At 38.0% G+C, this 288358-nt stretch overlaps 1 protein-coding gene across 1 annotated transcript; it reads left to right on the plus strand.

Moving 5' to 3' along the window:
- The first annotated feature begins 26986 nt into the window (after positions 1 to 26986).
- LOC131060728 (phenylacetaldehyde reductase) lies at positions 26987 to 211663 on the plus strand. Its single transcript, XM_057994078.1, has 6 exons — positions 26987 to 27374; positions 40692 to 40861; positions 83654 to 83845; positions 123845 to 124007; positions 172183 to 172369; positions 211255 to 211663. Exons 1-6 carry the CDS (start codon positions 27263 to 27265, stop codon positions 211409 to 211411), a joined length of 981 nt encoding a protein of 326 aa, XP_057850061.1. The 5' UTR covers positions 26987 to 27262; the 3' UTR covers positions 211412 to 211663.
- Positions 211664 to 288358: the final 76695 nt, after the last annotated feature.

Below are 288358 nucleotides of genomic sequence, written 5' to 3' on the forward strand. Positions count from 1 at the left end.
CTCTGACCATACTGTTGAATTTTTTCTCCTTCAGCCATCCGCATATCATCAAATTTAGCTCTCAAACTCTCTTCTTTGGCAATCTTAACATGCTCATCACCACTATAGATATCTTCCAGTTTCTTCCACACTTCATAGGTAGTCTCCAATCCATGGACATCGGCATACTCTGAATCGAACAAGGAACTGATAATGGCCTCCAATGCTTGATTGTTCTCCTATTGCTCCTTCTTTTGATCATCTGACAAAATCCCACTAGGTAAGTTATATTTGCTAACAACATGTTCCCAATATTGACTTCCTAAGCTCTTGATATAGATCTTCATCCTATCATTCCAAATTATGTAGTTTTCCCTATTGAACTTCAGACCTTTTTTCTTCATTATGTTCTCCTAGATCTTTTCCTAAAGCTATTAGGCTTAAACACAAGAGGACCTAAAATGCTCTGATACCAATTGATAATATGATGAAATAATAAGGATCTAGGAAACTACTGAGAGGAGTGTGAATCAGTAGATAGAAAAAAAACTAAACTTTCACCAAACTTAATCCCAACTCAGAAATAACTTGCTAACCTAAACTGGTTTAGACATTGTATCAACAACTGCAATTGCACTGTCAAACTTTACCGGTTGAGCAAAACATCAATGATACAATGTAACAGATTTGAAACTCACATACCATTTAACCAAAACATTAAATCACTTTACTAACATTAGTAATAGCTCATTTCAGATCACTTCTGGTCATCTAAACATATCTAATTGGATTTACCAATTAATCATATCAACCATATCAAAACACATCCACAAAATCATTCACCACTTGACAAAATGATTTTTTACGTGGAAACCCAAATGGGAAAAACCATGGTGGGGATGAATACCCACAAGTATTTTGAACTCTTTTGAAGTTCACCATGTTAGGAGCCAAGCTTTGTTATAAGATTATACAATAATGTCTTGTTAAGAACAAATCCGGTTAGGGACCACCTGGTTAAGGGATTGACTACAATACCCTATTAAAGGCAATACCCTATTAGGAGTAACCTCAATAGAGGATTTCAAATCCAAGATAATGGATCACATTGTGAGAGGATTTAAACAACACCAAGCCTATTAAAGGTTACCTGGTTAAGGGATTTAATTTTTGTAATGGTTAGAGAACAACGGGTTCTTTGTTGATCTGGTAATAACACTATCTTGCTTAGTCAGATCCTATTCCGCTCCTATCTACCTTCACAACATTCTAAAACCACTTCTTTTGGTTCGGCAACAGTCACACTACCGCACTTAACCAAATTGCCAACACAATTACAAATAACTCATCGACCTTATAAGAAAATACAATAGGTCGGTAACACATCACATAACCTACAAATCTCATAGAGATTACAAACATATTGGTTCAATCATAACTGTTGGATTACATAGCAATCAAGTACACATTGTTCTAGACAACATGAACCGCTCTTGGATCACCGTACATAGGATCCTATAGCTCATCATGCATTTTTCACTTCACGCTATGCATTTGCTCATTCCCAAGATAAACAGTTATCTTCACGTGCCAAACCCACTTTGAAACTCATCATGTGCATCATGCATATGTGGCATCTTCATCTTCAATCATCATTTGATCATAGATCATCACAACCGATTCACTAAGCTCCATCGGTTACGGTTCTACTTATCAATTGGTTAGGGTTACCATTTGATCACTCTGCTTGAAATACCAATATCGATTTCCATCACTGCTCTACTATCGGTTGCTTTGTTGCATCACTACCGGTTGCAATACAACTCCATTACCAATTACTATTGACATTAATGATAACACTATACTTCATCAATGCAATCTTCATGCAATGCCAACAATCTCCTCCTTTAGCATTAATGGAAATACAAATATCAATACCCTTTGATTGTGATGATTGAGAGTAATGCATATACACAGGTATAGGAATATTGGTTTATATTTGTCCATGTACTCTCCTTAACTATATATTCATGTCTTCAACTAGTAACTGGCTATCAATCATACAGTTCTTCTCCCCCTTTGACAACAATACCAAAGTGAAGGTTAACAATTTCATTCTTTATCGATCTACAACCAGCTACTCCCCCTGTGGAGTAGCTCCACTCTACACCAATCCTGCTTCAAGATTTTTAATAATCTTCGAGACTGATGTCTTCCACATATTCTTAATTGACTTCATGTAGGGGTACAACCCCTAACTTACCTCTAAGATACTCAAATATAGCCTTAGGTAGAGGTTTAGTAAATATATCCGCTAGATGTTCCTTATTGGATACATGCTCCAGTGAAAGATCTTTACTTTGCACTTTCTCTCTCAAGAAATGATACTTCAGCTCAATATTCTTTGTCCTAGCATGCAACACTGGGTTCTTAGAAATGTTTATTGCACTGGTGTTATCACATAAAATCCTTACCAATTCTGATAGCTTCAACTTGAAACCTTCCAAAATGTGTTTCATCCAAATTGCTTGGGTACAATTCATATATGTTGCAACATATTCAGCTTCAGTTATTGATTGTGAAATAAATAAAAAATTATTGCTGCTCCAAGACACTAGTCTTCCTCCAAGAAAGAATGCTCCTACGATTGTACTCTTTCTGTCATCAACATGGTCTGCCCAGTCTGCATCTGTATAGACTTTTAAATCAAAGTCTCCTGCATATGGATACCATAATCAATAATCAATTGTGTCTTTCAGATATCTGAAAATTCTTCTAGTCGCTACCATGTGTGTCTCTTTCGGGCTCTTCTGAAATATGGCAACTAATCCTACTACATGAGAAATGTTTGGTCTATTGTGGACAACATAATGTAGTTTACCTATCATTGACCTGTCCTCCTTTTCATCCACTGATGCAAAATCATCCTCCTTAGATAATTTACAACCTATAACCATTGGTGTTCCAACTGGTTTACAGTCTCCCATTCCAAAAGTCTTCAATACTTCTTTCACATACTTGGACTGTGTGATGAAAATACTATCCTTCATCTGTTGGATTTGTAGACCTATAATTTTTTTTATTTCACCTACCAGTGACATCTCAAACTCATTCTTCATCTCATTAGCAAAATCATGACATGTGTCATCATTTCCTCCAAAAATGATATCATCAATAAATACCTCACTTACTAGTATCGTATCTCCTTTTGACTTGAGATATATGTTATTGTCTTCACTGGTTCTCTGAAAACCTATCTTCACCAAGTGAGAGTGCAATATTCATACCATTCTCTAGGTGCTTGCTTCAGTCCATATAATATCTTATGTAATTTGCACACCGTGTTCTTTTCTATAGTTAAAGCATAACCATCTAGTTGTTCAATATAGACTTCCTCTTCCAATATTCCATTTAGGAATGTTAACTTAACATCCATCTGATATACTTTGAATCCTTTGTATGCTGCAAATGCAAGTAGAGTCCTTACTCCTTCCAATCTTGCAGCTAGTGCAAATGTCTCACCATAGTCTTCACCATCTTCTTGTGCATATCCTTTGCATACTAGTCTGGCTTTATTTCTGACCACTACTCCATCTTCATTCAGTTTATTCCTGAATACCCATTTTATACCTATTACATTCTTGTTCTCTGGTCTAGGTACCAATGACCAAGTATTGTTCTTCTCTATCTAGTCTAGTTCTTCTTCCATTGCCTTAATCCAGTCTTCATTTGCAAATGCTTCTTTTGCAATTCTAGGCTCAATGGTGGAAATCATACAAGAGTTCTCTCTAAGCTTTGTTCTTGTTAGCACACCTACATTCATGTCTCCAATAATTTGATCGGGGCTATGATTGAGTCTAATATACCTTGGAACGACATGATCTTGATTTACAGGTTCTTCTTCTTCTTCACTTTCTTCTTCTTCTCTTGGACCTCCCTATTCTGGTTGAACTGGGGCTTCTCTATTTTGTTCTTCAACTGTTGGCTTCACCGATTCTCGTTCCAAAAACACTGTGTAAGGTTCTTCTTCTTTCTCCTCACTGGTTTCTCCTGATTTCTCAGAAAACTCATCAACTCGAACATTAACACTTTCAATGATCCTCTCGGTCTAGTTATTGTAACACTTGTAAGCTTTGCTCTTGGTGGAGTAACCAAGAAATATGCCTTCATCACTCTTGGCATCAAACTTACCAACATAATCACCTCTCCTGATAAAACATCTGCTACGAAAAATCCTAAAGTAACTGACATTAGGTGATCTACCATACCAGTACTCATAGGGAGTTTTAAATTACCTCTTTTAACCAGTATTTGGTTCACGGTGTAAATAGTTGTGCTGATAGCTTCTCTCAAGAGTGTCTCAACTACACCTCCTTGTATTAGCATAGTCCTAGCAGCTTCAATAATTGACCGGTTGTTCCTTTCTGCAATACCATTTTGTGTGGTGTCCTAGGTGCAGAAAGATGCCTCTTAATTCCATTATCTTCACAGTATCTAGTGAATTCCTCTGAAGTAAATTCACCACCTTGATTAGTTCTTAAGCACTTTATCTTCTTTCCACTTTCATTCTCAACTAAGAATTTGAATGCTTTAAACTTTCTAAATTCTTTTGTCTTGTATTTCAAGAATGTGACCCACATCATTCTTGAGCAATCATCAGTAAAAATCATGAAATACCGATCCCCTTGAATACTCCTAGTCCTCATTGGTCCACAAAGGTTGGTATGAACCAACTCTAGCAAATGCTTAGCTGAGAAAGATTTGCTCTTGAAGGTTGAGGATGTCATCTTCCCTAACTGACATTCCTTGCACAAAGCATTCACCTGTTTGTCCAATTATGGCAAACCTCTAACTGATTTGGACTTACTAACTTTTACAATGTTATCAAAATTTACAAGTCAGAATCTCCTATGCCAAAGCCAACTATCTTCTACTTTTGTAATTAAACAATTGTTGACTTTAGAACTTAAATGAAACAAGTTACCTCTGATCTGTTTGACGATTGCAATCAGTTCACCTTTGCTTCCATAAATCTTGCAAACTCCATTCTTGAATTCCAATGGGTGACCTTTGTCATTGAGTTGAGGAACACTCAAAAGATTGTGTTTCAGTCCTTCAACCCAGTAGACATCATCTGCACTTATTTTTCCATTCAAAGAGATGGATCCTTTCCCTTTCACCATGCAGGGTGAGTCATTCCCAAATCTCACAAAACCTCCATTAAACTCTATCAAAGTAAGAAAATTACTCCGGTCACCGGTCATGTGGTGTGAACAACCACTGTCTATAATCCAATCATCAAAAATATCCATGCGAGAGACTAATGCCTTTTGATCTGATGTCTCTTCTTTAATAGAAATAAAGACAATGTCCTCATTTGCATCTTCTTTAGATTACTCATCTGTATTTCCTCCATCCACTGCAATGAGACAATCTCTTTTACCTTTGCCTTTATACTTCTTATACTTCTCACATTTTTTCTCATTGTCACCATTAGGACGGTTAGCAACAATATGTCCAATCCGGTTACATGCAAAACACTTCAAAGGCAATTTACCTTTGTACTTACCAGTACCTCTGGGTAACCGCTTGGCCAACAATGCTTCAAGCTTAATCAGATTATCTTCATCATCTACCTCTCTGTTGGATCTAGACTCATCACTGTAGCTCACTTGTCTACTTTTCCTTACCAGTGGGTTTGAAACTGAAGCTCTAATGCAGATTCTGATATCTGAACACTTCCATCAAAACCATTTAATTAAAATATAGTTAATTTACCAATGATGAAATCAAGAGTTGCCTTTTTTTAATCAATAGACTCGAGTTCTTGAATGGCTGCAATTCAGATAGCGTAGACCAGTAGAAGTGTTCTCAACACCTTGCTAACCACTATGGTATCCTCCACTGTACCTCCAACACTTTTGATCTCTCCGACTATCTCCTTGATCCTCTGACCATATTGTTGAATGTTTTCTCCTTCATCCATCCACATATCATCAAATTTACCTCTCAGACTCTCTTCTTTGGCAATATTAACATGCTCATCGCCGTTATATATATATATATATATATATATATATATATATATATATCTTCTAGTTTCTTCCACACTTCATAGGCAGTCTCCAATCCATGGACATCAACATACTCTAAATCGGACAAGGAACTCATAAATGGCCTCCAATGCTTGGTTGCTCTCTTGTTTCTCCTTCTTTTGATTATCTGATAAAATATAATTAGGAAAGTTATCTTTAGTAACAACATGTTCCCAATATTGACTTCCTAATCTCTTGATATAGATCTTCATCCTATCACTCCAGATTCAATAATTTTCCCTATTGAACTTTAGACCTTCTTTCTTCATACTGTTCTCCTAGATATTTTCCTCAAGCTATTAGGCTTAAACACAAGAGGACCTGAAATGCTCTGATACCAATTGATAATATGATGAAACAATAAAGATCTGGGCAACTACTGAGAGGGGGGGGTGAATCAGTAGATATAAAACAAACTAAACTTTCACCAAACTAAATCCCAACTCAAAAACAACTTGCTAATCTAAACTGGTTTAGACATTGTATCAAAAATAGCAATTGCACTGTCAAACTTTACCGGTTGAGCAAAACATCAATGATACAATGTAATAGATTTGAAACTCACATACCATTTAACCAAAACATTAAATCACTTTACTAACATCAGTAATAGCTCATTTCAGATCACTTCCGGTCATCTAAACATATCTAAGTGGATTTACCAATTAATCATATCAACCATATCAAAACACATCCACAAATCATTCACCACTTGACACAATGATTTTTCATGTGGAAACCCAAATGGGAAAAACTATGGTGGGGATGAATACCCACAAGTATTTTGAACTCTTCTGAAATTTTGCCCTTTTAGGAGCCAAGCCTTGTTAGAAGGTTATACAATAATGTCCTGTTAAGAACAAATCCGGTTAGGGACCACCCGGTTAAGGGATTGACTACAATACCCTGTTAGAAGTAACCTCGATAAAGGATTTCAAATCCAAGCTAATAGATCACCTGGTTAGAGGATTTAAACAACACTGAGCCTATTAAATCTTACCCGATTAAGGGATTTAACTGTTGTAATGGTTAGAGAACAACGGGTTCTTTGCTGATCTGGTAATAGCACTATCTTTCTTAGTCAGATCCTATTATGCTCCTATCTGCCTTCACAACATTTTGCAGACACTTCTTCTGGTTCGGCAACAGTCACATTACCACACTTAACCAAATTGCCAACACAATTACAAACAACTCATCGACCTTATAAGCAAATACAATTGGTCGGTAACACATCATAAAACCTACAAATCTCATAGAGATTACAAACATATCGGTTCAATCATAACAATTGTATTACATATCAATCAACTACACATTATTCTAGACAACTTGAACCGCTCCCGGATCATCGCACATAGGATCCTATAGCTCATCACACATTTTTTACTTCATGCTATGCATTTTCTCATTCCCAAGATAAACCGTTATCTTCACGCACCAAAATTGCTTTCAAACTCATCACATGCATCATGCATACATGTCATCTTCATATTCGATCATATATCATCACAATCGATTCACCAAGCTCCATCGGTTACTGTTCTTCTTATCAATTGGTTAGGGTTACCGATTGATCACTCTTCTTGAAATAACAATACCGGTTTCCATCACTGCTCTACTACCGGTTGCTTTGCTGCATCACTATCGGTTGCAATACAACTCCATTACCGTTTATTATTGACATCAATGACAACACTATACTTCATCAATGCAATATTCATGCAATGCCAACAATTGAGACCAGTCCCTTCTATGTTCCCTAGGATGCTTTTATCAACTGGCTAAGTTTAGCCCTAGGGCGTAATTTTATCAAACTTAAATGTTGCATGACCCCTCAACCCTTTATCTTATTTCAATTTCCCCATGTGGTCAAAAATATGTATTAAAGGATCACCTCACTTTCCCGCGGTATTAATTTGTGTTTCTAACACTACAATGCAAGTGTGCGGTTTAAGTTTAACAGTGTAAGGAGAAGGACCCGCAACCCCACACTGCCGGTAAATACTTTTGATGTTCCCATGTGGGTATGCGGGAAGAGAGTAAGAGTGAAGGCCAAAGGGAATATTGACCCCGCAACCCCACAATATGATGATCAAGTGGCTAGTAAAGGTTGTGGGTGTGTGGATGAAAAATGTGACAATGACATGCTAGTGAATGCCGACTCTGCATCCTCACATGAGACACACAAGGAAGAGCACGTCATTTGCGGGTATGCGGGGAAGAAATATAGAGAAGATGCCAAAAATGGAGATTGACCCCACATTACCACGTGAGTTGTATAATGAGGGCAAAGCATCTTGCGGGCATGTGGGGGCGATGAAGATGGGTATAAGGTCATCCCTACCTATTGACTTGGCATGGATAGAGACCGAGAAAGAGTTCTAAATCAAATTAGCTTGTTGTTATGTAGCACCATGCTGGATGAGGAAGATGTTGATGAGGACCAATAAAGATCTTTAGATTTTGCTAAATATAGAGGAGGATTGATGAAGGAAAATATGGAAGATAGCACAAATGCAATATTCAGTGAGAAGCTATAGGCCCCAATGATCGATGCAAGTTGGAAAGCATTAACTTTGTTGCCAGAAATTTTCACAAGTATCCCAGTGAATTTTTAAAAGTCCAAGAATGCCAGTATGATAAATATGGAGTTAGTAAATCAGGTACATGTGTCAAGACTATGGGAGTGAAAGTTATTTTTTATAGTAGAAAGGTACTGTTCACATAGACTAACGTAGTATGTGGATAAATTCAAATGTGTAGACTTGACAGGCAACAGTCTCCACTTCGTAAATCGAGAAATATAGACATTAATTATTACTTACCAACAAAGTAGTTATATTACACATAAGATGTATCTCAAGGTTGTGAGAGAGACACATTTTCAGAGTTTAATTGCCTGCATTAGGGAGAATTATTGCCTTGCTTACAGAGGTTGTAAAATGAAGTGCATAGAAGGTGCAGTTGAATTTTAGCATAAGGAAATATGGCTAGAGAAGGATATATTATAGAAGACTTGCAGAGGCCATGAAGTAAAACAGACTGATGAATTACCTTGCAGCTATAGGGGTATTAAAATTTCCAGAGGTACCTAGAGGGATATTAAAAGGCTTGAGTACAATTGCAGGCTTAGGCTATGGCTTGCAAATAATTCCAATCTCTCTCCTAGCCGTCACATTCCCCTCCAATAGGTGGCATGCAGAGAAAAATTTGGGTGAAGACACATGAGATGCGGATTTGGAGTCAAGCATCCTTGCTTGATCAAAACTCTCAAAGTTCTCCCCTACCCAAAAATGTAACGCAAGTCTTGCATCTTGGCAATTTTGTACATCAATAGCCACAAATGTGCGATAGTGGCATGGATCAAAAGGTAATTTTTTTCTTGGAAGCTTTTTATATCTCCGCACCAAAGCTTTCATGTAATTTTCCATAGTGGCTTGGCAGTTCTACTTAAAGATAAAATAGAGTAACGAGTTTAGCTAGGAGAATATTCTCTTATAAATGGGCTAATGGTGGGTAGAAATCTATCAAATGTAAAAGGTTGGTAGCTTGTTGCATTCCTTGTGATATAAAAGGAATACCATGGCCTTAGATAGGGGGTCAAGATTTTTCTCATCTTTTGGGCAAGTAGAAACAAAGTTTTGTCAAGTCTAGTGTATTGGATGATTTTCAGGATGAAAGAATGTATAACTCTTTAGTAGTGTTCAATTAGTTCTTGAATAGATTGTTATATTGTTCTAGAAATTGTCTCTATGCATGTTTTATATTTTACATAAAGCATGATATTAAAGGTATTTTTATTTGTCTTGGCAATTTCCTTGTTAGTGTGTGACCGTGTGTATGGGTTTCCTTTAAGGAATGAATTAAAGTATATTTGCAGGTTACAGTAAGTCTAGAACTATATTGTGGATTTGTAAGCATGATTTGTGCAATAACATATGGAGATGTGTTAATTTTAGTTATTAATACTCAAATAGCTCACTAATTATAAATGATCTGTTATTGGGGTTTACATCTTTAGTCTTAGATTTGACTATGTGCCTGGGAAACCAGCACTGATTTGTTGAAAGTTGTCCAGAAGTTGCTTCAGAAATGCCTCAAACAATTGAGATTTTATTTCCTTCCTCACCCTTTCCTTTCTCGCTTAAGTTATTTCAAGTGTTGCATCCCCATGGTTATTTAAGGATTATAGAGGGTGAGTTAGAAAATGTATTTTCGTCATTCCCCTGTATTTTCTAGGAGATGTATAAATTATTATTTTCAGTTGAGTCAAAATTAAGTGGGATTAAGGTTAAATAAGATGTTTTATGAAATAATCCCTAGATAGTCTGGGAACTATCCACCTCTTGTAAACCAGTATATTAAGAGTTATTTGGGTATTTCAAGTATACAGGTCAAAATTAGGAATACCCTCCCAAGTCTGGTGGAGCTTGAAGTGAAAAATATTGTCCAGGCCTTGTTGTTGTTAGCCCCATTCACTTGCAGAGACTAACAAGAGGCAGTGCCAATGTTAGTTAAAATAATAGATCAAAGTGCTTGCATAAAAGTAAGCTTCACCCTTAATTACATTCTCCCAACAATCATGATGGGGGTAATCGTACAATAGGGCAAAGGTTTAATCTTCCCTTAAAGAAGGAAGGTGCACACCATAAACAACAACTACAACAAGAAAATCAAGTTGGGTCATAACAAATAAATATGAACTAGGTCACCCATGATCCTTCAAAGTATCATTTAAAAAACAAACATGCCATTTGACCTACAATTTATTTAGAAGCATGAAATTTCCATAGTCCATAATGTTCTAGCTTGACTTTTTTGGATTCAAACTATGTAGATATTTTTTGTCCAATGTTTCAGATACTACATTTTATTTTAAACTATTCTTTGTTACCAAGTTTTTCATACAAATCACAGTGAATATCTCAATAATAAGAATTGATGTGTTCATGCAAGGATTGTTATCGATGTGTTTTTCTTAATAAAATAAAAATATATATATTACAAAATAATATAAAAATAAATCAACCATTAACTACTTTCTTATCAATAATTTTTTAATGTGTTGAAAGAGATTTGGGATGTGAAGAACTAGTGTACCTAAAAACTCAAAAATAGTAAATAAAAAAAATAAAAAAATAAAGAATAAAGATTTTTTATAGATTTTAAATGGAAGAAAAATAAATCGTTTTCTTTTAGAAATAGAATAGTTAATTATCTTTATTTAAAAATAGTATCTGGAATCAAATATAAATTATTACTTTTGTTTTATCATTAAAAAGCTAAAGCCATAGAATATTATATTATATAGTGAATATGTTTGTTACATTGACAAAATTCTAGAAGCCGAGACTGTTGTGGGCTTTCCAGATTAGACTGCTAACATATCCATACCTTACCTTAACACATACATCCACCCAACAAAAGCAACACCCCAACCAAAACCAACCTACCACCATAAGGCTAAGATCTGCCTGCGGTATAATAGTATAAGCTGCTAACCCCTTACATGACACATATAACAACATATAAAAAAACATCAGGAACAACACTAAAGCTTCCTATATTTCCCAAGAAGGTTGCGATCCACAAAAACGCAGTCACCATTGGGGGGGAGGACAACTAGTTGTGGGCGAAGAAGGACTCGCCTTCGAGCTGCATAGACCAACCACCTGGGCAGAGTGTGCTCTAGCATCAGTCCCTGAGCCACCCACACTCTCCCTTGAGGATGCTTTTGTAGAAACCTGAGGCGCATCGTATCCTTCCGCTATGAAGTAGGCATAAAACTAATTTCCACCACTCGTGGCTTTCAAACCCAACCATTTTTGTAGGAACTCTATATTCCTGAGAAGGCCTACTTTGTTCTCCTCAAATAACTCCTCATCTCGACTCGTCAGCAAAGGGTATTTAAATATCTCCCCTACATTATTGTGAGCAGCCTGCGGGCCATGAGGTTGATGGTAATAGACTGGAAATAACACCATAAGATTTTCATCTACATTGTCAACCGCCTTGTCCAAATCCCCCAAAAATTCAGCATGAAAGACCGCCTTGTAGAGTTGTATGGCTTCATGCTTCGGGATACCCACTTTTAATAGAATGGAGACAAACAATGTCGAAATATCACAATTAACCCTATAAGGATGATCACTTGCACTGCTATCCTCACCCACAATCTTTTTAACCACAATTAGTATCACATCATCTGATGAATTAAGCACCTCTAACCATCTCTTGTCCTTAATTTCCCCAAAAAGGACATTTGTCTCTTGGGGGAGGTAAGGCTTAGTGCAGACTCCATTTTCAAACCATCATAGATAAACACAAATAGCAATGAAACTGTCTAGATTAACCTGCTTATGCAAACCATAAACGATTAATTATTCTCTAGACTTTGCAATCCATAAATAAGCTTATAAATAAGCTTGATGAAGTTTTGGAGTTCTCTTCCTTCCCATTAGTAAGAATTCCAATCCCACAACTTGTAAAATATTTCCATTCTACTCGAAGATAAAGGGGGATAATCTTTTAATTTTCCATGAAAAAGTAATAATTATCGAAATGACTACTTTTCCAACAACATGGCTCAATACGCGGTGAGAGTACCATCAATCCTAGCCATGGACATGAAGATTTCCATGTCACCACCCAACTTGATTGCCACTATATCCAGATTGACATACTGACTTGGATCCTTTGTGGGTCCTCAGAAAAGGCGACAAATCAGATTTAAATTTAAATATGATTTCCTACCAAAAGTCGAGATCGTGTAGCAACGACTAGTCAACTTCACACCATCCCTACATCCGCCTCAGGCCCAAAACTTACAAAAGCACCTACCTTATTTAGTGAAACCCCGTCCACTACTAAATTTGCAAGATTGTCAGCTTTTTCATTAGCCTTTCTATAAACATGATTCATAGTGAAGGCCTCAAAAGACCTTAGGATCCCCACTGCTCTCTCCACCAAGCCATCAAGCTTCCAATCTAGAGTGTTGCCTTGCCTCATAGCTTTCACCATAATCACAGAGTCTCCTTCCACCTCAATATGATATAACTTCATGTTACTACACATGAGTAATCTTGCAATTAAAGCTTTGAGCTCCGCATAATTATTAGAAGAGATACCTAAAGGCTCTGCCACTCTGCCAAGAACTTCACCTCTCCAATTCCTAATAATGCAACCTAATCTTGCTGGTCTTGCGTTGCCCCAGGATGCCCCATCAAAGTTTAGTTTACACTAACATTGCATAGGAGGGGACCATTTGGCTGCTTTCCTTAACATAACGCTCTCCTTATCTCCCGGGCCAAAAAATACTAGAATCCTCAGTCCATTCCATCTGAACCTCATTTGACCATCCCATTCAGTGAAGATTCCACTTTTTGGTGGTAGGATAGAGGATCTATGGTTAACCACTACAACAATGGCAATTTCCACTTTGTTCTCAAATGAGTTGTGAGTCATTGTTTTTTCATAAAAAATCCTTCGATTATGCTCCTTCCAAATCTCCCATATCAAAAGAGAGGGGCTTATCTTCCGCAGACCTTTAAGTAGTCTTGAGTTTATATTTGCAAGCCAACCTTGGAATAGGTTGACTATGTCATTCAGAAGGGTAGTGATCCATCCTAACTTTGCACACATCCACTACCAACAATCCTATGCAAGGGACATATTAGGAAAAGGTGGTCAACTGATTCTTCCTCTTTTATGTATGGAACACACCTCGAAGTCCCTTCAAAACCCAGTCTCTTGAATCTTTTTACCGTTAAAATTTTCTTTTGTGGGGCAGCCCACGCAAATGCACTTGTCCTAGGCACACATTCTTTGTCCCAATAGAGTGATATAGGGATTTCAAATTTTTGTCTCATGTAATCACCCAACATTAGATTGTATCCATCTTTCACATTATATTCTCCATTTTGGAGACTTCCTAGATTAGGTTATCCCTCCACTGATGAAAGTTGATTAATCTATTGTTAAGAATTGTTTTGAGAGATGATATCTCCTGAGTCAGCAAAGGGATGGAGGAAATATCTTTCCAAACCCAAGTCCAATCCAAGAGGTTGAGGTTCAACATAATCTCTAACCACACATCCCCACTGAGATTTCAAAAAATCTTTTGTAGTTTCAATACTAATCAAACTGTCAATGCTTGGATATCCACACCATGAGTCTTCCCAAAATAGGGCCCTATCCCCTTCATGGATATCCCAAGAAAGAACTTTACAAATTATGGATCTACAGTTAAGCATAAAATTCCAAACTTTTGACCCTTTGGGAGGATTATTGCACCAGACAATTTCCATATATTCCTCTCCACAAATATTATTTTCTTGGAGAATTCTTGCCCATTTCAATTGAGGATTTCTTACCATTTTCCATATCAGTTTAGCACCTAGAGCTTTGTTCTAATCCATATTATTTTGAAGGCCAGTACCCCACATTCCTTGGGCTTATAAATCTTATCCCACGAAATCAATGCCACTTTGTGCTTTTCCGACAGACCTTGCCAAAAAAATCTTCTCATTTTTTGAAAAAAAAAAACTTTATTAGCTCATGTTGTAAGTTCTAAAAAGGAAAGAAGATATACGGGGAGGGATGAGATTACAACCTGCAACAAAAATATCCTCCCTACCTAAGATAGCCACCAACCCTTCCACGAGCTTAACCTTTTATCAATTTTATCTTTCAAGGGGTTCCAAAGCTTGGTGTTTTTGAGGACTTTATCTAGAGGGAGTCTCAAATAAGAGCATGGGAGGGCACCTTTCTTGAATCCCAACAATCTGATAATCTCATCCTCTTTCCTGAGGTGAGTATTGATAAAAAAATACCTTTGATTCGTCTCGATTTACTTCCTACCCTGAAGCAACAACATGTAAAGACATCACTTCGTAAAAATACCTTGCCTTCTTCATCAAGGGGAAACCAAATAGCATTGTATCGTCAGAAAATGGTTGGTGTGTAACACTAATATCTCTAGAGACTCTGATCCTAATAAACTTCCCTAACTCAAATGACTGATGCATGACTCTTCCCAAAGCTTTAGCCATTATGATAAATAAGGAGATATCAGATCTCCTTGCCTCGGCCCTCTTGAGATCTCAAAGAAACCTTTAGATGACCCATTGACCAACACAAAGACTCTTGGGGTTGATATACACTCAAAGATCCAGTTTATAAATTGCCTACTAAAGCCAAATGCATCCAAAACTTTACACAAAAAGAGCCAGTCCACCTTGTCATAGGCTTTCCTGATATCCAATTTTATTAACATACCTGACCTCTTGGTGTACTAAAGAGAGTGAATAACCTCTTGAGGAATAACAATTCCGTCAACAATGGACCTTCCTGGAATAAATTCAGTCTATTCCTTCGAGATAATGAAAGGGAATAGGGATTTCATCATGTTTTCCATAACTTTAGACACTACCTTATATATTGTGTTATAAAGAGAGATTGGACAAAAGTCTTCTAGTTTTGTAGCCTGCACCTTTTTAGGGATGATTGCTAAGAAAGTGTTGTTCACTTCTCTAAGAAGGTGACCTGAATTCCTGGCAACTTGCAATGCCTCTACTAAGTCTAGGCCCAAGGAATGCCGACACTTCCAGAAAAAGATTTCCAAGAAGCCATCTGGACCAGGGGCCTTGTCCGGGTGTAATTGATAAAGTGCAGTTTTAACTTCCTCAAAAGAGAATTTCTCACTCATCTTATGATTCTTCTCTTGTGTAATAAGATTAGGAATGTTCCTCAGGAGAAAATTCTGATCACACATATTTGCACTCACCTCTTTATTCAAGAGATTCTCATAAAAGGCTACCACTCTTGCTCTAATATCCTTGGGACCTTCAAAGAGAGCACCATTCTCACCCTCCAGTTTATTGATTATATTCAAATCCCTCTTTTGTTTTGTAATTTTGTGGAAATATTTTGTATTCTTATCCAAAACTTTCAACCACATTTCTCTAGATTTCTACCTCCAAAAAATTCCTCCTTAGCAAGAATATCCTCATATTCCTTGAAAAGCCCTTTTTCTTACATAACTCGCTCCTTGTTAATACCTAGTTCCAAAAATTCCTTATTAAGGACTTTCAAAGTATGCTATACTTTATCCTTTGACTCAAAGATGTTATGAAAGTGAACCCTGTTCCATTCTAGAAGCCTCTTCTTCACATACTTCAATTTCACCACAAAACAAAACAATTTAGATCTTGTGAAATTATCCTCTTTCCACCATGTTTCCACTAACTCAAGAAAGTTCTCATCCTTAAACCACATACTTTCAAACTTGAAAGGAGATCTTGCAGGTCTAGACTCCATTGTCAAGCTGAGACCAATAAGGTAATGGTCAAAGCTTAAATAGGGAATGATGAATCCCTTGAGAGCAGTTGGGATTTATACGTGGAAAACCTCAAAGAGGAAAAAACACGGTGGGATTTGTGACCCACAATATCTATCCATTGGCCAGCTGAATAAATATTACATAAAAAGGGGGCCTGCACATGCAGGAAGGTAAACTGCGTAGAGCGTACTGCTCATCACAAAGGAGCCTCACTGATTATAGATATAAGGTACTGAATTACAAACAAAAATTTGAACTCTGAGTGTGCATCTGATATGTTGGATGAGTTCTGGTTGAAGTACTGACTGTACCAATTATCACTGTCTCCTTCCTTAGTGGTAACCTTGTTCGCTTCCCAATCCTTTTGACAAATCACCAAGACCGATAATAGATCATTACATTCGCATCTGTCGATCAGTATCTCGCTCGCATAATATCACATAACCTATCACATCTATTTTCAAAAATGACCTAAGTAGACTGACTTATATACCCTTTACATACATAAACATGAATGCCTTATGTTGGCTTACAATCATATTAGAAAAGATAAATACATGTCGGCCTAGAAAAAAATATAAACATTAATCTTCATGACCGATGCCGTTAAAACCTTTGCCAGATCAATCTTCCATGTCAGCCTACAAATACTGGTTCCTAGTTTGTCGGTTTCCCTTGCTTGTCAGTTTCCTTGAATGTCGGATGTTAAACCTTGAATACCGGATAAGTATCCAACCCAAAATTATGTGTGTTGCCATCAATGACAACACCATAAGCCCAGATGAGTGTCAATTGCCAACAATCTCCCCCTTTGGCATTGATGACAACACTCATGTGAAAAATCAATCAATGAAGTGTAGTTTCGGTTCCCATCCACAAACTTCCCAAAACTGATCTCAGAAAGCTACTCCCCCTGAGCTATACATTACTTCTTATGTCCCTTAACATTTTTCACATCCAGCCTCCCCCCCTTTGATATCAATGCCAAAGTCGAGGCAAATAAATGAAAAAATCAAAATTGTGTTTACGGGATCTAGATGTGCATGAATATATCTGGGTAAGCACCCTTCAAAAATGCCAAATAAGTGTCCCAACTAGATTTTAAGGTTCCCAAAATTGAAACAAACCCATTTAGAATGTAAGTGTGCAATTCTTCTTATGTTAAGGTTGTCGGTGTGGGCATATTCATCTGTTCCATACATTCCCACTTATGAAGTAACAAAGTATTAAGCCAGGGACTGACTAAGCCTCTCAATTCTCTGGCCCGCCACATTAACCTATCCTTATCCTTTTCCAAGGCTGAAATTTTTGACTCTAAAAGAAAAATTTGACGATCAACAGTGCTGATCAATGACTCAGTACCATCAAAACTCACTACAAGTTGTTCTATCTGGTCCTTATCCTCCTTAATTTTATTGTCTAGGTCTACTGTTAGTTTTGTTGTGTTATTGCAAGATCGGTATATATCACTACATTGGTGAAATGCTTCATCAATCCTTGTTATTTCTTCTGTCAACTTATCTTTGTCTGGTGTGATCATATTATCACTAGTGACCTTCCTAGCAATATTGTACCTTTCCACCAACTGTTGGTTTGACACTTGTTGAAGAGTTTTGTACTCTTTTGCGATGTGCTCAGTCAAACCTTTAACCTTACCATAGAGACTAGCTGCCTGAGTAACCTTGTGTTCCAGTGCAAGCTATTGCAGGACTGGAATGGCTTGCTCAATCACTCGTTTGTCCTCAAATCCTCCCTTCATTAACTTCTGAGCTGCAACAAACATTAACTCAAAACTGCTCAACTGCTCAACTACTCTATGTTATTCTCTTCAAAATGCTTAAAATCTACTTGACCAAATGAGTCAAGTGCCAACAATGAGGGACCAAAAACCGGTGAGGGTGTCAGTACCTTGACTTCAATTTGTTCTTATCCTCTTTGCTTCTCCTCTACCTTCCGATCCTCTTTATCCTATACCTTCTCCTTAGCACTGGTGGCTTTGCCACTTGGTGTAGATATTTCTTCTGCCAATACATCAATAACCATTAGAAAATTATACTCAATATCTGTCAGTTTGTTTTCCTCTATATCCTGTACATCTGTGACTGCCAAAGGGATATCCTCAGTTATTTTCTTATCCAAAACTGGTGGATCTTCACCTGATATACCTTTCCCTCTAGCATCAATCGGGATGTCTGGAATGTCAGACTTAGGATGAACTTCTGGTGATGTAAAAAATCTTGGATTATCAACAAAGAATTGTACCCATGCCTCATGTGTCTCCTTAACTATTTCATTCACTCTTCCTACCATTAAGCTGATATGCTTGTGCTTACTTCGAAAAATTATTTTATTTGCAAATTCAAGATATTGTTGCATCTCTTTTTTAGTTATAGCACCATAGATAGTTAATAGTTCTTGAATCTTTATATGCCTATCTTCCTCAAGTGCAGATAGTCTCCTAGCATCTAATTTATTATACAACTTTGTCGGAGTTTTCTTTTCAATCTCAAGTAAGGCCTTCTTATATATATCCAAGTATAACAAAATTGCTTCCTCAATTTCTTTTTGCTCAACATCATCCATATTTTCATAGTAATATTGTAAGTTACTCAAAATTCCATCCTTAGTGATTTGTTCTACCAATTCATCTACAAATAAAGGAGGGATAACTTTAACACTTTTACTAGATTCAAGAGGTATATCTAAATCAGATTTCTTCTTCTTACCGGGAGTGGGAGTTGTCTCTTTTACTAGTTTCCTCTTCTCTGTAGGCTTCCTCTCCTTCAACGATTTCTTGTGAGCTGTCAGAGGGTTGACCTCGATTTTCTGCTGCTTTCCTTCCTTAGGATTCTTCCTTTGAATTCTCATGTAAATTTTGGGTATCGTAGGGGGTTCAGCTCCAGTCTCAGATCCATAAGCAATAGGGGCAATAAAGATTTCTTGTTTCTTCCTTTTCATCACACCTTTGTCGGTTACTGCTACTGGTGAGGCCTGAACTGCTGCCGGAGAGGATGACTCTGCTAGTCCAATAATTGTTTGATCTCAGTAGACATCTTCTCAATAGCCTGTCTGACCTTCTTAATCTAACCTTCGCTCTTCTTCTTACTAAACCCTATTTGCACCTTCAATTCCTTCTGTTTAGCTGTCCCAAAAGTCTTCTCTGACTCATCTACGGAGGTATCTATAAGAATCTTGGCATATATATCCAAGATTTCTAGATCAACTTCATAGCCCATCTCAGTTATCCATACCTTTCTTGGCTGCACTACTTCCATTAAAGTTTCATCTTTCTTAACCATAAAGCAGATCTCAGTAGAGTATTTATCAACAATGTGCTTAGGCACTCTTTCCCTTTGTTTTAATGTCTTCTGAAAAGCCTTGAAATAACCCCATAAAATGGAATCTTTGTCCTAACCTATGCTTCTTAAGGCATCCTTGATTTGCTTCCCTACTGGAATGTCAAAGGTCCATTGCCTTTTACCGGATCTCGAGGTCTCATTAAGAAAGAAAAGCATCAAACGAACAACAAGATTACCATACCAGAATACACCTTTCTTTTCTCCCTTAATCTTCCCTAGATTCAAAATTAACTCATCACACATCCATTGACATAGATCATATTTCTCATTCTCCTTAACCATCTTATGTGCACAGTAAATACAAGAACTAGAGACAAAATTCAATCGATTAGATTGAGTTACCTTGTCCCCAATGATCATATTGGAAAATTGCACAACCTTGTCCCTAATAGTGCTTATCCTCATTGACCGGTTGCTAAAAGTGGCACTGGTTTAACTTATTGACTTCATTGTTCAAAATTTTCTTCTTTCCCAGTGTCTGTCTAGCCTGGGGAAAACCAATGATTGCACAAATAGCCTCCTTAGTGATCTTGTAAGGTCGGTCTAGCCACATTAATTCACCATAGACACAACTCAACACATACCAGATTATTTCATTTTCAAACTCAGGCATCTCCAAAATATTAGTGAAACCCTGATCCTTTAGATTTTTGAATTCCAGTTTGATCATGCCATTCTTGTCCAATAATGTTGTCATATACATGGTCTTGATCTTTGATGTTCCTAGATCCTCCAAGGTGCAGTGAATATATGCCCTGACATCCTCGACATAGAGTACGTCATTGGGAACACTTGAAAACGCACCTACGAATAACCAACCTTTGCAATATGGGGATACTTCTTGCAAACTGGGCATGGACGATCCTTAATCTCAACCACAACAGGGGTTGCCAGATCTGCCGGAGCGGGAGCAGATACAGAAGCCATTGCGATTTGAAAAGATAGCTTAAAAACCGAGAAAATACCTCACAGACTTCACCGGTGAAAACCCTTGAAAATTCACTCTGAATGTATTGGAATTTGTTTGAAAATGCTCTTAGTCACCTTCAATTCGCTCTGCTTGCTCTGAATGCTTGGTAATAAAAATGAATCACTTTAGCCTTTTTAACCTGTGAAACCCTAATTCCTCATTGACATAAATACTTGCTGACATATCATACCGGATCCTAGATCCATTTTTTTAGTGTTGGTTAACCATCAATCTAACTTCTCCAAAGTTTGAAACAAGCCTTCAGACCACTATCAGGGATAATGCAAGATTTGTCATCAATTTGCCTCCCCCTAAGGCTAGTGCCTTAGTTACCGAATGAGTTTCCTGTTGGTGCAGAAACATTCTGCTCTATCGGTTGAGTAACCGGAGTAATTGCTTCAACCAATTGATCCTCATACTTTCTAATCCACTTCTTCTCATGCTCTTTCCGAATTTCATCAACCTTTTGTTTTCCCTTCTCATCATTTCCTGTTGGTGGGTTCTTGCTTCTACAAAATTTAGCAATATGTCCTATTTTGTTGCATGCATAACAAGTAACATTGTTCTTTTGAATTGCCTTGTTTTAACCTCGATCATTTCCTGACCTACGTTGATTAGCCATATGCCCAAACTTTCCACATGCATGACATTTCACATTCATTCTACAATATACTATCCTATGACCATACTTTTTACAAATTGAACACTGACCGAGAACTGAATTATTATTTTGATTTTCTCTATTTCTGCATTGACTTTCTCTATGACTAAAATTATTGCAAACAAAGCATCTACAATTTAATTAGTATGCATTGGGTTGTCTTACTGGTGATTTATGATTCCAGTTGTCTAGTGGATTCTCTTGATTTGCAGTACCAGAGCTTTCTCCATGCTCAAATCCAAGACCTCTAGTGTCTCCAATGTCTCTTTGATTCTTCAATAACTCATCAAGCTTTGCATAAATGACCCTAAACTTTTCTTTGTATTCATTTGAAGCATCAAGATCACTTCTTAGGGCTATCACCATTCTTTCCAACTCTTGTTCATTGTTATGTGATTGCACCAATTTAGTTCTCAACACATCGTTCTCATGTGCCAACCTAATGCATTCCTCGCGTCTGTCTTTCAAAGATATGGAAAGATTTTATTCATTACTATTCTGGTCTTCAATCTCATTGGACATCCTCATGGTTATGGCTTGCATCTCATTGTTCATGACATTATTCTCCTGACTCAGCTTCTGACATAGTTCCATAAGGGCATTCTTTTCTTCATCATCTTGATTTTGTAAGAGTTCCTTCTTTTTAGCTTGAGTAGATGATAACCTCTCCTACAGGGTAAGGATAAATTCTTTTGTAGAATTCAACTCATCTTGCAGCTTCAAGTTCTTCAATCTTTCAAAATCATAGTCTTCAAGTGCTACTTCAAGTTCTCTCTCCAAACTCATCTCCATGGATTTTGGATACAGGATCTTTCTCAAGCTGTTAGAATTATTCTGAGGCACCAGACTCTAATACCAATTGTTGGAATCCAAGAACACTGAGAGGGGGGGGGGGTGTATAAGTGTTCTACCAATAATTAATAATTTAATTCCTTTAGATACCTTACCAATTAACAACTGGTAAGCATATAAACAAGATATGATAAAGAGCAAAACAACCACAAAGATCAACACCATAACACCACAAATTTTTACGTGGAAAACCTCAAAGAGGAAAAACCATGGTGGGATTTGTGACCCACAATATATATCCACTGGCCAGCTCAATAAATATTACATAAAAAGGGGGCCTGCACATGTAGGAAGGCACACTTCCTAGAGCACATTGATCATCACAAAGGAGCCTCACTGACTACAGATATAAGGTACTGAACTACAAACAAAATTTTGAACTCTGAGTGTGCATCTGATATGCTGGATGAGTTTCGGTTTAAGTACTGACTATACCGGTTATCAAAGTCTCCTTCCTTACTGGTAACCTTGTTCGCTTCCCAATCCTTTAGACAAATAACCAAGACTGACACCAGATCATTACATTCACATTTTGTCGATCAATATCTCGCTCACATAATATCACAAAACCTATCACATCTATTTTCAAAAATGACCTAGCCGCACTGACTTATATACCCTTTACATACATAAACATGAATGCCTTATGTCGGCTTACAATCATATTACAAAAGATAAATACATGTTGGCCTAGACACAAATATAAACATTAATCTTCGTGATCGATACCGTTAAAACCTTTGTCGGATCGATCTTCTATGTTGGCCTCCAAATACCAGTTCCTAGTTTGTCGGTTTCCTTGGATGTCGGATGTTAAACCTTGAATACAGGAGGATACTGGACAAGTATCTAGTGTAGGAGCACTAGGAAATGTGTCTACTTCATTTTGACATGTGTCTACATCATTTTGATTCATGGTTATGCTTAGGAATAAAATGTGCAATGTGTGTGTTTGAAGGCCTATTGATTAGGTCTAGGTAGTGTAATAAGCCTTAAGGCCCCAAGGTATGTCAACTTGGTCAAAGGCCTTGTATGGGAATTTTATTTGTATTTTTGGTGTTTAGGGGGTCTACAATGTGTGGTATGTTCATTCTTGACCTTTGGTGTGAAGGCAAGACCAAATTGTAGAAAGTTGACAAAAGTTGCAAAGTTGCATTATTGTCTTAAGCAACTTTTCTTGCAAGATTTTGAAATGTGGTTATCCCAACAGTTAGTTGGTTGATTTTATGCGTTGGAGGAGTTTGTTGGCGTGATATAATTTTAGAGGAATGATGCCTACTAGTTAGAGATGATATTGAATGAATTTCTTGTCTTCAAAGCAAACAATTATTGTGTTTTCCTGCATTTTTCTTGAGTTTCCTGTTCTTGCATAATTCCCTGTGAATGGTGGGAATGAATTAAACATTTGGAAAGTTTTAGCAGAGTTTCACCATCCATTTGGAGTTGATCTAAGGTCTTGAAGCCTTCGGGTTTGGAAGAAACTGAATTATTTATCCCATTGGCCTAACAAAACCCTTAAAACCAAGGTTTGGATGCAAACATTGACACAAATCAACATCTCTCTATGGGATTAACCTGAAACCTGGGAGGATGTTACATGTATAATAGATGTTCTTGGTGGATTTGGAGATAGGAAGTGTCATTTTTCTTTCCTAAGATGATGTCCTAGGCTTGACATCGCTCATGTGGCAAGCTTGTGCAGTAGGAAAAGAGGGTGGAAACCTTGAACAACAGATTGAAGGATGGTCAAAATTGGCATGAGAAGGACCCTTGGACAAGTTCAGACCCTTGGAAAGTGTTATAATTCCATTCCTTTGTGACTGGTGAAGCTTTTGAGAGCTTAAACCCCAATACCGACTAGAAGAGGCTAACTAGGGTCAGTAGGGTTTGACCATCCGTACTCAAAACCCAGATGAAGAAGTTTGGAATCTTGTAGAATGCCCAAAAGGGTATTCGAATATCAAATTTATTCAGGGGCTTGTTCAGGTAGGTTGTGAGAAAAATCAAGAAAAGTCCAAATGGAGGGCTAATTGCTTGTAGCCCTATTCCCTAGGTCCAAAAGAGGAAAATATACAAAGGGATAGTAAACACCCATCTAAGGGGTCAAGATCAATGAAAATACCATATAACACATGTGTAAACACTCACATAGGTTAGATTCCACCTTTTGAGTAAAGATCCTTTTGCTTGGGGTTTGGGGTTGTTAGGTGTCCTTAGTTGAAGGGTTCAAACCTTAGGGGTAGGAGACTCCTTGTCAGTTTTGAGTTGTCCTGACTGAAGACATACTTGGGAAGGATCTAGGGAAAACTCTAGAAACGTTGAGAAGGTTAAAGACATTGGTCCATTGGATGGTACCAACTGGAGACCCTTTTTGAGTTAAATCCAAGAAAGTGATATAACATCCCAAACCCTCTGCATCAGTATCCAACCCAAAATGATGTGTGTTGCCATCAATGAAAACACCATAAGCCCAAATGAGTGTCAATTTCCAACACCAAGGCCATCCAAATCCAATACTAAAACTCGCACAAGGCCCATATTAGGCTCTTCAATATGATTTCCCAAGGTTTCTAGTTCCAAAATTTTTTGTATGTTATTTTTTCTCTTTCCTTATATCTTCACTTTCCAGAGCAAGAGGAAAAGAGTTTCCCATCATCTCATTTACTACATCTAATTCCGGATTGGTTTCCATGTCCATAGGAATCTCGCCTTCTTCTAAACCATTAGTCGGGCCAAGTTGTCCCTAGACTCGACATTTCTAGGAACACTGGGAGGGTATCTTGCAAAACTCTATGAGTTGATATCCAAGCCTAGGGTTCTTAATGTAGAGTCTAAATCTCCAATGTTTGTTGACCTATGGTGTTGTTGAATATCCTTACAAATAGCATATGTTTTCTCCATAATAATCGAAATTGCTTCCAGATTTTCTTCAACATCATTATTTCTTGTCGAATCCAGGGCCGATCTTTCCAACATTTCTCCCACTTGAAATAGGACAGATTTTGAAGTTTTTGGAGCCTCAACAACCTTCCACATAGGCTGATCCTTTATCATTGGCGACAAAGTTATGTCAAAAGGGCAATTCATCACTTGCACCTCAGATGACTTTTGAGGTGTTTTCTTGAGCATGCTCGACTTCCGCAATTCCATTGATAGATCGATGGCTTTCCCAACTGCCATTGAGCAACTTGCGATGAACCCTTTACTCAGAATACATATGCCTCCCTTATTGTCTACTTCTATCTTCTGAAGCCATCTACCCTTCTCTGTGAGAATTTTTCAGATTATCTAGAAGTCTATACTCCATATTGACATCAACCAAGATCTTAGCCGTTTATGATCTTCCCAAAAAGAAATCTTTCTCAAAACCTATAAAAGAACCTAGGTTTCCTCCTAACTTCCCCAAAATTTCTTCGGTCTAATACTTCGATGGGAGGTTTTCCAGTTTAATCCAATGAGGGTATGATTTTGGTTTATGAGATTTGGGATTAAAATTCGGAACCTAATCCGAATCAGAAACCTTAAAAAAAAGGGGTTCTCCAAATAGAATTTTTTTCTTAATGCTCTGATCAACACAATCAAGGAGAAATAAGTTCTCAGACAAGGGTATCACACTTACCGGACCCTCAAAGGAATCCACAAACTAATCCTCAATCCAATGTTTCAGAGCATCGCAACTAGTCCACTTCACAAATAAACCATAATCTTGTAGATGTTCCCAGCACGACCTCGTGAAGGAGGACAAGATTGACACTATCGTACTTCTTCTATCTGACAGGGAAAATGGAGTACTCTACTTTGGGCCAGATCTCCGGATCCAGACATATTTGTTTTGATGTTTTGAGCCCGAACTACCGTTGATAGGATTTCACCTATCTCCATTTCGGATGACTCCATTCGAAGCATCTAAAGGTTGCAGATGGCTATAACCCATGTTCTTCCCAGACCCTCCAATCCGATTATAATTTCCATACTTTCCAGACCAGTTGGAATTGCCAATAACTCCAATTGCTGATTATTACGACCCCCAACACCAATAGTGGAAGCGTTCACACTAGTAGGTTAATTTTGCTTGACTCTCCCACCTCGAACCCCATTGAAGCTGTCTGAAAGTCTTCGCCATACTTGCTTTTTTCACCTAAAACCGCTTTGCATTTTTTCGCATCAATTTAAAGTTAATATTTTAATTCAAATTTATCTTGAAGAATTTTAAAAAATTATCTTGAAAATATTTAAAAAATATTTCAATTTAATTTTATCTTCAACAATATTTTGAAAAGTTGAGAATAAAATAATATTTAATTAATATGCATATATATGTTTTCAAATGGGAACATCTAGTTGAGAAAGATACTTTTCTATTTTTTTTAATATAGTTTTCTTTAAGATATATATGTTAAATAGTTAAATCATGGTGTTTAAATATTTAAAAAATATTTCAATTTAATTTTATCTTCAATGATATTTTGAAAAGTTGAGAATAAAATAATATTTAATTAATATGCATATATATGTTTTCAAATGGGAACATCTAGTTGAGAAAGATACTTTTCTTTTTTTTTAATATAATTTTCTTTAAGATATATATGTTAAATAGTTAAATCATGGTGATTAATTATCCCAACATTAATTTTTTTTATTAATTCAAAATATAATTTTTAATGACATTCGTGGTACCGGGAGTTTGAAATAAAAAGACAAAACATTGCCACGTGTTAATTTTATTGTGGAGGTGAATAAATTAAATTGGAGTCTCTGGCACGAAGCTACCTTTTACCACGACTGAATTATCAACGCTTACGCATTTGCTTACGCTTTGGAGTTGATTATATCGTAGAAGATATATTTAAAACCTAAAAAATAGTTTTTAAAAAGCCATAAAAAATTGTATAAGGCATTTCCGAAATCGGTGATATAAATACCCACCATAGCACTAAATTTTCACCTCAGCAAAACATCCAAACTTGGGCATACGAAGTAAGCTTGAGCAGGGCCAAAATAAGAATGACAGGGAAGCTCGTTTGTGTGACAGGGGCATCAGGCTTCATTGCCTCATGGCTCGTCAAGCTTCTTCTCGATAGAGGTTATGTTGTTCGAGCTACCGTTCGTGATTTAGGTTTGTACATTTTCCAGTATTATTGGTATTCGTACTGTTATTCAGTGTAATTCAAATGCAATTCTTCAATCAGCTTTTCTGCGAATTTTTTTGATTTGTTTTTGATAATCGTTTGGTCGAAGGAATTTACGATAGATACCGTTGATAGTTTATCAGTGGTTTTTGATAATAGATGTTTTGCCGTGATCTTACATCAAGAGTAATACTGAATGAATAATAATTAAAAGTTCCAGCCTGGTGGACTGTTAATTTAGCTTCATACTGCCAAGAAAGGAGCCTCGCCAGGGGAATGCATTAAATATTACATTAATTAGTGATCGTATAATTTTAGTATTGAGCGATGATTATTGACAAATTGTAGTTGAGCTAGTATACTGTATTTTGTAATGTTGCTGAGCATTGCATGATATGTGTCATTTCGAATCGAATTTCTGTTTCTAAACTGTAAATTTTTAATGTTTATGATTTTTATGTAAATACACCCAACCTAATGTTTTTTTCGACTGTACTGGTATATTGTACCCTGTAAAAACCCTAGCAACGATATTTCGTATTTTGGTAATTTATGGGCATTTTACTTGCAGACTTTACATCAAACAATCGCAGTTATATGACTTATTTTAGATTCACGAGTTTGAATTTAATGACTGCTGCTCCACTGCAAAAAATTCACATACAGATAATTCAAGTATGGCCAAAAATGACATCAACAGAATCCATAATCATCAGTACTTCTGCAATGAATTCTTACTTATTAATTGTCCTTACATTTGGCTATTATTCACCAGAATACATTAGCTTAACATTTTATGAGCAAACTGGATAAAATAATTAGTACAATGACAATATGTATACTACCACCAGTCCAGGACAACAGTTGGTACAATGACCTGCTTGAGCTGGTTGATTGTTGTGAACAGCAGATAATAAGTTTTTAATTTGAAGACTGCAGATACATTCATAATCCCAAGAATTTCATAGCATCCGAAGAACTTTCAAAAGTAGCGTTGTCTCCTTTTAATTCTTCCCAAATCTCCAATAAGATGAGTGGCTAATGGAAAAGTCCTTTTTGTATTTAAACTCTGCACTCTTAAAAGGCTGCGATACTTTTTTAAAATCTTGAACAGCAACATAAAGCTGAAGGGATGAATTGGAGAGTCCTTTTTAGTTTAGGAGTCTTCAAAAAATTACCTTTTTGAAAAGCTGGCGGCTGGGTTTAATAGATTCCTATCTCCAAAATACTTTCCAAAGGCTGCGACACTTGAGGAATTAATGTAGTCTTCATTCAATAACTTAATAGAAAACCTCAATGCTTCGCTCCTTTCACCTCACGCCTCTTTCTAATTGGAACAGTCTAATAGAATCTTCAAATACCTTTAAGAGGTTGGCGAAATAAATTAGAGTCCTAAAAGCATTCAAATTTCTCAAATAAAACCAGCGATCACCTTTTCAAAGAAAACAAGATTGACTGTGCTCAAGGCCATAGCTACTATGAAGATATCCCACGGCTCCTTTCTCATTTCAAAATAACCTGTTTCCCTTTCCACGTCACATTATGGTATGACAGCATATGGTTATGCTTTTAGAAGATGGAATGGCTTAGTTTGGTGTTTATTACATTTAATATTCCTTTATTTGTATTTGTGAATCATTTTTGGAAAAACAAATCTCATAATCAAAATATAAAAAATTAAATATTTGAAAAACTTATTCATTTGATTAATTATTTGCTTGCAGATCTTTAGACAAATTTTTATGATCACCAATTTAAATGTATCTGTGAATTTGAATTAATTCACGTTAGATAGATTTTTGTTCACGAATCTTGAATGAATTCACCAAATATTTGTTGGATAGATTTTCATTCACAACACAAAAATTTGCCTTAAGATTTTCGTTCTAAATTGAATAGCTGAACAAATAACTCAAACTCCCAAAGAGTCACCAAAATGAATAATCAAGAATGAACCAAATGAATTTCCACAACCTCTTCTCAAGAATTATAAAATCACTTTTTAAATATTAATCCTTTTTAACTTTTTATAAATGGTTTTGTAATATTTTATTTTTTTCATTGCAGAAAATACACTTCATAAAAAATTAATATCCAACTTGAAAACACAATTTCTTCAAATCACAGAACCTTGTATAGGCTGCACCAACAAGTTTTATCACATGCAGTTCATGGGTAGATTAAAATAAAACCATGGAGGTCGCTGGAATAATAATCATCATTTACAGCTCTAGGAAATTTATTTTGCAAACTAAGGAAGGCCCATACCAAGCTTAGAATCAAAAGGTAAGCACATGCAGATTTGCGAACCATAACATAAGCATATACAGATCGGAACACAAGGATATTATGGCACAGTAAATGATGGGATGAAATAAATGATGAAAAATCAACTTTCATATTCTCTAAAGACTCTGTTTCCAAATAAGATTAGATATCAACAATTAAATGCAAGAAAACACGGATCCCATTAAAAATTATTTAACAGGTAATCATGTGAATAAGCATTTCTTATCGTAGATGGAGGTTTTAAATAGCAATGATTTGGAAATACAATACACAAAGAACACCATAAGTATGCAGGAATTGGTTTAAGAACTACTTGATCTGCGCTCAAAGTCTTCCACAATATCTTCAAGAAGAGCTCACACGGCCCAGCCTTGTTTTTTTTTTCAGCCTGGCCTATGCTAAGCCCTCTGCCAAGTCTCACCAAGTCTCACCAAGTCTCACCAGTGCACTTACTGCCTTCCAACTATGCTTCTTCTAAGTCCCCCAATATCGATTATACAGACTCCAAATCAATATCGGTGAATCCTCAAGTGGTGGAAGATGGTGGTGAAGTGGTGGAAGTTAAATCAAATCAGATTATTAACTTGCTTTGGCCGGTAAAATCAGCTACATAAAGTGCAAAGGTGGCTTTACATGATTATCCATTAGGATATAAAAAATCCAACATTCAATTGTGGAATAGGAAGTAGAAGATGGTGGTGAAGCGGTGGAAGTTAAATCAAATCAGATTTTAACTTGCTTTGGCTGGTAAAATCAGCTATATAAAGTGCAAAGGTGGCTTTACATGATTATCCATTAGGATATTAAAAATCCAACATTCAATTCTGAGTGGAACAGGAAGAAACAAAATGTAGAGTAACTTATTGAAATAAAAAGTGATACTTTCTGCATCGAGGTTCCTCAAATCAAAATAGAGAATTAAATACAACCCAAGAGTCAATACCTATTCTAAATACCTGCAAGAAAATTCTTGATTGTAGAACCCAGATAGCTATTTTTTCAAGTATATTCAAATAACTGGTCTATGTATTCTATTTGTACACTCAAAAGTATAGAAAGAACTAATATTTGAGTGAAATCAATTTTGTTTAATTTTCCCTAAATATAATTTAGCAATCAAAATGTGATCAAAAGTGATTTTCTAAGACAAAAAACTTAGAGATTAATAAAATGGTGAAAACTCGATTTTCTGAGTGACTGCAATCAAGAAATATTTGAGCTAGTAATGGATTCTTGCCAGACAGGGGTGGAGGCTCTGACAGTACCTTTGCCACAGGACCAAATTGGACTCCCTTAGGATTCCAGCCAAGGTGTCATCACTCTTAGCGTTTCTCTGATTTGGCCCCTTTTTCTTCCCGACAACCTGTGTCTTTTGATAAGAAACAGAGGACTTCAGCTGATCATCCTTCATTTCATGCTCTTCCTAAGACTCAATCAAGGAGTATTGCAGACTGTAAGGGCATCATGATTTCCTCTTGCTTCTTGAATTCTTCAGTCAATCGTCTTAATGAGCGGGCTGTTTTTTTCAAATGGACTGGAAAATGGCCTTCTTGGGGGCAAATTCAGCATTGGGGTGCGGAAGTATTTGTGAAATCTTTAACAAACGGGTTCTTTCTTGTGGAATGTGCTACTGCTGATTTGAAAAAGAAAATCATATCTCAGCCTCAATTAATGGATGTGATCAGTTTCTTTATCAAAGATTAGGTACCTAATTTTAATCCCTGGACCCAACCTATGGGCAAAACACCCACTTGGGTTAAACCTTATAATCTTCCATCAGAATATTGGAATGAAGGTTCTTTGAGAGATATTGGAGATGCAATTGGAACATACATCAAGATAGATGAGGACTTTTATGTTGGAGCCTTTGGCATTTATGTTAGAATTTGCATTGAATTGGATTTGAATTCTCTTCATTGGGAAAAAATAGAACTTATCACGAAGATGGCTCATGGAAGTAGAAGGTGGAAATTGATTCCTCCCCAATTCTTTGCTGTTCTTGTAAGAATAGAGGTCATTCGGCAGCAGATTGCCATGCCATTTTACCAAAGTAAGTTCCTCCTAGTCAGGTAAAGGATTCTTGTTTACTTTTGGACGGTTCTTCTCCTCCAGTACCATAGGGTAAAGCGACTTAGGATCTTGGTCCTATTGACTTTATAGCCAAAGCACATGTTGAGGGTACGACCAATGCTCCTAAGGTTTTGACTGGGATTGGTCAGATACCACTAAATAATTCTTCTTTGCCGACTTTAGCCCAACCCTCCCCTTTGGATCAATCAAGCCCCTTACAAGTTGCTTAGCATCTTGTGGATCTTTCCATGCTGCACAAGAATTATATGGATCTTTTTCATTCTCTTCGAGCAAAAGATCATAATCTTGGTGTATCACAACTTATGGAATTGGGGGCAGGAGATGAATGGGAGGGTAACCTCGTTCTACTAGAGATGCCTAAAGGGGTTGATGTTGACAAAATCGCTTCTCCAAGCATGACATTGGGAATAAGTTAAACGGAAGCTACCCTCACTTCTCCAAATTGTGGTGAGGGGAAAAAGAGAGGAAGAAAATTCAATCAAGAAAAGCGTTCATAGGCAGGGGAAATGGAAGATCAGGTTAAAATCACAAGAAAGTTAAAATTTGGGAAGGGTCATCCCCTTTCCAAACAACAATGAAGATCGTCTCATGGAATGCCAGGGGCCTCAATGCCTCTAACAAGAAATGTTTGGTCAAATGTCAAATGGCCATTGCAAGTGTAGACATCATTTTACTCCAAGAGACAAAGTTTACAACAAAGGAGATGGGGTTCTCTCGTAGCTTAAGAGGATGGAATCGGGTTAATATTCATGTTGATCGGGCATCTAGGGGCATTGCTATCTTTTGGCATCTTTACTTTGTTACTTCGGAAATACTTTCAGCCAACCATTAGTGGATTAGTTGTAAGGTGTTTAGTCTAACTTCTAATTTGAAATTTATTCTTGCTAATGTTTATGGGCCAATCCCAACCTCCAAAAAGAAATAACTTTGGCAAGATTTGGAGTTATTTATGCAAATATATCCCAAGGAGTTGCATATTTTGGGAGGGGACTTTAATGGTATCTATGCAATTATGAAAAGAGTGGAGGTGTTGGTAAAAGAATCCAATCTTAGTTGGACTTAGATAATAATCATTTTCTTGATATCCCTATGAAAAATGGTTTATACACATGGACTAATCCGAGAATGGGTTTCAGCAGTATAGAAGAAAAATTGGATAGATTCCTCTGTGGTTTTGATCATTATCCAATGCGGCTGAGCATTGTAGGGGATAAAGGACCTCCTTGTTACCCTTTTAAGTTTTAAAATATGTGGCATAAAGATAAAAATTTCTTGCAACAAACTGAGACTTGGTGGTTAGAATCATCCCCGACTGGAACCAAGATGTTTCAGCTAGTTGCCAAGCTGAAATATGTTAAGATACAACTCAAGATATTGAATAAAGTTAACTTCCAGAACATATTTCAGAAAAAAAATAAAATATAGAAGAACAACTGCATTTGCGTAATGAAGAAGTTTTGTTATCAGGAATGGACCAAGAAAGATTTTAGAGAGAATGAATTTTTAAAGATTCTATGGATGTTCTTGCAAAGGAGGTTGTCTTCTAGAAACAAAAGTCTCGTGAGTCATGGCTAAAAGATGGGGACAAATTCCAAATATTTTCACATTGTTACTAAAGTCAAAAGAACTCTGAATTGGATTTCTAAACTAAGATTGCCAGGCCGTGTGTTGACTGAAGATCTGAGGGTGGTTAATTACACATTGTGGATTTCTTGACCAATCTGCTTAACAATTGGGAAGGCTCTAATCTTTAAGTCCAAAACCTTGTTTTGGATAACATTCCTTGGTTGATTTTAGAAGCCCAAAACAAAATGCTAACATCACTGTTCTCCCTGGTTGAACTGAAAAATGCTCCGTTTCAACTTCATCTTGATTTATCACCAGGTTTGGATGACTTCCCAACAAGTTTTTATTAGAAATGTTGGCATATTATAGGCGTTGATGTTGTGGATGCTATAGAAGACTCAAGGAAGAAAAGAAGTCAACTCTTCTATAGGAGATCAACAACACTTTAACTGCATAAATTCCGAAAAAATAGAACTCATTATCTTTAGAGGACTTTCCTTTCCATTTCATGTTGCAATACACTATATAAAATCTTGGCTAATCGCCTCAAAGTAACTTTGGCCTCAATCATTTTCGAGGAACAGATAGGATTTGTGCCTTCTCAATCAATTCTAGATGGGTGTCATAATTGCTCAAGAGGCTATACATTCTATTCAACAAACGACACAGGCTAGCATGTTAGTTAAGCTTGACATCAGGAAGGCATACGATAGAGTTGATTGGAGGTTTTTGCTGAAAGTGCTTGAAGCTTTTGGTTTCGCCAAGGATTGGCTTTAATATATTATAATTGCATTTCTTCTACTTGATTTTCTATTCTCCTTAATGGTTCTCCTGAAGGGTTCTTTTTAGTTTCTTTGGGCCTTCGCCAAGACAATCCTTTATCTCCTTTCCTCTTCATTATAATTGAAAATGCTTTAGGTTGCACATTTCAATAAGCATACTCTATGGGTCTAATTTCAAGCATTAGAGTCAGTAGCCATCTACCCCAGATTACTCATCAACAATTTGCTGATGATATGATGCTCTTTGGTAAGGCCAATGTTAAGGAATTTCAAATATTCTTGAACTCTATTCCAAAGCTTCCGGTCAAGTTGTCAACTTAACTAAATCAGAAATCTTCTTCTTTACTTCACCTCGTGTGGAAGGTAAAATCCTTCAAGTCCTCCAATTTCGCAAGGGTTCTTTTCTGTGCACTTGTTTGGTCTCCCTTTATTTAGAGGGCTTTGTTCCACCAAATTATGGGACCCCTTGGGTGATAAAATGTCTCAACGTCTATCCTCTTGGAAAGGTCATTGGCTTTCGTGGGTAGGTCATATTGTTATGTTAAAGGTGGTCATATCTTCTTTGCATATTTACCTGATGTTATGTCTAGCTCTCCCTTCTAGAGTCCATTAGAAAATGCAACAAAAAATGAGGAAATTTTTTTGGCAAGGGTATGGGGACAAAGATAAGCTGGCTTTTATCTCCTTGGACAAAATATGCTGCCCTAAATTGGCTGGGGGAGCTGGTTTGAAGCGTCTGAATTTATAGAATAAGGCTCTTGGGGAAAAATTAGTTTGGAAAATGTAATTTGAACTAGGGTTGAAATGGGTCCATATTCTTCAGCACAAATATTTTGGGTAATTTTGTACCTTCAAGCATCCTTATGATTCATGATCACAAGTGTGGAATTTTGTGCTCAAATGCCATTTCGTGATAATGGATTCCGTCACTTGGGACATTCATGATGGCTGCTCTACTCTATTCTAGGAGGATTAATGAATGGTTACCCAACACTTGATCATTTGCTTAACGTTCCTTGAATCAAAAACTTCTCTTCTTCAAGCTTGGGGTCTTAATGTTTTTAACTATATCCAAGAGGCTCAAAAAGATGGTATCACAACTTGGATCTAGAAAGATTTTCTTTCTTTTGGTTTTCTATTTGGTGAGGTGAATGAACTTCAATACATTTTGTCTAGAAGACGTATAGGTCTTAGGGATGGCACTAATTAGATTATATGGAATGGTTCGAAAAATGGGTAAAATAATTCTTTTGATGGTTACAAAGTACTGGATCAAGTGCAAAATATCACTGAAATCCCCATTCATTTGTGTTGGAACAAGCAATGTCTAACAAAGGCCAACATTTTTGCTTGGGTTGTGCTACTAAAGAAGATGCTAACTCCAAATTTTTTTTGTCAAGTAGGTTTCTACAGTCCCTCCAGGTGTGAGTTATATAAACAGGTAGAAGAATCTATAGATCACTTGTTAGTTGGATGCCCCTTTTCTTAGGAATGTTGGCTTTGGTTGTGTGCCAAATTGGGCTGGAGTGGTGCTCTTCCACATGACTTATTGGGTCTCTTTCAGTGCTAGCCGCTACTTAATTAGAGCTTGGTCTTTTCTTGTCTGTTCTTAATTAGCCCTTCCATCATGATTTGGGAGTTATGGAAGGAATTGGCATATATTTTAGGACAAGGATATGGCCCTTCCGTCGTTCCTAAATAAAGTAGATGCCTCCATTGTTGAAGTCACCACTAGCCATCTTCTCAATTCATCCATCAAAGCAACCTTTTCTCCTTGGGATACCCTAATGTGAAAGAAATGGTTTCGTCTCCTTTTGCCCTTTGTTAATGGGATTTCCGGAGTTAATTCCGTCTTTTTGTAGGCTATGGCTACTTGGACACTACCTAATCCAGGACGGGTAAAATAAAACTTTGATGGAGCCTCTAGAGGCAATTTGGGACCATATGGAGTTGGTTGCATTTTGAGAGATACTTAGGGGAGAACGCTTTTCTCCTCTCTCCCTTTAGTTCCTGGAACTAACAATGAAGTGGAGTTCCAAGCCCTTCTTCATGGCTCGAAGTTATGTGTGGCAAGGCGGGTTACTCATTTAGAAATCGAAGGGCATCCACTAGTTGTCATTAATGTTTTTCGACGTTGCTCCACTACCAGTTGGAAGCTTCAAGCAATATTAGATGAAATCCTCAAAGTCCTTGAGCTTATTCCTAATCATATGGCTAATCACATTTTTCGTGAAGCCAACTCAGCAATAGATGCTCTTTCGAACTTTGCAGCTGATGGGGTGGCTACCTTTTCCTTGGTTTCCTAAGAAATTGGAGTTTGATGGCACACTTCTGTATTGGTGCAACGATGGCTTTTAGATACTTAGGAAAACACATAATTGTCTCGTTTGATGCATTTGTTAGCATATCTCTCCTTTCTATGTCCTTTTTGTCATTTAGGATTACTAATCCCTGTTTTGACATCACATTATCTTGCCACATTAGGCCATGTGGCCCATAGCATTGGCATTTAGTCCGACCCTTGCCACTTCATGCTTATTTCTGCCCCTTCATCACAAGTTTAGAAGATTGTAATCTGCTGCATCTAGTGTGGGCTTTCAATCTCTTTAGGTTGTATCTTCAAGAACCATTATTCCTCTCTCAATGGAGTGCTTTGGTCCATTCAGCTTGTGTGAATTGTAGCTGGGTTTGGCTATAAAGTGACCACGGAGGATGTTTTTGGGCATTTGGCTCTTGACTTCTAGTAAAATTAGTTTGGGTTCTGAGATGGATACTCTTATTCAGTTGATCAACCCTTGTTGTTGAATGGCGTTTCTTGGTTTCATAACAGACCAGAGGCTGAAGGTGGTCTTTTTGGCTCCAAATGGGTTGATGTTGGAAGCCATAAAGATGGTTTAGGGGGCAGAATTCTTGGTTGCAGAGGACCGCTACCATGTCAACCCAAATATCTCATCAATGTTCGTGGCTTTGCTGTTGGACTTAGGGGGGCCAAAAGGAAAGGTGATGGCATTGGCCCAGACTTTGATTCAATCTGACTTTTTGGGTGATCTAGTCTCAGTTCTAGCGGCGGCCCATTTTGGGGGTAGGGATCCCTAGCCCGACTAATATCCCGTGTTTTTTAAATTGTGGTGACCCGGTGATATGGCACCTTTTCTTGGCAAATTTCAAAGCTATTTCTCTCATGGAGCATCATAGCTGAGTGGTTGAAGGTTGTTTGTTTCTCAAAAGGATTATGGATATTGAACCAGCTCCAGGCATGGAATGGATGAACAAATTCATGTAGAAGGTGGTGAAAGAACATCAGCTTGAGGAACTTGGTGAAGATCCAAATGATGCGAAGGAGATTTAATTTTGCTTCTACTATACTTTGGCTTCTATATTAATCATTGACTATCAATGTTTTGCTATTAGTATTTCTTGGTTATCTTCCTCTATCAGAGGCTTTTTTTTTTTTCTTTTTTCGTTTGGATATCTGTTCGTTCAAAGGAGCTTTGGCCTTTGGCAAATATTAGCTTGATGTAAAATCTTATGTACAAATACTTTTATATTATTACAAAATATACCGCTTACCTATAAAAAGGTGATTTTCTAAGACAAACATAATTTTTTTACTAAATTTTAGTTGCAAAGATAGAAGTAAATTTTATAATTTAAAAAAAATGTTGTCTACAATTGAGAGTTTACTTGTCCATTACCGTCAAAAGGCTTGCTTTCTCAAAACATTTGGGCTAAAGCTCTATTCAAATGAGAATTTAAACAACTTTCAAAGTCACAAAAATAAATTTTGAAGTTTTGGGAGAGTATGTGTCCATAACTGTCATAAGGCATAATTGATCAAATTCTTAGAACCAAATCGAAAAGTTTGATGAAATTCCAAATCTCACCAAAAAAACATTGTTCTGATATGAAAACATGTCTATCCATAATCGTCCCCACTATCCAATCTTGATTTCATTGATTCAAAATTTGACACAAAAAAAGCTCAAAATTTTTTTGCATTTTGAAAAAAACATTAAAGCGGAAAGCCAATGACCTTTAGATTTAGATAGGATAAGACTAAATTTAAAGCGGTGAAGATTTAAATTTAGTCTTCACCGCTTTAAATTTAGTCTTATCCGATTTAAAAAAACTAAAGACAACTAAACAAAAACGACTAAGCTAAGAAGCAAAAAGTGGGGGTCTCCATTTGCAATGGGGCGTGTGTGTTTACAACACAACAGATCCCTCTACGGAGAATGCAATTGGTGAAGATTAAAATAGGAGATTATTACATAATACTAGTGATGTTACATGTTCATAGCAAGGCTCTGGTCAAAAGAACCAAAAATGTCCTCATGTATCACTGCGAAAGGACCAATGCAGGATCTCATAATGCTTATAGGTGAGGTTGTGCAAGGCCTCGGGTTGGGGATGAACAATCCTAGGTGTAATTTAGGTACTTCCTGTGGAGTGTTTCTGAACATTGATAGGTGATAAAACTTTGGCAACAAAGAAAAAATTAATAATTGTTTTAACTATATATATATAATCTTGGTAGCTTAAAAATAGCAATTAAGTTCAGAATACCACCTACAATACACATAATATATATATAATCTTTGTAGCTTAAAAATAGCAATTAAGTTCAGAATACCACCTACAATACACATAATAAATAAAATTGCTATAAGAGTGAAAATAACTTTTTTAATGGCAATTTTTCAAATTCAAATGCCATGAATATCAAAATAATAAAATCAGTAATCAGCATCATATGGGTCTTCATAAATAGCATTGTCTTCATCCTTGACACCAGATAATGTATACAGGTGTAGAAAAACCAGAGTGTCACTGGCACTTGCACTAAGATTATGATGGCTATTTAACTCCTCAAAAAATAAAAGGTCAAGAAGTGTAGTTAGTTTGTGTGTTTTGTTCTAAAAGAAGGTGCTTTTCTGACCTCCTACATTGACTGGTCAACATACAAAAAATTCCCTAATACTAAATTTCACCCTCAAAACAACTTGCACTACAAAACAAAATCTGGTTCTGCCCAGGTTCGCCTAGGGTCCTCCCAGGCACCCCCATGTGCACACAGGCATACTGCAGAGGGTACCCCAGTATGCTTGGGAGGACTGTGTATGAATCCATAGGGGAACTGCAACAGAATCTGGACCAGGTTTCAATTGGACCTGGATTTGGGCATGTATCGGATCAAATCAGTAACATAGCTATTAATAACTTGTGGTTAATTATGATTTCCCAGCCTTCAATAACGTTATTAATCAAATTGCCATCAAATTTGGGTTGTTAACATTCATTGTTGCAACTCTCAATACAAGTCTCACTTGACCTTAGTCATAGCCATAAAAGGTGGCAATTTATAGTGATACAAAATAGGTAGAGTTGGTACAGTTTCTCATTTCATTCAACAAATTTGGATGCTTTAGAAATTGTGATGGTGTATTAGCATCCCTTTTCATAACATTCTTTCTTGAAAATAAAGTCTTAGGAGGTGCTGCACATAACCTAAGAAGCTTATATCTTCTACTTTTTGGGGGAAAAATGTTTAGGCGGTTTCATGAGCTCTGGTCCTACTGATACCATGTAGTATACACCTTCAAACAAAAGTAGGAAATTGAACACCATTTGCAAACGAAAAATTGAGTATGTTGTCTACTTTTCATGAGATTAATTCTGGCTACTTGGCTTTTGCATTGAAAGGTTTTTTGTTATTAGTTTCTTCAGTTTTAATACACAACAGGAGTTTTTTTTGCCCCCAAATACAGCTGATTGAATCATAGTTGAAAAACTCGGACTCGCCACGGACTCGGCAAACCAAAAATTTGGACTCGGACTCGGACTCGTGAAAGACTCGTGAAAGACTCGGCAAAAAAAAAAACCGAGTTTTACAAAAAACATAAATAAATTAATGCATGTAGAGAACATAAGAGCCATAATTGAAACATTACACGTCACATACTCATAGTTTCAAACTTTCAACTCTAAAATGTATAATACCAAGATTTCTTCAATGCTAATTATGCTTTTATATTGAGCCTAATCAGACTCAGAGGTTAAATTTTCCCTACTTCCATCGGCGCAATTTCCCCCTATATTTTTTGACGGGGTTTGGGGGCAGCGCCCCCAAGTTGGGGTCAAGGGGCATCGCTGAAGGATCCTGAAATTTAACTAAGTCTGGAAAATTGAAGAATCCTCCAAAAACTAGATTTTGCATTATAACTCTTGGAGGTCCGAAACCACTCTCAAACATCTTGACAGTATATATGGAATATAACTTAAAGTATAAGTTATATGAATCTTGACGGAGAGACCAAATTTTTTCACATGTTAAACTCAATTTTAAAGCTTGCATGACTTTTTTTCTGGGTCGCGCGAGTCCATCTGAAAGACTCTCAAGTCCATGCAAAAGACTCGCGCGAGTCCTTGCAAAAGACTCGCGAGTCTTTCAGATGGACTCGTGGTTCCCATGGACTCGCGAGTCCGTGGCGAGTCCACGAGTTTTAAAACTATGGATTGAATAACCTTGATGATTTTCATGAGTTTTATTTTCTTAATTCATTCACTGTGATTCAGGGAATCCGGACAAGACAAAGCACTTATCTGAACTAGAAGGAGCCAGTGAAAGACTTCAGCTGGTGAAAGCAGATTTACTTGATGTGGGATCCTTTGATGCAGCTGTAGATTCCTGTGAAGGTGTTTTTCACACTGCATCTCCTTTTTACCATGCTGTCAAAGATCCCCAGGTATATCTGTTTTATATCTTTCTTCATATTCCATGCATATAATTTTGTAACTATAAATGCTGACAAAATTCTTTAACATTCATGCAAATTGTTATTTATTAAGAATGGTAAATCCATTTACCAGGGGTTAGCAGTACCCAAATATTGAAGTTCTATTTAGTTTTAGGTACATTTGAAGACTTCTTTTTCTTAAGATCTTCCTTTTAAACTAAAATTAGCTATATGAAGAACTTTGACAAACTTGTTCAGGAAAGTTGAAGATCTTAGCAGAGAAAGTTGAGATGTATAGCTATTGATGCAGTTATCTGTAAATGTCTTGAATCTTTTGTGTGTGAAAAGTTGATTGTCATGTAAAATAAAGGACAAAGAGAATGATACAGGCACTGCAAAGAATATATTCTTTATTGTGCAAACAAGAATAGCTTGTATGTGATTGATTTTGAACGATGAATGGTTACAATATACTTCTTAAGCATGTGGTGCTTATTACATATCCAAGTCATTTGGTCCTGCCAAAAATATTTAAAATTCGAGCATACTAAAGATTTAGTTCAAGTTTTTACTTGCAAATTTCCATAATCTTTCTGAAGAAATACAGGACAAATCAAAAAACTTAGGGAGACCATAGAAGTTCCATGCAGCAGTTTTATGGTACTTGAGCATAAAAAATTGACATCAATACATTAGAGAAGCTGAAGAAGATCCATGGATCTGTAAATGGCTACCTTTCAACGCATGACTTGTCTCTTCTGAGTCACATCCAAACTTTTTGGCTCTTCTGCTTAAAGAACCAATTCATCATGGTGCTGTGATTTCTTCAACACAATTTTTTGCAAGCACTTTTTTTAACTTCTTGGCCACAATGAAATGGAGTTGGCTATCCATGGCTGTGTAAGATCCCCTGCCTTATAGAGTCTCAGTATCCCTTTGTTATTGGATTCTAGTGTATTGACATTTTGTCGAACACTTTTATGCAAGTTGTTTTGTTTGTATTCTGAGTTTTGGATCACTTTTAATGGCCTTGTTTATTATTCAGAATAATGTAAACATATGTTGCTGAATGCAAATATAATTTAGAAGAAATGCAGCTGTAGAATATTAGAAAATAAGCTTTAAACTGAAACAAGTTTTCCAAGACATATATCCAACCACAGCTGATTACAATCATATATTTCTGAGCAGTGTCAATATGATTTCCCGAATTACATTCAAAGCAGAGATAAAGTCAAAATAGAGATTCAGACCTTCACATTGCTCAATGGAGTTACCGCAATATAGAATAACAAGCTTTAGCCTTTCAGAATACACCCCAGCAACAGCAGCTATGATTCAATTATGTCTTCAAAATGTAATTCTGTATATCCACGCTACAGCAATAGGAGATATTGAAAACCTTATTTGTTGTTCAAGTTATTTTCTCCACAATGAGAGTCTCCAGCAAACTTTTGGTTTGCTATCTCCACATATCAAGGTAAGCCAATCACACAGTAATGTGGAACAGTTCACTCATCAAAAACCTTGTCACCATATCTCTTTTTTCCCATCTGGTACAAATGCCAGAATATAAAATAGTGCTTGGAATTCATCAATAGTGTTTCTGCTTTCATAATCTATATGCCATGAATGACAGAGTGCTACCTCGATGTAGAGACTGCATTTGCCTCCCTATGAACATTCACAAGGCCTCCAATATACTTATCTCCTAGTCGAAGGAAGAGTGTGTGAGTGTCAGACTAATGATTCAATGACTTAGTATTGGGACTATTCACCATAGAATATAAGTTTGCCAATATTTGTTGCCTTTGCCACAAGAACAACTGATCCGTCAGGAATGTCTCCTCTTGTAATAACAACGATCATGTAGTAGTCAATTTCACATGCTTTCTATCTCTATCACGATATAGAAGAAGTATTTACTGCCGATCTTACAACTCGTCCCACGGATAATTTTCACGCATTGGTCAAAGTAACCGCACCAGAAGAATGGGATTTGCACCTATTATGCGTAGAAGATAATGATTTCCACGAATTTGGCATCAAATGTCTCGACACAACCACTATGCTACGCTAAGTACTGATTGCACAGGCTGTGATTTCTAGAAGCATTATTCTTGTCTCTTGTCAAATAAGGAAAATGAATCTTTGTTTTGATATATTAATTCGATAACAATCCAGAACTCCCATATCATTCATCCAATAATATAAAATCCTTCAAAATGGGATATCCAATACCATTGTCACCACACCCACATCTGATATTGTCTACGACTTCTCTGGCCAATCTCGATACTGCAAATTTGTTTCCAATAGAGACTGCACAAATTTGGAACACTGTCAGATACTTGCCTGGCACCTCCAACTGGGAATGGGTTTTTGTCTGTTTTCCCCGTAGGGTGTCAGGTTAAGACATTGCATAGCTGATAGAAGTACACAAAATATGTGGAACTCACAAGTGTTCTATTGATTCATAATAAGCCAGTACATACAATGATAGCAATATGTTCGACTACAATGACGTCCCAAAGACTGGAAACAGATACAATATAAAGGAGTCTGGTCAGTTACCCGGTGCCAACTGCCGACAATCGACGGGTTAACTGCCGACGCTAACACAATTTACCTTAATGCTTAATTACCCGACAACATCATCCCCCCCCCCAAAAGAAATGTCGTCTCTGGATGACATACAACCAAAATGGGAATGATGTACAAGCAAAACTGAAACCCAAAACAACAAATCATTGGGGAGGGCAAGAGGGCGTCCCTGAAGAAGAAGGGGGCACTGATGTTGAAGCCAATTGCGCCCACAACCGCATCACTTGATCAATGCGATGAGCAAGGTCCTGCTCGGCCACCAATTGGTGCTCCCGTGACCGCTTCACCTTGAATACAGCCTCCATGAGCTCCTTTTGCTTTGCCTCCAACTCTGCCGTAAGGCTGGTAACGCGGGTCTTTGCTGTGGTCCTCATCTTTGACTCAGCCACCAGGACTACTCTCACAGAGCTCAATTCTCTCTGCACCGTGTCCAGAACATCTTCCGCACGGTCGGCTCGGGCTTGCTGCTGGGCCAACTCCGTCTCCAATGACGGGATGCGAGCGGCTAGCTCCGTAGCTCTATCTGCCTGGATCTGAGCCTCCCGAAGTCGACAATAGTCATCCCGCATAGCCTTCTCAATCTGTCTCACCAAAGTCTGCACTCGACTCTCTCTGGCCACCTCCTGACACTGCCACTTTGCTCTCATCTTAGGTAGGTCTATGGTCGGCCATCCCCTTGCCTCAAAGCATCTCTGGAATGCCTCTCCTACCCCCGTAGTAGCAAACTCACGTAGGCTCTCCAAGGCTGGTTGAACAAAGGATTCCTCAACTGTGGAAGCTACCAACCGCTGAACTGCCCCCTCCATCTCAGCAAAAAAATGTGCTACGGCAGTAGGCTGGGTCCTCCCTACACCTCCGTCCTGAAGGCCCATCCGTGAAGGTATCTCCTCCTTGCCACTAGTGGGCAAAACTAGCTTTGCAGGATGCTCCACCAACTCAACTACCTTTACCTGCATAGGATGCTCCCCCAAATCAACTACCTCAGCCTGTGTAGGATGGCGAGGTGTAGCAGGTGGTGGTCCTACCGAAACTATGGGTGTGGCGGCATACCGGTCCAACCATGTGTTTGTGTCCTCCACTGCTTTCCCACTGTCCTTTGCCTGCCCCATACCTTCCGTCCCTATTTCCTGGTCCGTGACAGGTGAGCGCACTGGAATACAAGGAGTGGTGGTCACTGCAGGTGTCTGCATTATAGGACAAGGATGCCTTTGCCCGAATGCTTGAATGGCCACCCCAGGGAGGACTCCTGTTGTCACCCCAGACGAGGAAAGTGGTGTCAATTCCCCATCCACGTGCAGGATTGTTGGTGTGAATAGCAACTGCCCTGCCCGAACCCCCTCTCCTGGAGGTTGTGCCACACCCCTTGCTGGCAGCCCGTGGGTTCCATGTGGTACCTGGCCAAAAGACATTGCGCAGCCGCTCTCTTCCGCACCAGGGGTCCCTGTCACCACCTCTACTTCGGCCAGCTTCGAGAGTCGGAAAGTAGTGCCCCCTCCAGAACACCTCGATGTCTCCTCAGACTCCACACTCTCGTTTGCACTACTCTCTGCCTGTCTTGAGTCAGTGTCACTGGCCGACACCACCACCGGGACCTGCCTTCTTCTCTTCCTACTGGTCTGACCCTCTCCACTAGCCGTGAGTACGTCCAACTCCGTCCAATAGAAAATAGCTGGCTCCAAGGAATGAATGCAGTCTCGTGGTCGCCACCCTCTCAGATTGGCTGGTACCTGTACTCGTATGGAGTCCAAAAACAACCCGATGGCATGGTACAACATGTAAAAAACTTTGTGCTTCAGCATCAGGAAATCGTGGGCTCTATTCGATAACAAACTCGCCCAATCATATACCGTACCTTTCTTCAGGCCCTGCATCAGTGCAATCATAGGTACCGCTGCATCCGACGCCCTACTTGCTCCAGTCAATCAACTTTGCATCAAATTGAGCAAGCACTGCCAGATGCCAGGTTTCAGTAATGTTTTCTTTAACCCTCTGCCCTACGGTGCGAGAATCCTTGCCTAGTTAGCTGTCGTCAAGTCATCCTGGCACATTTCTTTTAACAGTTGCGTTTTCCATTCTTGGGACATCTTTGTTGTATTTTTGTCAATCTTTTGCCCTTTATCTTGGATGCCAAAAACCCTCTTGAAATCATCCAGATTGAAAGAAACTATGATATCTGTATGCTGAAACTTAAGTGACGACGTATGCAACTCTGGATCATAGGTTTTGATCATAGTGCGCAAGCATGGTTCAAATTCCTTAATAGAAAATATGGGCATTTGTACTGCGTCATGGACGCGTGCTTTGGTAAGGGCTATTTTGGCCTCCATGTCGGCTGGGGTTAGGGCCGTTTCCCGCCATTGTCTGCACGTACTGCCAGCTAGTCCCTCAAACGTCACAGTGTCTGGCGTGACTTTGTGCGTGCGTGCAACCTGCACCACGGCCTTCCCCTTCGCATCCTTCTAATCACCCATAGAATCCTTTCAGTGTTGTCATCTCTGAGTTTCCTGTAGCCTCCTTCGCCAATCTAATTTCTTCAACTTTCTAGTTGCCTGCTCCATCAATTGAATTTGGTTTCCTGGGGTACACGTATAGCCAATTCCGTTATGGTGGTACGGCTGCCGTAGTGTGTACGGCGTGGCAAGTTTCGACCTCTTTCCCTGATGCAATGGTGTACGGAATATGGGCCTGTAGATCAAAACATCGTCAATTCAAAACCCTACAGACTTTTCTCTTTCCCATGGATTAATTTGCCATCGTACGATTCCCTTTTTTTTCATACACCAATGACCGTATGGGATTGCATGTCTTTCCTCTTTTCTGGAGTTGCGTCCGTACGGAGCTATACAAAATTGTTCCGTACGAAAAATGCCTAGGTTCGTGGCCCTACAGATTTGTGCAGCTCGTTTGACGCCTTTGTCCGTACGGGTCTGCACGGAATTACCACGTACTAAAATGCTGTACGAATATGTCTTTGTCCGCACTAATATGTAACATTCCGTACTTGGCAATGCTTCCCGTTGATCTGGCAATGATTTCCGTACGGGAATTTCCTTTATGTCTCTATTGACTAGGTCCCATTTTCATATTCACCGAAATTAAAAACATTGCTTGTAAAAGAAATATCACAAAAATGATTTGCGCCCCTTGGACCCCGCGAGGGGTGCTGCCCCTCTACCCCACTGGGGGCATCGCCCCTAGACCCCCAGTTTATTTTTGAGCAACAATACACTTTTGAGTTGGGCGAAGGCATCAGAGAAGTCAATTTTTTTTTTTTTTTTAAATTGTTTTCTTTTCAATTTTCACGGTCTGGGTGTTCCTGTCGTTCCTGATACAGCTTCAATTTCGAGCAGTTGACTGCCTCGGGTATTTCCTTGCCGTCGAGCGTCCACAGTTTAATGGCTCCGTTCACGTACCTTAAATGGACCCAACCACTTTACCTTGAACTTGCCAGGCTTTATTTCATTGCGTCCGTTAAACTTTAGCACAAGTTGTTCGGGAGTAAACTGCATTCTTCGTAGGTGTTTGTCGTGCCACGTTTTCCGCCTCTACTGTGCCGTCTCTGTCGCCCACTGAGCCATCATTCGTCGCTCATCCAATTTGTTCAAGGCGTACAACCGCTCTCGGAGACTCTCCATGTTGCCTAGTCTGTTGTCAATGGCGATCCGAAGACTCCGAAGACTCGACACCATGAATTCCACTAGCACCACCGCTTATTGCCCGAACATTAACTGGAAGGGGGTCTGTCCTGTGGTGACCTTATACGTCGTCCGGTACACCCACAGTACCGACGATAAGCGTTCCTCCCAATCTTCCTTCTCCACTCCACAAGACTTGCAAATCACCGAGACGATTATTTTGTTTGTCGCCTCGGCTTGCCCGTTCGCCCGAGGATAGTAGGGGCTTGATAAGGAGTGGAATATCTTGAACTCTGTCGTGAGCAACCGGATTATATGATTGACAAAATGTCCTCCCCGGTCACTCGTCAATTGGATTGGAATCCCATACCGTGTAATGATTTGCTCGTAGATAAACCTTGCCATACTGACGACCGAATTGTTTGGCAGAGCCTGTGCCTCAACCCACTTGGTCAAGTATTCTGTGGCCACCACGATGTATCTGCACCGTCAGGCTCGACTTGCCTTCAAAGGTTCGATGAAATCCAGCCCCCATCGTTCAAACAGTTCCTGGGCATTGGACGGGTTGAGGGGCATAAAATCCCTCTTCAGTGGCCTCCTCGCCCGTTGGCACGTGTCACAACTCATCACCCACTCCCGGGCGTCATTGTGCAGTGTCGGCCACCATAGCCCTGCCAATAGAACTTTCTTGGCCATGGTGTCGGGCCCTATGTGCCCTCCTGTCGGGCCTTCATGTGCTTCCAGTAAAACACCTTGAATTTCTTCCTCCAGGACACATTGCCGTAGGACCTGGTCAGGTCCCATTTTATACAAAAGGCCATTAATGAGTTGAAACGTCTTACTCCTTAGTACGAGCTTCCTTCGCTCCCCTGATGGCATCTCTCTAGGGAATTGTGATGTCGACAGATATTCCCCGATGCTTGTGTACCAGGCAGGAAGAACGACAATGCAGAATAAGTGGGCGTCCGGGAAGTCTTCATTTACTCCTTCCGTTTGTTCCCCTGACTTGATTCTAGATAGCTGGTCGGTTATCACATGGCTTTTCCTAGGTTGTACAATAATGTTGAATGTAAACTCCTGCAGCAGCAACAACCATCAACTAATTCGCCCCTGAATGATTGGCTTATTTACCAGGTACATTAACGCCTGGTGGTCCACATAGAATGTGAACGGCGTGGCCAATAAGTAATGTCTAAACTTCTGGACGGAGTACACCATCCTCAGGGCTTCCCTCTCTGTCGTACTATAGTTTTTTTCCGCCTTTGACAGGAGTCTGCTCGCGAAGTATACCGGGTGATCTAGCCCGTGATCGCTAACCTGCACCAGTGTGGTCCCTATGGCAAAATTTGATGCGTCGACGTGTACATGGAACTCTTTGTCCCAATTCGGATATGTCAGGATTGGTGCACCTACCAACTGTGACTTTAGTTCTTGGAAGGCCTCTTCTTGAGCCGTCCCCCATGCGTACTGTTCACCTCTCCTCGTCAGCTTGTCCAGAGGGCAGGAAACTTGAGAATTTTTTTTGATAAACTGCCTGTAATACCCTATGTGTCTGAGGAAGGATTTGACTCCCGTGACATCAGTCGGTGCCTCCATTTCCACTATCTCCCGAATCTTGTCCAGGTCAGTCTTGAGTCCAGCCTTACACACTATGTGTCCTAACAGCTTCCCTTGAGGCACCATGAATCTGCATTTTTTGGGATTGAGTGCTAGGCGGGCTCGCCTGCATCTCTCCATGCATTTGCCAAGTGCGGCCAGATGTGCATCCTGGTTATTGTAGATGGATCAGTCGTCAAGGAACACCCTGAAGTTCCCTACTGACATCTTGTCAAATATGTGAAGGATTATCTGTTGGAATGTCCCTGGCGCGTTGCATAACCCGAACAACATTCGATTATACGCGTACATGCCATCTTCCACTATGAAGGTCGTTTTTAATTTGTCCTCTTCGGCAATGGATATCTGGTTATACCCAGAAAATTCATCCATAAATGAATAAATTTCATGACCGACCACTTCCTCCAAAATGCTATCCGTAAATGGTATTGGAAACGGGTCCTTTATGGTGACCGCGTTAAGGCATCTGAAATCCACGCAGATTCGGATCTGGTTTGCTTCCTTTTAAAGGGATATCACTATGGGCGATACCCACTCGCTGGTTTGCACTTTGAAAATAATCCCGGCTTCGAGCATACGCTCGATTTCATCATTCACTTTCGCAGCATAGTTTTTATTCATTCTGTACGGCCTCTTCCGTACAGGTACGGCCCCAGGTATGAGTGAAATTTGGTGTACGCACAGTTCTAGCTCCAGGATGTTCCTTGGCTTTGCTTCCATGCCGAGGTTTGTAGGTTTTACGGACTCTTCGTACCGGATTGGTTTCGTCATGTCAAACCTATGTGCTTGTGTCTCGTTGATAGGAGCATCCCCTTCCGTTTATTCCCCGTACGTTGGCGGAAATTCATTTTTCGTCCAACTCCTTGTCAACCTCCAACATGTTGCACCCATACAGCAGCTCGTAGTCTTCCATTTGCCAGTGGAAGAGCCCACTAAGAGAATCGGTCTCATCTTCCTAACATCCTTGGATTCCCAGGATGCCTTCCTCATTCGGTTCTCTTCCGTACTTTCCTTCGTAAACTCCGCCCTCGTCGTCCGATTCCGATTCTAACGCGAGTTCTTCACTCACGAGTTGTGTTTTCAGGTCGATAATAAATTTTTGCCCGACTTTCTCCATGGACGTGTTATGCTTCCAGTTGTGATTCGCTCTGGCCGCCACCAAGCACCCTCTGCCAAGAATGGCGACGTATCCTTTCTTCGCGAGTGGAATCACCACGAAGTCGAGGACAAATGGTCGTGTCCCGATGGTCACTTGTTGCACAATGAGCATTCCAAGGGGTTTGATACCATGTTGATCCGCTCCTAGTAAGTTGAAGGTTGATGGCCACAACATCGGCTTGCCAAGCTTCTTCCAGGTTTCTTCCGGAAGCACATTCACTCCTGACCCCCCATCGACAATGGTGTCAGTCAAAATGGTGCCAAGTATTCCCATTTCTACCACCGCCGGGTGCCAACCACTGTATAGTGTCAGGACCAATGGGTCTGTTGGTGTTCCGCCAGGAACATCCGTATTCCGGGTCACCCAACTCCGTGGGGTTACTTGCATCGTACATAGGAGTGCCGTACGTAATTGCGGCATCGTTTCTAAGAGGTCCTTTATCTTCACAGGTACTTCAATCTGCAACATTTGATTCAGGATATTTTCCTCGGCCTTAGAGCGGGAAGTACTTGCCGCTTCTTGAGTGTTCCCTTGTGCCAACATTTCCTTCGCCACTTCAGCCTTCGCCTCCATTGCCCGCTGCTTCTTTGTGTGAGGGTCCGGGTATGTGACCTTCTTTGCCTGTGACCGTGTGATTGCCAATACCCGTTCCTCCGTCCTGTCAATGTTGAGCAGGTTCACTCCAGACTTTGGGCACGTTCCATCATCGTGGTCTCTAGGCCCACACCATTTGCATAGTTTTTGTGTAGTTTCTTCTGAGGTGCATTCCCTGGCAAAGTGGTCCCATTGATTGCAAGCTCAACACTGGATCATTGGCCGTCCCTTCGCATCATACTGGATCCGGCTCTTATTATTGTTATTATTGGTCTTCCCCCCTCGCCAGTTGTTCCGGTATTCGCCAGATGATGCATTATTGTTGGCGGTTTGCGAAGTTTCGGTGGCCGGTTGCTCTTGCGTGAAGAGAACTTGTTGGCTCCTGGTTTTCATATTGTAGGGCATTCCTTTGTCAAATGTCCGGCAATCTGACAAATGTTGCAGAAAGCCTTCTTGGGGCAGGACCCCTTGGTTTGTCCGTCACTCCTACATTCCGTGCACCACACGTCGTTTTCTTCAGTCTTACTTGTACTCCCTTTCATGGCTTTGAATTCCTTCAGCATTCGTTCCATATCCTATTGGAGCGCATGCACCTTTTTACTCGATTCGCCACCGCTGCTGCTTTCCCCATCAGAGTCTTCGTCATTGGATGAGGATTTATTACTTTTCTTCTTCTTTGACGTTTTGTGTTCGCTCTCGAGGTCCATCGCCCTATTATAGGCATCGTCATATGACGTCGGGGGTACAATTTTCATCTTCTTCCGTAGGGAGGATTTCAACCCTTCAACGAACCATCGTTTCTTCAATCCATTTGCGGGTTGGCTTTCCATTTTACCCAGCAGTTCTTTCAGCCTCTGGCTGTATGCCCGTACTGTCTCCTTGGTACCTTGTTTGGTACTATATATCTTGGCTACGATTTCATTGTCATCACGGAGCAACCGAAACTCCTCCGTGAATTTCTTCTGTAGATTGGCCCATGTTGCCACTTTTTGCTTGTCAACATCGAAGTACCAATCTATGGCAACTCCGCGTAACGTGGCTGGGAACTGCTGTACCCACTCATCCTGGTCCGTCACTCTGTTGGCGGACCAAATAGTTTCACATGTACAGCAGTGCCGTACGGGGTCTTCCTTGCCGTTCCCTGTGAACTTTGGCAATTTCTGTTTACTTGCCATCCCATCGCTAGGTCTGGTTCCTCTAATGCCTTCTGTGCTTGTACTTGGTGATCCGCCGCCTCCGCCTCTTGCACCTGACCCTCCACTCGTGGGTCCTCTGGAGAAGGTTACTGACCCCGAACCGAACAGATCGCCTCTCGTATGGTACCCTTGTGCTCCCCCGGCACCTTCGGCTGTACCGTCACCTTCAGTCGTCTCCCTCCGATTATCCTCCGAAATGGACAAGTTCTTTAATAGGTCTCTGGTAGCGTCGATCAGGTTTAGGTTTCGCCTTGTTTGTTACACCAACTCTTCGCGACTTCTTATCCTATGGTGGTACTCTGGCGAATTGTAGAGTTCTCCTTCGACACCCTCCGTGACTTCTTCTAGGTTCCCTTCGGGCAACCCTACGACAATGTAGAGAGTGTAATTCTCTCCGTCTACTTTGGCCTCCGCAACCTTCGTGACACCTTCTGGGTTCCCTTCGAGCAACCCCTTGACCGGTCGTCCGTCGGCAAGCTGCCTTAGCCTACCCCTTCGTTCTATTTGTTGTCTGAGATTCAACGCTCTTTGTGCCACTTGATAAGTTGAGACTTTGTCATGTTTTTATCATCAAAACTCTTAGGTTTTTGATATCTTTTGGTTTGCAAAATAGTAGTGAAGCATTGTAAATTGACTATATGTATTCCATGTGTTAAACCTGAACTTATGAAATCATGTTTGAACTTTGCCGGTCTATTCCTGCAGCCATGCCATTGATTCCTGCAGCCAAGTGATTTGTTCCTGTTGCTATGCGGATTATTTAGGGTAATATCATATGTGAATTAATGAATGTATTAATTAAATAAAATACGTATGCATGCCCTTGTATGTTGTTTTTGTTGTAGTGCAGATAATAAATGATGCCACAGTGGATATTCTCCTTTCGTGCCTGAAGAAGGAAGAATCACGTAAGAAATAACTAGAGATCAAACTGAAGAGGAGCCGAGCGAGCGCAAGGTATGGCATGAGTGGAGCAGCCAGGCAACACTACGGGAGTTTAACTCTAGTAGGCATTGAATTCGCAAAATATCGCTACGGCATGCAAAGACTGTGGTTCGATTTAGATCCACATTTCCTATAGCCAAGCTCTAGTTATCTTCTTCATCAGTCAATCATCCGCCTCTTCTTCTGGGCGTGATTTGAGTTGTCCATTGTAGTTGATCTTTGCTTTATAATAAGCTCTTCCTTTTTCTTAGAGGTGAGACAAAATAGAAAGGAATAGAGCAGAGAATTTTGATAAGCATTCTGGAGTTTTTCTTTTAGAACATGTAATCATTTTCAGGAAGCAATGAATAAAAGATATGTTGTTCGGATCTATTAAAAGCATTTTTCTGGAAGCTTGATATCACTCATCCAAGGGGGCCCACTTGGTGAGTGATCCTGTGTTTATGCTCATTGAAGTTAGTTCTTCTTTAGTTGCAGTAGAAGTTCGTGCCTTGACTGTTCCTGTAGCCATTGGAAATAGATCCACTGACTGTTCCTGCAGCCAAGCTAGAACAAAGTGATTTCTGTTATTTATATTAGATAATTCCAGCATTGTTTTTATAAGTTTTCCTGTAGCCTTCTATGATTTCCATTCTTGCCTTTCCTTTCCACATAATGTTAGTTACTGCAGCAATGCAAAATAGCCATTGAAGGAGCTTAGTGCATATATAGTGGAGACCCATTTCAAGTTTTACGTCCCTGGGTTGATAACTAAATGAACACTAGGCATGAAAATAGTAACTTTACCAGATGAATGTCCAAACTTCGGGTTGAGATTTCAATTAGAGTTATTATTATTATAGTTGGAGTAGACACCACTTCCCATTCGTCACTTTGTATTTTTTTATTTTTGTCTTTATTTAGTATATTGGGCATAAATCACTTCCGTACACAGCAAGCACACACCATGTACACAAAAGGAATTTTTTTTTTAATTACTTCATCCCTCGTACATAATGTATGTCATTGACATACTCATTACAATGGGAGTGTTCTTATTTATTCTCTCTGACCGTCAGAGTTCATGGATTGCGCCCATCTTCTTGGCAGTCCCTAAATTCCCATAGAATTTGTTGCCGTCGGTTCTCTCGGTAGTTCCCTACGGTTCTGGAGAGCCAAAAATCCTTGTGCCAAAAGGTTAGGCAGTTTGCTCATCAACAGATTCACAATGGGGTTTACTTCGAGCGAACTCCACACATCATCTTCTGAGACATCTTCGGCGGTGGCTTCCCTCCGTACGTGTGTTTCGATTGCCGCCTGTAGGATGCAGGAGAAATCCTTCGTGAGTGTCTTTTCCCCCTCGAACAATTCTTCGGGTTTTCTGTCAAGGTCATTCGTTCCTTCTGGTAATGGTTGTCCCATTATCCGTGTGCCATGTAGTACGTCCTTTTCCCGTTGCTCCCAGGTTTTTACTTCGGCAACGACGCCAAATGTTTTCCCCGTAGGGTGTCAGGTTAAGACATTGCATAAATGATAGAAGTACATAGAATATGTGGAACTCACAAGTGTTCTATTGATTCATAATAAGCCAGTACATACAATGATAGCAATATGTTTGACTACAATGACATCCCAAAGACTAGAAACAGATACAATATAAAGGAGTCTGGTCAGTTACCCGGTGCCAACTGCCGACAACCGACGGGTTAACTTCCGACAACTGACGGGTTAACTGCCGACGCTAACACAATTTACCTTAATGCTTAATTACCCGACAACATTGTCCACTTTCCAAAACTCCTAGGGGTTTTTGTCCTTGGAGTCTGAACCTGTGACCAAGTTCCTCAAACTCATAAAATAATTTCCCGTATATTCAATCACCTGCCTTCCATCACCTTTTATAAAAATCTATTTGGTAACTGCTTCAATATTAAATTAAATTAATCTAATATTTGCACCATTAAGTGACTTTAATATTATTATAATATTAACTTCAAAAGTCACTTAATAGTAAGTAATTAATTAAATATTAATTGCCTTAAAATAATTTAAGACAATAATTAATTAATTAAATATTAACTTTTAGCACTGGCCAAAAGAAATTGGGACATTACAGGTTGATAGATTTATATCTTCTCCAGCGACAGTTGAATGGACTTTTGGAATGACATAGCCATATTCCTTACTCCAGGAGATTTTTTCTTTTCAACTCGAGAACTATAGTACTTTTACTTTCTGCTTCAGCATATATATTTTGGAAATGTTGTTTCATTCTTCTCCAGCAAATCAGTATACATTGTCAATTTCTTCAGTGTTCCATAGTCTCTGGGGAGCGTGGGGTGGGGGTGAGTGGGGAGAGGTCGGGGTACAAGCCTTGAGGACCGCAATTTATATCTCAATATTTGGGGACCTCGTGGGGAAGATGGCTATTAAAATGATATATAAACATTTTTTTATTTGAAAAACTAATCACCAAAAATAGTAAATGAAGGTGCAATTTATTATTTATGTAATCAACATGAATAAGAAGCTGAACTTGTACAAAATTATACTGTTTTACAGTATTTTGCATCAGATACGACAAACCTTGGCATGTCCTCACTTTTATCTTTAGTGGAAATCATAACATTGACCAAGACTACTGTTACTTTGTACAATCATCTTTTGAATAATCTGATGTCTCAGTATGAGCAATGCTGTAAACTCTCTGAGCAAATTCAGGCACTGCTTCAGCAGTTTCTAATTTCAAAAATGATAAAAGTTGTTGCCATTCATCATATGAAAAAAGATTACCATGCTCCAGCATTATCCATCAAATGAATAGAAGTAGCAAGGCTAGCCAAATTTGAATGGGTTATTTTATAATATCATTTAGGAGCTTTAACTTGTTCTCAAGTAAGGGATTCACTAAGGTATAGAATTTGACAAAGAGGTGCACAACAAGTTACAGTTTCCAATGTACATATGTGAAATCCAAGCATCTTCACTATTATCATTATACTTACTTTCTGAATATTTGATTGTAACCTTAGTAGCATTACTTGGAATCAAGATTGGTTTTGCAAAACATAAGTATTATGGAATTCAAATACTTGGGATTTTATCTAGCATACTCGGAAACAAATTCTTTTTTTTGCTTTTTAAAACCGGAGTGGGGTTTGTGGATGGCATCCCCTAGTGGGGTCAATAGAAAGCAGCCCTCATGGGGCTCAAGTTCAAATTTAAACTTTTGAGGCCAAAAGGACTAAAGTAATGTCCCCTTCCTAAGAGCATATGGCTTCTAGCAAGGTTAACCTATTATCAGGGTTCCCATAGGCTAATACAGTGGATAGGGAGCCCATTCAGGGGGTTAGGTGAACTTTGGGGAGGTTTGTGAAGAGTTTCAAGAGCTTAGAGCCAGTTCTTATTTTTTAGGAGGGGCTCCTATTTTTTAGGAGGAGACCAGCAGTTAGCTTGATGACCACTCGGAGCTTGTGGAGCCCTTTCAGATGATCAAAGACAATTCCCTATTTTTTAGGGAGGTGACTGACAATGGCCTACTTCTTTCAGACATCACCCTAGGACCAGTTGCAGCATCAGTTCCTAGTGGGAAGTATGCCTGATGGTCTCACAACAAAAAAATGGAATATTAAAGTAATAACTTTAATATTTTAAATTTACTTTAATACAGTGCTTATTTAATAAAGTTACTTTATATTATTTTAATAAAGTAACGAAATAAGGGGACCACCATGAGGGCATGGCACCTAGAAGACATAGAAGTTGTTTTTAAAACACAATTAATAAATTAAAGGGACTTCGTGAGAAGGTTCAATCAGCCTAAGGAGGAGAAAGGCAATGAAATCATAAAAAGTAGAATATTCCAAATTAAATCCAAGATGCCTACCAAAAGAGTTCGATTAGGGTTGAGGCCAATAAAGTAACATATGGAGTCTTCTTTTGGCATTCGTGAATTCATTTTTACAACAGCAACTTGTATTTGGTTTCAGCAGGAAATTAGACTTTGAGAACGAAAACTCTCAGAGGATTGAGAGCCTACAGGTGTGGAAGATCACCCAAGGGAATTGTCATAGGTTATTATTCTATTTTCAGATTTATTGGTGAAAGAATCAGAGATCAGCAAGGGTGGAGGGCAAGTCTGGAGAAGTAATTTGCAGATCTGAGCCAATTTCCACCATATATCAGCAAATCATTGGTCCCTACAGCTAGCTGTACCTTCTTGGGAGCATTTGCAGCCAATCCCTAGCTGGGAACATGGGGTTTTCAGACCTTTATTGGAGCTGATCAGACCTTATATGAGTCTGATAATGTGGATCAGACCCATGGACAGTGTTCTTGGGTGAAATATCTAACTTATTGAGGCAAATTTGCTGTTCCAGATTTTGTATCAGACCTGTACATGCTAATCAGGGGTATGTGACCAGCAAATCACTTAATAAAGGCTCATAATTTTTTTATCTATTGTATGTGTTTATTTGCTATACCATTTCCTTTCAGCTTTCTTTATTTTGTATTGTATTTCTTCTTAGTCAGAACCAAGCAAAAATTCAAAAAAATCAGAAAAAACTACACAAAACACAGAAAAATAAAAAAATCAGAAAATTTCTAAACCAAAAAATCAGACTTGCATTAAAGATCCGGGGGTGGATCATTTCAACTTTCATGGTGTATTTACTTTTGTTTTGGTCTTCCTCTTCTTCTTCCTCTTCCTCTTCCACTTGCACTTTACACTTGCTGGTGATTTGGAATGAGGGTGTGCAAGCCTTGGTGGACAATTTTTTTAAAATAGTTTTTTTAAAGGGAAACATCTTGAGGGATGTCACTTGCATTGTAATGTAATGCCAGGAATGGCTCCCTTGTGGTAATTGGGGAGGCAACATGGGAGTGTTTTGTTGCTGTCTTGGGGACGTCTCCATTATTTCATATTGTCACATTTAATTAGGGGTATGGGGATGATAGGGTATCCCACGGTGCACCTTCTTGAGGGGATTGTCTCCAAGGATATCCCTTCCATTGCAGCACTACATTAGGGATGGTGATTGAGGGGGGCAATGAGAGATTTTTTATTGCTGTCTTCAGGATGCCTCAATCCCCTAGGGTATCACATTTAATCTAGAGAAGTTCCATTGAGGAACATTGAATTTTGTTCACCAATCTATTTGTACTCTCCCCTCGAAGACAACACATGCACAACTCTATTCACCAATCTATTCATAGCCTTTTTTTGTGGAGAATTCTTGCATTGGACCTTGGAAATCAATGTAAGGCATGTGAGGGTTCCCTTTTTTTCAATTTCAATAAGGTAATTCAATGTTCCCTATTTGCAGGAATAAAAGCTACAATGAAGCTTTGAGAAATATTCTGAAAAGCTACAATGAAGCTTTGAGAAATATTCTGATTGACGATGGTAGTTATGATTATTGTCTCTTCCGCTGTGACCCCACTTGCTTGTTCCCATTATGCCCTTGACAAATGGTGCAACTTCCAGATGTAATAGCACTTGCGAACCTTCAAAACTTCGCGCCTAAAAGACGCGTGGCTCCATATGATGCAACGCTTCTAGAAAAGTAATCAGGACTCTTTTATAGTTTTACTTTTGCAAAGCTTGCACCATGATGCCATGTGTTTTTGTGACCCAATAGCATTGCACAAAAAGGCTACCAACAATTCTTTGCATGGAGAATATGCCCCAAGGTGACACATGTCCCATCCCAAAAAGAAACAAACTCTTAGCCGACAAAATATGCGTTCTCATTGAGGCTGCATTCAGAATCAAGATTTTGTCGCCTAAAATAGTAAATGGAAGTATTGTTTTTATTGATGCCTCAAGTTCATCGAATCAAAATGTAGAGCTCTTCTCTACAGGGACAAGTATATGGTCGATGCTCATAGTTGCAGGTACTTCCTTGGAGAATCATACACACACATACAACCTCTTGCGATCAAAATTTTATCACAAGTTTTATAAGAAAAAACTTTTAAAGTTTTATTTGAAAAAACTTTTAAAGTTTTATTTATATTTTAATTTTTAAATTTTGTAACTCTTTAACTCTTTAAATTTGTCTTGATAGGTTGCTAGTCCATCTTCATTTGAGAGGAATTGTAGCACATACTCCTTCATTCACTCAATAAAGCACAATAGGCTACACTCAATAAAGGTGAAGGACTTGGTGTTTGTGCATTCAAACGTGTGGTTCCTTACACACTTGTGGTAACCCTCCCTAATCTGAAGATGAATTTTCTGATTTTCGGTCTTGAGTTTTTGTTTGGTTTTTGACTTTTTTCTTGATTTTTTTGTGTTTTTCTGATTTTTTGCTGGTTTTTGGCTTGAGTTTGTAAGAACAATGAAATACTAAGAAAAGAAAAGTGCTGGAAATGAAGTACAATAATAAATGCAGCAAGTACAGTACTTTTTGATATTTATTTTGCATCAAAATGAGCTGCCACATACCCGTACTACCAGGTAGAGGTCTGAAATACAATCTGGAACAGCAGATCAATCACCTAGGGCTTGAGAAAACACCATAGTACGCCTTCCTTGGGTCTGATCTGATTTTTCAGTTTGATTTTGAAGTCTAACCAGTAACTAATTAGGTCTGAAACTCTAAGTCCAGCTAGGGTTTGGCTCCAACAACTCTAATGATGGTACGGCTGGCTGAGTTCTTTTGTTCAATGTTGCAAGTGACCTCCCAAAAGTCGAGATCTGCAATATTTCTCTTCAATAACCCTGCTGCAACCTGTAGCTTGTGAATTCTTCTGTTGTAGCTTGTGAATTCTTCTGTTGTTACTACTGAAGTTTATGAATAAATCAGCCCTTGGGAGGTATTGTACTCTTGTAGGCCTCCAAAATTGTGAAGGGTTTCGTCTCCACAACCTAATATGTTGAATCCTTGGTCTCAAGAGCTTCAATCTACAACTCTTACTGTAAAAAATGACTTCCAGAATGATCAAATGGCTGCCGCAAATGTTCTTTTATCAACCCAAACCATAATAGATGCTTTTAGAGTTTCATACTTATTTTTATAAAGGTTTATTCTTTCATATTTATTAAAATATCCCCTCTAGGAAGTTCAAACTTCTCAAGGGGTTTATTCTTCATGACATGAGGTCCCTCTTTTAAAAACATGTGCCTACTAGGCACGCACTCCAAGGGGGAGCACTTTATTATTACTTTATTATGTTATTTAAAATATTAAAGTTATTACTTTGATATTTCAATTTCCTATTCTAAATCCATCCCCTGATCCCCAAATTGAAAACTGAAGTTGCTATTGATACTAGGGTGAAGACTGGATGGAGTAGGGCAACTAGCAGTCACCTCCTAAAAAATAGGGATTCTCCTAAAAATAGGAGACTGTCTCTGATCAATTGTAAACTCTCATAAAGCCCCCTTCTATGCTCCACAGGCCTCCGGGTGGTCAACAGTTCAATTGCCAATCTTCTAAAAAATAGGAACTCTCCTAAAAAATAAGAATCTAACCTTGAAATCTCGAAATGCCTCCTGAAACGCCTCAAAGGGTCACAAGACCCCTAGATGGGCTCCCTATGCACTGCATTAGCCTACGAGAATCTTGATGATAGGCTAACCCCTGCTAGAAACATCTGTACTTAGGAAGGGGACATTACAGTCCGCTCTCCTCGAGATTGCTTGTCCTCAAGCAATCCCAACTCTCGGTGCTGTAGAATCTGCTCACTCTCCCATGTAGTATCCTCTACTGGCAGATCCTTCCATTTCACCAAATACTCCCTGATAAGCCTCTTCCATCTCCTCTCTCGATTATCAATAATGGTCTTCGGGACAAGAATCAATTTCCCCTTCTCATCAAGGGGTGGTAGTACTGTAGAAGGAGTCACATTAAGCCCTATCACCTTCTTGAGGCAAGACACATGGAAGACATTATGTACTTGACTATCTACGGGCAACCGTAACTCATAAGCCACCTCATCAATGTGCCTGATGACTCTGAACGGTCCATAATAACGTGGCTTGAGTTTCTCGGCCCCACTCTTCTTGAGAGTGGACTGTCACGTAGGGCTGCAACATAAGGTATACCATTTCACCAACCTCAAAAGAACATTCAACTCTGCATTGATCGACATACTGTTTTTGTTGATTCTATGCCTTCTAGATGTTCTCCCTCAAGGACCTCATGATAGCCTGGCTATTCGGCAATAAGTCCTTGGTGCTAGGCACCTTGCTATCACCAAATAGCGAATCCAAAAATTTGGGCGCGTCATACTCATTTAATGCCATGAATGGTGACATCTGGATGGACATGTGGTAGGTCATATTGTAGCAATACTAACACAAATGAAGCCACCTAACCCATGCCTTCTGCTGCCCCGATGTATAATTTCGGAGATATCCCTCCACCCACTTATTGACAATCTTTGTTTGTCTATCAGTCTGGGGGTGATATAGGGTGTTTGGGGCGACCTCGGTGCCTCTGAGTCTAAACATCTCCTACCAAAAGTGACTCATGAATTTTCTGTCCTTGTCATTGACTATGCTCCTTGGCAACCCATGAAGTCTGAATACCTCCCCAAAGAACAAATCTACAACCTGTACCACTGTATATGTAGTGGTGAGGGGAAAAAAAGTGTGCAAACTTCGTAAATGTCCACCACAACATAAATGCAATCCTTGCTTTGGGCTTTGGGCAAGCCCGTGATAAAATCCATCGAGATACATTCCCATTTCCTACTCAGAATGGCTAGAGGCTTCAATAAACCTGTTAGAAAAGTGTGCTCATGCTTATTTTGCTAATAGGTAGGACACTCACGAACATATCTAAGAACCTCTAACTTGAGCCCCTTCCAAGTGAACCTCTCTTGTATCTGCTGATATGTCTTGAAGTACCCTGGATGTCTGGCCATAGGTGCATCATGGAAAGCTCTCAAGATCCGCTTCTTCATCTCCGATCCTAGAACTAAGAAGATCTGCCCCTTGTAAATGGTTAGCTCATTTACAACTGTATATCTATCATCATGTACTGTTCCATCAATGACACCAATGGCCCACGTGTCTTTAGCATACTCAGCAGAAATCAACCCCTACCAATCATCTGTAATCTCCCCAATAGAGCACAAATGGGGTCTCGTCAATAGGGCATCTGAAACAATGTTCTTCTTGGCCTTCATATAATCTATATCGAAATCATAAGATTGAAGCTTACTCACCCGTTTCTGTTGTCGATCATTGAGTTCCCGCTGATTGAGGAAATGTTTCAAGTTGTTATGGTCCGTCTTAACTACAAATTTACTCCCTACCAAGTATTGCTTGAACTTAGCCAATACATGCATGATGGCTAACATCTCCTTGTCATATATGCTGTAACTCCTCTCTAGCCCCCTCAATTTCTGACTCTCGAATGCTATAGGGTGCTTGTTCTGCATCAACACTGCATCGATTCTCTCTCCTGAAGCGCCACACTGTAACTCAAAAGGCTGAGAGAAATCAGGTATTGCAAGAATCGGACACGAGATCATCAATTGCTTAAATTGATCAAAACACTGCTGTGCATGCTTTGTCCAAATGAAAGCCCCTTTCTTCGTGAAATTTGTGAGAGGTGCTGCCCGTTGTGAGAATCCCTTGACGAAGTGTCTGTAAAAACCACAAAGTCCAAAAAATCCCCTAAGCTGAGTGAGATTCTTGGGTGAAGGCCAATCAAGGATAGCTCAGATTTTCTCCGGATCAACCCTGACTCCCTTCAAGCTGATAATGTGCCCCAATTAGAGCAACTCCATCATCCCAAACTCACACTTGGACTCCTTGGCATACAAGGACTCCCTCTCCAAAATTCCTAGTACCTCATCTAGGTGCCTCAAATGCTCCTCACAAGTCTGATTGAATACCAAAATGTCACCGAAGAAGATCAAAACAATCTTCCTCAACTGATGTTGGAATACCCTGTTCATGCAAGACTGGAATGTGGCTGGTGCGTTGGTTAACCCAAAGGGCATAACCAAGAACTCGAAGTGTCCACAATGGCATCTAAAAGCTGTCTTCTCTACATCCTCCTCCCTCATTTGTATCTGATAACCAGATCTCAAATCGATCTTGGAGAAGAAACATACCCCATGTAACTCATCAATCAGCTCATCTACGTGAGGTATGGGGTATCGGTTCTTAATTGTTTTCATATTCAATGCACGATAGTCGATGCACATGCAAAGAGTCCTATTTTTCGTTTTTACTAATACAACTGCCGATGCAAATGGACTTTTACTAGGCCGAATGTGACCCATGTCGAGCAGCTCCTTAATTGTCTTCTCTATTTCATCCTTGAGCTGCTTAGGGTGCCTATAAGGGGTGATGATGATTGGTTTGGACCCTTCAACTCAATAATGTGCTCTATTCCCTTGTTTGGATGTCGACCATGTGGTATGTCACTAAACACTTTACTGTGTTTAGTTAAGATTCTCTGGATGTCCGGAGGATATTCCCACTTCTGCTACTCTTCTGCTGAAGGTGTCATGACACACTCTGCTGCCCACTCAATCTGATCATGCTTGAGCAACCTCTCCATCCTCAAGGAAACAATGTGTAAGCCACCATTTGACATCCCCCTTAGTATATATTTCCTACCATTCACCTCAAATCTCATCTCCATGCTGCGTAGGTTGAGTTGTGAACTCCTCTATAGCATCAAGCCACTTCATGCCCAAAACAATGTCCATCTCATCAAGTGTAAGGCGGCCGCAACCTGGCCGGGAAAGCATCGGAACACTGCTGACGTGCCGTAGGACTTGAGCATGCATATTTGACAGTCCAGGTATGCTGGATTTAGGTTGGTAAAAGCTATTCAGGAAGTATGCCTAGTTCACTTATTACATATATAGTAGTGGTTTCGTGCCCCACCCTTAATTAATCAGCCTGCTAGAGTAAGTGTACCCACTACATAAAAATCCGCCTCAAAGAGATAATCATTAAGCTGTAGGGTCAAGTTAGGGATCCTCCTGGTACATGTGAGAGTGAAATCATTTGCTACCTTCACTCGAAATCCCTCAAAATCCTCGGCCTTGAGTCCTCTCTTGGCCATTAACCCCTTCATCAATAAAATTATATGTAGCTCCTGTATCCAGTAAGGTAATCACTCGCTGCCCACCAAAAAATCCACCAATCCTGAAAGACCCCTCACACTGAATGCTAGAGAGTTGTGCCATGGGTTTATCATCCTCCTGCTCCTTCATTGAACCCTCGGGATGTAATGTCCCCCATCGGCAATATATGAATTATGGGACAACTAATGACTGGTTCTTATAGTAAGCTTAGATATTTAAAAATAAGAATGCAAATATATATAATAATTGATGTTGGTCAAACCACTGGCTGGCTTTGATTTATACAGTGAAGTTTATGCTGGAGTGAATTGCTATCAATGTGTATAAGGTGCACAATTACTTGCTGATCAAATAAGACCATATAGGTATGCAATGAACTGAAAGTCAATGTTGCCAATGGCAAAATGAATGGCTATTCTCTGATTTGGAATATATAATAAGTACAATTGGTTACTGCTGTTCAGATCTGGGAATGATATTATAGAAGATATACAGTGTTGTTTCTGATGTGAATAATCCCGGGCTTCATACACACTATATTGGGCTTTCGACCTGCCCTCCTTCAGTTCTTCTAAACTGAAATAAGGAATGATATATAACACAGTCGATCATGTTGGAAATAATTATGTTTGCCTTCTTATATGATGTCTTTGGAATGATAACTCCCTTAGTAAGAGACACATCCCATGTCCTTTAATACTTATCTTTCTTTAACAATTATTAATCGCACCTCTTGGGACATCATTAATACTTGTATTCTTGAATTATGATGATCACAATTATCGGTTCCTTATTAAGTTAATAATTGTGGTAACCGTTGTCACTAATAATATCATTCGATGTCTATTCCTTCGACGCCAATTGATGATTACTCTTTATAATTTCTTCTTGTCATAACCACAGTTTTAAGGATGCTTGATGTTAATCTGAATCGCCTGTATTCTCAAACACACTTCCTCATCTGGTAGTCGACTTCATACTACCCCAGACGTGGGTATCATTCAATTTTGCATGGCTCTGTTTGGTTGTCAATATTATTCCTTAGCATTACTTGATATTCATTGCTGTTTGTTGAGTGATAGATGACCTTCCTTTATTCACCATTCGACAATCTCCCTTGAACTGATATTACCCTTGTAGTTGCCTTCATTAATATGGGTTGATATTAATAATGTGTTGGACTTCGTATGGGAGCATAAGATGGCATGGCTGAAGACGGTGACTGTGTGTAGACTTAATTCTATGACAATCGTCCTTTTGCAGAGACACTGTGATGCTAGGCATTAATGTGCACAAGGTTACTTAACTCCTGATTATTGTTCTTCCCCCATCAGCATTATCATTGATATCGCTGTTCACTATCCTTAATTGCTGCTTTCTAGATTACATTGATATCTTTACTTTGACTTCTGTGTTCATGCTTGTCATCCGTGTCATTGTGTTGTAGTCAAGTGTATTAATCTTCAAAATATTTATCCTTTGTATTAGTGACATTAAGAGCCTTTCTTCCTTTTGAGTTCATGATGCTCCTGTTTATCACTGGCTCTGTCTACTGTAACCATATGGATGTTAATTGGATAAGATATGTTAAACTTTCCCTTTCACCTATTATTGGTACTATGTAACTTATTACTTGAAAACGCTACCAAGGCTACCAGTCTTGATCCCACAATTGTTCTTTGTTTGTTATCTTTTTGGGTCAAAGATGGGGACATGACAGTCTCCCCTCCTTGAAGATGCTTATCCACAAGCATTCTTAAATATTGTCATGAGTGTTTTTGACTTTGAAACCTTGTACTTAGATGGATGAAGAATTGTTTATAACCTGTAATTACATTATGAACCACACATGCAAATATACATATATACATGTCCCATTGTAAGGATTAAGCAACTATATTATACATAATACAAAAATGTTAGAGTTTGGGAGGAAGAGACGGGATGGGATTGCTTGGAGCTGTTTCTACACTAAGACCAAGGGAGGTTGCTTATAACCCCCTTGCTCAACTTAAAGGCTCCTACTCACTATCCCATCAAGGCCTCATCTCCCTAAAAGCACTTGCCATCTTGTGAAGTTGGGGGGAGAATGTAACCAGGTTGCTTGACTCTTCAATTGTAAGAACTCACTTCAAGGTCACTTACGAGCCCCTCACAACCTCTCTACTGCATCTTAAGCCCACAACACAAGATGGGTTTTATACAATCAATATTTATGCATTCCCTCTTGCTGGATCAGGGGGAAGACATAAGGGGTTACTTGACTCCTCAATTGTAAGTACTCGCTTTTAGGTTACTTACAAGCCCCTTGTAACTCATCTCTTACTCTTCAAGCCCTCTCCCATAAAGAAAATTACAAATAGTATTTAGCATGCATGTGAAAACACTAAGTATACATATGAATGCATGAAGACACCAAGCATATGCAAAGTATAGACTTGTACAAACATGGAGCATACATTTGGAGACCTATACTGTTAGATTAGGATTAGTGCATATTATCCCTAATATGTTAACATCAAAATCATACCATAAGTCTGCTCAGAATTCTTGAGTAAGTATCATCCTTTCCTTTCTTTTCGAATAGGAGATACTACGGTATCGGTTCCTTCATGAAGCTCCATCTTGAATTCTCTTCTTCTTTTGATTGCAGGTTCTTACGATTTCCCTCTTCATACCTTGCTTTCTTATCAATATTCTCCCTTGCTTCTTCGTCAACAGATGCTTCAATCATATGGACTTGACTTCCCTTTCCACATATGTGTCTACGTTCCCATGGTTCCTTGCACTTAAAGCACAAATTCCTCTTTCTTTTATCATCTCGTCGTTTTTGGCCATTTCCATCTTGGCATACATGTCCATGTTCCCATTTCTCATTACGATAGAAGCATGTTTTTCCTTGGAATTCCTTCTTATGTCCCTCATCTTTATGAGGATTTTCGGAGTGTGTATTTGATGTTAAAGTTTTGTACTTATCTTTGGATGGGTGAATATCAAATTTCATAGCCTTTAGGATTGCTTCCTCTAAGCTTGTGGGGTCCATGGCACTTACTATATTGCGGGTTGATTCTTTTAATCTTTCCTCAAAGAGGTAAATGAGTCTTTCTTGAGAAATTTCCGGCACCATGACAGCTAATTTTGGGAAATCGGAGGCAAACTCTTCTACTGACCCTTGTTGCCTTAGTTGAGTTAGTTCTTTGAAGTACCATTGTGGGTGCTTTTGATCAAATCTCTTGATGAGCTTTTGTTTAAACTCATCGTAAGTGATTATGTGTTGATGGCCTTGGGTGATAAGACCATGATGCCACCATTCGTGGGCTGTTCTTGTTAAGTGTAGCACTGCAAATTTGATTGCATTCTCCTCTGTCATGGGACTTAGTGATAGATAAGTATCTAACTTTTGGACCCATGAACGTGCTGTAAATTTTCCAGATCCGTCAAAGCAAGGAAGGGTTATTTTACTTATTCTATCTTTAAGATCCTTGTTAGATTGTCTTTTTCTTTTCATATTAGGGATGGCCTTCATTTTGCAATCACAATAATCTCTAAATGACACATTCCCCTTTAATTCAGGCTCAAGTTTAGAATATGCTTCTAGGATTGCATCAACATCATCCACAAGTCGGGTGTTTGCTTCTTCTCCTTCTTCCCCCTGGTCCTCTCTAGGTAGGAAAGAGGGTCTTGTTGGCCTAGGGTTGGACCTTCTTGGGGAGATGTTATCATTATGATTCTCAGAATGGTTGGAAAGTATGTCCCTCCCATTGGCTTGGTTGGATCTAGAATGGTTATTACTTATGTTTTGCAGGGTTTGGAGGAGTTGGTTGGTTTTTTAATTTTGTTCTATGAGGGTTTGGGTGGTTTTGGCGGTTTGCTCTATGAAGGCTCTCAAATCATTGCTCAGTTGTTCACTCATCTTGTTTCCCCTTCTCTGCATTAATTTATATTCCACAGGATGGCAGGAAAGTTGCTCTGATACCTTTGTAATGTCCCCTATTGGCAATATATGAATTATGGGACAATTAATGACTGGTTCTTAGAGTAAGCTTAGATATTTAAAAATAAGAATGCAAATATATTTAATAATTGGTGTTGGTCAAACCAGTGGCTACCTTTGATTTATACAGTTAAGTTTATGCTGGAGTGAATTGCTATCAATGTGTATTAGGTGCACAATTACTTGCTGATCAAATAAGACCATATAGTGTGCAATGAACTGAAAGTCAATGTTGCCAATGGCAATATGAATGGCTATTCTCTGATTTGGAATATATAATAAGCACAATTGGTTACTGCTGTTCAGATCTGGGAATGATATTATGTAATGTCCCCACTTTGGAATAGAATTTAATAATAAATAATAATAATATTAAAATAGAAAAGAATAAAAGTAAAATTAAAAGTTAAAATATAAAATAATATAATTAAATATAATTAAAATTTAATTAAGTTAATGAATGTATAAAATAAATGAATGTATAAATAATTAAATGTGTAAATGATTAAATATTCATTATAATAAAATTAGTTGTTAAATTAATGAAAAGTTTATTTAAGGGTTACGATTCCTATAAGAGAAATATCATTCCAAGTGGAAAGACGTGACTCAAGAATAAGTCACGTCTCTCCCCAAACTATCGTACCTTTTCTTCCACTTAAAGAGGAAGCATTGCATAGACAAGAAGGTACGGAGGATAGGAAAAAAGAAAAAGAAGATAGGAATAGACCATGTAAGCTGCCTCAGCCACGTTTGTAGTCTATTCAACCCAATAGTGGTAATAAGCAATCAAAGGGAATTCAAACAAAGGCGCTGACTAGGTATGCATTGTCCACTCTCAAGAATAAAGTAAACAATGAAATCACAATAAGACAATTTATCTAATATAAGTAGTCAGTGAGTAATTTTCTGATTATATACACAGTGCATCAAACTATTAAATCTGTTAAAAATTTCTAAAATACATAGTGTAAATCATATGATATTTATATAATAACAAGGAAATTAAATACAACTTAATTCAGTGTATAACTATAATAAATTCACATACTGTTTAGCTGGAACAGTAAGCATACAATCCGAATAACTGCAATATAATCCAGTACTGTAATAATTCAGTAAGAAGTCAATACTATGGTATATACTGTAATGTCCCCTTCTCAGTGAGGAGAAGTTCAGTGGGCCATTAGCCTATTCCGGAGACTCGTAGGCTAACTGGAAGGGTTTCCTACTTTTGAGGAGGTTTGTATGAGCTGTTTAATGCTTGACTAGTTGGAATTCTACGATTTTGATTGTGGATTCCTTCTAGGTTTTCTGAAAGCTTTGCAGAGGTATGACATGCATTCAGTTCTGAGAAGAATTCTGAACTTACTATTTTTAGTAAGTTGGTGGCAGCTATTAGGGTTTTGAGATTTTTCTGGGGTTTTTGAGCTTGTTCTCAGGGTTCGAAGAGAAAACCTTTTGGAGTTGTTTTCAGGATTTACTATTTTTGGTAAGTGTCATTTCAGGTAGTCCTATTTTTCATTAGCTCAGTGCAGAGCCCAACCTAGTTCAGCTTGATAGTTTTCAGCACTCGGTTTTCAGCTCATTTGGATCAGTCTTTGCTTTTAAGATGATTTATTTAAATATTAACACTCCATTCTAAGGTTAATATTTAAATTATTTGATGGTCGACTTAGGAAAGGGGAAAACATATTTTATTCAAAAGATTTTATTAATTCTCCTAAGTCAGGCACCAAGGTTGAAAAAGTGTTTTAAGTTATGATGTTTTTCATGTTGCAAAGTTGTATACCAAGGAAAAGTTCGAACTTGTCTAGAGGAAGGGGACTTTCATTTTGGACGCCACATGCTTGGAAAATGCAATGCTATTGTGGGAGTAATGAAATGACATTTGATTTGGGCGTATTTGGTGTGCATTTGCATTTGAATTTGGCTGGACAAAAGTTATAAATAAGCACCCTTGGGCTCACATTTTGGTATCCATTATTGCTTCGATAATGAAGTGTTGCCAAAATGCTATCAGATTCTTACTTCGAGGAATGCATACCTCCTAGTGCCTCAGTTTCGTGCTTGAGAGATAGCGCCTAGCTGAATGTATGATTGTTTCTCATCCAGAGAAGCAGATTGGACTCAATGTGGTGAAAATTTGTGTCGATTTCCGAGTGTTCTTGTTGCTGGTCGCAGAGTGTGCTGAAGTAGATTCTTGGTTGCAGGTCTCAATGTGTCATTCTTCTCGTTCTGGGTATTTCTTCTATCTCTTTTTATTGTTTGGGCAATTCATTTTGTGAGTTTGTAGAGTCTAAAATGGTGTTTGGGATTTTGTTTTTGCAAAATCATACCCCAGCTGGCCGTACCATGTGGCTGAGTGCTTTGGGATGCATGCATAAATTATTGGGGTCAGTTTGCCATGTTTTGTGGTCTTAGGATTGATCGCGTATCTCATAGTGATCACATGCTTTGAGTTTCATGTCATTTGGTAAAGAATTGGGCGAGTTGTGAGCGTTTTAGTGGGATTCGGTGTTTCTGGTCTGTGTGTTTTCAGCGTTCTGGGAGTATATCAGATTTAGAGATTTTCCGATTTGGAGTGTCTTCTTGTGTGGAGTTGGTTTTAGGGTGCGTGGGTTCTTTGGTTTGGAGAGAAAGATCTTGGTAATTGTTTGCCGTTGTTGGTTCTTCTTTCTTATCTTCTATGATTCATATTGTAATGCTGATATTAGTACTAACAAAAATTTCTATTGATCTTTCTTAGACCCATTGCAAAGTGGAAGAGGCTGGCCTTGCCGCCTATCTTTTGGATAGTGATTTCTCTTAATTTGTAATCCACATTGTGCATTGTAAAGCTGGTTAGTAGTACTAACAACTATCTAATTGGATTATTGCTCTTAGTCCCACTGCATAAGTGGAAGAGGCTGGCTTTGCCGCCTACTTCAAATATTGTAATACTGTCCTCCCATTGCATAAGCGGTAGAGTTGATTTGTAATTTCATTTTTAGTCCTCCCGTTGAATAAGCGGTTGAGTGATTGCTACTTCAGTTTCTTGGCTTGTTCTTGGCTGGTTTACCGCCAAGTGATTGTTCAGTATTCTCATTATTCCGCTGAAAAGTGGAAGGGGTTGTCTTACTGCCCAAGTATTGTAATCATTTTCAGTTTCTTGCATCTAATGATCCTCTCAACACTGTATGCTCTCACCCTCCCAGATTGGGCTCTCGGTGATCAAAAGGTGGAAAGGGTTACTTTCAGTAGTATTGGGATTTCATTTTCTAACCCTAACGGGGTTTGTGTTGATTGTAAACTGAAATAATTGGAAAAAATTAAGGTGGATATTACATATGCTCAATACAATCTGTTAAGTAAGCAATGGTATCAAATAACATACTGAATATTTGAATATATAATCAAGAAATGGTAATACAATTAAAGGTATCATTTAATGAATATCTAATTGAATATAATAAACTGGTAAGGGTATAGAGTATGATCAGGGAAATAAGACCCACACCATGTTAGTAAGACTCGGTGAGCTTAGCATGGGTTGGCTGGCCAACTTGATTGTGACTTCATTCCCAAATAGAGTATGATTAGGGGAGTAACACCCACACCATGTTAGTAAGACCTGATGGGCTTAGCATGGGTTGGTTGGGCAACCCAATCATGATTCCATTGCCTGAAACATTAATCTGCAACAAAACTATTAATAATGGAAAAACAACTATAAGAATTTAAATTCAATACGCCCTTTAAAGTTTGTCATCACTGATCACTAAAATAGAAAGAAGTCTCACTGCAATTTCGGAATTTAGGCAAAAATCTTAGGAACCCATACAAGAGGACATTACATATTATACAAGATATACAGTGTTGTGTCTGATGTGAATAATCCTGGGCTTCATACACACGATATTGGGCCTTTGACCTGCCCTCTTTCAGTTCTTCTAAACTGAAATAAGGAATGATATATAACACAGTCGATGATGTTGGAAATAATTATGTTTGCCTTCTTATATGATGTCTTTGGAATGATAACTCCCTTGGTAAGAGACACATCCCATGTCCTTTAATACTTATCTTTCTTTATACAATTATTAATCGCACCTTTTGGGACATCATTAAGACTTGTATTCTTGACTTATGATGATCACAATTATCGATTCCTTATTAAGTTAATAATTATGGTAACCGTTGTCAATAATAATATCAATTGATGTCTATTCCTTCGACGCCAACTGATGATTACTCTTTATAATTTTTTCTTGTCATAACCGTAGTCTTAAGGATGCTTAATGGTAATTTGAATTGCCTGTATTCTCAAACACACCTCATCTGGTAGTCGACTTCATACTACCCAAGACGTGTGTATCATTCAATTTTGCATGGCTTTGTTTGGTTGTCAATATTATTCCTTAGCATTACTTGATATTCATTATTGTTTGTTGAGTGATAGATGACCTTCAGGTTATGACCTTCCTTTATTCACCATTCGACAACTTCCCTTGAACCGATATTACCCTTGTAGCTGCCGTCATTAATATGGGTTGATATTAATATTGTGTTGGACTTCATATGGGAGCATAAGATGGCGTGGCTGAAGATGGTGACTGTGTGTAGACTTAATCCTATGACATTCGTCCTTTTGCAGAGACACTGTGATGCTAGGCATTAATGTGCACAAGGTTACTTAACTCCTGATTATTGTTCTTCCCCCATTGGCATTATCATTGATATTGCTATTTGCTATCCTTAATCGATGCGTTCTAGATTACATTGACATCCTTACTTTGACTTTTGTGTTCATGCTTGCCATCCGTGTCATTGTTTTGTAGTCAAGTGTATTAGTCTTCAAAACATTTATCCTTTGCATTAGTGACATTAAGAGCCTCTCTTCCTGATGAGTTCATGATGCCCCTGTTTATCACTTGCTTTGTCTATTGTAACCATATGGATGTTAATTGGATAAGATATTTTAAACTTTCACTTCACCGATTATCTGTACTATGTAACTTATTACTTGAAAATGTTACCAAGGCTACCAATCTTGATCCCACAATTGTTCTTTGTTTGTTTACCACTCTTTGCATCTTTGTCACAAATTTCAGTATGCTGATCCGAATTTTCAGAATTTGAATCATCAGCTGAATAATATTCAATTTTGTTAGCCTTCCCTTTTAAAGGGCATTTATGTTTAGGATCCCATGGCTCGTTGCACTTGAAATAAAGTTTCTTACTTCTCAAGTCATTTAATGTCTTATGAAAAGGTTTCTTATCCTTATTGCTGGAAAAAGGTTTGATAAGAACTTACTACTCGGGGTAGTAAGCTCCATGCTATGGGCCTTCTTCATGGCACCCATAAAGTGGGTGGACCAAAGGCCTTAAGGCATCCACATAAAGGCTCGGTAAGTCCCTCAATGCAAAGTACCCCTAATTGCCTCTCAGAAATGTTGGACATCATCACTCACAACCTCTGAAAATCAGCAATGTAAATTTCCAAGGATCCATACTGTTTGAGTTGTGCAAGCTGTCTAAAATACATCTTTGGGTCCTTGTCAAAATGTTCGATGAGTATTTGTGAACTCATTGTAAGAGGTAATCGAGTGGTGTCTCAAAGTAATCAAATTGTGGTACCACCACCAATGAGCCACACCATCCAAATGCAAAGTAGTGAACTTAATCACCTCCTCCTCTATCATAGATCTCAAAGACAAATAGTTATCGAGCTTCTGGATCTAAGCTTGAGCTATACATCGGTCTCCTCCATCATAATGTGGCAAGGTCAACTTGCCCACAACTTGCTGAAAATCTCTGTGACCATATGGAGCTCTGTGATCAGTTTTGCCAACTGAGCCTGCTCTGAGTCTCTTCTGTCCTATGAATTGATCAAGGGTCAATAACTCCTTGACCTCTGGTGGCAGAGTCATATACTCAGTATAATGATGTTAGACCTCCTTGGTTGCAAAGATCTATAGCTTAGGCCCTCGGCCTTGTTGCCTGGGTGCTTCCTCACTGGGAAGAAAGGTTGGCTGTAAGGGTCTTGGGACTAAAATTGTGGTAGTGTGCTCCCCCGATCCACTATTCTGTCCCTAATTCATTCTCGAGACCCTTACAACCAACCTTTCTTCCCAGTGAGGGAACACCCACGCAACAAGGCCGAGGGCATAAGCTACAAATTTCTGCAGCCGAATTTGTGGACTGAATAAGGATCTCGGGATTGAATTTGTGGTAGTGTGTTCACCATTATGAGTGGTGTGTTGAGATTGGTCCTGTTGTGACGGGTATTGCTTGGACATTTGTCCCAACAATTGAGACATCATATCCATCATGGGATCAAATTTTTTCTCAATTCTAGTGTTAGGGCTGATTGACTTGGCCCTTCCCTTATCCTGTTCAGCCATGGTACTTGTGCTGCTCTCACTATCACTGGAACCTGGTCTGTGAATCCCAATAATACTGGAAATTGTTTCACCCTCTAGAACCTGTGGTGGTTGCCATTGGATGTGATATTCTTTGGTATAGGTCTGAAATTCTTTGTCACTCATTAACAGGTTTTTGTTCACAGGATGGTAGGAAATTCTGTGCTCTAATACCACTGTGGTAACCCTCCCCAATCTGAAGATGAATTTTCTGATTTTCTGTCTTTGGTTTTTGTTTGGTTTTTGAGTTTTTTCCTGATTTTTTGTGTTTTTCTGATTTTTTCTGATTTTTTTGTGGTTTTTGGCTTGAGTTTGCAAGAACAATGAATACTAAGAAAAGAAAAGTGCTGGAAATGAAGTACAATAAGAAATGCAGCAAGTACAATACTTTTTGAAATTTATTTTGCATCAAAATGAGCAGTTACATACTGTTGGTGTTTGTTTTATCATCTACCAAACATTAGAATAAGATACCCTAAGGTATTCTATCCTCTCCTGAAAAATCACTACTGATTCCAAGGTCTATATGTGCGAACAAGCGACTTTAGTGGGATAGCTACTCGGGTAGTGTTTGCTGAAAATCTCAAGGGGGACTTACGTTAACAAATGTCTTTTAAGCTGCTGGACTTAGACGGATTTAGCAATTTTAGTCTCTCTTTTTTTTTTTTGATTTTCGAGATTTAGACTTTCAAAAAAAGGGAAAAAGGGATAGGGTTTCAGAAGGCTGATCTAATCCTACGAATTTTGGAGACGGTATTAAATGGGTGTTCTCGGGAAACCACACTTTGCTTCGCCACACTGAGGGCAACTACACAAAGTAGGTGCAATCTTCAACGGGTTGTGCTTATGATCGAAATGTTGGCAGGCACAGAGGATAGGCTCAGACTAACTTTGCACAGTGAAATGGAAATCATCTATTCACCAAAAGTATGAGTAGAGATACACCGTCAATTAACACTTATCAAATCCTTCTTTCAATTCTAATAACATGAAAGCAAATCTAAATTAACTTAAACTAAGTGTTGAGGAAACTGAAACCATGCTAGTCATTCAAACAATAGAGATTACAAAGCCTTAAGAGAAAGCGCACATGCAATATATTATTCGAAAATGACCTTCAAGCAACAATATGTCAAAAACCTCACACCCTCCAAATGAGAGGAGGTAGCCTTATATAGTTTTTCAAAAATCAATGAACGATTGAGATCAAACGGTGATCAAGGGTCCAGATTGAAAGCTACAAACCCTAATTAGGGTTTCCCAAAACTCTATTAGTTTGAAAGAATGAGAAAGTGACAAGTGGCACAACTACTATTGTCACTGAGGTGAGTGTCCAGTTTCCCCTTTTGCAGATTCAATGTATCTGGACACAATGAACCTAACCTCCTCCATAGTGACACTCGGCAAGTTACTAATCTGGAAGTCGATGATGTCCACATCATTAGTACATGTGGCGAGGATGCCTTCCCACTCAACTGCTTGGGCAAGAAAGTTCTCGTCAATGAAGAGAAAACTTGCAATCCTTGAAAGATCGCCCTTATCAATCATCCCTGACTCTTTGAAAAAGCTCGACTGAATTCTGGCTCTTAGGTTCTCTACCTGCAAGTATTTTTCTCGTATACTCTCTTTCTTCCAGATCTCTGATGCTACACGAAACACCTTAGTCAAAATTTCTCTGACACTCTCCTCTATCTCAAAGCACTTAGTCTCGGATTTCTTCAGGACTTCAATCCTGGTGACCAAAGCATAATACCAGGTGTTAAAGTCATATCTATCCCCAACCTGTATGACACCGGCATCCAGCAAACTTCGTTTTGACAGACCTCGGATAACCTTCAATTGTGGAAGTATTTCATCATGAATTTCTTCAACATCTTCCCAATTTGCAGCTTGGTCTTGAATTCGGCTGACCAATGAAGAGGCCGACTCATGTGCTGATACTAAATTTTCTACAAGTATGTCAACATGTGCCGAAGCATCTGAAATCCATTCCTTGGCCTGTGTGAATGTGCCTTTCATGTCCTCGTAATCTTTCATTGACTCTTGCTGAAGAGGCTGCGGAGGGGTGATCGGTATCTCATGGTTGAGTGGCCTGGTGAGATGGAGAACATATTTCCTCCACTATTGGTTCTCTTCCTCAACCTTCTTTCTTTTCTCCTTCTCCTGGGCTAGACTCGCCTTGAGGGCGTTGCAAGAGTCGTCAAAGTACTGGACTTCTTGGTCCTGAGTAGGCTTACCCAATTCTATAGTGTTAATCTTATAATCCTTCGGGGCAATATTGTCCCGAGTTTTTCCTTCCTTTGGCATAGCTATCTGAACTGTCCCAAACCCTGCACTATCCCTCTGAATCAAAGAGAATTTTCTGGTTGGCTTAGGTGGCTTGACTATCACTGGTTTGTTCACCTTTGCCAGGAATGCTGCTGTATTCTCTTCAGAATGGGTTTCCTTAGGAACCTTAGCCTTTATCCTTTCCCTCAACCAATCAGGGATGGTTGACTGCTCCACAGTATTTTGATCAAATCCATCATCTGTCCTTCTTGGTCAAGTAACTATACCATCGAGGAAAACTACTGGGGGCTCAGGCTCTTCAACTTCTGTGGCTGCATTTGAAACTTGTTCCCTATCTGGACTTTGGACAACTTCTTTCATTATTTCCTCAATTGAAGGAGAAGGCACTCTCACTTCATTATTTACCATATATGTGTCCATCTCTTGCTCTTCAACTGCTTTTTGCTCAGGCACAACAGATGCGACACTCAGAATGGAATGACCTTTGTTGGACTCACGTCTCTCCTCGACAATTTTCTTTCCCCTGGCCTTTCCAGAGCTTCCAACTAATTCCTTCCTTTTCCGAGACCGAACACTCTTTGGATTTCGAGCATTGCCTGCAGAGATACAAGGGTTGGAGGACAGAGAGTCATCTACTCCCATTAAATCATAGGTCAGGGCCACACCTTTAGACTTCAATTGTTTCGTCTTCTCAGATGTCCATCACTTAGAGTATTCGACCACAGACCTCATGAGGTCTGCCAGATCTGACTTCTCTCCCTCTGACCAATCGATCAAGGCTAGTGGCTCATTCCTCATCTTCTCAAAGCTTGGCTATTGAAGCTCAAGACTGTCTTCTACTTGATCAACAACTCTGAATACTTCCGTTGCTCTTACCGTGCTCAAGGGAATCCTTGACCAAAATCTCCTCCTGATTTCGAAACTATCGGCTGCGTTAGCCCAATAATCTTCCAAATCAGCTCTATGCTCAAATGTCATCCTTTCAACCCTTTTTATCCTATGGAATGGATCAAAATTCTTCCTTGCTTTGTACTAGTAAAAAGGGTACCAAGCCAGCGCTTTCTCAACAGTGGCAACAGCTTGTGATGACGGGAATGTCTCTAGTCCATTTCCAATCGCGAGAGAGGAGGTTCCTGCCTTTTTCTGCTTATCTCTTTGAACTGTCATTTTTCCTATAATTGTCTCACAACCTCTAGTAGCACAACTCGATTGGTAGGGTAAGTTGGGAGCTTATAGGGAGATCCGAAAAACCCCTGAATTCTAAAGTAAGTGAACTTCGGGTATTGAATATACCAATATCCGAATCTACTTATGAAGTCCGTAGACTCTTGAGAGAGTCTCTGATGTAGTTCACCTTGTAGTGTTCGTGTGATGTGCATCAGAAATGTATCATTCACCCTCTTGAAATGGAACTTTTCTTCCATGTGAAGCTGGGGATAACAGTCATAGACAGGAAATTGATTATCTTTGTTTCCCACTTCCTCTCTGCATGTGAGACCTCTGTATCTGTAGGTTCTAGCCAGGGAATAGAACAAGTACGAGCTCATGAAGAAGGTCCTATTCGCTTCTAGATTCTTCGGTTGGCTGTCTAAGTTATCACTTATCATTCGAGCCCAGTCTATCATCTTAACTCCGTTCATTATTTCATTTATGAAATAATACATCCAAGGCTGAAATGGGGCGCCTTGGGGATTACCCATTATCCTGTTGAGCAGGACAATCATATCTCCAATAACTTCCTTGAAGTACGCCCTCACCAAGCTCTTCCTCTGTAGTTTGGAGGCACCTTTCCTTGGCTTGTCCAGCCAGGAATGATTGATGATGGCATCATACTCCTCCAAATGATCCTGATACATGCGATCAACTTCATCCTTGGTTACGTACACAACATTATGATATTCTGGAATTCTGAAGGCTTCCCTGATGGCCTCATCGCTGATGTTTGCCAACACTCTTCTATCTGGTGCAACAATATCCCTACTGACAAGGTTGTAGTGCCTAGCGGACTCAGCTACCAAATCAGTGCACTGCATGGTAGGGAGAAAACCGGCAGCATGCATGATGCCACTTTTCATCATCTTTCGTGCGGTCATGGTAGGCACGAGGTTATCTAAACTGAACATCTGCTTCTTGAACTCCCTTAGGTTGATATGCCTGAGGTTAGTGTTGCTAACATTCTTCCATTTTGAGGTCATTCTTGACTCAGGAGGAGCATCCTTGTCTACTTGGAACTTCATCGAGCCTAAAATCTGCAAATAAACATGAAGCTTAAGTTAGAAATCAGATTTTGGATTAAAGAAAATCGAGGCTGCGAATGGCTAAGTGCTTGGAGATTTTATTTCATTTTCATACTTAGCCATGAGAAGGGAATTTTCATATCTAAACTCTCCAACCTAAGGACATTTATGATTGCAATCCAAAAAGCCAAGTTTTATAACTTCAAAATTCCCATTCCATTTAGTCAACAAAATAATCTTTCTCACTCAAAAAAATGAATAAATCCATAAAAATCAGTGCCAATGAATCTGGGAAACTTAGAAAAATGAAATAAATCTGCATTTTAAAACCAACTTCACCTTCGAATGAATGAGAATAAGGCTAGAAGATAGAAGGAATCTCAAGAAAACTCAGAAAAATTAACGAATCTGCCTTCTACCAGCTAGTTCCACTCAAAAATCTACGGATACTTGACAAGAATGAAGCTAATAAATCAGAATTCCTCAAGAAGCTCGCCCAACCTGCAAGAGATATCCTTGCAACACCAAAATTTTCTTCCAAATGACATGCAATCTGCGAAATACTTCTTAATGTTTTCCTTAGCTTGTTCAAAAAGTTCGAACTTCTTGTGTGAGAATGAAGAAATGAAGAATGTATTTGTAATGAACTTGGTTTTCACAATTAGAAACACGCAAATACTATCCAATTCATGTTTCTAAATTCAACTTCAACCTTGAGAAAGTTTCCAATTCGATTTCGAGTTTTACTGTCATCTCTTTGAGTTCGAAAATCTTATTCTTGTGCAAGTTTCTAAATTGTTTTCCCACTTCATATTCGAACTAGGCCTATAGATTGGCATCTTCCAAAAGGTTTCTAATTTGGAACTCAGTCTAAAAATTGCCTCAATCTGTAAATATCCTCTTTTTAATTTTGATTCATAGTTCAAACGTGAGTTTCCATTTTGATTTCCCAGCTCATTGATCTTCGAATATCTCTTTTTTCAACTTTCTAAATTAGTTAGCAGTTAGAACTCTATGAAGATTTGATGACATCACTCGCATTCTAACTCAATTTTGAACTTGCTGTTGACTTTGTTTGACTTCCAAGAGTAGGGCGAAGTTCTGAGCTTTCAACTTGATGCTTGGGCGGAGTTTTTAGGCTTCTCCAAGGGTGGCGGACTTTCTTTGCCTCAATTTCCAAGACTAGGGCAAACTTTTCCTCTACCTGCATCATAGCTTGGGCGGAGTTTTGGACTTCCTCTTTCATGTTTGAGTATGGCGGACTTTGAAGGCTTCCAATTTTATGGTGGACTTTTCATGTTCACTCTGTTAGGCTCTCACCAAGGGCGGACTTTTGAAGCATCTCCATAGGGCGGAGTTTTGGAAGGACACCAAGGAGGGCGGACTGTTGGAGCATGGCATCATCATACCTTGGCTAGGCGAACTTTTAGAGCATGGCATCATCATACCTTGGCTAGGCGGGCTTTTGGAGCATGGCATCATCATACCTTGGCTAGGCGGACTTTTGAGCCTTCACCAAGGATGGCGGAGTTTTTGATGACCTCTTCAAGGGCGGATTTTTGGAAGGACACCAAGGAGGGCGGACTTTTGAAACCACACCTCTTCAAGGATAGGGCGGAGTTTTGTGCTCTCTCCTCAAGCAAGGCGGACTTTTGGATGACCTCTTCAAGGGCAGAGTTTTGGAAGGACACCAAGGAGGGCGGACTTTTGAAACCACTCCCATGGTGGACTTTTGTGCTCCCTCCAAGGTGGACTTTTGAAGCAATGACCACCAAGGCGGAGTTTTGGAGACACCTCATGGCGAACTTTGGAAAGACACCAAGGAGGGCGGACTTTTGGATGCTCTAGGCAAGGCGGAGTTTGGAAGCATGGCCACTTGCTTGGAGGGCGGACTTTTGTGCTCCCTCTTCAAGCATGGCGGAGTTTTTGAATGACTTCACCAAGGGCAGAGTTTTATGATATCTCTACTAGCATGGCGGACTTTTCTTCTATCTCCCTCATAGCTTGGGCGGAGTTTTCATCACCTGCCATAACACTCAACATCATTCATTAGCTAGACTTAGAAAAATATTTGGAAAATTTCAAAATTTTACAATTTTATCAATTTTAACCAGATTAACTTGAAATTTGAAATCCATACTCAGGCAAACCATCTGAAGCATCATGACCCCTAAAATGTAGGAACCTAGCTTTTTACGTCAAAACTTGGAAATTCTTGATCGCGATCGAAGCAGGTCAGTGGTATCAATGCAAACCCTAGGTCCTCACTCTGAAAAAGCAAAAAGCAGGCATCCCTAAAAATAGGGAAAACTTTCTAAAAATAGCCATACCGGGGATTGGGCTAAAAATGCCAAAAATGAAACTTACTAAAAAATAGGAAAAAGCAAAAAAACAAACTTTCTAAAAATAGAAAGTTGTTCAAATTCGTCCAAATCGATTGCGTTCTTCGACCCTCGGCCTTTCTAGGCACTTTGACGGTATCCGAACTATGTTATCACTCGGCTTGCAAAAACTAACTTTCAATCTCTAGGACTCGAACCATTCAAAACTGAGCAAGGCTTGGCAAAACTAAAGCGGAAGGCAACGGGCACTAACAAAAACCCTAGAAAGAAGGAAAAGAGAGGATCTCCATTTGCAATGGGGCGATGTGTGAAAAAGGTCACAGAACATACCCGTACTACTAAGTACAGGTCTGAAATACAATCTAGAACAGCAGATCAATCACCTAGGGCATGAGAAAACACCATAGTACGCCTTCCTTTGGTCTGATCCGATTTTGAAGTTTGACCAGTCACTAATTAGGTCTGAAACCATAAGTCCAGTTGGGGTTTGGCTGCAACAACTCTGATGATGGTACGGCTGGCTGAGTTCTTTGGTTCAATGTTGCAAGTGGCCTCCCAAAAGTCCAGATCTACAATATTTCTTTTCAATAACCATGCTACAACCTGTAGCTTGTGAATTCTTCTGCTGTTACTACTGAAATATATGAATAAATCAGCCCCTAGGAAGTATTGCACTCATGTAGTTTGTCTCCACAACCTGATATGATCCTTGGTCTCCAGAGCTCCACTTTATTAATAAAGTGGCCCCCCTTCCTACATATCAGGTTTGTCTCCACAACCTGATATGTAGGAAGGGGGGCACTTTATTAATACTTTATTATGCTAATTAAAATGTTAAAGTTATTAATTTGATATTTCAATTTCCTATTTTGAATCCATCACCTGATCCCCAAGCTGAAAACTGAAGCTGCTGCTGATACTAGGGTGAAGACTAGATGGAGTAGGGCAACTGACAGTCACCTCCTAAAAAATAAGGTTTCTCCTAAAAAATAGGAGACTATCTTTGATCAATTGTAAATGCTCATGAAACCCCTTGCTATGCTCCACAGGCCTCTAGGTGGTCAACATGTCAATTGGTAGTCTTCGAAAAAATAGGAACCCTCCTAAAAAATAGGAGATTGACCCCAAACTTTCGAAACGCCTACGGAAACCCTGATGATAGGCTAACCCCTGTTAGAAACATTTGTACTTAGGAAGGGAGCATCACAACAGCCAAAGTGTCTACAAAGAAGGGGAGACAAAGATGTGGGATATTGAGCCAAAGCACCTTCGAAGTTGATAATGACTCTAAGCCACCTAGTGAGCATGAGAGTGCTAGTGCCAGTGCTAGTGCCAATGCCAGTGCTTGTGCTAGTGCCAATGCCAATGCCCGTGCCAATGCTAGTGCCAATGCCAATGCCAATGCCAATGCCAGTGCCAGTGGCACTATTTGTGGTTCTTCTAGTTTATCACAATATAGATCATCTAATATGGAGGAGGATGATGATATATTTATGACCCATATGATATTTGATCAATGATGGCTGATTGTTGACACTTGACATTATTATTTTTGAACTTCAATATATATCAAGATAGTCAAGTTTGACTAATGTTTGACTATTAATATGATGGTGTATTTTGCTATGTTATTTGACTATTAGTATGGTTATGTATTTTGAACTTAATTACTGTTGCAAATATGCATATATTTCTGATTTTATATGTTTTTGTATTGACTAAGCCAAAACGAACCCCAAATTTGTTTTTGACCGAACCCGCAAATGAATCCATCAATCCTGGACCCAAATCTGAACCTGAACTGAAAACCTAGATATTATCTATGATCTTTGCTGGTTTAGTTTTTAAAGTTCTTTCCTAGTGTAGTTTGTAATTCAAATGTAACCTTAGAGATTTCTGGTCAATGTCCGCTAGGCTTGTCTTTAGGGCACTAATAAATTTGGTGTGTAGGGGAACATTCATTGTTCCTCTTGAAGATTGCATGTAAACTAAAAAGGGATTTCATTATATTGCATTTAGAACTTGGATAAAACTGAATAGTGAGAAGAATTAGTAGTACAAACCTGTGAAATTGATCAGAAAATTTGTATTTGGATGAGTAAGCTGTAAAACTAAGTTGTTTTTCCTTCTGATTTAGAATTACACATTAATGTTCTGCTAATTGACTGTCCATCCATGATTAGTTTCGATAATCTGAAGGAATTCTGATTTGTCATGTTCTAGCTATTGTGGACAAACATAATATAAAAAAAAAGCAATACTTTGGAAAGCAGTGTTAAAAGCCTAAAAGTGACTTGCAGTTTAGGAAAACTGACCTGGTTCTGTTAACAGCTTGAGCTTTGAATGGTTATGAACTCTTGATTGCTTGGTCGTGCCAGTTATGGACATGGTTAACCAATTCAAGCTGTAATCTAGTATATATTCTATGATCCTTGTACAATAGAGGTTGTTTGTGTACTCTTGAAAGGAGTTGGACTATTTAGAGAAATAATTTATTCTGTTGCTTTTATATGCCTTTGTATTCTAATTGTTGCACACTTATTTTCAGTTGGATCGTCTTCCCTGGCCCTTTCTTGAAGAACCTTATGTCATGCTAATTTTTCCTTCTTTCATATTTTGTGTGCTTATGCCTTATTTCATCCTGCTTTTTGATTTTAAGTAAATTTGCTTTGTATATGTCGAGTTTTTGTTTCCAATTTTGATTGTCTATTTTTCTTCTGTAACAAATTTATGGTACTGCAGGCTGAATTACTTGACCCAGCAGTTAAGGGTACGATCAATGTTCTTGAAGCATGTGCCAAAACACCATCTGTGAAGAGGGTAGTAATAACATCCTCTATGGCAGCAGTTGCATATAATAGGAGGCCTCGAGGTCCAGATACAGTAGTTGATGAGACATGGTTCAGTGATGTAGATTATTCCAGGGAACAACAGGTGCCTTTGAAATTAACCATTGATCACTTTCTTTACCTTACTGTATATTGCTTCGTGAGTGTTCTTTCTTCATCATTACTGTGTGATAATTTCCTGAGCAAATGCTAAATCATTGATTTTGAAAATGCATGCTGCTTTTATATAGGGGTATTTATTTATGCAATTCTAATTTTATGCAGGACCAAAAAGATGTGTTAAAATGAGAAGTTCAGTTCATTTCCTACAAAGCCAAGAAGGGATACTATACTTGTTTAGACTCCGGAAAAATTTATAAAGTGGGAATATGTTTTCATACAAAACCATAACTGGGAAGGATTACATTCACAGGTTGAGGAATAGTGTTACAGTGTTACTGTTGGCATATATATTGCTGTAAAAAATATATCTATATCTTATAGATGTGAGGTTTCTTTTCAAGAAGACTTAAGTCAAAAGACTCAGAACATACATCCACCTTGGCATAGTTGATGTCTCATCTTTTATTCGCCATCATAGCAACAATGTTATTGTATATTGCATACACACATGCAAATGAGAAACTTATGTATGAAATTAGTGTGCAATGTGTATCTATTAAGCACTATATGTGTGTTAAAGCCATTGCTGAATCCTGAAGGAGAGGAAGCAATATACTGTCAAATCTTTGTTTGAGCAAAACTCAAATGCTCAGTGTGGCATGACATTCACGAGTCAACCATTTCTGCAGTGGGAACTGGCAGGGCCTTTTTGTTGTATGCATTCATCATATCATATGTGGGCTCTAGTTCAAAGACTATAGTTCTATGTTCTTTGTGTTCAATTTCACTTTATAAATAAGCATAAGTACAACCTTCTTTAATTCCTTTCCTGGCATCTAAATAAACGTAATTGACAAAACAATAACAGATTCTGTTGAAATATTGCACATAAAATTGTGGACATGTTGGAAACAAAAATAATGCTGATGGGAGAGGGAAGAGAACTTATTTGTAGCCTTAAAGGACACTGACATCTTTCAGAAGGATTTCCTACCTAGATTGCAACAAAGCATATAACATGTGAAATAGATTTGTTTTGTTACATTGGATGATAGTAGGTCTTACAATGCTAAAAAGTAATAAGCTTGAGTTTGGGCCATTTGGGTTTTGGTTCATTAAGTGTGTTTTTTGTTAGATAGGAAGGCAAAGGAAACTTTAAATTACATGTCCAATTTGCATAAAGGTTCAGAAAGGGAAAGCCACTATAAAAACTTGAAAGATCCCCAATCCAATTTTCACCCAATCTGATCCAAATTAGGAGGTTTTGTGCAATGTTTATTTGCTGATAAGTCTTTGGCCAGCGTATGTTTGGATGGGGTTTGACTGGTTTTTGTTTTTGTTTTGATTGGTTTTGAAGTTTAAGCAAGATTCTTGAATATTACATAAAAGAGATTGCTGATTTAACATAACAAAATGCATAACACATAAGGAACATAATCAAGAACTTTCATTTTTGCTTAAAAGAGCAATGAACATACCATTAACATGTGCTCGTAAATCTGATGTAAAATTCCAACCGATAAAAATTTAGAAATCAGCTCCAAATAATGGTAAAACCCTAAATAGACTCTAGGGTTTGAAATCTTTCATCCCAAAATGTAGCGGCTGACTAAAATAGAGCTGGAAATAGATAGTAATGACCTCTAAAAGGTCTACCCTGCAACTAATTGTAGAAAATCTGCCCTCAAACTGATAGATCTGCTCATAAATCCCCAAAGAAGGCTGCCATATGCACATCGAAGCTGTATTTTGATGGAAACTGATACCTGGAGAGATGGGTTTTCATCCAAATCCCTCAAATCTTCCAAAAGTTGGCATTCCTAGAAGCCCAAAGCTATTGAAACACTCATGCAAGCTGCTGATTTGAAAATGGAGAGGTAAGAATGAATGAATGTTATGAAAGTTGCTTTTTATATCTCTCCAAGAAGTTCGATCCATGAGAGGGTTCACTTTAGACCTTAAAAACTTAAAATTGAACTTGAGGGTCTATTTTCTCCTTGACAAAATGGCCCCTTTTTAAAAAACAACTTGAGTTACTATGTAGGGGGTCACTTTTCACTATTCAACCTTATGTTTTTCAGTTACTATTCACTTTTCACTATTCACATAAGGCCAACATTAGAATTTCAATTTTAACCATAGAAATAACTTCCAAAAACCAATTGGAAGACCTGCGAAGCTCCCAAACTGGATCCCACAACCCCGGGTTGGGTCCCATACCACCTTGCTGATCTACGGGACCCCAATAGTAGGCCAATCTCCACCAAAAAAAATCTGAGAGGACTTAGGAGGGGACATTACAAAACCTATAGTAAACTCACATTCACAAAGGTGAAAGCAATTATAAAAAAAATCTCTAGGTTGTAAGATTGCTATGTTTTGGAAGAGAAGCTTTTGTACATGGGAAAGAAACACTTGTTTAACTATCCTGTATTTGTCTTGATTTGGCATTTGGAAAGTATTTTTTAATTTTATGTACTATTCATCAATTTTTTTATTCTGTTATAACTATATTTTATCTGTAGTGATAGAAAAAGACTCTAGTTCTTATTTTTATCTAGTATTCATTGGCTTCTTTTGAGAGTTACTATTAAAGTTGTAGAATACAACCTCACAGAACCTAGTGAACACCTGTCACAACAATGGAAGATTCACAAAACACAAAGATTGCTTTGAAAACCTAGAGCAAAAGAATGCAATAATGATAATCAGATAATGAATTACAAAAGGGATCAATCCTTATAAAAGGAGATCAAACCTAAAAGCAATTAATAATTAATAATAGATTAATTATTAATATTCCTAAGTTGAGCTTCCTAAATTTAGCTTAAGTGAAATAGAGAAAAGGTGACTTAATTATTAAATCAATATGATTTAATTAATTAAGTAAACTAATACCTTTTACTCTAACACCCCCCCTTAAGATGAAGTTATGGAGAAGCTAAAAAACTAAGGACTAGATGCTAGAAAGCTAAAAATGGGTGTCGGCAACAAGGCCTGATGAGGTACCCAAGTACAAATGAAATCTCTGTGAAGTGGAGAAAAGGATAAAACCCTGTGGGAACAAAACTCCTCTCCAAGAAGAGATGAAAGCTCAAATGAAGGACTAAGAAGCCTCCAAACAAGAATGTTCCAAAAGATAGGAATAAAAGACGAGCATGAAGAATCACTGAAGCATGAAGAAGCTGCAAACTCTGTCGTAGAAAGACTGCTATGATGCTGAAATAAGAACCTCCTTTGAAACAAAAGATGATCATGATTAAGAATACATGAATCTGTATGAGTGCCCTTAATGACACTACTCGAATCCAAATCAGATGACAAACATAGGCAAAACATCTGTAACCCAAAGATACAGATGGCACAAGTATCGATAGTTTGAAGAACTAATCAAATGAAAAAATGGAAGGTCGCCTCTAGAAATAGGAATGCAAGAGTGTCCATATGGTAAGTATTCCATCGCACCGAAATGCATGGGTAACTAGCCGCTGCATCCGCCTAGTACATAGGAACAAATACTGAATACATAGTTCACTCCAACGCGAAACCAAGGAAGCATTAGCACCAACAGTAGAAACCTCCCCATAATGCTGACAAGGGAGAGGTATGACAGGTACACTGAATCTGAAAGCCATAATGTAGTGCATGAAGAAGAACCAAGAACATCTGACCGTGCAGACATGAAAGTACAAGCAAATACAAAGGGTGTGCAAACCAAGGCACACCTGCATGAGAAAGGTATGAAGGCAAACAAAGGCAAACATCAAAACCCCATGGCACTTTATATCATAGTACGAGTACAATAAGGCACAAAACTGATGTGCAAGATCCCGTAATATATGTGCAATACAGAGGCACTTTATCTCAGTGCATTTTCAAAATCATAAGTGCTTACAATGAAAGCTTAAAATGCCAAAAAAAACATAAGATTGGAAATACATGAAGAACAGCCAAAAACAAGTCATCCCACGCAAACGAGAAGTTTCCACGGTCTCATATGTCCAACTAATTCACCAGAGTGTGAAAACAAAAAAAACTGAATAAAATGTACTTGGAGTAAAATCTAGAAAAAGTGCATGGATGGCTGTGAAGAGCTTTGAAACAACGTCCCAACGCCGCTAGAATCACAAAAAACGGAGAAACTGGTGAAAAGTTATGAGTTTGGGACTAAAAACAACACCTCTGACTTCAAATGGCTGTAGAATGTACCAACAGCAAAAACAGGTGATGAAACCTGCATATTTGGAAAGTAGACGAAACCATCTTTCTGACGATATCTCGTTTGTCAAAAAACGATATCGTATGCCCAAGTTATGGCCAAAAGACAAAAACCCCTCTTTTAGGGTACAAAGAGGGTCAAAAGATGGCCATGTAGCAATTGTCCATACGAATTTCCGTGCCTCATAAAGCATGCCAATAAAAATTTCTGACCTCCGATTTTGACGATTTGTTAGGCGATTTAGGGGTTTTTGGGCCTTCTGAGCGTGATGGGGACCTTCGTTTTGTGCCAAAGTGCCCATATTTTTCAGCTACCCCCAGGTTTTGCTTTGATTTGTGTGCCCGCAGCTAAATTGACCCGTACAAGCAAAAAAAATTGCCTCAGAGGTCTCTAAAGCCCAAATTGGTCAAATTATATATGAAAATTTATGGAATCAGCTTCCTGAATCCAACCGTGAGGTCCTTTTTTGCGCAAATTGCTCCAAAAAATAGGTGCCCCTCCTGGATCAGAAAAAAAACTAAATCTTCAAACCGTCACAGATCTAACCCTGTGAATAAAAAATTGACAAACAAGAGGTCAATCTTGATTATTTTGCACGTGCCGGAGTCAATGGTGGGGTCCAAATCAACCCAAATTGCATAGAAGACCCGCTATAGGTAGAATCTCCCAATCAAACGAACAAGAAAGCCTCAGGTTTGAAGCTCTGATACCATGTTAAAGTTGTAGAATACAACCTCGCTGAACCTAGTGAACACCTGTATGCAAATAACTTGTCACAACAATGGAAGATTCACAAAACACAAAGATTGCTTTGGAAATCTAGAGCAAAAGAATGCAATAATGATAATCAGATAATGAATTACAAAAGGGATCAATCCTTATAAAAGGAGATCAAACCTAAAAGGGAAAACCCTAAAAGCAATTAATAATTAATAATAAATTAAATAAATAAATTATTAATATCCCTAAGTTTAGCTTCCTAAATTTAGCTTAAGTGAAATAGAGAAAAGGTGACTTAATTATTAAATCTATATGATTTAATTAATTAAGTAAACTAATACCCTTTTACTCTAACAGTTATTGTGTTCTATTCTTCTGAAGGTTCAGTTTTAGTTTCTCCCTTTGACAATTTCACATTTCTAATAGTTTTAGATATCTATTACTTTCAGCTTTTGAAAATTTGTTCATACTCAGCATTATCTGTTTATTTCTAGCAGTTTCATCTTTAGTATCAGGCTTCAGCAATGGTAAAAGCCACTATATTAGCTGTGTGGGGCAACACAATAATGGATGACTTATCTATATATCACATAGATGATGATTTGAGGTCTGAAATTGCCTTATCATTAGAGAAAGCCATTAAAAATCTCATTAGAATAAATGAAGGAGACTGTCTGTAATAAGAACTAAGCTGTTTGTTTATTGACTGTGCAAAGAGGAAGAGTATAGGAGATCTCAAGACTCGTGGAAAGAGTTTAACTGGCATAATCTAAAATCAATATGCTGGAAAATTTGGCAGGTAGTGTAATTAAAAAAATCAGATAATCTGCAATGTCCCTCAAATGATACCTCCCAAATTTTTGCTGAGTGAAATTTTTATATCAAGACACACGATTAGCTTTCACATCTGAACCTCATCCATAAGAATCCAAGGAATTCCAACTTCCTTCCATGAAGTGATATTTCAAATTTTCAACATCCTTAGCATATATCCGCATTTGATGTGTTACAAGTGCAATAATTTTGAGCATATTGCAAGATATTGTAGAAGTAATTTTGTGAAGAATTCTAAACCAGATAGAAAGGAAAACACTTCTGCTGATCAGAAGAATAAATTTGAGGTGTTAAAAAGAAAGAAAGAGGAATAGAATCCTGAAATTCAATTATCACTAATACTGCATTTCACGATCAATCTGAGATGTGTGATGGATCCAAAGATAAAGGTTACATTGCTGCATTTGGTATGGAAAAATGTATAATCATAGAGAGAAGTTCCGGTGAGCTTGTTGAGGTCAGTTTCAACTAGAGTTCTGTGACTCGCCATGACTCACCAAAACTCGGCGAGTCACGAGCCGAGTGACCCTTGGCGAGTCCTGGGTGGCTCGGATCCGGACTCAGCGAGTCATGGCCGAGTCATGGATTAGACGCCTTTGTAGGAAGGACCCAGGCTCCTTTGAGCCATAGACTTGTAGTTGTTTTACTTTTGATATATGTGTGGAATTGGAACATTTGAATTTTGATGTCATGGATTTCATATTCCATGAGTTATGTAATATTTTTACATTTGACACTATTTATATATCTATGGTTATTGGTTGCTATATCCTTTAGCTACAATTTGCGTTTATAATAATGTGATCGATGTATACTTGTGTATGTGATCAAATTAACTTCTATTTGATGATGTTATTGTGTATTTAAGGCTTGTTTAATAAAGGGTGCATGAAACAAGTTTTAAATCCTTAAAAATCGCTAAATTTCTTGGGTTTTTCACTTTGCCGAGTCCTGCCGAGTCCTGGCCGATCCGAGTCCCGAGTCCTGAGTCGAGTCACCCTTGCTGAGTTTGCACTGAGTCCGAGTCCCGTTTCTATGGTTTTAACACAAAAATTGATGATTTTATTGAGACGAAGGAAATAGAATGCCTCTTGTGAAAAGAGATGAAAGTTGGCCTTGGTATAAAAAGGAAGAATATGACAATACTTTTGAGTTCTTTAGACAGAGGATGAGAGGGAGCACTCTCTCCTATTTGATGTTCTAGAAGAAGTATAGGTTGAGGGGGAGTGTTGACTCCCTTATGCAAGAAGGCTTGGTGATCTTGTGGTGAAGAATAGTTTGAATCAGAAGAGTCAAAGTAGCCATTTGCCATTGATGTCAAAGGGGGAGAGAGAAATGCAACATGCTTGGATGACAAAATTTGTTCAAGGAGTCTTATTCTTAGGGGAGCATTTTGTTTGTTAGTTTACCATCAATGACAAAGAGGAAGATTGTTGGAAAAAGGTTGTCGTTGATGTCAAAGGTTCAAGTTAGTTTTGTCAAGGTATTGGGAAGAGTACGATTACTGCCGTGTTTGTGTTTGTGCATTTGAGTTTTGGTAGAATCTGGAAAGTTAGTGACATGCTATGTTGATTATATCTGTTGCAGAAGCTTGTTGTGTCTTCTTTTATCTATTATTGTTGTTTGAGGTGATCCGGAAATGGTTTGCGGAATATTTTGAGGTCTGTCTCTCAAACCTAGTGTTTACACTGGCAATTTGTTATGCTTTGCATTCTAGTGCACTTGAGAGTTATGACCTTCCGTTTGGAAGGAGAGTATGTCTACACGTTGTGTTAGTTTCCAGAGTTTTCGGAGTTGAGATTTTGTAGACATAAAGATAGAAGTTACAGAGTGGTCATTGTGTGAGTTGGTCGATCGGGTTGATGTTTCGGTTTGATGCGCAAGAGGATTGTAACTTGTGCTCACCAGAGATAGCATGTGGATGACCATTGGGACTCGATTAAGCTACATTAGGTAATGTATAGTGTGATCTTTCTTCTAGAGTACTGTGTAGGCTTTTGGACCTGGCCTATTACACGTTTGGTGATGGTTTATGCTCATGGCTGACTTGCAGATGCATTAATCTTTTCTTAGGACAACATATGATTGTAATTGTTATTGTAACACATATATAGTTAATCTAGGTTCATTCCTAGTGTGCAAGTGTAAATGTAATTATCCGATGTGTCATAGTTGATGTGAAGTTGGAGCAATGCAAGGTGATTTGCATCTCATTCATTTTGTGGTTTTATCAAAAGATCATATGCACTATGTGAGGTAGTTCTAATGTTGTTTAGATTGGAAAGAAGCTGAATATTCAGCCTTGAAGGTCCACAAATCATATCTTTTGTATATTGGGAGATTGGTGTCTCACATATTGAGTTGGTGCTTAGAGCTTAGCGTAGGGGATTGGTGTCTTGTGTAGGTTGATGCCTGCAAATGTGATTGGAGGCTAGTGTCTTTGGTAGGTTGGTACCTACTTCATATTGTAAGTGATCTATTATTTTGTGAGGCTGGATTTGGGTAGTAGATCCAAGCAGCTATTCTCATCATCGTTTTTTCTTTTTGGGTTTCCACATATATTTGGTGTTTTCTTGTGTGGTTGTGTGTTTATGTATATCATTTGAATTATTGTTTTAATTGTCTTGTATCTTGGTTAAACAAGAAACAAGCATTAGTTTCGCCATCCACAACAAAGGTAGAATATATTGTTGTAGCAACTTGTTGTACACAGGTTCTATGGATGAAACAAACATTGAAATATATCAATGTTGAGTATGAGAATCCCATTCCCATACTTTGTGATAATACAAGTGCCATTAACATATCAAAGAATCCAGTTATGCACTCAAGGACAATGCATATTCCGGTTAAGTATCATTTCTTGAGGGAGCAAGTACTTGAGAAACAAGTTAAGTTGGAGTATGTTGCTACAAAGGAGTAGATTGTCGACATCTTCACAAAACCTCTTCTAAAAGAAACTTTTGAGTACCTAAGAGACAAATTGAGAGTGAGGTCACTATCATTCATTCACTAAGTTCTTTAGGTGCAGCAAGTGTTTAGGGGGAGCTATTCATTATCTTATTCAATTAGCCTCGGATACCCTTTGTCGTTGATGTCAAAGGGGGAGAAGTTGAGTAAGGGGGAGCATTACAATCAGGTGGAGCGTTACAGTCAGCCAGTTGTTTTTGCAAGTTTATTTTTTTTCAGGGTTGCCATCAATGATAAAGGTGGCGATTGTTGGATTATTGTCATTGATGTCAAGGACTAATCAGTGGCATTTTGGAGTAGAGTTACAAGATTTATTTGAGCAGACCTTTTGAGTTTGAATAAGTAGAGAAAACTTATAATAAAGTAGAGATGTTATAAATAAATAAGGAGCAACATATTTTATAGCATCAAAACAAATATTAATGCTGACTGACCTAATCAAATTTAGGTACTTTTTAAATTAAATAAAAACATGTTATGTCCTGGCTGACCTCCTTTGGGATAAGTGCCCACCTTGGTGGAAGAAAATTAAGCAATAAAAATAATTCTCAATTGCTGGCCAACCTAGTGATGTTGAGCGCCCAAATTGGAGGGAGTTTTAAATATTTCCTCTGCCTTGGCTGACCTCATGAATTGTGGTGCCATCTTTGGGAAAGATAAAATTAAATAAATGTTTATTACTTAAGGCTGGCCAATCTGTTTTAGAGAGGTGTTATCGTTGGTGACAGGGCATATTGGAGGTGTAAAGTAGAGGATTGTTGAGGATCATTTAACCTCCAATTCAATTGCAATATCTTTCTGATCTAGAGCAGACTTACTGGTGTATGAAGGGCAGAAAAAAAGTTTTATTGCAGAAATTATTTGTCAAATATTTGAGCAGATTTATGGGACTCATTTGATTCCACATTGTGAAGTAATATTGGAGTGAACTCATGCTAGATCTGTAAGGGAAGATCATTGAAGCTCATAGTGAAGGTTCATGTGCAGTTAGTGCAGATCTTTGAGCATATTTTGAATATCATATTGCAAACCTGAGTGGAGATTTGTGAGCAGAAGTTCAAGGCAGATTTGTGTGAAGGAGTGGGCAGTTTTGTTGAAAACCTTGAAGGGATCTAGGGCAGATCCAACACTACTATTACTTTGCATTACAGAGGTTGGTGCTTTCTACTTTGTGAGATTAGGAGATTGGAGCGTCTCACTCAAAGAGATTGGTGTCTCTTGCTGAGTTGGTGCTCAACTGTGGGGATTGTTGTCTCCAGTGGGGTTGGTGCCTACGAAATTTGTAAGAAGTTCTCAATACAAAAGCAATATTTTTATGGTTTTCTACCACAAGGGTTTCCATGTATTGTGTGTTCATTTGTGTTCTTACTAGCTAGATCTTACATGTGTGGTCAATTAAGCTTATTAAAGTATTGATATTGCATCTAATCAAGTTTTGAGAAGTAAAATTTTGTTATTATACTGATTCATGGCCCCACCCCAACTCCCAAGTATAATCAAGTGCTTTTCATATTTGTGGTGGAATTGTGATGGAAGGAATAAATATTAGCTGACCATGCAAATGATGAGATGACCATCACTATTTTTCAAGAACTAGATTGTAATGTCTCCTTCTCCGCAGTGATTAGTTTAGTGGTCCATTGGCCTATTCCAGAGACCCGTAGGCTATTTGGAAAGGAGAATTAGGGTTTCCAACTTTTGTGGAGTTCTGTTCGATCTTTTTAGGGTTTACCAGGAGGGAATTCTTTAGTTCTGTCTATGGTTTCCTTCTGGGTTTTTCATGAGCTCCAGGGTGGCATAACATGCATTTGATTCTTTGGTGAAGTGAGAACTTACTATTTTTAGTAAGTTGGGGTTTGGCTGTTTGGATGATGTTGTCTTACTGAGCTTTCCAAGCTCTTTCTCTGGGTGTGAAGATCATGTTTTTTGGAGGAGTATTCCATGACTTACTATTTTTAGTAAGTGGCAGTATTGAGCAATTCTATTTTTAGTAGTTTGGACAGGGTACTGTTCCTGTAGCAGTTCAGTGGTCTTCATTGCTCAGCTTCATCTTGGATTTTGTTGATAATCAGTATTGGAGTCATAAGTGATTTAATTAAATATTATTTCCTTATCCTAAGGTTTAATATTTAATTATTTTATTACTGATTAATGATATATTGGGCGACTTAGGAAAAGACATATTTATATCTAATATCAATGTTATATTTCCCTAAGTTAGGCGTTGAAATTTGGAGAATGTATTAAGTTATTGTTGAAGACTTAGGCAAGTTCGAACTTGTTTAATTATTGGTTAAAATGCAACTTGGGTGCCCACCTTAGGAAATGGAACGAAATGTCATTTGGATGCCATATGTTAGTGAAATGGAATGAAATTTGGAGAGGTGAATTTGTGAGCATTTACATTTGAATTTTAGAGGGAAAAAAACTATAAATACAGGTGCTTGGCCTCCCGGATATCTTATGAAATTGCATTGTTATGCTGTCGGTTTGGCGATTGAAATCTGAGCTTCGAAGTGTGGCTTCCTAGCTAAGTCTCAGTTTCGTACTTGGGAGATAGTACCTAGCTGTGTTTCTTGTATTTCTAGTGTTGTTAGAGAGTGTTTTGCTGAGTGTGGAGTGTTTTGTGTGGATTTTGGAGTGTTTTCTTGCTGCTGGTCACGGAGTTGCTAAAACTTTATTTTGCTCATACCTCTTGACCAAGTGATTCTTTCGTTCTGGGTATTGGCTCTATCAAAACGTGGCATGGAGGCGATATAGTCTGCAATTTTATAGCCATTGATTTGGAGAATTGGATTTTTAGTTGCAAATCGTACCTTTCAGCTGGGCCACACCATTCCAAAGGTGCATTGGGATGCGTGCTATTGTTTTGAGGCGATTGGATTGCAAGTTTTGTGTTCATGTTTCATCGTCTAGGTTATTACTTTCATTCGCATTTGATTTGGTGTGTTTCTGACTTCATTTGAGTGAGTTATGATCATTTTGGTGTTGCCGGTTGAGACTAGTCATGCTTGTTTGACTTCAGATTTTTGGTACAGCAGTAGTAGCATGATTTGAGTTAATTTGTTAGTTGTTTCTTGTTGTAATCTGCACTAGATATTATCTCTAATCTTATCTTTCTGAATTGTAAGGTTAAGTAGTAGTACTACTAACCATTTCTGGTGTTGCTTGCCCACTGCATAAGTGGAAGAGGTTGGCTTAGCCGCCTATTTGCTCTGTAATTCAGTTATGAAGTTCTGTCCTCCCACTGAGTAAGTGGTTGAGTGATTTTATGTTTGTAATGGTCCTCCCGCTGAATAAGCGGTCGAGTTGAGTTTGTGATGTGATTCAGTCCTCCCGTAGAAACTTTGCGGTTGAGTGATTTGTGTCTTGGTGAGTTGTTCGCTTGGCTGGTTTACCGCCAAGTTTCTTGCTTACCTGCTGGATAAGCGGAAGGGGCTGGCTTGCCGCCCATTATTGTATTCAGCTTTCAGTTGGTTTATGGTGCTAACGATCCCCGGAACATCGCATGCTCTAACTCTCCCAGATTGGGCTCTTGGTGATCAAAAAGTGGAGGGTTACTTTCAGTAGTATTGAGATTATATTTTCTAACCTTAACGGGTTATGGTGTTTGTTTGTAATCCTTATTGCTTTAAAACAAAAAAAATTATCTGGGATATTACATAGATAGATCGAAAGAACAAGTACACTTTTTTTGGCAATTTCATATTTTACAAAAAATGACATGTCTTATACCCGATTCAAAATTTAAAAGGAAGGTCCTAGAAGAATGCCATTTAAAAGATATTGAAATACAATGTTTGACAATTTGATGATAAAATGATCTAATGATTTGACAAGTATTTGTAGTATTAAATTTATGTTATTCATCAAGTTTAGGATACAAAATATAAAGTAAAATATCTGAGTTACCGGGTTCGGCCCCCTAGACCCCTGGTACTGGTCCGGTCCGGTCCTGGCTCGGGGTTCGGGTTTGGTTCGCCTGTGGTTCAGACAGGGTTCGTGATTCACAGGCCTGGTCCAAACTAGGGCGAACTCAAGAGGACCTAGGTCGAACCCAAGAGGACCCAGGTCGAACCCAAAGGTCTGATAGCCCAAAAATGGATTTTTTTTTTTTGCAAAATTTCATTTTTTAAAATTCCACCACATAAAAAATTAAAATGACCCTAAAAGTGAGTTTTAAAACATTAACTTGGCTCAGTTCACACAAGCAACATGACTACAAGCAAGGGGAAATGAAGATGTGGGATATGGAGCCAAAACATACTGATTTGGATGATTTCACTTCTCAGCTTGTTGCATTTGATGACTCAGATAGCGAGCAAACTTAAAGTGCAAGTGCAAGTGTAAATGGCATTGGCATTGATTCATCTAATGTCAATGTCAATGTCAATGATGAGGAGGCGAAGAATGAGGATGATGAATTAGAGAATCCATTTGATGATCAAACTTTAAACTGTTGAAAGTTGAAACAATGATACTTGAATATTTTATTATTTTGATATTAAACTTGATGTATATGATGCTGTTATGGTATGATCATGATGCTATGATTACAAGTTTATGTTGGTTTTGTTGTTTATATGATGCTATGTGACATGCTAATCTTAATTCATCCTTATAGGCTGCATATATATATATATAATTTACATGTTTTTGTACTAACGAAGCCAAACGAACCCAAACCCCTTTTCGAAATTTTGCCGTACCGGTTCTTCGAACCCGAACTGGTGCCCAAACCCGAACCGGCAACCTAGTAAAATACTATAAAGTAACATAGACAAAATACAATGGTTAATATAACTTGTCCCATGCAAAAGTCATGGCATATTCTTCATCATTGGAGCTGATCAAATTGTCTAGCTTCTGTAATGGGACTGCAATAAACCTTATGAGTGCAACTTGAAATTTGGTAATCTACATGAGCTCCTAAAATTCTAAATCCCATCATGCTTCTCGACTCTCTTTGTACTAAATCATCTTGTGATCCATATGATGCAAGGCACTTTGTACAATCATAAGCTTCTTCGCTCTCTTAGAGTTTAGCTTGTTGCTCTTGATAGAATGGATCAAGATAAATGTAGAAAAATTCCTCTCAGCAAAGGAGGAACTACAAACTTGTGGCCTTGAATGACAGTTTATGTATCAAGTATGAGGCTCTATACTATGACCACCAACTTGATAGATTCTTTTGCACACTAAAGTCTGCTATCTATCTATTAGCATTTTATTTTGCATTTTTCAATGCAACACAAAATTCTTTAAATGTGAAATGCAACTTAACCTACTATAAACAATATATACGAACAATTCATAATCTTTACAATGTTTTTCTGGAGCTTTCATATTCATGTTGAAATTGCTTTAGATGTGAATATTTCTGGTTTAAATCTGATGAAGATATCAAATTTTTTGGAGGTTTTCTTAAGTGCAAAATTCCAGGTTTCCTGATCCAAATGGAGATGTCAATTTTCACTCCAAATTTCCAATCAGCCTTCCAAGTTCAAGTTCCCAAAACACTTCCCTAAAGCTTAGTTTCTAAGATCAAAATCCAAATGGTGTATAAGATGAAATTGTATTTGCATAGCAAAAGAGTAATCTCCCAATGGATTAGTAAAGAATCCAGGTTTTCTTAAGGTCAGTGAGTGCCTTAGTTTGCCTTTCCCAATCCATATATGTTCAAGAGAAAAGTTGAAATGAATATGATGATTGCTGCCGAAGTGAATGCTGTCTTAAGGTGTTGATGACAAATTCTAACCCTAGAAATCCTTAAGGTATTTAAGGGTAAAATAAGAACTAGTTGCCCTTGCAGATTAATGCCACTAGAATGAAGTTGGAAGATGAAGTGTCCAGAGAAAAGGTTGAGGATGTGATCAAAGTAAAGAGCAGTTAGTAGAAGAGTTGCAAGGAGAAGGATCATCTAGAGAGAAGCTAATGATTTGATGACCCCTAGATGTCATTTCTAGGCATGCTACATGGTTACCAAGAAGAAATGGGAAAGCGCAAGATCAAAATCCCAGAGTAGCTGAAAACTCCTTTGTCCCTCCCTGGGCACGCGTATCCCTGTATTCATTCCCGTTTGCGAAATGGATATGTATCCAATATATCCCAGGATACACGTCAAATATTGTACCCACATGTGCCCAAAAAACCTTGATTTCCAACCATGCTAGATACTATGTGATTTGATTTTTTAAAAATTTGACGTAAATCTTCCTAAATTTAATTTTAAAAAACTTCATTCATGCATTTTAAAAAAGAAAGTTGGTATAAACAAAACCTACACCAAATGAGAAAGACAAATGAAATGTTTTTCTATCTCATTGACCCATTTTTTGGGTTATCTTCCAACGCAACTCAATTATTTTTGCATATTGTAAAATGTTAAATCAGTTTATCATTATTTATGTAGCATTATGTGTCTATATTGCTTTTGAAGTAATGAAAATCTTCTTGAATAACTTAGAAAATTGTGTTAAATATATGTGTATGTGTTTTTTTATGAATGATGTATCCAGCCGTATCCATATTGGGGGTCTTAAAAAATGGCTGTATACGTATCCGATACTGTATCCGTATTTGTATTGTATCCGTGTCCATGCAACTTTGCAAAATTCTGAAGATGATGTCTTTCTAAAGAAGATTGAAAGTAACATGTTCACAGAAATGGCTTTATGACGTGCTCTGATAGAATATCCTGTAATATCTGGAAATATCAGTAGACATGTACCAATGAAGAACGTGCTATAGAGCTGGAGATAAAATATGGAGATTGAGGGCCACCATGACAATGCAAAAATCTAGAGAATGTCATTTCCAAAATTCTGGAAAACAGTGACTGATTACCAGAAGAATGTTATAGGAAACATACAGGAACAAAAAGGACACCTAGACATAAAATGGAAATGATTTATTGGAAAAAGAGAATTTATTGTAAGATAATAATATTTTGGCCAAATTAAAGTAATATTATAAAGCCATATATTATTATTTCTAAAAGTAGTTATTTCGTCTTATTCTCTAGCTGGCTATTTCATTCTTTTGTGACAAAAGCTCCTTTTGTCTTTTTCTATTCATTGGACGTGTAAAATTTTGTCCTATAGTGGGAGTAGTGAGGAGTGGTTAGAAAGTGGTTGAAATCATTAAATAAAAGCTGTTAGATCTTATAGAAGGCAAATCTAGGTCATTGAATGGATTTAATCTTGGCTGTTGATTCCAAATTAAATATCTATAATAGGCTAGTGCCTCTCTCATTGTAAAATGAAGTAATAAGTAGGATAGAGTAGAGTAGTTGTTGCTGAACAAGAATTGTTGTACCATCATTTAAAGCAATGAATAAAGCATTGAAGTTTGGTGTTTTATTGCTGCCTTCTTGTTTTCATGGTTCCTTTCTTCAATATTAGTTAAGTTCAGTGATTTTAATGGTAAAGTGTCATGATATTTGATGGATTTTTGGTTCATACTGTTTGTACTTTGCTTATTGTAAGTTGCAGAGTATGGTTAGTTTGAACCCATTATTGCTGTTAGTTCAATTCTGAATGTTTATCTAAGTTGTGCCAAAATTGGGTACTTGGATGTATGTTTACGGTCTAAAAATATTTTATTCCTTTTGAAGATTGCACTATTTCTATGGCACTGTGGGTTATCTGGTTAAGCGCAAATCAATTTATGAAATCTATCTATCTACAACATCAACCATTACTATTATTGTCCATAGGTGTTAGTTTGGTTTCTTTGAACCCTATCCTTTTTGATCTTTATTTTAACCAATCTAAGAAGAAAGCATCATTCGGATTGTCATCTCAGATGTTAGCCAGCTTGTTAGATGCGTAAGTCCCTTTGTGTTTACCAACAAAATCACATCATTCACTGAGTTATCCTAAGTACAGTGAAGACCTGACATTTAGAACTTTGAGGTTATCTCATTTTATTAGCTCAGATAGCATACGAGATTTCCTTATTCAAGAGAGGATAGGATATACTTGGTATATTTTATATTTTGCGTCGTTAGAAAGTGCAAACTTCCTCATGAACAAGTACAAAAACAATGTAAAAATCATATATGTATATATATTTATGCAATGTAGAAAGCATAAAATAAGATTAGAATATAACATGGCATCATATAAACAACAAAACCACCATAAAATTGTAATCATAGCATCATGATCATACCATTTGCTCTAGCTCTGATAGGATAGGTCTGGCTCTTAGGGGAGAGAGGAGAGAGTGAGATAGAGAGAGGTCGAGTGAAGGGATAGAGGAAGAGTTATGTCTAGAGTTTAGGGCAGATAAAGTGAGTGAGATGGACAAAGCAAGAGAATGTTGATAGGAGCTTGCTGACTACAAAAATTTGTTTGAAAATTTATAAGATCTTCTAAAACCTAGAATTTGCATTATATCTCCTAGAAATCTGAAACTACTCTCAAACATCTTGCCAATATATACATGAAATATAACTTAAAATATAAGAAAGGAAAAAGATATTGAAATGTGACTTCTATTTATGCATATATTCTAGGTGAGTTTGTGCAAGTCTTGTTTCTATGGTTTTAATAGTCACTTTTAGGGTTCCCATGGCATTGAAGTCAAACTGGGCGCCAAAAAAATGTTTAAAAATTGCAAATTTTTGATTGTTTTTGGCACCCAGGTGTCTGCGTTCGTCCAGGACAAACCAGACCCCAAAATGGTGCACCCTACTCAAACCCATAGAGGAACCAAACTTGGATCTGACATCCCAGGGGATGAACCCTACAACATGGACGCAAAGGATAAGGTTCACACATGATAATAAAATGACACTATGGCTCATTTTGTACTTGAATTTTAGTAGAATGCTATTGCTTAGATTTTATGGGTGATAAAGAAAATGTATTTTTGTAATTGAGAAGCAACAAAGTCATTAATATCTAGAGGACCATCGTCTAATGTTTAGGTGTAGTGATTGTATCATTATTACGATGATAACTCATTTTCAAGCCTAGTGGGTCATGATGCTTGTGTTATTGTGGCCATGATAATGTCGTTTGCTTAGATGATGTTGGGTGCATGTCCTAAGTAAGTTTTGATGGAAGAGATGCCCTTTATATTTAGCATCTAAGATAAAATTGTATCTGAATCTTGATAATCCTTCCACTTGATTCATTGAATAAATTGTGGAATGAGATTTGGTCAATTTACAAACAAAAAAGAACAACAAAGTCTTGAGTTCTTTTGGACAATGTGTCAATAACATATCATGTCGCAAATGAGCTACTTAGAGATTATGGAAGATAAAGAACATGTCAGAGAGAGTACAAATGGTTTTTGATAAGTTCAAACAGCTCATGAGTTCATGTCCAGTGTTGGCAACACCAGATTTCTCTTGGCCCTTTGAGTTGTAGTGTGATGCTTTAGGAGGAGTTGGAGCTATGTTAATGCAAGACAAGCATCCGATTGTTTTCGAAAGCAAAAAGTTGAGAGGAGCTGAAAAAACATATTCAATTTATGATAAAGAGATGCTTGCAATCATGCATGCCTTGGCCAAGTTTCGACAATATCTAGTTGGGAGTAAGTTTGTGGTGAAGACTGATCACAACAGTCTTAGGCACTTCATGCGTTAGAAGGGTTTGAACGACAAACTAAAAAAAAGGGTGAGTAAGCTCCAAGCTTACGATTTTGATATTGAGTATGTCAAGGGGAAGAACAACATTGTGGCTGATGCTTTGTCTAGAAGGACACATTTGAACTCATTGGTTGAGATCACTGCTGATTAGAAACAACAAATTATTGCAGAGTATGCCAAAACTCAGTTTGCTACCAGTTTAGTGGAGGGCACTTTTCATGATGAAAGGTATCAAATGGTTGATGATTTGATACACTATAAAGGTAGAATCTTCCTAATACTTGATTCTAAGTTCAAGAAGCAGATTCTTAAATCATTTTATGACATCCCCTTGGTTGGTCATCAAGGGTATTTCAAGACATATCGATAGATCCGAGAAAGATTTTCTTGGAAGGGATTCAATGATGAGGTCCTTCGCTACATTATAGAGTGTCTGATCTGCCAACAAAACAAGAATGAGCACACTTTTCTAGCTTTTTTTTTGCAGCCCCTACCTGTTCCCGATCAGAAATGGGAAATCATATCAATGGATTTCATTATTGGGTTGCCAAGAGTGCAAGGGAAAGATTGCATATAGGTTGTTGTGGACAGATTGACTAAGTTTGCACACTTCTTTGCCATTACCAGCTCATTTAAAGATTGTTTAGTGCTTGTAGCAAATCTTGTCAGTGGGCAAAGACTGAGGAAATATATAAACCTTTATATCATAGTTTACAAACTCGTGGACTCGCAACGGACTCACGAGTCTAGTGGCGCCACGAGTTGACTCGCCATGGACTCGCGAGGTGAGTCCTGGCGAGTCTTTTTGCGAGTCTTTCACTTGGACTTGTGAGTCTTTTGACTAGACTCGTGCAACCCAGAAAACACGTCAAAAAATTATCTAAATCTTTTTTTTTCAAGTCAATCTCATTCTCTTCATCAGAATATATACATGAAATGGTATATAACATTTAAGTATAAGTGGCATTTCAATATGTCTTTTTCCTTTCTTATACTTTAAGTTATATTTCATGTATATATTGGTAGGATGTTTGAGAGTGGTTTAAGATCTCTAGGAATTATAATGCAAATTCTAGGTTTTAGAAGACTTTTAAATTTTCAGACAGTCAAATTTCAGTAATCAGTAGGCTCCTATTAGCATTCTCTCGCCCTCTCTATCTCACTCACTTTATCTGCCCCAAATTTTAGACCTATCTATCTTCCTATCACTCTTCCTCTATCCCCTCTCTACCACTCTCTATCTCAGTCTCTCCTCTCTCCCCCAAGATCTAGACCTATCATTGTATGTAATTTTGTAAACATTTATAAACTTATGCTGCTATTATACATTTTAAAGTTTGAAACTGATTATGAATGATGAAATTTTAAATATTGAGTGTTTGGAGATCATATGATGGCTCTTATGTTCTCTAAATGCATTAATTTCTTTGTCTTTTTGTAAAACTATGGTTTTTTTTTTGCAGAGTCCTTGCCGAGTCTTTTGCGAGTCTTTCACGAGTTCGAGTCCGAGTCCAATTTTTTGGTTTGCCGAGTTCGTGGCGAGTTCGAGTTTTAAAACTTTGGTTTAGATTGCATGGTTTTCCAAAAACCATTTTGAGTGACAGGGACACCAAGCTCCTAAGAATCTTTTGGTAGGAGATCTTCAAATTGAGTGGCACAATACTCACTCCTAGCACAAGTTATCATCCTTAGATTGATGGACAAACTAAGGTTGTGAACAAGTGGTTAGAAGGTTATCTCAGAAATTATGTGTCAGGGCAGCAGAAGGCTTGGTGAGATGGCTTCATTTGGGAGAGTATTGCTACAACTCTTCCTATCACATGTTGATTAGGATGTCTCCTTTCATAGCCTTGTATGGGTATGAGGCACCTAGCTTTGCTGATTTGACTTTTGGAAATAGTAGAGCCCCTCAAGCAAGGGATATGTTGTAACAAAGTTGAGACATTCTGAGATCTTTGAAGGACAACGTTCAGCATGCACATAATCAGCAGAAGATGTATGCTGATCGACAATGAGTAGAGCACACTTTTGAGGTTGGAGATACGGTCTACTTGAGGCTCCAGACTTACCGACAGTCCACTCTCAATAAGAGTGGAGCAGAGAAGCTCAAGCCCTGTTTTTATGGACCATTCAAAGTCACCAGGAGGGTCGGGGAAGTGGCTTATGAGTTGGAGTTACCGGGAAATAGTAAGGTACACAACATTTTCCATGTGTCACACCTCATGAAGGCACTTGGGCACAATGTGGTAGCTTCACCAGATTTACCTCCTTTCAATGAGGAGGGACAATTGGTTTTGATTCTAGAGGCCATCATTGACTCCAGGGAACGCTCTTTGAGGAGGACTCTTAAAGAGTACTTGGTTAAATGGAAGAACCTATCGATTGAGGATGTGACTTGGGAGAATGATAAGATTTTACAACATCTAGCCTTGCGATTGCTTGGGGACAAGCAATCTTGGGGAGGGTGGACTGTAAGGTCCCCTTCTCAGCTCTAGATTGTTAGATGGATCTTTAGCCTATTTTGGAAACCCGTAGGCTAATTAGAGACTAAATTAGGGTTTCCATCTTCAGGGTGGATATTAGAGGGGTGCTTGCAAGAGTTTGGCAGTTTGCCTTCTGGGGTTTTTTGGGTTTCTCAAGAACTTCAAAGTGGTATGACATGCAAGATCATCAGAGAAGATTTATGGACTTACTATTTTTAGTAAGTGACAACGACTACTCAAAATATGCTCAAATGGTGTTTGGAGTCACTATTTTTACCAGTACTATTTTTAGCAGTATGATACAACACTTGGTTTCTATTTCTAGTAGTCCAGTGTAAGGGGTGGCTTATTCAATTATCTTGGAGTTCATTTCTGGAAGGTAATATTTGAAGTGATTTTATAATTCCAAGTTGCTTTTTTACCCCATGCCTAGGCTCAATGACTTTGAGTTGTACTTAAAAAATATTCTCATGTGGTCATCCAAGTTGGGAATTATTAATATTTTTTATTAAGTTATTTGTGCACATGAAAAGGGAAATAAAATTAAGTAAAATTTTTAATCCCACATGGCTTGGAGAAGAGTGTCGATCCCTTTGAGAGAGCTATAAAAGCAGGTTTGAGAGGCTCATTTGGAGTCTGTTAAATATTGAGATCACGAAGTGCTGCTGAAATGCTTTTAGAGTCTTAGCTTTGGAGTTGCGTACCTTCCTAGCTGATTGGAGCAGCTTCATTCAGAGGTTGCCATTGGATTCAACAAAGATGTTCTTGGTGTTTTAGTTGTAGAAACCCTCTTGCTGATTTCATGTTTTTACTCAGCTTGGTCAGAGGATTGAACTGATTTTTGTGGGTACAGATTCATTCTTCTCCTATGTCGTAGGTGTCCATTTGCTCCAATTTGTGTGATTTTTAAAGCTGATCGGCTCAACTTGCTGTTCATACCACTTTTTTGGGGCTGCATTGAGGTGTGTGCCATCTGTTGGGGTTGTTCTTTGGGGAGGCTTACTGTCCTTACTTGGCTGTCCAGCCTCTTTGCTTCATTTGCTTCCAGTTTGGGCTCACTCGGAGGTGATCGAGAGAGATACGAAAATAAGAGTGATTTTCTAGGTGGCTGTTCAGAAAAATCAGAATATTGCTCTCACAAATCAGAGTTGGTAAATGCTGTCCAAATTCTCTGTTTTCGTTATATTTAATTTGGCATTGAGTTTGGATTAGACATTCTATGGTTTTGCAATGATATTGTGATGATATCTTTGAGTTTTTCATAGTTAGCTTTGTATCAGCTGATTTAGTAGTACTAAACAGTTTGCTTGATTTCAGTTTTTGAAGCTAACTCTTTCCCACTGAATAAATGGAAGTGTCTGGTTATACTGCCAAGTTTTTGCTACAATAAGTTTCTAGTTTCTCATTTTGTATTCCCCACCAAAAAGGTGGAAGTTGCTGGTTACACCGCCAAGTTTTGCTTTCAATAAGGCTTCAGTTAATCTTTTGTAATTCCCACTGAATAAGTGGAAGTGGCTGGTCATGCCGCCAAAATGTAGTGCTCTTTCAATGTTTATCTTATCCTCCCACTGCACAAGTGGTCGAGATGGCTTATCTTTGCTTATTGCTAGCACTAATGGGTGCTAGTGTTGTGTTCAAAAACGAAAAAAACTAAGGGGGTTATCTCACTGTCACAGAGACATCTATTCAGAACACAGTTTATATTTTTATCCTTTAGGATGATACTCATTGCAATGCTTGTCTTTCTTGCATGTGATAAACAATGAATTTTTGCTATCATTTTTGAGATTGAATATGTTTTTGTGTTAACATATAAGTGAAGGAAATGGAAGTATCTATGATTACTAAAATGGTTAAGTGTTGGTTTGTAATATCCTTTTATGTCTTTACGGAATTTTTATAATTTCTTATATTAGCAATTTAGCATTCTGTCAAACAGTTGCTGTACAACAGAGGTTTTTTTGCAGACTTACATGTTGTCAAGGTGCAGGTTTAACAATGGGAGGTTGATTGAATGCAATTATGGTGCATGAACATAAATTACAATGAATCCTTACAATATTTAAAGTTTCAGATCAGATGACAGAGAAAATCTTCAATATATATATATATACACTCAGAAAATGCCTTCACTATATTCAGAATTCCAAATCCTGTCAGTACTTTCCACTTTTACATAGTCAACATAGAATGAAAGGTTGCTACAGAAATATAATGGGAAAATGGTCAATGCCTGACATGTACATGCAGATTACATCCCTGTGATAACACAGTCCTGAAAAATCATGTATTTCTAGCACTCCTAGTCTTCAATCTTCATTGCTGATGCCTTGCAAGCTCTGTAATATTCCATGCAATGCCTTAGTGAGAGTGCTGTAGCTTCAGCTTCAATGACTAACATGATGATAATGCTCTTTAGTATGAATAGCTAATTAGTCTCTGTACAAAGATTTCACACTCGCAACTATAAATTCTGAACAACATAGGATTGTGCAGGAATTTATTGACCACACTCAATAAGCTTGTTCAAGCAGCCAAATCCTGACAAATCTTCTTTCATGTATGCACAAGTTGACTTGACACCAGTGCATGTAAGAGACCTATTTCAGTATGATAGTCAGCCCAGCTCATTCTACTCAACAAGACCTCTTCATGCCAATTTGTGTTACAACTTCCTGTAGCAGGTTTCCTTTTTTCCAACCCAAATTGACCAGATTGTTTGAGAGTAATTAACTATCTATAATGGAGTCTATTTTCAAGTTTATGGAAGCCCCATGATTTCCAGCTGTAGCCATCAAATATGAAGGAAGAATACCACTGTTACCAGCTTTACATCAAAATGCCTCCTTTCAAATACAATCATGCCATTGGAAGGGATCCACAATCAGCAGAGAAGAGCCTTCAATATTTGTGTTTTGCCAGCCGTATGTTTTCTCATGCCAATGCATCTATGCCTCCAAGCACAATTTCTTTTATTCCCATGAAGCTTAGAAATACTATTATCAAGACTGGAAACTTATTATTTATCAAGTCCTTTCAAAGTCTTCAGTCTGAATATAAATCACCCAGCTTATTATGCCTCTTCAACATTAATGATTATTCTTCCTTAAGATTTGATCACTTAGCTCAAAAATTAAATCCTTATTCGCTCAGTTATTAATATTTCCCCCTTAATTGCTTGTGTCTCACTAATCACGAAGTCCACAATATCAATATTAATCTTCAAGAAAATGTAGAGATTGTGCAAGGATAATTCAATGTAGAACAAGCTCCATCATAAAAATATGTCTTAGCTGAATTGCATACCTTGATGCCAACCTCATCATGCACGAACAACACCTCCATCCTCTTTGTTGTTCCTATCCTTGGGGGACCGTCTGTCAAAGCTCTCAATACTATCTTCCTTCCATACATCATGAACTCTAACTCCATCTTCTGAAACTCTTGATTGTATCGGTCAAGTGAATGCAACCACTGCACTCCTAGAACAACATCGGTCTCACCAATCCCCACCACATAGAAGTCATCCGTAATTGTGTACTCATCCAACTGAATGCTCAATTGTGAGACCTTAGTGCAACTCATTTTGAATCCATCAGTCACCATGACCCTGAATCTTGGAAATTCCCCATCCTGCAACCCTTTCTTCACCACTAGGCCTTCATCAGTAAAATTACGAGTCTCCCCATTGTCAACCAAACAAGTAACATGCTGTCCCATTAGTACTCCTCTCACTCGAAAAGGATGGTACTTAGGAACTCTTGATAGAAAAGGAATAGTACCATGTGCCATGCCACTTGTGGTAGCATCATCATGCTCCTCATTTTGACTTCCCGAACTAGTGTCTGCTGCATCATCATCATTGTCGAAAGTGACCTTAATGTAGTGTGCTTTGCCTTCTCCAAGGCGCCCGTGACTGGGCTCCCATGGTTCCTTGCAAGTGAAACACAACTTCTTTCACAATTCATTCCTCCACTCGAAGTCCAACTTAGGTGATGTAGGCTTAGGTTGATCAAAAACTCTCACATCTAATTTAGCATCTGGTTTATTATTTTGGAAGTTTTTTTGTGGCTGATGTGTAGAATGTGTCGTCTCAAGATCAAGTGCCATTTGGATAGCATCATCAAGTTTACTAGGCTTGAAAGCCCTCACCAAACCTCACAAATTATTATCCAAACCTTCTACAATCAACATTATTATCTTCTTTGACATGTCAGGAACCAATTACGACAACCTTCTGAAACTCTATAATGTAGCTATCAACATCACCATTTTGCTTAATCAATGCCAACTCATGGATATACAACTCTACATACTATCAAATGTTGCAGTCAATTTGTTGCTGAACTCATCATTGTTGGTTGAAAATTTTGTACAAGTGGGAAGGCGTGCAAAATTATGGTAACTTTCAGCCACAGCGTGTGAGTTAAAAAACTCTCCTAATTCTAAGGGAAGGCTCCTCCTTTCCTACTTCTTCTAACTATTACAAATTAACTATAACCTATGAATACTAATTTAACTTGGGTGGGACAACATCCTTTTCTCTCTTTCAAAAACTACAACTTAGAGTGACAAATTCAGAAACTTTCAGGAAACTTCAACAATTACAAAAATGCTTAGGAAGTGAAGTTTCCATAAAAGCACAAAGTTTTCCGTCTCTTCCCCTGGACGGGAAAATAGAAAAAGAAGCCCAAAGTCCTCAACTCTTCTACTGTCCTATCAACCTTCTAAAATGATTATTATGGTAACAGCGTACAACATACAACAACTCAAAGTCTGTCAATACATTGCACTTCTAAACCACTATGAACATGAACAATTACAAGCACAAAGTCTTGTAGCTTCTTCTTATCATGAACACTTAACTATGCTAATTTAACTCTCAATATTTGTAGCACAAAGTCTGCAAGAAATCAGATTAGAGCTCTTTCCAACAACCTTACTAGAATCTCAAGTATATGCAGAAAAATATGTCACTGTGACATAAGAACACAATGAATATATGAACAAAGTATCAACACAAAGTCTGAAAACTCAAATGTTCTCCTTATATTGCTTGAGAGTCAAATTTACAAGTATAAAACACAAAGTTTCTATCGCTGTAAATTTCTGCAAAGTTTTTCTTGCTTGCTAAAATGATTCATATTACATAGAGCACCCTCCAATATATAGGAGAGGGGCTAAGAGCAAAAAGTGGGAGAAGTCCAACTAACTAAGACTTATTCCACAACTAACCATGACTTATTCCAAATTATAGTCCTACCGTCTTTCGACTTGTAATTTGTTTACATGTGATTACAAGTTACAATAATACAAGTAATGTGACTTCTTGCAATTACAATTTTTGACATTACATGTAATTTGTCAAAGGAAAATTACATCCTACAACAAAACAAAAACACGATTCAAGTGTCTGGAGACACTTCTTGTCTCTTCCTATTTTTGGCTATGAAAACTTGGAATTTGTGAATTGATACTTGTGATTCATCAGGAACTGGACTTGCTGCATTTCTTGCAACGGCAACAGTTTTGATGATACATCATAACATCTTATTGCTGCTATTGTATGTTCCTCAAGACCAGTTTGCATCTTATCAAGAAAGATTTGGTAATTTACAAATTTATTGATTGAAGCCACTGTAAACTGTTTAGATTCAAGCTCTTGATGAAACCTTGACACCAACTCAAAGAGTATCACAACTTCAGGAAGCAACTCTTCATCTTGACTTACCACCTTGCAAGACATTTTCTGAAAACTAAATAATATCCTACTTCATTTCAGTACTCATTTCTAGAGCAGTTCCCACATCTTTAATCAACTCCGTGACAACCAATGACTTGTTGTCCATGAGCTCTTCAAATTCAATGTATCTTTTCACAGGATCTCTAATTTCACCTAATCCAACTCATGCTTCAAATCCTTTTCCATAGATTCCAGACCTTGCTTAAAAGCTTCAGAAGTCTGGTTTAGCTTCAACTTTGCTATTCTCACATTGACCAGCACTTGTAGAGCTTTCTTTACCACTTGAGTACTTTGATCTGCCAGTTGATCTACCCAAGAACCAATAGCTTTTGGCTTTTGCCCAACTCTTGACCTATCATGATATTTTATCATGGGGAAGGGGAAAAATGAATGGACTAGCTTGTATGACATGATATGAAAATGACACATATGGAGACAAAAGGCAAATTTCATATCTTGGGAGGCGAAAAGCAAGTGCAAGTGAAGCATGGTTAACTTGTAATGCAGAGTTTGTGGAAAACACGAGTTTGGGAAGAACAAAGGAAATGAAGATGTTTGCACTTGCAATGGTAGTTGCAATCAGGTTTTAGAAACCCGATTGCAAGTTAAGGAAACTTGTGAATAGAAGACAAAGGATTACATGCTTGTAATTGGGTTTTCAATCGGGTTTCTAAAACCTGATTGCAAGTTACAATGCAATGGAAATAGAATTGCTAACCATAACTTGCAAGTGAAAGACCAAAAACCTACATACTTGCAATCGGGTTTCTAAGGCCCAAAACACAAGTAATGTTTCAAGAAAAACAAGTCACTAGCTTGGAATTGGGTTTGGGAAGGAAATTTGCAAGTAATTTTATTTCCTTGTAGAGCGAACTTGTAACTGGGTTTTAGGAACCCGATTGCAAGTTCATAAATACTTTACCTAGAAAAAAGTTAACTTGTAATTGGGTTTCTAAGACTCGATTACAAGTAACGGCAATTGACGTGCAATTTGGATAAAAAGTCCCTACTTGCAGAGAGAGACTCAAAAGTTCAAAACCCAATTTTGAACAAAAAGCTAAGAAAATGAAAACAAAGGTCAACAAAAACTTGGACAAAGTTGACAAACACACCCACTAATGATTTGACATTAACAAATACGAGTTTTAAACCTCGTAAAACGTGCCTTAGAGAAGAAAACCTCAAAATTTTTAGGGGCTGTCTATTTTTGAAAATTCAAAAATTGAGACAACAATCATAAGATTGAATCAAGGCATGGTTCTATCGTTAAACTATGATGCCACCAATCATATGGTGCTACCTCCAACTGCAAGGTTTCAAATTAATTGCTTCCTCTTCTGGCATGGGTTTGAGCCTCCAGAATGTTTTCAACTTATGTATCCAAGCATGTTCTGTGCTTTCCTATTGTCGTCAAAGTTTGGAATAGTGTTTTTTAAGGCTTGTTTGTACTCCTTATGTTGTCTGTGTGGCTTTTGTTCTTGTTGTGTCTTTTTTTTAACCTTTTGACTAGTTCATGTATTGATTCAATGTTATCTCATGTCTAATTGCTTCATGAAGTGTATGGTACTCATCATGAATCGCTACAACCTCATGAACCTATGGCTTCTCCTCGTTGGGTTGTGGTGCTTCCTCTTCGTCCCTAGGTGTGAGTGAAGGTTGGAAAGGTCTATCTGAACTATTGGTGTTAGCTCTCCCTGGAATGTGATTACCTACATTGCTATCATTGCCTATATCATTCTGATTCAGTCTGAGAGAATTCATGTTTTGTGACATCCATCCAATGGCTGTGATCAACTGCTGCTGTGATTGCATAAATTGTTGCATCATTTGCTGCTATCCACGTGCAAGTTCATTCAAAATATTTTCTGCACTCTAATCGTCATATCTCCTCTAAGTCCTATGTGGAGGACACTCTAAACAATTCATTGTCTAACTTTTGTCACTACTGGAAGAGGCTGCGTTGCTGCTAATATCGCAGAAATATTGTTCTCTTCAGGATAAGGACCAACAAACTGGAATTGCCTTCTTTGGTCCCTTTTGTAATATCTTCTAGCTTTGTCACTATTGCTCATTAACCCTCATCGTTGTAGGTCTTTGTCTTTGATACCACTATAATAACCTCTTATATCTTTACCAATTATTTGCAATTTCTTATATTAGCATTTTGTCAAATAGTTGGTGTACAAGAGAGGTTTTTTTGCAGACTTGTGTTGTCAAGGTGTAGGTTTAACAATGGGAGGTTGATTAAATGCAATGATTTGTTGTGCGTTGCACACACTCCCTGTCGCCGACAGGGTCCCCTTTCCTTTTTTGGGCCTTTCCGTCTTCGCCCTGTTGAGTTCCGCGCAGAGTGTCTCGCGCCCTTTTGAGCGAGCCCATAGTCAATCTGTGAGATGATGATGTTGAACGGAGGAGCCTGTGAATCCATGAGGTCAGTTGAGCCCTCGGGCACGAATTCCAAGAGATTGTCTAAGCTTGTAAAATCGCCTTAGATAGGCGTGGGATGATAGAGATTGGCGAAATCCACCAAGTAAAGGATAAAGCGTCTGAAGGTTGCATGAGGACCCAAAGATGCCGATTTTCTCATAAGGATATAAGAGAGATAAGAGGGTGCAGAGGTGTAAAATTTAGAAAAACCTCCTTCGTATACTGAAATTTGCACTAAAAGGGAGAGATTACATGACGTTTTAGAGGTTTGCACGATTTGTATGAATGGCGATTTTCGCCAGTTGAAAGGTAAAAAGGGGGCGAAAGCCTTAAAGTGCCCCAAGTGCCAAAATTGACAAAACTCACCCAAGTGCCGAAACTCGTACTTTTTAGTAAAAAATGACCAAAAGGTCCGAAGTTTTCAAAGTGACTAAAACGTCCGAAATTGGCAAAATGACCAAAAGGTCTGAAGTTTTCAAAGTGATTGAAAAGTCCGAAATTGGCAAAATGACCAAAAAGTCCGAAGTTTTCAAAGTGACTAAAAAGTCCGAAATTGGCAAAATGACCAAAAGGTCCGAAATTGGCAAAATGACCAAAAGGTCCAAAGTTTTCAAAGTGACTAAAAAGTCCGAAATTGGCAAAATGACCAAAAGGTCCGAAGTTTTCAAAGTGACTAAAATGTCCGAAATTGGCAAAATGACCAAAAGGTCCAAAGTTTTCAAAGTGATTGAAAAGTCTGAAATTGGCAAAATGACCAAAAGGTCCGAAGTTTTCAAAGTGACTGAAAAGTCCGAAATTGGCAAAATGACCAAAAGGTCCGAAATTGGCAAAATGACCAAAAGGTCCGAAGTTTTCAAAGTGATTGAAAAGTCCGAAGTTGGCAAACACAACCAAATCGCCGAAGTTCGCACTTTAAGTGAGTTTTAAAAGCCTCCATATCCCTGAAAATCGCGATTTGGAGGAAAGGCACATGGAAACTAATGTTTGAAAGTTGGCAAAACCCCTTGAAATGCCGAAATTGGCAAAGACCCACCATTCTCCGAAATTCGCATAACAAGGGATAAATGCGAAAGCTCGAAGTTTGTGAATTGCCTCCAAAACCCGAAGTTAGGGTAGAGTGCGTAAAAGTGAAACTCGCAAAAAACAGTCAAATGGCTGAAGTTCGCCTACCAGAGGAAATCGCGATTTAGGAGGAACACGTGAAAGGTAAAGTTTGAAGATAGAGGAAAAACCCCCCCCATTTGCCAGGGTTCACGTTATAAGGCATATTGTGCAGTAAGTGTTTCCTGCAGACTCCATTCTCCTTCGCTGAAAATTCGCATAGGGTTGAAACCGCGATTTTTAGAAGGCTGCAAACTTGCAAAGATGTCTCATTTTCTGAAATTCGCCATTTAAAGGTATTACCGCGATTCTTCTTTAAAGTATTGAAAGTCAAGAGGTTTTCATACCTTGTAGGGAGCAATAAAACGCCAAAGTTCACCGCGATTTCTAAAAACTCTCCAAACCCCTTTTCAAGCGCCTTGAACCCGTAGCAATCGTGGAGAAGTGTGGAAGGTTAAGTAATTTGTTAAAAATTCGCTGAAGTAAATCGCCAAAATCACCAAGGTAATAAAATTGCTAAGTCTGAGTGTAAAATTGCAAGTTCTTTTCAAACCAAAGGCGCCAAATTTTTGAATAGGAAGTTAACCGTTAAAATTCAAATCGTAGACTCCCCGTCTGAAATTTTGGGATTCATTCTTGCAAGGCCAGTTGTGCGAATTCACGCCATTCATTTTCGCCAGGTAAGTGTGCTTCACCTCTCTTAAAATCGTTTGAAATATTTGCAAAATTGGATAGACGTGTTTGCAAAATTAATTTAAAATGATTAGGCCTTAAAAATCGCATCTTTTCCCATTTATTAGGCGTCATGCAAAGCAATTGAAATCAGAATTTACTCCTAAGAATCAGCTAGAAAATGCATTTTCAGACTTAGGAAAATTTCTCAAGCTTTGTCCATTTTGAAAATTGATCCTAAAGTGCCTAAGTATAAATCCGCAATTGAAAAGCTTCATAAATATTCATGTTTAAATAAATCAAGATTTTAGTTAAAGATGTCATGCTGTTTCTAGTCAATTCGGTTTTTTGAATTGATCCTTGTATGCTGGCATATCCTTTATCTAACCTGCTTTACTTCCTTTATATCGCCTCGTAATCCGCGTCCGACTGTGTAGGATAAATGCCTAAATCGGCAGTAGAATCATCAAAGACGCCTGCTGCAGCCGAGACATCGCGAGCATCCAAATCAAATATCCCTCGCAGAGTCGAAAGGATGAAGTATCAGTATCAAAGAGGGGAACTGAGGGAGTCAAAAGTTCAGAGTATCTGGAACAATGTCAGTGATACTGACCTGGGCCATATTGATATCCAAGATTTCAGAAACCGAGTCTTCTCGCCAAACGCCTATGGCAGGCCTAGGCAAATGATGGAAAGTGGCATTGCCCAAGCGGAAGGATTTCCCCCGGCAGTGCAAAACTATGAGTTAGTAGTAGAGGCTGCTCGACATTACCAGCCAGGTTCCAGATTGGTGCTCCTCGAGGACATGGTCCTCGCTAACTTCACCCCTTAAGCCATTGGCGACGCATTTGACATTCCCTTCCCGAACAACCCCACAACCACGACTATAGATGAAGCATAGGGGGTGTATGATATGAATCCTGCCGGATGTAGATCACTGATAAATGAAGAGTGGTACAAGGAGAGAAGACCTCCAAGCGTCAGGATTGGGAAAAAGACCCCTAGAAGTGACTTTCACAACGAGCATGGGGACATGGTCACATTGCTCAACAAGATTATGGGACTTCCCCAATCCAATTACTTTGAAGAATGGATGTTTTACTTCACAGAGCAGGTCTTCGCTAGGAAATCCAAGTTTGACTGGGCCTAGATCATAAGCGACAACATCCACACTCAGCTGATCGAACTTGAGACAAAGAAGTACTTACACTATGACCTCCTATTTGGTCTACATGTTTGCCAGGAACCAGCCACTGCCAGGTTTGATAATGAAAGGTGAAATTGGGAATGGACCTGATCAAGTAAAAGTATACGATTGTTACCCACAGCTACACTATCAAGATATAGCTCAAAGAGAAAATAATAGCCTGGCCTATGCAGTTGGTCAATATGAGCACGTCAATGACGCCTTCACAATGCGCCTGGTCAGGCTAATGCAGGGAGGATTACACATAAGGCTCTTAGAGCAAGCTACTATTCTAGTACAGAGGTATGGGGCCTGGTTCATCCAGTTCCCAAGGTTCTCCTATATCTGGATAGCTGGTTTTGAGGGTGCCCCTCTTCGACTTCCACTGTACCCAATCGACAAGATAGTTCTTATGGAGGTCACAAGGCAGTCACATTCGGCAGGCAGCTTACTCAGGGACAGGAAGCAGGCTGGGTTCGCATTCCCCATGATTATAGGCAACCAGGATGTCCATCTAAAGAACCCATCCCAAGCGGAGGAATCCTTTGCAGAGTTAGCCTCCTATGGCCTACAAGAGCATTTTCCAAGGAAATGCTTCGATCACGACAATCTGGCAAAGAGGGCCTATGGCAGGCAATACAAAGCAAAAGAATCAGTTGAAGATTATTGGAAGAACTGCTCTAATGACTATGAGGTCCTAAGGCGCGAATATTCAAGGCTGAGTGTGCAGCAAATGCGACTTTTTGAATACCGTCGGGTCTTAGATCAACTCACAGATTCAGGAAATTGCCTGCAAGTCCGGGAATTTGAGGCAGTAAGGCATCTTTTACCAGGCGTTGATTGGTCGCAAGACCCGATTACTAATTTTGAGGCAGTTATGGCAGCCCCAGGAAGATGTACTGACCAATCGTTGCACTAGCAGATTGAGCGACTAATACATGAGGGAGTCCAGTTCACTTACCACTTAATGGGTAACCTTGATTCTCAGTCTTCCAAAGATGAAGGAACTTCCAGTGCACCTAAAGAAGAAATTGAAAAGCCTGAGAAAAGGAAGAAGGCTAAGGCCAGCAGAGGAACTTGGACATCCAAAAGAACAAGAAGGGAAAAGATTCCCATTAGGAGACCAAAGGTCACTTCATCGTCAAAGGACCCTAGTTCGTCCGATGAGGTAGTTGAACTAGATTATATACCTGCTCCGCCTTCCCAGAGTGATATTGATGCATTTGGAGTTGATGATCCTCCTGCACCCGACATACTGGACGCCGAGCTAACATCCATTGAATCAGCCGAACTAGATAATCAAATTGAGGAAGGAGAGATTCCATCCACTCAGGGGATTGAATTGCGTGAACCCACCCAACAGAGGCGCCATGGATTGCTGCTCCATAATACTACCAAGGATGACTCCATTGTTGAAGGAGAGCAAAGGACAGATGATACCCGTGGGCCTGAAAAGACTGAAGAACAACCATCACACGAAGGCACCAGACAATTGTTCAGTGAAGTGGGAGAAAACTCGGTTGCGAGCAAGGAACTTGACACTTCCTCTATTCCTCCTGTAACGGAACAACTGCAAATTTGTGATGAGGTGGCTGAAAACATCAAAGAACAGAGTGCAAATTTGACCATAGCATCAGCCCAGACTGTACCTCAAGAATGGTTAATTGCCCAAGCTCAGCGCAAGGCCGCCACCAAGCCACCCATCGATTTGGAGGACATCTTCTCACGCATAGACCAAGCTAAAGCCAAGGGGAAGAAAAAGCCCAAGGCATATTCCAGAATAACCAAGGATGAGCAAAGGAACCGCACTCTTCACATCGCCACCCCACCTGTAGACAAGCCAACAGATCAAATTACAATGTCAGATTACAGCATCACGACTGTCCCTATCGGACGAGCCACTAAGGAACAAGAAAAGGAAGAATTTAGGGATTCGGTACAGAACATACTCAGGAAACTTGAAGAAATAACAGCTGAAAGGAACATGTACCAAGCTCGTGCTGAGCAAGCCGAGGGGTACATTGATCAACTCCTGAGACCATTACACAATGCTTCCGAATCCCACATTCCCTTGACAGAGTTTGAAGGAGTACGGGATACTGCAAGGGCCGTCAAGGAATGGATGCAAGGCATTAAAGAAAGAGGGGAGCAAATCTTCAAAGATCTGCGCGAAATGGCCCTCCATAGGGAAGCCATTGTTATCAAAATGTGTAAGCTGAAGAAAGAGTGCTATAACATTCATGAGGCGATGGCCAAGACTTTGCCCCTCGTTAGGGCTCTATTCTGGACTTGTTCTCAGATCCCTGCTGTTGACGCTATCCTAAATCCTTATAGTATCAGTACCTTCAAAGACCGGTATTGGACCCTCAGCATGAAGGACGACATGAGGGATAATATCAACAAAATGCATGATAAGTGCGATGACACTTTATCAAATGTGAAGGACCTTGGTGAGAGGATCCTCAAATCCATGGTTCCTAGTCGGAATAACGGTATGGAGGATAGTGAGGTGCAACCGCAATGGGAGGACCGGCTCAATCCCAAGGTCGCATACTCCATAGAGGATCTAGATTTTGCTTCTGAGCTTCAAGCAGACATATCATGTTTTGAAAATCACAAGTCATACTGGAGAGAGGAGCTGGAGAATTTAGATGGGCTCCTACAAGGTATCCATTACAAAATGTTCAATCCACCTATGCTGCCAACGATCGAATTATTCAAGTTATGCTTGAGATTTCAAGACTACGTTCGTGAGGAATGTGCAACTGATCGGGATATTTGGGGAGAGTATTTGCATGACGAAGTCGAGTTCATTACCGAGGAATCTAGAGCTGGAAAAGAGAAAGTGTTCTCCTAAAGAGCTTTTTTCTTTTGAATTTTGAAAAGTGCACTTTTTGGCCAAAGGGTCATATTTGACTTCCAAGTCAACTGTAAATGTAAACTCTATGTGTGTGCACCTTTTTGAATTATTTTGGATAAGTTTTAATTACCTTTTTGGGTAGTTATTGCTCCCTTTGGGGTAGTTGCTGATATTTACCCTCCATTTATGGGTATGGGTATTCTCTTGTAAAGGATGAATCTGGGCCACTTGTTTAGATTAGATCTTGGTCATTCATCTATTTTTGAGGCCTATTTAAGGGGATTGGTTTTCCCTCATTTTGTAAGAAGTTCATGGATTGTTGTTGAAGCTCTGGTGAAATTTACAGGATTTAATGCAAAGTTAAGACTGTTTCAAGTTTCCTTGTGAGTGCATGGTCTCCTTCTTCATTAATTTAGAATTTTCAGTTATGTTTCTTTCATTTCTCTATAGCATTTTCTAGATAAACATCTAATAGAATCCTCGCTGTTCATACCATTAGGGGATGACTGATTGTCTTTCCTTCTGTATGGTTAATCTGAACCTTTCATATGCTTAGTTCGGTTATTGAATACTCACTGAATGAATGTTAAAGTTATGATGTTGTATTTAGTAGCATGAAAACTCAATTTTCTATTGAAGATCGCACTAGATTGATACAAGTATTGTGCTTAAATGGCTGGTAATGCTTAGTCTAGTTATTTGGAGGTGTCTGTCTGTTTTCTGAATATGCTATCCTAGTTAAATAATTTAGACTTTCTGTACCTCTCTTTCCCAATCCCTCTTTTTCCTTTTTTTACCAAGAAGAATCCTCAGTCTTGCTGAAACAGTATCATGCAACTGAAACCAATCGATAAACGACACTGTTAAAGTTTTAGGGAACTCATCCAGCAATTATTCATATCACCGTAAGTCCCCTTGTGTTTCCAGCAAGAACACATCAAACCACTGAGTAATCCCGCAGTCAAGACGTGACAATTGAAACCTTGAGGTCGTCCCCTTTGATCAAACGTGAGAAATAGCATTAGGGATTTCCTTATCTCAAGAGAGGATAGGATACTGAGCGAGTACATTCTATTTTGTGTTGGCCGGATGGAGTTTGCAGCAATGCGATTTTAGACATGTCAACATGATGGTGCATTAACATAGATTACAATGAACATTTATATATACTCGAAAAACGCCTTTACAATATTAAGAATAATGTCATTACTTTCCACATTTACATAGTCAACCTAAAATGAAATGTTTCTATATAAATGTAATGGGAAAATGATCAATGTCTGACCTGTACATGCAGATTACATCCCTGTGATAACACACACCTGAAAAATCATAAGTTTCTAGTGCTCCTATTCTTCAATCTTCATTGCTAATGCCTTGCAAATCTTGTAACATTCCATCCCATGCCTTAATGAGATCGCTGTAGCTTCAACTTTAGTGACTAACATGCTCATCATACTCGTTAGTATGAATAACTAATTAGTTTTTGTACAAAGATTTCTCTCTAGCAACCATAAATTCTAAACAACATAAGACTGTGCAAGAATTTTAAGACCACACCCAGCAAGCTAGTTCAAGTGCTCAAAACTTGACAAATCTTCTTCCATGTATGCACAACCTGACTTCACACCAGTGCATATAAGAGATTGATTTCAGTATGATAGTCAACCCAGCTCATTCTACCCAACAAGACATCTTCATGCCAATTTGTGTTACAACTTCTCGTAGTAGGTTTCCTTTTTCCAACCCAAATTGACCAGCTTGTTTGAGAGTAATAAACTATCTTTAATGGAGTCTATTTCTAGGTTTATGTAAGCCCCATGATTTCCAGTTGTAGCCGCCCAGTATGAAAGAAGAATACCACTATTTCCAGCTCTACATCCAAACGCCTCCTGTCAGATACAATCATGTTATGGGAATGGATCCACAATCAGCAGAGAAGAGCCTTCAATATTTGTCTTTCGCCAACCGTATGTTTTCTCATGCCAATGCATCTATGCCTCCAAGCACAATTTCCTTTATTCCCCACAAAGCTTAGAAATATTATTATCAAGACTGGAAACTATTTATCAAGTCCTTTCAAAGTCTCAAGTCTGAATATAAATCACCCAGCCTATTATGCAACTTCAACATTAATGATTATTTCTTCCTTCAGATTTAGTTGTTTAGCTCAAGAATTAAATCCTTACTTGCCCAACTATTAATATTTACCCCTTAGTTGCTTGCCTTTCCTTAAATCATGAAGTCCTCGATTTCAATATTAATCTTCAGGACCTAAATACAACTACTAGCTCCATTGTAAACCATACTTTAATTTATCAAAGCATCACTATTTCTCTTTTAAACCCTTTATTCTAAAGAATCAACTCAATACCACTGAATAATAGTATTTTAATCACCAATTATAATGACTTTATTCCTTAACCATAAAATATTTATTCTCCTGCAATAATATCTTTGTTCTGAAAGTTAATAAATACCTCAGAAACTTGTCTCGGAACTAGATTTCGCTAATTTTCTCATTGAAGTTCAATTGTGAACTCTATAGTGAATCCATACCAAAGGTCGAGTTGGGTTTTTGTCCAATCAATTGATCTCCCAAGGTTTTCATCTCGGGCTAAAGAAAAAACCAGGTTCAATCTTTGAAGACAAGCTTTCATAAAATTATCCAACCTACCCAATTTTTCTTTAAAATCTCCTTTTTATAATAATTTAACGATTCTTCTAGAAATTCTATTGGCAAACACTTCAGGAATCTTCTAGAAAAATCATTTAATATTTTAGTCATAAAATGATTTTATTTATATTTTATTTTAACCCCAAAAAACTCTTTAAGGTAAATAATAATTAATTATATATTAGTTGCCATAAAATAATTTTAGGCAACAGAAAATATTGATTAATCAATTATTTAATTTTACATGTTTGCTGAAAATGGCAATGATGTGGTTAGTTGATATCGGTGAATGTCATTATTGAATCCTCAGTAAATTTGAATGCACAAACAAATGACCTTTGAAGATCTGCTTTCCAGTTTATTTGATCTTAATCTTTATCATCTCCACTTTCTGTTTGAGATTTCTACCATGTGATGCATCACACATATGAAGCACAAATTTGGTAATTGAAAGTGATCTTTTCTGTGGCCATTGAATTCTTCTGGGAACGAATCTTACAGATTTAGTTTGAATAATAGCTGATATAGGATGAATTGAATTTCATAGTTTCTTGTTTGTATTATTAATATGTTCTACATCCTATTGTTTTCTCCATATTGGGGACAACCTATATCTTGAGTACAAAATTAAGTCACATAATTGTTTCCTTGTCTAGTGTTTCAAATTTTTAATAATCACAAAGCTAATAGTTTGTGTTCCTTACAAGACAATGTGTTGTTCAAATCAAAGTAAAAACACTAATGCATCATCAACAAGAGCACCTAGGCAATTATTAATGCTGCTTGCGAGTTATATTTTTGATTGAAGTGCTAGTATTTTGAAGTACTGGAAGTGATGTGATATTCAAAAGTTACACATTGTAGTTTTTAGATGCATTAAAATCAAAAGAAAACTATTTATATAAAGGATATTGAATATTATTGAACTCCTAATCATAGTTACAAGACATTCCCAAACTCATTGAGACCCAAGGCGGGTAGGGTGAATCGAGTCCCAGAGACTTAGGACCCAAGAATCTGGTTAGTCCCATAGTTGAGAGTCAACAATTAGGCTAGTATCAGAAATAAAATGAAATAAAATTTGAAAACACTCAAATTCAACAGCTTATGGGAGCAAACTTAGCTAGGGCCAAAAACTTACTTATGACTTAAACAGTTGCATTTTTCAAAGGGTTTGGAGGACTTCTGGAGCTTGGTTAAAAGCAATAAAATTATGTAAAATGGCACGCACCATAAAGGTTAGTGTGGTCGAAAAGGATTTAATTTCGGCTTGGTGGTGGGGACTCCACCCCTCAACCCTGCCCTATATCATGATAGAGATTGCACCAAGGGCACTACCCCTCATGCCTGCTAGGGGCTGCCACATCTAGGTTGGCGTTCTAGATTTAAAAAGCAAAAAATTAGAAATTATTTTGGGCCATGCCAGATGGAAAATCAACTATTTTGATTCAAATCCAATAAATCCAAGTGATGGAATTACTTTATACCACTGGTTTGCTGAGTCAATTTATAGTCTAAGTAATGTTCCTATGATTGTAGTAGCAATTGCAGACTTATCTAAGATACAAGTGGAAGACTACACATAAAACTAGTGATGTTAGGCAGAGTGATACAGGCTTATCTCTACCATATTTGATGACTTCATATTGTGATTTTTGTTTTTAGATGCCATGTATGTCACAATCCATGAGTTACATACACCTAAAATATTAGACAATCTTTATATATCTAAAACTGATGTTTCCTTCATTTCAAATTTGCTTTTGTACTCATTTGATCTATGTATACTTCTGTATGTCATCAAAGTAGCTTCTAATTGATAAGTTTATTATGTCTCTAAAGTTCATTTATTGAAGGGTGCATGGTAAAAGCATTAAATCCTTGCAAAATATTTATGTTTCATGGTTTTCCAATTTGCCGAGTCCCAGTACCAAGTCCACGTTTGAGTTTAAAATCAGCTTTTCAAGTCCAAGCCTTGTAATTATGCTTCTAGAATCTAAGACAGTATTGTCTATTTGCTCTTTATTCGCTGCTAGAGTTTCCATCTAGAGACAATGATCTAATAAATTTTTGAAATTGGTTTGTATTGCATTTCCCAAAAACTAAAATAAAAATGAAAATCTGAAAGTTTACTCTTGTGGAATATTAAAACCCCAATTGATTAAGGGGAAAGTGACTGCATTCTTAGAGTTTCTTTTGTTCTTGACGATCTTATCAAATAGTAAACTTTTGAAAGAAGTTATTTAAACTCATTTTTAATTAGGAATAAGTTGGTGGCCATAGTTATAGACTCGTGAGATAATTTCTTTTTTGCTTTATTTTTTTAGCTGGATATGTTTAATATTACCGGCACATTTTTTTGCTATTTGATGGGGAAATGCTTGTTTACTTGTGTAGTTAAAGTTGTTAAACTGGGGTGATTTTGTTTTACACTAATTTAAAAATGCATTAACTGACATGGTATCATTATATCTGGCTACTATCAGAATTGGTATCAACTATCAAAGACATTGGCAGAAGAAACTGCATGGAAAATGGCAAAGGATAAGCAGCTTGATATTGTCACAATAAATCCGGCAATGGTGATTGGCCCTCTCTTGCAGCCTACCCTGAATACAAGCTGTGCTGCAATTTTACAATTGATGAATGGTAAGAGAATGGAATTGGATCATGTGAGATAGGTGAAAGCAATTAACAGAAATAATTTTTTGTCTCATTCATTGCTGCCTGATGATTAGTTTACTGTGTAAATTTTAAAGAAGAATGACCATTAAAAAAAGTGCCGTTTTTGGAAGTTTATGGTTAAATGTGAATTTTCATTACTTCTTACTGTGTAGTAAGGCTCGTTCATTAGTTTAATTCTTTAAATTCTTATTATTGTTCTATCAGAGTTTTAAGAATCTTTGATACTTGAAATCTCTTCTCCATTGTAAGGCAATTATTGTAAAACTTATTTAAGTATAAGATTATGGAACCAAAGAATATATAAAACAGGGTTTTGCCATCAATTATGTATAGTTGAATCTTAGTTACATCTTCAAAAGTATTGGTAGATGGATTTCAAGAGAGAGATGTTGCTTGAATGTTATCTGTTTTGTGATATGTACTGATTTGGTCAATTATGTCTTCAATTGGAATTCTAAATATGTTATAGCCTAGCATGAGGCCAAGGAATGTTGCAAGTAAAATCTATGCCCCTCTAAACTAGTTTTTTCTTGTTTGTGATGGCCTTTTTGTTATGGACAGAAAGTTGCATTTGCATGATCATCTTTCAATAAAGCATATTCTACAGTTCTGTGAGAGCCTTTATTTATCTTGCTTCGTCTGTCAAGGGGCAAACTTGTTTATATCATCATACTTATATTGTGTAACATGGAGTGTTCCACGGGGACGCGTCCCCCCCCTTTTTGGGCGCGTCCCCCCATCAGAAACGTCTTGGGGACGAGGGGACGGGGACGCGACGTCCCCCGCTGTCTCGCCACCGCCACCCAAGCGCCGCCGGGACGCGGAGACGTCCCCGCGTCCCCGCGTGGAGACGTCTCCTTGGGAGATGTTTGGGCGTCTCCCCGTCCTTCAAGAGATGTGCAGACGTCTCTCCAAGGACGGGGAGACGCCCAGACGTCTCCTGTCGCCCCCACTTATATGCAATGTTTAAAATTAAAATTTTAAAAAAAAGTGAGTTTTTAAGTTTTTTGAGGGTTAAGGGGTAACTCTAATTGGATGTGGGCCAATAGAAAAATAACACCTGACGCCTTTAGAAAATAATAAAAGTATTTTTGGCCTCGCGGGGCGCTGCCCCTCGACCCCGCCCTGTATCGCAATAGGGAACGCGCAAGGGGGGCTGCCCCTTGATCCCGCAAGGGGCGATGCCCCTTGACCCCAACTTGGGGGCGCTGCCCCCAACCAACTTGGGGGCGCTGCCCCCAAACCCTCGTTGAAAAATATAGGGGGAAACTACGCCGATAGAAGTAGGGAAAATCTAACCTCCGAGTTTGATTAGGCTCCATATAACAACACAACTTAGAAATCTTGGTATTTAGATTTAGTATTTCAAATTTTCTCTAGTCTCATTTGAAATGTAATTCTTACATTGTAATATTGTCATACATCTTTTCAAAACTAGTTTTTCAAGTACTATATGTATATGTACAAGTATATGAGCACCACCACCCCGCCACCCCCCCCACCGCCGTCCCCCCACCGTCCCCAAATTTAGGCCCTTGGTCCCCCCGTCCCAGAAACGCGTCCCCCCCGTCCCCCCGTCCCCAACGCCCGTGGAACACTGTTGATACCCCATAATAAATATATCAAAATTACTGTTCAACAGTTACGTGAGAAAATACTTGTCAGATTTGATTTCAAAGTTAAATATTATTTCTTACCTTTGTGATTGACCAAACAGCAACTTTCTACCTCTTTCCAAGCAGGACAGATTCCCAAGGCATGTATGGCTCCTTCCTTACAAGGTATGGCAGCCTCTTTACTAGTATGACAGGATTGAATGAACATATACACTCCCTAATATGCTGCGAACCCATCCAAAGAGTGCTATGTTGACCTTAAGGAGACACCAAGGTGGCAGAGATAGGACTTGACCAGTTTTTTTGCCCACACACATGCCATGCCATCCACATAGAAGCCAAAGCCTTTGGTACGACCTTTCACATGAAGTATGGCAGCCCAAGGTGAATCATAGCTTTAATTTGAAACCTTTTTGACTACTTTGACTCATCAAACAGCTGCGTAAGACTTAGCCTTGAAGCTTTTTTGCATTCAAACACACATTTCATCCCTCAATGAAAGATTAAAATTAGTATGGCCTTGGCTGTAAAACTTCTCAAATTATTTAATCTTCATTTATTTGGCACCTACTTCCACCTGCAAATTGGTTGGGGTAGATGTCTCACTACCGAAACAAACTCCCTTGGGACTTTCATCCTAGGGTTTTCTCTCCCTGAAAGTTTCAAGTCTCCACAAAGAAAATAGAATCAAGGATATGCAAATGAGCTTCCAAATCACCTTTTATAATTTTCCATAGAACCTTCCTAAAGCTACTCTTAATTTCCGGCCTCAAAATAAATCAAGAAAGCACTTTATAAAGTGACTTTATAATACTTGTCCTTTTAAATCACTTAAGTCACCCTTTTAAATTAATTAAAATAAATTCATTCAGAAAATTACTTTATTTAATTAATTATATAATTTCCTTAACAAAGCCTAAAATCAGCCCATGAGAATTAAATAGGGTAAAAGGGGCATTTCCGGCTACTCATTTGAAGGGGACATTTCAATATCACATGCAATTTGAAGCAAATTCTTGTTATTTTTTGTAGGAATTTCAAAATTCATCAAGAACAAGCATACAATGCAACATTAAAAGATGTGATGCTTTGTTCATCATTGGAATGGCACGTTATTGTCAGTGATTCCTTGTAGGGAGATCTACTTGTATTAGCAACTTGAGTTTCAGTCTCAAGATGAGACAGGCTGCAAATGCCTTACAATTTGTTCATGTGAGGTTATTTTGGTAACATTTTTAAGAGACATATTGGAGTGAACAAACCAAAGTTTTAATACTCGGACTCGCCACGGACTTGGCAAACCAAAAAATTGGACTTGGACTCGGTCCCATGAAAGACTCGCGAAAGGAATCGACAAAAACCAACCGTAGTTTTACAAAAAAACATAAAGAAATTAATGCATTTAGAGAACATAAGAGCCATAATTGAAACATTACACATGTCATATGATCTCCAAACACTCAATATTTGAAATTTCATCATTCATACTCATAGTTTCAAACTCTAAAATGTATAATAGCAGCATAAGTTTATAAATGTTTACAAAATTACATATAATGATATGTCCAAATGCGAAAAACAACAATGAACAAACTAAAGAGGACTACATCTTCCTCTTTGTACTTCTAATATAGCTCAATTTTTCAGGCCTTGAGCTAGTAATGGTGAGATGATTCTTCTTCTAGATCAAAGTCCTCATCTTCATCCTCCTCCGTTTCATCCAATCTTGCTCCTTTTGCTTCTTGTGCTGCTCCTCTCTCTAATTCTGCAAGTTCTTCTTCTATAAGGAGGACATCATCACCATCATTTTGTTCATTCACGGTCCAATCACCATATGGATCAATTTAATCCAAGTCAATGGCCTCATGTGAAACACCCTCCACCTTTCTAGCTTGAAGGCGAAGGTTGTATCGAATGAAGACAAGATCATTGAGTCGCATTTGTGTCAATCTATTTCTCTTCTTTACAGCCAGAAGCACTGCATGGCTAAGACAAAACACGAATGATTATCTTTTGAAGATTAGGCGTGCAAGCACCATAATTCTCCCACCATAAATCTACAAAAAACATTTAGAAATATTAGAGTTGAGAAAAAAATGTAACAATCAAGTTTGTAGTTTTTTTCTTGCAGTATTGAACTAAATCTTTTACCTGGTTGTTGTTTTCCTCTCATATCAATTGCTAGTTGTGAAGAGGAGTCTCCCCTCTGCACTTTTGTAGATCTTGAACAATGAACATTTCCAAATTCATAAATAGATAGTCAAAGTGTCAAACTCAAATTCAATAATGAACATTTCCAAATTCATAAATAAAGATAGAGCAATTGCAAATGTGAAGTCTCACCTCCAACTCATCAAGAACCTTGTCTCTCAACTCAGGATCAGGTGCCATCTTATCAATGCATGCAATAACACCTGCCATGATCTCCTCATCAGCCCCAAATGAATCAGAGAAGTAGAATTTTGGGTTCAAGAAGTAGGCGAAGGCATGTATCGGTTGGTGAAGTTGGTTTGTCCACCTATGATCAATGATGTGCCAAAGGATTTCACATTTTCTTGTATTTCCACAATAGTAATGTGAAATGGCCTCTTTGGCCCTATCCATGGCCTCATAAATGAAACCCATTGGCATGCCCTCTCCATCCACCATACAAAGAACCCTTACCAAAGGTTCTGTCACCTAAAAAATGAAAACAAATTTTAAATTAGTACAAAATTAACCATTAAAAAATAAAACCAGCAAATAGATTATCTTGTATAAAGTTTACGTTTGTGTTTGTTACTTACCGCAGTCAACTCCTCTCCACTTTTGCTGAACCATTCATAAAAAACAATGCTTACAATCTTCTTTGCTTCAGGTCTTTTGGAGTATGCAGACTCCAACCAAGCATCAAACACAAACATTTTCTTAAGATGAGGAATGGCACCAATAATGCTATGCAAAGTGATGAAGTGGCTAGCAAATCGTGTCACTCCAGGTCACGCAAGGTCCTTGCCATTTGTGTGTTTTCTCATCAAAGCAAGGACCCAAGTGTTGACGTGTATTTTGTACACTATCAAACACAGAATAAAATACCCAAGGGTACCTTATCCTCTCTTGAGTAAAGTCTCTGAATGCTGAAGATATCGCGAAAAGGATCAATCAGGGTGACTTCAAGGTTCTTCGATGTAGGATCTCTACGTGTGGACAAGCACCAGTGGTATGATGTGATTTGCTGGAATCACAAGGGGACTTACATTTGATGATTGAATGTCTGATCTGCTTTGAATATTGCTGGAACACAGGCTCTTACTAGCTTTGAAAAAAAAGGAAAAAAGATGAGGGTGAGGAAAGGATCTAATTCTAATACTAAGAATGTAGGAGCAATGAATGATCTTTGATGAAATTCTAACTAAGTCTTGTTTTGACATCACAGGACCATCTCCACAAGGCTAGTGCGATCTTCGAAGGAAAGCTTTATGATGTTCAAATCATCACTGCAGGCATAGACACCATCAGGCTGATGCATATCAATGAAGAAGCGATAATTGAAGTTAGGCTTAAGCTGAACGATTCCAGTTGACTACGCAAGGCAAGTCTGCAATCAACAAATTGCTAGTAGTATGGATATACGAATTTCACCATCAATCAAGCACATTTCTTCCATTCATCTAATCATCTACCATCTAGGGTTGAAGATTCAACAAGAAACCATGCATATTGCAAGAAACGACACACTTCACCATTACTTCAATGAAAATGGAGTTTGTTTACAATCAATGGCAACAATTTCTTGCCTTGTCCTCCTATTCTACTCTAATTGCTAGACTAATTCGCTATTCTAACTACTGACTCTCTATCTTCTATTCTATTCTGCTTTTTAACTCCTTCTAACTGCCTTTACAAAATGAAGAGTCGGGGCTTATATAGTGCCCACAATACAATTCGATGGCTAAGATCCATTTGAGATCAATGGCCAAGATTCAATAATGAAAACCCTAATTAGGTTTTGTTACAACCATTACATAACATTTAATGCTCGACTAATGAAATAATTGTATTAATTGGACACATGTCTTCTCTGGAAAAATCGACCAATGGATAGCTAGGGTAGGTACATCGGAGTTTGTGCCACCTTCCATGAGTTAGGTACATTGAATCTGGACATGCTGAGGTGGACCATACTGACTGGAGAAGTGATGACTAGGATGCCACCTCGTCTGACACTTGTAACTTGGTAGATATTCAACTTGATGTTGTTGAGAAGCTAGCTTTAATTAATTTATCTGGAACTATCTGCTTCTTCAACGAACCCTTTGCTCTGACTTCTTTTGTCTCTGATGTGCAGGATGATGATGTACCTCGCCTTGTAATGCTGGATTGGAAGAGGTCACCCTTGTTGATGTTTGATCGAAGAAAGCCATCCTTGTCGACGCTAGACTGGAGGAGATCGTCCTTGATCTGGCTTGATTTTCCAACTTTGGGATCTCCATTTGATGCCTACACAAAATATTAAAGTTAGTCTTTTGAGCATCAAACCTTAACGCATGAAATTTAAGACCTTTCAAAGGTAAAACTGAAGATATTAATTTGAAAAAAAGTCATGATAAATTAAGAACTATACATTTTCAAATTAATTATGAATGGAATTTGGATCTTCAAGACTTAGATTTTACAAAATTGCAATGGGATCACAATAAGTCTTGAATAAGAACTTCAAAAATGATTCTTCATACCTCCTCCTTTGATTGCTTAACTACAAAACCTTGGCAAAAGATGAAAGAAAACTGGATTTTGATGGACAAGCTTAGATTATAGTCCTCCCTTGGATGAATTATGCCTCCTCTAGCTTGGAAAAGAATAAACTCCACTAGCCTCTTCAAAAAATCTGGAAATTCGCCTTCAAATACCTTCAAAACATCTGGAAATTATCCTCCAATCTAGCAAGAAATTCGCCTCTCCAATAGCCTTCAAGATGAATTTCGCCCTCCTTAGTCTCCACACTTAGTAGAAATTCACTCCACTCAAGCTAGATTTCGCACCTTCAATTAGCTCTCCAAATTCGCACTTGAAAGGATTATTGAATGATTTGAATTGTGAAAAAAAACACCTCCAATATATAGAGCGCTCACCCCTTTGCTCCCTCTAGGCCGACTTGGCAAAAAGAGGTTAAAAATAAATAAATTTCCAAAAAAAAAAGGGGGGCCGACTTGGCGAAGTAAGTGAAAATAAGGCCTTGTGCGCTCCACATTTTTAATTTAATAAAAAATAATTTTAAATGCCTTCACAATAAAAGTTCGATTTTTTAAGGCCTAAAATCAATTTATTAAATGCCAAAATGTCTTTATTTAATGCCAATTTAATTTTAATTTTTTCAAATGCCCCAAAGTTAGCAAATTTTGGTGAATTTCAAGGAATGTCAACGTTCAATTAATGCAAAAAATGAAGGATATTACCAATTTTGCCTTGGACCCTTGGTGAAGGCCAGGAGCGATTTTTCAATCTAGACCTTGCATACCTCCTTTTTTTTGTGCAAAAATTCATCTAGGCATTTAAATGGCATTTCTAATTGGAGTTGTGAGTTTGATTTCATTTGATCTCTAGGAGGAAAGTGCCTTTAGGACTTTTTCGCCCTGGACCCTTAGAGAGGGTCAGGAGCGACTTTTCACTTTTGCTCTCAATCCTTCATCCTTTATTTGTCAATTCTCGTTGTGGGGTAAGTAATGATCTCTTTCATCTATTCCATACACGTTTAATTTGCTTTTTGCAAGGCAAAATAGTTGTTTCAAAGATTTTCGCCTTGGACCTCCAGTGAGGGACAGGAGCGACTTTAGCAATTTAGGCTAGGATTATCAAGTTTTGAAGTCAAATCTTTGTTCACCATGCTTTAGAAGACCTTTTTCACCCTTGCACAACCTTGCCTTAGTGTAATCTTAGAGGGAAGTTATTGGTTTTGAAAAAAATCTCCCTAGACCTTCAGTGAGGGACAGGGGCGCTTTTGAGTCCTTTGTACAAATTCTTGATTACTTCAATCTCAAATTACCCTCAAGGCGTAGAACATCATTCTCCACTCCCTTTTGAATCTTGGAAACAAAAAAAGTTATCTCGAAATGCAAGGAAAGTGGGCACACTTGGAAATTTCGCCCTGGACCCTTGGTGAGGGACAGGAGCGAATTTGCAAATTGTCATCAAAATTTGTAATCCTAGTATCTCAATTCCACCTCAAGGCATTTTAAACATCATTTCAAACTTGCGCCTTGGCTTAGATTTGTCCAAACTTGGAGAGAAGGGTTGGATATTAGGTTTTTCGCCCTGGTCCCTCAAAGAGGGACAGGAGCGATTTTGCAAATTCAAGTTTATCCGTCCTTTGTTAGCCCTCCAAATTATCTTCAATGGGCGAAACACACCTTCTTCCATTCACTTCAATCACAAAACTTGTTTTGTCCTTGCAAGAAAATTGCACTTTTAGAATCTAGCTCCGGACCTTCAGTGAGGGTTAGGAGCGCTTTTTCAAATTTAAGCTATTTTCTCTCACCTTAACCTTTGAAATCACCTTGATAAGGAAGAACTTTCCTTTTTCATGCTATGAATAAATCTTTAAGCCCAACAAGTGATAAAATAATGTGTCTTTCAAGAAAATCACTCTGGACCTTCAGTGAGGGTCAAGAGCGCCTTTTGTTTTTTGGCTTGATTTCCTCCTTTGTTGACCACTCAAATTATATTCAACGGATAGAACATGCTTTCCTTGATCCCTTCCAATCATAAAATCACTTTGATCTTGCAAGAATAATGCAAATTTGAAAATCTAGCTCCGGACCTTCAGTGAGGGTCAGGAGCGCTTTTTGCCATCATGATCAAATTGTTTCACTTTTCATCTCGAAATTTCTTTGCTAAGGAAGATGTTATCTTACTTCATGCTATGAATAAATTCTCATGTCCAAGAAAGGTCACAAGATGGTGCATATAAAGAAAATTGCTCTGGTCCTTCAGTGAGGGTCAGGAGCGATTTTTGTCTTTGTTGCCCAAAACTCACCATTTTTCAAACTTTCAAACTTTCAAATGCATCCAGTAACGTCCAATCTTCTCTCCAGGAAACCCTGCACAAAACAAGTTAGCCAAAATTAGCAAGAAATAAACTTGAACAACATTTTCGCCCTGGACCCTCAGCAAGGGTCAGGAGCGAAATTTACAATCTAGGCTAAATTGCTCAATCTTTTAGTTTCAAACCACTTCACAGGGCAAGGTAAGATCATTTTCAAGGCCAGGAACAAGGTTTCAAATTCAAGCGAGTTGGCAAACGAAATCTACAATGAATTTCGCTCTAGACCCTCAGCAAGGGTCAGGAGCGAAATTTCTAATCTTGGCCAAAATTCATCATTTTCTTCAAGGTGTTCAATCAGTTCCAAAGTCCAAACAAAATGCTTTGCAAATCAAAATTTGGTCGAATAAGGCCAGGAATGAGTCCTAGGTTGATTTTCGCCTTGGACCCTCTGGAAGGGTCAGGGGCGAGATTCAATTTGGACCTCCTGAGAGGGTCAGGAGCGAAACTCGCTCTGGATCCTCAGCAAGGGTCAGGAGCGAAATTTGACTTTTTGAACTCTCCGACATGATAATTTTTATGGAATATAGCATTTAAGTATAAGTTCACTTATACTTTAAGTTATATTCCATATATACTTTCAGGATGTTTGAGAGTGGTTTTAGACCTCCAAGAGTTATATTGCAAAATCTAGTTTTTGGAGGTTTTTCAGTTTCCAGACTTAGCCAAATTTCAGGATCAGGACATTCCAGACTTAGCCAAATTTCAGGATCAGGACTTTCAGACTTAGCCAAATTTCAGGATCAGGACATCACTCCAGCAGGACCTGCTATCCAGGTGATCCCCTTGGTGACACTCAAAATGCAAAGGCTAACGGACAAAACCCTGAAAGACCTAGAAAACAAACCCTAAAAAGCAAAAAGCAGGGGTCCCCATTTGAAATGGGGCGATGTGTGAAAACGTCACAACACCAAGTATGGTTGTAGATGAATTTGGTGACACTTTTGCATCTTCAACCACCTTTTTCATCCATCCAATCTTCCCAATGTCCTCTAGCAACAAGTCCAAGCAATGTGCATCACAAGGACTCCATGTAATTGTAGGATGCCTCTCCATAAGCATTCTACCAGTAGATACATATGCAACTGCGTTGTCTGTGATAATTTGGACAACATTCTCAACTCCAACTTCCTGAATCACCCCATCCAATAGATTACACAAAGTCTTTGCATTTTTAATTTCATTTGAGGCATCTAAAGACTTTAGGAATACCATTGAACCATTTGAAGCCACCAGAAGCTGAGAAGAGTCCTATTCTGTCCATCTGTCCATCCATCTGATAAAATGCTGCATCCTTTTCTCCTCCAATATCTTTTCTGATCATCAACCACAACTTGTTAATCTTACAGCTTGCTCTAGCAATGGCCCACTGAAGTCATGACCTGTTAGGGCCTTAAACGTCTTAACCGCAACTATTAATGCATTAACCAAACTTCCCAATATACATTGTTTGCTGCATTGAAAGGTATATTATTGTAAAACCAAAAGTTTGATGCTGCTATCCTTGCTTCTTCATGCTTCTCTCTATTCCATCCTGTACCTTCAAGTGAAGGTTGTGCACCTGGAACCTTGCGTGGAACAAAAAAATTAGGGTCTGATCTAACAGGTGTGCCACTAGCCTCACCCTCATTGTCACCAAAAGATGAAAGTGATTGACGTAAATTTGGGCTTCCATGACCATGAGTATGACCAATGGGACTCGAAGTGGACAATGTGGGATTCATTGCAGCTGCCATGACTTCTTTTGTTTCTTGCCTTTCTTCCTTTTGCATATCATGCCTAGCAAGAAGGGCCTTCATCTCTCTAATAATCTCTGGAATTGATTTGGGGCATATGTCCACACCATATCTAGGGATTTGTGCAAGGTGGTATTTTAATCTATTGATTCCACCACTCATCCATTTCGTACATTCGGTGCAAGTGACTTCCCCCTTTTTGTTTCCTGGAATCACATGTTTCCATGCTTTATCATTTTGTCTTCGTGACCTTGGGGTTGCCCTTGGAGTTGAACTTGCCATTGCTGTTATAACATGAAAAAATAAAAAAATCAGTAGGGTTTTGTGGAAAATCAACAAAAAAAATGATAATGAATCATTTGGAAAAAATAGCATTCAAAAACAAGAAAAAAATATAAGGAAATAAGTTAGGAAGGGAAATAATTTTTTTTTGGCAGCATATCCCCTTGTTTTTCAAGATTTTTTGGATTTTCAAAACATGGAAATGAAAAAAAAAAGAGATGAAAAATCGTTACTTAGATCTCTTTTGCTGTTTTAATCTTATTTCCTCTCCTCCTTCAAAACCTACAAACCTGTTTTCACCAAGAAACAATGCCAAATGAATGAAAAAATGCTTGCTGGGCGTGTTTTTTTGGGTCGCGTGAGTCCGAGCGAAAACTTGCACGAGTCCACTTGAAAAACTCGCAAGTCTTTGGGAAGGACTCACCAAGACTCAGCTCGTGAGTCAACTCGGTCTGCCAATGGACTCGCGAGTCCACGAGTTTTAAAACTATGGAACAAACTAATGTTATTTATGTCCTTGAATGCCAAAATAGGTCAATGGGCTTGAGAGGAGTATGATCATTTTAGAAAAGAAGTATTGGGATTAGAAAAGCCCAAGCTATGAAAAGTATAAAACACAAAGAAACAAAATAAAGGTTAAGAGAGCAAGAGGGATAAAACTTGTGGTCAAAACTTGAGCCAAGAAACGTAGTACAAGTATAAATAACTCTATGTGAGCAGAACCCTCAGAGAAACATGGAGTTGATGACGTTCAAGAAGACAACAATGTTGTTGTATGCTTGCAATAGGGCTTGGATTAGAAGAATTGACATCATTATTGTTTATCGTCACAAAAGGCACGAGCAAGATCAGATACTAGCGTTTTCTTAGTCTTGGATAGTAGGTTATCATAAGTTTCTTTTTGGATATAACTTGGTTTTGGATGATAATTTGGTAGGATATCATTACTTGCTGGTGACAACATTCACATTCTACATGGATCATCAATGTACTTTGTGAATAAGCCGATCATCCAAGGTCGTGTAAGTAGATGGCTGCTTCTGGTACAAGAACTCACATTCACAATCATCGTCTGGCTAGGGAGGAGTCATGTCATAGTTTACCACTTGTCAAGGATCAAGTCAGGATATCATTACCTTTTGGCGACACCATTCACATTCTATGTGGATGATTAATGTACTCGGTGAATAAGCTGATCATCCAAGGTCGTGTAAGTAGATGGCTGCTATTGTTACAAGAATTCACATTGACAATCATCATTTGGCGAGGGAGGAGTCATGTCATAGTTGACCACTTGTCGAGGATAAAGTTAGGAGAACTACATGAAGGAGTGAACAAGGATTTTTTGGATGCTCACTTGTTTTAAATAGTAGCCCTACCTCCATGGTATGAGAGCATCAGAGAATACTAGTCCACCTCCACCTTCCCGAAAGAGATGCCACTAGGGGAAAGGAGGAAACTGGCTCTTCCAACTTATAAATGGAATGTTGTACAAAATGGGGTCTGACCAAGTTTTGAGACAATGTGTCATGCTGGAGATACTAGGAGTTCTCAAGGAAGTGCATGAAGGCCTTGCTAGAGGACACATGGGAATAGATGCCACAACCTAAAAAGTGTTGTTTACAGGGTTGTGGTGGCCGATGCTACACATAGATGCTCGAGAATGCGTGATTGGATGTGACTCATGTCAAAGAGTTGGCCAACCTCTCAATTGGGATCACATGCCGTTGTTTCCCTTACAACTAGAAGAACTCTTTGAGAGGAGGGGATTGGACTTCATTGGTCCACTGAAAGTCAGATAATTGTACTGATGCAAATACATTGTTGTAGCCACAAAGTACTTGACAAAGTGGGCTGAGGCAAGGGCACTTCCTAACAACATGACCATCGGTATGACAAGATTTATCTACAAGCAAATTGTCACCCGGTATGACATTCCTATCCAAATCATAGGCGATCGAGGAGTACACTTTGTAAAGCATGTTATTTGGCTGATGACGATGGAGTTTCGAATCTTCCACAACCTATCAAGTCCATACTACTTGAAAGCGAATGGCTAGGTAGAGTCGAAAAACAAGGTATTGGTTTCGATCATTTACAAGTCTAGTGGCATTGTAGAAGTAGATTGGGAAGAATAGTTACCAGCAATACTATGGGCTTTTTTTTTGATGTATAAGGTAACCACGGGTCACACACCGTTCCAATTGATGTACAACAAGGAAGTACTGGTCCCATTGAATATATGGTTTCGAGCTTGAGGATTGCTATCGAGAACCGACTTGGCGAAATAGAGAGTTTAAGGGAGCGATTGTACACATGGAATAAACTCGACAAATGAAGGGTACTTGCACAATAGGCCATCGACGCCATGTAGAAGAGAAGGAAGTATTAGTATGACAAGTAACTATGGAGAATGAACTTCATGTTGAGACAATTAATTTTGAAGTATAACGGTTGTAATAAAATCAAGCCAAGGAAGTTCAAGGTGAGAAGGCTTCATCCATTTAAAATCCGAGAAGTGGGATATAACAGGGCAATCAAATTTGAAAATTTGGATGGTACTATGTTGAAGGATAGTATCAACGGATCAAAGTTAAAATTATATAGAGAAAGGAAAGAGATAGAAATCAACATAGTGGACTAGACAACTTGGGCTGAGGAGGCCGATACTAAATTAGGGGCAATAATTGGAGAGTATCCAATCGAGAACAAAAGAGAAATTATAGTTGTTCTAACTACAAAATCATCTTTGGTAAATTGTATGTGGGGACCACCACCAATCGAAGTAAGATTCTGTGATGGTACCAAAATGGATATGGAAATCAATGCAAATACTGTGATGGTACCAAAATGGACATAGATTTTGTGTTTGTATGTGCAGACCAGCACCAATTGAAGTAAGATTCTCTAATGTAAGCCATGAAATGGACATAGAAATCAATGTAGATATAAAGCTAGAAGAGAGCGAGGAAGAGGTGGAATGGCTTGATTTTGTTGAAGGACCAAAGTTGAGATTGGTATCAATGGCACCACCTGTGATAATAGTAGAAAGATCAAGATATAATGAAATGGTGATTGAATATGCAAAAGAGAATGGGATACCGCCACCACTTCTACCCTACCCTTCGACTAGAATGTGGCGAGTGGTAAACAAAACCATTGGGACTCCAATTGTGCACAAAGATGCTATTATATGGAACCAACAATGAGGACCAAGATTACTCATTGGATACAACAATGTCGAAAAAGGTACGGTGGTAGATAACATTTTGATTTGGAGTATTTGACTTGTGAGCAACAATGTTTAAATTTTTGTATAAAGCATGCATGTGGAGACATGACACAAAAATTAAAGAAAAAATGAGACAAGGGGAAAAGATAAAATTTATAGGAGGGATGCAAAATTAAAGCAAGAAGCAAAAAATGATGGTGATAAGAGTTTTTTTTTTTAAAATGGAGTCATCCAATGAGAATTTAAAAAAAAAAAGGAGTTATTAAAATATTACGGCCAATGAAAATTAAATTAAAGGGAATTTTTTTTGGAAAGTGGATAAAAAAGAAAAAGGTCATTAAAATATTGGACTTAGAAAATATTAAATTGCTCCAAGGGAAATTTATTAAAATACCAAGGAAAAGAATTATTAAGGTGCATGAAAGTACCAAGGAGACTATAATTTCTTATTGCCAATTACAAAATAAACCTTGGAAAGGGAAAATCGAGAGGATACGAAAGCATCCACTATAAAATAAGAACCTTGGCCATATGACTCTTCTTGTTAGGGGCAAACATTTTTTTTTACTTTTAGTGGGTTCAATTTCCAACAAACGGTAGAGTTTCATAGCGTACAGATTCTGTAGTGTAGAAAGCATATGAGTCTATTTGTTTTTATCATGCAACTGCTCTTTTTCAACATATGACCATTTTCTGGTTGTGTCCTACGACACCCCTGTGTTGTACAAATCTATCCAAGTGTTAAATGATTTTTTTGTGTCATGCGAGAACCTCCAAGTATTGGCGTATGACATCAACTTTGTGTACGGCATCATTCTTGTATAGACTTTCAATATGTACATATTTCACATTCTAGAATCACACGAATCCTCTTGCGCACTGTATGGCAGGTTGGTGGATTAATATTATGGGTCTTTTTTAGCACTATACAACCCTCACAATGGAAATTGGGTTGCATTATGCAGACTTATTTTCCTTGCAGCGTACAAACTTATTCTCTCTTCACCATATGAAAACAATCTAGTATCACAAAGAGTCATTCGAACTTTGGTATCGTATGGTTTGACACCCACCTTGTTTCCATAAGACATTTTCATCTAGGGTACATTCTTAGTGCACTTCTTAGCATACGACTAGGATTTTTTTCTTGGTGGCCTATACAATCTTAACAATTTACAAGGGGCTACCATAATCCTTTTCTCACTAGTGTTCTATTTAAGGTTGGTTGTCCTTTGTCGAGAGTACAATTTTCATTCATGGTGAGTTAGAGAGGAAAGAGGCCAGTGCCCTTTAGATCTCACATTACATCGGGGAAGCCAACCAAAGATGACAATTTCACTGTAGACACAATCACCCGGGAGAGCTTAAGTGGCAATGAGTGTCGAACGTGGTGGCAGGACACAAAATATGATCAAATGCTCAAGGTGGCACTTCGTCATGCATAGGTAAACAAAGTCGCCCCATTTCCATTCTTCAATGCTCGAGATTTTGAGTTGTATCTTAGAGAAATGATAGTGCAGTATAACCAACATTCTCACATGTCAACCATCCAGTACAAGAGTTGTGATGTGATTTAATCATTCTGGCCTTAAGAATTCACAGGGTGGTTTGGGATACTCTTGAGGGGAGCTTCAGCTGCTAAACTCACTCAAATGATGACATGGTAACATAAGGAGGTTCTCTTGTAGTCAGTGTGCCGGGTTGATCCCACAATATTGGGTTACACTTTTTGGTGCCACTTGATTTTTGCCGAAATCATACATTTTTTAGAAAATATAATGATTTAAGCCTTGAGAGGTTCCATTTGAAGTAACTAATTGAAGAGAGTTAGATCAAAGCCTTTTAGATCAAAATCCCTTGGATAGAACCTCTATACTGTTAAATTATACTTACAATGGAGTCTCCTTTGCACCTATCAAAATGCTGATAAAAAACCACTTTTACAATAGCTTTTGGGGAGTCAAATGAATTCATTTAAAAGTTTTGTTTTTTTAAGTGTGTAAATCCTTATTATAAGTTTTTCGAATAGTATAATTTTTAATATATTTAATTTCATCAATATATTTATGTTTTTGTACTGGAGGGAATTTGCCATCTCAAGGATGATGCATCCCTCAGGACAAATTGTCTTTCCGATTACCTCTGCGACCTGGCGTTGAGATGAGCCAGGGGATAAAATAACAAACCAAGGCAAATGCCCACGATCTAGGACTCACAGACGGCTCTATCAAGCCTCTATCTCGAGGATGAGCGCGTGGAGCTGGCACAGCAGCGCGGTGCGCTGTCGTCCTGTATGCATGAAGTACAGGGCACGTACGGAAAGTTCCGAATACGTGGATAATATAATGAAACACAAAAAAACGAATGAACTAAGCTAAAAGTTGCGAGATGTGAAATGATTGAAATAAAACAAAAGGAAGAGAGAAGGATGAAAACACTCACAATCGGTCCACGATTGAAGCCTCTCGCTAAATGATGATTCTCTCACCTCTGTGAACCTACGCATAAGCAAGAAGGGAAAATGTTGGGGTTGTGTTTTGGAGCTTGCCTAAGTCAGACCCCCATTTTGGTGTTTCCACCTCCACGGACAACCCAAGAAGCCAAGGGAATAATAATATGATAAAGATAATTGAAAAGGATGCAACAAAAGATTGATAAAAAGGATATTGGAAAATGAAAGAAAGAGATTAAGGAAACTCTCCTTTCATGAACAATTGTTGGGAATGCTGGTGTAGTGTGCTTGAGATGCTGCAACAATGGTGTTGATGAAATGTTGTCCCAAGTGGTTTCCAAGAGCTTAACCTGCAAGAAGATTGCCAAGCTTGCCAAAAGATCCCTTCAAAATGCCTCCAAAGTGAAAGATAAAGGCCCAGGAAGGAATTCAAACGTCAGTGGGTGCATGCAGAAGTGTTACGATTCCTTCCAAGCACAGGCACAATGCTCAAACAGCCACCTGCAAACTGTCAGATTCGCGGGATGCTAGTGCACCGTGCAGACGTCTCCGCACTAGCATGTGTCCCCGAAGGTGACAGGTTGGCGGAGGTGGTGATACTTCGGCCGGAGTTGACAAGGATGGTTTAAGTGGACAAAAGGAATGGATAGCGAAGCTCCACCTCCGATGACATGGAGGAAGGCACCATTTGTTGCATTAATCACAAGGGATAAGATTTTTGACATTACAATTTTGTTTCTTATGAATGTAGGTTTTTCATCGAGCATTAAGGATTGTGTTTCACACGTGGAAATTTTAAAAAATAGAGAAAAAAATTGTAAAAAATATCTTTTCCCTAGGTATTGATATTCTCATTTCAGCACAAAAAAAATAAGTTAACTCAAACGCATACAAGAAAAGTTATGTAGTACGAAATAAACCTTTGTCCAAATTACAATTACCATAACTTCAAAAATTAACAAAAAAAATATGTAACAAAAAATTATGGAAAAATATCCATCCACTAGATATTGGTATGACAAATCTATATTTTAAAAATTAGAATTTCCTTCTTGCTATAAAAAATGTTATGCATTATAGAATAAAAGTCACTTCTGAAAAATGTTGATTATTGTAAATATTGTTATTAAAAGTTACATAATAATATGGACAATTCATTTCTAATTATTTAATTTTTTTTTAATTTAGAATCTCTATGAAAAATCTCACAAATGAGTAGTTTACTTCATCTTATAATTCTTAATGGTTTAGCTGGGATAAGTGTTAGAAAATAAAGATCTGGTGCAAAATGCTGATTTCAGTGTCAAGTTTGGCCAAAAAGTGTAACCCAATATTATGGGATCCCCGCCGATTAGATTTAACTGAGGAAAATGGCAACATTTGGAGTGCTGGTAATAGGGGGTTGAGAAAGAATTTCATTGGCACTGTAGAATGGAGGTGTATGCTTGATTTGATTAAGTGCTGACTCACTGGAGCTAGCATGGCATTAGACATTACTGTTTGGATGATAGACTTGATAGTGGGAGTGAGCTATCAAATAGGATTCAAGGGTTCTTGTGCTTGAAGCGCAAGACATTTTACATGACCCAATGTGGTATCAAACTTCTGCTTGATGCCACTCACACTCAAGTGCCCCTAGACAAGTGGGGTCGACTTGAGCCAGTTGACCAACTTGATGCTTCTTGGCCAATCGTGTTGTTGATGTGGGAAAAGTACACTTCGCTTTTGGTCAACACAGAATAGAATGTTAAGTGTCTCATATTCTCTTTTGATTAAGGAAGTCCCTAATGCTGTTCTGAATGATCAAAGGGGATAACCTCAAGGTTCCAGCCATCAGGTTTTGACTTGCGAAGGATAACTCAACAGTTTGATGTGTTTTGCTAGTAAACATGAGGGGACTTACTAATGTAACAAGCTGGTTGACATCTAGTGATGCTTTGATTCTCAAATCAGGGGAATAAATAACTAAAAGATAGGGTTTAGGAATCCTAAGGACAATGATAGTAACAGTTGGTGCTATGGGTAGACAAACTTCAAATAAACTAGTTTCTGCTTAGCAAAAGATATACTCAAAACTCCACAGGAATAGTGCAAGCTCTAAGGGAATAAAAGATTTTCAGACTATGGATATTCATTTAGACGCCCAATTTTGGCGTAGCGTAAGACAAATACCCATAGTTAAACTAAGAACAATATTGGGTTTAGACTAACCATGCACGAAGACCTACAACCATCAAATCTCCAATGTTATGAACTTGAAATAACATCAAATACCCTCACACTTCACCATTAAAATCACTGAAAATTAACTAACTAGATGAAGATAAACCATGCAAACAAATTAGGACACATGACAAAACACCATGCTTCAAAGCTTCATTCATTTGTTCTAACTGCCATTACAACAATTTCTGTCCAACAACTTCTACTCTATTCTACTTCTACTTAAAATCTGTAAAAGTCCTAATTGTATAACTGTTCTAACTCCTAAAAATCTAACCCTCTAACTCTTTAGAATGAGAGAGGCCCTGGCCTTTTATAGATTTTACATTTTGAATCAAAATCCAGGATTTAACCCAATGGCTCTAATCTGCCTTCTAGAAGCTCTGACAGCTTTTGGGTTAATGACTTCAACCGCCTCCGACCACCTTCTCAGCTACTTGCAACTGTTTCCCATTAATCTTGCTAGAAGACAAAGTTTTATTGGGCTCGAGGCACAAAAGGGTAATCATGGTAGCTGGGAAATAATTGACTCGTGTCTTCTTTTGAATTTTTATTGAACTGGGTCCACAAGTAGTCATCTTACAATAAAGAAATTGGTTTTCAACTAAATCAATTTTCTGGTATTTCCAGCCGTTCATTCTTTGATTCGGCATACTCTTGTAGCATTCTGTGCCAACACTTGCCTTCAATCTCATACCTTGTGTAACAAGCATTCAATATGGAACTTTATATAACAACATTTCAAAACTTGGAAAAATTTGCAACAACTAACATCTTTTAAGAATGCAACATTGAAACTGAAACTATAAACTTTTTTTTTTTGGAAATCAGGGAATTAAACTAGGAAAGATGTAATCTAATGCATAAGCATAATTTCATCAATTTTAACAATACAACATAAGAAAGAAAGAGAGGTTTAGAGATTACAATTTTCCTTGATACACATTCTAATCTTTAAATAGTCTTTTCATTTTTTGGGAGAGGGAAAGTATCATTAGGGTGCTTTTCTGGCCAACCACGAACTTACTAGTCCCATGTGCCATTTCCAATTGGAAAAGCCCAACCCTTCACATGGAGGTAAAAGAAGGTGGACGCATTCCGACTGAGAGTGGTGTTTAACCCTACACAATCCCTAATCGGTCTCACACCTATGGCTATTCCTAACTAGTATGACCTCTGACCGGGTTGTATATCTGGATTAACGAATTGACCGACACTTATAGTAAGTAGCATCAGCTTGGACAAAGGTTTTTAAATATTTGCAATCATGCCAATGCATGAAGTCATTGATCAACGCCCTACTCAGCTGGACTAAATTCTTGAAGGTTTTCAACTTATCATGTCAGTTTCGATGCTATCTGCATACTGACTCTAGAGGCTCACTGGCTAACATTCATGTATAGACCCAATGTTACATATACTGGTCAACAACTAATGATGGCTTAACCTTTATGGTGTCATTGATTATTCCTTGAATTATTTATTACGGGATTCATACTTGTGCCCTTGAGCTAGCAACCTGCTCTCTCACAAGTACAAGAATGAGTCCTTGCTTTAGATAAGTAGAATTCACTATACCTCATTCTTATGCACTAAAATTCCTTTTTCAGATTAACAGCCTTAATTGGAAGCAGCTGAAGTATTTCATATTTCACAGTCACATTACTGTTTACTTATGATAAGTTACCAATTCTTGGCCATTACAATCTAGTTTCTGCTGTACAATTGCATGAGATTAAAACCCTCATTGACAACATTGTTTACTAACTTGAACTAAGTTCCTCAAGCATTCTACCAGTTATAAGTTTTAAATTCAGAATAATTTCTATGGTCTCTGTTCACAACTTCAACAAAGCTGTGATAACTCTTGAAGTAAAAGGTTAAATATTCTCTTCATAATACCATGACGTGGTTCTTTGGAGGGCAGTGATGTCCAAACACAAGAGCTCTTATAATCTTTTCGATAGATATTACTATGTTTCCTCAAAAAAAACAAAACAAATATTTACCGAAAAAAATATGAATTTATATCATTCTGTTCTAAATTCATTCTTTCTCTTTCAGCTAAGAACTGGAGGAAATGAAATGTATTTCATTTTTCTCTTAATAAATTTACTCACTCTTTCAAAGTATTAATTTTGAAGGAAAAGAAACGTACTACATCCTTCTCTAAATGGTTATGCGTACTTTTTCAAATTACTTTCACAAGCTTAAGCAATGAGTACATGACCCGTATACGATGCAGGTTGAACAAATTACAAAGGGTTCTCTTGCTGATAAGCTACGACCAACTTTCCTCTAGGCAGCTGCTAATAAGATGAAACTTGTATAGGCTACAAAAACCAAGATGCTTACGGTTTCTTTGCAGAACCCCAAAGCTTTAATTTGTATATCTTCTTAGAATAAAATCCTCCATGTTCTTTTTAAAATGATTACCAATTCCCGTATATAGACTTCCGGATTTGAAAACTTGTTGTTTCTTGCTTATACCAAACAGTTATATGCATTCCGATTAATTTCGAGAGTAATTTGGAGTTCATTTCGTTGCATCTTTAGTCATGCCGTATAATTCCCCGCTCATTCCTTGTGAGAAAACGGTGATGAAATATGTTTACAAGTATTGCGAGATAATATACTTCACATTGGCTAAGAGTCGATGGCTCTTAATTAGTGCCCTTCGAACTTAATTTGAGGTTTTTGGTGATATATATATATATTTATATCAAAACTATATTAACATGACATTCTCACGAGGTTGTTTATATATGAAATATGTCATTAAAATTATTAAGATTAAAATCAAGGATCATAATCATTTGATCGTTTATTAAGATTATTCATACTAAGAGAATAACGAAACCTTCTCAAGGACAAGACAACCTAAACCACCTAGACTGACCTAGGGCTTACTTGACAAGGTATTGATCTAACAGAGAAAAGGCTTTCGCAACTGAACAAGTCTCAACTTATAGATTAGGGTTCTAGATTGAATTAGGTCCTTCTTCCTTTACCTCTTGACCTGATGATACTTTCCCTCCCTTCGCAGAGGACAACGATGACCCTGCACACACTAGGTCAAGTTCATGTAGTTAGTCCCAAAATCCTGACATATCTTTGTCATTGTATTTATTGATAAAAGAATCAATCATCTTATATTCCATAATGATTAAAACTGAATCATTAACATATGCTTTGCGAATCACCATTCCACAATACTAAGCAACAAGTATCAATGCATATATAACACCAAAATATCTAGGGCACAAGTAAGATGTAACACCTTGGCCTTCAACTTGCTGTCGGTGGTTGTAGGGGTCTTTGCCTGTCCAACCCTTCTTGTCCCGTGGTTGTATATCCCTTCTGGTCGAATTGCTCCTCGCCATCGTCATGCTCTTCGTTCGGCCCTGCAACATGTTCTTCATCAACAAATTTACAAACCCACCATCAAAGTGTTTTGCGAGCTAACCATTCACTCCAACCCCTTCCAATGGCATCAATCTGCAAATAGTTGATTTAACTTGAATCAATTCTCATGGAGTAAATAATTTTAGCAAATATTATTGATAATATCGACCATTACGAACCAAGTTACTAAAATCACAAATGGGAACATTTGAAGCATATTACTTCATCACATCCGTGTGCATTTTCACTTAACATGTATCATAGGATTTCATTTAGCTCACAAGCACTATGGCTGGTATATGTGATAACTTAAGCTTTTCCACCTATCTACGTTTTCCCCCCAGTGCTTTGATTGGCCAAGGAAGATTGACCTTTTAGAGTTTTGAAAACAAAATGTTTTGCCCTACCATTCTTTGGTGTTTTCCATGCCTGTGGAGAAGGTGAAATTAGAATAAACTCGCAAAATCAAAGAATGTCGATTTTTCCTACGATTTTGTTTTGAATGCTATGTGATGTTGGAGTTTTTTTGGGGGGTTCACTCGCAATTGAAGGAGCGGAAAGATGAAACGAAAGAGAACACACTATGAATTCACCTTCCTTTCAAACAAAAGACCGAACTTTGTTACCTCCGAATCCTTTAAAATGAAATTACACCATTTCGGTGTTTTGACGAGAATAGCAATGGAAAGAAAATACGACTTTATTGTCCTTTTTCCCTTTTTACTACAAAAGATCGACCTTCATTTAATTGCTCTGTTCTTTTAAATGTTTGCCTTTCGGTATTATTCTCGGGGATATGAAGGGCAAAAAATAAAAACTTAGTCGAATTTCCTAATTTTTGATCTTTCAAAGACCAAAATACTCAGTTTAGTCGTTTTTTTAGAAATATGAAGGGTGAAAACAGAAAAGGGTGACGTCTTATTTCGTCGAACTTTATTTCCTTGGCTTGGTCACTTAAACACTGTGCTCCCTTTCGGTATTATTTTCGGCATTTTTAGGGGGCTTTGAAGAGATCAAACTTGATTATTTCCTTTTGTTTCGATTTTGAAGCAGCTAGCAGGGTTGAGAACATATGATTTTCCGAACTTTCTCATATTTTAAATATTTGAAGCTTTCTTTTAAAATGCAAAGTTGGTATTATTTTCGGCTTTACCAAGATTGAGAACACGATTTTAGCGAAATCGCCCAAACGTATAACCATGCTCTTTGACCTTTATGCCATTCAAAACATGCTTCGGGATTTTTCACGGGGTTCAGAAAGGGCAAGGACACCTATTCAATCCGTTTGGCCGAACTCTGTTTTCACGTTAAAACAAGGGTTGAAACAATAGATCGAACATATTTGCCTTGTTTCAAATGCTATGGTGATAACTCCATTCTCTATATTTCAGGATTTTTATTGGGTTTATTAGGTAATTGGAAGGCAATGAAAAATTGGATTTTGGTCAGAGTTCACACTCTCTCACATGTGGGCAACAAGGTAAAAGCGCGGTCCCTATCAGAGAAGACGGGGAATGACGTGTAGTGCACAACATGTGTTCTATTGGGCAAACTTTGGAGTGCAACCAGTTGGTGAAGAGGCTACATAGCCTGTAAGGAAGAAGAAGTAGAGGGAGGATTCAAGGAGTGGAGATGGTTGTGAGCCAATCGAACTCTCTTCTTTGAGCGAGACACATACAAAGGAGGTGTCACTCATAGTTGAGGCATATTCTTACTAGGACCGCGGAGGAGGCTATCCCTATTCAAGACATTGAGTAAGCAGTATCATCTATTGCACCTTTGCCAACAATCTTATAATTGGCCATAGGCATATCATCAGCAGTAGCGTCGCTTGCAGTACCATCGATGGCAACTCCATCACTGCCAACAATAGTTTCACCACTGGCTGTGGAACCACTAGTGCCAGTCGTGCTACCACCACCACCTGCCACACACCTTCCATAGAAGCCACGACAGTGGCTAAGGACAAGATTGACCAAAAATTGGACATGTTAGGGTTATCAATGAAAGCCCTCCTATAGTCACCATGATTACTCATTGAGAGTGTGGGGAGAGAGACATAGGTTGGTACAATAGTTGACAGTAGGGTGAGCATTCACAATAATAGCTAGTTCAACCACTTGCAAAAGTCACTAGGGAGACAATTTAGTTTGCTAAGCCAACAACCACTGTAGTTCCACAGGCACCTCACGAGGCTCTACAATGGCCAACCACACCAGCAAGCGAGGAGTCATCATCCAATGAGGTTGAATGGATTGTTCTAGATCTTAGCTGGCCAAATCCATATGATCCTATCCGTAAAGTGTAGTGCTACATTGGAGAACTATAGCCAATGGCTAAGTTTATGGATATAGTGAGGGACATCGCTCACTAGGTTGATATTGGCCATGATCTATTGGTAGCAAATGAGGCCAAATGGATTTTGGCATTCATGTAGGTGGGGTGTGAGTGAGAATTCTTTAGATGTTTCATCTCACGGGGATGGCCGAGAGTATAGACATCTTAGATGTTGGCTGCTTGGCACCCATGGTGACCACCACTTGGAGGCAGACATGGCCGAGTGATGGGAGAACTTCATGGCATGGAGATGTGCTATAGCGACATCTTCCTCCATTTGTGTAGACAGATGGCTTCAATGGAGGAGGCTGCACAGTCGAGAGACCAAGCCCTTCGCCAAGCTGAGACTTCCTAGGTATCGCATCTTTAAGTTTCAAGAGTAGTTGCCTCAAGAGCATGGACGAGTGGCAGTTTTGGAGGCGACAATGTCTGAGAGAGATAGGCAGTTGGCGGCGAGGGACAAATAGCTCTTAGAGAGGGCCACACAGCTAGGGGAACAAGATCTACACATAGTTGAGAAGGATAGTGGGTAATTGGCAAAGGAGCACGAGCTGGAGAAGATAAAGACCTATTTGATGGAGGTTGCTTACATGGTGAAGACAACCCAAGAGCCTGAGTTAGTGGTTAACCAACGCCTTCAGTGACTTCATTAGCAGTCCTCTCCAACATCCACACCTATGTCCTCCATACATCGAGGGACATCTTTTCATCCTCTCCCTCTCAGTAAATAATCTCTTCAATTTTGTTTTGTATAGCTCCCAATTTTGTTTGTGTTGTTTGGAAGATGACTTTATTTTTGGAGGGTTTGATGTAGTTGACAAAGAATAAAGTACATTGTTATAGTCAGCTAAATAAATTATTATGATGTTATGTATTTGTGGTGATTAGTTCCTGACAAATTGTGAGTAGGCGGTTTGTAATTATTGACAATTGGTAGCCTTTACCAAAATCAGTTTACTATTTATACGTACTTATTGTTTATAGTAGGGGACTGCTTCAATGATACTGTACTTATTGCACATCTAAGAAACGGTAATAAAGATATTTCTTCTGAATATGTTGCAAGTGAATATTTGAAATGTTCATGCCAGTGGTTTCACAGTTGTTCATGCCTGTACCAGAACCTCACTGGGTTGGTGTGTTCATAGACTTAATGCCCTTGCTGGCCTATCATGCTTGCGGGTTTGGGCTATGGTTGTTGCATTAATGTTGGTGATGAAGTCCCCCATTTGTGGCCTCAGCTAGTTATGGGATAGGCTAAAAATTCCTTGTAACTGATAAAAAAAATAAAAAATAAAGATATATCTTTGGAATATGTTGCAAGTGAATTATATTCCTAATATCTGTAAATCTATATTTTTGTTTACTTTGTAATGTTGTAAAGTAGAATAAGCGAGTAAACACAAACCATTTAAAGGGAAGAATAATTCTTGGTTTGAAAAGTTCAAATTACCTTTGACAAGCACACACTTGTGGTAAGGTAGAATTAAAGCTAAGATGCATGTATAAGGCCACACTTTAATGAAGAAATTCAAGCTTTAAATCTACACTTTCAGGTGCATGCTTCAGTGAGAAGAATGAATTTCAAATTGAATCCAAATTGCATAGACACAGATGAATACTAAAATGTAGGAAATATTGACAAATCCAACCTTAAAGCTATTTTTTCTTAGAGGGTTGTGCACCTATCTATAGGTGACAAACTGATATTTAGAGGTGGATAATCATTGTCAAGGGAAAGCAGCTAGGATCAACAACAAAGTCAGCAGATTATTTTACAAAATGCAATTGGTAAAAATATTTGATTGTATTTACAAATGATCAGAAAGATCATTATATAGAATTACAACAACGATGTTTCTAAAAAGAAACAATCCTAAAATAGAAAGAAACTAAAATTACAATATATACATAATTGACCATTAAACAATAATAAAGAATATTAGTCTAATACCCTCCCTTAATGGTCAATCTGTCAACAACACCAAGCTGCCCCTTGAATTTAGTAAATTTATCTGGGCTGAGAGACTTGGTGAGAATGTCTGCAGTCAGATCCGTAGTTGGAACATACTGCAACTGAACTAAGCCGTCTTCAACAAGCTTCCGAATAAAATGACAATGAGTTTCCACATGCTTGGTTCTTTTAGGGAAGACGGGATTCTCGGCAAGTTTGAGAACTCCCTGATTATCACAGAACAAGGGAGTTGGACCTACTTGAGATATTTGCATATCCGCAAGCATCCGGTGAAGCCAAACTGCCTCACAAGATGCTTTAACTGCTCCTACTCTTCTTCCGTCAAGGGGAGAGCCACTGCTTGCTTCTTTTTACTAGTCAATGTGACTGCACTAGATCTCAAATTAAACACATATCTAGATGTTGATTTCCTGTCATCAACCGAACTTGCCCTAATTTGAATCTGTGAAACCATTGAGTCTAGGATTGTGACTCCTAGTGTAAAGAAGTCCATAATTAGAAGTGCCCTTCACATAACGCAGCACACGCTTCGCTGCTACCCAATGATCAGCCTTGGGGGCTGTCATGAAGCGTGAAATGTAGCTCACTGCAAAACTAAGATCAAGTCTAGTGGAAGTGAGATAGATGAGACTACCCACTAGTTTCTTGAATGTTGTTTCATCTATAGGAGGAGATTCAGACTTGACTGACAACTTTAGTTCTGTCTCCATAGGCGTGGAAGCAGGTTTACAATCCTGCATTCGAAACGTGTCAAGCAAGTTCCTGGTATACTTAGATTGAGAAATAAAAATGCTACCATCAGTCTACCAAACCTCAACACCTAGACAATAATGGAGAAACCCCAAATTTGTCATGTCAAAAGCCTTGCATAGGTCGTGTTTGATTTCTGCAATCAAGTGTGCTGAATTGGCAGTAATGATCGAGTCATCCACATAGACAACAAGAAAGAGAACATCATCACCAGAGTGTTTGATATACAAATTACTGTCAGAAGGACTGCGCTGAAAACCACGAGCAACCAAGTACTGATCAATGTTGATGTACCATGCTCGAGGAGCTTGTTTGAGTCCATAGAGTGCTTTCATGAGTCTACATACTTGATGTTCTTTGCTGGCAACCTTGAAACTAGGAGGCTGCGCCATGTAGACTTCTTCTTGCAACTCACCATTGAGAAAGGCTCTCTTAACATCCATTTGATGGACTTTCCATCCAAACTGAGCTGCAATAGCGAGAAGAAGATGAATTGTACATATCTTGGCAATAGGAGCAAAAGTCTCCTCATAATCGATGCCCTCCTGCTGCGTGATTCCCCAAGCAACCAATTTGGCCTTGTATTTATCTAAGGTATCATCGGCATGATACCTGACCTTATACACCCATTTGCAGCTAATAGGCTTCTAACCTGGAGGAAGATCAGAGAGAACCCACGTGTTGTTCTTTAGAAGGCTCTGGTATTCTGCGTCCATTGCCTGTTCCCACTTTGGAATCCCTTTGGCCTTTGTATAGGTCTGAGACTCATAAATACTATGAATGCTGGCCATGAGAGCAAAATTGACTGTATATTGCTGTTTGCTCTTGTTTCTGGAAGATCTACCCTCAATGAGCTCATCAAGACAAAGATCACTGATAGTCTTAGCCTACCATTTGGGCTGGAGAGTAAAAGTGCAAACATCAGATGCAGGAGGAATAATTGGAACTAGAGGTGGAACAGGAACATAGGGAAGATTAGCATCATCCAGAGGAAATTCAGGTAGTGCATCATCAAATTCCGAATCTACATCATCCTTCCCATCAGGTAAATCAAATGGAAGACGAACACCTAAATCAGAAGCCTTCAAAGGCTGATCCTCAGAATGTTGCTCAGATGAGGAAAGCTGAAAAGGTCCTTGTTCTTCATCAAAGACAACATCACGATTGAAGATAAGACGATCAATGTCTACATCAATCAGTCGGTAAGCCTTGTGGTTGTCATTGTACCCTGTAAACATAAGCTTCTGACTCTTGGAATCCAACTTGGAGCGCTTGGCATCTGGAATCCATACATATGCTAAAGAGCCAAAAACTTTCAAATGACCGATCCTGGGTTTGCGACCAGTCCAGGCTTCCTCAGAAGTCTTCCCTTTAACAACATGAGTGGGAGACCTATTAAGGAGATAGACTGTAGTAAACATTGCTTCTGCCCAATACTTCTTAGGAACATTTCTGTGTTCCAGCATTGACCTAGCCATTTTTGTAATGGTGCAGTTGCAACGTTCTACAATGCCGTTTTGCTGAGGGGTTGATGGTGTGGCAACTGACATTTTATGCCATGTGTATCACAGAAAGTGGAGAAAGCAACATAACTAAACTCCCCCCCATTATCAGACCTAAGAGTAATAATAGAACAACCTGATTCTTTTTCTACTAAGGCCTTAAATTTTTGAAATACAGGAAACACATTTGATTTCTGTCTAAGAAAATACACCCACATTTTATGATTGAAATCATCAACAAAAAGAAAGAAATACCTAAACCCAGTAATAAAAGGAGTATTCATTGGACCACATACATCAGTGTGGACCAACTGTAGTACCTTAGAGGCTCGCCATGAGTCACCATCCTTGAACGGTGTCCTATGCTGCTTCCCAGCCTGACAAGCTTCACAAACTCCCTAATTCTTAGTTTGAATTTCAGGTAGGCCATGTACTAAATCTTCCCGAACAAGCTGAGCAAGGTAGTGAATGTTCAGGTGACCATATCACTGATGCCATAGACTAGTGATGGAGGATGATTTAGTTGCAAAGGCATGCTCAAGAGAATCACCTATATCCACAAGTCTGTAAAGACCATGATCCTCAGTGCCAACAGCTACAGTAGTGCGTGTTGCACGATCAACAATCGAACATCCTTGATTATATGGCCATATTTATGACAATAATGGCACTAAACCTTTTTCTTCTTCGAACCTTCCTGAGATTGGCTGGAGCCCTTTTGCTGAGATGACTGCGATGATTGAGATTTGCCTTTATCCTTGTGAAAGGATTTGGCTGCAAAGGCTTGCTCTGAGGAGGACGAAGGGGCACTGCTACAAAACTGTTGTTTCCAACGATCCTGTTGCAGAAGTTTGGTGCACAACTCTGGAAATTTAAGATCAACATTCGTTGAGGTAATGTTGAGAGTTTCAATGCAGTGCTCATAGGATTTTGGTAGACTTTTTAGGGTTATTACTGCCATATCCTCTTACTGAGGTAATGTTGAGAGTTTCAATGCAGTGCTCATAGGATTTTGGTAGACTTTTTAGGGTTATTACTGCCATATCCTCTTACTCCATTTTTCGACCAATAGCTTCGAGCTGATCTCGAATGTCCTTAATCTTCGTGAGATGCTCCTGTAAGGACATACGTTCATCCATCATGATGGAGAACAACTGGTTTTTCAAGAAGAACGCTCGGCTTTTTTCGGATGTCTCACACAATTCCTTCAGATGCTTCCAGATTTCTGAGGCTGACTTTCCGGAAGGAATTTGAGGTAATTGGTCATCTGTGACAGAGAGCTTGAGAAGCATGACAACTTCCCGATTCCGATCATCAAACTTGTCCTGATCTTATTCGGTTGTGGAAGGACAAGACTCTTTTCCCAAAACAAGATCATCAAGACGGCGGTATGTAAGATCTCTTGCTAATTCTGATCAAAATTTGCTGCTCTCATCCTCAAGGAATATTGTCAAACACTTGGTGTGCAAGTGGTAGTTTGCTGTTTGATGTTTTCAGTTTGCTTGCTTGTGTGAATTTTGAGCATAAAAGATGCAAATGCCTTGAATTGAGAAGCTAATTGATTAATCTACAAGCATGAAATGCAATAGATGGCTTATGCAAGAACAAATAGACACCTACAGCCAAGTGACATTATAACGAACAGTTGGCATGCAACTATCATGCTGCACATAAATGCACATCACGCCAAATATATGATTCCAAATCACAACCCCTTTATTTTATGCAATCCCAAGTACAATGATGCTATGAAAATTGCCAGGCCTCTTAGCTTACAATAAAATTATAAATTTATTCAACCTTTTCAAAGTAATTTGCACATTACAACCATACCCGGAATATGTACCCGGAATATGTAGATAATGGCCAAACTTAGGTTGCTTGGCAATTTGCTACTGCTGGAAGGCTACGTCCAGCATTGGGAAGAGTGCTTGAACCTCAAACTGAAGTCAATCTGCCGACCAATGATGTGCTTAGGCTGTCCAAAACCCTGTGTTCCCTTTCTGATTTATTTCAGAATTTTTGTACTTTAAAAACACAAAATCGCCCAAGCCCTATGTGGTACGGTTGGGTAAAAAGTACGGCTGGGCTGAGAAAGATTTAAATGGCTTGTAGCAGCTGTAAATGTTGACGAATCTTCCTATTTTGAATCTGCAATCAATTCAATACTTTTTCCCTCCTTCAAATGATGAAAACTTGAAGAAATACTTTGCAGTTAAAGTACAATTTGGACTCCTGATGTGAAGCCCTCCTGTAGACCAAATTCGGAAGATATTTCACTCCCTCAAATGGTTGTACATTGAAGATTATCCGTTCTCCAATGGCTGCTTGCATGCTGAAAACCTTGGCTTTCGCTTGCAAAGAGAAATTCATGAAGACAAAATACAATAATGGTGCCTTAGTTCGATTTCCCAATCAATTTATATATTCTCCATGAAGGGGGTCGAATTTCTCCTAAAAAGCACAATTTTAACTCATTAAAAATCTTTAATGTTGGCATAATAACTTAATTTCACCCCCTTGGCCTAGTTACATCACTTAAATAATCAATTGGCCCCTTTTTAATAATGCAAAGACCCCTTCTTTATGAAATATTAATAACTTTATAATATAACATTAAATGCCTTATTATAATTAATTATTAATAAAGTGTTCACTTTATTAATAATTAAATAATCATAACTCCCCAAATAATCATTATTTCTCAGTGTTCCACGGGGACGCGTTTCCCCCCCTTTTGGGCCGCGTCTCAGAGACGGGGACGTTTTCGGGATGGGGGGACGGGGACGCGATGTCTCCTGCCATCCCGCCACTGCCACTGGAGATGGGAAACGTCTCTACGTCTCCAAGTTTCCTTGGGAGACGTCTCAATGTCCCCAAGTCTCCTTGGGAGACTCCCAGGCGTCTCCTTGGGAGACCCGCAGGCATCTCCAAGTTTCCTTGGGAAACTCCTAGGCGTCTCCAAGTCTCCTTGGGAGACTCCTAGGCATCTCTTGAGGGGCGAGGAGACTTGCAGGAATCTCCCATCCGACTTCTCCAAGACTCCTTGGGAGACTCCCAGATGTCTCTTGAGGGGCAAGGAGACTTGCAGGAATCTCCCGTTCGAACAAGTCAAACTCAAAAAGCAATTGAAATCCTTTTTTTTTTTTTAATTTTAAGCAATTTGAGCATTTTGTCATTTTGTCTTTTGTAATGCTATTGCTATTTGCTACTCATTGTAATGATGTATCATGTAATCATCATTATAGACTTTGTGATATCAAATATTAATATGATATTTTAATAATAGAAATCTTCAATTTGACAATTTCATTTGTCAAATTTTATTTAGCAATTAGCATTCAGTAAATCTTTGTATTTAGATTTAATATTTCAAATTTTGCTATTTTGTAAATTTACTAATTTCCTATAGTTCATTTGTAATGTAATTCTTATACTTTTATACTTCTTTTCACAACTAGTTTTTCAAGTACTATAACTTATATGTATAATTATATCAGCACCACCACCCTGCCACCCCCCCCGCCGCCGTCCCCCACCGTCCCCAAACTTAGGCCCTTTGTCCCCCTGTCCCCATGTCCCCCCGTCCCCTCGTCCTCAACGATCGTGGAACATTGTTATTTCTCAATTTTGTCTCTACTTGGAAGTTAACCATTTTATCCTCTGTACGTGCAACTGCCTTACTAAATATAGAAAGGGTCCCCCTCTATGTAACTCTGACTTATGATAAATAGTAAGTAATACATACTGAGTCTCAGAGACCTCAAACGAAAGCCAAAACTGCTAACCACTGAACACTGGAGATGATACAAGCCTCAAAAGACCCTCTAACCATCCTCATTAGCCTACGAGGGTCAAGATAATAGGCTAATCATCCAAAAATCCATGTCTGCTAAAATGGGGACATTACACGGTATTCGAAGATTGTCAGCATACGCTGCTTCTAGGTGTTATAATTCTTGCCGTTAAATCTCTGATTGCCTTCCAACATTAAGTTGGTTAATGATGCTATTTTGCACGCTTCCCAATGCACAGAAAACGAGAAATCTGAAAAGGTGTGACGTTGAAACAGAGGCAGAATTAGGCAAAAAACCCACCAAGAATTTGTAGTTTGAAATTTATTCCGAGCAGAAAATCTGAGGCTTTTGATAAACCCTAGTCGACTGAACCCGTGCATAGAAACTGTAAAGAATTTGTGGGTTAAGAGGGTTAGAAAACCCTAGGTTGTCAAAAAACGTGCAAAAATTTGTGGTAATCAGAGAACCTAGATTGAAATCCGCCAAGAAATGCAGAGATCGTAGAAAAAAAATGGAAGTCGGGTAGATCACAAATCGTGAGAAAGGCAAAAACACGAACAGGCCGTCGCAGATTTAAAAAAACCACGAAATCCACCAAAAAGATCTGCCGAAAACACAAAATTGTGTACCAAATCCCGCTGAAAATCACAAGCCGTCGTAGGCAGTAAGGAAGGGAGGTCGCGATTACGAAAATCGCAAAAAGTGCGTCGCCTAGAGACATTCCGACAGAGACCCAAAGAAGAGGTGTCACGATGACAAAGATGTGGGTCAAAGAGATACAGGCCATGAAAAATCGCGAGCAGGAAAAAAATCACAAAACCCTCGTCACGCCACAATATGCGAAAAAATGCGTGTCTAAAGGTTGTGTAGGCTAAGCACACAAAAGGCGAACAAGAAATCACGCCAGAAACCTGACGCAAAATGGCAGAGAAAAAAAAAACGACGGTGAAGAAATGCAGGTCGCGCCCACAGGTCAAAAATTCGCACCAAAAAAATCACAGAAAGGATTTTTAACAGACCCGAAAATCTGAAAAAACTCTGAAAAATTTCAAAATTTTTATTTTGGCTCTGATACCAGATTACAAAATGTAATTGGTAAAAATATTTGATTGTATTTACAAAATGGTCAGAAGGATCATTATATAGAATTAGAACAACGATGTTTCTAAAAAGAAACAATTGTAAAATAGAAAGAAACTAAAATAACAATATTTACATAATTGACCATTAAACAATAATAAAGAATATTATTCTAATAGATTAAAGGAGGATTCAATGACAATGATAGAAGAGGATTTTGATTTTACACGAAAAGGCTTGTTTGTTATAATCCTAGATGCTGCAAAACACCACAGAAGAGCAGGTTGCTGCAGAATGCTACAAAAGGTCGCAAGGCAGAGGATACTACAGCTTGGTTGAATGAACTGAAATATAGAGGAGGATTGAGGATAACTGATTTATTGTTTTAGTGGCAAAGTAGTGCAGAAAGTTCTTAAAGCTTAAGACAATGTTTAGTCAACTCTAGAGGCTTATGTACAATCTGATGGCCTTTGTATGTTGGTGATTTGATTTTACGTTCAACCTCAAGGGTGTCAAGAGGCACAATGTGGACATCAAAATTTGATGTTTACTTTCCAGTCATGTGACAACATTGCATCTCTTTACGTCAAAAGCATCATTGCAGTTGGCCTTATATTCCTAGATGTGGCAAAACACTACAGCAGAGCAGGTTGCCGCAGAATGCTACAACAGGTTGCAAGGCAGAGAATGCTACAGCTTGGCTGAATGAGCTGAAATATAGAGGAGGATTGAGGATAACTGATTTATTGTTTTAGTGGCGAAGTAGTGCAGAAAGTTCTTAAAGATTAAGACAATGATCAGTCAACTCTAGAGGCTTATGTGCAATCTGATGGCCTTTGTATGTTGGTGATTCAATTTCATCTTCAACGAGAGGTACAACGTGGACATCAAAACTTGATGTTTACTTTCCAGTCATGTGACAACAATTACATCTCTTTACTTCAAAAGAATCATTGTAGTTGGCCTTATAGTCTTCAAACTGAGGAAGATGTTACCTACTGCCACATCTCTCCTTCTTGTCATACCTACTGTTAGCAGCTGTAAGACATTTATATATTCCCAATTTGATTGGGAATTTGGTCTTTGCCTCAGTGTCATGCACTTAGTATCGATTTCTTGTATTTAGGTAGTATATATGGCGGAGAGTCAAAATAACAAATCCAAATGTAGGTGAAGGTAGGTCATTCAATGAACTAATCTGTCCATTTTGAAATGACTTGCATAGCTTGTTGAGAAATCCTTTCGTGGGGATCCTTTTCCACTGTTTGGCTGTAATACATTACAAACGCACTATATTGCAAAGAAATGCCTCTCCCACTCCTTGGAATGTTTTTCTAGGATTGGGACACATCTTTTGTACTAGAGATAGGTACTGACATCTCTCATGATAGGAGTTGTTCTGCCCACATCTTCTCATGTCTCCTTGAAAAAAAGCGTAAAAAAGGAGAAAGAAAACCTTAAATTTTAAAAAAAGAAACTTAAAAAGTTTTTAAAGGCGTCACATGATTACTTTATTTACAATAGTCAGCCTCATATTTTTCATACACCAAACGTTAATGATTTAATAGTGACAAATGTGGTAGAATTATTGAGGAGTGACGATTTGAAGTCTAAGTATGAATAATAAGGTCAAAGAGTGATGTAGCTGCTGTTAGTAGAGTAACGATAGTTTGTAGTTTGAGCATCATTATTTTAATATGTGTGTGTGTGTGCATCTCCAAGGACCCATCTCCTATTTAAAAAAAAAAATACTAGTACTTGTTCTCATCTCTAATGCAAGTACTAGTACCAATCTTCTAGTAACTATGTAAATATACATGCATATGTGCATACATTCATACATACACAACGACTTGTCTCCTATTTTTTTAAAAATTGTGTACTGGCACCTCTGCTAATCTCCAATGGTAGTATTGGTACCAATCTCCTAGTAACTATGCAAATGCATCAATTACCCTTTTGTAGTGTTTAAGAGAATGCCTATACTCAGCTAAGGGCAATGATTGTAAATTTGATAAGCGTCCAATCTTCCTATTTTTTCATCCCCACAAATAATCTTGTTTTGACCATGCTATGAACAAGATAGGGAATCGTGTAATACTTACTCATCTCTTGCAGCTTCCAAAATTGTTTGTCAATTCAATTGCTTATGAGTAAGACTCAATTTAAAACTACTTCCCTTCACAGATAATGTTCATAGAAAAGAACATCCATGGATTGAATTTCTTAGCCTCCTCTTGCCCTATCACTTGCTCAAGAGTTCTTTAAGAAGAGTTATCATAATGGCCAAATCTTCTTTGAACTCACTCCTCAACATGATCAAGGGAAGCTTCGCGGCAGCTCTCTTCAGTTTGTGCTAATATTTGCCAATCTAATTTTAGCATTCATGTGTATTATTATTCCGTATGCTCTCACAATATGGTAGATCAATCACTTGCACCATCTTTAAAGACAAGAAGCCAAAGGCTTCATCAAGAAATTGGGGCTGAAATTACCCATTATTTCATTGCTATTTGTTTAGATTTCTTTCATGTTAGTATCATAGTGTTTTGCACGTGCAATAACAAGCTCCTAGCTTTGTACTAAAATCAAGTAGATAATTGCTTATATCAAACAACCATGATGAAGTCTTGATGCAATCTTGTTTTTCATGTTGGCTTTATCCTTGAATGTATATATTGGATATCTACATTCCCCAACTTCATGCCTTTGATCAAAGGGAAGACCAACAATATTCTTGATGTTGGAGGGGAATTTGAATTTGAAATGATACTCTATACTGTATCTATGAATTTAGGAAAGAAGTAGTGTTTTTACTGATCTTTGAAAAGTTGTTTAGGAACTTGGAACCTCTTCTTTATCAAACCCTAGGCAAACTTTTTTGTGGAAATTGTTGTGAATGTAGCAAGGAAGCACTAGTTTTTATTGACCTTTGAAAAAACTGCATAGACTTGTAGGCACATTTTTACCAAACCCTAGCCACACTTTTTGGAGAAAACCCGAGAGCAAGCTTGCTAAACATTATATACTTTTCACTTGCAAACTTCGTCACATATACTAGCCTTGAAAACTAGAAATTTTGGCTTAGAAACCTTAGGTATTTGTGAAAGACCACTAAAATTCCGCACATCACTCCTTGAGATTGGAAACCTGTACACTAAACCCTAGAAAATTCTTCTTATGCTTGCTCCAAACCCTAAACTTGTGAATCCTAGCATTGAAAATGACTACCTTGTAAGGTATTGTATTTATAATGCCTCCAAGCACATCAAACACAAAGTGGGCAAGAGAATTTTTCATTGCATGGTGTATGTATAGAAGCATAAATGATCCTCATTTTTAACAAAAAAGACAAGGTATCATGAATTTATAACTCACGATTTTGTTTTTGTTTTGGTGATGGAGTTGGAGATAACCCATCAATGATTGCAATAAGATGATTTGCCTTCTAAATTCCTTCCCACAAGTACTTGATGGGTCTATATGGTTGGATTTTTACTAAATGCTATGTATTTTTAGAACCATAGTTGAACTACTTGTCCAAAAGCAAAAACTTGCCAAGGCCCAAAAAAAAAAGTTGCGGAAAACTCGACAACTTAAAAATTTGCTTAATTTAATTGGAAATGCATTTTTTTTTGCAAAATTTGATGAGGAGATGCATCCCATGAGTCAATAAATGAGTACACAAAAGAAACAAGCGGAGTCTAGATATATTTGATTGATTTAAATGCAAATTGGGTACAAAATGGTGTCCTCATGTGGAATACTGATGGCTGATATTCTAAAACAAAATGAAATAGCAATTTGTTTTTGTAAAACTAGAAGTAAATACTACATCAAAACATTTTACATCTTCCTCTTCCCAGATTTAGTGGAAACTAGGGGAGAGGTAGAACTAGAGGGTTTAGTCCTAGGAGTTTGATGTGGCTCCTCCACCTTGCCAAAACGAGGTTGAGGGTAGCACCCCTCGTGAGGGTCTGCGGGTGAGAGAGAGAGAGGTAGAGAGATAGGTCTAGATCTTGGGAGAGAGGAGAGAGTGAGATAGAGATGGGATAGAGGAAGAGTGATAGGGAGATAGATAGGTCTAGAATTTGAGGCAGATGAACTGAGTGAGACAGAGAGAGCGAGAGAATGCTGATAAGAGCCTACTGATCTGAAACAACTCTCAAACATCTTGCCAATATATACATGAAACGTAACTTAAAGTAATATGTCTTATTTTTAAATGTTATTTCATGCATATATTTTGATGTAGATAATGAGACAGTTTGGAAAAAAACCATTTAGATAATTTTTTGATTAATGCTGTTGAGTTTTTGCCAAAGACTCGTTGAGTTTTTGCCAAAGACTCGTTGAGTTTTTGTGAAAAACTCGCCAAAAACTCAGCAAGTTTTTCCCAAAAACTCAATAAGTTTTTGTGCGAGTTTATGGCATAAATACTCGCCGAGCAGAAAAACTCACCACTCGGCGAGTTTTTCAAGGCTCGGCAAGTTTTGAAATCTATGTTAGAACTATGTTTAGGGTAGAAAATGTTAGAGACCATGTATATTGTTGTGACTTCTTGCATTATGTTCCTCACATTGTGGACGCTACCATTAAAACAAATAAAATCGAAGGTTATATTATAATAGTAAATTTGTGAAGATTTTCTTCACCTTCAGAACCATGCATATAACTAATGAGAAACATTGTATTGGAAATTGATAAGAACACAGGGTTGAGGATCATGAGAAAAGAAAAGAAAAAATCTGTCTTGAGATTTTTAAGGGTAATGTGATAGTTTGTGTGATAGGATTTGGCTTAGACATGCCAAGAGTTGTGAGTCCAATTTTTTTAGCCTAAAAATAGCTTAAATTTGCATGTTTTCGAAGAGTTGGCTAAACTCTACAACAACAGGCCTGCTAACTTTCAACAAAACAAAACATTACTCTTTCAGGTGTTTATATTTTTTTGCATTTGATTTTTTGTCCCTAGTAGTGTTTTGGTGCCATGTTTTGCAATGTGCTTGGTCAACTCTTAGCATTTTTACTTGCTGACTGTCTATTGGTATCATAATATGCGAGATGCGAAAATATACTAATGTATATTTGAAACTTTTCCTTATTGGATAAACATTTTCTCATTGGAATAGCTCTTGCAGTGCACCATAGATTTTTGTCTTAATTTTCTGGTCCTTTAATGTTGAAAGCTTTAGATCCTTAGATGGGTACTAAGCATAGTGTAGAGACTTGACCTCTTGGCAAGCCAATATTTTGACCTGGTTAAAATCAGAAAATTTAAAAATCATTGAAAAATAGCAAAATTTTAAGGGAATTTTGAAAAATTGCATATTATAATTATATCAAAATAACTTGAAATATAATTGTCACTTTCTTCACAATTGAAATTGACTAGGCAAACCAATACTATAAATGGAATTCAATTACTCAGGAAAAATGCTGCTTTTCCATTCAGTGAAGTTGCTGCTTTTCCATTCAGTGAAGTACAAAACAATGTTTATTTTCTGTTTTTAAACTAGAGCATGGGTCTAGTGGTGGCACTCTCCATAAAGGTTGAGGGGCAATGCTGTAGGTGTCTTCCATGTGACGATATAGGGAAAGGTTGAGTGGTTGAACCCCCAATACAAAAGCCCAAATCAAGGTCTTCAAGGCTACAAGGACCTTAACTAAAATAATAAAAACCAAAATACAGAAAACAAAATATTTTTTGAAGTTATGTCCATATCGTTAGATGTATAAATAATTGAATGTATGTATATTTTTATTATTGCTGAACTTTGCCATATTTGTATTAAGGGATATAGAAAAATTGCTATACCCATATTTGATATGGTATCCCTATACCCATGTTTGATATGGTATCCATTTATATGCAACTTTAGTGAAAATAATTTTGAAAGCAAATGGGCAAGTGAAAATAAGCTCAAAATAGCTAAGCTTCAAAGTGTTCGTACCTTTTAGGGTTGAGAATTGTATCTTTTTCTGAGTATGTTTTGTATAAATGTTCTTTATTGACTGGTGGCCTTGTAGTCTCAATGAGCCTAAGCCTGCAATTTGGGAGTCCTTCACTTGGACTTGTGAGACTTGTGAATCTAATCTACACTCTGCAAGGGAATCTTAGATTCCGAATCTTGAGTATGGTCAAGTCCTTGACAAGTCTCAACACTATGGTGTAAACTCTAAGAATATTGATAATGTATGATTGTTAATAGATATAAATAAAACTTGTAGGAATCTATATGTAGTTTAAAGTATTATTGGTGCATATCACCTTTATAGATGAATATGATAAAGCATGTAGTGATGAGCACACACTTACACTGAGAGGGAGGGACTTACTAAAAGTTAAACAACCACAATAGAGTAGTCACATAAGATCACCAACTAAGAAACACAAGATTTATGTGGAAAGCTTTTCTGGAGAAAACTACAAAAAGGATTGCTTAAATTTTTTTATGGTTGTCGAATTCGAATTCAAATTTGAACGTTGTGACTTAGGAGGCAATAAATGTAGTTATCAAAAGTTTAATGAAGGAAAGGAAGTAAATGGACAAACATACAGACAATGCTTCCTTAAGAGGAAAATCCAGCTTAGAAAATTGTCATATACAATTTGTCATGGAAAGTTGATGATGAATTTTAAGTATCCTATATAAAATGCCTTTTGTCTGTCAGCTCTTATGCATTGCAAGCTTGTAAAAAACAGGGTGTGCAGATCTAATGGCCATCTTGGCCATCATTTTTTCCATCCTTGTCTCAATTATTTGATCATCACAAAAGTGAATGTGACTGTTGCACGCCAAACTTGTTTGTATGAGCAGAAAAAATAGATGATTAACAACAAATGACCTTGGGTATGTGTTGTGACCATTTCACACATCGCCCCATTAAAATGGGGGCCCCCTCTTTTTGCTCGTTTTGCCTGTTCTTTTTCTCTGCTTTTTAGGGTTTTGGTAGTTTGTCAGTTGTCTGGATTTAGGGTCAAGCCTTAGGGTTCCCGTTTTGACGTTTTCAGGCCAGAGTCCAGTCAGTCTTGAGAGCTTTTTGAGCTTCCTCTCGTAGGATGCAATTTTGAATAAAGTGAATTCGCCAGAGGCTAAGTGAGTTGGTCTATTTTCAGTTGGAATTTTGAATGAATTTGTCTAAGTATTGATGATGAAATTGTGAATTTTGTCCAAATGAGTAATTTTGACCAAATTTTGAGTTTTTTGATATTTGATCCTGGGCATTGGAAATGATTTGTTTTTGCCTTGGGAAGTGATTAAAATCCCAAAATCTTGATATTTTGGCCTGTAGGAGCAAAATCGCTCCTGTCCCTCAGTGAAGGATCGGAGCTCGTTTTCAAAATTCTTACTATCCCTGCAGGAACAAGATGATCTTTCGAGTGGAAGTGGTAAAGGGAGGCATGATCTTTCCGTTGAATATAATTTGAAGAGTTTCATGAGCACGGAAATGCCCCAGGAGTAAAAATCGCTCCTGTCCCTCAATGAAGGACCGGAGCTCAAAATCAAACATCACCTTGTCCTTGCAGGATTTGAACAACTTGACGATTTGAAGAGGTCAAAGGAGATATGTTTTATCAATTGAATATAACTTGAAGTGCCTTCGTGAAGGAAAATGGACCAAAAATGCAAAAATCGCTCCTGTACCTCAGTCAGGGACCAGGGCGAAATTCAGTGTAGCTCCCGTCCCTCTCCCAGGGACCAGAGCGAAATTCCTCATGAGGCATGTTTCGGGCAAAAAGCAAGCAAGTTTTGGGTTTGAGGCAAGAAAGGAGGGTGAAATGAACCCGTTGAATACATATTGAAGATTGCAAGACACCTAATGAACTCCAAATTGGCCTAGGCGCTCCTGTCCCTCAGTCAGGGACCAGAGCGATTTTTGCCTTAGGTTAATTTCTCGCCAAGTTTGAATGAATTCCAAGCCCTGGGTGAATGAAAGGATACATAACGAGACCATTGAAGATAAATTTGGCAGTTGACAAAGTGTAGTTGAGCCTGAAAATGCAAAATCGCTCCTGTCCCTCAGCCAGGGACCAGGGCGATATAGTGGTTATCTTGCCTTCCATCCAAGTTCAAACCACTCCAAGTCAGGATACAAGGAGGCAAGGACATTTTGAAGCGTCTTGACGAAGGACGAAGTTATGAAGATCGCCAAGATGAAGGATTTGCACTAAATGCCCTAGTTCGCTCCTGTCCCTCAGTCAGGGACCAAAGCGAAAATGTTCAAATGAGGCCAAATTTGGGTTGCTATTCACATTTTAAATGTTTGAAAGGGAGTAAAAGACATCGTTTTGCACTTTGAAGACAATTGCAAGTTAATATGATGAAGATTTTTGCACTAAAAGCCCAAGTTCGCTCCTGTCCTTCAGTCAAGGACCAGGGCGAAATTCAGTGTAGCTCCCATCCCTCTCCCAGGGACCAGAGCGAAATCTTCATGAAGGCCTAAGTTTTGAAGGTTTATCAAGTTTCAAGTGGCCAAAAGAGATCAAAGGACCTCATTCTTCATAGTGAAAGTGATTGCAAGTTGGCAAGAACAAGGATGAGCCCAGGATGCCCAAATTCGCTCCTGTCCCTCAGTCAGGGACCAGGGCGATATTTACCATACTAGCCAATCCCTTCAAAATTCATGCCAAGTCAAGGTCATGTGAGGTTACACAGGGTCTAAGGTATCCTAAGAGGATGATACGCAAAGAAATCTAACGTCAAAGGCGATCAATTGAGCTAAGGAGGCAACATCGCTCCTGTCCTTCAGTCAAGGACCAGGGCGATTTTTACAAGATCATTCATTTTCCTTCAAAATCGTGACAAGGCAAGGATACGCAAGGTCGAAGATATCGTTTGGAAGGCAATGAACAAGAAGCGAAGATTGAAAGATAGCAAATTGAGGCTAGAACACAAGGTTCGCTCCTGTCCCTCACCAAGGGACCAGGGCGATAATCCTTCAAGTATTAAAATGCCTTGTTAAAGGCAAGTGAAACAAGCATGGAACGAAAATCTAACGTTGTTTCTCCCTTATGATGAAATTTGGTGATCATAGAAACAAAGACCAAGGAGAAAACATAAAGTTCGCTCCTGTCCCTCACCAAGGGACCAGGGCGATAATGGTCACAGAGGGCACTCATTCACAAAATCAAGTCACTCAAGTTCGAAGTTCCTTGTAAACATGCCACTTTCAACATGGAGATGATGGTTTCAAACGTCGAAAGCACAAGAATCTAGGCCAAATTGATAATTCGCTCCTGTCCCTCAGTCAGGGACCAGGACGATAATGGTTTGCATCTTTACCTTCCTCCAATTTTGGCGCTAAACATTTTTTGAATTTTTATTAAATGCTAAAAATCGATAAATAGGAATATTCAATTGATAGCATTTAAAAATTGCGCATAAACATTAATTAATTAATTTTTGCCTATTTAAAAATCGAGTTTATTAATTAAAAAACGATGGCATTTAATTAATTAATTATTATTTTATATAATAAAAAATGGCGCTTGGATATTTAATTAATTAATTTTGCCTATTTAAAAATCAAAAAAATTAATTATAAAGGCAATTAATTAATTTATTATTATAAAAATTGGAGCGCTTGGATTTATTTGATAAAAGTCGGCCTTTGTTATTTATTTAAAAATCATTTTAATTTCTTTATTTTGGTAAAGTCGGCCTAGAGGTAAATGAGAGGTGAGCGCTTATAAAAGGAGGGTGAAAATTTTCATTTTCACATTATCATTTTATCATCTTTCATATGCGATTTTGGAGAAGTGCGATTGGTATTCAAGTGGAGCGAATTTCCATTCCAAGGAAGTAGTTCGAAGCATCATTGAAAGGGAGTGCGAACCTTAGTTTCAAATAGGAGCGAACTTGCCAAGGACATTGAAGATCACGTCAAAGACATCCCCAAGGGTGGCGAATTGATAAAGAGGACGTTCATTTGAAGGAGATCACGTTGAAGCCATCTAATTTCGATTTTTGCCTAGGCGATTCTCTTTATTTTGCATTTTAGAGTTAGCTCTCAAGTGAGGTATGGCGATGTGGTCCCTTGTTTTAAATTTTGAATTTTGATCGTCATTGCTTCAAGTTTTGAATTTTGAAATTTTGAATTTCAATAGCTCAATCGTTATTTAGGAAATGATAACTCAAAGACTTATCATGAAGTTTCCTAAAATTAATCTAATCTTTGTTATGCATTGCAATATCTAGTTACTTATTATGAAATGTTGTGTAGGTATGGCGACCCCGAAGGCGGGAGCATCCACCAGTTGTCCAGCTCTCATGAAGGAAGATCAAAAGACCGAAGAAGTGGAGACCAAGATCGTGTCGAAGTGGAGCAACATTGGAGATACTAACTTGGGCAACTTCAGCACGAAGAAGTTTCGAGAGGTCCCTTACATTGGCAAGCCATCACCTGTCGCCAGGAGGATAATTGAAAGTGGCATCATTAAGGCGGCCGGCTTCCCTCCAGCAGTTCAGTGCCATGAGTTGATGATCGAGTGTGCTCGTCATTATGATCCTCAATCCAGAACAATCGTGTCCAAGGAAGGAAACACTTTAGCTTATCTTTCAGAAGAGGCTATAAGTGAGGCTTTCCATCTTCCAGAGCACAGAGATATGGTCTACAAGAGCATAGAAGGAGCCAGGTCAATGTACGAAGATGATCCAGATGCTTGCCTAAGCATCATTAACAAGAACTGGTTACTCAAGAGTCGTCCTCGCCTGAGCAAGGTACCGAACACACCACATAGAATCGATTTCCAGGAGGAGTACAGAGATTTGATTACAATGCTCAACCGAGTTACAGGAGCCCCTCAGGCCTTCTACTTTGAGAAGTGGATGTTCTACTTCATCCAGGTGATAGTTCAGGGTAAAGGAACAATTCATTGGGCTAGAATGATTAGCCATTGCTTGGACATACAGTTGAGGAGACTAAAAGCTACCAAGTCCTTCCACATGAGTTCATACGTCATATATGCTTTGATTAGGAGCTTTGAGTACGCAGGACTACCTCACAGAGGAGTGATTGGAAGAGGACCCGGCGAGGTCAGAGTTTGTGATTCCTATGTTCACTTGCATCATCCGCCAGGAAACAACTACAAGTTAGTTAATGATACCTTCACGATGAACATCACAAGGACGTTGCGAGGCGGGATCCACAATAGATTATCTCAGGATGCACAGGAACTGGTAAAGAGGTACGGTGCTTGGTTTATCCAATTTCCGAAGTTTACTTATATCAGAGTTCATGGATGTCCTTCACCTCCATACATGTTGCCGAGATATCCGATAGACAGAATAGTGTTACTTGAGGTAACAAGACAGTTGGCAGCTTATGCGAAGGCTTTCAGACACAGACATGGAAATGGAGTTCCCGTACCTATCATATTGGGCAATTCAGTTGAGGTATGTCCTAATGCTTTAGCCATGGATGACGCAGAGAAGGAGTTAGCTTTGTATTCTTTTTCATCCTTTGCTTTGAGAGAAAGCTTTGATCCACATGGATATATAGAGGAGACAGTCGGTAGGAAGTTTAAGCATGAGTTCCAGATAGAAGATTTTATGACGAGTCTCTTAGATGATCTTGAAGTGAAAAGGAAGATGCATTCTAGATTGCCTTTGGATTTCATCAGGAAATGCAGGATTTATAGAGTGGCCGACCAAGCTCAGGACAGTGGCAGACATCTCCAATCATCCTATGATCGAGAAAGCAAATCAGTGAGGTTAGATTGGAATGAGCCCGAGACTGTAGATCTAGATACTTTAATGGCTCCAGTCTTGTCTTGTACCCGCAGGTGGGTTGATGTGCAGCATCAGAAGTTGAGAGAGCAAGGCATAGCTATGACTTTCACTTTGGAAGAGAGACCAGCCGAAAGTGGAGCTAGTGTAAGCGAAGGCAATCCTAATCATAGAAATTCAAGTGAAGGCAACCTTCGAAGTGCAAGTGAAGGCAATCTCCATCCAAGAGGCTCGAAGAGGAAAGAGAGACCTGGAAAGAAAGAATCTTCCAAGAAGAAGCAAGAGGCCAACCGAGATCGTTCATCCGGCACATCTTCTCGACAAGAGAAAAGGACACTTGAAGTGGAAGAGTCTATGGAGTCGATGGTACAGAATGATAGGCAGGAAGAGGGACAGGCACCGCAAGGGTCACCAGATGGATCTCTCCAAGATTATGAGCTACATGAAGACAAGAACAATGACGAAGTAACATCTCCTCCCAGAGAAGAAGAAGCATTGCATAAAGAGATACAGGTTAGAGAGACAAGATCGGCCATCCCAGATTGGTTGAAGGAAAGATTAACAAAAGTGATCGTGATTGAGGACGAAGACAATGTAATTGACTTAGAGAGCCTTGTTGGACATTCCCAGGAAGTGACAGAGAAAAGGAAGGCTACCAAGATGTCCAAGATGATTAGAGATGAGACTAGATCCAGAAAATTACAGATAGCTACACTGGCGGTGGACAAGTATGAAGGGGAGATCCTAGCAGAGGAATATGATGTAGAGACATTTGAGCTAGGTCCATCCACAGCTGAGTAGACACTAGATGATGCCACAGATTCCTTTGAGGCATTGAAAGACAAGCTTAGAGAAGAAATGGAGAAGAGTAGAAAGCTTGAGAGAGAGGTCGGTGCATGGAGAACATATTTCAGCCATCTCAATCAGCCTTTAGGACGTCAGGATCCAGCAAGATCACCCATACAGGCACTTCCCCTTCAATCAATTGGTGAGGCAGAGAGATTCAAGAGTATGGTCCAACGTATGAGTACTTGGATGGACAAATCTCATACAGTTGCCATAGAATTTGCAACAAGGATGATGAAGACTATTCATAGGGCTATTCAGGTTCTTGAGATCATCCACAATTTGATGATAACGGTAGCCGCTTTTGCTCATACCAAAGATGTTATTATTCCTGTCTTGAAAGTAATCAGACAAACATCGAGGAAGGTCTTAGCACAGGAAAAGATTATGGATGGAGGACCTCACAGTTTACTTCAGTGGTCAACCTTACTCCAGATGAAGGAAGTTCTTTTTGAGGACATCAGTACTAGATGCAGTCATGTTGAGGAGGTGATCAACCCGATCCAGGACAGAGTATTTGAGGTACTACGTACCATTCTTGGCAGGAGGATCGAAGTTGAGACAGATGTGGATTTGCAGGAATTGGAAGATAGAATCAAGGTCATCTTTTGCAAGGACGCTAATATCACAGATGAGCAACAGGACCAGATGTTTGCTACCATGCTCCTGATTGAAAAGACTAAGGAACTTGAACTTACATGGGACGCAGCTCTTCTAGATGTATTTGATCAGGTCATCCACTTGGAAGAAAGAATGAAGAATCTTCCCGAGATTCCAATTGCTGAAATCGAAGGAATCGTATCAAGATTCATTGCATATGCTAAAAAGGAGCATTGGAAAGGGAATAAGATTCTAGATGAGAGGTTGTTATAGATGACATGGCACCTTAATTGTCATTGGTCTATGTCTCCTAGATTTTTGTGCCAAATTTAATATTTGGCTATGCATTTAATATTGTTCAGTAAAAAGGGGGCTATTTGTAATAAACCCTAATTAGGGTTTAGGTGTCATGATCTTGACCGTTGATCTGCTTTTGATCTGGACCATTCATTGTAATTGAGGATGCTATTTATACCCTCATTTCATTTCATTTTGAAAAATATGAGAGATAGCTAGAAAATCAGTATTAGAGAGAGATTAGAGTTTAGAAGCAATTTACTTTTTGTAGCAAGATTGAGCTTTGAAGAAAAAATTCCAACAATTGTTGTACATGATGGCTTTGAGATCGATGAAATATTGAAGTTATGGTGTTTTGTTGCAATTCTCTTAGTTATCTTCATGGTTGTTCAATTTTCTTGAATCATTTCTCGATCAAAGTAGTGTGTTAATTCGAAGGACAAAGTGTTGGACTTGATCTTTGGTAGGATTCGCTTTCCAAACCACTAGCTTCTTGCTGATTGTAGGAACGCCTTGCGTGGTCGATTGGAGAATACTCGAATCACTTAACCTTCAATCGTTATTGTATCTTGGATATGTACCTTCGTGGTAGTGTCTTTGATCTTTGATGTGTTGAAGAACCATTTGTTACCTTAGAAGATCGCATCAATTTCAATTAAGTTGTTATTTTATGGCAAAATTGAAGTTGGTAGAATCTTGCCAAGTCTTGTCCACATGAAGTCATTCTTAGGGTTAGACTAGATTAGACCTCTTGCAAAACCCTATCCTTTTGTTATTTTTTGTAAAAGTTTGTTTAGTTCAGCAAAAACTTCGGCAACGTAAGGCCCCTTGATGACACAGCAATCACAACGACCACTGGTGCTTATCCACACGTAGAGACCCTACCAAAAAGAACATTGGAGTCATCCTAACTGATCCTTTTTGCGAATCTTCAGCAATTAGCGACTTTATTCAAGAGAGGATAAGATGCCTTTGGGTATTTTATTCTGTGTATGATTGTGTATAAAATACACGTCAACAGTATGGAATTGCTAATTTGTAGTACTGTGCTTATTTCGTTCAACATGTACAAATTTTCATAAATATGTATTTATTTTCATTTTCAAATAGTCTATCTATCTATTCTCTTCTTGCTGCATGATTTATGATTCTGGATTCTAATTATCTTATTTTAATTAACTGTGGTTACATCAAATGCAGGCGCTTCCACATTTCCAAATTTAGCTTTTGGATGGGTGGGTGTTGTGGATGTTGCTGAAGCACATATTCTTGCATTTGAAGTTCCGTCAGCAAATGGAAGATATCTTCTAGTCGATAGGGTTGTTCACCACTCAGAAATAGTGACAATCTTGGGCAAGTTGTACCCAGGCTGTTCGCTTCCAACTAAGTATGTGAGCATTGAATTATGCAATAGCTTAGTTTTCTATACAAGTTTTGAAAATAACCACAAATAGTTGTGATGAAGTTATATTTAATGATTGTGAGCATTGATTCTAGTATTTTCATGCAACTGCCATCTGATGTTATATTTAAATAAAAAGAAAGCAAATGAAATTTTTTTTACTTCTATTTTAATTTTTAAGATTTTTATTTAATATTGGAAGGAAAACTGCATACAAATTTATACTGCTCTCTTTGAATAAAGATATCTAACAGATTCTTGTTTTAATGAATTAATGGATACATTTGGTCTTAAAAATTCAAAGTAAATGGTCTGGATCAAATTGCCAATGCAGTGGACAATACATTAAATTGCAAAAACTTCATATCTTATGAAAAAATCAAAACCAATGGTGTAATACTGTAATGCAATTGAAATTTTTATTAAGAATGGAACTAATTTTCAAGTTGCAATCTACGAGAAAAGACAAAACTCTGATTCTTACATTTTGATTGACAAATTTTTTATTGCTATATTTTAGGAGATGAAAATTCTAAAAATAGAAAGTGAAGCAATTCACCTTGGACAGTCGAGAGGATCCTTTGCAAAATGAAACATTTTTTATTCCAAATTACCTAGAATTTCATATATTGTGATTTTCAAGTGTCAAATTTTGCCAAACAATATTTCACACACTTTTATCATGCTCTACACATCCTAAGGGTTAAAAATCCAACAGGAACTTAATATGCAAGAAACCCAATCTAGGTGTGATAACTAAGCTCGTCGTAGAAGAGGAGATCAGAAAGGAATTTGTTGAACGAGAGGAGAGAGATATACTAGACATGATAAGTATTCTCAAACAAGGGAAATAGAACTAAAAGTAGCTGATGGAGCTGCTACAAAAATCAATATAAAATTATAACTCCATACAAGGAGCTAGAAATGGGACTAGTTAATGGAGAAAGAGGAAGGGAAGAAGATATACTTACATTAGTTGAAGTTAAGGTATTGGTGGCTTTTGCTATGTAATATCCTTTTATTGATCTCCACCTTTTTGGGCCTCTCTCTTTCTTTTTCTTTTCTCCTCGATCATCTGATTTTCTGATTTTCTGATTTTGTCTTTTGGATTGTCATCATCCTCAACACCTATTGTGAACTACTCTATTGTTGTCAAAATGGGGTTTGTTGAGATCTAGTTGCTTATGAGGATTGACCAAATGGCTTGCCTTGACTTTTTGAATGGATCCTTTGATATGTCATTTGTTGTAGATTTAGGGCTTGTAGATGTTGATTTTGTAACTAGGTTAGGAAAATAAATAGGATTTGGATTGCCTTAAGGCATCATCTGAATCCTTATAGGGCTGGGCCTTGCTTCATTAAGGAAGCGTGTAACTAGGGCTGGGCCCTATCTCTATGTGCACAAACTCGAATAGGGCTGGGCCCTTTATCTCCTACACGCCAAGCAACATGAAACATGTTCATCATATTATAGGGCTGACCCAATATCACTTCATGTAACGTGTGGTCCTAAATAGGTGCGCTCCCCTTGCAATATAACTTAAATCATTATCAGTACGCCAAAATAGGGCAAGACATAAGGTAACGTATAAGCCCTATAATTGTAATTAAGTCTTGGCACAAAACTTAAGATGAAGCCGACTTAAACTGGTCTCCACGTCAAATATAAATAGAGATTAATGTGTATGCATTCATCATTCAGTTTTCATCATCATTAATGTGAAGTTAGCTCTACAAGATCTAGAGGTTAGCAAATATTCATTGAAGGCTAGCAAACCACCTCTGAAGGTCAGCGAATTACTTCTGCCATCAGCATTTGCCATACATGCGATCTTGGACAGTGAATACATTGAAGAGGATAGCAAGTTCCTCTTGAAGGTCCACAAACATCATTAGGTCTGCAATCTTCAGTGAAGAACTACGAAGAGTTGGAAGTTGTATACTGATGATATTCTTATATAGGAAAGAGATAAGTCTGCTATCAGAGCTTGGTCATAGGTTTGAATCACGTAGGCCGCGGCGAGCGACGTTGGGAGGGGGATTGTTGGTAGTGGGTCAGCATCCCTCGTGGGGATTCATGACATGGTTTAACAACCTATTGTGGATTCTATAAGTCTAGTGGTTGTATCGGGCATTAACAGGTCGATCTTTTGGTGCAACGGCAACCCTAGCTTGTAACAAGTGGTATCAGAGCTCTAGGTTCTTAGAAGTTGTAAAGGTTGTGGTCAGATTTGTACTTGTCTGTCTAACCTATTGTTCGAAGGTTTAGTCGTCATGTCTTCGTACATTAGGACTGGAGATAGATTGGAAGGTCCTACAAACTATGCTTCATGGAAGGTCAGGGTAATGATGGTATTGAATGATTTGGCTGAATATGTTGGCAAGTATGCTAAGGAACCTGAGGGCGAAATTGAGAAAGTAGAGTGGAAGAAGAAGGACTTCGAAGCTCAAAGGATTATAATAGACTCAGTCAAAAATCGATTGGTGTCATTTATCTCCATGAGGAAAACAACTAGGGAAATGTTCACCACTTTGGAGAAGATGTATGAAGTCAACAATACCAGCTTCATACTTGCCCTGAGGAATCAGCTTTCTTGCATCAAATTAGAGGCAGAAGAACCAATTGCTGATTACTTCATGAGAATCTCTGAGCTAAGAGATCAGCTTGCCACCCTTGGGAAGAATGTTGAAGACAACGACTTATCTATGACAGCCCTAAATGGCCTTCCTCCCTCTTGGGAACCATTTGTTCAAGGAATCAGTGCTAGAGTTGAACTCCCTAAATTTGATCAGTTAATGGGAGATTGCATTCAAGAAGAATCCCGGCTGGCTGCAAAGGGAAAAATTAAGAACCCTTATAATGAGCAACATGTTCTATTTACTAAGAAGGAGGGCAGCCATTGGAAGAAGAAGAATGATTTCAAGAGAAATAGAGACTTCAACTCTTCTACTTTTCACTCAAAAAAGAGACCAAGAGATTTGTCCCACATCCGATGCTTCCGATGCAACAAGCTTGGTCATTTTGCAAGGGACTGTCAATCCCAAGGCGAGCAAGAAGATGCAAACATAAATGAAGTATCAAATCTTCAGAATCATGAAGATGATTTCCTCCTTTGATCTATTGGTTTGTTGATTTTCTGATTTTATTGTTTATTTCAGTAATAATGTGTTGGAATCTAATCCTTTCAGCTACTCTAGAGTGAAAATTTTCAGGTCTACAAGCTTACTGCAAGAAGGTCCACTTCAGCTCTTGCCATTAGTCTAAAATTTGAAGGACTACATAAGATTTCAAACCTTCTCCTCCATTAAAGATACAATTGTTAATTTTGTTAGATTTGGGTTTGGTCAGAAACCTTATTTTGAATTTATCAGTTAGATAGAGTTTTAGAGGGAGCCTCATGTTTTCTTGATTTTGCTGAGTTCTAATCATTGTGTTTCAGATAATGAAATTGATATGTCTAAATGAATTACTTGATTATTGCAAATGTTTATTTTATGATGATACTAACCATGATACACTGGGTGTATCATCCACCCTCTGCGGAGTGCAAGGTGGTAGTTCTCGCTCACCCTCTGCGGAGTGCAAGGTGGCAGGTTTCTCTCACCCTCTGCGGAGTGCAAGGTGAGTCCACCCTCTGCAGAGTGCAAGGTGGCAGGTTTCTCTCACCCTCTGTGGAGTGCAAGGTGAGTTTACCCTCTGCGGTGTGCAAGGTGACAGATTGTCCTTCTCTGGGAGAAGTTTATGTATCCTCTGCGGTTGTGCATGATTTATGTTATATGGTTATATATATCTTTGAGTATTAATTATTGCAGGTGTGCATATGGAAAAGTCTCTTTCATCCTCTGTGGATGTGCATGATGAAAGATAATGGTGTTATATGAAAGATAATGATGTTATATGCAGGTTCCCAGGAAAGTGTGAAGTTATGAAGCGTTGGCTTCTTCCTCTGCAGGCATTGCTAGAGAAGATCATGTAAAGGTTCATTGTAATGTAATTGCATGATCAAATCACGAATTGTATATTGATTGAACTATTAGGGCTGGGCCCTAATCCTAAACCTTGTAAATGTTCATGCCATGGGTTTGTCCATGTGAATTTGGTTATGTATTTATTTTCCTCCCTAGTTAAGAGGGAGTGTTGATTTTGTAACTAGGTTAGGAAAATAAATAGGATTCGGATTGCCTTAGGCATCATCCGAATCCTTATAGGGCTGGGCTCTGCTTCATTAAGGAAGCGTGTAACTAGGGCTGGGCCCTATCTCTATGTGTACAAACTCGAATAGGGCTGGGCCCTTTATCTCCTACACGCCAAGCAACATGAAACATGTTCATCATATTATAGGGCCGACCCTATATCACTTCATGTAACGTGTGGTCCTAAATAGGTGTGCTCCCCTTGCAATATAACTTAATCATTATTAGTACGCCAAAATAGGGCAAGACATAAGGTAACGTATAAGCCCTATAATTGTAATTAAGTCTTGGCACAAAACTTAAGATGAAGCCGACTTAAATTGGTCTCCACGCCAAATATAAATAGAGATTAATGTGTATGCATTCATCATTCAGTTTTCATCATCATTAATGTGAAGTTAGCTCTGCAAGATCTAGAGGTTAGCAAATATTCATTGAAGGCTAGCAAACCACCTCTGAAGGTCAGCGAATTACTTCTGCCATCAGCATTTGCCATACATGCGATCTTGGACAGTGAATACATTGAAGAGGATAGCAAGTTCCTCTTGAAGGTCCACAAACATCATTAGGTCTGCAATCTTCAGTGAAGAACTACGAAGAGCTGGAAGTTGTATACTGATGATATTCTTATATAAGAAAGAGATAAGTCTGCTATCTTCTGCTGTTACATTGTGCCCTAGCTGGGTTACGACTGTAACTCTAATTCTGCCCTAGGTTGACAGTTATATCAGATAAGTAATCTGATCTTTATTGCCATTGTATTCTACAATTAATAAAAGGATCTAGATCTGATTTGTTGCTGGGTTTTTCCTCCAAGAGGGAGGTTTTCCTAGGGTATGTGTTGTGTCTTGTTTCTTGTTCTGTGCATCATTACTTTTCTGTTCGTTTTGTTAATCTGATCGCGAAAACTAACAGTAGATGGTTTAGGCATAGATATTTTCCTTCTCATCTTTGATTGCTGCATTGAGACTATCTCTACTGGCCAATGAATTTGTTGTTGTTGCATTTGATATAGAATATTGGTTTACTGACTCTTAGTTGGCAAGACTTGTTTTGGTCCACCTTTTGACACCTATTGTGGCACCATTTTCCTTGTGTGTGAAAGCCAAGAGCAACTTCCTAAGAAGCAGTCTCGTCATCTTCCTGTAGTTAAATCACATTATTCCCCAGGGGAAATGATAGCTTGAGGTTAGATTACCATGTTCTCTATAATAAAGTTCTTCTCATCTTTCATCCTCATAGATCCTTCAAATGGGGCAGTCACCTTAGCTATTTCTTGCTTGTACTTCTAGAAAGATTCCATCTTGTGATTTGTATAGGCTCTGATATGTCAACCTTATATCATCCCACTTCCTATATTCTAGGATGGGTTTCTGTCCTTAGATTTCTTGTAAATGAAAGCCAAAGCTCCCAAACTTCTTAGAGAGAAAATAAATAAGCCAAGTATATGTCAAATGAGCTCCCAAGTGCCTTTTTATAATGCTTTCATCCCAATGGCCTAATCAGGGTTTGCACATTTTAAATTAATAATAAATTTATCTTGTGACTCCCTCGGTGCCCAAAAAATCATCACTTAATATTTTAAATCAATACCTTATAACTTCCATGATGCCAAAATTATAACTTTATATTATATTAAATAATGTTAGTTAAATATTTAATTTAACTTTACCATTTAATGTTATTTAAAATAATAATTGTAAACATCATTAGTTGCCAATATATCTTCAATTTAAAAAATCATTGGCTATATAAATCCCGAAATCAAAGATATTGCATGTTGAAGATGAGGGGAGGACCAAACTATGACCAGCGGCCAGAAATAGCAATTACCATAGATAGTAAGTTAGTAACTGCTAAAAATAGTAAGTCAACCTAGACTTCCAATTGATCAAATAGTTTTGAACTGACACTTACTAAAAATAGTAAGTCTCAGATGAGCTGTCCAAAATCACTCTAGAAAGCGTCGTTCAACTCCAATACATCCTCTGAGCTCATTGGTGACATCAAAAAGCCCCTCTGATCTAGTTGACATTGACCCTGAAAGACAGTACTAGCCACTCTACAAGAGGACTTGAAAGTGGGGACATTACAGTCCACCCTTCCCAAAGATTGCTTGCATTCAAGCAATCTACATCTGCATACCAAACCAACTGCTATTTGCACTTGTATGCCTGTCTAAATACCAAGATCCCATATCAATCTCAGAGATACTTCTCTTCCAATTTGCTGCGCCACTGTAATATAACTGTCATCAACCACATGTCATGCTGCAGCACCTTGGCAAGCATTCCATCCATCATACAAATCCCTGGATCCCAAGTCTGAGAATCATCATATATCCTAAGAGTGACCAAATAGGTATACATGAGTAGATCAACCAAAGGGAGTAAATTCATGCTGCTAAAGTCTTCCTGTATCATAACCTTCCATGGGTTGGATCCCACAGACAAATTGGCCATCCACCTTCCCTGATATCTGGAAACTCCTGCTACTTTACTTTGGCTACAAGTGGAGTACCAAACTGCTGCAATGCTGACTCCCTATCCCGTATTTCAATATAAAGACCATCCTGGGGAAGCGAAGTGGAAGGCCTGCAGGATTTGGCTCCTCCTTCCATAGAAGGAAGCATCTCATACCAACCGTTCATCCCATTCTTGTGTGTCATTCAAATCATGGTGGAGTCATCTGCAAATGGGCTGAAAGTAAAACAATATGCATACCTCACAATGTAATCATCGTGGAATGCATCAATAGGCTCCAATTGAAATCTTGAACCAACACAAGGATTCCATACCTCACCATTCACACTGCATGAATCAAGAGTCTCACAATGTAGATCATGGAGAGTTAAGTTTCAACATGCAAAATCTTCTTATTAAGCCCAATCGAGTTGCACTCATCATGCTCTACCCGAGTGTTATCTTAATGTTCAATCTTTGTGATAGTAGAGCTGCTATTGTCACTGGGTAATTCTTCAACATTCCCAGTCTCATTAATTCCATTATCACCTTGGAGTAGCTCCTTGTTCCTCTCTCTCCCAATGCTCTATAAAACTTACTTGCAAATGTGATGGCATGGTCTCTATCTGAAAGTAAATGCAATTAATCTGATTTTATTTGTTTGAGTGCATGTTTGATTGCTTGCAAACATGATGTTGAGACTCCAACCTTGGGACTCTTTTGTCTTTTTTCAAAGCGAACTATTCAGAAGAGGTATTCAATGGATTTATTTGTGCTATCAAAATGAGCTAAGGTTTTGACAACCTTTTTACTTGGTGAATACTCATCCTTATGTGCTGATCCAAGAGGTGTAACAAGCTGAAATTTATATGCATTACCTGTCAAAACCTCAACCTCATGGCTGCAATCAGCACTTTCCTGTGAACTTTTCTCCTCCAATTTCAAGATTTCATACACTTGAAGGACTTCCCCATTAGTATCACCATGTTGACTCATCTGAGTATGGGGATTGGTAGAATCTTCATGCGATGTCTCATCCTCATAGAGTTAACTAATTTCTTCACCCATTTGTTTAATCTCCATAATTTTTGAGTGAGGTTGTTGTTCTTCTAGTGGGACTGCCATAGAAGACTGATATTTTGATTGGGCTGATGTGGAAAGTGCCAAACTCAGTTTTAAACAAAGTTTCTCAATCTGATTTTCTGCTTCTTGAAGGGCTACTTGAGTAGCTCCTTAGTATTTATAAGCTCAGAGGTAACATTGTCAGCTTCCTCTTCCTTCTCAATGCATCTGAATAAATTACAGCAAGATCGAGGAGTGATCTCGATCTAAAAGTAGATTTAAATAGTCTGATTTCATTGTTTCCAATTGCTGTTTTGATTGCCTGTAAATTAGCATGAGAAGATTCCTCTTCACAAACCTTTTGCCCTTCCTCAAGTTGAACCTTCCAAAGGTGATTTTCAATCAACTTGTCAGAGCTATCAAAATGTAATGATGCTGCAGCAATCTTGTCTTCACTAACCTTTATTTGGTTCTCCCAATTAGGCTTATGAACAACATTGGTTTCAATCGATGCAGTAGCTGATTGACCTTGAAGAACTTGGCTCTCCCAAAAGTCTTCTTCTAAGATATCCTCTTTGAATACTTGCTGATTTGGAACTAAGGTAGCGTTAGTTCCAAACACAAAATTATCATCATCATCCCTCTTAACTGTCTCACTGGATAATGTCATGCTTTCTTCGTGTAGAAGAAATGGGACAGTGTTAGAATCACACATGGAACCTTCAAAGAAGTGCCCTTTCCATGGTTTTTCAATCATGATCTCCAAATTACCCATGAGAAGACTCATGCAACCTTAACCTGTAACAACAAGTGATTCTTTCTCCCTAGATCCCATGGTGTCATTTTGTTGAAGCCTAACTGTGTTAGACCAATCTTCTTCATTACTGGTCCATGCTTCCTTTGCTGACTTCAAACTTATGGACAACAACGTTCTCATCATTGTTGGTAGTACACTGGGATTTAACTTCAACCCCACATTTGGCTTCCTTAATCAAGTGATCAGTTTGATGTAAACTTCAATTGGATTCCTCACATATAGAAGTAGGTGTTTGGCTGGTAGAGCAAGGCAACTCTTCCTCTGACAGTTTCTTTTTAGAAAAATCATAGCCATCAAAAACAAATTCTTTCACTTGTGTTTCTTTGCAGACCTCCTGAAATGATGGCAAGAAAGTGGTGGAAATAGATAGATAGTCTTCATGCTTCTCTCTTTTAACTTTACTAGTGCATAAATGATTATGCTCCTTGGGCCCCTTGCAAGAAAAAGCAGAGTTTTTGTTTCCTTAACTCATTCTTACTGCCTTTTTGAATTTGTTTGCTGGACATCCCTTTTTCATTTGTCTTTGGTTCTAACATTTTATGTTCAGTCGCTCCCTCATTTTTGGATTTTATCACTGTCTTACAGTATCCCTTGATGTTTGGGTCCTTCATAAGTTCGGAGAGTTGTCCTATCAGCTCATAAATTGCGTTACCAGAAGTATTCATCTTTCCAATGCCTATTATGCCACTCACAAAACTCCATAGGATGGCAGGTTCTTAACCTCTGATCCCACCCTAAATTGCAATCAATTCCTTTACTTTGTAGATACACAATATATGAACAATTAATGCACACCACAAGTCTGAAATTCTGATGATAACTCTTCTGTCATAAGTCAGAATATAGATGTAATATCCCAATAATTTTTTTTTTTTTTTTTTTAACAATAAGAGTTTGCAAGCAAACACCACAACCCATTAAGGTTAGAGAAATAATCCAAACTGCTGAAAGGGAACCCTTCCACCTTTTGTTCGCTGAGAGCCCAATCTGGGAGGGTGAGAGCATACGGTGTTCCGGGGATTGTTAGCACCAAAAATCAAACTGAACTTACAATGCCTGGGCGGCAAGCCAGCCCCTTCTGCTTATCCAGCAGGATAGAAACCAAACTCTTGGCGGTAAACCAGCCAAGGGAAAATGACAAGAAACTGAAATTCAATCACTCTACCGCATATTTCAGCGGGAGGACATTACATTAAGCTATCACTCTACTGCATATTTCAGTGGGAGGACAATACATTAAGCTATCACTCTACCGCATATTTCAGCGGGAGGACAATTGCATTAAACTTATCACTCGACCACTTATTCAGTGGGAGGACTGAGTACATAAACTGAATTCAAAGCAAGAAGGCGGCCAAGCCAGCCTCTTCCACTTATACAGTGGGAATTACAATAAGGACAGCAAGAATGATTGATCAGTACTACTGAAACAACCTTACAAAATAGAGATAAGATGAGAAGAGTGATGCAGATTATAATAATAAGAACAATGAATTTTTGCTACATCCAAACTACAGGCTGGAATTACAAATCAGCAACCTATGGAAATGCTAGAATGCTCATAACTCCCTCATTTTACATCCAAATCTACTCAAACCAGTCCCAACCCCACCATATAACATGTGCAATGACAACCAATTAAAGCCACAACCCAAACAACCCCTTAATTAATTTGCACGCATCCGAATGCAAAATCAGAAACCCACGCCATATCTAGGAATTTCGATTTGATCTAGGAAATTCAAAGCTTAATTAAAATTGCTATAAACTCACAAAATGTATCGCCATTGTTGGGAAGGAGGATAGAGCTGATACCCATAACCGTCAGTCGCTCGAGCAGAGAGGTGTGATTGAAAATGTACTTCAGCCATAGGCAAAACAGCAAGTCTCCAGCATTATTTCAACACCAAAAATGTCTAAGCAAACTCTGAGAATGTAGAGAATACAATGCACAACTAGGTATTGTATTTCAAGTACGAAATTGGGTAGCACTAGGGAGACGCACTCCGAAGCCTCAAGTTCTGTCGCCAAACCGTCAGCATAACATTACAATTTTTTCAAGATGATCCAAATGGGAGCCCAAGTCTCATATTTATAACTTCACACACCTCAAACCCAAATGCAAATTCCTTCAAATTCAATGCCTTTCATTTGCATTTCATCCCACTACATGTGGACCCCAAGTGTGGCGCCATTTCCCACAAGTCAAACTCCACGCCCAAGGCATGGATCCACGTTACACTTTGGCAAATATTAGAGATAAGTCATAAAATAATATCTCTCTCAAATATTTCGACATCTCTTTAATAAACATGAAATTCCCCCAAAACTTAGGAAAATAATAGACATTAATCCCAAATTCGATAATCAGTAGCAATTAAACAAATTAATTAAATATTAAACCTTAGGATAAGGAAATAATATTTAATTATATCACATATAACTCCCATACTGATTATTATCAAAAGTAGGATGAAACTGAGCCAGGACAACCACAGAACTGCTGCAGAATCAGAACCCTGTCCACTGCCAAAAATAGAATTATGTCACACTGCCACTTACTAAAAATAGTAAGTCAAGAATTAATGCTCCGAAAAGCATGATCTTCGCATCCAGAGGCAAAGTATGGAGAGCTCAGTAGGACAGTATCACCAGAATGGCCATTCCCTGACTTACTAAAAATAGTAAGTCCTCGTTTCATCAATGCTGGACCCTCATTCTTCATTCCACCTAGCCTACAGGTCTCAGGAATAGGCTAATGGACCACTGGAAGGTCGTCAATGAGAAGGGGACATTACAATAGAAGTCTGAAAGTACATCCAAACATGGGCAAAAACATGACATTCATGCCCAGAAATGCTGCAGTCTCGAATTAGATTAATACCCTAGGATTTATACATACCAAATCATGGCAAAATGAACAACAATTGTTGAAACCGTCCTCCTAGGAGTGACACGAAGTTTAGGGCATGAAACCCTAATGCAAAGTGAACACAAACCACTAAGAATGCTGCTCCAGGTATTGTGCTCAGATCTGCTCCAAGGGCTGTTACAAATTAGGGTTAAAGAAAATCCTAGACAATGAAGAAATTGCCTTCAATAATGCCAAATTGCTTCTCTCAATTGGGCACTCCAATCAGGGCAATGCCTAATGCAAGATAAACATCAAAATGCCTCCAATGGATAAACTTTTCACACAAACCCAGCAAGTCATAAATCTGATCAGCCACCTTAATCTTCCTTTTCCTTCACAAAATAATGCTGAAATGATGGTGAACAAATCCTAGTCGTCCCACAATGATGTATTCTCAAATCGTCTCCAAATTAAATGAATTTTGGACACAAAATCTCCTTCGTTTAATGTCCAAACCCTAGCCATCCAAGGTATTATGAAAATATGACAATTGAACCTCCAAACTTGAAGCAATGTCTTCCACCCGCAAATAAACTTCAAGCTCTACCTGATATCATTTTCCTTCTTTCAAACCCTAGCTGGTTGAAGCTCTAAAATGATGTAAAACCTGCAAATATGCTCAATGATGAACCTTGGGTGGATTCACCTCTCAATGTGGAGTTGGGTTTTCGTCCAATCCATTGATTTCAAAGGCTTTCCATCCTCAGATTTCTTGTAAATGAAAGCCAAAGCTCTTAAGCTTCTCAGAGTGAAAATAAATAAACCAAGTATAAGTCAAATGAGTTCCCAAGTGCCTTTTTATAATGCTTTCATCCCAATGACCTAATTAGGGTTTGCAGATTTTAAATAAATGATAAATTCACCATTGCACATTTTATATTAATAATAAATCCACCACATGACTCACTTGGCACCCAAGAGATAATCACTTCATTAATATTGTAAATCAATACCTTATAACTCCCACGATGCCAATATTAAAACTTTATATTATTTTAAATAATGTTAGTTAAATGTTTAAATTAACTTTATCATTTAACGTTATTTAAAATAATAATTGTAAACATCATTAGTCGCCAATATATCTTCAATTTAAACAATCCCTGGCTATACAAATCCCAAATTGAAGATACTGCATGCTGAAGCTGAGGATAGACCGAATTATGACATGTCAGAAATAGCGGTTACTATAAATGGTAACTGTTAAAAATAGTAAGTGAGCCCAGACAACCAATTGATCAAACAGTGTTGAAATAGACAATAAATAACCTACTAAAAATAGTAAGTCTTGGAAAATTTGTCCAAAATCACTCCAGAAAGTGTCGTTCAACTCCAATACATCCTCTGAGCTTTTGGGTAACATCGAAAACTCCCTCTGATCCGACTGAAACAAACCTTGAAAGACAGTTTTTGGCACTCTGCAAGAGGACCTGAAAATGAGGACATTACAGCTACCTATATCCATTTGTTGCATTTTAGGCACACCACTAGAGAGTCTTTATAAACAAATTATTGCACTCATTCTCCTAGCTTAGAAGATAAATTGATTGAAAAAGTAAGCACCTATTCATCGCTGACATTAACATAGAATCTGATAAATATAGACAATTTTTCAATTCACCCACCGAATTGAGAGCAATGAGTTGCTTGATGAATTAGCTATGCCCTTCAATACCTCCTCCTCCCAATATTCTAAGGGTAGCCCAAGAAGCCTGATCCGAATAGGGACCTAATTAAGGAATTCCTTTTGAAGATCAAACCCTGGACACGTATTTTTGATTAATAACCTAGTTTTGTCAAGGAACCAAGGCCCTATAATATTTCAATTTTTTTTTGTTGTTGCAAATTTAATTAAAAAAAGCAACACAACAACTTCTACAATTAAAATAAATTCCAAAATTCTTTAACATCTTAATTCAAGATTTCATGGATTCCCGCATAGATTAGCAAAATCAGCACCAAAAAGTACACCGGATTTGATCAAACTTGCACTAAAACTCCATAATCTTATTTAGTTGATAATTTTTTTATTTAATACACGAAAATATTCGTCTACAAAAGAAAATACTCCAACATAAACAGCAACAACAAATTTAGAAATAATGAAAATTAACACACCCACAAAAACTACGAAACACGCCATTATCGCCACGAATTTGCTCCAAACTGAAAGATAAAAATTTCAACACCCGAGGCTGATCAAAATAGCTACCAAAAATATAAAACAAAGCTCCTAGAATAGTGAATAACAACCCAAGATGCCACACAAAATATTGGAAACAACTTTATACAATTCCACTTTCAACTCTACACACAAACTCTCACCGAATCACTACCAAACTCTCTCACTGAATCACTACCAAACTGCACCCATATGAAGTGTGAATGCTACTGCTCAAAGGAATGTTCTTGAGCACTGATATACTAGCAAAATAATCACAATACAGTAGCGAAAAACCTACAGAAAATCTGGAAATCAAATTGCAAAGATTAACCTAGAAACAATCACTTCTCTGACTTTAGGTAAACTGCACTCTTTGTTGAAGCTCCAATGCACTCCTGGAGTGAGAATGCCTACAATAATCAACTCATGGGGTTTTGTCCACAAGCTGTAATCCTACATGGATTTTTGTCCACAAAAGAAAATTGTAGGACAAAGTGTTGATAAGGTAGAATGAACTGGCAAAAGATCTATTAGTAGTCACCAACGAAGATTTTATAGAAAAATGTGCCAGCTCAGGCAGCCAAGAAAACCAATGCTACTTTTGGTGGGAAATTAAGATTTGAATTTTGCATTGAAAACTCCGTTGCCTAGTTGCCACATGGAGCTACCTTATGCACTCCTCAACAAGTAATATGTGTTGTCACGAATCCTTGTCATAATCCTCAAGAATCTCCTGAAAACAGCTCTTGGATGAGAATATGGCCTCTTGAGAAATCCAACGCCTCCTTGGGGTATTTTAAATAATATTTAATATTTATTTTGCTTGAAAACCTAAAAATTGAATTAAAACGCAACCGAGATAAATATTAAATAAGATAATTCCTTTTATCTTACCTTAGCTCATTTGAAATATGAAAAATGAGCTAATGTCCAATTTATTTGTGTTGAGACATGGACCAGCTAGGACTTGAACCTAGGACCTTCCATACGCTGCTGGAGTGCTCTACCACTGAGGTACTGGCCCCTCTTGGACCAGCCCATCGTCGGTCGGGTGTGGCTTATTTCCAACACCAACACCCCCCCTTAAGCCACACCTCTCATGTGCTTGGGGCTCCTAGCCTGGACTTGGCTCTGATACCATGTTGAGACATGGACCAGCTAGGACTCGAACCTAGGACCTTCCATATGCTGCTGGAGTGCTCTACCACTGAGCTACTAGCCCCTCTTGGACCAGTCCATCGTCGGTCCGGGTGTGGCTTATTTTCAACACAAACAATTTGGATGTTTAATTAATTTGGGACATTACAAATCCCTCCTCCCCAAAGTCGATTGTTCTCACTCAAGCAAACCATTTTGCTCAATGTAAGAATGCCTATTGATCTGCATCCTATGTTTTTGCACTTCTATCCACTGGGCATTATGCCAAACAATTTGCATACGTTTATAAGGTTTATTTGCAGGTTTATGGGTTTCCAGTTTACATTTGTTTCATTCAACATTCATAATGCATGTATTCATTTGCAAAACAAAACTGCAATATGTTATCTAATCTGAAATTAAAATCTATTTCCAAAGAGACCAATTGGTGTAAATCAGATTACAGAGCCTTTTAAATATTATTTCTGCTTCTAAATTACTTAAACAATTTATTAGTTTCTAACCTCAAACTTGTCATAATAATTCAGCATCAGCAACAATTCGAATGTAGCTTGAATGGGTGAAGACTCAACAAATTTGTACTCTTCAAAACCATTGGAATTGCTTCCCAAATGAACAGGTCGATGCCAGCTTCGCATGCCTCATTCCTCAAGATCTCGACTTGCATTTAGATCTTCTTGATGCCTTCAAGCTCTCATCTAAACTCCACACCCAGCTACTCGAAACTCCATGCCAAGATATGAGGCAAATGCACTCAGCAAAGGCCAATTTAATGACAAAAATAACCCATGCTTAGCTCTTGTAACTGACATCCAACATTAATTTGAGTCGACCCTTCAATTAGAGTCCTAATGCCTTGGCTAGCCCCTTCAAATTTGACTGTTAATATCAAATATAATCGCTCAGTTGATATATTTGGCAGCTGTCCTTGTTCCTCTTCACACCACGGCTCTAAGGGAAAATAACATCAAGTGCATTAACACACGGTGTAATATCCCCAGCCTTTTTTTTAATTTTTTTAACAATTTTACAAACACACCAATCACCTGCTAGGGTTAAAATAATGCAATCCAAACCAACTGAAAGGAACCCTACACCTTTTGATCACCGAGAGCCCAAACTGGGAGAGTGAGAGCATACGGTGATAGGGGATTGTTAGACGCAACACTGAAAATGTTGATTACAATATTGGGCGGCAAGCCAGCCCCTTCCACTTTCCAGCGGGTAAAACCAAGGAAACTTGGTGGTAAACCAGCCAAAGAAATAAGAACACATTCAAACACAAATCACTCTATTGCGATATTTCAGCGAGAGGACTTATCACTAAACAAACTCAACTCAATCGCTTATGCAGCAGGAGGACAATTACAAACAAAGATCACTCAACCGCTTATACAACGGGAGGACTGAACTACAAACTGAATTACAAACACTGAAGGCGGCCAAGCCAGCCTCTTCCACTTATGCAGTGGGAAATACAATGAAGTACTTTAGATACAATAGAGGTTAGTACTACTAACCAACAATTCAATGATGAATACAATGACGTACTAGGAATCATAACAGTGGAACTCAAAGAAATACAAGCTAAAACACAAATAACCAAATCTGATGTAAAATACCAGCAACTCCAGAAATGGACCAACAACACTGAAAGACTCACAACTTCCTCGAAACAGCTCCAAATCGCACACGAACATAGGCAAATCGAAGATATGATCAAGGCAATCAAGATAGGAGCATAAACCAGCACCAAAAATGTCAACAAAGAGCAACACACCATTCGAGGCACCTCTAGAAAGGTATGGCCAGCACTAGAAGTTCGACTTACTGCTAAAAAATTCAAACTCACACCAAAAATCATGCCAAAATAGAAGAATAATCACCCAACCAATACGCTTCCGATGAGCCACTACCCAGAATGATCTGTTGCAAGGGCAGGGAGATATGAACAAAACTTCGCTTCAGCCACACCAAACCAGCAACACAGAAAAAAACTGAACACATTGAAAACTGCAAACACACTCTCAAATGTCTCCAACAACACACTGAATCAGCTAGGTACTGTATTTCAAGTACAAAACTATGCAAGCTAGGAAGCCACAACTTCGAAGCTCAAATTCAATCACCATTTCGGCATCATAACGGTATAATTTCTCCAAGATAATCAAAATGAGGCGCCCAACCTTGTATTTATAGATTTTTGAATCTCTAATTCAAATGAACATGGCACCAAATTCCCTTTAAATTTTATTTGCATCTCATTACATGACCCCCTCAAGACATGGCGTCCCATTTCAGGCCTCCTAGTCGAACTTTACCAAGGTACACAAGTTCGAACATGAGAAAACATTATAAAGTGTGAAATGACTTATTTGGGCGCCCTCCTGACTTAGGAAATAAAATGTGACTTAGGATAAATGATATAATTTTTCCCTTCCTAAGTCGTCCCTCCAAAATTGATCAGTAAAAATAATTAAATATCAAACTTTAGGATAAAGTAATAATATTTAATTAATCAATTATAAATCAACTACTGATCACTGCCAAATCAAACTATGAACTGAAGTGCAAGAAATCACTAATCTGAACTGGATTGGAGCTCTACCCAAGACTGCCAAAAATAGTATTGCCTGAACTGACACTTGCTAAAAATAGTAAGTCATGGAAACAACTTCGAAAAACATGCTCGTCGAACCTCGTGAATGAGCTCGGAAAACCCAGAAAAACCCCAAAATCCAGTCAACTGCCACCAACTTACTAAAAATAGTAAGTTCTGAAATCACTTTAGAACAAGATGCATGTTATACCTCTACGAAGCCCTCAAAAAACCTAGAAGGAATCCACAATCGGAATCGAAGAACCCCTACCAGACAAGCATCAATTGGCTCACATAGTATTCCACAAAAGTAGGAAACCTCAATTCCTGATTCCAGTCAGCCTACCGGTCTCTGGAATAGGCTAATGGACCACTGGTTTCTCCTTACTGAGAAGTGGACATTACAATCCGCCCTCCCCAAGATTGCTTGTCCACAAGCAATTGCAAGGTTGGATGGTTGAGAATTTCTTCATTCTCCCAAGTAGCATCCTCAACAAGTAAGTTCTTCCACTTCACCAAGTGTTCTCTGATGGTCCTCATTTGTAGAAAATGTTATTTGAAATGAAGAATTTCCTTTGGAATAAGCACCAACTCTCCTTCATCCAAAGGAGGTAAATTAGAAGAGACCACAACATTGTGTCCAAGCGCCTTTTTGAGGCATGACACGTGGAAGACATTATGCACTTTGCTACTCGCTGGTAGCTCCAACTCATAAGCCATTGCTCCAACTCTTCTAATGACCTTGAACGGACCATAGAAATGTGGCTTGAGTTTCTCCACTCTACTCTTCTTAAGAGTAGACTGTTTGAAATGCTGAAGTCTATAGTAGACCATGTCCCCAACCTCGAATGAGCGCTCTACACACTACTGATCAGCGTACAACTTCTACTGGTTTTGCGCAATTCGGAGATTGTCCTTCAATGCTTTCAGAATATCTTGACACTACTGAATCGTTTCCTTAGCCTGAGGGGCTCTGCTATCACCAAATACCAAGTCAGCAAAGTTGGGAGCCTCATAACCATACAGTACCATGAAAGGGGACATCTTGATGGACATGTGATAAGTGGAGTTGTAATAGTATTCTTCCAAATGTAGCCATCTCACCCATGCTTTCTGCTACTCCGAAACATAGTTTCTGAGATAACCTTCCAACCACTTGTTCACTACCTCCGTTTGCCCATCCGTTTGTGGATGATAACTCATGCTCAGAGTAAGCACGGTGCCACACAATCTGAAGATTTCTTGCCAAAAAGTGCATAGGAACTTGCTGTCCCTATCACTTACAATATTTTTAGGCAGGCCATGTAGCCTAAACACCTCGTGAAAGAACACATCCGCAACCTGAGCTGCTGTGAATGAACTGGTAATGCCATAGAAATGAGCAAAGTTTGTTAATCTGTCCACCACCACGTAGATATAGTCCTTGCCATTCAGTCTAGGCAACCCGGTAATAAAGTCCATAGAGATACTTTACCAATTCTGATTGGGAATAGGGAGTTGTTGCAACAATCCAGCAAGTGCAGTATGTTCATCCTTGTTTATTTGACAAGTATGACACTCCTTGACGTATCTCAAAACATCATTTTTCAACCCCTTCCAAGAGAATCTCTCTCGGATCTGCCTATAGGTCTTGAAGAAACCCTGATGACCAACAAGGGGAATGTCATGAAAAGTTTGCAAGACCTTCTCCTTCAACTTGGATTCGGGCAAAAGAAAGATTCTACCCATATACATAATCAACCTGTCCACCAAATTGTACTTTTCATAATGAAAAGTACCCTCAATAATGCTGGTTGCAAACTGATTTTTGGCATAATCAGCAAGCAACAAGTCCTTCCAGTCTGCAGTAAGCTCGCACAATGAGCTCAAATGGGGTCTCCGTGAAAGAGCATTTGCCACAACATTGTTTATGCCTGTGACATACTCAATGTCAAAGTCGTAAGCTTGTAGGTTACCCATTTTTGCCGCCTCTCATTCAGGTCCTTCTGATGCATGAAATGCTTGAGGCTATTGTGGTCTGTCTTCACCACAAACTTGCTTCCCACCAAGTACTGCTTGAACTTGGCCAAAGCGTGCATAATCGCAAGCATCTCCTTATTATAGATAGAATATGATCTCTCAACTCCTCTCAGTTTTCTACTTATAAACACAATCAGATGCCTGCCTTGCATCAACACAACTACAACACCTTCTCTTGACGCATCAGATTGAAGCTCAAAAGACTTCGAAAAATCAAGTAGAGCTAAAACAGGACATGTGCTCATAAGTTCTTTGAACTTGTCAAAGACTTCTTGTGATTTATTTGACCATGCAAAAGCTCCCTTCTTGGTAAGATCTGTGAGGGGGGCAGCCATCTGAGAATATCCCTTCACAAACCTCTTATAGAAGCTGCATAACCCCAAGAACCCCTTCAGATGCGTTATGCTCTTAGGTGGAGGCCAATCAATGATAGCCTTGATCTTTTCAGAATCGACCTTCACTCCCTCTGCACTGATGATGTGACTGAGATGATGATGTGATTGAGATAGAGCAACTCTCTCATGCCAAATTCACACTTCGATTCCTTTGCAAACAATGACTCAAACTCAAGATTGTTGAGTACTTCATCCAAATGTTGTAAGTGCTTGGTCCATGATTTACTAAAAAATAAGGATGTCATCTGAGCACAAACTTCCTTAGCTGCTTCTGAAAAATCTGGTTCATGCAAGATGGGAACGTAGCAAGAGCATTAGTCAAACCGAAAGGCATGACTAAGAATTCAAAATGCCCAAAGTGGCATCTGAAGGCTATCTTCTCAACATCTTATGCTCTCATTCTGATTTGATGATAGCCCAATCTAAGGTCAATTTTTGAAAAGAACACGACACCATGTAGCTCATCAATGAGCTCATCAATCCTCAGGATAGGGTACCAGTTTTTTATGGTCTTTTGATTGAGTGCCCGGTAATCCATGCACATATGCATGGTCCCGTCCTTCTTTACCAACACTACGACTGAAGCAAAAGGGCTCTTGCTTGGCCTAATGTATCCCATGTCAAGAAGCTCCTTAATGGCTTTCTCTATCTCATCCTTCTGCTTCTTTGGGTACCAATAAGGAGTAGTCGTGACGGCTTAGCTCCATCTTCTAGCTCAATAATGTGTTCGGTACCTCGCTCAAGAGGTCTACCAAAGGGTGGATTCTCAAAAACCTTACTCCTTTTTGTGATTAAGGCTGGAATGTTTGTCGGGTAACTTCTCTTTTCTTCAAGTGGACTTGATGGCATTATCATACACTCTATTGCCCACTCGACTAGGTCATGGCGGATCAGCCACTCCATCCTCTTCAATGATACAATTCTAGGACCACCATTGGACATTCCTCGCAACACCACTTTTCTCCCTTGTGACATGAACTTCAGCTCCATGGTTTGCAGATTTAAAGTGATCTCACCAAGAGACCTCAGCCACTGTATGCCAAGGACTGCATCATCAGTCCCTCCAATGCTTACCACAAAGAAATCATCTTGAACTTCATAGTTTCCCAACTTCAAAGACATGTTGGAAATCATTCGGTTGCAAGATATTGTAGAGCCATTAGCTACCATGACTTTGAATCCTTCAACTTCCTCAGTTACTAGCCCTCTCTTTGCAACAATTCTTTCATCAATAAAGTTATTAGTTGCTCCTATATCAATAAGAGCTATGACATGGTGCTCTCCCAACACTCCTCGAACTTTAAAAGATTCATTCTTGTGAATGCTCGAGAGTTGAGCAACCACTCCTCTATCATCTTGTTCACTTTCAGGCCCTTCAGGAGCCTCTTCATATTCATTGTCCTCATTTTCAGACTGTTGTTTGGAGATTTCAGAATCTGATCCATTAGTAGATTAGGCTTCCATTTGACGTGGACTGCCTTTTCCATGACACCTATGACTCGGGGCCCATGGTTCTTTGCATGAGTAACACAAATTCTTCCTTCGGAGCTCTTGGCGGAGCTCATCATCCATCTAAGGAGGAAACTTCTTGGACTGATTGGAAATTTTCTTCTTGTCCTTTCGATAGGGAAAAGGCTTGGACTGAAATTTAGACTTAGGGGCAGCCAACTCCATGGTCCTAGCCTTCTTGATTGCTTCAGCCAAGGTGGGCAGATCAAAGGCTTTAACCCATCATTTCAAAGGTTCTTCAAGTCCCTTAGTGAATATGACCACTACCCTCTTCCCAGAAATACAACTGACCATAACTGGAAGACTTTGAAACTCAGTTATGAAAGTATCCAAAGAGCCCTACTATTTGAGTTGTGCAAACTCTCTAAACTTCACCTTCGGATCCTTGGTATCAAATCTTTCAATCAACTTGTTGGTGTATTTAGCATAGGTATTGATCGAGTTGTAGCCAAGGGTGACCAACCCATGGTACCACCACTCATGAGCAACTCCATCCAATTGCAAAGTAGTGAACTTGATGGCATCTTCTTCAGGCATTGGCCTCAAGGACAAATAATTGTCCAACTTTTGAACCCAAGCTCTAGCCGTGCACTTATTGCTCCCATCAAAATGAGCTAGAGTCACCTTCCCAAGAGCTTGTTGATAGTCCCTTGGAGCGGAATAACGGTTATCATATCTCCCATCCCTTCTCTTCTTTTGGTTCATGTATTGGTCAAGGGTGAGGATGTTTCGAAGCTTCGATGGAAGAGAGGCATACTCCATGTAGCGAGCCCTTATTTCATCGGCCATCGGAACCTCAACTTCAGGTGGCAGTGCTTCCTTGGGAAGGAAGACGGGTTGCAAAGGTCTTGAAGCAGACTTGGGGGTTCCACCATTGCTACTACTCTGGTTGCTACCATTCCTATTTCCTCTAGAGTTGTGAGAAGTGCTGGCATTGTTTCCATTGATGTTTTGATTTTGAACCCCACCAACATTCTGAGTTAATGTGGCCATCAACTAGGACATCATATCTATCATGGCATCAAACTTCTTTTCAGCTCTCTCTGCAGTCCCATTTACAGCTGACATTCTCTCAGCCATAGTATCAACGGAAACGGCTGAATCCACTGCTTTCTCTCTGTTTCTCAATATCTTTGAAAATGTTTCTTCCACTAGCACTGACAAAATCTGATACTGCTGCATCCTCTGTTCTCTGTTGTAGTATCTGATGTCTCTATCACTCATGGAAAACCCTTATCACACAAGCTTGCAGGATAAGTGGCTCTGATACCACTGTAATATCCCCAACAATTGTTTTTTGTTTTTTAACAGTTTTACAAACACATCAATCACCCGTTAGGGTTAGAATAATGCAATCCAAACCAATTGAAAGGAACCCTACACCTTTTGATCGTTAGATGCAACACGGAAAATGCTGATTACAATATTGGGCGGCAAGCCAACCCCTTCCACTTTCCAATTGGTAAAAACAAGGAAACTTGGCAGTAAACCAACCAAGGAAACAAGAACACATTCTAACACAAATCACTCTACCGCAATATTTCAGCGGGAGGACTTATTACTAAACAAACTCAACTCAACCACTTATGCAGCGGGAGGACAATTACAAACAAATATCATTCGACCGCTTATGGAGCAGGAGGACTGAACTACAAACTGAATTACAAACATTGAAGGTGGCCAAGCCAGCCTCTTCCATTTATGCAGTGGGAAATACAATGAAGTACTTCAGATACAATAGAGGTTAGTACTACTAACCAACAATTCAATGATGAATACAATGAAGTTCTAGGAATCATAACAATGGAACTCAGAGAAATACAAGCTAAAACACAAATAACCAAATCTGATGTAAAATACCAACAATTCCAAAAATGGACCAGCAACACTGAAAGACTCACAACTTCCTCGAAACAACTCCAAATCGCACAAGAACATAGGCAAATGGAAGATATGACCAAGGTGACCAAGATAGGAGCATAAACCAGCACCAAAAACGCCAACAAAGAGAAGCACACAACCCGAGGTCCCTCTAGCAAGGTTACAACCAACACTGGAAGTTCGACTTGCTGCTAATAAATTCAAACTCACACCAAAATCCATGCCAAAACAGAAGAATAATCGCCCAACCAATACGCTTCCGATGAGCCGCTCCCCAAAATGATCTGTCGCACAGGCAGGGAGATATGAACAAAACTTCGCTCCAGCCACACCAAACCAGCAACACAAAAAAACACTGAACATACTGAAAACTGAAAACATACTCTCAAATGTCTCCAACAACACACTGAATCAGCTAGGTACTGTATATCAAGTACGAAACTGTGCGAGCTAGGAAGCCACAACTTCGAAGCTCAAATTCAATCACCATTTTGGCAGCATAACGGTATAAAATCTCCAAGATAATCTATATGAGGTGCCCAACCTTGTATTTATAGATTTCTGAATCTCAAATTCAAATGAACATGGTGCCAAATTTGCTTTAATTTCATTTGGATCTCATTACATGACCCCCTCAAGACATGGCGTCCCATTTCAGGCCTCCTAGTCGGACTTTACCAAGGTACACAAGTTCGAACATGAGAAAACGTTATAAAGTGTGAAATGACTTCACTTGGGCGCCCTCCTGACTTAGGAAATAAAATTTGACTTAGGATAAATGATACAATTTTTCCCTTCCTCAGTCGTTCCTCCAAAATTGATCAATAAAAATAATTAAATATCAAACTTTAGGATAAGGTAATAATATGTAATTAATCAATTATAAATCAACTACTGATCATTGCCAAATCAAATTGTGAATTGAAGTGCAGGAAATCACTAATCTGAACTAGATTGGAGCTCTGCCCAAGACTACCAAAAATAGTATTGCTTGAACTGACACTTACTAAAAATAGCAAGTCATGAAAACAACTCCGAAAAACATGCTTGTCGAACCCCCTGAATGAGCTCGAAAAACCCTAAAAACCTCAAAATCCAGTTAGCTGTCATCAACTTACTAAAAATAGTAAGTTCTGAAATCACTTCTGAACAAGATGCATGTTATACCTCTACGAAGCCCTAAAAAAACCTAGAAGGATTCCACAATCGGAATCGAAGAACCCCTACCAGCCAAGCATCAATTGGCTCACACAATATTCCACAAAAATAAGAAACCCTAATTCCTGATTCCAGTCAGCCTACGGGTCTCTAGAATAGGCTAATGGACCATTGGTTTCTCCTTACCAAGAAGGGGATATTACACGCACACCTCTTGTCAAGCTCTCACATTCATGCCATCACCAACAATGATATCGCCCAGCTGTGTATATGCATAACTCCTATGTTTTAGCATTTAAATTTATGCCCTTGTTGCAGTTCCATTCACCCACCCAAGAGAAAGTGTCACACTTAACAAGAAAGAGGATGACTCATGCCCAAATCTACCATAGAGTTGAATGTCCAATAGTGCCAAACCCATGCCTAGATAGTAGTGATAATTGCCCAACAAAGAATGAGATTTTAACTTAGAAATCACCTTGGCACCCAACACTAAGAATGAAGGGCATACAAATTATGAATACCACAGTCTCTCCAAACTTGAAAACTCTTGATTCGATCCAAAAACTTTAACTTTCTGCACAACCTGTAGCTTTGAATGAGCCACACTGAATTAACTAGGGAGAATCTTTCATCACCATGTTTAACATTCTTTGAGGGGATTTTTGTTCTTAGGAAGGCTAAGATGAGCCACCAAGAACCACCAAGGTTTCACCAGAATATATAGAATAATCTGCATAATGGAAATGAGCTCACAAAACCTTCTTTTATACTTTTTCTTGCCAAGCTATCTAGAAGACTCAATTTTAAATTCTCTTTTAATTAAAATGCTTCGTTTTACTCTAAAAGCCCCCCTTTATAAAAATAATGGTAATATTTTGATACGCAAGATCCCCATTTTATGCATCCATGATTTAAAACTTTAAATTCCCTTTCCAATGAGTGATAACACTAAGATGCTTATTATATTATTTTTATAAAATTAAGCACCTTAGTAAAATAATTAAATTAAAGCCAATAATATATCTGAGTTGTGGAAATTGCCAGAAAGAATCAAAATAAAAAACTGACCATACTAGAATGATACCGAATGATGAATAATGGAAATCACGGTCAACTAAGTGGCTTACTATCTCTTTGCAAGAATCTTGAAGAACACACTAGAAGTCGAAATTCACTTTGGAAAGTGACATAGGAGTCCTCTAGACCAACTGAGTTCATTGCCAACATCAAAAATCCGCTTAGACAAGGTTGATGGTCACTAAGAAAGCCAAAGCCAATTACAATGCTGAAGTGACAGAAAATGGGGACATTACACTCAAGAAACTTTGTGCCATTGTGTTGGGTCATACTATAGTGCACATACAACCTGGATCTTCTATACCATTTAGTTAAGTGATGCAAGTCCTACCAAAGATCACTAAGCTGGGTGATATTGTTGTGGCCATCTTCAAGGCATAACCAATTTATCCATGCTACGTATTGGTATGTGTTGACGTGGATGAAATCGCATCGCTGCAAACTTCATACAGCCAACACAGAATAGAATAGCTGACTGATTATCCTACTCTCTCTTGAGATAAGGAAGTCTCTAATGCTGGTTTTCTAAGTTTGATCAAAGGAGACAACCTCAAGGTTTCTTTTGTCAGGTCTTGATTGCGGGATCTCTTAGTGGCTTGATGTGTTTGTGCTGGAAACATAAGGGGGACTTACGTTTAACTGGCAACAAGCTAGTCTGCTGTGATTCTCGAATTACGCAATAAAGAGCAAAAGGAAAGGTTTACGAGATCTAAAACTAGCAACATGGGTATGCGGGTAGACGGATTCAACATAACCAATTCCTGCTTGGCCAGAATAGCTCACAACCTTGTAGGAACGGTGCAATCTTCAAAGGGACTTGGAAGATTTTCAGACTGGAGATGCATGGCTAAGCACCCAATTCTGGCGCAGCTCAGATGGACACCTGCAATTGAACTAAGCACAATCGAAGGCTCAGGTTAACCACACAAAAGGATACACAATCAGCATATCCTCAGTGGTATGAGCCTGAATCTATCAAATACCTGCACACCCAAAATAGAAAGATCTATCTAAAATGCTGAAAGAAACCATGCAAACAGGATGAAAACAAGACAATAAACACCAAATCAATGTTTATATATTGATTTCAATTACCTATTACAATAATTTCTGCAGCATCTCTATGCTACTGCTAAGATTTAACCTATTCTAACTCTAAAATCTAACTATCTAACCATCTACAAAAGAAAGGCCTTTGCCTTTTATAGATATTACAATTTTGAATCAGAGGCCAGGATGGACTGCATCCAAGGGTCCTGATCTGCCTTCCAGAAGCTAATAGCTTTGACCCATGCCCATTAAATTCTCAGTTATCCAACTAACAAATATCTCAACTACCAACCACTTTTGGCTTTAATTCAGGTCTATCTGGTCTTCTTGGTGGTTGGGAATAGTTATCCACAAAAATATCTTGCACGGGACCCATAGGCAGTTTACAATAAAGCAGTTTCAGCTTTTTAGGAATTGAATTCCTTGAATTAAATCCAGCTGTGCACTTTCTTGAGAATGCATAGACTGAGTGTTCTTTTGCCTTTTGCCTCCAATTTCGCCGGTGGACTTCATCTTTGTTCAACGACACAGTTCCCAATGCTCGGTTGTTCTTGCGCTCTTGCATCTTTTCTTTTCCAATATTCAACGCCTGGCCTTGAATTGCGATCCTTCCTCGATTTGCGTTTCAGGTCTTTCTCCTGGTTCTTCGATGACGTCCTGCGATCAACCGATTTCACTTAATTAAATTAATTTGGAAAATTAAATAATTTAATTTTAACAAACATTAAATTTAATTACGACGTCTGGCTTGAGAAGCTCTTTGTGAGATGTATCTTGAAAATGCTTCTCCTTTCTCTTCGAATGTGAAATCCGATCCTTGGGCTGTTTACTTCTGTGTGATTTTACCTTTGGAGTCTTGGGCGTTTTAAATGGGTTTATGGTGCGATTTTGGAGGTTTGGAGAACTTCTGTAGATTTTAAAACTCTAACTCTCATGCTTTTCTGGTGAATTTTGGAGAACTTAGACGCTATTGAAATTTCATCACATTCTCCAATTTAGCCCCCCAGGGTCTGAAATTGGCGTTTTAAGTGAAATTTCGGACCATCTGGGGATTTTTGCAACTCTTCCAAATATTAAATTTCGGCCCCATGATCCGAAATTGATGTTTTGGACGAAATTCAGAGCTCTTGGGGTTTCGTACAAACTTTTTAAGCATTTTCGGACCTAAAGCACCCTTTTGGGAAATTTCGGATTGTTTGAACTTTTTGCAACTTTATCATTTTCGGACCTCCTGGCGTTTTGGAATTTCGTGATTTTAATGCCAAATTCGGAGCTTAAGGCGCCTTTTACAACTTGTCCAGAATTTCAGACCATTCAACGTTTTTGCGAATCTTTGAAGTGAAGTTCGGATTTTTTGGAGGTTTTAACGTTTTGGTGCCCAAGGTATTTTTCGCGATTTTAACCTTCTGGAGCTTTCAACGTTTTGAAGCATATTTTGCGAAATTTTAAACAAATTTCGGAGCTCCCAACATTTTGCAACCTTGGAGATATTTTTGGAGCATTCATGCTATTTGCAAGTTTGATGGGTTTTTAAAATTTCGGGGCTGGGGTCCGAAAATGGGTGTCTAAGGCGAACTTCGGACCTGGAGGAGCCTTGCAAGATTTCACGTTTTCACATTCCGCCCCTAGGGTTCGAAAATGAGGATTTTAAGGCGAATTTCGGACATAGAGGGTTTTTACACATTTCGGAGCTTCAACGCCTCTTGTGATTTGCCATTATTTCAAATTTCGGAGCAAAGGTGCTTTAGCGAACTAGAGACTTTCGCCAATTTATAGCAAACTCCGGATCCTTAAGGCGTCCTTCGCGATTTTGAAGATTTCGGAGTGTTTACACACTTTTCTGCCTTTGCGATTTTGGAGTTTTCGTGCTTTGTTGCCCAAAGGCATTTTCGGACCATAAGGCATATTTCGTAATTTTCAGAAGAATTTCGGACCTATAAACGCGTTTTGCAAATTTAGAAGAAACTTAGAATTTTGGCCCTAGGGTCCAAAATTGGTGCTTTAAGTGAAATTCGGACCTGAAGGCACTTTTGCAACATTTCACTTTTTCGAACTTCCAGCCAGTTTTGTCAGCTTTTTCACTTTTTGGCCTAGGGTCTGAAATTGGGAGACTTAAGTGATTTTCGGACCTCTGGGGGCTTTTTCGCAACTTTTGAACTTTTTCACATTTTGGCCCCAGGGTCCGAAATTGGGCATTTTGGGCGATTTTAAACGTTTTCTCAAGAAGTGCGAGCTTGGGCACTTGGGCAAGTTTGTCCAGATCTCCCCGGAGGATCATTTAATGGAATATAACATTTAAGTATAAGTGATATTTCCTTTAAGTTATATTCCATATATACTTTCAGGATGTTTGAGAGTGGTTTCAGACCTCTAGGAGTTATATTGCAAATTCTAGCTTTTGGAGGTTTCCTCAGTTTTCAGAGTTAGCCAAATTTCAGGATCAAGAAATTCCAGACTTAGCGAGAATTTCAGGGTCAGGACAGAAAGGCACAAACTGGGGGGGGTCCCTGTCTAAGACGGGGATGGGTGTGCGATTCACACAACAGTTTGTAGCATGTTTCAATTCATCTTCCATCAATAACTTTTCTTTTTCAACTTGTTCCCCCAACTGTGCATATGCACTAGCATGAGGCAATTTAGTCCAAAAACTTTTGAAACTTCTTGTAATGTTATAAATTTTGTTCTTTCAGCATAAATAACTATTATGACAATCAGTGGATCCTCCATAAAAAACAAATACACATTTTGAAAACAATTACTACCTTTTACTCTCATAATGTTGAAACTTGAAACACACATTCCCAAAATATACATTGATAGACCCAAACATTACCACAACTTGAGAGAAGTTGATTTTAGCTTCATAGACTGATCTTAAATAGGAATACAAAAGAGGAACAACCGTTAGAACCTTACAAAAATAACATTCACACCACAAGACTCTAAATAACAGATCTGCAAACAATAATTTATTTTGATGGATGATCTACTTCTTGAGACCATCCACTAGTGCATAATTGTCGCCTTTCGTAATTTCATCTAAAATGTTATTGGAAAATATATCATTGGCATAATTTACCATGGTGGGAAACCTCCAATATTTATGAATATTCGAAAAATATCAAGAAGAAACCATCCTTAAAAATACACCAACAACTACATTTCCTATTTTCCCATTTCTATAACTCATCATTCCAATCATAATGATCCAAGATGAACTTCCATCTTATGCAATCTATCTCCACCTCACATTTTCCATAAACAAAATAATGTATGAATTCTTTCTGTTAATTTGAAGCAACCAGATGTTAATGCAACCAATTTGATTATAATCAGACTGTATAAACAGTAACAGAAATAAAACACAAGACACAAGAACAGTTACAGCAATAAAACACAAGACACAAGACACCAATACCCTGGGAAAACCTCCCTCTTGGAGGTGAAAAAAACCCAGCCTTAAGTATGATATGTATTATCTCAATTGTAGGCAATTACAACATTGCAGACTCATCTCAGATTGCTGTCCAAACAAGAAGCTGGCAAGGTAATGAAGGATACAGCCCTAATCAACAGTAGATGACCAAAAGAGAAGATCAGCAGCAGATGACTGCAATAGGCTGGAGCAGAATTGCAGAAGATCTTGACAACTTCGCCCAACAATATCCTTGACTGAATTCGCACAAGTAAAGAGTTCGCTAAATGTAGGATAGCAGATTGTATTTGCTAAGAATGATTGTGTAAATGACTTCATCTTCAAGTGGATTATATATCATCCTTTTGGCGCTAAACATCCTCAAGTCGGCTTGCAAGATAATTAATTAATGTTTTGTTGTCATTATGCATTTTCCCACGTTAGGTATTTGGGTCCAGCCCAATAGTCCTTTCCACGTTACATTTGAGCCCAGCCCAATAACATAGTTAATTGTTTCTCACGTTACATTTGGGTCCAGCCCAATAACAAATTAATTGAACATTAATTGAGATAATACATACATGAATTTTAATTGTCATTTGACAACGTTAAAATTCGATAATCAGGTATCCGAACTTAGCTAACATTTTCAACACTTTCAAGCATATAAAATGGAAACATTTCATCATACCTAGAGAACCTCTCTCTTGAATCTTGAAGCTTCATGCTTCCACTTATGGAATTCAACTTTTGCATTATAACCAAAGCAACTCCCTTTCCTAAAGCAACACATCTTATAGAAAGTGCTTGCAAGAATTCTGAAATAATAAGAAAATGGCATGGTATATTCTTTTTCATGCATCCAATACTATTATCATAGCCCAAATATAAAAGCTTTGTAACCTCAAATTCATATAGAGATTCCTCTTGTAGCTAGAGCTTGTTACTGTAGAACTTCATTAGTCAATGCCATGTGTCACATAGGAAACTCCCAAGCTTTGCTACACATAAAAATATTATTATCCATGAAAGAAAAATTTCTCAAATGATCATTAAATGTCCTGTTCAGCCCGGATTGGGAAGTGGCTATTGCATGAGTCAAACCACATAGCAAGATCATGAACTCAAAGTTTTTGAAATTACTCTTAAGTATTATCATATTCATATGTACATCTTTTGCTTGAATCCAAAGGTGGCCTTGTGTGTCAATGGATCTTACCATGGTACTACCATCTGCACCTTATAGAACATGGCATGGATTAGATTGTATGTTGTCTGTAAAGTGGCTGCAACATTCATATGATCCTTGAAATTTCTGCCTAAACAACACTATGTAGACTGGAATGATGGTACTTAGTAACCCCAATAGATGAGACCTTCTACAACCACATTAAGTGAGGCATTCCCAAAATTTGCATGTCTATAGCTTCTCATTGAAGGTACATTAGTTCAAAGCATGAAATTATTAAAGTGAATAATAGAGACACCATACCTTGGCTGTAACGCTACATTCCTTTGCTCAGACTTAGAAATGTCATGGTGGGAACCCAGCTTGTACCACTCGTAAACACCTCAATAATGATAATGGTATGAAAGCTCCTCCATGACTGGGACTCTTCTTTGGCTGCAAGGAAAGTGTGTGGTGCTGGAAACCGAAATGTTGAGGGCAAGAGATCTAACATCTTGACCCACACTCAAAGTGGCCCTTGGTTCATGCCTAGTGCAGCCAATACTGAGCCCTATTATGTCAAATTGGTGATTCTCCAGAAAATTCCATCTTACAATTATCTCTTCTGATGGCCTTCTAAAAAGTATAATGTTGAACACATCCAAATTAAACCAAACACTATTTTGATCGAGCATCTCACCTTTTGTAAAAGATATGATTGTCACCCAATGTTATTTCAACTACATAACATGATCTAAAAGTCGTTTCATATCTTTGTCCATCCAAAAGGATGACAATTTTCTTGCTTTCATAATGCAAAAGGTTTGTAGTAATTCATACTTCATGAATCCTTCAACTTGCTTGTAGCTTTATATTCAAAACACCATAGCATAATTAGTCACAAAATATTGAATATTAAAATGATACTTATTTTGCTTACCATGATCTAGCATCAAACAATCAAATTTGACTATTTCCATTTTTTCCTTCACCCACAATCTTGTCTTCGACTGTGGTACTTGGCTCCCATGACTGATCTCTGAACCATGAAAATTGCCTCTTCAAAATGTGGTTAGAATGCTCAACAAACCCTATGTGATTCCTCATAAACTTCATTTTGTTCCAAATGCAAGAAGTGAGTAACTCAATAGTAACAATATTACTTTTTTATGCTTTGACCTTTAAGATACTACTTGGATCTCATATTACAACAACAATTTGAGACTTGAAATAAAGAGTCCGCATGCCCTATACTACAAGTTGTATCCCTTACTCTACAACCCATTTTTGCATGCTTTTCATGATGACAAAAATTTTGCAATGACATAGGAAGCCAAATTTTTGAGATCTTTCCATACCTTAGGGTGTGAACAAAATACTCAACCTCTGTCGGCTGAATGAAATTCGTTGAGATATCCTCAACACCTCTATTTTGTGACCCGAGATTCGCAACTGAGGAAAACCAATATGATCTCCTCAAGTGTATGTTCACAAATTGATGACTCACCATTCAAAACTTTGAAAGCTAATGCATGATTTGGCATATCTTCATTCTACTTGAATTCTTCACATCCAATAAGTGGAACTCCTTTTGTCTTCATTTCATCTATATTTTGCTGCTACATGCAATCATTAGAAACCAATGAAAAATTTTCTCCTAAAAAAGAATCTTTACCTTCAACTTGCAATTATTTGATTTGCATGGGGGATTTCTCCATAATTTATTTCTTCTCATTTTTCTGCATCTTTGTTTGTTCTTCTTTGCTGACCTTTTCTTGCGATTTTCGTTGTGGTGTACCCTTCACTGTTTCAGGTTCCATCATACTTTCTGGTTCCTTGACAAATTCTTTCAGTTCTGACTTTTTTCCATTTCAGTAACATTCTCTCTATCGTTGGATCATTTACCCATGCAGTGAACTTCTGATATTCTTGAAATCCTTTATAAATTCCATCATGGATTCTTTAAATTTATTCATCTTTGTGCATAAAAATTTAAATTTTTACCCTATAGGTTGGCAAGAATTCAGCTCTTATACTATTGTTATTTGCCCTTTTTATTTTTTCCAAATTTTAATAAATAAAGCAACATGACAACTTCTACAGTTAAATAAACTCCATTCCCCTTTAACATCTGAATTCAATATTTCATGAATTCCCACATAGATTAGCAAAATCAACATCGAAACCATAAACTCAATTTGATAAAACTTGTACAAAAACTCTAGAATCTTTTACAATTGATAATTGCTGATTTAATAAATGAAAATATGCTTCTACAACATCAAACACTTCAACATAAACAAAAATGAATTCTAGAAATTATTAAAATTGACAAATCCACTGAAAGATTCTAAATACACAACAATGCTGCCTTTGATCTGCTTCAAATTGAAAGATAAATCTCTCAAAACCGGAGGCTGATCAAAATAACCCCAAGAAAAATATAAAACCAAGCTCCTACAGAAGCAAACAACAACCCAAGTTGCCACACAAAATATTGGAAACAATTCATACAAGTTCACCTGTAACCCTGCTCACAAACTCTCACCGAATCACTACCAAACTGCACCCACCTGAAGTGTGAATGCTATTGGTCAAAGGAATGGTCTTGAATACTGATATACTAACAAAATAAATGCCATACAATAGCAAAAACACCTACAACAAATCTAGAAATCAAATTGCAAAGATTGCACATGCAAACAATTACGTCTATATCTCTACCCAAACTGCACTATTTGTTGAAGCTCTAGTGCATTCCCAGAGTGAGAATGGTGACAAGAATCACAGGGATGACCCATACAAGAGGTGGGGTTTCCCTAAGAAAATGTAATCCTCCATGGGTTTTTGTCCACAACAGAAAATTGTAGAACAAAGTGTTCATACAATATGAATAGTTAGAATGAATTGACAAAAGATCCATTCATCGTCACCAGCCAAGGCTTTTTAGAGAAATTTGCTAGCTTGGGCACCCAAGAAACCCAATGCCACCTTTGGTGGGAAAATAATATTTGAATTTTGCATTGAAAACTCCACCATGATTGGTTGCAACATGCACCCTACCTTATGCATTCCTCAATAGGCCAAATGTGTTGTCATGGATTCCTATCAGAACTATTAGGATTATCCTGAAAATAGCTCTTGGATGAGAATATGGTCTCTTGAGAAATCCAATGCCTCCTTGGGTATTTATAAATAATATTTGATATTTTTTTGGCTCAACAACTCAAAATTTGAATTCAAATGGAACCAAGATAAATATTAAATAAGATAATTTGTAATGTCCCATTTTGGGATTGCCCTAAATTTTGCCCTAAATCATAGGTTTATTTAAAATAGTTAGAGTTGTAAATTTACCAATTAAAATGCTTTAAGCAACATAAATCTTGGTTTAGGTCCATATAATTCAGAAGACCAATTATTTCTACAAGGGTTAGGGATCAAACATATAAGTACATATACATATACTAATAATCATCATAATCCCCTAGATGAATCATGTCATACCTATGCCAGTTTTAGTGTTCAATCATAATAGGGGTTGAATGAGGGAGCATGATAGGGTGCCCAAAGCAACCCTCACACCAAGCCCAAGAGCAGACTTTATGCCCCCTTGGTCCACAGGTGGCAGACATGTTAGTCATCCACCATGGGGTGGCCTACCTAGTGTGGGTACTTGTCTCTACCTTCCCTATTCGTGTCACCTTATTAACCCATCTATGATTGTGACTTCAACAACCAACCATCGTAGAGGTTGGAGAGGAAATCACAATAGGGTGCCCAAAAATCCTCCTATCTAAGCCCAAGAGTGGACTTTATACCCCCTTGGCCCACATGTGGCAGACACGTCAGTCATCCACCATTGGGTGGCCTACTTAGAAGGGGATTTCGTATCTTCTCTCCCTCCTTGTACTTCCTTCTCACCTCCACATGGTTACTTGTTGGAGGATAAGTAAATTATTAAATAAGGAACAACATTTCATATTAATGCATATACAAAACATATGTAATTAACGGTGTTCCATGAGGACGCTGTTGGGTCGCTTTCTATATGACACATGCCATTACAAACTGATTGCAACCTTTAACTTTGTGAAAACTAGTTGGCCTTTCATGGGGCATTCATAGAGATGTTATATTGCAGATTTTGACTTGAAGATTTCAATTAACCTCTATATTTATATCAGACCCCTCACCACCGCTCCGCCGCTGTCCCCCCACCGTCTCCTCATCGTCCCCAAAATTAGGCCCTTGGTCTTTGAAACCCATCCCTGTGTTCCCCCATCAAGAAACTCCGTGGAACTATGGTAATTAAGTATCAAATCTATCATTGCATGCCAAACACTTCTAGAATTAAAGTTATTGCAGATTTTTTAAAGAATGCTGAGTGCAGATTTAAATGTTGATTTCTGATTTCTCGTCTGATTTGATCGATTGATTCAATGAATTCCTTTGATTGGATGATTTGAGGTATTGGTGAGTGATGATTAAGTGGTTGTTGACTAGATGATTGATGATTGATGATGCAGGGAATGCTAGTTTGAATGTATGCTGATTTGATAGTGATGATTTGCTGATTGATTGTTTGCTTGATTTGATAATTGATGATTGCTTAATGGATTCCAGAGTGATGATTAATAAATGATCCTTGAATGCCTGAAATGTTTTCTCCTTTATGCTTTATTATTGAAACAGTCACCACCTTTGATAAGAATTGAGTCATCACCCTTCATAAGAATTGAGTCACCACCCTTCATTGCTACCTTTTAGAATAATATATTTTTTCCCAATTGTTCTCTCTTCCTCCCCTCCTCAAATGAGACCTTCCCTTTATATCTTCTATTGTGAAGGAGAAGTTACACCCCTTCATCATGCCTTCCCTTTGCAAGGGTCACAACCTTTCACAATTACCATCCTTTGAAAGGGTCACAACCTTTCATTATTTCTACCCTTGGAAAGTCACTTCATTATTTATTTCCCATTCCTTTCTTCTTCCATTAATCCTTCTTTAATCCCTATGCTCCCTTCTTTCTTCCTCTCTCCATATCCCCTTTCAAATGAATTCTTCTCCGTTTTAGATCTCATGTTTGAGAGAATCACAACTCTTCATTTCATGCCTTTTGACCATTCATTAAACTTAATTAAATTTAAGTTTATATTTTATAATTATATTTAATTTAATTTAATTTATATTCCAGATCATTTACAAATATTTTGCTCATACGAGCATCAACTTGAGACCATTACATGACACTAATATTTGTTCATATCGAGCAATCACAACCATGACACTAATACTATCTCATTTCGAGCAACCACACTAGAATCAACCTATGGAAGACCAAGAGTCACAAATTAGAATCCACTTATTAGAAACCACCATTAGCTCATTTCGAGCAACCACATTAGAATTAACCTATGGAAGACCAAGAGTCACAACTTTGAATTCCATATTAGATGTCCCTTTGGGATTTGAACTTTGATCTATACGATGAGAACTCAATGCTTTAACCAATAGAACACAACCCCTTGGACTATTTTATTTATTTTTAGAATATATATATATGTTTTTTTGCCATTATCTATTATTAAATCTCTTTTCAATAGGGGCATAATGGCATTGCATAATTCCTTTCAGCTTACCTTAACTCACAGAAATATGAAAAATGACCTAAAGTTTAATTATCTGGATTTGTAATTAATTTGGGACATTGCATGCCCATCCACAAGAGTCTGGAGCTCATTTCTAGGTTTTTCTTTTTCTGATTTCTACAGATAGTTTCCCCATTTTTTGACAACTCTAATCCTAACTCTATTTTTCCAAATTAAATTTCATATAATTGAAAAAATCTTTATCTTCTGGTTCTCTAAGTTATTCCTAAGAATAGTTTGCTACAAAGATCTATTGTTTCACAATTCTGTTCACTTCCACAAAAAAATTATCTTAAACAAGCATGACAGTAATGCAATACTGAAAAAAACAAAAAATTCTGACCCCAAACCCCATGAATATGCCTTGGTATTTGTGCTAGTTTTTGTTTTATCAAATTTTTAGGGATTGAGATACCAATTGCTAGTCTTCTTATTAATTATAGCTGTATAATTAATCCCATATGCCTCTCCTTGCCTTTGCTAAACTCTCACACACCTACAACTGTGATACCATGAGAGAAAGGATCCAAATATTGGAGAAAAACACAAAAAATGGAGAGTGAGGCTTCTTTTTTTATTTTCAGAAAATGAAATGTGTGGATATATAAAGTTACAGATTAATTTATTGTTAACTAAGCTTTTCTTACTAGGTTAATCCAGTGTGGCCTCCCTCACTGCTAACTTTTGTAAAGCACAATGTTATGTTTGCATGTTGTGCATTGATTTCTTATGTCAAAGTAATTTTATAAATATATTATATAATTATTTTGACCTACATTTTATACTATTACATCTTATATGCTAACATTAGCTAAATAAATAATAATGGCTACTTAATGTACGTAAGAGCATAGATGGAATACTCGCAGAGTACTCGGTGAGTTTTGAAAAACTTAGTGAGTTTTTTTGCTCAGTGAGTATTTGCGCCATTAACTTGCACAAAAAGTCTCAGAGTTTTTGGGAAAATCTCGCCTTTTTTGGCAAGTTTTTCACAAAACCTTGGCGAGTCTGGCAAAAACTCAGCTGCATTAAAAAAAAGGCCCAAACATGTCAAAAGGGTATCTAATTTTTTTTTTCAAGTTAGTCTCATTTTCTTTATCAGAATATATACATGAAATATAACATTCAAGTATTCTTATACTTTAAGTTATATTTCATGTATATATCCTCTCTTTCTACAACTCTCTATCTCACTCTCTCCTCTCTCCCCCAAGATCTAGACCATTGTCTCTACCTCTCTCTCTCTCACACCCTCAGATCTTTGTGAGGGGTGCTAACCCTCAACCTCATTTTGGTGAGGTGGAGCAGCCACATCGGACAACTAGGACTAGACCCTCTAGTTCTATCTCTCCCCTAGTTTTCATTAGAGCTGGGAAGAGGAAGATGTAAAATGTTTTGATGTAGTATTTATGAAAAAAAGCAATTGCATAAATATTACCAGAAACTGGTATGAAATGAAATTTGTAAGTAATTGGGTTTTCTTTTAAACGTAAGTGTGGCCCTTATCATTTTGATACCGTGGAGCAAGGTTGCATGGGTACTCGTACCGGAGACTCGGACGCATATCCCGCACCAGAAACTTGGCTGGAAACGTCTCCATAGAGAGGAGACTTCCCGCTAACGTATCCGCCTGTCTCCCACCGTCTCCAAGCCAAACAAAAAAAAAGGAAACCTTAAAATGTTAAAAAAAAAAACACAGGGAACAAAATAATCAAAATATAGTACAAACGGAAGAAAAACAATGCTGAAAACAAATGCAGGTCACAGAGATTTCTTAATTATTATATTATATTTAATGTTCAATGTCCTTTTATTTTCAGAATTTCTATAAATTATTAAATTATATTTAAAAGGAATTGGCGTCTCCAAGTACCCACGTCTCCTATTTTGAAAAAATAGTCGTACCAGTACCAACACCAGTCTCCAAGTACCCCCGTACCCGTGCAACCTTGCCATGGAGTTACAAAGAAGTTAATGATAATTCTTTTTAATTAAAAGCATGAACATTGATGAATGTTGCTAGATTGGGTTTGATAAAAAAATATACATGAATTATGCATGATTATCTTTGCTTTATTGCCCTTTATCTTTGAGCTGCAACGGGAAAAACTGGAGAGAAAGGAATATTCCTTTTGTGCAGATTGTCTAATTTCCTCTTCCTATCTGTTGACAGGTGTGTAGATGATAAACCATTTGTTCCTACCTATAAAGTGTCTAAAGAAAAGGCAGAGAAATTGGGTGTGAAGTTCACTCCCGTTGAAGAGGCTATCAGACAAACTGTTGAAAGCTTGAAGGAAAAGAAGATGCTTAAGTTGGAGAGTAATTTGTGATTTTTTAGTGCTTGGAACTTGCTTTATTCGAAATATTTAGTTAAGCACAGTACTCAAATTGTTGGTGCTCTAAGTGAGATGTACCTTTTTGAAATCTCAAAACATGTGGTCTGAACTAATTGTTTGGTGAAATTAGCTGCATGACATTGTGGAAAATTAATGGTTTTCGCTTTGGATGCCATTTAGTACTTGGGCAAGAATTATAATATTTGAAGTTTGAACATAAAGATCAGCAAAGCCATTTAAATTCTAGTAGTTCTTGTTTAATACATATAACATCTATAGAGTAAAGTTTCTAATTGGAATGTAGCACGTCCCATGATCCATTGACTAAATCCTAATGCAGGGCTGTCTAATGGATACTACATTGGGCTTGTATATTGCTATTTCTTTTTCAGCATGAGACATATTCACAACATGTCAAATTTCCCATCCCCGAGTCCAATAGGTTTTGCATTTATCTTAGTGTTTCAGAAAGGTTAAAACAAAAAAAAGGTCAAAATCGCCCAGCTATACATGGCAAGAATTGAGCCAGATCTGTTATGAAACTCAATGAGAGTAAAAGACGTGAGAGACCACAAGAAATTAATATGCTCCATAAGCCAGGAGTTTATTATGAAATATTTATTGAAATAGTTTCCACAGATCAAGAAAGATCAACTCTCATACATATTCAGCTTTTCCATGAATTTGATCAGATCTACCTGAACATATTCACATACCTTCATTAAAAGAATAACTTGTTCTATATACCAACAGCATAAAATCCTATAATCAGCTCATATCAGATCACTGGCATTTTAGTGAGACCTCCTGCATGAATTGCATGGACCAAAGTGCAGTAGACTATATGTTGGGTTTCAAAGTAGACTTCAGTTGTACCACCATCTGACTTTTTATTACCAATTTGTAGTGCTTGTTTGGAGGAGAACTTCATGGTAACACTAGCTGTAAGGCCACCAATGTTCAGCAAAAAGAATCAGAGTCAAGAGTACTTTCATTCTCTATTGCTATTGAAAATTGGAATGCACACTCCTAGTTGCTAAAAAATGTCATACTTAAACTGCAAAATTCAGATACAGGTAAAGCTCCATAAGTTTATTCAAAATGGAACTTCAATTTGCCTTTTAATTTTTAGGGGCATCAGAGAGGCTTGCTGGTTCCCCAACCTAATCTCCTCATCATCTCCCAAAGATTAACATGGTCTCTTCTCCATTGTCAACATCAATTCCCAAACCCAACATTTTACATATCAAATTTTACTTTCTGCCTTGATTAATGGCATAAATGATGCTGACTTTTTGCATTGCCCAAAATTTGGAGAGATCAAAGGCTGTTCCTGATCCAGTGTTAACTATTTATTGGCAGACACAATATGCAGAGCTAATGCAAGAAACCACTATCTCCAACCTGATGATTCATGTAGTGTTTTTGCATGCTTGATGGGGTCCGGTTGTTGCCAGAGTCTCAATCAAGCATGGCTGCTGCAGTTTTACTACTCATTCCCTCAGTTGTACCCGCAGTGCATATGAAACCTTACTATTGCTCTTCATCTTTGGTACTCTCCCTGAAGGAATTCCTCCATTCCAGCAGCACTGCTCTAGCCTTATTTTCAGAAGACACATTATCAGTCACTCCGTTGTTTTGTCTCCACCTTTACCTTTTTGCCCTCTAGGTGATATCTGTACTCTTCAGAATGGTCTTCACTAGTGAAGCATGATTTCTTTTTTCCACAGTCCATACCATGGTTTCTCAAATTGATTCCTTATCTCTTCTTTTCTCACTTCTCCATAGCTACAGAGAGCAGGCCTTGGATTTACAACATTTTTCCACATCAATGATATTAGGTAACCCCATTGCAGGTCCGCCGTGGTTGCAAACAAAAAAGGGAGGAAAATTACTAACTTCATACTAGTTTTCAAAATGCCGAGTTTTGATGACAGGTCTGTTGTGTAAGACTAGTGACTACTTATGATATAGAGGCCCAAATGTGGTATAGATTGCATTTACAAATTTCTAGCCTTTTATTGATGGAATTAAGGGTGCCTTCTTTTAACCAAAGTTAAAAATTTGCTTTACTTGCCGATTTGTGGATGCTCATATGGCATGTTGACTACTTGTCAAGTAACTTGCCTAAACACTGGCAAGTCTGTACTAAAATCTTGTTTGGTTTTTATTTTTATTTTCTGTATTGTTAATCAGGCTCTTTGACATGACATTGCATTGATTTGTGGTGTATCTTGACTCATTTTGGTTGATTGTGGATTGGTTTGACATTTAATGACTATTTGAAATATATGTAACTTATTTGTTTTTCTTTAGTTCTTACATTAATATTTCTATTTAGATTTCTTTTCCTTTTCTTTTATATGAAATAGTTAGGGTTACAATTTTCAAAGTTCTCGTTAGAATATTTTGTAACTCTGTAGATAGAGATGGTATCTACAAGTAATTGAAATAGTTGCAAGAATAGAGATCTTTCTTTGGAGTTGTGCACACCAAGGTTGAAGGCGAGAATGGTGATGTGCAATTACGGCGTGTTGAGGATGAGAGAAGACATCAATCACCTTACATGAATCCTTGGCTAAGATGTGCAATAGTGAAATGTAGTGGAAAAAAGGATTGTATGAGAGGTGAAGCTTCTCACCTTGATTTATATTAGGAAAAAATAGAAAAGAAACATGACCATTGAGACAATGATAGCTATAATGAATTCTTCTCCATAGTCATAAGAGTTATGGAGTTGGTTCTTGTCTTGGCCTAAGAATATTGAGTTCACCCACTACAAATAGTTCTAGCCAAGTGTAATACTCTTCTTGTGCAACCTTCTTCCCTTAAAAGTATTTCATGGTACCAAGAGAAGCATCTTAAGGTGAAGATGTCATGTGGCAAAGTTTGATACTATAACAACATAATATTCATTTGTGTGAGGAGCCCATATTGGGAGTCCTTTGCTAATGCATTGATTGTAGTTGGAAAAAGGTTTCAAGTCACCAAGCCCATATATTGGAGTAGGCCCTTAATGGATGATGTGGTGAAAATGTTGAGGTCACAATTGAAGATTAGGAAACAATTTTGGTACAAAAATGTTTACATCATTTTATTTGATGTGTTGATGGATGGTAAAAATCATATCAGCTTTCTAGTGGCTTTAAGTTGATGGCATTTTTAAAGTTAAATGAAGTTTCTATTGAAATGAAAAATATCAAGACTTTATTCCATATGTCGAATGAGTTGGTAATGGGAGTGTGTATGGATAATGTTGTCTTGATTATTTTTGACAATGCAATAAAATTTGTAGTAACGAGACTTATTAAGGTGAGACAACTTATTATGTTTTAGAGCCCTTGTGCTATCCATTGCATTGGTCTTTTACTTGGAGATATAACGAAACTTGGATGCGTGAGAATTATAGTGAAAGAAGTAGAAACATCAAAAAGTACATCAATCACCTTTAAGTGCTTAGCTTGATGAGAGAATCCCAAGGGAAATGAGCTTATGTAAATAGGAGCCACATGATCTTCTACCAACTTATCACATTGTAGAATGTTGAAGCTTCACTAATGTCTGTTAAAGTGGTGTTTATGTGTCGTAAGTGGGTGGATTCTCCTTATTCAAAGAAGAATGAAGAGGAGAGAGTCATGAAGATTTGTTTATTATATGTTTGCGAAGAGCATGGATGTGATCTTGAAGGTAAACCTAAACTTAATACTTCTAGCTTACAAACTAATCAACTACATTTTAAGTGAAAACACCTTTGTTATGTTTTATGTTGTTTGGATGGGGAAGAAAATCAAAAGGGTTGTCTATCTTTGTGAGGTCATCTAACATTTTTGTCTCCAACAAAATAAAATATGTATTGAAAATAAACTAATGAGTCCTTAACAATGTTTGGAGATGTATTAATATAGATCTAGAGAAGCCCTTTCTTGATTGTATCATTTTTGCCATGGATGGGATTGAGTGGGGAAAACTCTTGGATTATGAAGATACTCTACTATGTTGTGGAAATTACCTTGAGCATGGTTGTCTTGCTAGGATCTACACCACATTATAAATTTTTCCAGCTCTAAAAATAAATAAAACCTAAACACAAAACATCCAATGAAGCCTCAACAAATGTTGTAAGTCTTCAAAAAGGAAGAAGAATCCCTCATTGTTCATATGAAAAACCACAAAATTTGTAAAATGAGTGTCAATGGGCTTCCTTTGCTCATGAAAAATCATAACTATGCAATGCAAATAACTATGCAAAATCTATTGTGGTGCTAGCTCCTCCCATTTTCTAAAATACAAAAGATAGTCTTATTTTACCCATAGATCTCCTTAGTATGTCTAACATACCCTAAACTGTGGCTAAATTTCTGTTTACTTTCAATAATAATTAAAAACATATCCACATGTACACAAAATAATTCAATGATCTTATATGTACACAAAAAAAATACAATCAATGATTAGTACATTTTGTAATCTCAATAATGCAATGGTTCATGAACTACAACCTTTATAAAAAATTGCAATAAGTATATAAGGCCAATGAATCATTATGCCACATATACCAAAGCGATCTTTATCAAGGTATACAATACATGAGAACTATCTAGATTCTAGCCACAAGCTAATCCTCCAAGCTCTAGCAATCATTGGGGAAGGCATTGAGCTCACACATTGAAGGAGCACAATCCTCCCAAATCATTAGGCTGAAAATGAAGCATTCAAATGGATATCACAATGTGTGGAGTATGAACACAATTCAGACTATTTTAGAGTCTCTCATTACATTTACGTAGAAAAATAATTAAAACTATAAGCCAAATAAATTGTCCAACATGATTTCACATCACATGGAAAGCATCAACTACTTATTTAGGACGATCCACTTTCATAACACAAGGAAAACATCAACAATAGATATGTTTATTTTATTATCCTATTTTTATTTTGCATAAAAAATGTTTTCTTAGGTGTCCTGTCACACATATATACCATTTTGTTGAGAGCATCTTCTATCTTTGACAAGTTATACTTTACTTGATTCCCCACATAATGACTTGGTAACTCAATAGTAGTAATGTTATTAATATTCTTCAACGTCTTCTTTATATGCTCACTTCTATTCACTATCTTGTAGCATGGATTGTAAGATGTAGTCCTTTAGGAGAACCAAAGGTCGTTTGATCCTTGGTGTGATTGTGTAGCTCTTTGCTTGAATGTTCTTACCTTGCATAATATTCTTTTTGTTGTAATATATGGCATATCGGTTTCTAAGGTTTCTTGAGTCTATTCTTGGGAATACATGCTTCGTAGAGCATTTTCTCCTGCTAAGCCCTATCTTGAGCTTGTCTCTATTTAATATCTTAGAACATCTTGGTGCAAATCTAACACTCCCATTTTGGTTTTAGTGTCTAAAAAGTTGGAGGGGCATCTTCAACTTCCCAATTTTCGGTACTCTATTGTGCTTCCATCATACTTGTAAGAAAAACTATAGGGATTAATAAAAAAGTTCACCGTCCCATTTTTGAAACCAAGCTCTTAAACTCACTATCTTTTTGTCTCTAGTGCTTTACAAGACTTGCCTTTTGTCATTTATTGTTTAGTTAGTTTTTAGTGGTTTTCTTGGTGGTTTTGCATGGTGGTCATATGCCAAACTTTGTAGCTTTCTTCAACTTTGGTAGTTTTGCTAAATTTTCAAATTTCACTACCTTTGGCGAACTTCTACCAAATCAGCTAGCACCTCTAGTTTTGGCAAAACTTTTGACTGTGGTGGTAATTTCTTTGCCCTCTTCAAACTTTTTTCACAAATTTTTTTGTTTGTTTGGAGGTCCATTATTTTACTTTCGAGTAATTGAAAAACTCTTTCTAAGCTCCTAGTTTGGCACATGTTTTATCCCTTTTTAAGATGTGTTGTAATTTTAATTTGAATCGCATAGTTTCTTTCATTGCCATGAAATTAAGGTAGCACTTTTGGCTTGATTATCCATTTCGCAACTTAGATATTTAAATTGTAAAATTACACTCTGTAAGATTTGACTAAAAGCCATCCAAGAAGAAAATGAATGAAGGAAAGCAAAAACATAAATCATATATGAGATAAATAAATTGTATTCAACTCAAGAGAATGCAAAATATACAATAAATGAGAATACTCATATGAGAGTGAGTATATATAGGACTTACTACCCCAGAGACTAAAAACACTACCAATGTGGGATAAAGTGAAAAGTCCCTAAGTAAGCATAACTAAGGGTGAAGAGAGCTATTGTGGAGAACTAGCTAAATAAAGAATCAGATAGCTAAAGAATCTTTTTCACACTAACACACTTAAATAAAGTACCAAATATTTTGTTTGTTGGGTTGTGTGCCAATATTAATTTAAGGGGGTTTATAATACAATTTTGTGTCCTTCCCTTTTGGGCATTTTTGTTTGGGCCTTTTTTTTAGTTTCATACGTAATTGATCCTAACATATGCCTTTGAAACTTCATTTTATATGATATCATATTCCATCAAGTAGAGTATCTGTGTATGTTTCTTTTGTCTTTCTTTGAGGGAATAACTTTTCCTATGTATTTTCTCCTTTTCTTTGTTTATGAGAGAGAACCTTGTGTACATTACAACTTAACATGACCTAGTTGTTGGAATCTATCATCATTACTATCTACCTAAATTGTGCCTAGGGGGTGATCATAGAGAGTGTATATTGTGTTTATGTATATCTAATTTATAATCTTAGTTTATTATGCACTCATTATAAGCTTACATGTTTGTCATCTCAGACATAGGTTTCATATTATCGTTACCATCTTGTATTTTTAACAAGTTATAATTTACTTTGTTTTCTCATAGAATGTCTTATTTGATGACTTGGTAGTAGTCATGTGTTATGATTCTTAAATGTCTTCTATATATGCTCACTTTTACCCCTCAATCTTGTAACGTAATTTTTAGAGATGGTTTTCAAGAGAACCAATCCTTCATTGTTGGTGATATTTTGGAACTCTTTTCTTTCTACACTCCTTTGCATATATTTCTAATTATTGTAATATATTGTATCATCGTAAATTGTACTTGCTTACAATTTTGTCCTCACCTAGGCCTCACTTAGGCATTCCGACTTTCGATGCTTGATTGCAGTGCTGATTTGCTCACACTACATTCCAAACTTACATTTTCATCATTTTTCCATCTCCCCCCTCATTCTGGAGTTCTGATTTTGATGACCACGGTGTTGGTTGCCCTGGTCCTAAATCGGGACTAGGGTGTCCCACACCTTGGTCCTCCAAATCAAGCCCTAAATTGGGACCTCTCAACGATAATTTTATTTGAGCGGGAAATTTGATCCTGTGTTGGCCTATTTTGTAAATTCAATTTATTTTTGGACGATCAAGTATAAAAGGAGGGCTATCCCTCTCATTTGAAACCTAATCAATCTTCTATGACCTCAATTACACTTTGGCGAAATTCAATTCAAGTGAGCAAGCAATCAACGATTCATTAAACATTAGAGCATAAGTGAAGTCAAGTTCAAGTATTGAAGATGACATCTATGATCAATGTTTTATAAACACTCTACATGAAACCCTAAAACCTCTGTGTGAAGGTCAAGCAGAACCTCATCAAGGTATAGATTATTGTTTCAAGCATTTGAACCTTTCCCTCAAAAGGAAAGTATTTTATTATAGTTTTTCATTACATTTATCATTTCAACTTCATGGTTAATTCTGAAATCGGGGCAAACCCCTATTCCAGTGGGTGTTTCAAACGTTGCGATCGCTTCCCACCTAGTGGGTGTTTCAAACTTTGTGTCTTCTGCTCGTTCTCCTTCCTTTGCGATCTGTGGCATCTCTAGGTCGTCGGGTGTAGATGGGGGCAGTGGGAATGTGGGTTTGGACGTAGAGTTTGTTGCGATCGCCCCCATTTCAAAGTGAATTTCTTTCCATTCTTCTCTTTGTGCCCCAATGTCTGTGGCTAGAGGTGGTTTGCCTGCTCCACCTCTTGGGGGCAGCCGCTTAAATGTTGGGGTCTTGAAGAAGGTTGCTTCAGTTGCTGAGCCTTTTCCTATCTATAGGTCCATTGCCCTTTCTCTGGAGGAGGATACTGTGGCCGAGATTGATCATGCTGCTTCTGTTTTTGTTGCTCATGGTCTCATTTGTAGATTCAGGGGTTTTGGCCCAGCCTTCTAGAACTTCATGCGTGGATTTCCAAGCACTAGGAGCCCCTCATTTCTGGTATAGTTCATATTTTCCCTTTAGCTAAAGGGTTTTTCATAGCAAAATTTGACATTGTTGAGGACATAAATAGTATTCTGTGTGATCATTTCTTTCGTTTTTGATTAAGGGAAAACAAGTTTTGAAGGGACTTGAAACACTATACAAAACAGGTTTTGGAAGGACCTGAAACTCGAACCTTAAAATAAACCTCAAAGTCCACCCAACGATACATTACAAAAGTGAGACACGACAAAACCATACAAAAGATGGGGAACAATGCAAGGACCCCCAACAAGAAACAATGAGCTGGAAAAACCAAAGACCAACAAGTAGCTCCAACCCAACCAAGACAGATCAAGGATTAGATCTACACTTGTGGGAGCAAAGGGTCATATCAAAAGAGGACTAGGACAATTTAGATTTCTTACTTTTAATGGTAATCCATCCCTCCTCACCCCTAGCAGTAGTCTTTTGCGAAGAAGACGGGTCCAGAATAGAGGACTTCCCACCACCAGGAAGAACAGAGGCATCATCCTGAGAGGAAAGGACAACGAAAATATGAGAATCAGAAGGACCAAACAAAGATCCAACAACAATATGGGAAATGGGAAGGTCGACCACCATGGAAGAGCATCCAACATCCTTCAACCGATCAGTCAGGATGCCATCACCACAAGCATCCACTCACACCTGAGGTGAAGCAACAACAAAACTTCCATTTATAAGGGCCACAACAGGGGCAACAACCAGAGGTGCATTACCATCACCATCATTGGCCTGAGGAACCTGAGAAACCACTTGGGAGAAGCTTTTCTTTCGAACAAAGTAGTGTTCAGAAGAGGCACCCTTCCACCAAGAAACATATATTTTTTCTCTTTTTCTCTGACTAACACTGTGCAACGACATGCCCAGTCTAGAAGCAATTTCGACATCTGAAGGGGATGCCCTCATAGTCAAGCGGTTGGATCCAAAATCCCAAATAAGAGTCAATCTTGATCTTAGCTGGGAACCCTTTAGAAACATCAGTATCAACCAAAATCTGAGCATGTGATCATTTCTTTAGTTGGGATGACCATTTTGTGTTAATGGTTAAGCCTTGGCACAATGATTTCAATCCCTCTTTCGAAAATTTCAACACGATACCTTTATAGGTTAGAATCCCTAACCTTCCACTTCATCTTTGGTTGGATTCTCTTCTTGAGGAAGTGGGTGAGGCTCTTGGGGACTTCTTGATGTTCGATTCTGATTCTTTTAATATTCGCCATTCTACCTATGCTCGCATCTTGGTGGACATTGATGTGTCTAAGGGATTGCTTGCAAAGATATAACTCATGTCTCCTAAGGGCCATTGGATTCAGGCTTTGGACTATGAAGGGATTCCCTTCAGATGTAGAAGATGCTTTAAAACAGGTCATGTTGCTACCAAAGGTGATCTTGGCGTTACGAAGAAACGCTATGTGTCTTGGTGGAATGATGCTTCAGCTTAGCATTATTCTGTTGTGAAGAATTCTTCACAGCGAAGTTTTTCCCAGGTGGTTACTCAAGACAACCCGACTGCCACAACGGTCCCGTTGACGGATGGGGTGGCTTCCCCCATGATGGGTGGCTCTGTTTCTTCGCGACCTGAGGTGGTTGCTGGGGGTTGTGGGTTGCAGGCTGATGTTTCTTCTATTGAGGTTGTCCCTCCCATTGCTGTTAGGAAGGAAGGTGATGTTGCTAGCTCTTTGGTTATAGGATCTTCCCCGGTTGCTGGATCTGACCAGTCTGTTGGGGCTATTCCTGTCACTGGGGAGATTCCTGGTGCGGTCCCTTTTTTTGTTACCAAGGCTGATTCTGGCCCTAGCCCTACTGGTTTTGTTGGAGCTGTGTCGTATGTTGGTCACTCCATGGTTGCTGGGTTTCCAGCGTTGGATTCGTTGGAGTGGCAAGATGAGGCTACTATAGTTGATGATGGTTGGATTAAGGTTAAAGGCAAACATTCTAAGTGGTCCTCGCCTTCTTTGACATGACCCTTCGATCCCACAAGAAGGGTTCTATAGGGAAGTCCTAAGTTTGGGGGGTTGTCTTTACCCCTGTGGGCAGCTGGAACTTTCTCTCTGCTGCCCTTTAATTGTTATGGTCTGCCTGCATTTGGTTTTTTTCAGACAACTTTTCTCCTTGGGGTCTCTACCCTTTCTTTGTTTTGTTTTGTCTTGTCTTAATTATGTTCCATTTTGTGAACTTGATTGAATGTCTCATGTTGTGGGTTGCAAGAGCCCCTTTTAATTGTACAGGTTTTCGGGTCCCTTAAAAACCTGTTTTTTACTTAATCAAAAACATCTTTCCCTCTATTTCTATGTGCAGAAAATAAGTGCAGGAGCTGTACTCAAGAATTTCGACAGTGTTAACAGTGACGAACAAGTTCAACTTTCAAGAATAGAAAATTTAGAGGACCAGGGCAGATTTGTGCTACTTGGTCCCAAAAAATTAGACCAAACTTTTGGGAATAGGTTGTAGACATATTATTTTGCCTAGATCTCAGTTTATGACTCCATGGGATATCTGTAGCAATTTGTTTGCGACGATTTACTTCAATTATTCATACTTGTACTCTAATTCCATAGTTACATTCCAAATTCAACTAAGAAAGAGGATAATCAATTCCAACCAATCTAATTAGAATCTCAACTCTTTCCCCATCAGGATTGAGCCTAGATCTATTGGGTTCACTCTTCTTTCACCGTATGTTGTGTTAATTGGGCTATTTAGTGGATTTACTTGGAGAAACCTTAATTCCTATTTTTCACCACATCACATTTTGGTGAACCTGACATCTTTCATGCTTTATTCTGATTTCTTGACTCATATTCGATTTTCTATGCATTTTAAAATTTACATTTGCACTCGTAGTTTTTATTTTCAATTGAATTACATATTTTTAGAGGTAAAAATTCACAAAAAACCTAATTTATTATTTTAAAATTAACTTGTGGGTTGCATAATTCTTCAAGTGTATTTTGAGATCTGATTATTAGGACATGTTATGTTATGATTTAAAGGAATTTATTGTTCAAAATCACAATTCAAATTTCTTCCATGCTTTAAGGATGGCAAAGAGACTGAATGTCTCTAATCAATCTTTTTTAAAACAAATTGAATTGTTTAATCATAGTTTTTAATTTTGTCATTCAAATTTCCCTCCTTTGTGCATTAGTTTTGCTACCATTAGTCCTACATATAATATTCCCGTGAGAATTTGTAACATATAATATTCCCATGAGAAGTTGTAGACCTAAGGCTTCCCAAGGTTTAAACACTAAGGATATGGAGCTTCAGTTGGATCACTTGTTCCACGAGAATGTTGGTGTTTCCTCTAATCGAAAAAATGACATCATTTATCCCAATTCTCCTCATACTTCTCATAATGTGGATGAATAACTACTAACTAGGGTTACTATTGACCAATTGGAGAAGATTAATAATGAATTTGAAAATCTTCAACAATGGATGAGTCAACAATACCCGAAAAGTGTGGCAATCCCTTCGCTTGAAGGATTAAAAAGAATGATGCAAAGTGATAAAATTGGTGCTGATTTTATGTGTGGCCTTGCTCGTATTGTTGACACTAATATCATGCCAATCAAAAGTTGTGCCAAATTTCTTGGTTACTCTCAACCCACTAGTCAAGTCAATCATTCCATTCCTATGCCTACATCCTTGCCTAGTGTGCCTGCATTTACATCTTCCATCATGACTTCTTCAACACAAAACGTTAATCCTACACATGTTAGTCATGGGGTCAATCCTATTAATCAATATTCTTACGTACCTCCTTCTGTGAGTCTTCCATTTGTGTCACAATCATCTCCCATACCCACATACCACAATGTTCCAGCTCATTATTCTCAACGCCCACCTACATATAACAATGTTACTCTTCCAACACAATTCAACATGTCTAGTTTCAACCCATCCACCAAAGCAATCGTCAATACTTAACCCAAACTATTACACCCTGACAACATCAATTAGATTTCATTACTCAATCCAAGTTGAATGTTCTTACATTTGATGTAACAAGATTAGTAATTGATGACATTATATGTGCGGTTCCCCCTAAACATATGGAAGCCCCTTAATTGGAGTTGTATAGTGGAAAGGTGACCCCTTGACTCACGTGAAGACATTTCAAACTTTGTGTAGTGATTTTTCTCATGACCAAAGACTTATGGCTAAATTATTTTCTAGAACCTTTACGGATAAAAATTTGCAATGGTATTGTTTTTTGTCTCCATATTCCATTACTTCTTTTCAACAGTTGGATAATTATTTCATTCAACAATTTGAAAAAGACATTGGCCTTAAAATTACTTTGATTGTTTTGGTTCATTGTAAGCAAGGAGTTAAAGAAAAAGTCATTGATTTTATTGGTATATATAAACATTTGCATTCTCAAATTACTTATTAGGTGCCTAATCACCATGTTCAAATTAATTTTTATTACTAATTTACAAAAAGACATTAGAGATAAGCTTCTATTTTTCGAGTTTACTTCCTTTAAGCATTTGTGTGCAATGCTTTATAATTATTAGCTTCAAGTGAGTCAATTTGAATCCTCCTCTTCAATGGCTCCGATTGATAAGAATGAGGGTGTGCAACAATCGTTTGGGAATTTTAAACCCAACAAAGGTTACATCAAGATAAATGACATCAACACTTAAGTGGTAGCCACGACATCAAGTGTGGCCTCTTTATCCAAATACTTTAGAAAATAATTAATCTTTTTTTGAGTCTTTGCAAAGTATAATGTCGAGGTTGATAAATGCTAATGTGTTGAAACTTCCTCCCATCAAGTCAATTGACACTTCTAAACCATTGCCACCCTACCATGATTCCAAAGCCTTTTGTCAATATCATAGTTAGCCTAACCATGATACCAAGAAATGTTATATGTTGAAGAATAAGATTCAAGACTTCATTGATAACAATACTATATCTGTGGCTGGTGTGAATGACAAAGGAAACAAGTCCGTAGCTCCACCTAATCAAAATATCCAAATCTTCACCAATCCTTTGACTTCTCACTCTACCAATGTTGTTGAGTTTGAGTCTCTTGCCTTTTCTCATGATAATCTTGGTATGGAATCTAACTATGTTTTGAATCTTGTTCATAAACCTACACCTCATAAAGACCTATGCATTACTTTTGATCCTAGTGAGACTATTGTTGCACCTGATGGCTCGTTATATATCATTGCGAAGATCAAAGATAAACTCTCAGGAGGGGTGCTCATTGATCCGGTGTGTATGGTGAATGTGATTACTGAAGAATATATTATATTTTACAATTGCATCAAGTTAAACATATGGTAAATCTTATGTTGTGGTCAAGGTGTATGATGGTTTCTCTTGTCCTACTATTGGTTCTATTACTCTCCCTATTGAGGTTGGTACTAAGTGCTTAGATGTCACTTTTGCTATTATTCCTACATCTGATCAATTTCATGTGAAGTTGGGACATCCTTGGGTCTATCCCATGAAAGCTATCCCTTCTACAATCTATAAATGTTTGAAATTCCCTCATAATGACACTATCATAACAAGTGATCATAGCATTTATCAACCAACAATGAAGCGTGGTAATTTCAACCTTAATTACTTTTGGCCTAAACAACTTGATCCTCTTAAGCCTCCAAGTGACATCCTTTTCTTATCTTATCAAAAGTGGAAAAATGAGATGATCATGTCCTTGAGTAAGCCTAGAGATCCTATATCTATGGATATTTTTCCTCCTCATAATTGACTTGGTATCCTTCCTATTCCTTCTATTCTTCCTATATATGTGTTAGTTCCACCTCCTACATCTTACAGAGGAAAGTGCTTTCCATCTTCTATATCTCAAACTAGTGGGCTTTCTTCCATTCTATTGTCACTGTTTTGAAAATTGGATATTCTTGTTCCGTAATTGGCTAAATCTGCAAGGGTGGGTTTAACATTTCATGTTGTCTCCGAGTTTTGTATAAAAAGGGGTTTAGGGTTATTGAATTTTGACCCTTATTTTGTTCTGAAAGCCCTTGTGTTTTGTTTCTGCGTTACCTTTTTTCACTTAACCGGAAGGGTTGGTCTGTCGTAAAAGGGTCCCCCCCCCCTTTTTCATGAATTACCTTAGGCGGGTTTTTATTAAGTCTTTTATTTAGTGCCCTTTTTCCTAAGTTTTTCTTCTCCTTGTCGGGCTCCGTAAATATCGTGTAAGTTTCAGTGGATCCAATGATGCGTGCGGTATCGCAAAGGGAATATGCGCGAGCTTTAGGCTTCGTGAAATAGCGAAAGCCTGATAGGCCCTGAAAGTCAAGTGAATCTTCCGATTAAGGACTATTCATCTTAGAAAAGATCTAATGGTTTGCATTGTTTCGCTGGGCAAAAAGAGCGTGTATTTTAAAGTCTGCGAAGCAGTGAAAGGATAAGGTGGGTCTGACAGGTAAGCAGTGAGTGGTCTTAAAGGCCGATCGAATTAGAGTTGATCCAATGATGCGCATGGATTCGCAGAAGAAAGTGGTCTAAAGTTTACATTTCGCGAAACAATGAAAAGGTGGAGGGCCCAGGTAAGGTGGTCACGAAAGGGTTAACAGATGATCATCCTAAAAAAGATCTAACAGTTCGCATTAGTTCGCGAAGAAAAGCTGCCTAGGGTTTAAAGTCTACAAAGCAATGAAAGGTTGGTGGACCCACAAGATAAGCAGGTCATGGTTTTAAAGACATGATTTGTTCTGTAATTGGCTAAATTTGCAAAGTTGGGTTTACCATTTCATGTTGTCTCTGAGTTTTGTGCAAAAAGGGGTTTAGGGTTACTGAATTTTGACCCTTCTTTTGTTCTAAAAGCCCTTGCGTTCTGTTTTTGTGTTACCTTTTTTCACTTAACTGGAAGGGTTGGTCTATCGTAAAAGGGTTCTCCCCCCTTTTTCATGAATTACCTTAGGCGGGTTTTTATTAAGTCTTTTATTTAGCGCCCTTTTCCTAAGTTTTTCTTCTCCTTGTCGGGCTCCGTAAAGATCGTGTAAGTTTCAGTGGATCCAATGGCGTGCGCGGTCTCGCAAAGGGAATATGCGCGAGCTTTAAGCAGGTCATGATTTGTTCCGTAATTGGCTAAATCTGCAAGATTGGGTTTAACATTTCATGTTTTCTCTGAGTTTTGTGCAAAAAGGGGTTTAGGGTTATTGAATTTTGACCCTTCTTTTGTTTTGAAAGCCCTTGCGTTTTGTTTCTGCGTTACGTTTTTTCACTTAATCGGAAGGGTTGGTCTGTCGTAAAAGGGTCCCCCCCCCCTTTTTCATGAATTACCTTAGGCGGGTTTTTATTAAGTCTTTTATTTAGCACCCTTTTCCTAAGTTTTTCTTCTCCTTGTCGGGCTCCGTAAAGATCATGTAAGTTTCAGTGGATCCAATGGTGCGTGAAGTCTCACAAAGGGAATATGCACGATCTTTAAGCTTCGCGAAATAGCGAAAGCCTGGCAGGCCCCGAAAGTCAAGTGAATCTTTCGATTAAGGACCATTCATCTTAGAAAAGATCTGATGCCCCGCGTTGTTTTGCTGGGCAAAAGAGCGTGTATTTTAAAGTCTACGAAGCAGCGAAAGGATAAGGTGGGTCCGACAGGTAAGCAGTGAGTAGTATTAAAGGCCAATCAACTAAGAGTTGATCCAACGGTGCGTGTGGATTTGCAGAAGAAAGTGGTATGAAGTTTACATTTCGCGAAGCAACGAAAAGGTGGAGGGCCCGAGTAAGGTGGTCATCAAAGGGTTCACAGATGATCATCTTAAAAAAGATCTAACAATTCGTGTTAGTTCGCGAAGAAAAGCTGCCTAGGGTTTAAAGTCTACGAAGCAGCGAAAGGTTGGTGGACCCACAAGATAAGCATGTCATGGTTTTAAAGACCGATTGTTTACCATCCGCAAAGTAGCGAAATGACATGCCAGTCACATGGCGGATGACGTGGCAAGACAGGTGGATCGCTTAGCTGAGGTAGAAGATGGCTTGTTAGATGCACGTGGCTCCAAAAGGATTCTTGAGGGTCCAATTTGATGTAACCGATGATGTTGTTGAAACCCATGGTAAAATAGAACATGTGGCAGTCCTAAAATGGAGCCCGATGGAGTTCTTGAGTGAATAGCTTCCTGACATGTAAGATTCATTTACCGGTGATAGAACAAAGCATGTAGTTTCCATGCCGAGGGCCCACTTTAAAGGTTTAAGTGTGCTAAAGGTTGTACATCTCGAGATTGATCCAACAATGGGTGCTTTTTCGCAGCCCGAAGATGCAGGGTGGTTAGCCTTCACGAAGCAACGAAAACCGCTAGCAGTGATGGTTGTGTGCGGTTAGTGAAATAGATTGGCGGTCACCATAAGCAGTAAGGGTCGAGCAGGTGGTAGTTGATTGGATGACCAACATTGTTTCACGCGATTGAAGTATGCAAGACTTACCGTTCGCGAAGTGGCGAAAGGAGGGTAGGGTCAGGTATCAATATAGAATGGCTGGTGAAGGAAAGGACATTGAAGTTTTTCCAGATCCAAAGGACACCGTTGCTTTGCAATGAAAAGGTGCGCAGATTTTAACCTTCGCAAAGCAGCGAAAGGCAAAATATTTAGAGACTGTTATGATCCATTGGAGCCAATTTCCGAATTCGGCTGCAAATTCAATTCTGAGTTGATTGCCGAAGTAGGCGGTTTTAAATGCTTCAATTCATGGCTCTGTCACTGTTTTAAGCTTCACATCAATTGAATATCGGCACCATTTCGACGAGTTTGTTGCAGAGGAGCTGGTGCAGAGCGAATTTCTTCAGGGAAGTAACAGGTTTTTTGCATCTTGCTTGCTAGTTACAGTTTGAAAATTAGTATTACTATGTGCTTGCCTTATCAGAGTTTTGTTTAAGTCTTAATTGATCTAATAGCTTTACCGGGATGGCACCAAGGAGGGATTTTACAGGGAAGTTGAATTATCAGGATAGAAACATATGTGATGATTTCTTGGAACAACTGACTATGTCCACAAATGTCACGGCTAAAATTAAAGAGTTGGTACCTAAAGCCCCTCGTCTAAGAATTGGAGACGGTTTGTATGACAAGGGCAACTAGTTGAGAGATCCACAGATAGGGATATCAGGTCTGGGTCTTTTCAAAGTAGGATTCAGTCAGAGACATGCCCTTGCCCCAATGAATAGTATTTGGGAATTAGACGTAGGAAAACTCACAGTTCCTAGGGTTTTCATGGATGTTGATTTGTTAACCCAGATTGCACACAATTATGACCCAGTTGACAAATGTATCAGGAATGTGAGAGGAGGAGCCCTGATTGAGATTAATGATGATGAGTTTAGAAAGGTGTTTAAGCTTAGTGAGGTGCCTAGATATTTAGAGCCCATAAATTTTGATACCCTGGCCCAGGTTTACAATGTACAAAGGGATCACCTTAGGAGTGGACCATTGAAAGAGTTTTTTGTTAAAATAGGAGGGCTAACTGTTGTAGGCCCTAGTACCATGGAACCTTTCTCTCTAAATTTGTTTACTCTAAAAGCTAAAGACATGCATTGGTCACTATGTCAAATCTTTGGGGAAGATGCTGAAAGCACCATGCCAACTCATTATATGCTGATGATAGCACAGATTCTGAACCCCTCTCTGGCAGTTACATTTGATTATACACCTTATCTCACAGATGCAATACATGCAGGACTGATGGGGATAAAAATTGATAAGGTAGATAGACCATTTGGATGGTACTCTCTTCTCATGCACATGTTTTTGTTCAAAGGTTTTGATTACATTGCTAGTGAAATAGATTTAGTTAAGGAAAAGGACGGTGAAGAGATGCCTGTGCAACTGTGGAGCACTATTTTGTCATGGGACAGAGAGGATGCCATCTATCTAAAATTTGACAGATGCTTTGCATCTAAGATTAGAATTCTTTTATGTTCAGAGAACCCTAGGATCCCCAAAGCTCTTGTAGAATTCCTTAGGCCTAAGGAATTTGATGAAGGCGTCAAGATTGTGCACAACTGGGGTAACATATACTTGTACCCTGTCTCTACAGTTTTTAGAGTTTACAGTTTCAGAGGTACTCTATATTTATTGCCCTATCAAGTCCCATTGAAGATAGGAATTGCAGAGGTCCTAAGACAAATCGGAGGTGTGCAAGAGGCAGAGGTAACAAATAGGGGAGAAGGGACCAATTTCCCAACTGTTACCGTGGCCCATCAATTTGTGATCACCAAGGGTGGTTGGAAGTACTTAGAAGATTTATTTCAACCATATAGGTTGCCTACTGCAGTAATAAGGTTTGTTGACCCCGAGGATTTTTTCAACGGCATGTTCAGGAGGAGAGCCGTATGCAAAGGTAGGCCACATCAATTTCATTTCCCCGAGGATCTAATTAGAAATGAGTTCAGTTTGGATGAACATGAACTAAGGAAAGAAAAGTGGGTAGCGTACAAGAAGGGTCTGGATTTCATTCATCAATTTGACAATAGTTGTGACCCTCTATCTAGCTTTACTCCCTTTGAGGAAAAGATCAAATTCTTAATTCTTTATTTTGAAGATTTAATGCAAACTTTGATGGAAAAGAGGGAAGCTGTAATAAAAGATAATCCTGATAAGGCTAGGTTGGTTCTAGCCAAGCTTGCCTTTGCTAAGTCCATCCCTCCGGGAAATTATGTAATGCATAAGAAGTCCAAATATAGTGTGTTGATGCCAGTAACAGGTGAGCCCTCTACTTCAAGAGGGAAGAAAGCAATTGAAGATATCATTGACATCCAAGACTCCCCTAAATGGCAAAGGGTGGGGAAGGAAGTGCAAACAGGTGAGTCTCTATACTCTCCATCTCAATCTCCTATCCATATAGGAGATGAACAGGCAGTAGCAGAACAATTACTGTAGTAAGGGAGTCTTGGGGAGATTGCCTACATGTATGAGGAAACATAAGAGGGGATGCCAGAAGAGCCACCTACTTCTGAAATGAACTTAATTGCTGATGAGTTCAAAGGTAAAGAGCTAGACTCTGTTGTCAAGCAAGCTAGTGAGGAGTTCCTGGTTGATAGTAATTTTGTCACAATAGGGGATTTCATGCAATTTTTTTGGAAGCAAAACATAGAGCAATTCAAGGTGAGGTGTGAAAAGAGGAAGAGTGAGCAACCTCATAAAGATGCCACTCCAGTAGAGGAGGAAGTGAAACAAGAAATGATGGTAGAATTTCAAGCCATCACTCCTGAAGAAGGAAGGGAAATGGTGTCAAAGGATGGTGTTCTACTCCTCCTTGAATGGGATATAGCAGATGCCTTGGTTCTTGAAGCAGTCAAGAAAGAGACCAAGCCTATGGAGGGAATGAAATTCAACAAGGATAATGTTGCTTTAGTCATGTGGTCCTTGAAGAGGGATGAAAGTAGAAAGAGGAGAGATACATCAGAATCCAGTTTCCTAGGAGGTATGATAGTGAAGAGAGTTCGGGATACAAGGGTGGTAGAAGCTGCCAGCATAGTTTTGGAAACTGCAAAATTCAGTGTAGAAGTGGCTGAGAAAGAAGCGAAGGAGAGGGCTGATCTCTAAGTGAAACTAGAAACAATTTTAAAGGCTTATAATGAAGCCAAAGAGGAGGTAGCAACATGGATAGTATTATTGCTAGATTGCAGATTCAATTGGCAGGACAACACCAAGGAGGTGAGTCCTCTACCTTGATGATTGCATCTTCTCTAGCAAGACCTCCACCTACCAGTCCTATCATAGAATTTCCCCCTTCTCCTATGCCTTCTGGTTTTCAACCAGCTTAGACCATTCATCATGAGTTGGAAAAGTTGAAACAAGCTCAAGTCCTGTTTGCAAATAAATATGAAGAGAAGGTAAAGGCCACGATTTTGAGTTTTGCTGATATAGTAGAGGGCCCCACTGTGCACACTAATATGAAAAGAATTTTGGATACTTTGTGTGAGTTGAATGAGGACAAGGCTATTTTAGAGCCGATTTTGAATAAGTGGATGCTAGGAGAAGTGGATTTAGAACTTAGGTGTGCATCCTATGATGAAGCAGGATCTGATGTCGTAATTAAATCCACATGTGAGTTAGCAAAAGGCCTGACCAAGCTAGCAGAAGGAAGAGCCAATGTAGAGAGGAAGGCTAACTTGTACAGGAAGGAATATACTGAGCATAAATTTGAATTTTTTCCTGGGGGTTTTGTTAGCCAAAATCAATTGAAGGACAAACAGGTATGGCTTGATGAGCTGGGAGCTAATTTGTCTTTAAGTGTGAATGGAATCATCAACAAAGATGACACATCTCTATTTGTTAAAACAATAGAAGAAATAGAAAAGATAAAGTCACACTACGGTTTCTTGGAATCAGAGGTTAAAAGGTAAAGAACTCTTGGAAAAGGTTGTTTAAGTTGGAGAAAAAGATTGTTGGCTATTCCTGGCCTACTAATGACGTGTTCCAAGAGTGGACCTAAAAATATGCGGTGCAAGAAGAGGAAAACCCAAAATAGTTGGAAAGTGTTGTAGTGGAGTGACAAACCGAAGAGGTCGTTGATATTGAAAAAGACTTGTAACTGTTTCTTGGAAAACATTGCGGTTTGTAACAAACTTTTCTTAGGAAGGTTCGTAGCTTGTATGCATCAATAATGTTATAAATGGATACCAAGACTAATAGAAAAGGGATCACAAGAATTTTGTAAAGAAACTCTGCTTAAATATATCAAGGGTTCTTTTTATAGTCTTTTCAGAAATACTTTGAGTTATGTAAGGTTTTTTCAAAATGAATATTAATATACAGATGAACGCTTTTCAGGCCTAAATCTGTGTTGTCTTCTGGTGTGCACTCGTTAATTTTCTGGTTTCATTTGAATAGTCTAGGGTTATTTGATTGAACATGGATTGTAAGGCGGTCATATGGATATGTTTCTAGCTTTTCTCTTCAAGGGAGAGGAATTAAATATGCATGAAATATCTCTATCGGTAAATCAATTGTTTTCTCATCTTGAATTTGATGAACGGTTTTATTTTTAAGAGGATAAAAAACTCATGTATATGTCAGGCATGTATGGGGTTAATTAAGGCTGAGATGGTGAAATGTATGAGAATGTTTAGTTTTGGAATTCTAAGTTGATTTGGGTGACTCTGTATCCTGGATAAGGCACTGGTATCCAATTGTCAGATTATTTCTATATTTCTTGAGGATCAATACTGAAAATGAACATAAGTTTTTCTTTTAATGTTTCAGTTTCATTAAGGTGATGAAATGCATGGGTTTTTAGCATTGGTTTACTGTGGATCTCAATCTTAAAGTGTGAAGATATTCACAGAAGGTATACCCACCTGAACTTTGGATAAGTTGAAAGTGTAGAAGGTTTTGAAACCTTGTTATATGTTATTCTAGAGTTCTATTTTACTGATGTCCTCTTCATATGGAAACAGAGTTATTTAATTTTTTACAGGAAGGATAGAAGGGAATCAAAATTTGAGACTAACAAAAGTGGCGACTCTGCTGGGGAAGTCATAATGTGTATTTATGTTTAAGATTGGTGCTTGAATTAGTTTGGAAATTTGTTTGGATATCTGTGTGTTTGTGGAAGATTGCATTATTTATCGTTTGTGTTATCCTCTTCCCTAAAAATCTTCTTGATTTTTTAATCTTTGCAAGAGATTTGTCAAACTTGTTTTCTTAATTTCCCACAATGTGTGTGGGTGGCTTGAATAAGTATAACTCTTTTAAGATAAACAAGTATAATGCAGAGAGGAAGGAACACCAGGCCTTTCATGAGGAAGCATCCTCAAGAGACATTGCAAGAGGGATTACCTAAACAGGCACAAAGAGGCCATAAAAGATCAGTTGTACATGAGCCATCTAATGTTGCTTGGGTACAAAAGAACACTAATGCAGGTAAGTCATCTGAAAGACCCATATATGCAAATTCAAATTCTTCTTCTCGTGAATTTGAGTAGGACATTTTGGGTTTCCATTCTGGGTTGTTTGGTAGTAATGAGGAAGTCCAAATTTTAAATCAGAGAATATCTCATGTTAGTTTATTCGGGAAAGACATGAACAACTCAATACCCAGAACAATAGATGGAAATATTAGTTTAATTGATATTGACCAAGTTAATGTATCAGTCTCTGAACAAATGTTCCCTGATGAAGATAAGGTATCCCAAGAAATTGAGGCCCTGAATAGAAAAGTTCATTTAATTTCCTCAAGGGCACAAAATGAAGCAAATAAGGAAAAGGAGGTGAAAGCTAAATTGATGGAGAGGGATAGGCTTCTAAGACAGATTGCTAATCTTGAGTTATTCACCCAAGAGAAAGCTAAGAGTGAGGATGAAGGTCCAGTCATCAGAGAAATTTTAGTTGCCAAGACCAACCCTGCATACAAATTTGTGATGCAACTGAATAGGGAAGTACTTAGTGACCCACAACCTGTTAGAAATAATGTTGACAAAGGAAAACAAAAGTGCATGGAAGATGGGTCTGGATCTAAGACTACAACATAAATCTCTCATATGTTATCTGCACATGAGAGAGAGATAGATAGGATGAGGAAGGAGAAGGAAGATCTGCAAAGGGGGTTGGAAAAGGCTAAATTAGAAGCAACCAATCAAGAGGTTAAAAGAAAGATTAGTTATCTAAAGGCTCCTCCTATCATTTTTCCTTCAGCAAACCAAAATAAACCTAATCCTCAGCATGCTTCACTCCCTCCAGTCAAAATTCAGTCAACCTTGCCTGCGAGCACTGTCCCAGCAAGTCAAGCCCCTGTTACTAATCAAGGTAACCAAACCCCTCTTATTCATGGTCCTAATGTAAGAATCAACATGGGAAATAACCTTACTACTAATCAATTCCAGAGAAGACCCATTAACTTGGAGTTATATAGACAACTTTTCTTTGATGGAATCCTAGGGTACCCTAACCATGTTCCTACTAAATTAAGGGATAGACTCCACAAATTTGTTGGCAATAATGCAATCAGTGTAGAAGAGCACCTAAAATCTTTCGGTGACTTGATAAATGATTATGAAATTATGATGAAGATGTCATCATGAAATTATTTGTACAGTCCTTAGTTGATGATGCAAGGGATTGGTATAGAGGTCTCCCTGTGAATAGCATTGGGTCTTGGGAAGATTTTAAGAACTGCTTTCAAGAACAATATGGTGACAAAACAAATGTGAGCTTCATACTCAATGAGTTCAACAATATTAGAAAGTTTGAGAATGAAATTGTCATATATTTCAATGCTAGATTTCAGAAAGCAATGCATAGGCTCTATCAAGTCATGAGGTTAGATGATAATATGTGTCTGAACACTTATTACAATGCTTTTGATTCTAAAATGGCCTATATCCTGAGGGATAAAAATATGCATAATATAAGGGATGCATTTAGGATTGCCATTAATGTGGAGAGTAATAGGAAAGCATCTGGGAAAGTAGGAAGGAGAACTAATGGGAGGTTGTGGCAAGAGTCAAAGTAGCAACCTAATAAAGTTGCCAAGGAGGAAGACAAAATAGAGAAATTAATGACTGCCATGAAAGATCTTACTGCTAAGGTAAGCAAATAATGAGAAGCCTCATTATAATTGGTAAGATAGGCCTCCTAGATTGCATGACATGCCTTACAATACTACTTGGAAGGATGACAAACCTCAAAATGATAAGCCAAAGAACACTCAAAACCAAGATACCCCAGATCCTTTGAAAGGACGAAATGTTCATAATATGGAAAATACTCCTTGGTGCATGGCTTGTGATGGACCTCATTCTCCTCATCAATGTGTTGTAGCTCATGCCCTCGAAGAGTCCATGAGAAAAGAGGCCGAGCCTGACATTAATATGTTTGAAACTGTTATTGAAAGTGATGATGAATCTTTACAAAGTGAATTTAGTGAATGTGATGTGCTAAATAGTAATAGATCTTACCAAGGGTAGTTGACACTTGATTGGCATCCTACTTTGATTGTGGTAACTATTGAAGATAAAGAAGTTCATCTCCGAAGATCTAGTGATGAAGAGGTGAGAAATCTTACTAAGGCTGCCATAGCCAAACCCAAGCATAATTACAACTTGAGAAGTAGTAAGAAGGATGGAGATCAAGGTGAACCTGGCTCAATGTTCATTAGAGAAGTATCCTAGAAGAAAGCAGCAAGTAATGCCACCTTGCCTCAAGACGGTCAAGAAAAGAATAACCAAATTAAAGATGTAACCAAGGGTATGGATAATAATGCTACTAGTGATATACAAGGAACTGCCACAATGAAAAAGGCAAGTCAGCCTAAGACAGAGAAAGTTAATACTATACTGAGTTGATTAATAATTCCACTTTTGATATGACTCAGACTCTTACCTAGATGAAGGTCACAGTCCCCTTGGTAGAACTATTGAAAATAAAGGAACATAGAGAAGATGCTCTATCTTTGTTTTCTAAGATATTTGACAGTAGTACAACTTTGCCTTTAGGTTCAATGAAAGATGAAAAGGATCTTGAGCTGCAAACCCCAGAGGTATATGTTGGAACAACTATTACTCAAGAGCCTTCATAGGTTGACCCTTTCTATGTTACTTTGTTAGTGAATAACCGGTAGATTAAGAACTATATGATAGATTTTGGTGTAGCTGCAAATGCGATTCCATATGGTGTCATGAAAGAATTAGGATTGTCAGTAAGCACAGTATATGAGAAGTGTTATGCTATAGATAATCGAGAAGTACTAGTAATAGGTACAATGAAAGATGTGGAAGTAAAAATAGCAACATTCCCTGAAGCAACATATAAGATGGATGTCACAGTAACAGATACAAAACCTCACTTTGGCATGCTATTATCTAGACAATGGGCTGCAACAGTAGGTGGAAATGTTCAGTTGGATCTGTCATATGCTACAATCCTAATCAATGGAAGCCAGGTTAAGTTGTATAGAGAACCACGTGCCCCTAGGGTAATTGAGAAAATAGACCCTAGTATGTTGAGCTGTATGATTGATGTGGATCTTGACAATTTTAGAATACAACCAATTTTACTTCAGTTGAAAAATATTGATTCTATTGTGACTGAATTGGAATCTCAACAACATGATTTATGGCATATGTATTTTGATGGAGCTTTCTCTAAAGAAGGATCTATAGCAGGAGTTCTTTTTGTGTCCCCATCAGGTATAACCTTCAAATATTCCTTTTTGCTAGCCTTGTTATTGGGGCTTGAAGTTGCAAAAAGGCATGGGATTCAGTTGTTAAGAGTACTAGGAGATTCAGAGTTGGTTGTTTCTCAAGTTAGATCTAAGTATGCATCTAAAAATGATCGCTTGAAAAGATATAAGCATGCAGTATGGGATGTGATTGAACATTTTAGCGCGTTCTCTATTAATTGGATAGAAAGATCAAAGAATATCATGGCTGATTTCTTAGCAAATGTTGCATTAAAAAATGATGATATAACACTAACTAGTGTATCCATAGTTGAGATAAAAGCTAGGCCTGCTATTCCTGATAATGTATATAATTGGCAAGTGTTTGCGGATGATGAAGACATTCTTAGATTCATACAATGCATCGATGACTATGATGGACAAAAAATTGATTGCAATGCATTGGTAGAAGTGGTGGAAGATAAAGAAATTGTTTTTGGAAATGACATGGTTCAGTTGGAAACTAATGAAATATCTAAAGGATTAGTAGAATTGGAAGGTATATTCAGTTATAGTGACAATCATTTGCATCAGTAGTCAACCACCAAGTTAGATGAATTGGAGGAAGTAAACTTGGGGACATAATCATCCCCTAAGTTGGTGTATATTGGAAAAAATTTGTCTCCTCATGTCAGAGTTAACCTTATTACTTTGTTGAAGAAATATAAGCATGTTTTTGCATGGTCTTATGAAGATCTGAAGGCGTATAGACAAGATCTGTTTCAGCATGAAGTCCCTTTGCTTCCAGATGCTAAGCCTTTCAGATAGAAACAAAGACCTATCAACCCCCTGCTGGAATCTAAAATGCAACACGAGTTAATCAAGCTGAGGGAAGGGGGGATCATTAAGCCTATAAGGCATTCATCATGGGTGTCTAATTTGGTCCTAGTTAGGAAGAAGGATGGGGACATAAGGCTCTGTGTTGATTTTAGAAACCTAAATGTTGCCTCTTTGAAAGACAATTATTGTTCTCCTAATATGGAAGCAATGTTGCAGAGAGTAACTGGTTGTGACCTATTGTCTATGATGGATGGATTCTCAGGATATAACCAGGTGTTAGTAAAAGAATTTGAACAATTCAAGACTGCTTTTACCACCCCTTTGGAAACATATGTATATGTTAGAATGCCTTTTGGTTGAAAAAATGCTAGAGCTACTTTCCAGAGAGCAATGGATGTAGCCTTCAAGGAATTCATTAACATTATCATGGTACTGTATCAAGATGATTTAACATGTTTCTCCAAAAGAGCGGATGACCACTATGGGCACTTGAAAAATGTGTTCAATAAAGTTCTGGAATTTGGTGTCTCTTTAAATCTGAAAAAATGCCATTTTGTTGTCACTGAGGGAAAGCTACTTGGGCATATTGTCTCCAAGGAAGGGGTTAGAATAGACCCTGAAAGAATTGAAGCTATAAAAAATGTACCTGAGCCAAGGAGTGTCAAAGGTATCCTATCTTTCTTGGGCAAGGTAAATTTTGTTAGAAGGTTCATTGCCAATTTTGCAGAAATAGTTAAGCCTATTGTTAGATTGCTTAAGAAAGATACAAAGTTCTATTGGGATGAAGAAGCTTCCAAGGCTTTTGGTGAAATAAAAAAGGCTATTCAAGAGGCACCAATGTTGAAGTGCCCTGATTACAATAAGCCCCTTTCTCTGTTTTCTTTTGCTTCTTATCATACAGTGGCTGCAGTTCTTTTACAAAAGGATAATGAAGGACATGAACACCCTATAGCCTTTTATAGCAAATCTCTACAAGCTGCAGAGCTAAAATATGAAATTATGGAGAAACAAGTGTATGCTTTGGTTAAGGCTATAAAAGCATTTAGGCCATATCTTGTGAATGCACAAGTAATTGCTTATGTCCCACATGTAGTTGTCAAGGACATTTTATCTCAGTCCGAGGTCACTGGTAAAAGATGCAGATGGATAACCATAATTTAAGAGTTTGATTTAGAGGTTTGGGTCTTGCTAAGCTGATGGCTGAATCAAACCTTCTTGATGTTGAGGTGAATAGTGTTGAAATTAAGAACATCTTGGTCACTAGTATTGAGACATAGCCTTGGTATTCAGAGATAGTGCATTTTTTAAGGGATGCAACATATTCAGAGGGAATGACCCACAACCAGAGAAGGACACTAAGACTAAAATCTCAAAAGTATGTCCTTATTCAGGGTTATTTGTATTGGCGGAATAGAGATGGGGCATTGTTGATGTGTTTGGATAAATCCCAGGCTAGAAAGATGTTAACTGAAATGCATGATGGGGTATGTTGAGGTCACTACTCTGCCAAAACAACAGCTGGTAAGATAGCCTAGGCTGGATATTATTGGCCCACTTTGTTTAAAGATGCCCATGAACATGTTCGGAAATGTGACCCATGCCAAAAATTTTCATCCAAATTGAAGTATGAGGGAGCCTTACCCCTCAACCCAGTCACAGTAGAAGCCCCTTTTGTCCAATGGGGCATTGATTTTATTGGAGAAATAGTTGAGAAACCAAGAAGAGGTCATAGGTGGATCATAGTGGCCACTGATTATTTCACTAAGTGGATTGAAGCTATACCCACTAGAAGAGCCACAAGTAAGGTTGTTATTGACTTCCTGATGGATAATGTTATAACCAGATTTGGTGTTCTTGTGAAACTGGTAATGGATAATGCCATGAGCTTCAAATCAGAGGAGTTCATTGAATTTTGCACCAGTCATGGAATAATTATGTCCTACTCTTCACCATATCATCCTCAGGGTAATGGGCAAGCTGAATCTAGCAATAAGAGCCTTTTGAACATTATTAAGAAAATCCTTGAGGAGAACAAAAGGTCTTGGGACCAGAAGTTGAAGTTGGCCCTATGGGCAGACAGGGTTACTGTCAAGAAAGCAATTGGCGTGTCACCTTTTGAGTTGGTTTATGGCATGCACTCTAGGATGCCAGTCAACAATCTTATTCCTGTATAGAAGTTCTTGCAAGTTGAGGATATGGAGTTATCTGAACCTATGAAAGATAGAATGATTCAAATGGTGGAGGTGGAGGAAATCGACTTTGGCCCATAAGAGAAATTTGAAGATTCAATTGCAATCCAAATATCTGTTTGACAAAAGAACCTTGTTAACAAAGTTTCAAATTGGCGACATGGTTCTTCAATGGAATACGAAAGGCCAAAATAAAGGAAAACACAAAAAATTTGAGTCACTATGGATAGCCCCTCTGTGGTTTATGATCTTAATGGAAAGGATTCATATTTTTTGCAGAAAATGAATGGTGAGGTACAGGAATTTCTAGTGCATGGACAATTCCTGAAGCATTACTTCTCTTAAGTCCATGCACAGTAGGTCTTAGTCTATATATATTTAGGTTGGTTTCTGTTGGTTGTTTTTGGGCTTGTGTTTGGTCTGTTCTCCAGAGTTTTTTGTAATTCTTGTGTTGATCTTGCGATCAACCATCCCTAGTTAGAGCCATTGTTGTCACTATTTTGAAAATTGGATATTCTTGTTCTGTAATTGGCTAAATCTGCAAGGTTGGGTTTAACATTTCATGTTGTCTCTGAGTTTTGTGCAAAAAGGGGTTTAGCGCTATTGAATTTTGACCCTTCTTTTGTTCTGAAAGCCCTTGCATTCTATTTCTGCATTACCTTTTTTCACTTAACCGGAAGGGTTGGTCTATCGTAAAAGGGTCCCCCCCCTTTTTCATGAATTACCTTAGGCAGGTTTTTATTAAGTCTTTTATTTAACGCCCTTTTCCTAAGTTTTTCTTCTCCTTGTCGAGATCCGTAAAGATTGTGTAAGTTTCAGTGGATCCAATGGCGCGTGCGGTCTCACAAAGGGAATATGCATGAGCTTTAAGCTTCATGAAACAACGAAAGCTTGGCAGGGCCCAAAAGTCAAGTGAATCTTCCGATTAAGGACCATTCATCTTAGAAAAGATCTGATGGCCCGGGTTGTTTTGCTGGGCAAAAGAGCCTGTATTTTAAAGTCTGCGAAGCAACGAAAGGATAAGGTGGGTCTGATAGGTAAGCAGTGAGTGGTATTAAAGGCCGATCAACTTAGAGTTGATCCAATGGTGTGCGTGGATTCATAGAAGAAAGTGGTCTGAAGTTTACCTCTCGCGAAGCAGCGAAAAGGTGGACAGCCCGGGTAAGGTAGTCACGAAAGGGTTAACAGATGATCATCTTAAAAATGATCTAACGGTTCGTGTTAGTTCATGAAGAAAAGATGCCTAGGGTTTAAAGTCTGTGAAGTAGTGAAAAGGTGGAGGGCCCGGATAAGGTGGTCACAAAAGGGTTAACAGATGATCATCTTAAAAATATCTAACAGTTCACATTAGTTCGTGAAGAAAAGATGCCTAGGGTTTAAAGTCTCCGAAGAAGCGAAAGGTTGGTGGACCCACAAGATAAGCAGGTCATGGTTTTAAAGACCTATCAACTTGTAGTTGATCGGATAGCCCGCGTTGATTCACAACCTCAAATCAAACGAGGTTTACCATCTGCAAAGTAGCAAAATGACATGGCAGATGACGTGGCAAGACAAGTGGATCGCTTGGCTGAGGTAGAAGATGGCCTGTCAGATGTATGTGGCTCCAAAAGGATTGTTGAGGGCCCACTTTGATTTAACTGATGATGGTGTTGAAACCCATGGTAAAAGAGAACACGTGGCGGTCTTAAAATGGAGCCCGATGGAGTTCTTGAGTGAATAGCTGCCTGACACGTAAGATTCATTTACTAGTGATAGAACAAAGCATGTAGTTTATGTGTCGAGGGCCCACTTTAAAGGTTTAAGTGTGCTAAAGGTTGTACATCTCCAGATTGATCCAACAATGGGCGCTTTTTTGCAGCCCAAAGATGCAAGGTGGTTAGCCTTCGTGAAGCAGCGAAAACCGCTAGCACTAATGGTTGTGCACGGTCAGTGAAATAGACTAGCGGTCACCATAAATAGTTAAGGTTGAGCGGGTGGTAGTTGATCGGATGGCTAGCGCTATTTCGCGCGATTGAAGTATGCAAGATTTACCTTTTGCAAAGTAGCGAAAGGAGGGTAGGGCCCGGTATCAATATAGAATGGCCGGTGAAGTAAAGGACGTGTAAGTTTTTCCAAATCCAAAGGACATCGTTGCTTCGCAATGAAAATGTGCACGGATTTTAACCTTCACGAAGCAGCGAAAGGCGAAATATTCAGAGACTGTTATGATCCATTGGAGCCAATTTTCAAATTTGGCTGCGAATTCAATTCTGAGTGGATTGCCAAAGCATGCGGTTTTAAATGCTTCAATTCATTGCTTTGCCACCATTTTAAGCTTCACATCAATTGAATATCGACACCATTTCGACGAGTTTTTTTGCAGAGGAGCTGGTGCAAAGCGAATTTCTTTAGGCAAGTAACAGGTTTTTTGCGTCTTGCTTGCTAGTTATAGTTTGAAAATCACTATTATTGTGTGCTTGCCTTATCAGAGTTTTGTTTAAGTCTTAATTGATATAATAGCATTACCGGGATGGCACCAAGGAGGGATTTCACAAGGAAGCTGAATTATCAGGATTGAAACATATGTGATGATTTCTTGGAACAACTGACTATGTCCACAAATGTCACGGCTAAAATTAAAGAGTTAGTACCTAAAGCCCCTCGTCTAAGAATTGGAGACGGTTTGTATGACAAGGGAAACTGGTTGAGAGATCCACAGATAGGGATATCAAGTCTAGGTCTTTTCAAAGTAGGATTCAGTCAGAGACATGCCCTTGCCCCAATGAATAGTATTTGGGAATTGGACGTAGGAAAACTCATAGTCCCTGGGGTTTTCATGGATGTTGATTTGTTAACCCAGATTGCACACAATTATGACCCAGTTGCCAAATGTATCAAAAAAGTGAAAGGAGGAGCCCTGATTGAGATTAATGATGATGAGTTTAGAAAGATGTTTAAGCTTAGTAAGGTGTCTAATTATTTAGAGCCCATAAATTTTGATACCCTGGCCCAAGTTTACAATGTACAAAGGGATCACCTTAGGAGTGGACAATTGAAAGATTTTTTTGTTAAAATAGGAGGGCTAACTGTTGTAGGCCCTAGTACCATAGAACCTTTCTCTCTAAATTTGTTTACTCTAAGAGCTAAAGGCATGTATTGGTCCCTATGTCAAATCTTTGGGGAAGCTGTTGAAAGCACCATGCCAACCCATTATATGTTGATGATAACACAGATTCTAAACCCCTCTCTGGCAGTTACATTTGATTATGCACCTTATCTCACAGATGCAATACATAGAGGACTGATGGGGATAAAAAGTGGTAAGGTAGACAAACCATTTGGATGGTACTCTCTTCTTATGCACATGTTTTTGTTCAAAGGTGTTGATTACTTTGCTAGTGAAATGGATTTAGTTAAGGAAAATGATGGTGAAGACATGCCTGTGCAATTGTGGAGCACTATTTTGTCCTGGGACAGAGAGGATGCTAGCTATCTAAAATTTGACAGATGCTTTGCATCTAAGATTAGGATTCTTTTATGTTCAGAGAACCCTAGGATCCCCAAAGCTCTTGTAGAATTCCTTAGGCCTAAGGAATTTGTTGAAGGCATCAAGATTGTGCACAACTGGGGTGACATATAATTGTACCTTGTCTCTATAGTTTTTAGAGTTTATGGTTTCAGAGGCACTCCATATTTATTTCCCTATCAAGTCCCATTGAAGATAGGAATTGTAGAGGTCCTAAGGCAAATTGGAGGTGTGCAAGAGGCAGAGGTAACAAATAGGGGAAAAGGGACCATTTTCCCAACTATTACCATGGCCCATCAATTTGTGATCACAAAGGGTGGTTGGAAGTACTTTGAAGATTTATTTTAACCATATAGGTTGCCTACTGTGGTAACAAGGTTTGTTGACCTTGAGGATTTTTTTAATTCCATGTTCAGGAGGAGACCAGTATGCAAAGGTAGGCCACATCAATTTCATTTCTCTGTGGATCTAATTAGAAATGAGTTCAGTTTGGACGAACATGAATTGAGGAAAGAAAAGTGGGTAGCCTACAAGAAGGGTCTGGATTTCATTCATCAATTTGGCAACAATTATGACCCTCTATCTAGCTTTACTCCCTTTGAGGAATATATCAAATTCTTAATTCTTTATTTTGAAGATTTAATGCAAACTTTGAAGGAAAAGAGGGAAGTTGTAATAAAAGATAATCCTGATAAGGCTAGGTTGGTTCTAGCCAAGCCTGCCTTTGCTAAGCCCATCCCTCCAGGCAATTATGTAATGCATAAGAAGTCCAAATATAGTGTGTTGATGCCAATAACAAGTGAGCCTTTTACTTGAAGAGGGAAGAGAGCAATTGAAGATATCATTGACATCCAAGACTCCCCTAAATGGCAATGGGTGAGGAAGGAAGTGCAAACAGGTGAGTCTCTATACTCTCCATCTTAATCCCCTATCCATATAGGAGATGAACAGGCAGTAGAAGAACAATTACTGCAGTTAGGGAGTCTTGGGGAGATTGCCTACACGTATGAGGAAACACAAGATGGGATGCCAGAAGAGCCACCTACTGCTAAAATGAACTTAACTGCTAATGACTTCAAAGGTAAAGAACTAGACTTTGTTGTCAAGCAAGCCAATGAGGAGTTACTAGCTGATAGTAATTTTGTCACAACAGGGGCCTTCCTGCAATTTTCTTGGAAGCAAAACATAGAGCAATTCAAGGTGAGGTGTGAAAAGAGGAAGAGTGAGCAACCTCATAAAGATGCCACTTCAGTAGAGGAGGAAGTGAAACAAGAAATGATGGCAGAATTTCAAGCCATCATTCCTGAAGCAAGAAGGGAAATGGTGTCAAAGGCTAGTATTCTACTCCTCCTTGAATGGGATATAGTAGATGCCATGGTTGTTGAAGTAGTCAGGAAAGAGACCTAGCCTATGGAGGGAGTGACATTCAACAAGGATAATGCTCCTTTAGTCATGTGGTCCTTGAAGAGGGATGAAAGTAGAAAGAGGAGAGATACCTCAGAATCCAGTTTCCTAGGAGGTATGATAGTGAAGAGAGTTCAGGATATAGGGGTGGTAGAAGCTGCCAGCACAGTTTTGGAAATTACAAAATTCAGTGTAGTAGTGGCTGAGAAAGATGCAAAGGAGAGGGTTGATCTCCAAGTGAAACTAGAAACAATTTTAAAGGCTTATAATGAAGCCAAATCGGAGGTAGCCAATAGGGATAGTATTATTGCTAGATTGCAGATTCAATTGGCAGGACAACACCAAGGAGGTGAGTCCTCTACCTTGATGATTGCATCTTCTCTAGCAAGACCTCCACCTACCAATCCTATCATAGAATTTCCCCCTTCTCCTATGCCTTCTGGTTTTCAACCAGCTGAGACCATTCAACATGAGTTGGAAAAGTTGAAACAGGCTCAAGCCCTGTTTTTAAATAAATATGAAGAGAAGGTAAAGGCCACAATTTTGAGTTTTGCTGATACAGTAGAGGCCCCCACTGTGCACACTAATATGAAAAGAATTTTGGATACTTTGTGTGAGCTGAATGAGGACAAGGCTATTTTAGAGCCGATTTTGAATAAGTGGATTCCAAGATAAGTGGATTTAGAACTTATGTGTGCATCCTATGATGAAGCAGGATCTGATGCCGTTATTAAATCCACATGTGAGTTAGTAAAAGGCCCGACCAAGATAGTAGAAGGAAGAGTCAATGTAGAGAGGAAGGCTAACTTGTAGAGGAAGAAATATACTAAGCATAAATTTGAATTGTTTCCTGGGAGTTTTGTTAGCCAAAATAAGTTGAAGGACAAACAGGTATGGCTTGATGAGCTGGGAGCTAATTTGTCTTTAAGGGTGAATGAAATCATCAACAAAGATGACACATCTCTGTTTGTTAAAACAATTGAAGAAATAGAAAAGATAAAGTCACGCTACGGTTTCTTGGAAAAGGTTGGTTAAGTTGGAGAAAAAGATTGGTGGCCACTCCTGGCCTGTTGATGACGTGTTCCAAGAATGGACCCAAAAATATGCAGTGCAAGAAGAGGAAAACCTAGAACAGTTGGAAAGTGCTGCAGTGGAGCGACAAACCGAAGAGGCCGCTGATATTGAAAAAGACTTGTTGTAACTGTTTCTTGGAAAACATTGTGGTTTGTAACAAACTTTTCTTAGGAAGGTCTGAAGCTTGTATGCATCCATAATGTTATAAATGGATACCAGGACTAATAGAAAAGGGATCACAAGAATTTTGTAAAGAAACTCTGCTAATATATATCAAGGGTTCTTTTCCTAGTCTTTTCAGAAATACTTTGAGTTATGTAAGGTTTTTTCAAAATGAATATTAATTTACAGATCAACACTTTTCAGGCCTAAATCTGTGTTGTCTTCTGGTGTACACTTGTTAATTTGTTGGTTTCATTTGAATAGTCTAGGGTTATTTGATTGAACATGGATTGTAAGATGGTCATGTGGATATGTTTCTAGCTTTTCTCTTCAAGGGAGAGGAATTAAATACGCATTAAATATCTCTATCAGTAAATCAATTGTTTGCTCATCTTGAATTTGATGAACGGTTTTAGTTTTAAGAGGTTAAAAAACTCATGTATATGTCAAGCATGTATGGGGTTAATTAAGGCCAAGGTGGTGAAATTTATTAGAATGTTCAGTTTTGGAATTCTAAGTTGATTTGGGTGACTCTGTAGCTCAGATAAGGCACTGGTATCCAATTGTTGGATTCTTTCTATCTTTCTTGAGGATCAATACTGAAAATGAACATAAGTTTTTCTTTTAATTTTCCAGTTTCATTAAGGTGATGAAATCCATGGGTTTTTAGCATTGGTTTACTGTGGATCTCAATCTTAAAGTGTGAAGATATTCACAGAAGGTATAGCCACCTTAACTTTGGATAAGTTGAAAGTGTAGAAAGTTTTGAAACCTTGTTATATGTTATTCTAGAGTTTTATTTTCCTGATGTCCTCTTCATATGCAAACATAGTTATTTAATTTTTTATAGGAAGGATAGAAGGGAATCAGAATTTGAGACTAACACATTCCTCCCCCTTTAAGGGAAGAAAAGAAACCTATGTCTATTGATCCTCAACCTTCACAACCCTTGACTATAACTAAAAGGAACCGTTGTGCAAGAGAATGCTGACGAAGACGTTGTCCCAAGGCTTGTGAGCTTTCTTCCCAAACCATTTACTCCCTAAAGACATGAAATGTTGACTTGATCCCATTTGTCTAGCCTTCACCTAACCCTAGGAAAGAAGTTCAACTTACATCACCAAAATTAAAAATGCTAAAGAAAAATGATGGTTTGAGTTCTTTTCATATTAGAGATCCTATTTTTATTTGATGGTTTGAGTTCTTTTCGTATTAGAGATCCTATTTTTATTAATCTAGGTGATGGTATGGATGATGATGTTGTTCATGCTAACAATGTTGATTCTAATGATTCTAATGTTATGTATGCGCTTATTGATGTTAATCATGATTTATCTTCACATTTTTCAAAGGCATTGACTCTAGCTCCTAGTGACGAAGAAAGTGACTCATCATTAGAGCTTGGTCATTTTTTGGAACTTGCAGTAGCTCCATCTATTGTGCTTGAAGTGACTCCTCTTGCATCTTTTCCACCATCTCTAAATGATGATCAATAAGATTGGGAGTTAGATGATTTTATTGAGTAGCTTCATTCGTGTTGTAGATTCTCTTTTGTGTGTTTGCTTGTTCGTAATGTGCTTCCCCCAAGATGTGTTGCTTGATATGTTTTTGTGTTATGTTAGGTTCTCTTTGGATGACCCTTGTTACTCCGTTGGTGCAAGATAATAAAGAGACTTAATTCATTGTGACATTATTCTATTTGTATATCCTTTCTTCTACATGTTGTGCCCTGTGTTGTCTACTTGGGGATGATGCAAAGAATTGAGATCTCTTTTTGGTCTCTTCCATGTTGACTCAAAATGACACTTGTTATTGTCTTCTATTGTGTTTGTATTTCCATTATGTTTGGGGGATGAGGTCAATTCAATACAAATATTCTTGATATACATTATTTATCATAGCAACATACTGACCCCAGAGTTAGTGGATCCCTTATGTGATTTTTTATATATGTCTTGTGACCATTATCCTTTGTTTTGTCCTTTCTTGGGGGCATCTCATTGTGGCAACACACTTGTCTTTTATATGCATTATACCTTAAAATATTTTCTCCCAATGAGGTATATGCAACTACTTTAACGTGGGGGCATACACTCTGATCAATGTTACACTTTATGCACACACCATGACATGGTTTTGATACTCAAGTTACTTTGCGAATTGAGTCTTTTGCTTTGTAATTTGGTATTTTTCCTTTTGATGACTCATAGTAAGTGAATATTACTAGGATAGTATATTCATGTTCTCTATCTTCTCATTTCTTATGTTGTCCCTTTTATTTCGATATTAGAGTAGTAAGATCCTAAAGTCCCTGGGGGCTTAGCTTGTCTTGTCTCTTTGATATCTTGGTGAAATTTTTTCAATACAACTTTGTACTTTACCATGAGTATGCTTAGTCTCATACTCCCGCTAAAGTGGGGGCTAAATGCAGCGTTGTAAATTGTACTCGCTTACAATTTTGTCCTCACCTAGGCCTCACTTTGGCTTTTCGACTTTCGATGCCTGATTGCAATGCTGATTTTGCTCTCACTGCATTTCAAACTCATATTTTCGTCACCTTTTCATCTCCCCCTTCATTCTAGAGCCCTAATTTTCATGACCAGGGTGACCCATGCCCTAGTCCTAAATCTATACTAGGGCATCCCATGCCTTGGTCCTCCTAATCAGGCCCTAAATTGGGGCTCACAATGGTCAATTCATTTGAGCAAGAAATTTGATCCCATGTTGACCTATTTCAAAAATTCATTTTTTTGGATGGTGAAGTATAAAAGGAGGTCTATCCCTCTCATTTGAAACCTAATCAATATTTTATGATCTCAATTACACTTTGGCGAAATTCAATTCAAGTGAGCAATAAATTAGTCATTCATCAAGCATTGGAGCAGAAGTGAAGACAAGTTCAAGTATTGAAGATGACATCCATGATCAATGTTTTATGAAGCCATTTTACATGAAACATCTTTCCCTCTCTTTTTGTGTGTGGGAAACAGGTGCGAGAGTTGTACTTAGGAATTCCAGTAGTAACGAATAGTTCAACATTCAACAACAAAAAATTCGAAGGACTAGGCAAAACTTCTAGGATCAGGTTCTAAACATCTTCTTTTGCCAAGATATCAGTTTGTGGCTCTGTGGGATATCTATCGTAGTTTGTTTGCAACAATTTACTTCAATTATTCATACTTTTACCCTAATTTCATAATTACATTCCAAATTCAACTAAGAAAGAAAATAATCAATTCCAACTAGTAAATCTAATAAAAAATTTAGCTCTTTCCCCCTTAGAATTGAGCCTAGATCTATTGGGTTCACTCCTCTGTCAATGCATGTTGTGTTAATTGGGCTATTTAGTGGATTTACTTGGTCAAACCCTATTAATTTTCACATCACAATTGTATATCGATGAAACTTTATTATTGAGCATGTGATTGTGGATGAGTTTTTTGCTTCATAGATTTCTTGGGTTGCTCTTGTAAATACATGCTTAGTCCACCCTTGTATGGTTGCATGCATCTTTACAATAAAACATTCCTTTAGGTGTTGGTTACAATTGCTGAAGAATTCAAAAACTATATTTCCTTGATCTAGGAGGAAGATAATGGTGTCGTGTGAGAGCTAAAGAAACCAACTTGTTTTCATGGAAAGGGAGGAGATAATTTTTTTTCACCAATTGTGTGGAGCAAGTATTTTCTACAACATATATACAAATTAATTTACTATGTGGTAGGTGCAAGAAGTTGGTTCCCTAAGAAGTGCAAAAAGGGGGAGCATTTTCCTAATTTTCAAAAAAATTCACAATTGTTGTAAAAACTTGAAGCACTTAAACATTGAATTTTTAAAAAGTTCAACAATATAAAATGTAGCACTCTAAGTCTAGTTTTCAAATAGATAATTTATTCTAATACCTAGATGATACAAATTAATTTTTAATAGATATATATATTTTATTTTATTTTTTTCAGGCAAAATTTTACGATAAGGGGTAGCTCCTTTCTTTAAATCATTAAAGAGAAGATTGCATAAATGAACCACAACTGATGGTAAAGGAACTTGATTCATTCACTCAACTCAAAAAACCGTTTTAGTTGTTCAATGGAGAAAAGGGCTCCATTCTTGGCTATGAAGGTGTTGAATTCCTCCATGTTTGGTTTAACAATCCCATTTTTAAAAAGGCTCCAAGCTTTGCCCATTTTAGTTTTCTTCCCTTCCATCTTCAGATCAAAATTTTTTGCTAGTTCCCCACTTAGGGTTTTAGCTTTCAATTCTGGAATTTTGTTATTACAACTATTTACGGTGAAAATGGATAACAACAATAATTGAAAGATTAAATGAATTCAACCACAAAAACCCTAGCCTAACAACAACAAAGATCCACCATAACCTATGGAGATTACCTAAGACAATGCAAATCAAATAAAATCACAAAGATTATACCATCACATGTCCAATAGGGTTTGAATCTCCATTCTTCCTATCTCCATTGATCTTGCTTGATATATTTGCTCTTAGATTTTATGTGTGCACAAGAGCTCAACAAAGAACGGAAATGTGGTTGCAAGTAGGATCGCATATGAAAGTTCGAATGTTAGAAGACTTGATTCAACTGCTTAGGGTTGATAATGAAGGATGTATCTCCTTATATAGAAGACACTATAAGAAATGGAGGGATAAGATTGAGAGGTGTAAAAGATAAATGGTTGGCTATGATTAGAAGGTAGGTAGAGAAAATAAGAAAATAATGAGAGGGTAGGTAGTGTAGGAATTAAGAGATGAATGACGTGTGTCATAGGTAGAAAAGGTTAATGAATTAATTAAATAAATAAAGATTTAATTAATTAATAGAAGAAGTGGGATCAATTAAATAAATAAAGATTTAATTAATTAATAGAAGAAGTGGGATCAATTAAATAAATAAAGATTTAATTAATTAATAGAAGAAGTGGGATCAATTAAATAAATAAATTTTTTATTTAAATTAGGAAAAGGGTAATTTAAATAAATAAAAGTATTTATTTAAATGAGAAATAAGGCTAGAAGAGGATAAATGAATTAATTAAATAAATAAAGATTCATTTAATTAATAGAAGAATTAGGCTAAAATAATTAAATAAATAAAGATATTTATTTAATTAGACTGGACAATTTTAGGTGTCTACATTTTGCCCCTCTTTGAGACAATGCAGCTTGTCGCGTTGTTTCAAAGAAGATAAGATGAACTGATACAAAGTTGCCCCAAGATGGGAATGATATGCCCCCTCGAGAGATTGGATGAAAATGTCTGGAAAGATCACAGACAATCTCTCGATAAGAAAGAAAGGCTAGAATGGACTGACTAGATAGGATAGAGTGACAGAATCATAGGATAATGAAGATTGACTTGGGAGACGAGGGCTAGGGCTAGGGCTAGGGTAGTCTATAAGATAGACCACGAGGGGAAAACATCCTCATTGTCATCCACACATCCAAGATATCAGAGTGCATAGAGAGAATAGAGCAGCAATAGTTAGCAGTGATGGCAATGGTGCATAGATTCGATCGCGTTCGCCGATTTCAAAGGCCAACAGATGCAGGAGAGCTGGTAAGTACCGCAAAACCTCCTTATACTTTATCGCAATAAATGTTGTCATTAATGCATGCTAGGTAGTGCAATAAGTGCATTTAGGTATGTCAAACAAGGTCAAAAAATGCTAAGGTGCGTCTGGGTTGGCTAGGCGCGTCTGTGTTTGTGCCAAGCGCGTCTATGCAGGAAAAGACGTTTATGTCAGATGCGAGCGCGTCAGTGTTGTGTAGGCGCATTTGTGCTATGTGGATGCATCTGCATAGAACAGAAGCATGTCTATGTATGTCAGGCTTGTCTGTGCAGAGCAGGCGTGTTTGTGTAGTATGTAAGCGCGTGTATGTCATGAAAACGCGTTTGTGTCTTCTAGGCCAAATCGACAGTTCTGTGATGAACATACGCTGTCGATTGGATAAGGTGCTGAGAGGATTCACTCAAGTAGGTCCTCTAGGGAAGACCAGGATAGATCAAGGCACTTTGTGATGAACAGGGAGTACCAAGACATAGTACTTTGTGATGAACAGGGAGTACTAATATGAGCAGCACTTTGTGATGAACATGGAGTGCAAAATATGAGCAACACTTTGTGATGAACAAGGAGTGCAAAAATGTAGTACTTTGTGATGAATAGTGAGTACCACTAGGATAAAAAGAAACTCTTTGTGATGAACAGTGAGTGTCACGAGGATAGAGTACCATAAGCACTAGGATAAAAAGCAACATTTTGTGATGAACAGGGAATACCACTTTGACTGACACAGTTGATTTGCTTGACTACAGGAGTACCTACCTATGCTAGAGTCACGAGAGAGATTCCCATCGACTCAGAGTTTGCGAGTAGAGTTGACAGTTGATGAGCGAGCTGCTATTGATGTTATGGGCTTACGCCACATTCTATATGTGCCTGAGTTTCGGGCAAACATGGGTTCGCTGATTACACTTGCCGAGAGATGGCACTCGAAGACGTACGTTTTATTTGTCAATGGGTGAGATGACAGTCACCTTAGAGGATGTTTACATGATTCTGAGGATACTGATCGATGGGGAGTTAGTTCCCTACGATCGAGAGGGAGACAAGGATGCATTGAGATGAGTGTTTCAGGATCCAGGACTAGAGATGAGGGTTGGACACGTGGCATGGGACACCATGACACAGACAGGATTAGCACTACTAGCAGTGTTGGCAGGAGTGATTAGTGGGTTCGTATGTTTGGATAGGGCGACACGAGGATTGGTTGTGGACTGGGGGGGACACTGGAGACACTAGTGACACAACATACCAGATTTGCCTGGGGACTGTGTGTACTGGCACACTTGTATTATGAGCTTCATCAGTTCGTGTATCATGGATCCGTAGGATTGGGCTGCGAAGTGATATTGTTGTAGGTGTGGGCTTATGAGCATTTGCCGGTGACACGACCGATTCATTTCAGAGGTAGGGGTCATGGATGTAGTTTTGTTCATTTGTATGATATGATTACATCATAGCCCCGAATTGGCAGGTTGGAGTATTGGCGTTGGGTTATCGATGAGATTGACACTGTGGTATGGAGGCCATACTGAGAGTGCGAGGATGATGCAATTGAGCTACCATATACTTTCAGGAGCAGGTATCTGATTGGGCAGACACCCTATGTGCTTGAGAGGCAGTTGGTTGACAAAGTGGGTAGGCAGTTTGGCAGGATACAACGGATGCCACGGGGTTCTGGGATGTATGCTCGGACAGTGAGGGATCAGGCACACTTCGGGCCATTGTTTTCATATGATCAGGCAGTGATGCAGATGGTAGAGATGATTCCCTTTCCTTGGGATATGTGGCCAGAGATAGAGGATGCAGGGATGGATGTAGAGTATACTGCATATTGGGCTGAGCATCCATTTCCACGGTTGACAGACCTAGGGGAGCTAATAGATGGAGATGGCGGTGGTGATGGGGATGATGATGGAGATGGCAGCAATAGAGGCCGATGGAGGAGGCGGGGTGTGGTAGGAGAGAGGAGAGTGGCTCCACAGAGAGAGGGTAGAGAGGAGAGACAAGCTCAGGTGGTGAGAGGTAGGTGCCAGTAGCACAGGATCCCAGATAGGTATAGGGATAGGTATAGGGATGAGGATAGGGGCAGAGGCAGCCACAGGAGAAGCCACAGGTATAGGGGGAAGAGGAGGCAGATGAGCTGTTGGAGTTCAGGGAGATCTTCCAGGGATAGGCAGATGAGATCCAAGATCTCGAGCGAGAGAGGGATTGACTCAGGAGACAGCTGAGGGACACTGAGTGGGAGAGATATCAGGCTATCCAACATTATACAGAGGCTGAAACAACACTGAGGGCCAGAAGGCAAGCGACAAAGGACACAGGAGCTGGATACGCCTATGTTCTATGAGATGGGGAGGAGATAGGCTACTAGCGAGACTTGTACTATGGGGTAGTGCCACTAGATCAGCGGGCTAGGTGCTTCCATAGACCATCGTAGACATCGACGACCACTGGAGGGAGAGATAGGAGACATGCGTCTAGCGGTGGGGTTATGAGTCCTCCACCACCACAAGACAGAGGGGACAAGAGAGATGATCCTGGGGCGGGTCCTTCCAAGGCTCAGACTCCATCGAGGTGAGGCAGCTCCGAGGGAGGGAGTTCATCATAGCCTTAGAGGGCTCCCTATGTATCAGTTTTTGTACCATTTTGTATTATGATGTAGACACCTTTGGGTGATTGTAGCCATATGATTTTGACATCATTGTATCATGACACTTATGATTATATATATTAGATGATTCATCTTTGCGGCAACTATATGCATGTGTACCTATGTGATGAGATGTTTCATGATGTATGTTTCTATGTGATGCTATGGATGCAAATATGTACATGATGCAATGCCCTATTTTTGTTCTTTTATGTTTTATATGTTATGCATATGCAAATGTGAATGTATGAAATGAAGATGAATATGATAATGCAAATGACTATTTTCATGATGAAAATATAAAATGTGCTAACATGTGTTGGGTGCAGGATGTGGTGCAATTGTGATATCTACATGTATGTATGAAATACTAATATGTGGTAATGCAGGTGCAAACTACATGAAATGCAAATATTTTTGGTGTGTCATTATACTCGTTCGTGTGATAGTGGACTACGCGGACTCAAGAAGGACGATGGAAGTCAATCAAGAAAGGGGGATGGAAGGTAGAAGATATGAAAGTGAAAGAGCTTCTTGTGCATTATCATCATTGAGTTTTATTATGGCAAAATAGGTTATGACAATCGAGGCATATGTTCGACCCAAAAAGTCATTGTACCTGTTTGCATGGAGATAAGACAGTCAAAAACAAGGAATGACCCAGTTCATACTAGACTCTTAGTGTCCTCATATCCTTCGACAAGTCATAGCATTACTAAGAGACAATCCACAGACAACAAAGAAAATAGGTGACGATACCCCATCCTCGCCTTTCTAGTCAAAGACATCCTGGAGATAAAATCTCTAGTCAGAGACATCTTGGAAAAGATAACAAACATGTCACCAGAAAGATAAAATTAAAAGAAAACCAAGACTCGACACCAACATCCACTGCAGTCCTCAAGTTTAGTGTCTCTTGTCACTTGTATAAGTCTTATCTGATTGTGGTCACAATGTTTCCTATCACAAAAGGATAGATAAGACTGAACCATAATGTTGTCTGAGTCTGTTGAAAGATTTTGATTTGTTGAAAGTCCATTGTTGCTGTTGTACCTCATCTGAAACTGACTGAATCCATGCAACTGATACTTTATTGCGGAGAAGACGAAACTTTATTGCGGATTGGCGCGGATAGACTGAAAAAAATTGGAAGAAATTGTATTCCTCAAAAACATGTGATGCTCTCAGTTCCACACCCATCACTAGACATAGGATTTGCCTTAGCCACAGATAGGAGCTGATTTATTATGAATGAAAAGGTTGAAAAGGAAGGTTTATTATGAATGGCTAACCAATCTTGGGTAGATCAATAACAAGCCATGATGGGAATGGGTAAGTTTATTATGGATGAATAGGTTGTGAGTGTGTGCAAAGTGACAGGATGAAAGTGAATCCTGAAGGAGGGAGGAGCAATTTCTCTACACATGGCGTCGGTGACCCGGTTTTCACCATGGTACTTGCCCAAGGCGCCACCAAAGTGGTTTTCACCGTTGGACGAAATGTTTTTCTCTTTACTTTTTTTATTTTTTCAATTTTTTTTTGTGTCACAAGGCGCCTGTTTGCCCGGTTTTCACCATGTAACAATTTTTTATTTTTATAATTTTTTTTGAATTTTTTGAATTTTTTGAATTTTTTGTATTTTTGAATTTTTTGATTTTTTTGTATTTTTATATTTTTTTATATTTTTGAATTAGGATACTCTGAAGAGCTATGTGTAAAACCTGCGAAGGTGCATGCTATTGATAGGATCCTCCAAAGATTCACCTGTGGTTGAAAGCTGATATGCACCAGATCCATATGTTGTTGTGATGATGTAATGACCAAGCCAATTTGGTTCGAATTTGCCCTTCTTCTCTTTGTCTTGCTGATTTTTAGGATTTTCTCTGAGAACTAAGTCACCGACCTCAAATGTGCGAGGTTTGACTTTATGATTGTAACTACAACATTCCTTGACTGAATGATGTGTAGCTCGAGTGACTGTCTTCCTTGATAAAGGAATTGAGATAGAATTACTAATGTGTGGACTACGTAGGCCCATATGCATGTCACCTAAAGAAGTTTGGGCATCCCTGATAACAAAGTCCCTTGAGGAAGCTCCATTAAAGGTCCATGATGTATCGCCAAAAGGGAATGGATGTGTGGAACATGTGGATGAGTAATTAAGGCTTGTGATTGCGAAAAGAAGTGAAAGTAGGATAGCATGATGGAGACTTAGGATCAACAAGTATTCCTTTTGACTTAAACTTTTAGAACTTTTGCCCCCAGTTATTTTGATATTAGGGGAGATCAACTCTTGTTCTTTTTGCTTCATAGGATTTTTATCCTTGACTTTGATTTTTGCAGAGTCCAATAGCTTTTGATTTTGATTTGGACTGAAGGACTTTTCTTTAGTTTTGACTTTTAGTTTTTTCTGTTCATAGCCTGATTTTTTATCCCCAATGAGTAAGGGCTTTTGTAATTATTGTTGATCCAAGTCTGGAAGTGGAGTGGAAATGGAATGAGTGGATGAAATGGTAAGGCTATAAGAGTTATCAAGAGGGATGGCAATACACTCAATAGATTCTTCGCTGGAACCACTTTTAGGACTATTGATATCAAGAGATGCTTGCACCACTAGAAGAGATTTGCATTTAGACTTAGTAGCCACAACACTAGGTGGTTCACACCCAATTCCTTGCAAATTTTTTATAGATTGTTCTGGTCGATTGAATACCTTAAGAGATAGTGGGAGTTGATCAACATGAAAGATATACTCACCACATCCCATATCTTTAAACTTGAACTTTTCTTTGATCTCTGCCTGTTTTGATGTAGAAGTTTTCAAGGATTCTGGATCAACATATGTTGAAGAAGGAACATTTTCTCGATTGACTGGGATTGTTATTTCTGATCTAGGTCACAAATTGTTGCAATATATGAACGGATTTGGATCAACTTTGATGGTCACTTCAACTCCATTATGTGGAAACTTGATACATCGATGATATGTAGATGGGATTGCATTCATCTCATGAATCCATGGACATCCTATCAATATGTTGTATGTGAGATCTAGGTCTAGGACTTGACAAACCACATCTTTTGTAATTGGCCCAACTCTAAGAGGTAAGGTGATTGTGCCCTTGGATGAGCACTCTTCGTCATCATATGCCTTGATGGTAATTTTGTTTGTAGAATTCACAACTTTATCCGAATATCCCAATTGTTTAATAGTGCTCAATGTACATATGTTAAGACCAGCTCCTCCATCTATCAGGACTCGTTTTATTTGATGTTTGTGTAGGAAGGCTTCAATGTGTAAAGGTGCATTATGTGGCTGGCTCATAGAGGTGTCATCAGCTTTTGTAAATGTGAGGGAGTGTGGAATGGAAAGATAGCCCACCATGGCTTGAAACTGGTCCATGTTCAGATCAGTGGGGATGACAGTGTCTCTTAAGATTTTGTCAAGAATAGCTTTATGTGTGGGGGATATGCGTAAGAGGTCAAGGATTGAGATAAGTGCGGGTGTCTTCCCTAACTGTTCTACAAGGTCATACTCAGGCTTGGTTGATGACGAAGCGATGTTTTTAGCTGGGGCACCTTGCAAAGTGAATTTACCTCGACGAGTTGTAACACTACATTCAGAGGTAGGTTCGGATGAAGATCCAATGCCTTTTAGGACAATCTTGGGTCTTTGGGTAGAATTTTTAGGTGTTTTATCCTTGATGATAATGGTAGAGACATAATTGTCCATTGAAATGTGATTGATAGTTGAATCATAAATATAAGATGCTCTGGTATAGTTGGTCTGGTCATCTATGCCTTTAGCTTTTCCCTTGTCATGGTTCAGGAATGGTTCCTTAAACATTTCATGTTCTTGATTGGATGAATGTCCTTCAATCTCAATGTCACCTCTATCAACAATATCTTGTATGATGTTCTTCAGTCGATGACAATTTCCTGTTTTATGTCCCTTGCTTTTATGAAATTCACAATATTCATCATCATTCCACCAATTTGGTTTAACCTTTGGCTCATATGGAGGCAGATCTGGAATTGTTATTATTTTGTTTGCCACTAGCGTTTTGAAAACTGACTCTAGTGGTTCTCCCAATGGAGTGTACTTCCTTCGTGACTTGGAAGTTGTTTGAGTATTCACTTGATTGTTTGTAGAGATTGATCTAGAAAAATTGATTTTGGGTCATACTGTATTGGCATCAACAACACCGTCATTGACTGTGTTCTTGTTTTTATTCCAAAATCTTGGCTTGTCTTTTCCTTTAAAGTCCTCTTTGTTTTCTTTGAATATTTTGATAATGTCTTGCTCAATTAGGACCTTTTCTGTTGCTAAGCCTTTTTCAATGATGTCCTTGAAGGTGGATAAGAAAGCTTTTCTTAGGTCATAACCAATGTCTTTGTTAATATTTTGGGTGAACATCTCTACCATTTGTTTTTGTGGAATTTCACAAGAGCATCTGCTAGCTAGATTTCTCCATCTTTGTAAAAATGATGAAAAAGACTCTCCATCCTTTTGCTTGGTGTTGCAAAAAGTAGTGACTGATATGTCTGTCTCTATGTTGTATGAGAAATGTTGAATAAATGCCTCTGCTAAGTCACCCCATGACTTAATTCCAGGTGGGAGTTGGGAGAACCATTCCATAGCTTGATCACCTAAGCTCTGTGGGAATAATCTCATCAAATATGTCTCTTCTGTTGCTACCTCAATGCAGGCTGTGAAAAATTGTCTTATATGTGCCTTAGGATCCCCTTTTCCTCTATACTTATCGAACTTAGGTGTCACGAAATGTGTAGGAAAAGGAGGCATTGGAATGCTTTTATCAAATGGATATGGACATATGTCTCTCATTGTGTAAGTTGGCTTCGGTGTATTTATGTCCTCCATTTTCTTTTGTAAGTCCTTAATTTGCTGCTCCAAATTGTTCTTAGGTGGAGATCGACTTCTTGGACCATACCCCATGCCTAAACCACCGGGTGGAGGAGCATGTTGCGTATATGGATGGTATTGATCATACACATGTTCATATGGAGGAGGTCTATAATGATGCTGCGTATATGGACCACTTGGTATAGAGTCATGATGAGGAATAGAATATCTGTTTTGTTCATGTATACCATACTCTATAGGCATGTAATGAGTTTGTTCTAGTGTGTTGTCCCGAAATTTGACACGGGGTTTCCTTGTGTCCAAATTTTGATCATGCCTTTGGATATCCAATTGCTTTTGTGGTAGGTCTTTAGCATTAGCATGTGATTGAGTATATTTTTTTGCATAAGACTTCCATAATGGTCTGCGAAGATGAGTATCATATGCTTGACCATGTGTGTATGGGACCTCTGGTTTTTGAAACAAAGATGATGGTGATTCAGGCACAAGATGTGGTCCTCTATTACCTCCACTATTAGGCCTCCTTTGATCCATGTTGAGGTGAGGTTGTTGCAAAGGTCGATTTTGCATTATTTGAGACATGTCAAAATCATGAGGGATCTTGGCTCCACTTTGTGCCATCACTTGTAAGAAGTATTGTCTATCTGTCCTCATTATTTCCTCAACCAATCGATTGAAACGGGGATCCATAATGGAGTCTTCCACTATTGCTGAATGTATGAAAAATTTGTCCATGTTGTCATTGTGTGTATCATTGTTGTTTATAGTGTCCATGTTCTCAACATTTGGAATGTTTCTATAAGCATCCATGTCAGGTAATGTAGTATGATTAGAATTGAAACAGATATCATTGTCATACTCATAGGAACTCATATTTGCGGACTCTTGAGCCTCTTTAGCTTCTCTCCTAGATTTTTGGGAATGAGTTTCAACCATGAACTAGGTATTGACCAAGATGTCTGAGACTAGATGAAAATGGAAAGAGTATAGAAGACTAAGATTTGGATGGAATGTAAATGAATCTGAGGTTTACTTGCAATGTCCAAAGTGTAAGACCAAGTATGTATGTAGTAGAGTAGGTGTGGCTTCCAAAGAGATGATAGTTTCTCTTGATGAGGTAAGTTGACCTTGACTCTAAGTAAGACCAAATGAGACCCAAAGGTGATAGACCTTGATGAGGGATCACTTAGCAAAATGTTGTTGTATGTAGTGTGTTGACAAAGTATGATGAGGACAAGCAAGTGACCTTTTGACTCAAGTTTAGACAAATGTGTATGTAATCAAGATGTAAAGCAATGATGGACTTTGTGAGACCCAAAGACAAGTTGAATTCTAGATGAAAACCTAAAGAGATAGCTTAGGAAGCTCAAGAATTCTGAAACTGATTGCTCTTGTTTGTTGGACTGTAAATTTTTCCAATTTGTGAAGTTGTTGTGACCAAATCTAAATTTGTTTGACTATTTTTCGTGACAAGAGGACACAATGTTGATAAGGACTCAATGTTTGCAAGTGTTTAGACTCAAAATGACTCAAAGAAAAGTGTGTTGTTTGATGTAAAAATGTTTTGCATACGCTTGAAGACACAAAAGACACAATGTTTAGATGTTTGGTCTTGAATGTTTGATTGTTCAAAATAAGACAAGCACAATTCTTATGGTTGGACAGGACAATAGTTGTTGATCCCACATGAGGCTACGCTATTTAGAGCGGATACTTAGATGCTTGACCCCACTGGCTCCACCCTCGGCACTCACTTCTTGGGGCAGCCAAGCATCAGTCCCCATGAAAACTCCCCGTGGTGAACTTTGTATCTCTACTAAGAACCGTATGTGTGTGGGCTGCTCCAGAGGTCCGACGTCCTGCCCCAACAACTAGAAGGATTTTGGCTTCTAAAATAAAAAGGTGCTAGTAAGGGCATCCGCTTGTGTGGCCATACATGCGGCACTTTTAGCTCTGTAAATACAGAAGGCTCCCAACCGGTAGGGGTTACGCCCTACAAATGATCAAATAAATTTGATCAAACGGGTTTATGGGGAGACATAGTGTCAGTACGAACTAATCAACACACATTATCCATAGTTTTCACCATGAATACAATTGTTTATAGTGGTTCAGAAGAGGTGGGTTTTCCTCGCTACCACTTGGGTTGTTCTCTCCTCACTAGTAGTCCTAATGACCACATGGGGAGACAGGCCCTCTAAAGATTAAACAAAAAGAGCCTATTGCTCAAGACACAAAAGACACTAGTTCAATTTTAGTGCACCAATTGAAGTGTTTGCTACTCTATGAAAATAAAACACACAACAAAGATCAAAAATCATTGCTAAGGTCCTACAACAAAGATTTGTTAGTAGTTTGGATTGTTTCAAATGATCACCCCTTTCTGCAAGCACACAAGTTAGGTAAATTTTAAATCCAAAAGACTTTGTGAAATAGGGGCCTTCGACAAAACGATTTTGCTTTCAAGACAAGCTGCACCAATTTCGTTAGCTAGATCTGAAGATGTTAGCTCAATATAAACCAGATCTGAAATTCAAATGATGAAAAATTGAATCAACGAAACCAAAATGCAACAAAGATGAATACAGATGTGGCTGATAGTGACACAAACACTATATAAACACACAAACATGCCTATATCTGACACAAATGTGGATCCCAAACACAGGACACGACCCGCCAACACAGACACGCTTGGAAGCCTCACAGACGTAATTAGGGAACACAGACGCGTTTCCTAGAATCTGCAAAAAAAATTAAAAAAAATGTCGAGGTCGCAGACGAGATTCCAGATGTCACAGATGTGGCAGAGTAGCAAAAACGCAATTTGGGAGTGCTCAAATGCGAAAATGTCAAAAATGTTATCGAAAATGTCAGATCTGCAACTTCAAAACACAAAATCTGCAACAAAAGATGTTAAATGCAAAAGGGACAAGAGTCCCACCGGGCATGCCAAAATGTTTACGGTGAAAATGGATAACAACAATAATTGAAAGACTAAATGAATTCAACCACAAAAACCCTAGCCTAACAACACCAAAGATCCACCATAACATATGAAGATTACCTAAGACAATGCAAATCAAATGAAATCACAAAGATTATACCATCACATGTCCAATAGGGTTTGAATCTCCATTCTTCCTATCGCCATTGATCTTGCTTGATATATTTGCTCTCAGATTTTATGTGTGCACAAGAGCTCAACAAAGAACGAAAATGTGGTTGCAAGTAGGATCGCATATGAAAGTTCGAATGTTAGAAGACTTGATTCAATTGCTTAGGGTTGATAATGAAGGAAGTATTTCCTTATATAGAAGACACTATAAGAAATGGAGGGATAAGATTGAGAGGTGTAAAAGATAAATGGTCAGCTATGATTAGAAGGTAGGTAGAGAAAATAAGAAAATAATGAGAGGGTAGGTAGTGTAGGAATTAAGAGATGAATGACATGTGTCATAGGTAGAAAAGGTTAATGAATTAATTAAATAAATAAAGATTTAATTAATTAATAGAAGAAGTGGGATCAATTAAATAAATAAAATATTTATTTAATTTAGGAAAAGGGTAATTTAAATAAATAAAAGTATTTATTTAAATGAGAAATAAGGCTAGAAGAGGATAAATGAATTAATTAAATAAATAAAGATTCATTTAATTAATAGAAGAATTAGGCTAAAGTAATTAAATAAATAAAGATATTTATTTAATTAGACTGGACAATTTTAGGTGTCTACAACAACTACATAATGCTCCTTTTCGATTGTCATCCTTATGACTCCCTGCCCCTTCACATAGTTACCAACAATTTGGATAAATGGGGAGTATAGCCTGATATAGATGTCTCCATCATGAGGGTGCCCCTCTTCTTCTGTCCATACTTTCTTTCGTATGACCCTTAACATGACCTCATTTTCCATTTTGTCATGAGCATGCAAGAAAATCCTGCTAAATCTAGCATCTTGGTATTCCTCCTATAAGCACTTGCATTGCACAACAAAAAATCTGGCCATATCTATTAGTATTGTTAATGCAAAGAACCAAAAACTTTCTCTGGTTGACGACCCTTTGAATGGATGAGTTTGCTTTCAAATGGTCTGTTTTCTATGGTCCATTTGTTGTGCCTATAAATCTTTTTTGGTTTGCTCCTATCTATGGGTTAGGGTCTTTATCGTGCTATTTCAATTTCCCTTATCGACCTATCAATATAGTCGTCTAGTGTTTGTTGCCTTTTTGTCATTTGGGTTGTGGTTTAACTTGTCGATATTTGTTCGTTGACTGGTTTTAAACCTTTTCTATACCAAATCCCTATTATAACCCACAGTGGATGATTTTGTTTGATTTGTGTTACTATCTTTATTTGCCAGTAGTTGCAGTTCCTCTGCTATTTTGGTAGATTTGCTCTGCTTCAATAATTATAGCTAATATTAGATGTAGGTAGAAGTCTACAACTCATAAGATTGGTTACATCTTTTGAGATTTGATTGTAGAGTTTCCCAGTGTTTTGTCATCATTTGCTCTGTTATTTTTGATATGTGTACTTTTTGATAATTGTGTATTTCATTGATTTCAGAGGAGAATATTGTGTGGTTGATGTTAAGTGAGGAGATTTCAAAGTTTGGGTTTACTTGCTTTCATTGGAAATATCTCATGGATCTTGATAGATTATTGATTTCCTTTCGCATTCCTGGTTTGCATAGAAATGTCTTTTGTGATTGGAAATTCTAATCATTCCCATGCCATTATATTATTTGAAATCAATGTTTTTTTTTTTTTGTTCTATAGCATAATTAGCTAAAAAATTTGTGACCATATTGGTTTCTCTATAGTTGTGTGCAATGGTGTAATTTGGTATACAACTTAAGAGTTGGGTGATTCTTTCTAAGCTTTTTTTTGTTTTCCAATTCGTCACTTTATTTTTTGATATTGCATTGACAACTATAATGGAATCTCCTTCGATGTCTATTTCTTGGATGGATTTGTCTAGGCATGTTTGTAATCCTATCTTTAGTGCTACTAATTTTGCTTCATTACCTTTTGGTAGTTTAATTCATCCTCCCTATATCAGCTTCCTTTTACTATCTCTGATTACGAATCCTGCTCTGAATTGTCCTAGGTTGCCTCTTGATGCTTCGTCAAAGTTTAACTTATATTTGCCTTGATTTAAAGCCTTACATATCGCTTTTTCCCTCTTCATTTTGTTTTTTATTATATATTCTTTGGGTATGATTAGGTGTGGTCATGTTTTAGTGATCCGTTCATCCCATTGCGTGAATTATTTGAATTGTTTATATTGAACGTTAACATTTTAATAGGTATGCATTAAAATCACTTTTATAGGACCATACCATGCATGTGTACGACCACCATATTTTGACCTAAATAAACGTATTTTTCTATATTTGACTATAGGGAAAATATGTGTTTAAACATATTTAATGTTACTGAGAAATTTTTTATAATTTTTTCAAAATATTTATTTATTAATTATATTTTAGTGGCCATATTTGCTATTTTGAAAACACCTCATGTACAACTACCATAATTTGACCTAACCTAAACATTTTTTTTTCATTGTGTAGATAATTGTGTGTTGATTGGTGCCAAAAAAATTTTAGAAGAAATGTTAAAAATTTAAAAATACGAAAAACCTAATACTTTAAGTTTATGGACCGATTTTATTAAAAAATATTGAAAAATAAAAATAAAATTATCCAATCCTAAAAAATATTTACATATTTGAATACTAGACATTGTGATCTATAATAGGTTTGTATTTTTGAAAAAGAAGAAGTTATCACACATATGTTCAAAGTTAGTCTTTTGTCTTGACATTGACATGATCTTGTATTTACAGGTGCACAACTAAGGGTTTGCTTGCCATGCCTTTTTTGAGCCTAAATCCAAAGCAAAATGTGGGTCAATATTTCAATTTTTTAATAACGGATACTTGATCCCTTTCTAAATTAGAATGAGTACTTGTTTCTAAAATGAGTACACGTTATTTTTTATATTTTAAATAACAGGTACCATTTTTTAAAATAATGGCTACCTATTTTTAAAAAAGGGTTTAGAAAATGGGCATCCATTTCTTAAATAATGGATACCACTTTCTAAAAGAAAGAGTACTTGTTCTAGTTAGGATCCCAAACCAAAATGGGTACTTTTTTAAAATTTTTGCCTTGGGATCCTAATGCAAAATGGGTACTTGTTATTTATAAAACAGGTTCTCATTTCTATTGGTATTTTTCCTAAGGCAAAAACCTTCCCTTCAAGGGGACTCAACTTCTTGTGCAAACCCTATGCGAGAGATGTAGCTGAAGCTCTTCTTCTAGGGAGAGTGTAATTGGAAATGTGAGAAAACTCTTTCACACTAACCTTGTGCCTTGAACATCTATAAATTTTGCTTGCCATAATTAATCAACTACAATTTGGAGTGAGTAGAATTGGTCTCCCTACTGCAATATCTACTTTTCTTTCCTCTTCATCTAAGATCACTATGTACTATCTTGCCATATTATGAATTATTTCTTGTGATTGAATGTTATTACATCCCTCTTTCAAATTAACTTTTTCATACTTGCTTAGACTACATAATTAGAGATATGGTGATGTTATTTGAAGTTATTGAAAACATATGTTTGATGGATTTATGGAATAAACGATATTAATTCTAGCAATTAATTCTTTGTTATATGGATACCTTGTATGGAGAAAAGATTATGTCTAACTACCTTCGTATGTCTAAGTGGATGCAAAAGATTAAGTGGAGAGTATCATCAGGGAGAGGGGTGCAAACATATGAATAGGTCAAAGTTGTCATCATTACTAGATCCTTGAGATAAGGGAACTTCTAGGGTTTGACTAGTAACCCTAGAGTTGTTAGGGTCAAGATAATATTGTGTCATTATGTTGTTAAGTCCTTGTCAACTAGTTGATTTGGTCAAGGATGTCTTCCTTATGTTAATTATCTTCATTATAAAATCTATTTAAACATTTTGAAATAGACTTATAATGTAAATGATATTTAAGTAATGAAATCATAGTTATATGTATATATACTCTTATATATGTGTGTGAATATATATATATATATATATATATATATATATATATGACCATATATATACAATCATAAATATGCATATTTATATCAATGTAATTGATAATTCAAGAATTCAATTTGAATCTTTGGAGACATATTGGTAATGACTTTCTTAGCCGATTCTCGATGCTCATGTATGTAATAACCGAGCCTATTGAAAGGTTGGACATTACTTTGTTTATTAACCACTATTATCGGTGGTAGTAAGAGTTTCATAGTGTTTAGTATGCATGGGGTGTTAAAGGGAAGAAGGAGTAAGAGTTTCATAGTGTTTAGTATGCATGGGGTGTTAAAGGGAAGAAGGTGGCAAGATTATAACGTTTCTTGATTGTTTAATCGATCAGTTTTGGTTAAGGAATTCGAGCTTTAGAGGCAGGGGCCATTGTTAGTAAAACATTCGACCATTATCATCATCATTATGTGGAAAGAGCATTCTGGGTTGAAGGTACAATGTTAAGCTGATTATAGGGGATCGATTGTTGATAGCTTACTGTTGGATGATCGAAGCTCTTGGCTAAGAGGAATGATCAATCTCAACCAATCACCGTCCAGCAGCTTTGCAGGCATGTTTAATCATCATCTAAACTATTCTTGTTGAGTTTCTATATGCAATTCATCAGTAGATTATGCATTGAACAATAACTGCATTGTATCTTGCAAGTGAAATCATTCAAGCCATCATATAATCGCGTAGCTAGGAAATTTGCATATCATATGAAAATATAATAAGAATTTCGTGTATGTAGAGATATCAATCACTTATGGATTCGATATGTATTTCATTAATTAAAGAATGCACCAAGAGTCCTAAACTTTGTTTTCCAAAGCATAATATAAGCAGTATTGATTTTTAAGATAAAAGTAACACAAAGGCCATCGACCTCAAACATGAATTCGTCTTGAAATTCTATTTTATTGAATACTAAACCACTATCGAGTTGTAGATGAGCCGTGTACAACTTAAATGTTGTCAGACATTCATATTGCAGACCCTTATAGGGTCGATCTGTGTAAAGATATAAGAAATAACCTCTGTTTTGTGTACAAAACACTATTATTGTATTAACAGGCTGATAGACCAAGATAGACCCGTATGGGGGTCGAACTATGTAATGAATTAGAGTCATCCTATAAGGCTTGTGGGCTAATAATAAATAATGTTTCAACTATTTGTTGTACATTAAGGAAACATGGAGATTTAATGATTAAGAATATTAAGGTAAGTGACACATGCAAGGATGCACATACATGTATCATTTCAGGATGTAACACTTGCATACGTAGATATTGATAGTGAAAGAATAAAATGACTTAAAATGAGAGAAGTGATTATCGAGCATTTCTTTGCATTTACTATGATTACATTGATAATGCAACCAAAATTTGAGTTAACACATCCACTTGAGTCTAGAGTAGTTGGGGTCAAGTCCTTTTAGTCAATTCAACCAAAAGTTGAGTAATGATGTAACAAGTCAAGTAGGGCGGTGAACTATGACTACATGTTAAACATGCTTGCAACTTTATAAAACCTTTGCCCAAGGTGACACAGTGTTTTGCATGCATCTGTCAATTCACAAGAATTAGATACACTTCCTAGTTAGAAGGTTATATTAGTTAGGAGGGACCTATAGTGTGTGATTGAGTAGAGTCATGTAGGCTCTAAATCCCAGGCTCAAATATCAAAGAGGCTTAATCCTGTGTTTGCACTATCATGGAGATTAGGGCCACTATTTTGATCCTCTTTCTAGACATCTAGATGCATGATGACTAATGTTTCCACATTTAAAACATTTAAGAGGTAACATACTTTTATACTTGTTAGTTCATCTCTTAAGCTTTCTCATAAAGTTTGCTTCCATCTCATCTAGGTTCTCATCATCTGAATCTTCTTCTGCAGCTTTTGATGCTTTAAATGTCGTTTCTGATTTTGCTTTGTCTCTAGCAAACTTTCTCATCTCAAATGCAGTTAAGATGCTAAACAATTGTTCTCTAGTGAATTTTGTTGGATCACAGGTCTCCTTAATAGCTGATATCTTGTCATTGTAACTCTCTAGTAAGGTTCTAATGATCTTTCTGTATCACATCCCTCTCATCCAAGACACCACTGGGATCTCTGATATCATTTACAACATTTTCAACCTTCTGAAAATAGCTCGCAACTCCTTCACCTTCTTCCACTCTTAAATTCTCATAAGTGCCCTTAGCAGTCTACATCTTAGTTAGCTTGACTCTTTCATTTCCTTCATAAATAATTTTCAACCTTTGCCAAACTTCATAAGCAGTGTCTAAAGCAACAACCTTCACCAATTCAATTTTAGATAAAGCACTAAACATAACATACCTTGCTTGCTCATTTTCTTCATAAGCTTCAGTCTCATCTGGTGTAGTAGGTCCATTTGCTAGTGCCGAATACTTAGTCTCCATAGCCTTCCAGGTCTTGTAACTCAGAGAAATCAAATATCCTCACATCTTTACTTTCCAAAAACCATAGTCACATCCTTCAAAGATAGAAATAGTCAATTTATGTGCCATTGGATCTTCTCAAGTGGTTAGTCTCACTTTCTAGGAACCAAAGCTCTGGTAGCAATTGTTGAATGTTCCAGACAATTGAGAGAGGGGGTGAATCAGTTGTCAATTAAAACTTCTCATTTTTCCACAAAAATAGATTTGTCAAATTAAATTTTAGATTGCATTTAACCATGAACATATGATAACATGAAAAGAACACATGCAAGAGACACCAGATATGACGTGGAAAATCTAAGAAGGGAAAAACCACAAACAATGTTAGTTCTCATATTAAAAACACTTGTTAGGGTGACACTCATTATGGCTCACTGCCAGAATCGCTCATTGCAGGTGGGCTCACTGCCTGACTAAAACTGCTAGAAAATGGAGGGCTCGCTGCCCGAAGGAAGAAAGAAAGAATCCACCACAAAAGACACAACTACCACTCTGCTGCAATGCCGAAAGAAACCTTAGGCTCACCACCATTGGTACCAAACAACACCAATAAACAACCACATTGATTAACCACTTCACATTACCAAAGATAGATCTTCCTTTTACAATCAACTTCCTTCTACGAAACCTTCTTCATCATTTTTCATTACAAGCGATCTTTATATATACTAATCTCCAGAATAGATTTTTTCAAGTTGGCCAAGGAGATAATAAATCATAATGAAACAACACCTTATCAAATGCCACAATAACCAAACCAAGAAAATAGAGCATCTGGGGTTAACTAGACCAAGTAAGAATAATTTAAGAGCACCACAACACATGCTGAATCAAAATAATGAAGATATATGTACAAGAAGAATAAATCCAAAAACACAACAAAAGAACTAAAGATGCAGAGCTCTGCAAAATCTATCAGATGAACATCATCAACATTGAATAAACTTCCAGAGAAAACCTTCCGGACCACCAAATCACGAAAGAAGAATCTCAAAATAATATCCAATAATGTGCCAACATATCATGAATATATTTGCAATAAGTCTGAACATCCTGAGCAAAAACCAAATACTGAACACACTTTTCAGTATGTTGACATCAATCAACTTAACATTTGCAACATGAGCCAAACTAACATGGAGGAATATAGAGAGAGGGGGGGGGGGGAGAGGGAGCCTAAGTGAGTGGGAGGAAGGGTGCTAAAGAGATCTAGTGAGAGAGATCCTGAGTGAGAGGGGGATATGGGAGAGAAGGAGGGAGTAAACCAGAGAGGGAAGGATGGAGAGAGTGAGGGAACCAGAGTGAGATGGAGGGAGATAGAGACAGAGATAGAGACAAAGATAGAGACAAAGACAAAGACAAACTTATCTAGATGTGGTTAGGGATAGAGGGAGACAAAGTGAGATGGAGGGAGCCAAAGAGAGAGGGAGAGAGGTAGAGAGGGAGCCTAAGTGAGAGGGAAGGAGGAAGTGAGCCAAAGATATCTAAAGAGAGAAAGAGCCTAAGTGAGAGGGAGGCAATAAGCCTGAGAGCGAGAGAGAGTGCGTGAGAGGTAGGGATGGGAAGGAGAAAGGGAGGGAGAAAGCTTGAGAGAGAGAGAGAGGGATCCAGAGATAGGAAGAGAGAGAGAGAGAGAGAGAGAGAGAGAGAGAGAGAGAGAGAGAGAGAGAGAGAGAGAGAGAGAGAGATGTGTGTGTGTACTGAGATAGCCTGAGAGAGGTAGAGATATATGGAGGGAGAGAGATGGAGAGAGAGAAAGAGAGATCTATGTGAGAGAGTTTTATCTAGCTCCCTAACTCCCTCCATCCCTACCTCCCCCCCTCCCTCTCACTTAGGCTCTCTCTCTTTCTCTGCCTCTCTCCCCCCCTCCCTCTTACTTATTCTCCCTCTCCCCCCCCCCTCTCTCTCTCTCACCTATATTTATCTTCTTCTCTCAATTTATCCCTCCCTACATCTCTACCACTACCTCTACCTCTCTCTTTGTCTATGGATCCCTCCCTCCCTCCCTCTCTCTCTCTCTCTCTCTGTGGCTCCCTTCCTCCCTCCTCTCTCACTCTCTATCTTATCTCTATATGTATTACTAATATATTAAAATATTATTATATATTAACAATTTACAAAATATTTATAGATTTTTAATAATGGATATCCATTGCATTTTACATTTTTTCCATTTTTTGGGCAAAAAAATCTTCGGCAGCTTTCGTGCTGCCTTTGACATTGAAATTGATTATTAATGGATATCCGTTACTAATAGATATATGTTTTTTGCTCCATATAAAAGGAGACAAATTGATCGTTTTGAGCATTCCAATGATCTCCACTTTTGATTTTTTGTCATAAAACTCATGATCTCTATCTGTATTAGACAAAATTCACCTTTTGGAGCAATTGTTTACACAAAACTCAAGCTTACAATCATTTTTGGAATCTTTTTGGCAAGAGTAATGGGGGATAGCAGTCATCGGAAATGAAAGGCAAGATAAAACCTACAATAGAAGAAATTGAAGCCAAGAGAGAAAAAGATAGAGAAAGACATGGGAAGAAAAGACAAAGTATATCAAATATTCATTAGGGTGTTCAATCTTCTTCCTTACACATAAATATTATTTCTAGTGAAGAGGAAATTGAATTTGAAAATGTGGAGCATGATTTTCAAAATAAAACTAAAAATGTTGAAATTGGTTTTGAAAATGTTGATATTAAAAATGAAAATATAGAAATTGTTAATGAAAATTTTGAAATTGAAAATGAAAATGTTGAAATTGTTAATGAAAATGTTGATATTGAAAGTGAAAAAATTGAGATTGATATTAACAATGTTGATATTGAAAATGAAAATGTAGAAATTGTTAATGAAAATATTGATAATGAAAATGAAAATGTTCAACATTATGAATCATTGAATTACATGAGAAGAGAAGATATTTGTGTGCAATAAAGAAAAATTGAAAATGGAACTCATTTAGGAACCCCAAAATGGTTAGTTGAAATTGATGAGAATATAATTAAAAATATTGAAGGAAAGAGGTCAACTCGAACCGTTCGGTTGTAGGCTACAAAACTTTTTTATGAGCACTTTAGCGATAAGGCTGAGACTAAACAATGTCAAATTTTTGTCCAATTGCTAAAGAAATGAAATATGAGACCTTTTCTAGATAAAGATTCATGTGAATAAAAAATTTGAGAAAAATCTTATTATTGTCAAAAATCTTTTCAATGCACTCAATTCTATTGGAAATACTAGTAAGGTAAAAGATATGAGAGCTTCCTGAAGAGTAATCACAACCTCACTAGTAAGCCATCATCAGGGATAACTTTAAGAAACCCCCTTGGGCAACTGTGTAAAATCCTGGCGAATCAGACATTATTTTCGGGGGGAAATTTTCATATCGATGGCAATTTTTTTTTTAAAATGAGGAAAAAATTGTTTTGTATTGGCAATTTTTTTTCTAGGGTACGAAAATGCCATAAATTTCTGGCGAATAATACCTTGTTCTATGGGGAAAATATTTATTGTGGGAGGTGAATAATTTTTGTTAAATGGAACAAATATATAATTGTATGAGCAAAAAATTTTACTCTGAAGGAAAAATTATTTAAATGTATTGGCGATTTTTATCCACTGCTTGAAAATTATTTAAATGTATTGGCGATTTTTTTCCACCGCTTGAAAATTATTTAATTTGTTTTGGCGAATATTTTGTTATTTATGATACAATATATAATTTATTGGCGATTTCATGAATTCATTGCCATTAATAGACAAGGCACATCACATCACATTAGTACATCACATCACATTAATACATTGAGTCTAGACTCTACACTGTGTATCAATAAGCGCGACCTCTTTGACACGTGAAGGGTGACACATACCTAAAATCTATCAATGATTTTAAACCGTTCGATGATCGTAGATCAATGGTTGAAGTTTTATTTCGGCCCAATTTTCTGAAGAGAACATAGCTCACCAGAAAGTGCGCGGAATGGAATTGGATTCAATATGAATAGACACGTATCAAATGTCATGAATCACGATCGATAATTTCATTCATTTAATATATATCTATTCACTTACGGCAACCCACTCTGTCCCCATGACTTCCAATGTGATACTTGCCAATTTGGTATTGGTTCAAAGTTGTTTCCATTTTCGCACAATAGTGCATTTATGGGAAAGATTTACAGAGATACGAAAGATTTAAAAAAATGTATAGCAGTTAATACTGTTAAAGAAGTAATTATTTAAATCAAGAGCTTCAACAATTTATATACAATCTCTGCTTCTTTCATCTTCAATTAGCCTTTGCCATTTGTTAGATAAATCGTTGGAGGCTAGAGCTCATGATATTTTAGGTTTATAGGCTCACTGCTCAGGTTGTTTAATTTGTTAATTTGTTTTCTCAAGATGGACACTCCCATCTGCTTGAGAAGCGTTTCTACAGAGGACCAGAGGGCCTTTCTAGGCTCCGTTAGAGACCCAACTGTCCAATCAGTCTGCAAGGAGGTTGGGTCATTCACCAATGAGGCTGTGCAGATGGTGCAGGGTAGAGAATTTCTACGAAATGAAAATAGGTATCGTGTTAACACAGACCTTACCTCGCACTTCTTAGCGTCTCTTCTTGACCTGGGAGGAGACAAGGTGGATATGTTGATGTTGTTGAGGAAGGTTTTTAAGGAAGACTTCCTTGGAGATGACATTACTCTTGTCATTCTTGCAGAAGTAGGGGTGGGGATCCCTTGGGTGACTGATTTATCCAAGCTTCTCCTCCCTGACCAAACACTGCCAGTGGCCAGGCAACCATTTCTCCTAAACCTGAATGCAGAGTAGCTGACACGTCATAGAAAATGGGCGAGGGTTGGTAGGGACTTCCTCCAGAAATGGTTCCTCCTGGATGACTTTCCAAACTACATGTGGATTGAAGAATTCTGTTAGCTTATGCTGTCCAAAGAATTCTACATGGAAGGAGGGCCAGATTCTTAGGGCAAAATTGTAAACAATTCCACTACCTGTGTCCTAGCCCCATGCCCCCGCCCCCGCCCCCCTGTAGTTTTTTTTTCCTATGTCCTTGAACCCTAACAGGCTGCCAACTTGCCAGTAGCTCACTCATTTTGGCTTTTAAGTTTTTGGGGGACTCAAGTCTCAGATGAAAAAATTGTAAATTTTAAAAGCATAAATATTAATGGTAATTTTTCAAATTTGAGTTTGTTTCACTTTGCCTCTTACAGTCTTATGGATATATAAATGCTTTCTATAAATCTATTTCATTTTTATTAATTAATTTCTTTCAAATTCTTTTTGTATATGAGCTACGTTATTTCAATTATTTGTTAAACAATGGAAATAAATTTAATACTGTGATCTTTTTTATGTAATGCTATAAAAAAAAAAATTCAATTCGTTCCATTAATTATTTGTACATTGATTATGGTTGATTATAATTTTATAAATATATAGTTATACTATATAGTCATTCAAAATACAAAATTTCAAAAGTATCAAGAATCAAGATACAAAAGTTTATCGGTAAAGGTTTTTTCATTCTATTAAATTATTAATTCAAAAGTATCAAGAATCAAGATACAAAAGTTTATCGGTAAAGGTTTTTTCATTCTATTAAATTATTAATTCAAAAGTTTCAAGATACAAAATTTGCCCACAGCTTATAGCAAGCAGACAAAAAAAATAGTTCATTGGCAATAGGCCACTCACTCAGTCTCACTATCCCCCTAGGTCGCCTCCTCCCAGTCCCTTCCCTCCTCGGAGGTCGATGCTTTGGCTTTCCCTTTTTCCGCTTCAGCTTTCATTTTTGGAATGCAGTTTAGGAACCCAAAATCGGGGTTGCCCTCCAAGCTTGCCAGTAGCTATATGGCCCTTCCTTCTTCATCCCTATATCTCAATGCCCTACCAACCTCCATCCTTGCCACCACATGCAAAGCATTCATGACTTCATCCACCCTCGTTAATTTAACAAAGAGTTTCATCGCTTCCCACCCCACTTGGGCTCATTCACGACATTGGTATTTGATTTCATCCTCTGGGCCATGAATAAAAGGAAGCAATTCCTCCTGGTCGTCCCCTTCCTTAATTTGAATGCCAACTCTTGGCACCACCCACTCCAAGATTGAATCCAGGTTAATCAAAAACTCCCCATCAATCAATTTGACCAATGTGAGTTTTACCTTTTCCACCTCCGGTTCGAATTCATAGGCCCACACCATAATCAGAGAGTAAACCTCCATGTTAGTTTGATACCGATGACTGATATGTGCCACCTCCTCCGCAAGCATCAGTCGAGCTGCCGCCCACAACTTCTCCTCCTTAAACGTGAATAGTCCTTACATTCATTTATCAGATACTTTGCCCAAAAAGGGCACCAACTTCTTGTTTGTTTGAAGTGTGAAATTGGCCTCCATTGTCACCTGCAATTTCAAAATCACTTCCTGCAAAAATGTCTTACAAAAGGTATGATTCCATGAACAATAGATTTGTTCTGTAGCTGCTTCAAAGCAAAAAGTGGTACACAGATCAAAAGGTAAAAAAATCTGCCTCTGTCTTATAGGCCGGGTAATGAATGTGCACGATAAGACATTAATGCCATGAGATCAGGAAAAAGATTTCATGCCATCCTCCCCTTCCTCCTTTCGTGTGGCATGCTGTAGACAACTCCTTGTGCAACAATTAATCGCCACCTTGGCATTTGTACTTTCCAAATTTGATCGCCTTAACAGGTTGAGGACTGCAGTTGCACATTTTTTTAAATTAATACACTAAATTTATGTTGAACTTTTATATATATTTTTAAACTATTTTTGAAAATTATATATCGTAAACATATTTTCAAAGAATTTTGTTAAACTTTAAATTAATTTTTTAGATTTAATATTGAATGTTTTCTTTTTAATATCGTAAACATCTTTAATTACAAATAATATTAACATTATATTTAATAGTTATCTCAAACTATTGCCTAGAATTGAACATTTTAAATTTAATTAAATAGAATTAAGTCTATAGTCTATAGACTATAAAATTATAAATCTCTTTTTCGGGCGAAATTTTAAAATGATTAAATAGTCTTTAAAAACAGATTCCAAAAGTAACACGAGTATGGTGGCGTGCCAGAAAAATGGCAGAAGTCATGGGACCCACTTCATCTTAAAACAAGTACCATCGACCGTTGGATCAAAAAAGATCAACGGCTAGGGTGGATTTCAGCCCGAATGTGGGAAGTGAACACCTTTCTGAGAACTTCACCTAGAATTGGACATTTTAAATTTAATTAAATATAATTAAGTCTATAAAGCTTTTTTTCGAGTAGAGGTTTAAAATGATTAAATAGACTAAAAATCAAACCGGAAAAGTGACACAAGTATGGTAACGTGCCATAAAAATGGCAAAGCCACAGAAGTCGTGGGACCCACTACATCTTAAAATAGGTACCATCGACCGTTGGATGAACAAAGATCAACGACTAGGGTGGATTTCGGCCCAAATGTGGGAAGTGAACACCTTTCTGAGAAGTTCACCCGGAATTGGACATTTTAAATGTAATTAAATCTAATTAAGTCTATAAAGCTTTTTTTCGAGCATAGGTTTAAAATGATTAAATAGACTAAAAATCAAACCCGAAAAGTGACACAATTATGGTGACGCGCCAGAAAAATGGTAGAAGTCGTGGGACCCACTACATCTTAAAACAGGTACCATCGACCGTCAGATGAATAAAGATCAACGACTTAGGGTGGATTTCGGGGTGAATGTGGGAAGGGAATAGATTTCTGAGAACTTTTCCCAGAAAAGTGACATGAGTATGCCGTATGGTGACGTGCCTGAAAAATGGCAAAGTCATGGGACCCATGACAACTGGCAACAGTTACCATCGTCCGTTGGATGAGAAAAGATCAACGGCTTAGGGTGGAATTCGGTCTGAATGTGGGAAGTGAACACATTTGGGAGAACTTCACCCAGAATTGAAACGTTTTAAATTTAATTAAATATAATTAAGTCTTTAAAGCACTTTTTCAGGCAGAAGTTTAAAATTATTAAACAGACTTAAAAAATAGACCCATAAAGTCACAACAGGTACCTTGGTCCCTCGACCCTCATCCGTTGGATGAGCAAAGATCAACGGCTTAGGGTGGATTTCGGCCCGAATGTGGGAAGTGAACACATTTGGGAGAACTTCACCCGGAATTGAACGTATTACATTTAATGTCCTCGAAATTTATACTAAAGTAGTGAATGTTTTGTCCTTTGGCATCAAATAGTTATTAATAATAATTAATAAAATTACAACATGATTCTTAATCTTAATGTCCTCAAAATTTATATTGAAGTAATGAATGTTTTTTCCTTCGGCATCGAATAGTTATTAATAGTAATTAATAAAATTACAACATGATTCTAGATATTTTACCCTTTAGGTTTTACTTTTCTACTTTTCAGAGTTTTCAAAATAAGAGACTCGTAAATCATAATCGTCTTTCATTTCTTGGACAAAGTTACAAACCTGTAAATTGAGGGAGATTCAGAAACAACTACTAGATTGAGGAATGCAAGTTGCAACAGAGACTGTTTGCGCCAATCTAGTGAACTAGAAATTCCAATTTCCGAGTAAAATCTAGAACACCTACATCCCGCCTTTTTTGCTTTTGGTAATCTCATGGTCCAATTTGAGGGTTAGCATTTTCAGGTTTTTATCTAGCATTATTTTGAATTATTAACAATAACAGTAATGGGGAAAACAGGAAGCAGTAGTTCAACAAGAAGCCAAGTGAAAAAAAAAAATGCACCTAACCGAACTAGTTAAAACACCAGGTTTCACTGATGAATACCATGATATTTATGACCCTGCTATCCATGGTGAAAAGCGTATCATAGATATTAGATATGCATTGTCTAGTAAGGTGGCAGATGCATCTAGGGCAAAATTTATTGTTTTCAACCCAATGTTAAAACAAAAAACAAATAAAATCGCATCGTGGGATGTTGGATTGGGAGGCATGGTGTTACCTGAAGTATTCCCTTGCCCTAATTTTGTCATGGTCTGTGCCCAAAATTATGATGAAGATAAAAAAGCAATTGTCAATAAAAATACAAAAGAGGAAATTTTATCCATAAACGAGGGAGAATTTGCTCGTTTGTTGAACCTAGGATTTGAAGCCCAAAACTCAAATGTCCAAATTGACCTTGAAAAGATGGCAAGGAATTATGAGAGTCTCGATCCAAGTCGCAGAGATTCATTTATCAAAGCTCTAATAAAGATTGGTACTGGTATTGTGTTGGATCAGAATCATAAGCCTCCATATGATTCTAACATTTTTGTTCCATGGGTTGGGGATACTATTTCCTTGCTGTCATTTTGCCTGGGATTGGCAAATGATAGGGAAGTGGGTGCAAGCCTTCTTGAAATGATTTATAATATCCATTGTGAAGGTCAGCCAGTAAGATATAATTTTATTGAGCACATTGTAAAATCGATGCAAAAACAATTACTGATGATCAAAAAAGGTTCCTGTAAGACATTTAGGTTCTCATCCTACTTGTGCTATCTCCTCCTATCCAAGTATCGTGCAATATTTGAGACCAACAAGCTTCAAATTGTGAGCTATAAGATTGATGAGAAGACTGGGAAGAGAACAGAGTGTCCAATATATGATTGGACCCCAAAGATAAGGATCCATGATAACAGAAAGAACTACAACCATTTTTTAGACTTCTTTTTGTCACCAATGTATAATGGAATTACAAGCACTCCAATGCCTAGGTTGCCTGTGTCTTGTAGATATTGCATTAAACTCGGAAGTCAAATAGAATTGGCTGACTGGTTCTTCATGGAAGAATTCACTGTGTTAAGGTTTTATGGGTCGACAGTAAAACCATACATACCTCCAATACATGTGACAGATAGGGTATTTGCATTAGAGTATGTACGACAATTAGAGAGAACATATAGGCACTTCCATGGTTGGCAAAAGAAGAGCATATTTCCTTCCTTGCCTTTCTCATGTGGAGGGTTCACATTTGAGAGAAAAGCATTCAATGTGGCACATGATTTTTTGACAGTTTTTAACTTTGGTGATGAGGGTCTCTGGCAGTATGATCCAATTGGTGTAGTTCAAGCAAGGCTTAAGAAAAATGGGAACTCTTCAGCGTTATGTCAACATGAAAGTAAACCATTTCTAGAAAAGCTTAGAAACATGGACTCCTGGGATGAGGTTAAAAAAGAGATGGAGAAAATTGCAGCTGACAAAAACATTTCAACAGAAGAAATTTCATCACAAATTATGGCATTGAAAATGCACACAGAGAGGATAATAGAGGAGGGCCAGGGCATCCAAAATAGGAGGTCCTACAATTTCTACCTAAAATCTGCTAATCCATCTAAAAAATCTATTCCCAAATCAATTCTACATGAATGTAAAGAGAATTATTTCACTCAAACCAAAATAAATGATTTTTGGACTATGAGGAGGAATCTCGGTGAACCAAAGACAAGTGCAGAATTTGAGAGCATCAACAAGGATGCAGAGTTTAGCAAATTATGGGATATGGAGCATGGCAGGATTGAAGGTGGTGATGATGAGTATGAGGTTGTTGTTGAGCCCCCTCCAACAACTACTACAGTCCCGAAAATATTAGGTGGAGTCAGTGAGTCTATGAAAGAAAAATATAGCAAAGGGGCAAACCTTGTGGAAAAAATGGGTTTTGAAGGTGGTGGTCTAGGTACCAGAGGAGATGGCATTTGGTATCCACTTCAGGTACAACTCCCATCACAGTCAAAATCAAAAGGTCCTTATAAACCAGTCATTGGACTTGATTCTTCAGATTCATCATGAATTGGTACTACTCATTACCCTCAGGGTCCACCTACATTTGTTTCAGGTTCAAATCCACAACCACCACCACATCATGGTATTCCCATTGGTGGTGAATCAAGTGCCACTACCATTGGTGGGGAATCTGGGGATAGTATTCCTATTATTGTTCAATCAAGTGCCACTGTGATTGGTGGGGTTGGCATGGGTACTACTACTAATACTAGTTATCTTGGTGTTAGACAAGGGAAACAACAAAATATCTCTCACAAGAGGCCACTAGAAGTAGATACTTAATCTCATACTATTGAGAATCCTATATCAAGTGCCACTAACACTACAAATCAATCATTTGCAGCTTCAGATCACACACCTCAAAAGACTATGAAAACTACACATGAAAGTGTCAGTGGGAGTGGGACAACATCAGGAACTGTTGTTGGTAATCCTGGTCAAGCATTAGTTAAAACCACAGGAATAAGTGGAACTAGAGCCTATGCTATTCCTATGTCACCTTTCAAACATTCAATTGCTTCAGCAAGCCCAAATTTTCAATTTCGTGATTACTATGAAAAATATGAACACACAACAAAAGCAAATAAAGAAAAAAAGAAAGCATTTCATAGGAATTCCATGTCTGAAGTTGTAAATGATCAGCCTGCAAGGAATAGGGTATTTCCAACATATGACCCATAGAAAGGTATGATGGAGTTCATGGTTGTTATGCCCCTAGACACATCTAAAGATAAAAATCCACCACACAGTCAGATAGATCCCTCTCAATTTCAAGTTAGCACCCTCCAAATGGATTTTTCCAAAGTACATAATGTGGACAAAATAAGTGTTTCAAAAAGGACTAACGAAGTGGTCTACACTTCATTGCTAAAGGTGGAGAGAGAAAAAAATAAACTGGAGAAACAAATAGAAAAGTTACAGGCAGACCTAGAAAACAAAAAATCAAGGAGGAAAGCAACAGATAGCAAGTGCACTGATTTACACAAAGGATTAAAAATTTGGGCTCTGTAGTAGAAATTGCAGAGTAGGAGAAGAAGGATGCAGAATTGAAGGACCTGACTGAAAAATTGGCTAAAAGCAGTAAAAAATTTGTTGAGGAAAAAGCCAGTTTTCAAAAATTATACAAAAGTTATGAGTCTGCTGCTGCCAAAATGAGAAAGTTACAGGACCTATTGGATCATGGGAAGGAAAAAGAAAAACATTTGCAAGAGGAAGTAGAGGAAGAAAGAAAAAAATGTGCATAAATGAAAGAAAACCTGCACAATGCAAATGATAAAATAAAAACTTTGGAGGATAGATTGAAAGATAATATGAAAAATACAATGAAGTATATACAAGAAAACATTTGGCGGCAAATAAAGCAGAGGAGTGAGAAGTTGTGTGAATGGTTTCAATTGACTGAAAGTATGAGATAATTTTTTATAAAAATCAAAGGGCACTATGAGAAGAGCACACATGTTTATTCAAAAGAGGAAATGCCAAAAAGATTCTGAAAGTAGTTTATAGTTCCAGTGATAGCTACTTGGCATCCAAGGGAATTAAGAGCCGCATTGATGCCACAGATAAGACATCATCTATCATTCAAAAATGCCAGAAGCTAAAGGAAATATCAGAAGTTATGGACAGTTGTGGAAAAAAGAGAGTGAAGCTGCAAGAAAAGAAAAATAATTTGATTAAACTTGGTTTGCCTAAGCTTGTTGACACATCAAATAAATTCATTAGAGAAGAAGCTTACAAAAAAATCATGGAGATAAAAATGAAGTCTAATTTAGACTTGCTTCCAAAGGACACAACTCCCAAAAGCTTTTTGGAATTCATCCAACCATTTACAACTCTAAATACGGTATTGGATGAAACAATGATGTTGACTTTCCATAGTTTACAGAATATTGACCTTCCATCAGACGAAGAGTGGAGCACCCTACAAAAACTGGCACAAAATTCTTAAGAATCATAGTATGTATTGCACAATTTTCTTCTTTTATTCTTAATTTCAAGGTTTTAATTTTGCCTATGAATCTATGATGCACTCGCTAATGCTATTTTGCTAATCCAGCCTATGAATCTATTTTATGAATAGGAAAAAAACAACACTCGCTATTGCTATTTTGCTAATCCAGCCTATGAATCTATGATGCACAGTGCAAAACTTTAGCTAGTAAATTTGTATTCTCAAATTCTCCCTTGCTTTAACATTTATGCATTTCTCTATTTCTAATTAGTAGGTTTTAGGCACTGCTATTATCTATGTTTAATTTGTCATGGCGTGAATTAATCTTTAATTTTGAACTCTAGTTTTTGAATAGGAGACATCAAACATGTAGCAGATGTTAAATTGCTAATACAGCCTATGATGGCCATATAAATATGTGCTAAGTTTGTGATTTTGATGTTTAGTGTTCACATGTTGCAAACTTGCAATTCAACCTGAAGCTGTTGTTGTTCCCTTGTTTCTATAAAAGGGAATTCAGGGTCATTTGCAATTTTGCAAAGGGTTCTACTTCTGAAACTTTGTATTCACTTTTGCATGGACATTGGAGAATCACACAGGAGTTGTTGTTTCTCTCTTGTTTCTATAAAAGGGAATTCAGGGTCATTTGTAAAGGGTTCTGAAACTTTGTATTCACTTTTGCAATTGGCATGGAGAATCACATAGATTGGTGTATTACTATTGAATGAATTGTATCATATGGCTATATTTTGAAAGAATTAATGAAAATCTAAGTTCTTGACATGTGTATTACTATTGAATGAATTGTATCATATGGTTCTAAAATGTATCACACAGATTTGAGAATCAAACATGTATAAATAAACAATAAACATCTCTGTATCAATAAACACATTATGGTTTTTTTTTATTATGCTATTTTAAATTTGGAAATAGAAAGTTGAAAAATATAATTACAAATCAATATTAAATTCTAATTGCAAAAATTAATATGCTTTTGTAATATGAATGATGAGATACAATAATAAGATTAATAAATACCAATCTCTTACAGTTGCCATTCATCCTCATCAAATTCAGTGCTTTCTTGATTCCTGTCTGTGGTTTCTTCACTCTGAGTCTGAGTCTGCATATCTTCGCCGAACTACATCTTAATGCTACTAGTAAGTCCAGTAGTGCCACTGCCACTTTGGTTTGAAGTATTGCCCAAACCTCTTCTTTCACATTTGGACCTCCAGATTTATAGTGCCCTATCGTAAGGAAAAGTGTGGACATCATACCTAGATGTATAGAGCCTCAAGCAATTTTCCAAATTTTTGTCTAGTTTGTTTCTTAGCTTTGATTTTAGGAACCCCAAAGCACTTAAAACTCTCTCATCTTCCACTGAACCCAATATCATGGTAAGACATAAATCAGCAAGCTTCACATATTCTGGCATTGAATCACACAAGGATTTGTTCTCAGCTATATATTTCCAAAGCCTTGTTACTGATCCCTCTTCACGAGGGTTCTCCATTTTGGCATATTGTTCTTTCATAGTGTATGTAAAACAAGATGATTGCTCTCAAAGATGAGTTTCGTCTAATATTCCATTTATAGTTACTCCATTAAATTCTCTGGATATGCAAAATTGTTTTACCAAAGTCAGTAGCTTACTTTGAAAATCAGATGCACTATTGAGGCTCCAATAATGAAGAAACATAACAAACATGGCTTCGAGTAGGTTGTCAGGAGGGAATCTGCTTCTAATTTGTGAGGAAAGATCATATGCAATTTTCTTCACAGAAGTAGTTATAGTCTCAACAATCTTGTCGAAATCTTCCTTTGTAACTCTTGCTAGTTTCTTCCTAGGGTGCTTTCTTGGTTCCTTGGGGTCGACCGTGGCATAGAAGTGCATTGGTATCTCAACTCCCCGCACATTGGCACATACCTCCCCATCTGTACCGATTTGTAAAAAGTTATCAGGATTGTTCAAATCTGTGAGTGTCCGCCACTTAAAAAAAATTTCATCAGATAGTGTTGGTTGATTTCGATAGAGATTGTCAAGGGTCAGGCATGTCATCTTACGCAGCGTAGCATATTCTACAATATACAGAGCTCTTTTTTGGGCAGCCTTCATAATATTTCTCATTTCCTCTAGCATTGGCAGAAGAGGTGCTAAAGTTAAGAGTGTCTCTAAATTACTTAACCTGCCAAGAAGTTCAAGAAATTTCGGTTGATCTAATTCATCACGAGTTGTGTGAAATAGTCCAATCAAGGATGGATATTCTGAAAACAATCGATGCACTGGATCATCCAAAGAGATCCATCTGGTATCATTATCCTTAAGAAGCTTGTTCCCATCAATTAATCCATCAGCAAAGTGTTGAAATTCCATAAATCGCTTGGGACTTTGACAGAAGTGTGAGTAGTGTAGACACCTAAAATTGTCTAGTCTATTTAATTATTTTATCCTAATTCTTCTATTAATTAAATAAATCTTTATTTATTTAATTAATTCATTTATCATCTTCTAGCCTTATTTCTCATTTAAATAAATACATTTATTTATTTAAATTATCCTTTTTCCTAAATTAAATAAATATCTTGTTTATTTAATTGATCCCATTTCCTCTATTAATTAAATAAATCTTTATTTATTTAATTAATTCATTAGCCTTTTCTACCCATGACACATGTCATTCATCTCTTAATTCCTACACTACCTACCTTCTCATTATCTTCTTATTTTCTCTACCTACCCTCTAATCATAGCTGACTTCTTTTACACCTCTCAATCTTATCCCTCCATTTCTTATAGTGTCTTCTATATAAGGAGATGCTTCTTTCATTATCAAACCCCCGACTATGCTTTCGAACTTGCATTTGCAATCAAGCCTACTTGCAACCACATTTCCGTTCTTTGTTGAGCTCTTGTGCACACATAAAATCTAAGAGCAAATATATCAAGCAAGATCAATGGAGATAGGAAAAATGGAGATTCAAACCCTATTGGACATGTGATGGTATAATCTTTGTAATTTCATTTGATTTGCATTGTTTTAGGTAATCTTCATATGTTATGGTGGATCTTTGTTGTTGTTAGGCTAGGGTTTTGTGGTTGAATCCATTTAGTCTTTCAATATTGTGTTATCCATTTTCACCGTATACATTTTGGCATGCCCGGTGGGACCCTTGTCCCTTTTGCATTTAACATCTTTTGTTGCAGAGTTTGTGTTTTGAAGTTGCAGATCTGACATTTCTGAAAACATTTTGATATTTTATGTCTATGTGCTTTCAAATCACGTTTTTGATTTCCTACCGCATCTGTGACATCTAGAATTGCGTCTACATCTTTGAAAGTATTTTATTTTTTTGCAGATTCCAGGAAACGCATCTATGTTCCCTAGCCACGTCTGTGAGTTCTTCAGGCGTGTCTATGTCTGGGAATTGCGTTTGTGTTTTGGAGCCGCGTCTGTGTCGGATCTAAGCGTGTTTGCGAAGTTATATAGCGTTTGTGTTCTATAACCACATTTGTGTTTGATCTAAATACGTCTGTGTGAAGTTGTTACATTTTGGGTTTCTTTGATTTGGTTTTTCCATTCGGATTTTCAGATCTGGTTTATTTTGAGCTAACATCTGTAGATCTAACTAAGAAAATTGGTGCAGCTTGTCTTGAAAGCAAAATCATTTTGTCGAAGGCCCCTATTTCACAGTCTTTTGGATCTAAAATTTACCTAACTTGTGTGCTTTTAGGAAGGGGTGATCATTTGAAACAATCCAAACTACTAATAGATCTTTATTGCAGGACCTTGGCAAGGGTTTTTTATCTTTCATTGTGTGCCTTGTTTTCGTAGACTAGCAAACACTTCAATTGGTGCACTAAAATTGAACTAGTGTCTTTTGTGTCTAGAGAAATAGGCTCTTTTTGTTTAATCTTTAGAGGCCCTGTCTCCCTGTGTGGTCATTAAGACTACAAATGAGGAGAGAATGACCCAAGTGGTAGCGAGGAAAAGCCATCCTCTTCCGAATCACTATAAACAACTGTATTCATGGTGAAAACTATGGATAACGTGTGATGATTAGTTCATACCGACACTATGTCTCCCCATAAACCCATTTGATCAAATTTATTTGATCAGTTGTAGGGCGTAACCCCTACCAGCTGGGAGCCTTCTGTATTTATAGAGCTGAAAGTGTTGCATGTATGGCCACACGAGTGGATGCCCTTACTAGCACCTTTTGTTTTAGAAGCCAAAATCCTTCTAGTTGTTGGGATAGGAGGTCGGACCTCTAGTAGTGGCCCACACACATGTGGTTCTTAGTAGAGATACAAAGTTTGCCACAAGGAGTTTTGATGGGGATTGATGCTTGGCTACCCTGAGAAGTGAGTGTCGAGGGTGGAGCCAGTGGGGTCAAGCATCTAAGTATCCGCTCTGAATAGCGTAGCCTCGGGGGAAACTCCATGTGGGATCAACAACTATTGTCTTGGCCAGCCATAAGAATTGTGCTTGTCTTATGTTGAACAATCAAACATTGAAACATTGTGTCTTTTATGTCTTCAAGTGTATGCAAAACAATTTTATATCGAACAACACACTTTTCTTTGAGTCATTTTGAGTCTAAACACTTGCAAATATTGAGTCTTCATCAAAACTGTGCCCTCTTGTCATGAAAAAAAGTCAAACATTCAGATTTGGTCACAACAAACAACTTCATAGATTGAAAAAATTGCACAAAATCTCCAAAAACGCGTCTGTGTCTGACAGAACCGCATCTGTGTCATATAATCGCGTCTGTGAAGGGAATAAACATGTTTGTGTCTTTTGAACAACATTGCATTTACAACATCTCAAAAACACATATGTGTTTGACAGAATAGCGTCTATGTCATATAAGCAAGTTTGTGAAGTATATAGGCACGTCTGTGTTCAAAATTGGAAATCTTTTACCATCTAGCAAACAAGAACAATCAGTTTCGGACTTATTGACCTTCCTAGGTATCTCTCTGGGTTTTCATTTAGCATTCAACCTGTCTTTGGGTCTCACAAAAGTCCATCATTGCTGCACACCCTACATTACATTCACATTTGTCTAAACTTGATTCAAAAGTTCACTTGCTTGTCCTCATCATACTTTGTCAACACACTACATACAACAACATTTTGCTAAGTGGTCCCTCATCAAGGTCTATCACCTTTGGGTCTCATTTGATCTTACTTAGAGTCAAGGTCAACTTACCTCATCAAGAGAAACTATCATCTCTTTGGAAGCCACACCTACTCTACTACATACATACTTGGTCTTACACTTTGGACATTGCAAGTAAACTTCAGATTCATTTACATTCCATCCAACTCTTGGTCTTCCATACTCTTTCCATTTTCATCTAGTCTCACACATCTTGGTCAATACCTAGTTCATGGTTGAAACCCATTCCCAGAAATCTAGGAGAGAAGCTAAAGAGGCTCAAGAGTCCATAAACATGAGTTCCTATGAGTATGACAATGATATCTTTTTCAATTCTGATCATACTACATTACCTGACATGGATGCTTATAGAAACATTCCAAATGTTGAGAACATGGACACTATAAACAACAATGATACACACAATGACAATATAGACAACATTTTAGTACATTCAGCAGAAGTGGAAGACTCCATTATGGATCCCCGTTTCAATCGATTGGTTGAGGAAATAATGAGGAGAGATAGACAATACTTCTTACAAATGATGGCACAAAGTGGAGCTAAGATCCCTCATGATTTTGACATGTCTCAAATAATGGAAAATTGACCTTTGCAACAAACTCACTCCAACATGGATCAAAGGAGGCCTAATAGTGGAGGCAATAGAGGACCACATCTTATGCCTAAATCACCATCATCTTTGTTTCAAAAACCAGAGGTCCCATACACACATGGTCAAGCATATGATACTCACCTTCGCAGACCATTATGGAAGTCTTATGCAGAAAAATATGCTCAATCTCATACCAATGCTAAGGATCAACCACCAAAGCAATTGGATATCCAAAGGCATGAACAAAATTTGGACACAAGGAAACCCCACGTCAAATTTGGGGGCAACACACTAGAACAAATTCATGAAATTCTGGTAGAGTATGGTATACATGGACAAAATAGATATTCCATTCCTCACCATGACTCTATACCAAGTGGTCCATATATGCAACATCACTATAGACCTCCTCCATATGAACATGTGTATGATCAATATCATCCATATATGCAACATGCTCCTCCTCCACTCGGTGGTTTAGGCATGGGGTATGGTCCAAGAAGTCAGTCTCCACCTAAGAATAATTTGGAATAGCAAATTAAGGACTTACAAAAGAAAATGGAGGACATAAATACACCGAAGCCAACTTACACAATGAGAGACATATGTCCATATCCATTTGACAAAATCATTCCAATGCCTCCTTTTCTTACACACTTTGTGACACCTAATTTTGATATGTACAGAGGAAAAGGGGATCCTAAGGCACACATAAGACAATTTTTCACAGCCTACATTGAAGTAGCAGTAGAAGAGACATATTTGATGAGATTATTCCCATAAAGCTTAGGTGAAGCTATGGAATGGTTCTCCCAAATCCCACCTGGAAATAATTCATGGGGTGATTTAGCAGAGGCATTTATCCAACATTTCTCATACAACATAGAGACAGACATATCAGTCACTACTTTGTGCAACACCAAACAAAAGGATGGAGAATCTTTTTCATCATTTTTACAAAGATGGAGAAATCTGGTTAGCAGATGCTCTTGTGAAATTCCACAAAAACAAATGGTAGAGATGTTCACCCAGAATGTTAACAAAGACATTGGTTATGACCTAAGAAAAGCTTGTTTGTCCATCTTCAAGGATGTCATTGAAAAAGGCTTAGCAACAGAGGAGGTCCTAATTGAACAAGGAGTCATTAAGATATTCAAAGAAAACAAAGAGGAC

This window comes from Cryptomeria japonica, chromosome 10, assembly GCF_030272615.1.
Source record: "Cryptomeria japonica chromosome 10, Sugi_1.0, whole genome shotgun sequence".
Classification (NCBI taxonomy): domain Eukaryota; kingdom Viridiplantae; phylum Streptophyta; class Pinopsida; order Cupressales; family Cupressaceae; genus Cryptomeria; species Cryptomeria japonica.

Excerpts from the sequence above, each read along its gene's own strand:
- LOC131060728 (XM_057994078.1), top strand. The coding sequence starts at position 27,263 with ATGACAGGGAAGCTCGTTTGTGTGACAGGGGCATCAGGCTTCATTGCC. Across the intron at positions 27,375-40,691 it reads AGCTACCGTTCGTGATTTAG|GGAATCCGGACAAGACAAAG; the intron begins GTTTGTACATTT and ends ACTGTGATTCAG. Across the intron at positions 172,370-211,254 it reads GGCTGTTCGCTTCCAACTAA|GTGTGTAGATGATAAACCAT; the intron begins GTATGTGAGCAT and ends ATCTGTTGACAG.